General features: G+C 46.1%; 3 protein-coding genes across 13 annotated transcripts; 1 reads left to right on the top strand and 2 right to left on the bottom strand.

Moving 5' to 3' along the window:
* Positions 1 to 90576: 90576 nt before the first annotated feature.
* Ubr4 (ubiquitin protein ligase E3 component n-recognin 4) lies at positions 90577 to 220278 on the bottom strand. Of its 8 annotated transcripts, none has more exons than XM_013153846.3 (108): positions 220049 to 220278; positions 211972 to 212069; positions 209993 to 210096; positions 209049 to 209178; positions 208807 to 208946; positions 208072 to 208174; positions 207803 to 207944; positions 207523 to 207647; positions 203924 to 204048; positions 203237 to 203296; positions 202951 to 203141; positions 200691 to 200790; positions 200413 to 200550; positions 199595 to 199712; positions 198596 to 198783; positions 197710 to 197869; positions 197513 to 197598; positions 191762 to 191931; positions 190106 to 190388; positions 189129 to 189261; positions 188152 to 188231; positions 187363 to 187491; positions 186413 to 186595; positions 186149 to 186271; positions 185830 to 186059; positions 183524 to 183645; positions 182359 to 182456; positions 180943 to 181100; positions 179952 to 180161; positions 178819 to 178920; positions 178408 to 178508; positions 177976 to 178174; positions 177700 to 177888; positions 177232 to 177295; positions 175719 to 175910; positions 175110 to 175180; positions 174875 to 175022; positions 173976 to 174203; positions 173218 to 173388; positions 171810 to 171992; positions 170717 to 170875; positions 169930 to 170082; positions 169106 to 169333; positions 168648 to 168805; positions 167616 to 167787; positions 167156 to 167357; positions 166163 to 166326; positions 165505 to 165721; positions 164454 to 164670; positions 163715 to 163747; positions 162563 to 162626; positions 161986 to 162120; positions 160872 to 161046; positions 160129 to 160212; positions 159899 to 160039; positions 158409 to 158530; positions 157549 to 157660; positions 155611 to 155738; positions 155316 to 155493; positions 154762 to 154866; positions 153156 to 153293; positions 152182 to 152356; positions 143162 to 143258; positions 142430 to 142537; positions 141884 to 142000; positions 140731 to 140940; positions 138831 to 138980; positions 136974 to 137201; positions 136156 to 136234; positions 135289 to 135531; positions 134138 to 134306; positions 133505 to 133649; positions 132860 to 132945; positions 131557 to 131644; positions 131098 to 131291; positions 129068 to 129307; positions 128515 to 128653; positions 127427 to 127552; positions 127182 to 127310; positions 126040 to 126383; positions 124178 to 124268; positions 123788 to 123872; positions 123487 to 123614; positions 120655 to 120784; positions 120386 to 120543; positions 119606 to 119715; positions 119104 to 119245; positions 118717 to 118798; positions 118211 to 118384; positions 115646 to 115767; positions 114697 to 114894; positions 113964 to 114044; positions 112091 to 112178; positions 111346 to 111473; positions 110386 to 110493; positions 109781 to 109900; positions 108873 to 109063; positions 108262 to 108435; positions 107735 to 107834; positions 103925 to 104143; positions 103131 to 103244; positions 101575 to 101717; positions 101000 to 101125; positions 99610 to 99804; positions 96729 to 96953; positions 93602 to 93692; positions 92814 to 92976; positions 90577 to 90954 (listed from the first exon to the last, which is right to left on the bottom strand). In XM_013153846.3, exons 1-108 carry the CDS (start codon positions 220225 to 220227, stop codon positions 90890 to 90892), a joined length of 15657 nt encoding a protein of 5218 aa, XP_013009300.2. In that variant the 5' UTR covers positions 220228 to 220278; the 3' UTR covers positions 90577 to 90889. The 8 variants fall into 8 exon arrangements, with proteins under 8 accessions (XP_013009300.2, XP_013009299.2, XP_013009301.2 ...); XM_013153845.3 differs by having other exon boundaries at positions 155611 to 155741; XM_013153847.3 differs by lacking the exon at positions 163715 to 163747 and having other exon boundaries at positions 155611 to 155741.
* A 19344-nt stretch (positions 220279 to 239622) lies between these two features.
* Emc1 (ER membrane protein complex subunit 1) lies at positions 239623 to 268683 on the bottom strand. Of its 4 annotated transcripts, none has more exons than XM_005004333.4 (23): positions 268451 to 268683; positions 264816 to 264940; positions 264171 to 264236; positions 263878 to 263971; positions 260906 to 261034; positions 259456 to 259582; positions 258754 to 258903; positions 258256 to 258423; positions 257701 to 257772; positions 257293 to 257352; positions 256041 to 256163; positions 255206 to 255302; positions 254482 to 254604; positions 252310 to 252509; positions 252001 to 252150; positions 251027 to 251188; positions 250598 to 250717; positions 248915 to 249052; positions 244870 to 245043; positions 244147 to 244357; positions 242725 to 242809; positions 242006 to 242135; positions 239623 to 241850 (listed from the first exon to the last, which is right to left on the bottom strand). In XM_005004333.4, exons 1-23 carry the CDS (start codon positions 268543 to 268545, stop codon positions 241671 to 241673), a joined length of 2979 nt encoding a protein of 992 aa, XP_005004390.1. In that variant the 5' UTR covers positions 268546 to 268683; the 3' UTR covers positions 239623 to 241670. The 4 variants fall into 4 exon arrangements, with proteins under 4 accessions (XP_005004390.1, XP_005004391.1, XP_003471417.1 ...); XM_005004334.4 differs by having other exon boundaries at positions 254482 to 254601; positions 257293 to 257355; XM_003471369.5 differs by having other exon boundaries at positions 257293 to 257355.
* Positions 268684 to 268714: 31 nt separating this feature from the next.
* Positions 268715 to 274071, top strand: Mrto4 (MRT4 homolog, ribosome maturation factor). Its single transcript, XM_003471163.5, has 8 exons — positions 268715 to 268895; positions 270558 to 270616; positions 271473 to 271576; positions 272219 to 272300; positions 272566 to 272633; positions 272911 to 273062; positions 273364 to 273440; positions 273546 to 274071. The coding sequence occupies exons 1-8, from the start codon at positions 268868 to 268870 to the stop codon at positions 273699 to 273701; spliced, it is 726 nt and encodes a 241-aa protein (XP_003471211.1). The 5' UTR covers positions 268715 to 268867; the 3' UTR covers positions 273702 to 274071.
* Positions 274072 to 284515: the final 10444 nt, after the last annotated feature.

Here is a 284515-nt window from a genome sequence, read left to right on the forward strand (position 1 = left end):
AAAATTGTAGCATTCAGAAGTGGGGACAACCTTGGGGACCAGAGAGGGATCCACAGACTTCTGCTCTGTGGCTCACTCAGGTGTGACCCACCTACCCCCAGCCTTCCCCACTGAAAACCACAAAGGCCTTCTGGTTCCCCAGGTCCAGCGTTCTAACAACGCCACAGCATCCACAGCACCACAGAGTGGCACCCTTCCTGCTCCCAAGGAGTTCAACGGCAATACCAGGAAGACAAGGAGTTTGGTAGCCACAGGGTTCTGGGTTCCAATCCTGGCTCTCATCTCTTTACCCAAGCTGTCTGAGCCTCTGTTTCCCCACTGTAAAGGGTACTGGTGGAATGCCTGGCCTTAATCTGTACTCACGGGGAGAGACACCTGGTGAGACTTCACTCCGTACCCTCCGGGGTGGTTCTCCCCAAGAAAAATGGAAAATCGGCCACACACTCTAGTGCACGCCTATATTCCCAGCCCTCAGGGAATGTCCTACCATGGAACATTAATCAGACTCCACAAGGAAGGAAGCTCTGACAGCTGTCTGGCTGCTACACACAGAGGAGCCCGAAGACACGGTGCTCAGTGATATACGCAGCCATCGAAGAACAAGCTCTACGTGACCCTGTGTGCATGGAGCCCAGCACAGACAAATTCAGAGAGACAGAAAGTGGACCAGGGTCCTCAGCAGCTGGAGGGTGAAAGGCCGTGCTTGTTGGGGTGTAGTCTGAGATTTTGTCTGGGGTGGTGAAGAAGTTCTGGAGAGTGGGGAAGGTTGCACAATGTTGGAGATGTACTTAATGCCCCTGGATCATAAACTGAACAATAATCAAGATGTCCGAGTACAGTTGTGTTTACCTGGAATCCCAACACTCTTGGAGGCTGAAGCAGGAGGGTTGCAAATTTGAGCCCAGCATTGGCAACATGATGACCTAGGAAAACCAAATCTCAAAATGAAAAAAAATAATTCAAAAGGCCTGGGGATATAGCTCAGTGGGAAGGCCCTGAAGTCAATCCTCAGTACTGAAAAACAAAACAAAACAAAAAGTTAAATTGATACCTGGCATGAAATCCTAGCTACTGGAGAGATTGGAGTGGGAAGATCCTAAAATCACCACTAGGTTGGACAACTTAGTGAGACATTGTCTCAAAATTTACAAAGCCATAAAAGGGTTGGGTGGGTATAGCTTGGAACTGCCTATATTTTATTCTTAGTATTGAAAAAAGAGAGTTTTGTTTTGAGACAGGTTCTCACTGTGCAGTTCAGGCCGGCCTTGAGCTCACCTTGTGCCCAGGCTGGTCACGAACTCACAGCGATCCTCCTGCCTCAGCCTCCCTAATGCTGGGATTACTGGCATGCACCGCCATGCCCAGCTAGAAAGAGATATTTTTGCGAGAGTTTGTGTGGCTTTGCTGCCCCCTGGCCTCAAGAAGCCTCCAGTGTCAGAAGGGGCTGGCAGTGCCATCAGCGGTGCTTGAGACAATCAGAAACGATGGGTGACCAAGGCCCAGAGTGCTCAGGGAGGCCAAAGGTGCTGAGCGGTGCCAGGGGCAGCGGGCAGGAGTAAGGTGTCCTCCCATAAACCAAAGTCCTGGGGAATCTGAAGGTGCGGTGGGATGGTGGGGCTGCCGGGAATTGGGGGAGGCCTCCTGGAAAGAAGCCTTGACCTGGCTCCTAAAGGAGGTAGAGAAGGACTCTCTTTGGGGATCCCACTTTCCAGCAACCCTGGTGCTTAGACCGGAAGCAGCAAAGACTCATCCATGGAGCATTTGTTCAGTCCTAACGGTGCCTCGGTGATGTGCTTGTCTCTGTGCTGAGGTTATAGATAGGGAACCTGAGGTTAGTCAAATGACTAACCTGCTGAGGCTGCGCAGAGGCGTAAAGGTCGAAGCCTGAGCTTATCTGACTCCCGAAGCTATGCCTGTGCCCGAGGATTAGACGGAGACCCGCTCCATTTCAAGGCCTGAACACAATCCAGCTTCCCCCTAACCTGCCGCATCAGCTCGGGAGGTGAAGCCTAATTCTCTGAAATTTGCTTTCCTCCTCTGAGAAGCAGTGCTCAGTTCACATCATAGATACCCCCAAAACTGATAGCCTCTTTATTATTATTGCCATTAGGGTTAATCATTATTATTACTATGATTGTATTTTTATGACAACTATGGTCTCCTTTAATAAGACAGAGAGCACGGGTCAGGAAAGGCACACGGCTCCCAGTGCCAACAGAGGCCGAGCAGGTGCCCAAGTCCAGGGACACGGCGGGCGAGGAAAAGCAGGAGACCCTGGCTCTGCAGCCGACGGAGTGTGCACAGCCCCGCTGGAAGGCAGTCTGTGCTGTAATCAAAAGGAAGTATTTGATCTTTGTCCTTGGTTCCTGGCCCTTGGATACCTTTGGACTTTACTGTCTTATATACTAATAGAATGACCTACGAGGGTCCTTACAGAGCTTCAGGAAGGGGACTGCTTGCCACAAAGACCACGCTAATTAGGGCTGGGGGTGGGGGCTGGAGATGGAGCACAGCCGTCAATGGCTAGGGGTTTAATCAATCAAGCTCACATAATGGACCCACCGTGAACCCCTAGAGAAGGCCATCAGAGAGAGGGACCTGAAGACCTGCACCACAACCCTGCCCCCCGCCCTGGACGTCTCTTCCCTCGAGCTGGGCTTGAGTTGTACTTTTTATAATAAACCCATAGCACAAGTAAAAGGCTTTCCTGAGTTCTGTGTCATTCTAGTGAATTATTAAACCTGGGGAGGTCATCACGGGAATCCTGATTGATAGCCAGTCCGTCAGAAGGATAGTAGCCTCCCAGGTCCACAGTTGGCAACTGTTTTTGGGGACTGAGCCCCAGCTCCAGTGGGGTGTGCAGGACTGCAAGCAGTTGGGCTCAGAATGGAACAGAGCACTCCAGCTGGTGCCAGAGGCTTGCAGCGTTGGTGCAGAAGAGCCCCGTGCAAGTCACTGTCAGAAAGAACAGTAAATGTAGTCAAATTAAAAATTAAAGAGGAAAAACACAGTATCACATGATTAGAGGGAATGTCCTGGGGGACCCACCATGCCATGCTGTCTTGGCCAGATTGGTGGTCACCCAACCACTCTCTGAGACTGTGCTATTTAGGTATTTGTTGTGTGTTTCTGTTCTATATTATTACCTTTCAATACATAATAAATCCCAAAACGTTTTTATTTTATTTTATTTTATTTTAACTATACCAGGTAAATAAAATGTATCTAAGGGCCAGATTCAGCCCCCAGCAGCAAGTTTACAGACCCTAAATTAGATATTTGCTCCCAGATGGAGACACCTGGTACCTAGCATGCGGCAACAGCCAGGACATCAGAACTGAAGGTGTTCATCAGGTAGGAGACACAGAACTGGAACAGGACCTAGAGCTCCCTCCTCCCGCACATGAAATGTTTTTATGCCCATTTCTCAGATTAAACCACTGAGACCTTCAATATCAGAAAGCACACTTTCACACCAGACTTTACGGTTCCCAGCAGCCCAACTCTTTGGCCTGGTCTTCCTGCACCTGAAGACCCTGAGCAAGCTGCCACCTGGAAGGGACAGATGGGGTCACACAGGAGATCAAAGCTGCCCTGCATCTATCTCCCTTGTGACTTTATTGGTTTAGAGGTGCTTTTCAAAGATGCTCTGAGGCATTGGCACACAATCATTTTAGTGACCCTGATTCATCTGTGTGGTGATTAGTATTTTACTAACAGTGATAATTCTGCACACCAGCCATCCTGATCACTAGGCAACCTGAGAACACTCAGCAGCGGCTGACGCATGCTCAGCACAGTCAGAGACAGCGCTTCCTCTCCACAGACACTCAGCTCCCTTGGTGAGAGCTCAGGGCACCATGCTGGCACCAGCAGGCTTGGGCAACGCTGCAGGCACGACTCCAGGAAGCCACTTCTGGGCCGCATCACATGAGCCATCTCAAGGGGAGCACAGACACAGCGTTAAATAATGGTGACTCTCATGCAGGGCTAACTCAGCCCACTTAATTTATTCTTCTGAACTGCAGTTCTACAAAGTGTGTTGTCTTGTTCCTGTCTGTTCCTGACACCACTTCTTGCTCGGTCCCCCAGCAGCCTTGAGGGACGCACACCATTCTCTCTCCCTCTCGTTTTCAAACGACTTTATTGAGTCACGATTTGCATATTAAATTTCACCCATTTTTAAATGTGCAACTCAGTGTTTTCCAGTACATTTTCGGAGGAGCCAGCATCATCTGGTCTAATGGGAGGACACCACCCCGTTACAGTCAATCCCATCCCTGGTCAACAACCACCAGCCCTAGACTCTTGCTGATTATCTTCTTTTGTGTGTGTCTCACCCAGCTATACCCCAGTCCTTTCCTTATTCTTTCTTAATTTTAAAACAGGGTCTCACTAATTTGTTAAGATCCCCAGGTTGGGTGTGAACTTCAGTCTTCCTGCCTCAGCCTCCCAGAGAGCTGGGATTACAGGCACTAATCACCCATGTCTTTTATGCTCAGTTTTAACTGGATCGTGCATCTTCACTGTCATTCTTCTTTCGGGAGAGAGGACTGAGCTCAGAGACACAGAGCAGTTGGGTCACAGCACCGCTGCACCACAGCTGGGTCCAGGCAGCCTGGCCCTCTGCACTGCCCTTGTAACTGATCTTGTTCCCTGAGAGGAACAGGGGGCAGGGTTGAACATTCAGCTCTTTGGAAAGCAGGGCTGGCAGACTCTGCAGCTCTCTACATTGTGAGGCCACTGATTTCCAAAAAATCCCCAGACAGGAGCATTTCCCAGCAGCCCCTCACCCTGCTGAGCCTGTGCTCTTCCAAGCACAAAGGCTCAAGTCACAGCATAGAGGGTGCCAGGTGCCAGGAGCCTGAGGACAGGTGGCCCGGGCTATCTCCACTGTGCCCGTTCCCTCCTGTCTCCCTGCGGCATCTCCTTCTCGGTCCCCTACATTGAGTACAGCCCATTTGCTCTTGATGTCAGGTCTTACTGCTTTGATTCCTTACTATAGACCAGTGATTCCACCACTGGCCTTCTGGGTGACACCTGCTGCCTGACCCAGATCTCCTGCGAAGGTCATCAGTCTCTCAAGAGACATTATCTGTCCACCTGCATGGTACAGCACATTGGAGGAACAGAGAGGGTGGGTCACCATCTGTGCCCAACATGAGCCGACAGCCTGGTGGAGAAGGCAGAAGCAGGGATGGTTGGACATGGAAGTGAGTCAAACTTCTGGGGTTCACCCAAGATGGGGACAGGAAGTGGGAGGAGCCAGACCATGGTGCAGAGCCCCAGGAAACCCAAAACAATGGGAGAAGAACGGACATCACAAAGATAATGACTGTTTCAGAAAAGATAAAAGTGAGTTGTCAGATTTAAAAAGTGCAGTAATCTTAGACAAGATGAATGTCTACATCCACGTCTCTATCTCTCCTGTAGAAGGGGAGCACGGCCAAAGAGCCAGTCCAGGGAGAAAGTGCAGCCCACAGCAAAGAAACACACTTGGTGGACAGCTGACTTTTCAAGGGTAACAACTACAGTCAGAAAACAGTGGAACTACATCCAAATGACCAAGAGAAAACAGCTGCCAGAATCGTGTAATTTTGGGAACAAAATTACATTTCAAGAACCAAAGCTTCAAACAGTCCAACACTGAATGCATTGATCAGCAAGGCTTCAACCAAGGGAACTTATAAAATGGACCTTAAGGAGGGGAAAAATGGTCCTAAACATACTGTCTGCAATACAAGGCAGAACAAGAGAAGAAAAGAGGCAAAAATAAATATAAATAAATCTTAATATAATAATAGATTAGGTGGGGTGGGCCAGTAATCCTGGCCCTCTGGGGGACTGAGGCAGGAGGTTCACGAATTCAAGTTCAGTCTGAGCAACTTAGAGGCTTAGCATGGCTCTGTCTCAAAACAAAAAATTTCAAATGGGCTGGAATAGATGCTTTGCCCATCCCCATTGGAGGTCCAGGGAGTTTAACTTTGTAATCCCATGGAGAAGTTACTGGAATTCCAGTGAGTTATTTTCCAATCTGCCACTTCCAGAACAACCTAAGGCAGGGGAAAAATGTTCACACACACACACACACACACACACACACACACACACACATATACAGTTATGGGAAGCCAACGGGGTCCTAAGTCCAGCCACGATAGTGTGATTCACCAGAACAAAGGCCACCACTCAGGGCCCAAGCTGGTTTTATTAATTCTCCATGAGGGGAGTGACCCAGGGGTGAGAGACAGTGAGCCTGGCGGGAAATAGGTGACTGCCATGAGTAGGCTAGGTGAGGCCTGAGACCACCTCTGCAGTATGGAGAGGACAAGAAATGCAGAGAGAGTGATCTCCATAACATAGCCGAGGTAGTAGCTAATGTTTTGGGGTTGGAGCTTCAGAGCTGATGCACAATCCTTTTGCCCTGGGAAGTCATAGCCTCTTTCTAGAGGTTTGGTCCCAGTGGACAGCGTAGAGCACGGCTCTCCATCCCCCCAGGCTCAACCATGTACTGGGGGAATCACTAGGTGGGGTAACACAGACTGCCCCCTTGCTTCAAAGATTACACATCAGCTCCTCCGCCAGCCCAATTTATATTGCTTAAAGCCGACTGAAGGCAAGAAATGGCCTAGCTGGTTCTGTACACATCAGTACATGGACATATGGTCAAGTTTATCCAAAATGAAGACAATTGCTCTCTTTCAAGGAGACTCATCTGAGGGGATCCCCACAGGCTGAGACTGTAGCTCAGGGCAAAGGCCTGGGGCTCAATTCCCAGTACTGTAATACAATACAATACAATACAATACAATATCTGCACAAATTAATTTATTATGCAATGCAGTTTCAGGTTAAATCTCAAAAAGATGTTTATGGCATAGGGTCAAAAAGACCCAGAACATTTCCAAAGAATCACAAGAGCTAGGGTTTGGTCTATCACACACCAGTGCACACCACATAAATTGATAAGCAAGACTTGTTTAAAGCATTAGTAATCAGAGACAAACACATGGGCCAGGAGGTTAAAAAGTCCTAAAGTCTAAAGAATCCAGTACAAATGGAAATATGATCCACAGCAGACGTGGCTTTGAAAATAATGTAGATGATAAACTACTCAGTAATAGAGCCAACGCAGTTGCTTATCCGTATGGAAAAAGGTGAAATTGGATCTTTATCTATACAAAATCAATTCCAGGTGGATTAAAGACCTAAATGTGCAAGGGAAAACTTTTAGAAAAAAATACACGAGGCTATTTCTGCGACCTCAGGAGATGGATTTCTTTAAAAAGGTACCACAAGCACAAACTGTGACGGAAGGCATCAATAAAGCTCCACCATGTTCAAAATAAGGGCTTCTGTTCACAAAAACACAGCCTCTAGAAAATGAAAAGACAAGCCATATCTTGGAAACTGATACTTGGAATGTATATACCTTAGGGTTGGAATATATAAAGAGCTCTTATAGGACCAGTAAGAAAGGAAAACACAATAGAAAAAGGACTAAAAAAAAAAAAAAAGTGTCAGTGTAAGAAGATGCCCGACCTCATTAGGAATCAAGGAAATGTAAACGTGGAATTCCCTTAATATGCCCATTCACGCCCCCAAGATTGGCAAAATGTCCAGTTCTGACAATACCAGCTTACGTTAGAATCATGTAAGCTCTTGTACTCTTCCTGGGGGGCATAAATTAATACAAATTTGGGGAGCGTCTTTGCATCGTCAAGTTCAAATGCACGCATCTTACACCCACACCTCTACCTGTGTGTGCCTCACGTCGAGGCCCTACACCAAGAGATGTGATAAACACGGCAGCAGCAATCCCGTGTCCACACAGAGGAGAATAGACTGCTGGCCCGCAGCTTAGTGGCGAGGCACGCGGTGGCCGTGGAAGGGACGGAACCCCAGCTCTCCTCCACGATGGGGGTGAGTCTCACCATCGTGTGGAACGAACCATACTCGCTCTGGGAAATGCATTAGGACATCATTCTGTTTCTTCCAAGTTCAAAAAACTAGAAAACGTATCACTCGGGAAGCCCACCAGCTGAGAGGAAATGATTCTTGGACTAGTAAAGGATTAAAAAGTCCAAAATCCAGGGTAGCTACAGCCTTCGGGTGGGAGAGAAGTGTTTGAGGAGGAATGTGGGGAGAGCTTTGGGAATGGATGTCAGCTCTCCTAAGTTTGTTTTGGGGTACACGGATTAGGATGACGGTGATAATGATGATGCTGTCACATATCTGTTTTGCATGGGTGAGATGTCCTTAATTTTAATACACAAATGCTATTCCTACAGAGGTATAGCCCCGAAGATGGTGTGGACTACAGACTCAAAAGGCAGAGCCTGCAGAGGGAGAATCACCAACACGCTGTTCCCTCTCCGGGATCCAATGGGCATTAAATGGACTCATGAATGTAAAGTGTTTTAAAACTGTGCCTTCTCTGTGATTAAGATCTGCTCTTACTAGGCTGCTGAGGGTTTGACAGTGGGTGTGGGGGATGGGAATATATTTGAAAGATCTGGGGTGGGGATACAGCTTAGCAGCACAAGCGCCTGCCTGGCAAGCACAAGGTCCTGAGTTCGATTCCTTGTATCCAAAAAAAAAAAAAAAGAAGAAGAAGAAGAAGAGAAAGAACTTTGCAGCTTAGGGTGACTGAATGCAGGGATGAGAGGATCCACAGTGATATTATTATTTCACTGTATTTATTAGTACACTTAGTGTTTGCAGAAAGCCAAGCAGGGGCTTGTCGAGGAGAAGCAGTTGGGGACAGCTGGAGTAGCGGGGTGGCTATTTTTTATCAGCATGCCGTGTGTACCAGTGTAGAGAGATGGAGGTCATTAGACAGCGGGTGAAGAAGAGAGGGCTTTCTGGAGGAGCGGTCCCCAGGCTGGCCCTGGGGGCCATGTGCAGACTCCACAGCCCTGGGCAGGGCAGCTCTAGTCCTGCGAACTCCAGAGTCTGCCACTCATCCTGGAGCCTTTCTATCACATATCTTTCTCCCCTTTCTTGAAGACACTCAGCACCTGGGTGTGGGAGGTGCAGACAGCCCCACTACATGGCCACACTTGGAGCTAATCAGAGCCGGGGCTGTGCCTCTGTGGAACCCTACAGGGCCTCAGTCGGGCCTGAGCCCTGCAAGGCCAAAGTCTTCAGAGATTCACGCAGGCAGACACAGCCAAAGGTCAACCCTAACCTTGATACCCACCAATTCCTCGGTTTGTCTTGGTGGCCCTGGAACCTCAAATCTGGTTCTAGAAGGGACTTTAAAAGGACCCCTGGGCAGCCCTGCCTTTTACCTCCTCCTTGGATGGAGGTCGCCCAGGAGGGAGATGCCACTGGTCTCCTTGGGGACTGTCTTGCCCATGGATGAGAAGTTCCTCTCGAGAAGCTTTGAGACCAAGGGGTTTGTGGGTACCTCCTCCCCATTCAGCCCACCGTGAGCTTCTGTTGTGCAAGGCAGGGATGGGGTACACAGAAACCTTTCAAATGAAACAGCTTTAACTCACTGGAGGGGCCCAAGTATCCTTACTAAGCAATGCGACGACTGTATAAAGATGCACTTCAAGGTTGTAATATAAGGAAAAATCAGAAATGAGCACCAGTCTCAGAAGATTTAAATACATAATGGTAAGTCCAAGCCCGTAACACAATTCACCTCGTGAAATAAAAACTTGTCTTGGGAAGACAATCAATGACATGGAAAGACATTCACAACATAGCATAGAATGTTTTTAAAATAGTATATTTAGTTGCGTCATATTTTTGTTTTTTAAGCAGAGACTATTTGGAAATACATATAGTAAAGCCTTAATAACTGCTATCTTAGGGCATGGTATTGTGGATTTTTTTTTCACCCTTGATTATGCATAGACACGTTTCCAGAATATTTATAATGATACGATGTATAATGAATATTTTATATATATTTTGGTTTTATTTTTAATTGTGTGTGTGTTTGATACAGGGGATCAAATCCAGGGTCTTGCAAATGTTAGGAAAGTACTCTACTACCGAGTTACAGCTCCAGCTTTTAACTTTCTAATTAAAGAAATAACGCACATAGATGGATTCGTGGTGAGATATTTGAACAAAACCCATAAGGTCACTCTCAACCTTAACCACCATCAACCAAGTGCCTGTCCCCTGCATGGCAACATTGTTAGAAATTAAGCATTATTTTTTAGTCTATTTCTAGTCTTCTGTATGGGCACACATGATCATTAGAAATAAGCAGAATTCTTTAAGGTTTTTCTGCTCTTCACACAATTGGTGTCGTAATGATATACTATATTGACAACTAACTTGCTTTTTCTTTCTTTTTTTTTTTTTTTTTTTTTGTTTTTGGTCTTTTTTTGAGACAGGGTCTCTCTATGCAGTTCAGGCTGGACTTGAGCTCACTTTGTAGCCCAGGCTGATCTCGAACTTGCAACGATCCTCCTGCCTCAGCCTCCCGAGTGCTGGGATTACAGGCATGAGCCACCACGCGCGGCTCTAACTTGCTTTTTCTTAGAGCTAAATCTTTCACATTGCATAATGAGATTTACCTCAATCATTTTAATGAGCATCACTTCATCTGGGACCCTTGGTATGAATGGACCACAGTCTGTCTAACTGATGGATGTTTGAGACGTTTGTTTATAGTTTCTAATACAAACTGTAGTGCATGGAGAGCCCTTGTCCATGCTTGTATCTACACAGTGAAAACACATTTCTCTAGAGGAGATTCTGTGATGGTGCACATTTTAAATTTAAATAGATAACCCCAAATAGTCTCCAAAAATAAGATTTGCTTATTGACTTCACTATTAATGGTATTTCAGAGATCTTTTTTTCCAGTTTCTTGCTAATACCTGACACCATCGAACTTTTATATGTTTTAGGTATTACATCAATAATAAAGAAGGTTGGCCATGCGGCATACTCCTGTAATCCCAGCTACTTGGGAGGCCGAAGGCAGGAAGTCGTAGGTTCAAGGCCAGCCTGGGCAACTCAGTAAGACTCTGTCATGAAATAAAGTAAGGGCTGGGGATAGAGCTCAGTACCCCCTAGGCTCAATCTTAGCACCCATAAAAAATTAAGCAAATAATAATGATGAAAATAGGGTTAGCAAAGGTCACCCTGCTTAACCTCTCCATCACCTGATACCTGACTGGATCCTTAACATGCACCACACAGCCCAGCAGCCCTCCTTGCCCACCTTGAACAGCAGTGGAGAGTAGTTGTCTGCTACCATTCCCCACAGCCGCTCTAGTCCTGCCAGGTCTCAGATGATCCTCCACTGACAGCCAGAGAACTCATTCCCAAAGTGTGACCCTGATCATCCCAGTCCTGTGCTCCCAGCCAGAGCTCTCATAGCTGCCTGCTGGCCCCTCGCCCTGGCCACAGAGCCTGGCGCCATCTTCCCTGTCCCGTGCACCCCTTCCTGCTTCCTCTGGTCCTCACCCATGGGGATGCCTCTGTGAAGAACCCTCTTCTTGCCACATTGGCCCTGCCATCACGCAGGTCATGACTAAATGCCATGCAGTGAAAAACGAGCCTCCCCATCCTGTTCTGGCCTCTCACCCTTTGCCTTCACAGCACCTACCAGAACCCAAACTCACATGCTAATCTGGGTGATTGTCTCAGGGGTCTCTTGGTACCAGCGTGGGAGCCCCTGGCAGCAGGAACTTATCCTTCTTGTTCTCTGTGTCTCCCCCACATATCCTAGATGCTCGGTGAGGATTGATGAATGACTGAATGACTAAACGAAACATCTCGAGAAAGAGGGAGGAGAAGCAACCTTGGGAGCAAGAGAAAAGAGGGAGAACAAAGGAGGTATGGAGAGGGGATGAGGAAGTCTAACATGGAGAAAGGGCTCAGGGGAGCTCAGCTGGGAAGGAGTCAGCTGGCAGTGGTGACCTGGAGATCGCTAAGGTGAGTATTCAATGTCACCTCCCAAGGGTTTGCTGTTTTCCCTGTGACCCCAAGTCCCAGATAATCCAGTGCTGCTCAGGTGAGCAACACCACTAGAAGGACTTGGAGGAAAAAGGGGCTCCTCACAAGTCCCTGGGGGCTGGGGACAAGAAGACAGCAGTGGAAAGCCGAGACAACAGGGAGAAACATAAGTTTACTTAATAATATGACCCCGATGGAGACGGCACAGTCCCCTTGGTGGGGACTCACTGAAGTCCAGGGTGCTCTCACCAGGCTGGTGGAATGTGGTGATGGCATGTTTCTACCAGACCCATCATCTAAAACTTCAGAGGCAAAGAATGTTAGAGAAAAAATCAGAGGGAACACACAGAATGAGGTGGCTTATTCCTCTTCACGGAAGGAGCAGGGGCTGTGTGGATCGAGCCTGCACTTTGGATTCAGATATATTTGAATCCTCTTCCATGGCTTCATTTCCTCATAAGCAGAGAGGACCTGACACCCGCTGCTCACATCCGGATGTCGGGAGATAAGTCTGGCAAGCATTTGGCACAGGTTGACATGTTTTGGCAGAGAAGAGGGAAGACACAGGCCAGGCCAACAGTGAGGCATTTGTCTGTCTGCGTGTGTACAAAGGCTGGCTTTCCAGATGTGTGAGCTGCTCAGCCATTCTGCCCTCTGGGTGGGCAGCATGCTGTGCTGCCGCCATCTTGAAATTCTTAACTTCTAGACAAAGGATTCCACATTTTCATTCTGCACTGAGCTCTGGGGATTAAATAACGTGGCTGGTTGGGTGTGTGTGGGTGGGTGAGAGAGAGACAGACAGAGACAGAAAGAGGGAGACAAAGACAGAGAGATGGCACTATTGGCAAAGGATGTTAACTAATGGCCCAACACCCAGTCAGTCCCCACCCCACGATCCTGAGCCAACCCCACACATCAACAAGCTGAGACTTCACCAAACAATAGCCCCTCTCAGTTCCAGACATCGACAACAAAAACAACCCCTCCCAGTCTTTGGGCTGTTACCCAAACACCCCCACACCCACAGGTCAGGGCCTAACAGGAGCAATGCCAGGTGTGGGCTCCCCACAAATTTTCCCAAGCTCTCACACAGCTCCTGAGCTACTCAGTCAGCCCAGAAGGCTGTCTGGTGGCGGTTTCTATGTGCCAGGCACGCGATCTGCTCCCTCCCACAGTCTTTCCCCATGGCCCTGCGATGAGCTCCACACTGGCACCCTGTGCACGCCCTAGGTGATGTGTTTACTTGGGCCAGGGGTGAGTTCCTTGAGGACAGGAGTTGGGGCACAATAGGTGTAAATCATCCCCTCCCCTGTCACCCCACCTCCAGCTCAATCCCATATGGAGGATTGAACCCAGGGCCTTCACACTGAGCTACATCCCCAGCCCTTTTTATTTTGAGACAGGGTCCCTCCAGATCCCTCAGTTGCCCAGGCTGGGCTCAAACGTGCAATCCTACTGCTTCAGCCTCCTCGGTGCTAAGATTACAGTCCTGGATCACCGCCACACCCAGCTTTGCAAAATATTTTTTCACTCAGTGACAGAGATCGGTCACAGACAAGATTAATATAAGATAAAAGAACACTAAGACACTTGTGTCTGAGGAATAATTTTTTTTTTTTGTCTTTTTCCTTTTCATCGGTACCAGGGATCGAACTCATGACTACCTGCTTGCAAGGCAGGCGCTTATGCCACTGAGCTAAATCCCCAGCCCCTGTCTGAGGAATAATTTAAAGTCAGCAAGTTTAGACTCTTACCATATCAGGCTGGGGCTCGGGCAGGCTGGGGGGACCCTGCTGCTGGGAGGAAGAGCTGGGAAAGGGGGAGACCCTCTCTGATTCTGCTTCCTAAACTTCTCCTTCCTCTGGCTGGTCCTCTTCCTTCTGCTAAAAACAGGGTTAGGCAGCGAGGGGAACAAATGGCCCTAATGAAGGCACCTGATCCGGGTCCTCCTCCATCTCAGCTCAGTGACCCTGGGTGCCACTTCCCCTTCTGGACCGCACTGCCACCAGTCTCTCACTTCAAATATGCCTAGCAGAGCACGTAAAGCAAACTTAGGTAAATGGAAAAGAATCAGAAGTTATCCGGTACACATGATTGGATCATAGTGTAACGAAACTAGTCGGCAGCTGCAAATAAAACCATAGAAATTAAGCGATACTCTCTCGAATAATCAGTGAGTCACAGAAGAAATCAAGGAAGAAATTAGTTTCTAGAATCAAATGATAATGCTAGTACCACATACCAGAGCCCATGGAATACAATAAAGTCAGTCCCAACAGGGAAGTTTATAGCTGTGAATGCCCACATCAGGAAACAGAGCAAGCCCAAATAAATAATCTAACGACACACCTCAAGGTCCTAGCAAAACAAGAACAATCCAGATCCAAAGCTAGTATAACCAGGGAAATTATAAGGATCAGAGTAGAAATTAATGAGGTTCAGACCAAAAAGAAGAATCAATGAATTGAGGAGCTGGTTCTTTGAAAGAATAAGCAAAATAGACAAATCCCTAGCCAATCTTACCCAAAAAAGGGAAGAAAAGACTCAAATTGATGCAATTAGAAATGAAAAAGGTAAAATGACAACAGACTTTGCCAAAATCCAAATTATTGGTAACTGCTCTGAGAACCTGTACTCTAAAAAAAAATGGAGAATTAGAAGAAATGGAGAGATTCTTAAAGATATATGAAATATCAGGACATACGGACTAAGAAGACATCAAACCCCTGAATAACCCCATATCAGGTAATGAGAGCAAAGAAGTAACTTTGGGGGTTTCTGGGGATCGAACTTGTGATTGCCAGGCAGGCGCTTACACTGCGGAGCTAAATCCCCAGCCCAAAGAAGTCACTTTTTAAAAAAACTTACCAACTAAGAAAAATTCAGGTCCCAATGGATTCACTGCTGAATTGCATCAAAATTTTAGGGAAGATCTAACATCAAAATTCTTCAGATTCTTTAATGATGTCAAAAGGGAATAAGCAATCCCAAAGTCATTCCTGGAAGCTAGTATTACCCTGATTCCAGGATTAGAAAAGGAATCAACCAAAAAATTCTCTTTAATGAACATTGATGCAAAAATAGTGGCAAAAGGAATGTAAAAAAATTATTTTAAAAAGATCATACAACTACCTCTAAGATTACAGTATATAATTTATCAACTAGTGATTTCTTACTGTTTTTTTTTAAATTCTGCACTATTTCTGCCCTTTTTCCTGTTTTGCTTTTTTTTTCTAAATAAATTTTTTTAAAAAAGATCATACATCATGACCAGGTAGGGATCATCCCAAGAATGCAAGGATGGTTCAACATTCACAAATCAGTACATATAATACACCACATAAACAGAGAGAAGAACCAAAATCACATGATCATCTCAACTGAGGCAGAAAAAGACTGAAAAAATCTAACATCCACTCATGATTTAAAAAGATACAAGCTGAAGAACTAGGTATTGAAGGATCTTTGCTCAATCTGATCAAAGCCATTTAAGTACCAATATCATAGTAAATGGGGAGAAACTGAAACCTTTTCCTCTAAAATCAGGAACAAAACAGCATCTCCACTATCACCACAACTGCTCAATATAGTTCTTAAAACATATGTGTAGGAAAAAAAGAAGTCAAATTACCATTATTTGCAGATGACATGATTCTCTACATACTGTAGAAGCCCCCAAAATCTCACCAAAGTATGCTTAGCATTAATAATCTAATGTAGTAGCACAGAAGTATACAACAAAATTCAACAAGATTCTTGCACATCAAAAGTAAATTTACTGAAATAGGGAAACAATACGTTTTATAATAGCATTAATCAAAATTAAACACCTAGGAATTAACTTGATCAAGGACATAAAAGATGTCTATAATGAAAACTGCCACAGTTTGAAAAAGGAGACTGTAAAGGACATTAGAAAATAGTAAGGTATCCTGTTTCTAACTAGGCAGAACCAATATAGTTAAAATGGCCATGCTTCCAAAACTGATACACAGATTTAACACAATTACAATCAGAATACCAATAGCATTTCTTATGGAACTAGAGGAAACAAAGGTAAAATTCATATGGAATCAGAAGAGCAAAAGCAATCCTGGACAATGAAAGCAAGGCAGGAGGCATATATGTGCAATCCCAACCCTTGGGAGGCTGAGGCAGGATAATTGCTGCAAGTTTGAGGACAAACTGGGCTACCTATGTTCAAAGCCAGCCTGAATTACATAGCAAGATCCTATCTCAAAAAAACAAAACAAGCACAAACAAGAAACAAACAAACAAACAAAAAAAAAAACCAGAAAAGAAAGTGTAATCACAATTGTAGGCTTAAAGTTATAGTACAAAGTAACAGTGATAAAAACAGCACAGTATTGGCAAAAAGCAGCCAGGGAAATTATTTGAACAAAATAGAGGATGCAGTAACAACTTCAAGCACACCGAGCCATGTTATCTTTGACAAAAGAGTCAAAAATTTACACCAGAGACAAGACAGCCTCTTTCACAAATGGTGCTGGGGAAAGTGGCTACCCACAGGTAAAGGATTGAATCCAGGCCCATATCAATCACCATGCACCAAAATAAAATCAGAATGGATCAAAGACATAGACATTAAAACAGAAACACTTACTCTGTTGGAAGATAAAATAGGTAAAATCCTTGACAACGTTGCTTAACAGAAGACTTTCTCAACAAAATCCCAACTACACAAGAGATAACATCAGAAACGAACAAATGAGATTGCATCAAATTAAAGTAGGCTTCTTCATAGCAAAGAAACAACCAACAGAGTGAAGAGACAATCTACAGAAGGGGAAAAAATTGCCAGCTATTTCTCAGATAGAAAACCAATATCTAGAATACTTGGGGAACTTTAAAAAATTAGACCTCCCCAAATAAAAGCCTCACTCAAAAAATGGACAACTAAAATGAACAGACACTTCTCAGAAAAAGAAATACAGACGGCCAGTGAATACCTGAAAAACTGTGCAGCATCTCTGGCCAGTAGAGAAATTCAAATTAAAGCCACATGGAGATTCCCGCTCACTCCAAAAAGAATGGCAGCAGCAAAAAATCAGATAAAAATATCAGATACCAAAAATAAATCCTTACTACCTCATACAGTACTAAAATGTAAAGGAACAAAAAAATCAGGCACCAACAAATTCTGGCAAGGCTGAGAGGAAAGAAACTATTCTGTGTTGTTGTGGAAACACAAACTAGTACAACTGTTATGGGAATCAGTATGGAGATTTCTCAGAAAACTAAAACTGGAAATTTCATGCAGTTTAGCTGTGCCCTTCCCAGGTATCTTCCCAAAAGAGCTAAAGTCGTCATGTTGCAGTGATGCATGTATATCTGTTCACGGCAGCACGATTCACAATAGCTAAGTCTGGGAAGCAGCCATCAAAAGACGAATGCATTTATACACAGTGGAGTGCACCTCTTCTGTAAAGAAGGATAAACTAGAGTCATCTGCAGGAAAATGGGTCTTCGCTGAGACCATAATGCTGAGTGAAATGAGCCAGACAGACAAACTTAAATAGCTCATGATTTTTCTTATATGAGAAACTCAAAATATAAACAAAGAGCAAAAGATGCTACATAGTGGGAATAAAAGATGAAGGGACAAGGTAGGCAGGAGAGGAAAGGCCCAGCTTAAAGGTCCTGGAAGCCGTAGGGAGCCGTAAGAATTAAGATGTGCTATGTGCGTGTAGCAACTCTAGGATGAATGCAATCGCTTATCAACTGCAAACTTGGACTAGTAAAAGAAAGGAGAAAGAGATTAGGGAACAGACACACACAGACCAGCATATGAAGAGGCAGGGGGAAGGTGGTCATCTATACAGTGAGAGAAGAGATCTCAGAAGACATCAGCTCTGCTTCATTTCCAACTTCTGGCCTCCTGAACTGACAGTAAAACTACATTTCCCTGGCAAATGTGAGGCCGTAAATTCAATCCCAGGTACCAAAAAACAAACAAACAAACAAACAAAACCAAACTTGTACATCTCTGTTTTTTTTAAGCCAAAAGATATCATGACTAGCAGGATTGAAGGACTGGCTGAGTTTGCAACTTCATTTTAAACTAATTTAAAACTTTATGAAGCATATAAGCTTCCTACAAGCCAGTCACTAGAGCTACCGCCTGGTTGCCGTCATTTTGAAGCCCTGTGGATCAAGCCTATGGCTTAATTACACTAAGCAAGGACTCTGCCGCTGAGCTATGGCCCCCAGGCCTTCGATGGAGATTTGTTAATGGAAATAACTCGCACGTAAGAATTTACATTTTCCATTTGTAAATTTTATAAAATCCAAACACAGTATTTTCAAGGAAAATTTAGCACAAGGACTATAGGTTTTGAAGCTTAATATGAGAATAAACAGGAACAGGCTGAAATAGAGTGTTTCTGGTTACATATTGAGATAAGAACATTTTGGATCTATCAGGTTAAATAAAATGTATTACACTGAATTGCACATTTTCCCTTTTTTGTTTATAGTGAGACTACTAGAAAATTTTAAGATACATATGAGCTCACATTCTACTCATCCTGGACAACACTAGATAAAATTGTGTGTGTGTGTGTGTGTGTGTGTGTGTGTGTGTGTGTGTGTTAGTGAGGATCACTCACCTGCTAAGCTACATCCCTTTTTATTTTTTATCTTGAGGGAATCTGGCTAACTTGCCCAAGCTGGCCTTGAAATTGACTAGCATTACAAATATGTACCACCATGCTAGCTTAAAGGTACTTCCTTTTTAAAATTTTTTGATATTCTACAAATCTACAGGAAGTGTTGAATTCTGCCAGCTTGCTTATCTGGTAGCATATTCCTCCTCATCCTGTCTTTGCGTTGGCACTTTGATTTTACAAGGGAAAATTGCCTTCGGTAGACTCTTCATCGTAATTGGATGGCCGACCATGTGATCCAGGTCTAGCCAATCAGATCAGAGCTGCCTTTTTTGACCACTGTAATTGGGTCAGGTGTACCATGTGACCATCAGGCAGAGCCAATGGGATGCCACTGACTTAGTTCGAAGATAGGCCAGGCTTTTCTCCTGGAATTGTTAAGAGAGAACAGAGCCCTAGACCTGCAGATGGTCATCTTGTGGGGAGCACAGCCGCCTGACAAGGAGGCCCACACAGGAGAAGAAACAAAAGTGAGGAGAGAGTCCAAGGCTAGCCAAGATCTACCCCTAGACTGTTCGGTCTACTGTGATTAATAAAAAAAAAAAAAAAAAAAAAAAAAAAAAAAAAAAAACCACTCCATTTTCCTGATTCCCCTGATACTTGTATAACATTTGAAACAACTTTGTCATTTTGTAACTCATCTAAGGACCATGTTTAGAGACCTCAGGACTGTTCGTGACCCTGTCATGCCCTCAGTACAGCTGGCTCTTCCCCTCGACCTTGAACCCCTGGCCCCCTGCACCCCAGCTTCCTCTCCTGTAGCCACCCCACTCTCCCATCACCTGGAACAGCTCCATGGCACAAAGCAGCCCTGGCTCCTTGCCCTGTGACCTTTATACATCCTGCTCCCACTCCTTTCTCGCATCTTATCCCCTACAATCCTGATCATTCCTCAGTTCCTTTATTCTTTCATGTGTTCTCTGTTGTTTGTTTGTTAGTTTTTTGAGACAGGGACTCACCATGTAATTCAGGCTGAACTTGAACTCACCGTGTAGCCCAGGCTGGCCTTGAGCTCACAGCGATCCTCCTGCCTCAGCCTTCTGGGTACTAGGGTTACAGTCATGAGCCACCACACCTGGCCATTTCTTGTGTTCTTTTAACATTTGCTTAGTGCTAAGCTCTATGCCACGCAGTAGGCAGTCACCAGAACAAAACCTCTGCCCTTGTGGACTCACAGTCCAAGCTAAGTCTTGTTAATTCCTCACTGCTGCTCAAGCGCTAAGTGTTGGCTTGTGCTATGGCACCACAAGAAATTCCTTGTCTGATCCTGCACGGCTTTGCGTTCCATCCGCAAGGTGTTGTCCCCCAGATAGCCAGCCCTAGCCCTGGCAGAACCCTCTGGACTGTTTGACATGACCACTGGCTGCAGACTGGCCCTCTCAAACCTCGCGTGCTGGAAACAGAACTATGGGTTCCCCACTCCCAGCCTAAACCTGTTCCCCCACCTGTCATTTTCATCTCAGTCAATGGCCCCCAGTCCACCCAGTTACTCAGGCCCAAAGCCTACAGTCACCCTGATTCCTATCTTCTCTTCATTCCACTTCAGTCATTCAGAAAGTTCTGTCGGCCCCACCGCCACCGTGTGCCCTGAAACGGTCCACTTTGTCCATTCCCCCTCCTGGTGCATCGGTCCAGGCGCCCCCTGCTTCTCTGGACCACTAGGGTGACCTCCCGCCTGGTTTCACCACCTCCACTCATGCCCATCACCCCCACCCATTCTTCATACCACAGCCAGAGCCACCTCAGAAAAATGTAAATGCCATCATGTCACTCCTCCCCGTAAAGCCTCCCCGTCAGCAGCGTGGGAGAAGATACTTGCCGCATTTATAAAAGACAATGGATTAGCAACTCGAATATATAAACTACTCCCACGATCAATTAGGAAAAAAGACAGCCTGCTAGGAAAATGCGCCAGGGATGTGAACGGACAATTCGTAAGAGAAGAAATTCTAGGAGCCAATAAATATAAAATTACAGGTCTAACCTGCCCAGTAAATCAGGGAAACGCAAATTAAAAAGAGTTCCCATTTTACACCCAAAACATTGTCAAAATTTTAAAAGGCTGACGAGGGTAACTGCTGGCAAGGGTATAAAGAAACAAGAACTTTCAGATGCTGCCAGGGGGAAGGTACACTAGTGTGGTGACTTCGGGAGGCCACCGGGACTGTCTGATAATGCTGCGAATGGAGTTGGCCTGCCATGTCGGTCCCCATCGCAGAATGAGTTGTAGCACCAAAGAACAGGGCGTCTTGGCCTGTCACATATGGAGCGCCTGCCTCCAAAAGCACAGTGCACGGTGAAGCGTTGGGCGTTTCTCCTCGTGATCTGACGAAGGAGCTGCACGTCGCTGCCACTGCCAGTGTCACCAGTCAGGAACGGGCCACCTGTCCGTGGCCCACAAATGATCCATTCAAAATTTGAGGCACACTGGGTGAGGTGACACACGCCTGGAATCCCAGCACTTGGGAAGCCGAGGTAGGAGGATCGCCTTGTGTTCAAGGCCAGCTTGGATGACACTGAGACCTTGTCTCAGAATAAAGTTTATTCTTTTTTCTTTTGAAGCGTGATTTCTACTGGATCCACGTTACCTGCTCGTCATCGTAAAGCAGAAAGACACTAAATCCAGCCATCCTAAGTCAAAGAACCTTCTCTGCAGCAGTAAAAAAGAAACTAATTTAAACTCACATCTGCCAACATTAGCAGGTGAAGAGAAGGGGCCATGACCTAGGCATACTTAAGTAATCGAATACTTCTACGGCACACACCTGTAATCCCATAGTTTGGGAAGCTGAGGCAGGAGGATCTGAAGTTTCAGGATGGCCTAGACTGCACAGTGAGAGCCCATCTCCATAAAAGAAAAAGGATGACAGAAAGAAAGCAAAAAGAGAAACAGGACCATAAAAAAAAATTGTATATACTTGTGAAGATTTAAAATTCCAAGTTTAAATAAGTCAATAAAACTCCCAACTTAAAAGGGAACATGGCTTCTCACGACCCTCAGTGTAAACTAGCTTCCTACGTGAGCCACAGGGCCTGTGTGACTTGGGCCCTTGCTCCTGCCTCTTCCTCTATCCCAGACCACTCAGGAAGCTCAGCCCAGATCTAACCGTAAGGCCTCTGCCTGGCTCTTCAGCTTGACCTTTCCCCAAAGCCTACCCCCACCTCAACACACTCTCGGCTGGTTTGTTTCTTATCTTCTCCCACTAGACTACAAGCTCTGAGAATGGGAAGCTTGCCTTCTCATCCAATGGTCCATCTCAAAGGGATGACATTTAGTAGCTCAGTAAATGTTTGTTGAGTGAATAGATGTGACTTCCTCCCGGAAGTCTTCCCTGAAATCCTAGACCAAGCAACATTCCCTAACTCTGCGCTCATCAGCTTCCTAACTTGGCTCCCTCAGTAATGCCCCTGTTATGCTTCAGGAATACTTATCTTGGGATTCTCCAGAGGGTTCAGGAGGATCCACACACACCCTAAAATTGGGCACCACATGTCACAAGTAGATGAGTATTACATTTTCAGGGCCAATGGTTCTTAAGTTTTCGTTAAGAAAACTTTGACCCAAACACAGAAAGGCTTCCATAACACTGCAGTCTTTCAGTAGGGCTGTAATCGACCAGATCGTCCAGGCTGGGTAGCTTGAGGGCTAGAGGCGGCCAAGTTCACAGCTGTTTCCTAAAATGCTATCACATAATATGTGAATCTTGGTGAAATTATGGATGAACGAAAGCAGAAAGGAGAACGAATGAATGGATGCTTTTGGAGATGAGAAACGGGAACAAACAGAGAACAGAAATCTGGCCTCAGCCATAAAGGCTACGAGGGTTCCACTTGCCATCCTCAGCCCAGCTCTGGGGATCCTACAGCGCCCATTGCAGCCCAGCGAGGCTGCAGGACGAGCCCACCTCCCCGCCGCCCGCCCTCCACCTCACCCCGGAAGGCAGGGAGCCTGCAGGTGCGGCCCTCTCTGCCTTGCCTGTGGAACAGGGGTGTTGCAGCTGAAATCAGGGCCATCCCTAAGCTGGGACAGCCCCATGGAAACCCCACAACAAGGCACCAAAACAGAGGGAACCCTCCCAGGAAACCCGAGGGGCGAGGAGAGAGCCTCCTTCGCCAGTGGCTTAGGAATCTAGAAATTCCGGTGGGGCCAACTGGGCCACGCTGCAGGACCCGGGCCTCATTCCATGTAAAGAGATCCCGGGCTCCACGGTGAGTCCCGTCTGCCCTGCGTCAGAGCCTGGGTCCCAGGCCACAGGGTCCCCACCCAGCCCTCCATGCAGGCCTCTATGTGGCGGTGAGGTCTTCGCCCAGCTCCTCGACCCACCGTAGATTGGCCTGTCTGAAAGATACAGTGTAGTAGTGTGTACATTCTAAAGGGTATGGTGATGCACAAAGCAGAAAACCAGAAAGGATGAGACCTCAAAAGATGGACGCATGTGAAACCTCCCCGCTCCTCCAGCACAAGGCATGCGCCTCCCTGGGAAGTCACTGAACTCAGACAGCAGGAGGGATATTTTACACTGCTGGCTTCTGTGAACTGAGGCCTGCAAGGGCCAGCCTCGGGATAAATGAGATTTTTTTTTTTTTTTTGATGGTGGTGCAAGGGATTGAACCCAGGGGTCTCCAGCCACAGAGCTACATTTCCAGCCCCATTGATTGACTGACTGATTGATTGATTTTTGTGACAGACTCTTGCTAAGTTGCCCGGGCTTACCTCAACCTTGGGCTTCTCCTGCTTCAGCCTTCTGAGTAGCTGGAATTATAAGTAGGCATCACCATACCTGGAACATTTTTAAAAGTTTAATACTCACTGTATGTACGAGGCCCATTTGGGAGAGGAGGAAATTGAAGAAGGAAATACCAAGCGCCAAGCGCCATGCCTGAGGCCCCCCCATTCCTGCGACCTTAACCTCCACCCCAGAACTGCTCTGTATGGAGCCGTGCTCTGGGACTATCCCAGGTGACTTTCAGTTCTCACAGTGGCCTTAGGAAGGGGCTCGACACCGCTTTCCCACTGGACAGATAAGCAGGACAGAGGAGCTAAGCACTGTGCCCACGGTCACATGGTGAGGTAAGCAGTGGCACAGACTTTACCCCATGCTGGGAACTGGTTTCCCTGGAGGGCTGGGCCTTGGCCACCCCCACAAGCTCCCACCACCACCCCTTAACCCAGGTGCAGTGAAGCCCTTTTAGATTGAATTCCTAAGACACAAATCAGTGCCTAAAACAGTGCCCAGCACACTCTGCACGAATGCATGAATGGATGAATGGATGGATAGATGGATTAATGAATTTCACAATCTTTCCTCCTAGAAAGAATCAGTCTCACCACGAGGAGCCAATCTGGGTGGCAACTTGATACTTTCCGCAGTGTCTGGGGGAACCCCCGTGAGTGGTTGGGGTCACGGCCCACCGTGTATATTATAGAGCACCCCTGAGGCAGAGCCTTGTCCTCAAGTCACAGATGAAAGACGTGATCATAGACGGGGAAGTGAGCTGTCACGGTCACACAGGACATAAGTATTAGAGTGGAGGTCTCATTCCTCCTCCCAACAACCCCGATCTTTATGCAGCCACAGTTGCTGGATGGGATTGTTGAGGGTTTGTCCCAAATCCTTGGGTAAGAGTTGAGGAAGTAGCATCCTAGTCCTGGAGCAGGAAAAAAGATATCCCAAAGGACCTGAGCACTCCCGGCCCGGAGAACTTCCAGGAGCCGCGCGGCGCACTCCAGACGGGTTGGGCCAGGAGCGTCCACTAGGATTGTCAAAACAAGCACAAGCCCAGGAAGAGGTGGCCCAGGAAGTGGGAGGCAGAATCACCGAGGGCTTGCCCTCCTGCTCACCCTCCTGGTAGGGTGTTTCACCAGGGAACAGGTGTGGGACAATGGGCTGGAAGGGCAGAACTCTACAGAGTGGGCACAGGGCGGCAGCTCAGCCCAGCCTGGCCCACTAGGCTTTCAGCAGATAGCCAAGACAAAGGCCCTGTCAGCGGCGGACAATCCAGCCCTTTCAAGACCAGGGCAGCTGGGCTGCATTCCCTCTATGGCTCCTGTAAATGAGTCACTCGAATTAATGACCCTGGGAACAGTGAACACGGGGCACGTTCGGATTCTTCTGAGCAGATAGAAAGCTGGATGGGAAGGGACCTCTGCTTCACTGCTGCTGCTGGGACTGAGCTGAGGATGCTCAGGGCCACGGATCCACACAGGTGAGCCACAGAATCACACCTGCTGGGCCACCCGAGCCACAGAAGGTTGCAGTCACAGCAGCACACATTGCTGGAGTCACAAAACCCCAGGAAACCACAGAAAGTCAGAACTAGCAGTTATTAAAACCCTAGAATTGTGAGCCCAGGGAGCTACAGACTGCCTGGAACACCAATCACCAGTTGCTAAAACCCTGCTCTTTAAAAGAAGAAAGAGCCTCAGAGGTTGTCCTCTCTGAGGCTTTGTGTTGCAGTTAGGGAAACTGAGTCAGCTGCTCATGGTCACAAAGCTTGGGCTAGTGCCTGGGCCTTGCCGTTCGCCATCCTCTTTCTACTCCTGCAGGAGGTAAGCCAGAGCAGCAGCCTGAGCTCCCAGGCCTCCAGCCACGGACCCACTTCCTTTGGAGGACCAGCGGGTATTGCCAGGGCACCTGCAGTCAAGCCCTTTCATTGTGTCAAGATCCGAGGTTTGGTGAGCACCAACGTCAGGAAGATGTGCTGGGCAGGTCCAGACAGGCCTGGGCCCTTTAGTCAGCCCTCTGCTCCTCTGCCTAATAAGGGAGAATCCAGCACCTCTATGATTGTATCTGGGTGTCTGCCTATTGCTGACCACACAGGGCAGTGAGCCAGTCCTCCTGGGTTCCAGCCTGGGACACCCGTGGTCTCATCAGGGTCACGTCAGGTCATTCCCGGGACACACAGGAAATCCAGGGTCCGTGCTAAGATGAGGGAACCTGTTCCTACCCCCAAGTCACATACGTACATAATTATAAGGCAGGATAGACAGTGGCGGTTATACAACAGAAGACACAGAAAATAAGGAGGATTTTAATGAAGAAGGTGTAGCATTTAAACTGATCCAGCAGAGAGTTTTTCTGTATATACTCCCCTGACATCCGCCTCAGGCTCTGATAGAGTTCCAAGGGCGGGAATTACTCTCCCACTCTGAGAAACAGAACAAATTTCATGAACTACGTAAAATCAGTTGTTTCCAAACATCGCCAAACACATGGCAGGACATGATCCCTAAACGTGGTAAAGACCCCTGATTGCCTGGAGTCCTGTTTCAGACCTTGGTGCAGGGATAGTCATCCCAAGCAGAATATAATCATCTTGCTGATGCGAGGATTCCAAGCTGATACTAAATCACACTGGTTAGGGTGGAACTCCATAAGCGCGGCACAGAGCAGCCAGAAGGTTCCAAGCTGAACAATTTCCAGGTCTTATCCATGATAGGAGATGTTGGGGTTGTAACCAGCAAAAATGGTGAGAATTCACTAAAAATCCATTCAATGGAGACAGGCAGCAGTCAGGCTCTAACAGTAAGGTGAGTTACCCCTGGAGTGAAATGCTAGTCTTGGTTAGCCCTAGCAGAGCTTCTGACCACGCTTCAAATGGATCAAACCAATCGGATCCATTTCCACAATACAACACCCGCGATGTCTAGCATCCAGTCAGAAATTACTACATATGCCGAGAAGTGGGAAAATGTGACCCATCGCCAGAGGAAGTCATTCACAGAAGCAGACCCAGAAGTCAAAGAGATGATATAACTAATACACAGAGGAGTTTATACAGGTTTAACTATGCTGAAGTGTTTAAAAGCAAAAAAAAATATCATGATGGGGAGAAAAATGGGAGATTTATATAATCAAACCAGGTATGGTGGCACATGGTTGTAATGTCAGCTTCTCTAGAGGATGAGGCAAGAGGGTGCAAATCTGAGGCCAGCCGGGGCTGCTTAGCAACACCCTGACTCAAAATTGTTGAAAAGGGATAAGCATTTAATTCCTAGTCCTAAAAAAATCAAATTGAATTCCTAGAGATGAAATATATGTTTCATGGGCTTAGCAGCAGAAAAGATACTGTAGGAAAAAAAAAATGACTGGCCTTAAGGTATCGCAATAGAATTTATCTGAACCAAAGCAGGAGTGGGGCGGAGAGGGAGGCAGAAACACAAGCAGAGAGAAAAGCCTGGGGGAAAATGAATGGTCTCTGATAAGAATCAAATAGCTTAACATGTATGTAAGTGTACAAAAGAGACACGAGAGAGGGAGAAAGGGAGAAAGAGAATAAACACACCACACAGATTTGAAGAGGGAATCGTTAGAATATTCTTAATTTGATAACAAAAAACTGCAACTCATAGATACAAACACTCAACGAATCCTGAGACAAGTAATCACGAAACCTCACAGCAAGGTCTGAATTGCAAAAGAACAGTGACAACGAGAAACTCCTGAAAACAGACAGATGAAAGGCGTTTCATAGAGATAACAGCCATAAGAATCAGAAACTGTGCATGCCGAGAGACAGTGAAGCCTCTCCACGCACCAAAAGAAACACTGTCAACAGAGTTTTCTGTCTAGCAACAAGGGCTTGTAAGTACGGAAGGCCAAACAAAGACTCTGCTAGCCGAACAAAAGCTGGAGAGACTTTGTCACCAGCAGCCCTGTTCTGCGAGACACAGTGACAGGAAACTGATACTAGGTGGAGATCTGAATGCACACAAAGGGCTGGATATGGTAAATATGTGAGTTAATACCAAAGTTTGCCCTTGATTTTCCCATTTTTTGTAAATATTTAAAGCAAAGGTAGTGACTGTGTACAGTACAGTTTGTAACGAACATGAAAGCAAAATTATTACAACAGCCCAGAAAGGACGGGATAGGGAACAGAAAGGACACTGTTCTAAGTTTCTTTAAAGCTCTGGTAAAATTTAGTGGTGAAGTTGCCCAGTCGTAAGGTGGTCTTTTGGGGGGAGATTTTTTATTACCCTTTCAATCTGATTGCTTGTTATTGGTCTGTTCGGATTTCCTGCATCCTTCTAGTTCAGTTTTGGTAGGTTATATTTCCAGAAAGAACTGAGCATAGTGGTGCACGCCTGTAATCTCAGCCCTTGGGAGGCTGAGGCAGGAGGATCACAGTAGTTTGAGGCCAGCCTAGGCTACAAAGTAAGTTCAAGGCCAGCCTGAACTACACAGTGAAACCTTGTCTCAAAAAGACAATACATAAATAAATACCCAACTCCATGCTGTCTACAAAACAATTACTTTATATATAAAGACACATACAAGGTAAATTGAAAGGTGTATACTAGGGGAGTAGTAATTATAAGAAAACAGAAGTGACGATATTAACAAGGTAGACATGAGGATGAGGGTCATCATCAGACATTATTAAGGACATTTATCAATGGAAAAAGGATGAATTAATCAAGAGGACATAACACTCCTCACTATGTGCTTTGTAGCAGCACTTGAAATGAAAACTAACACTTGAAAGAAAGAAAGAAATCAGTACAGCGTGCATGTCTGGAATGTCCACACGCCCACGGTAGCCAGAATGGTGGACAGAAGGTCAGTTAGGACCTGGAGGACTTGAACACTGTCTGTCAGCTTTGCCTTCCTGACATGTGGAGAATACCCGAAACCCACAGAGGTCACACCCCCTCTAGAGACACACGGGACATTCATCTGACACGGCAGACCTGCGCCATGCAGGGAAGAGACCTCTGCACGTCTAAAGGGGCTGAGATCTCTGGGTGGACTGAACCGAAAGGCAGATCAGGGAACACGAGTTCTTGCAGCAGAAGGAGGGAAAAGAGGAGCTCTCTATAGGGTGCGTGTGAGTCACGGCACTGTGCAGGGTGGCAGTGCTGACGAGTACAGTGCCTGGAGACCTAACTCCTTTCAAACTAAGCCGTGAGTCGGGAGGGACTCCTGGCCAGCAGAGCGTGTCCCCCAAGGTCTGCAGGACTTGTCCAAGGGAAACACTGGCGGGAGCGGCTTGAGTCAGGGACCAGGCTTGAAAGAGCCAGTTTCCTGAGCTCCTGGGAGGATCCCGCTCTTGTCTCTCCGCTGAGTCCCGAGCACCTCGCTGTGTCCAACACCAAGGCAACCCCCCGTGTGCCCACCTTCATCCCCCCAGTGTACCCACCTTCGTCTTGACCCTCAGTGCACCCCAGTACGCCCACCTTCATCCCTCCCCAAAACGTCTCCCTCTCAAAAGATCCGAATCAGTGCACCGCGTAGGCATTTGGGGCGGCTTCAATCCCCAGCTCCCCTTCCGTCTCCACGGTTGACCATCACCCAGCCCCATGGAGTCTTCCTCCTGCGCTGACCTTTCGCACTCAACAAATGCCCAGGGACATCATGACTCAGGACCTGGTCTGCTTTGCAGACTTCAACAAGACCCTTCATCTTAAGATGCTCAAAATGAGTTCCCATCTGATACCATTTCCAAGTTTTATTTGGTGCTTGGGGACGGAACTGCGTCTTTCTCAGCACGTCCTCCTTAACCATTCCGGTGCGATGAGCATCAGCCCCCCAGGATCCCAAGTGTCCGGCCGGAAGCTGCACTTAGGGACTGTCCACTCTGACCTTCCACTTTATAGGACAGAAAACTAAGGCCTGAAGAGGCAGAGCAGCTTGCGCCAGGTCACACAGCAGTGTCGTGGCACAGACCAGGGTGGACCCAGCCTCCCGGCGTCCAATATATCTCCCTTCACTCCGTGCTTTATTACTTGGGACAACCAGAGGCATCGGAGGCAAAAGCACCACAGATGGATTTAAGGGTTTCTCAGAAGCACGTTACCCCAAAATCTGCCTCCTTGTTCACATGTAAAGGTTGTGGGAATAGGGAGGTGAAATATTCCTGAAAGCCCTGTGATTTCCTCCAGTCAGAGAGATAAATAACTGAAGCTGTCATTTTGGGGTTACGTTAGGCACCCCACATTATTCTGTGGACACCTCCCACAAAAGGGAGCTATGCCCCTGCAGAGCTGGGCAAGTGGAGGCTCGGAGAGGTAAACCAGCCGACCGTCTCGGGATCCCGACTGTCCTGGGGCTGCCCCAGTTTTGACACTGGAAGCCAGTGTCTCAGGAAGCACCACTCCCACCCAGGCAAAGTGGCAGAGGGTCCCAAGATTGGCACCCAGATCCAATGCTGATGCCCACTATCTTTCAGACCCATCCTGCTGCCCATTGCAGGTAAACAGATGGACTTGGTGGGGGGAGAAACAGATAAGCAAGTGTTTGTGGGAAAAGAAGGGGCTGGGAGAGGAAGGAGCCCAGGGGCAGCTCTGAAGCCAGACCAGCCCGAGTCCCCGCAGCCGAGCTGTCTGGGGGGTGGAAGGCCACTGGGTACCCTGCCAGGGAAGCACAAACAGGGCCTTATTCTCTTCCTCTCTCTCTCCACCCCAGGAGGAGACTGTTTACCCCGACAGGCCTGTTATCTGCCAGGTCTCTGGTTTCCTGCCAGGCAGTGATATGCCGTGTAAGGTCTGAGACTCTGACCAAACCAGTCTCCCTGGGACCCTCGCTGGGACGTTAGAGCAGGAGACAAGTTGACCTCAGAGGCCCCTGGGAGACCAGACCTCCAGGCTCAGACGCGGTTCCCTGCTGCAGGGAAGGACTCTGGGACTGACCACCGACTCACACTGCTGTGGTCTCGCACAACCTCCCCCACCCCAAAGCCCTCAAACCAGGACTCGCCACTGTGTGTCACAGGAGAAGACACCGGGCCCTCAGAGGGCCCAGCCCTGCTGAGGTCCCACCACGCGGGTATGTCAGTGGCACAACTGCTACCTAATTCGCCTGCCTCCAAAGCCAGAGACTGTCCTCGGCGTGATGCTACAGCACAAGGACACGGATAGAGCTGGTTTTCGGTGTGTCACTGTGTGACCCCTGGATCCCACACCTTTTGTGCCTCTGGAACCTAAATGACATCTGCTGGTGCTGGCACTGATAGGGCACAATTAGAATGTAGGAACACATTTAGGAGATGGCAAGCTCATAGATATTTCATGATCAATTAGAAGTCTCTGACCAATTTACTGTTCTGCTGTTTCTGCTAAACGCCATTGACCTTGACAGTGTCTACGGCCCAGCTGCACACCCTGATGAGCGCTGAGCCAGGGTAATTGCCACCTCTTAAGGCACCCTGCTAAGTCAAGGGCTGCTCCCCAGAATGCTCCTATGTTATGTGAGGGCCCCCTCCCCCTGTTCCCGGAGTCTGTCCATTGTTTTAAGACCAGCCTGCCTGTCAATATGACTCATTGTATGTAACCAATTATGTAACATTTTGTCACTTGCCTTGCCCCTCCTATTTCTAAATTCTACATGAACGAAACTTGTCCTGAATTTAGCGCTATTACTTTTGAGGAATGATCCCCGCAACAGTCCACTGGCGTGAAGATCCAACAGTTGGCTGGCATAAATTAAAAGCTGCTTTCTTATCTCCTTGGTGCAAAGAGTCTTCCTTTTGGTTTAGTTTGGCTTGGCTTGGGAATTTTCCTGCAACAAAATATCAGCCAGGAGGAACTGGAGCCCCTCCACCGGTCTCAGCCAGACTCCCCTGAGCCCCGGCTGGGCAAGGCCATGTTCTCGGTGGCCTGTGCTAGGACAAGCATGGCTCATACAGTTTGGGGTGTAGATAACCCTCAGAGGCGCCCATCTCTGCAGTACGGCTCTGAGAGGACAGGAACTCACTGATGTATGTGTTAATTGAACAGATAAGTCATTTAGTTAACTACCAGATAATTCAGCTCTGATGCAGGAACTCAGGCCCCTCTTAGAACTACCCTTAGGTGGGAACCTGGAACCCAGGAGATGGCACTGGGTGTTACCCTGTCCAGCCTGGCCATCGCTCCCCCCGTGACTGAGCTGGGTCCAGGGAAGAGAAAAAGTTCATCGAGGCTAGATAGCCAGGGTTGGAGCTGGGGCTAGGTGGGATTCAGACCCAGGATTCCCTTCTCCAAAAAGCACGGGAATGAACACAGATTTTCTATGTGTCAGGAAACCAGTGTCTCCTGGGTAGTCACTGATTCATTTCATTTAATCTCTATATAGACAAAAACAGGAGGCTTGGGTGGGGAGGGGACTTTCCCAGGAAGGCACAAAAGCAGCAGACCCTGCTCTCTGCCTGATCCCCAGAGGACCCCGGCGCCCCTGCAGACCTGACACAGCCCAGCTGTGGCTCCCTGGGGTTGCTGGATTACTGCTACACTACTCCTGTCCAGCCAGGGGCCTTGGGCCACACCTCCTTTTCTTTTCTGCCCCCCAGCTTGATGATTATCAGGTTCTCATAGTGTACAAACACATGCCGACAGGCTCCTAAAGACTGATGTCACCCCCCAACTATTTCTGTCACTTTCAGGCAGATGCCAAGAATTCCTGAGATGTGCAGGGTCCCTCCCTGCATTCCTAAGATGCTCCCTGCAGGGTCCCTACCCCCTCCCTGGGAACCTCTGCACAGGCTGGGGTCACAGGTGATGGCATCACAGCTGCCGATGGACATGGAGAAGAGGGATCAGGAACACCAGTCCCCATGCAGTCTCTGTCCCTTCCAGCTATGAGACGTCTGCAGAATTCTTCTGAGACCCAGCTTGCCCATCACTGAAATGGGTGGGTAATGACCTGACCTTCCAGGGTGAATATGAGCAGCACATGAAGTACATGGCTGGGGTCTCTACACTTCTGGCTGCCAGGAATCCAAACCAAGACTGCCAATGGGTTAGCCGGAGCGAGTGGGCAGCCCATAGGCATGGACTGGTTTATGTGAGCAGGGGCAGGGTAGGGATTGCTTGAAAGAAGAGGGAGAATGGAGTGGGGCTTTGGGCACAGGAGGACATGCCCTATGAGAACGCAGTCTCTGAAAGGCCCATCCAGGGCAGGCATGCTGCCCACTTCTGTGGGGAGCCCAGCACCAGGGCCAGGGAGGCTGCTTCTGGCTTTAATCTCCACATTCCTGCAGAGGACGCTGGCCACTGCACCCAGGTCCCCCTTGGTGACTTCAAGGGAGAGGGTGGCAAACAAAAACCTGCCCACAGAGGCTTCTGGTGGATGGAACTGAAGGTCACAAGCCTGGGGACCCTAGAGACTCACGCCACAGTGATCTAACCCATTGGCATTTTATAGGTGCCAGGTGACTTGAGCAGTAGCTGGCAGCCAGAGCCACTGGTGCATGGGCAGGTGCTGTTTAGATGACTGGAGCTTTGTGCCTGGACTCGGTGCTGGCTGGAGACACAGCTTTGTGCAGGAGGAAGCCTGTCCAAGGACGGCTCGCAGCTGGCGGAGCCCGGCGTCCCTCCTGGATTCACCCCACCTGCCCTGTCCCAGGCCAGAACACGGACAGGCATGAGGCCCTCCCAGGGGGCCCAGTAAACCCTTATAAAGTGAAAACGTCTCAGTGACTCAGCCAGAGCCTGCTGCCCAGCTCATTCACTGCGAAGGTATTTTACTTTTCAGCAAAGCCTTTCCCTGCCACAGAGGTGACATCATCTGCTGGTAAATGCTCTGGCTTGTGCTAAGCTTCCTCTGAACTTTTTGCTTCTGTTTAACCCAAAACACTTCAAGGGGAGTCAGCAGCCCAGAATAGTAGTGCCACAGTCCCTGGCTGAGTCAGAGGCCTGGGTTCAAATCTCAGCTCTGCCCTTTCTAGCTGCTAGAACAGGACCCAGGCAAGACCTGTCTTAGAGCCTCAGTTTCTCTATTGGTGCCATGAAGCCACCACGAGGGAGAGGATTCTGGAGAGATGCACAGCGCTGTTCAGACTTGTTCAGTCAACACGTGTGTATTCAGAGCTTTGAATGTGTTGAGTCCGTGTTGATGCTACGGGAATTATGGCAAGAACACACACATACACAAGCACACGTATACACAACATGCACACACAGGCATACGCAGTCTCATAACATACTCATCTGCTCAGCATGCATACACACATATGTGCATATGTGTGTGATTCTCACGCAGGCAGCTGTGTTTGTGCTCAGCTATATAAAATGCAATGCACTCCTGCAGTTGGAGGGGAGCGTGGACCAGGCCCTGGTGGATATCGGTGGGACACGGCAGACGGCTCAAGGAGCGATGACCAAGTGGCAGGTGGGATAGTGAGAGAAGACATGGACTGGGCAGAGAGAGAAGCTGGGAGAGAATCCGCTGAAGCGCGGTGGCTTGTCCCCAGCTGGGCAGGTCAGCCCATCGGCGCCCACGGTCAAGGAGCGCCAGGCGGTGCGGCTGTGAGGGGGCTGTGGGTACAGAAAGGACGGGGTGAGTGCTGAGCTAGTGTCCCCCAAGGGCAGTGTGCAGCCCTGGCACTGCAGGCCTGTGTTTCCCTGTGTGATCCAGTGGTCTTAGTTTGGGGCTAAATGAGACACTGTCATATGCCCCCCCCCCCCAGTTACGGTGTAGATAAAAGGCCGTAAGTTCAAGAAACCGATAACACACTATATTCTATTAGTTTTATTTTATTCTGATTTTGGGGTGGGTGTGGTGGTGCACACCTGTAATTCCAGCCCTAGGGAGGCTGAAATAAGAGGATCACTTTGAGTGAGACCCTGTCTCATTATAAATAAAATAAAATGAATTTTTTACAATAATTTGGAGAGCAATCTCTCCAATGGTTTGGATTTCATGACTTGTAAAACTTTACCCTAAGGCACAGGGTTGGAGAATTCCAGGGGTGGTCAGTCTGGGCTCAGCTCAACTCAGGACTTGCCTTGCAGGACACGGCATCAAAGGGCCACCAGGCGGGGTGACTGTGACCCTCGGTGGCTGCTGGAGAAGACGCACACAGAGTGCTCCCTGCACCTTCTTCCCAGGGGCGAGGAGAACTCAGGTCCTGGATCTGAGCAGTATCGGTGTCTCCCACCGTACAGCCCTTGACTATGAGGCATCTGTCACTGGGCCCAGCAGCGAAGCCCAGACCCCACGTCTGTCCGCTCTCCTCCCACACCCAGCCTGGCAGCTGGCACAAGCAGGCTGCATTTTTACAGAAAACATATAAGGAAAACAGAAAGAAAGGAGACTCGAGTGACATCTGTTACCTGGAACTCCTTCTGCAGGGTGTTGCAACTTAGATTGCAACATCAACTTTCATGAATTTAAATATTGAGCAGCAAAGGCCACAATCCCAGCACTGGAAGGCTGAGGCAGGAGGATTGGCAAGAGCCCAAGGCCAGCCGGAACTACCTCAACTCTTCAGTGCATTCCTTAGGCTCCTAGTGGGTTTAGAGGAAAGGGATTTGGACGACTCAGGTCTCTAAAAAAAAAAAAGTGAAACTCCAAGGTTGGAAATGAAAGTGATTCTCCCCTCTCAATGTGATTTCTTGTAAGGAGTGTGGAAATCCCCCAAGCATCCCTTCAGGGCACAGAGGGACGGGAGAGGAGGAGAAGGGAAATATATCCTTAAGCATCCAAGCTCCTGCTGTGTCCAGGCCCCTGCAGGGCCTGACTGAGCCAGAGGACGCTGACCCAGGTGACCGAGACGTCGGATAACCATCAGACTGACAAGGGCTCCACGTGCAAGGTCTCCAAACAAACATAAGCGATCGGCACCAGGTAAAGATTCTACGCTGGCACCTGCTACACAATCACCCCTTGGGGACAGATACGGAGCCTCCGGAGATAAATGACTCGACTTCCAATCCTGGCTCTGCTGCTTTCTCCTTTGGGCAAGTTCCATCTCCGTGCACAGCCTTAGTTGTCCTGGCTGTGAAATGGGGCCGCCAAGGACTGGCAGCGGGCACTATGTGAGTATTGAGCAAGACGAGAAGTGTGAAGAACTCGCGTCCAGTATGGATGGGACGGGTGACCAGGCGACACCCTGACAGAGATGAACTTGCGCTGACGGCATCTGGGCGGATCTCAGGTGTGATCGACACCTGAGATCAGCAGAATCTTTAGAAGCAGGGCAGGACTGCACGGGGGAAGGAAGCCTCACTGGCTCTTGGCGATGGCGCTGGATGTGGTCACTGCTTTTGGAAGTGATTTATTTTTTAACGCGGGCTGATCACACACGGCCCTTCCCTCCCGCTCTGTTCCAGCCTGCCTGGCTCGGTGGAGGCAGACACGCTTTGGGTGAAAGAAAGGTCACCAGCAATGACTGCCTCACACTTCATTGCAAACCCATAAAGCCGTTCAGGCGCCAGCCCTGAAACCATTCACACACCGAGAGGGCCGGGTGAAGAAAACCCAGATAAGGCCGTGGCCGCTGTTCAGTGACCACTGAGGCGGCCAAGGTAGACAGATGGCAGAGGGAGACCAGTGTCCCTGTTCATCTGGACGCAGCAAGACACAGTGAAAGGCAGAAAGTGACCGTGGATACACTCTGCCTGTTGCTGGGACAGCGTCACACTCCCCTGGTGCAGAGAGGCATTGAACCGTCCCACCGCGGACGTGGTCATCTGGGCACTTTGATCAACAGCCTTTCTGTTCCAAGACAGCAGGACGGTGGATGTCAGCTAGCAGGGGACTTTGAAAGGTTCACGCCCTGCATTCCTGTCTTCTTCCCACGCTGAGCTTCTTTCCTAAAAATCTCACCCATGATATTTCTTTTTGAAACAATTTGTTTTTCTTTGCCTACTAAGTTAAATTCAAAGTCCCCTCTCTTTTAAGCCAAAACCACCGTTTGGCCTTTCTAATATTTTTGCACGCAATTTTAATCATCGCGTTCCTCTGTAAACACACTCCTGGTTTATGATGCCTGCTCTTCCCTATTGTCAGTTGCTAAAACCAAATTTAAGCTCACCCTCTCCAATGCTGACTTCCAGGGTTTTGAGAAACAGCTCGGATGCAAAGCTCTTCGTGGGAGAGTTATTCCTGTCAGTAAGCTAGCGAAGGCAACAGGAGAATGGATAAACACAGTTCTGTTCAGGCACACCTAAGATTTCTGATTTGGAACTCTCTCTCTCTCTCTCTCTCTCTCTCTCTCTCTCTCTCTCTCTCTCTCTCTCCTTTCTTTCTTTTTGTACCAAGAATCGAATTCACAACCTTGCACTTTCCAGGCAAGCGTTGTGCTGCTGAATTCTATCCCTGGCCCTTGGAAGGTTTTCTAATAGACACATAGTTAATGTTGGTGACAAGATACGTGGCGGGCGGGAAAGTCCACAGAACTACCTATTGATACTCTGACTCCCAGTGTGTATTTTCAACATTTATATGAGATGTGCATTTCATTCTGCCCTGTGTTGGAGTGAGCTGCTTCTCTCTTTTTTCCCAGAATGAAAAGCGTCAAAGGATCACACCATATGTTGCTGAAAGTGAAGTATATCAGCCCATTTTTTATTACTTGAAAGAATGCCAGAAGCTGAATATTTTTGGAGAAAAAGGCTTTGTTTAGCTGAGCTAATAAAAGGCTGTAAGTGCAAGACTGGGAAAGCACATTGGTTCAGTGTCTGGGGAGGACCCAAAGGACCGTGGGTGGCATCATGGCAGGCGCACATGGGACAGGACATCACATGACAAAGCAGGAGGCCAGGGAAGATGGAGGGGTCAGGCCTGGTCCTCTTATGACAGCCTTTTGGCAAGAACTCAGGGTGCCATGAGCGCCCCCTTAATCCTGTCTGAGGGTAAACCCTACCAAGGCTGAGGGCCTCCCACTGGGTCCCAAATCTTAACCTCTCCACGCTGAGAACAAGCTCCCAAAAGGAGAACCCGAAGAGGGGTGGGAGGCGGGAGCTCATCCACACCAGGGAAGAAGGAAGGGATGGAGGAATGGAGAACCAGGGAACCGATGCAGTTCATCTAAAATGACACCAGGCGTGTTCAGCGCATGCCAAGGTCTGAACTGGGTCTTCGCACACTTGTCACCTCAGCCTTGCAGCTCTGTGGTGCCCAGATGACGAAGGCTGGGTCAGGCAGTGATCCGGAAGTGCGGTCCCTGGATTCACAGCATCAGCGCCACCCGGGAAAATGCTGATTATTCCTGACCAGAAACCCTGAGGGAGAGCTGGCAGCACTCACTTTAGCAGGCTTTTGGGTAATTCTGATGCAAAGCCCAGTTTGAGGTGTCCCTAGGTTAGGGGTGGCCAGAAGCCCAAGCTTCTCAAGGGCAGCCTTGAAGTCGAACTTGGTCCTGATTTAATCCACCTACAGCCACCAGAATGAGGTTGTAGCCTCGCAAAGCTGGCTATTTTTGACCTGTTGCAATAAGGAAGAATATACAGTAGAAAAGCAAAGAGACAGTGGTCCTGTTATTGTAGAAGTTGTTTTTCTTTTGAGACAGGGTCTTGCTCTGTAGTTCACACTGGCCTTGAACTCACCATGTAGCCTAGGCGGGCACTGAACACTCAGGAATCCTCCTACCTCAGCCTCCCGAGCGCTGAGATTGCAGGCACGCTCCACCACAGCCAGCTAGAATTTTGAAGAAGGATGGCATTTGGGTAAAAGTTAAACAAAGCTATGTTTTGATTGTCTCAAAGCAGAGTTATGTGTAAAGGGATCAACATTGTCTGGACTGCAAGATGGTTCCGACTTCGTATTTCCTTGTGAACTACAGAGCTAAGACAAGTGTGGAACGCTGTGTCCAGAAGGTCCTTCACTGACCTTCTTCCAGGCGATGACCAGAACTCAGGCTGCTCCTCCAGCAAAGTGACTGGGAACCTCAGGATGAGTGTGAGAGGGCTCTTCTCTCTCTCTAAACTCCCGCAGACAGATGGCCATGCCACCGGCCAGCCATGACTTGAGGGCACAGAGTTCCTCGATGACCAAGAAAGCTGTGGTCACCTACAGAAGTGAGTCACCAGTGTGTTCGTGGCTGCCCTGCATCCTCGGGAGAAATGGTTTCCAGGAGCTTCGCAGTTGACTTTATCTCTGTCTGTCAGTCCAGACAACCAGGGGCCAACCAGCCTGGCACGTACTCAGCCTCAGCTAATTTTTACTTCTCATCTAGAAGGTGTTAAGCGAGTTCACATTCATCTAGTGCTTAGCCCAGCGCCTGGCAAACAATTAAAATGAATTATAATTTTATGTGACATAAAACATAGAGCGCTATAAATACAATGTGTGACATGATGTCATGTTAGGGTTAACACGGAAATTAATGGATGAAATAATGAGGGTTTTGCGGTTAGACAAATGAAAGGGAGAGAAAGGATTTCTTTTTCTCTTTCCCTTTGAGCAAGGCTGTGGAATTAGAAAGCGCCTCAGGCTGGATTGCGTTGCTAGATGAACAAGGTTAAGAAAGACCCCGGGGTTCTGGGTCCAGGCAGAGTAAGGAGAGGGAGAAGCTCTCATTGAGGCCCGGCTCTTTGTCTCTGTTTTTTCTTTGTTTCTTTTTTGGTACCAGGGATCAAACTCACAACCTCACGCTTGCCAGGCAGGCGCTTATGCCCCAGAGCTAAACCCCAGCCCTTCGCTCGCCTCTACTCCATAGTCCAGGGTTCTGACTTCATTGCTAGTGAAGGGTAGTTAAGGCTGAGTCCTCCACGGGTCCAGCTGACCAGCTGCCGCCCCTGGATTCCAGCCTGGCATCGGTGGAGGCCGTCCACAAGCCATTTTCCTTTTGAAATCTGTGGGTTTTTTACTTATAAAGTAGAGAAAATATAACCAGATGGTTTTAGCATTTCCTTCTCGGGCCAGTTTCCTTTCTATAAGTAAAATTAGGGATGTGGGTCCATGGTAGAGCGTTTGCCTAGCCTGCGTGAGGCCCTGGGTTCCACCTCCAGTGCCTCAAAAGTAGTAAACTCAGTGGAGAATCCCTCTGCCCCCCAAAAGCCATATATGAAGAGATAATGGTACAAAGTCAATCACCATCCATTCCTTCTAATATTAAAAGTGCAGCGGAACACAGTGGAACATGCCTATAATGCTGGTGATTTGAGAGGCAGAGGTGGGAGGATCTCGAGTTCGAGGCCAGCCTGGGCTACTTAGTGAGACCCTGTATCAAAATAAAGTAAAAACAAGAGGGCTCATTAGCTGGGCACTGGCCTCGCATGCACGAGGCCCTGGCTTCGTGCATTTAAAGATAAATGATGGCCACTGTGACCCACAGCCACAGACAGGAAAGAAGAGCCCCAAGACTCCAAACATGGGTTTGGTTTTGTTTTGTTTTTTCAAGTTCTTTAAAAGAAATGATTATTGCTTAAAGCAAAAATTATAAAATCGTATCTTGGGTTTATAATGTGTCTAAACTTACATATATAACAGCAGTGAAAAGGCAGGGGTAACTGACCCATGCAGAGTTGGTGAAGCTAGTTATTAATAAATTGAAACACATTGCAATTCCTAGACTGTCGATGTCCGCTCCCGGCCGGCAGGAAGGACACACGACAAAGTCTGGTAGTGGACAACCTTTTCTTTTTATTTTCCTTCTCCGTACAGCCTGCCCTGGGTTCTCCCAGCTGAAGCCTCCTCTGGTCCGCTCCCCGCGGCTCCTTTTGTGCTTCAGTCTGCCCCAAAGCCTCTACCGGTCCGCTCTCCGCGGCTCCTTTTGGGCTTTTACTTCTGGGCTTCTACCTGGCTTCTTCTTCCGCCCAGGGGTGGCATCGGTATATATACGGGTACAGTGTCCAATCATGTTAAAGTAAGCAAGGCAAGCTGATTGGCTAACATCATCAGTTGCCAGGCAGACTATATTGTTGAGCGGGTTGTTTACGCGGTAAGCAGGAAACTAACATATTCGATGGGAGGGGTAATCTACCTCAGGCTTTGCTCTTTACCACAGGCCGCACGTCCGCCGCGCAAGGCGAGCTATCACAGACGCGGCTCCCAACATCTCCCCCTATTTTATTTTTTATGAATGTGCGCATCGTAGCCCTTCCTGGACTGGGTGCAGAGGCTTATGCCCTATGTGTAGGTCCACCGTAGGTCCTTGGCTTAGACCCTGGTTGGCCATGCCATGGTCTGCCAAGGCCCTGAGGCCCTCGTCCTTTTTCTAGGGCCAGGCACAAACTGGACGGAACCTGGATGCACACAAGCTTGCACTCATTTCCTCTCCGTAAAGAAATCCCCTCGGAGAGAAATTTAGACCTGGGCAGCATCTAACAGTCCAGCGGCTTACGTGCAGGATGGGGTAGGGCCTGGCTTAGGTCGAGTCGTGCTGGGGAGGCACGCTCTTACCCGTCATTGACTCACCTACCCTGCTGTGTATTGTCACCTTATGGAGGAGAATGAGGGATGCCCGCCATATCTAGACTCGGTCGTGGGCCAATTGAGCAAGCCATGCATATGCCTGAGGATCTTCTTGTCCATTTCGGGCTACCGCTATTTCTATTCATCTTATTGGTTGGTCTGTGATGGATCTCCAGTAGGGCAGGTCTGATCTTCAGTCGAGGGCTTTGTTGCCCGTGTCAGTCTCTCCGGTATCTACAGTGGTTCTCGTCCCGGTTCCTGTGGGAAAACACAAACCGCGCCTCGGTTCCAGCTGACCACTGGATCCGGGCCCATCCATTGTCCTGTCAGGACATCTTTCCACTTCACCCACCCTTTATGGTTGGGGGAAGGGTTGCAGTGCTCCACAGCTGGGGAGCGATTATCATTATTTAAATTTAAAAAATTGTGTGTGAATAGTGCCATGGATAATCGTGCCTTTGGGGCCAGGCCTTGGCCTACTCCCCCTTTTTGTTTTTTATTTTTTATTTTTATCTTTTTCGTTTTTTTTTTTTTTTTTTTTTTTTTTTTTTTTTATTGGTACCAGGGATCGAACTGGCGATTGCCTGCTTACAAGGCAGGCGCTTATGCCGCTAAGCTAAATCCCCAGCTCCCATTTCCTCGACCGGCGTTTTTCTCAGCCTGCTCGGCAGAGAACTCTATGTACCAGGCTCGCCAATCCAGGTAACTGCCCGAGGGCAGACACGCCTTTGCCAGCTGAATCCAGTCCGCGGGGGTGAGGGGCCCAGAAGACAGATTCTCCAGCATGGCAATGGTGTAAGGCGCAGTCGGCCCAAAGGTTGTAACTGCATTTTTAAGTTCTCTAATCTGCTTTATCTCAAAAGGCTCCCATACATTGCGTCCCTGGCCCATAGCTACTTGTACAGGAAATATCCCGTAGGGGCCACTATCTATCCCAGGTGGATGTACCTCATGAGACAAGCGTCCCCCCTGCCAAAGCCGCTTGTAAAAATACCGACCCGCCGGCGGCGGAGCATAAGACAGCGGCCGTGATTGGGCGGAAAATGGGGGCCCGTGCATCACTTCCTGTTCTGGCGAAAGGGGAGAGAGCTCCCAGGCGGCCGCCTCGTGGCGAGGAATCGCCTCCGGAAACGGCCCCCAAGGTGGGGCGGAAGGCTTCGCCTCCCTCTCGCGCCGGGGAGCGCTCAGGAGCTCTCTACTCCTCCGCAGACCAGGTTGAGCAGAGCGCAATTCGCGGGGCAACGCTGGAAAAGAACCCTGCGACTCCTTATTGAGCGATTTAGGCTCCTGACAGCTGGTCTCTTTGGCCTCCTTGCCATTCAACTTTCCCTCGTCCTCGGAGTCAGACGACTCCGAGGCTAGAGCCCCGTCCTCCTCCTTAGCATCCTTGTTCCCCTTGACGGACCCCTCTCGGGAGCTCCCTGACTGGGCCTGCTCAGATACCCTGCGTACTTTTGTAAGCTCTTGAGAGCTTTCTCCACAACCACCCTCGCTCTTAGTGTTGCTACCTAACATGTTTCCCATCTTTTAATATGTTACTCACCGCGTGAGGCCCAAGGAATCCGCCACTTACGCGTGAGCCTGAGGGGAGTCTAAAAGCCCTGTAGGTGCGCGCCACCCAGAGCCCAGGCTTATCCCCAACTCACCTGTCTCGCAGCTCTGTACTGGAGCGTTGTCCGCTGTCACGTCTCGGGGGTGATCAGTCCCCGGGCGGGCCTCCAAATGTCGATGTCCGCTCCCGGCCGGCAGGAAGGACACACGACAAAGTCTGGTAGTGGACAACCTTTTCTTTTTATTTTCCTTCTCCGTACAGCCTGCCCTGGGTTCTCCCAGCTGAAGCCTCCTCTGGTCCGCTCCCCGCGGCTCCTTTTGTGCTTCAGTCTGCCCCAAAGCCTCTACCGGTCCGCTCTCCGCGGCTCCTTTTGGGCTTTTACTTCTGGGCTTCTACCTGGCTTCTTCTTCCGCCCAGGGGTGGCATCGGTATATATACGGGTACAGTGTCCAATCATGTTAAAGTAAGCAAGGCAAGCTGATTGGCTAACATCATCAGTTGCCAGGCAGACTATATTGTTGAGCGGGTTGTTTACGCGGTAAGCAGGAAACTAACATATTCGATGGGAGGGGTAATCTACCTCAGGCTTTGCTCTTTACCACAGGCCGCACGTCCGCCGCGCAAGGCGAGCTATCACAGACGCGGCTCCCAACACTAGACCAATCACCAAAAATCCACAAAAACATTTTTTCTTTCTTTCTTTCTTTTTTTTTTTTTTTTGTTGGTGTTGTGGTACTGGGGGTTGAGCAGAGAGCTTTCACCCTGAGCCCCAGTCCAGTCTTTTCTTCTTTGACATAGTGTCTAAGTCCCTAACTTTCTCAGGCTATGATCAAACTTTTAATCATCTTGCCTCAGCCTCCCAGCATGCTGTATTATAAGCATGCACCACAGTGCCCCGTTTTAAATGATGGCTTTTATTTTATTTATATTTGGTACCAGGGCTCAAACTCACAACCTCACGCTGGCCAGGCAGGCACTTAAGCCACTGAGCTAAATCCCCAGCCCCTAAATGATGTATTTTAAATGATTTGTTTAGGACCCACAGCTGCCACACCATGAGGAGAGGACCTGCCATCAGTGGCTGTTGTGTGGCAAACCACCGCCTCCTAGCTGGCTCTGTGCCTTAGTTCCCTTGAGCACAGGGCTGCAGAGGTGACAATGAAATGACCCTGAGCAAGGAAAGGCCAACTCCCCAGAGAAGAGGCAAGCCAGGAAGAATCAGCGGTTTCAGAAAGAAATAGTGGATGGGCCAGCAGTGCTAACCTCTCAAAAGCCCACGGCTGTGTTTTAAACTGCAAAAACAGCGTGGGGTTTTACCCCGAGAGTGACTGCTTTACAGAGGCACAGAATTGGAGAATGGACCCAGCGCTGCACCTGCACATTGCCAGGGAGTTTAATAAGACGGTGTTTGGGGAAAGGATTGACCGTGGGACTGAGCCACAGGACACCTATACCACAGTGTCACTCCAGAACTGGGTGAGAGACGGCCATGTGAGACAGACAGACAGAGGGTGAGGGTTGCACGTAGATCCTTTGAGACACCCTGAGAAGTTCACATTCAACCCAGGAAGGACATGGGGCCTACGTTTTTGGAGGAGGCCAGGTCTGGCGGGTGTGGTTCTCAGAGGTGGCTGAATTTGAATATGATGACATTGAGTCCAGAGTCTTCTTGAGCCTCGGGGCCACTGTCCACACCTAGAGGAGACCAGTGGTCTGACTGCTTCCCCATGTGCCAACGTGAGAGGGGACACAACTCTGTTCGATAGCAGCTACAGTTTGGGTTTACAAATGGGGACACCTCTTGAGCAGAGAGGGTCACTTCACAAACCCACAGGCTACACCATGGAGCAGAGAGCACTGTGACTTGCTGGATTCCAGAGAATGCAAGTGCTAGAAGAAAACCACTCATTTGAAAATACATAGCAAAAATTTTTACCCTAATTTTTTCTTCCTTATTGGCATGTGTGTGTATGTGTGTGCACATGAGCATATGTATGTGTGGCATTTGGAGTTTGCTTCCTTTATTTCCTCTTCTATTTTATTATTTTCAAGTTTATTTATTTGTTTATTTTGGGTTTTTTGAGACAGTGTCTCACCATACAGTCCAGCCTGGCCTCTAACTCAGGTGATCTTCTTGCCTCAGCCTCCAGCGTGCTGGAATTACAGGTACACAACACCATGCAAGGTCATCTTAGTGACTGGGGCAAAATACCCAACACCTGCCAATGAAAGGAGGAAAGATTTATATTTGAGCTCACAGTATGTAAAGGTTTTAGCCCATTGTTGGCTGGCTGCAAGGCAAAGTGGTGTGACAGAGGAGAAACAGTCCATGGCATAGTAGGCAGGAAGTGATGAGCCTCCCTTTCACTTTTTATTCCATCCAGGCTACAAGCCTATTGGTCAGTACTTCCCATTGGCCACACCCAGAACTATGCTAAACCAATCAGTGGGCTAATTTAGTTATTGCACAACCTTAAACCATATTCAGACATTCTATATCCAGGCATCTCCAAACAGTCCTGCCTGTGAGCACATCAGGCTTTGGAAGGCTATCTCTGTACAATACTTAACACAGGCTCATGTGGGGAGTTTAATTTCTATTTTCTTTTTCCTTTTCATTATTATTATTTTTGTTTGTTTTGATCCTCCTTTTTCCTTTTCTCTCTTTTCTCCTTCCATTTTTTTTCTGTTTTTTTGTTACTCTCTGTTTTTTCCTAGTTTTTCTTTTTCTTGGTTTTTTGGTTACTTGTATCTGATACTATTAATTTCCTTTTACTCCTTAATAAGATCCTTTATGTTACTCTATCATCTTCTTCTCCTCCTCTTTCATCACTTAATTTTTTTTTTTTTTTTTTTTTTTTTTGTCTTTTTCCTTTTTATCGGTACCGGGGATCGAACTCACGACTGCCTGCTTGTAAGGCAGGTGCTTATGCCACTGAGCTAAATCCCCAGCCCCCAATTTTTCAAAGTTTGCTTTTTCCATGCTCCTGTTCCCCACACCCTCTAACCTTACTAGTATAACCATCAGGTTTTATGAATGGATAGCCAGTGAGCTATATCTTACAGCTGTTGAACTTTGTTCTGAAGTCAGTAGAAGTAAAGTTGTCCCATGAATAGATGTTTACTGTAAGTCAATATACGATTTATCTGTGTGTTTATACTGTAATCAAAAATCTCTTTTTTGTGGCTAAGTGTAGTGCCTTATTGGTTCTTAGGATTTGTCAATATCCAGTTTGTGAGATGGGGATTTAGCTCAGTGGTTTAAGTGCTTCCCTAATAAGCGTGAGGTCATGAGTTCAATCACTGGTACGAAAAACTGGTTTGTACTGGACACTATTATTATTGCTGGTTTTATTGCTATAGCCAAGGTGACCTAGTTGTTGCAATCAATTGACTTTCGCTGTTCAACAATTTCTGAATTACTTGGACATCATAAACAGCCCATTCCCAGAGAACTGGGTACAGGAAAAATAAGCTGCACTCTCCACCTCAAACAAATGGAGGTGATTGAATCCTGGGACAGAGGCAAAGGCCAATAGTTGGTCACACTGACAGATATCTCAGAAAAGTAAACAACAGAGGTCTCCATACGAGCAACAAAACTATCTACTGTCGTCAACCTCCAAACCTCTGCACAGAAAACAAACAGATAAACAATAGAAACATGAGAAAGTGAGCCCACAAAATGCCTCCAAATACTTCCAACTAGCCCAAAGCTGACCCATGGGCGTGAGAGGGAAGGAAATCAAAAACCTCATACTCAAATTATTCAAAATGATATCAGGGGAGACCACAAAACAGATCAGTAAGGCATTTAGCAAGCTTGTAAAAGATATTAAAAATATTGGATCAAATAAAATGATCAGCAAGTGTACAGAAGAAACTAACTTAGAAAAAACTAGCAAAGCTAAATGGAAGGGTGCAAAACATGGATGAGCAGCACAGGAAACATTAGTTCACAAAAAGGTTTCAAATAGAAATTCAGGAGACTAAAGTTTCTCTTGTAGTATGGGCAGCAGAAGTGATGGATGCAAGGACAATGTCAGGACTAGAACACAGGGCTATTGTCAGTTCATGAGATCTACCCTAAAAAAACAATCAGAGAGCACGAAAATGGATCCTACCGTTGCTAGCTGATGTGAAGAAGACATCCAAGGTTAACAGGAATTAGTGAAAAATCCAAAGGGCATAAAAATCTGTTTATAGAAGTAATAGCAGAAAACTTCCAAAATATGGGGAAAAAATTTAACATATAGATAAGCAAGGGATATAGAAATCCAAATACCCAGATCAGAACAGAGCCACTCTCTGACACATCACAGTCAAAATACCAGAAATAAAACACAATAACAGAATCTTAAAAGCTGTTAGAGAAAAAGCAACAAATCACTTTATAAAGGGAAACCCATCGGAACTATACAGCAGACTTATCAACGTTAAAGACAAGGAGGCCTTGGAGTGAAATGTTTCAAGTCCTAAAAGGGAACAGCTTCCAACCCAGACTGATACATCCTGCAAAATTATCTTTCAAAGTTGATGGAGAAATAAGGTTTGTCCAGGATGAAGAGTACCTAAAGGAATTCATAACCGTCACACCAGCGCTCCAGAATATCTCAGAGATCTCCTAGGAAGAAATATGAAGCTGCTGATGCCAAAAGGTCTAATGGAATGAGTGAATCAAGGAGGACAAGCAACGAAGGAAAAGGAAAAGAAAGAGAATCAGTAACCTGAAAATAACACAGCGGCAAGAAGTCAGTGTCTTTCATAGCTCTTAAAGTGAATGGTGTCGACTGGCCAATCAAAACACAGATTGTCTGAACAGAAAAAGAAACAAAATTCGGGTTGGGGATGTAGCTCAGTGGTGAAGGGCCTGCCTGGCAAGTGTGAGACCCTGAGTTCAATTCCTGTCCAAAGAAAGAAGGAAAGAAAGAAAGAAAGAAGAAAAATCCAACAGTGTGCTGTATACAAGAAACACATGTTTAATGCAAAAATAAATTCATAAAAATCAAAGGGTTGAAGACAATATTCACTAACAGAAACCCCAAAACAAACAGGAGTAACTATCTTATTTTCAGACAAATTGGACTTTAAGTCAAAACCAATCAGAACCCATCAACTGAGGTACGTATAAAATTCCTTTTTATACAATGGAATACCACTTGGCCATAAAGGATAAACTTGAGAGTTTTGTAGGTAAATAGATGCAACTAGGGACCACACTCATAGATGAAATAAATCAGAATCACATGTGTAAACACCATATTGTTTCCCTGGTGTGAGAAGCCGAAAGAGTAAATAAGGTCCAAAATTTACAACAGATAATGTGAAATGGGAAGAAACCATTGAAAAAGAAAAAGGAACTAGGATGGGGGAAAGGGAAAAGAAAGGAATGGGAAAGGAACAAATCAAAATATAAGACAGGTTTCTCTTAGTTCATTGAAAAGGTTTGTGCTAATATCATTCAGAGAACTTTATGCCCATTTCTTGCACTCTGAATAACTAATCAAAAGATAACAATACTCAATGTACTATTGTTATTCTCCTATTATCTTGTTATGAAACTTTTATTTTACTTTTATCTTGTTATTTTACTTTTTTTGTTCATTAAAAAAACTGATCAGAAGAGCCGAAGAAGGACAGTACATACTGGTTAAGGGAAATATTCGACAGGAAAAGATAACAGTTACAAAAATATATGCACCAAACAACGGTGCAACTGACCTCATAAAATAAACACTACTGATATAAAAGATCAAATAAACATCAGTGCAATTATAGTAGGGAACCTCGGTACCTTACTATCACAAATAGACAGCTCAACTAAATGAAATAAATAAATATCAGAGCTGAACCAAACCTTTGAGCAAATGGATTTACTAGATACAGAGTGTTTAACCCACCAAATATGCTTTTTTTTCAGCAGCATGTGGAATGTTCTCCAAAATAAACCACATACTAGCCCATCAACCATGCTTACATAAATGCACAAGAATCTAAATTTTACCATGCATCAGATCATAGTGCTTATGAAACTAGAAATCAATACCAAAAGACACCACAGAAATTATGCAAACTCATGAAAATTTAACAACAAATTTTGAATAATCAGTGAGTCACAGAAAAATTAAAGAAGAAACAGGACAGTTCATAGAAATAAAGGGTAATCCCAATACAACATATCAAAATTTATAGGGCACAATGAAAAATGTCCTAAGAGGGAAATTTATAGCTGTGAACGCCCACATCAGAAAACAAAAAAACAAATCCAGGTAAGTAACTTCAAAATATACCTCAAGTTCCTAGAAAAACAAGAACAGTCCAGATCCAGAGCTAGTATAAGGAAAAAAATTGTAAAAATCCAAGCAAAAAATCAGTGAGATGGAGATTTAAAAAATACAAAGAATCAATGAATTGAAGAGCTGGTTCTTTGAGAGACAGAGGCAGGAAAATCATCATGGTGAGCTTGGTCTACATAGTAAGTTCAGAGCCAGCCTGAATTACATAGTGGGACACTATCTCAAATAACAAAAAAAAAATTTTTAACAAAATGACAACAGATAATGGTGTGATCTAAAAGGTTATTAGACTTCCAGAAGAACATGGCAGATAGATAGCAGCAGCTACAGGCTCTCTGGGATACCCCACTTAAAATCCAGGAATGGTGCAGTACGAGGAGTCCTAAGCAAGGGGAGATACACCCTGCCGACCCAGGAACGAACTAAACTAAGAGAAACCAACTGGAAACACAATCTTGATGCTATAACAGGAAGAGATAATGTCTCAGCCCGGGAAGCTGGAGCCTGCGCCACTGGAAGCCACGATTTGAATTTCCTGCAGCCTCTGCTGTGTCCCAATCAGCAGGGCAAGGAGAAAGGCGTGAAGGTTTGAGAGTAGGAAGCGGTGAATGGAGTTGAGAGCGGGACCGGCCGGCCGGGAGCCCTGCATCGACCTGCAGTGAGTGAGCGAATCAGGGACCCTAGGAGGCTTCAGCAAAGGGCATACTGGGATGGGGCAGACTAGCCGGAACAGGACGCTGCAGTGTCCTTAGTCGCATATTCCCCTCTCAAGAAAGATTGGTGGGGAGAGCCTGGCCTGGTGACGCTGCTGACTAAGACCCAGTAGGCCAGCCCAAACCAGGCCCCAGCACCTGGCAGTGCACCCTAGTGGTGAAGCCTTCAGTAGGTTGACCTGGAGGGCCGGGCCCAGCAGAGGCTGACTAGGTCTGTGTCTCCCTAGTACACTGCAGTGGGCGGGAACACCTAGCTGGCACAATTCAAACAAACTGTAACCAACAAAGAAAGAAACTGGGCCTTCTATATACACTTGTATGGAAGGAACAAAAAATATGGGAAGAGGGAGTAACAAGAAAGGGTCCTCAGCCCCCAATCCTGAGAAACATGCAATATCAGACACGGCACCAATAGACATAAAGCGATATCTCCAGAGCCTCATAGACGAGTTCAAAAATGAAGTTATTAATGACCTAAAGCAAGATATAAGTAGAATAGTTAGAGAAATGCTAAGCACCGCCCAAGAAAAAACAGATGGTGGAATGGAAGAACAAAAAAAAAAAAAATGGGGAGAATTGTTTGATGGAGAAAATAGAGAAAGCATAGAATATGTGAAGCAGGTTCAAAGAGATTACCAGGAAACTAAAAACTCTATCGAAAGCTGGCATAACAGCTTGAAAGAAACTAAGGATAGATGATAAACTGCAGGACAGATTTATAATGTGGGAGCATGAAATGAAAAACTTCTTAAAAATAACAAGAAAACAATCAGCAATAATACAAAGGCTAGAAGATGATAAGAGCATCTATAACAAGAATTAAGAACATAAAAGAAGTAGGGACACAAACAAATAGACTACAAAAGCTATTCACAGAAATAACCCAAGAGAATTTCCCTAGTTTAGCAAAAAGTAAAGATACTCAGATGTATGAGGCATACAGGACCCCAGCCACCTACAACCCAAACAGAGCTACACCCAGGCATATAATAACCAAAATTCCAGAAATCCAATATAAGAACAGAATATTAAAAGCCGTCAGAGACAAGAAACAGATCACTTACAAGGGAACACCCATCAGAATTACAGCAGACTTCTCGGCACAAACCATCAAATCACAAAGAGAGTGGGGGGAAATAATTCAAGCTTTGAAAGATAATAACCTCCAGCCAAGATTGATATATCCTGCACAACTATCCTGCACAAATTGATGGAAAAACAAGGTGCTTCCAGGATAAAGAGGAACTAGGGGAATTTGCAACCACCAATTCAACTCTACAGAGAATGCTGCAGGATATTCTAAAAAAGAAAAATACCAAAATTCTAGAAACAGTGGCAGAGACGCCACAATGAATGGAGCAGAAAGCGAAATGAAGAAGACAAACTGACAACTAATGACAGAAAAAGAGCTCAACAGAAATGAGGCAGAGAAGATTGGATGGTAGGAACACTATTTTGGAGAAAACAAGACATAATAGCTAGTGCTGATTGAGTATCATCTTGTTTTGAAGTCCCATCAAGCTTTTAGTCTTCTGTCTCCATCGGTCTTAACAGGTTGTATCTTATTGCATTTTATTATATGTGAGAATATAAGCAAAAACTTTTATAGACAAGGAGATAATACAGAAACCATTGTTCATTTTCTGTTAGTTGGTTCTAAATACCCTGTAATAATGTCATTCTCTTGAATGGTTTTACATTGTCTGGATATGTTTGGTGCTACAGTATACGAAGTTATACTCAAAGATTTCAAGGAAAGAGACACTATGGTAACTACTTTTATGTCGGGATATCTTGTGGTGAAACACTATTTTGCTTAAATGGTTATGTTTTGACCTGTGCTGTTTTGTTGTTATGGGCCCTCTTTTATCTCAATCTCCTTTTTTTAATTATTTACTGTTTTATTTTTATCTTTTTAATTAAGGGAAAAATAAATAAAAAATAGCAGGATACATTATAGTAACCTACTTTGATTTCCTATTAACTTAATTTGAAACCCTGTATTGCTCTCACCATCTTGTTTTGACTGATTTTCCCCTATTCTGCTTAGCTTGATAGTACCAAGTTCGAAAGTATAGGCAACAACTGTAAAGACTAAGATTCATTATGACGCCCATTCTGGTTGACTATTATCTTCTTTTAAAGTTCTGTAATGTCTCCAATGTTTAGGTTTTATTCTTTCCTGTTTTGTTCAATTTTATTATAATTGATGATATAGGCAATTCTTCTTAGGATAGCAAGAGGCAGTATGGTAACCATTGTTGATCAACTTTGTATTTTGTTTTTACATTATCTATTATGTCTATCCTTTTGATTTGACTGACTCTGTTCTGATATGTCGCATTTCAAAAAAAGTAATAAGAATTGTGGGAGTAATAAAACCCAAAATGTGTAATTGTCATTGTACAAAAGAAAAGAAAAGAAAGTTCTCTAAAGGTTATAGCTGCATATATGTTTAAGTGTATAAGATAGATAACCATATTACTGAGTGTTTTTTGGATCATTGAACAAAACTGTTTGCAGTCTCACTGTTTGAAAGTCCACTTTATATGCTTTAATTTTGTAACTTGAACAACTATTTCTAAGATGAGAATATGTAATCTATTAACTAGTGATTTCTTACTATTTATTTTTTAAATTTTGTATTACTTGTACCCTTTTTCTGTTTTTTTTTCTTTTTCTCCTTAAATAAAATTTAAAAAAAAATAAAAGGCTATTAGCAGCTGATTCACAAACCTGTATGCCAATAAATGGGACAACTTGGACAAAACGGATAGATTCCTAGATACATCTGAATTACCACAAATGACCAAGAAAATATAAAAACTCTGAGTAACACAGTATCAGGCAATGAAATTGAAGCGTAATTTAAAATAAAATACCTACCAACTAAGAAAAGCCTGGGATCTGATGGCTTCACTGCTGAATTCTTTAAGAACTTCAGAGAGGATATAATGGCAGTACATCTCAAGCGCTTAATGAAATTGAAAGGGGAGGAGTGGTCCCAAAGTCATTTCCAGAAACAAGCATTAACCTGATTCTAAAACTGGAAAAGTAATCAATTTTTTTAAAAAAGATTACAGGGCAGTCTCTCTAATGAACATAGATGCAAAAAATCCTCAACACGATATTGGCAAACAGAAAGCAGCAAATGATCAAAAAACCATACAGCATTGCCAATTAGGCGGCATCCCAGGGCTGCAAGGATGGTTCAACCTATGCAAATCAAAAGATGTCATACCTCGCATAAACAGAAGCAAGGACAGAAATCACAGCGTCGTCTCAGCAGGCACAGAAAAAGGCTTCGACAAAACTCAGCACCCACTATGACAAAAGCACTGAGCAGAGCAGGTACAGAAGGGCCTTACCTCAATCCACGGAAAGCTATTCATGACCACGCTGCCACCAACATCATACTGCATAGGGGAAAGCCTCTGGAGATGGGAGGAGAGACATATTCAAGGGGGGAGGGGAAGGAGGGGGGAGGGGGAAGGACAGAGTGGAAAAGAGTTTTTGTAAAAGAGAATGGAAGAGAACAGTGGAAACAAAGGTTTTGTAAATGGAGAGGGTAGGAAGGGTTGAAGCAAGGAGAGAAAAAGAAAGAATTAAGATATATAGAAGTGCAAATTTCCTACGATGAATGTGGTCATTGTATTTGACAAATAGGTACTAATAAAAATAAGTGCATTTGGGGCTGGGGATTTAGCTCAGCGGCATAAGCACCTGCCTGGCAAGTGTGAGGTTGTGAGTTCGATCCCTGGTACCGCAAAAAAGCCCAAATAAATAAAATAAATACATTTAAGAAATAAATGGGGGAAAACTGAAAGCTTTCCTTCTAAAAACAATTAGACAGGGGCAGGAAGGGCAAGAAGGGTCACTGCTCCTCTTCAACATAGTCCTTGAAACGTTAGCCAGAGCAGACAAAAGAAAAAAATAAAAAGGGTACACATGGGAAAGGAAAAAGCCACCCTATTATTTGCAGATGACGTGATGCTCTACATAGAACATGCAAAAAATTCCACCAAAGTCCTAGAATTAATAACCACATCCAGCAATGTAACATGATATAAAATCAATGTTAAGAGTGTGGTGGCACACTCTTGTAATCCCAGCACTCAGGAGGCTGAGGCAGGAGGATTGTTGCAGGTTCAAGACTAACCTGAGCCTCAAAGTGAGCCCAAGGCCAGCCTGAGCTGCACAGCGAGACCCTGTCTCAGAAAAAAACAAATCAGTGGTGTTTTTATACAGTAATAATGAACTCACTGAAAAAGAAATTAGGGACATAACAGCATTCACAATAGCATGAAGGAAAATTAAATATGTAAAAATTAATCTAACCAAGGAAGTAAAAGACCTCCACAATGAAAATTATATCATTCTGGAAAAGGAGATCAAAGAGGACATCAAAAAGTGGAAAGATAGCCCACGTTCATAGGAAAAACACACTTCCAAAACTGACAGATTTAACGCAATCCCAGTCAACATACCGACAGCATCCCTCCCGGCCCTGGAGAAAACAGTCTCAAAATTCATATGGAACCAGAAGAGACCCAGAGCAGCAAAAAGCAATCCTGAGTAACAAGAGCAAAGCCAGAAGCCTCACAATCCCAGATGTGAAGCTGTAAAGCTGTAGGGTTAAAAATACCACAGCACTGGGGGGAAAAGACGTGAAACAGAGTGGAGGGACCAGAAACAACTCTGAAAGTTCAGCTCTCTGATCTTTGACAATGAAGCCAAAAATACACACTGGAAGGAAGAAAGTCTCTTTAATAAATGATGCCAGGAAAACTGGCTACCCACGTGCGCAAGACTGAACCAAGACCCAGACAGCTCATCACGTACTACACTAAAATCAAATGGGCCCAAGACACAGACATTAAAACTGAGACATCTGGCCTGGGGACTTAGCTCAGTGGTGTAAGTATCTGACTGGCAAGCTCAAGGTCGTGAGTTCGATTCCCTGGTCAAACAGAGACCTTAATTTGCTGGGAGATTAAGTAGGTAAAACTCCTGAAGACATGGGCATAGGAGAGGACTTTCTGAACAGAACCCCAATGGCACAAGAAATAGTACTCAGTACCAACCAATGTGATCACATCAAATTAAAAAACAACCACACAAGGGCTGGGGATTTAGCTCAGTGGCACAGGTACCTGCTTAGCAAGTGTAAGGTTGTGAGTTTGATCCCCAGAACCAAAAGACACAAAAAACAGCACCACCAAAAGCTGCACAGACAAGGAAACAAGCCACAGAGTGGAGGGACCACCTATGAAATAAAGAAAAAGTTTAATCAGCTATTCCTCAGAGGACTGCTGTCTAGCATATACACAGAACTCAAAAAAATTAGACTCTCTCCCCCAGAATAAAAGATCCAATCAAACACTGGGCAGCTGAGATGTCAGACTCGACTCCTACAGGACTCTTCCAGGACCCAACGTGGCTGCCCGTTCTTAGCTCAGCATCAGGGCTGCCCTCAACAAACCCAGGATGCCCAAAAGGAGATAAGACAGAACATGGAATCTTCCAAACATGGGGAGAACCGAAGACACCCACGCTTTCACACTGACGCCTCGAGGACTTTGCCCACTGAGGCACAAGACGTCCAAAGAACGCTGACCACTGAGGTTTCCTAAGAAGGTCTTCCTGCCTCAGGTCCCTGGCCTTCTTTCGGGCCCTATTTAAGAAGCCTTCTCCGTAAACCATCCGACTGTTGAGTGGTCTCTGCCTGAGTCACTCCTTACATGAAATAAGCAAACTTCTCAGGAGAGGAAGCACAAACGGTCAATAAATGGTCAGGAGGAGAAGCGGCTTGTAATTGATCTCCAGTCTCCCGGAAGAGACATCCAGACCTCCTCTCTGTGTCTGTCTGGAGCAGGAGGGTGGTGGGGTCCTGGGCAGTCGGCCTTTGGCCCTCAGGAGGAGCAGGCGGGGTCCTGGTCCCCACCTGGCTCACACCTGGTGCTCCCGTGCTTTGGCTCACACCAAAGATGGTGTCACCATTCTTTCCGAATGAGTATTAATTACCTCCGGGGAAAAGTGCCAGCTGTGGGATTTGAGTCTCCCCCTCCTGTCGCTCTGCCTTTTTCCTTTCCGAGCAGAGCGCTCAGCAGGGGCAGGTGAGAGGGAGGCTGCTCCTTCTAAGGGCAAGGCGGCTCCCTCCTTACTCACCACCTTGCTCTTGGGCCGGTCGGGCTCCGGAGCAGGCACCCTGCCCGATGGATCTGTCTTGGGGAGCAGGTGCCGCCCCTCCCCACCCTTCGTGTTTGGGAGGCTGACTCAGCCCTGAAGTCACCCTTGGCTTGGTTCTCACACAAGCACCTTCTTGCCTGGCCTGCTGGGTTCCCACTGGCACCCCAGCTCCATCTGGGCGGGCACGTGAGCTGGGGCCCCAGACAGGTGGTCAGTGAGTGGGGCTGGACCCTGCCACATCTGGTCTCCTGCCTCTACGGAGTCCTGCTTCCAACTTCTGCAGGCTGTGGGTACCAAGCATCAAGGATGAGAAGACCAGGCCTGCTGTTGCTCTGAGTTTTCCCTTTTCGGAGCAGTGCCAAAGCAAATGTGGCACCGGGCTCCAAAACTACGGGGTGCACCCTGCTGCCCAGGGGTCAGGGACAGCTTCACAGAAGACAGTGCTTGGAATGAGGTTCGGTTGGAGCCATCAGGGAAGAAAGGAGTGTGTCAGAGGGAACAGCATGTGCAAAGGCCCAGAGACACAATTAGGGGAGGAAGGGAAAGGGGATGAGGTGGGGCACAGGGCTGGTCAGTGTGTACCACTTTCCTGTACTCAGACCTGGACCCTGGGGACTACAGCAAAGCTTCCACCAGAGAGTGACATGGCCGAGTTCAGATTTTAGATCAGTCATGGTGGCATCAGAATAGAAAGCCAGACAGAGGCAGGACAGATGGCGGAAGCCCAGTTATCACTATAGGGGAGGCAACGAGAGATTCCGGACCAGGCCAGGGCAGGAGACCTAGAGTGGGGAGTGGTTCTGAGAGCTCAGGGGCCCCAGCTACAGAGGAAGACGGGTGTTCTTGGAGCAGACAGCACTCCTCTCCTGTTTCTGGCCTCAATGCCACTTCTCTGGAATGTCGCATCTCACTCAATGTGTCACCCTTTACACCCCAACACCCAACTCGCATTCCTGTCCCTGCTCTGTGTGTCCCACCTATCCTCCGAGAGTTGATGGGGTGTGACGCACCATGGCACCAAAGAGGGCACAGCTCCCAGACCAGCTGACCCCACCCCAGCCGTCCCGCTTCTGCAGGGTGGGGCAGCTCGGACCCAGAAGCATGAAACCTCTACTGCGGCACCCCTGCCCGTGGGTGCCATCATTGGCATGATTGGACCCGGGCCTGTTGCACTGTGGGGGAGAACCTGGCAGAGGGGTCAGACCTGGGTTTCCCTGGTTTCCCAGGAGCTTGTGCTTTTGGCTCCTCACCTATAGAAGGGACATTGTCACTGGGCAGGAGCAAGATGCACACGCAGTCACACAAAGCCTGGACAGGGCGGAGGCATTTAGCTCCTTGATCTGACTGTGATCGAAGCTTCTGGTCACCTTGCCAGTTCCTGGGCACCTTGGGATGTGGAGCAGACACTTCTGGCTCCTACGCCTGCCTGCAGCAGGTCCTCACCCCATCAGTGCAGCGCTGTCTCCAGAGTCTCTAGCTAGCAGCTGCACTTGACCAGGACCAGTGGCCACGGCTGGCCTGGAAGGCCGTGGAGGAGCCATGCGCTGACAGCCAGCCCTGATCTCACAGGCTTCCATTTCCCTGAGTGTATCCATCCTCCAGAACGCCTGTGGGGTCACAGCAGGCGCTCACCTGGGCTTCGCCTCTGCCCCATCTGCCCTCACTGGGATGCAGTGGGGGACAATACATATGGGACAAAGCCACACAAAGCCAGCAGCGTGTGTGTCCACCACAGGGGGAGCTCTGCATTCCCGGCTCACTGAGCTCATCCATGCAGCACCTTCTGTCCATCTCTGAGTACACAGAGCAGGGACAGGGACAGGGACAGGGAGGCCAGGATTCTTTCACCCTCGAAGGATGTGCCAAGTAATCGTTAGGCTCCCATAGCACAGTACTGCCGTCCCTAAAAACGACGTCCTAGATCCATATGCAGCAGCTAAGGAGTGAGGTCTGAGTTATTCTCTGGACTCGGGAGCCAGTTCCTGAGCCCAAACTGTTCCTCCCCGGGGAGAGTCGGGAGCGAAGCCCACTGTTGCGGGTGGTGGCTATTTCTGCAGGGAGGGCTCGCAGGTGTCCTTCCCTACTTCAGCCTCTTACATCCTCCTCGATTGTCCCCCCTGGGCTGGTGCGTGTGATCTATGAGTCAAATACAGTGTGAGGCCTATTTTTGCACCCCCACGAGCTAAAATAGCTCTTGCATTTTTAAGGGTTATAAAAACAAACAAGAATATGCTATAGCCACCATGTGGCCCACGCAGCCTAAATTATTTAGGCCCTTTACAGGAAAAAATAATCTGCCAGCCTTTGGTCTAGAGAGAAAAGAAACTAGCATTGCCATGTGTTACTGTGCTAATGATGAAAAGCAGCAAAATACATCGTTCGAGCAAGGTCATTAATTTGTCCTTAGGGAAAAGGAGCAGCTAAAATTGTTTCTTCCTGGCATCGCCACGCCGGTGCCCAATTCCTCCCTCCTCCTTTCCATCTTCAAGTGTTTGTGAGCCCCTTAGTGTGCCAGGGGCTGGCTGGCTCTGTGTTGGGGAGACAGACCCAGGGGCGACTCACCGTGACTCTGGACCCCAAGCAGCTCAGTGCACGTGCTCCAGGCCAAGGGGTCACAGAGAGGGAGCTCTGGCTCTGCCTGAGAGTCCAGCATGATTTATCTTGGGGCTCCTACCACCACCAGGGAGCCAGGAGCTCCTAGAAAGGTGATTTAAAGCACCAGGTGAGCTGGGCTGGTCCCCCCACACACACAAGCCCCTGGCATCCCCCAGACCTGGATCATCAGAGGATGGTTTGGTGACCTCCCAGGGTCTTGTTGGAAGAATTTAAGAGTTTCATGTCAACATATGGAAAACGGGAGCAGAAATCAGCAGGAAGGCTGTGCAGCCAACAGCCAGCGAGACTGAATCAGCAGGCCCAGAGGGCAGAAGGCCCTGGCAGTGGGTTTGGTGGGATGAGGCTGGAGATCAAAGGCATCCAGGACCAGGACCAGGGACTGCGCCTCAGCCTCGGGGCTGGAGAAACTGCAGGGGTCCAAGCGGCAGCCACAGGTGCAGGAGCAGCCTCTATGGGCCAGGAGGGCTGGCCGACGTAGGCAGTGGGGCTGTTCCAGGGAGGCTTCACCACCCTCCCCAACTTCTGTCACACCAGTGGAGGGATTGGGAAACAGCAAGTGGGCCTGGGGTGGGGAGCTGAAGGACACCCCTTCCTTCCTCTTAGTCATCCATCTAACTTTCAGTACATCTCTCCGGCATTAGTCAGGCCTGAGATAATCCTGACTTTCCTAGCACCCAGGACAACTAAGGCAGCCAGCCAGGTAGGCAGGGAGGCACCTAGCTCAGGCCGCCTAACACCCCTGTCTTCAGGCTGGTGCTGGGACTTAGCAAATAAGGTGAATGAGCAGGCCAGTCCCAGCCACACCCTCTCTTCCCCAGGTTTCTAAACGGGGGGGGATTTGGCAAAATGGATCCTGTTCCAAATCCCAGTTCTGCCACTGTGCATCGCGTCACCTCTCTGGACCTCAGTTTCCTCACCCTAAAACAAGGACAATGATTTGTCCCGTTTATACCTAAAGACTGAATGCATATACAATGCCCGTAAAGTACGCAGCAGGCTTGCAATGAACGCTCGCCGCCTCCTTTGCGTCGCCAGGCTTTGCCCTCCAGGGCTTGCAGATGTCGCAGGCACGCAGCTACGCCCTTGAGACAATTAGACATTCTCAGGGAGCTGCGTATCTCTGGCAGACACCGCCCTACCTTCACAGGTGGGAGTTCACACCCCACACCTTAGCTAATTGCTCTGGTCAGACAGGCATCCAGTTCTTTAAACATTCCAGATCCCACACAGGGTACGGGGGCTTCACATGGTGCCTTCCACTAGGAGCCTGGCACCCACCACACTGAGATCAAATCAGCATACCCTTCCAAGTTCAGCACGGAGAGACCCAACCTAATTTTTGCAACACCCCAGAGAGATGCTAATTATTCCAAAACGCATCTAGAAAACTCTCCAGGCAAGGTTGAATTTGATTCACTTTAATTAAAAAAGAAATGACTGCCACCTGGTATTTCGGTGGGCAGGAAGAGGAGGGAGAAAGTGTCAGGAAGCAAAGCCAACAGCCCGGTGTCCCCTCTGTTTCGGATCCCTGGAGGCTGATTCCCCCCCAGCACTTCAGTTCCCAGGAGGCCTCCCCTCACCAGGCAGGGTGTGTGGCTCAGCGCCCGTGCAACTTGGAACTCCAGGGAGCTGCCTGCCTCAGCCTCACAAGTACAGGCATGCGCCATCATACCCAAAGTGTTCTTGAGATTTATCCATGCTGTGGTATGTACCAGTAGTTCGTTGCTTTTTGCTCCTAAGTAGCATTTCATTGTATGAATGCCTCACTTTTGCCAAACATTCTCCAGCAGAAAGACATTTAGATTTTTATCAGTTCTTGTTGACATTATAAATAATGTCACTTCAGTTACTTGTGAAAAAACCTTCGTGTAGACATGGTTTCAATTCACATAAGTAGATATAGTTCAAGCATAATACCCAAACTCCAGAATTTGAAACTTTTGGAGTGCTTGCATGATATCCCAAGTAGAAAATTCCAGGGGGCTGGGGATTTAGCTCCGCGGCATAAGCACCTGCCTTGCAAGCAGGCGGTTGTGAGTTTGATCCCTGGTACCGATTTAAAAAAAAAGAAAAAAAGAAAATTCCGTAACTGGTCTTATATGATAGGCAGCAATCACAAAGTAGCTCACAAAAATATTATATCAAGGGGCTGGGGATTTAGCTCAGCGGCATAAGCACCTGCCTTGCAAGCAGGCAGTCGTGAGTTCGATCCCCGGTACTGATAAAAAGGAAAAAGACAAATATATAAATATATAAATATATATATATATATATATATATAGTATCAAATTGCCTTCAGGTAATAGACATAAAGTGTCTGTGGAACATAAATGAATTTTGTGATTAGATCTCCTAAGATATCTTATTATGAGTGTGCAAATATTTTAAAAAATCAGAAACCCAAAACACACTTCTGGCCCCAAGGACTTCAGATAAGGGTCCTCACCTTGTACTTAGGGATACAATTTCTGGATTGCAACGTAAAGTGCTGCGTAGAAGCCTGCCACACTGTCTTTCCAAGTGGCTGTGTCACTTCACCAGCCGTGGGAAGGTTACTGGCACCCGCACTTCTCACCGGTACCTGTGTGACCATGTTTTGTGTGTTTCTCTCAGCCTCTAATGGGTGTGTGGTCGCATGGAGATGATGAGAACAGACTCCTCACCTCACTCCCGATCTTAGGTAGAAAATGATCTTTTGTCAATAAGCACAATGCTGGGTGCAGGGTCTTCTCCGATGGCCTTTATTGGATCAGGGAAATCACTTTCTATTCCTAGTTAGCTGAGAGTTTTTATTGTGAAGAGATGCTGGGCTTGGGATTTAGCTCAGCGGCATAAGTGCCTGCCTTGCAAACACATAGTCGTGAGTTTGATCCCGGGTACTGATTAAAAAAAAAAAAAAGATGCTGAGTTTCCTTGAATGATTGTTCTAGCTAGAGGATTATCTGAGTTCCCAATTTATCTGTTTAGGGGGTGCTGCAGTCAGGGGTGATGCAGAGAACAATTAAAATCAGGACACAGAATTTATAATATTGTTTTATAATGGTCACCTAGAGTTTAAGGAAGTGCAAGAAATCTGAACACAACACTAAAGGCATAGAATATCCAGCCAAGAGCCTGAATCTCACAGCAATGTCCTACACGAGTTCAGATAAAAACCTAGAGCCCATGACAATGCCTCCCACGAGTCCAACTGGAGGTCTAGAGCCCACAAGAAGGGCTCATGTCAGTCTGTTTTATAGATCTGTGCTGGGAGGACCAAAGGTCAGCAGTGGAAGCTAGGAAGTCTATGCCAGTGGGGTGAAGGAGCTGTGCTGGTGGGATGAGGGTTGTACACTGGAGCTGAGAAGTCATGCTCATAATAAGGACCAGGGCTATCCTGAAACGCACCACAGACACCGAGGCCCTGAGCCCCTCTGACAGTCGAGTACGTGCCAGGAAGCCAGCGTGATGAGTTTGTCCTGGAGACCAAGCAGTTCACGTCTTCCCTTTTGGAGAGAAGCGTTGCTCGGTGTAAGGACCAGAGCTCCCCCAAAGTGAACCACAGCCACTCTCACCAACAAGGTCCCGAGCTCCTCCACTGACAATGGTCTAACTTACACTGGGGAAGATAGTCATGACGAGCTCCTCCAGGAGAACCGAGGGCTCAAACGGCAACACAGAAGAACCCACAACACCTCGATTCTCCTTCTCCACATCTCTTATTTATGCTGGCAACTTCCTCAGGTGGAACATCTACGCTCAGCACCACGGTGATTTAATTCCGCTGGCATTAAGTTGGCCATCAGTTTTTAATCCATAACAGGTGCAGTGCACGTGTTGATTAGTGGATGTCACAGATGCTGGCACTGCTGCGAGGAACCTCATGTGGCCAGGAGGTGTCATCTATTGTGGATATTGCTGGGTTTGATTTTAATCAAAGTTTTGCATCTCCTTGTTCAGGAAGAACATGGATTCACTGCTTTCTTGCCGTTTCTTTTTCTGACTTTGGAGTCAGGATAACACCAGCTTCCTAGAATAGGCAGAGAAATGCATCTTTGCCCTCCACCATCTGAATTTTTGCAGAAATGGAAGTATTTCCCCTTATATATAGGGTAGGGTTTACCGATAAAGCCATCAGGACCTGGTCTTTTCTTTGTGGAAGAGTTTATAGCTGCCAACTCCATTTAATAGGTGTATTTAGATCTTCTATGTCTTATTGAGCCCATTTTAGTACTTTTTATCTTTAGAAACTTCTGTCCAGTTCCTCTACATTTTCAAGATTATTGGTATAAAGTTGTTCATAATATTCTCAGCAGGGTTTACCTTCTCTTATGTATATATGATCTGTGATGGCACTACCGGGTCATAATGACACACAGTAACCCGCCGTATGAAAGGGCACAATTTTATAGTTTTGATGCTCACACCGTGGGTAGATCCACAGTCTGATGAACTATGAAGGTTCAGATTGAAATTGTCCCCCATGTTCCCAAAGCTTTCCCACATCACATCTCTGCAGAGCTTCTTTTGGGGCAGACCTGGCCAAGCCCACTCCTCCACAGTGAGGTTCACAGCCACATCCTCAAAGGTCCCTGCCTCCACCGTGTGGCTTGAGGGTCTCAGGGTCCTTCCCACACCGCTCGCAGTTGGTCGGGGTCACACAGTGAGTGAGACGGTCTGGTCAGCGGCGGTGGATCTGAGAGCAACGTGCCTGCGGCTGGAACCTCAGCGTCACGACCTGGACCAGCCTCCTGGGTGGCACTGTTAGTGGCCTGATTTCTTGGTTTCCTGATTTTTCTGCAGTTACGAAGGGTATTAAAACCTTCCTGTACTGCTCGCACATGCACATAGACTTACAGTAATTAATGTTAATGTACAATAGTTAAGGTTTTTGTGCCATGTTAACTCCAATGGTTTTCTCCACCGTAACGATGCGTGTTTTTAAATCTCATTTTGTTATTAATCTGGCCAGTCTTGTTCTTTCATGCTTTTATTTGCAAGGTATCTTTTTCCCACCCTTGTATTTTTCTCATAGACAATGTGTAATCAGATTTCTTTGCTTTTGTACTAAGCTGCTTTCCCAACCTTCCTTTATTTTTTTTTCTTTTCTAATTTTTTGAATTTTTGCTGTTTGCTTTCTATTTGTTCCCTCTTGGTTGTTTTCAGTTCTTTCTGTAGTGCCTTTGTTTTGAGCAGGGGAGGAGAGTCCTACTTTGTAGATCACCTTGTTGCAGAAAGGGACACTATGTCTGTCCATCCCAGCTAGTGGCAGGTCTACAGGGCCCCCAGGGAAGGTGAGGAGAACAGAGTGGGTGTCACAGCCACAGAGCTGTGGCCCTCAGGCGGCAGCTGCATTATGACCAACTGGGAAGTAACCTGGGCCTGTACCTTCCCAAAGTCACACTGGGGACCTCCAGGCCTCTAAGGTCTGCCGGTCAGCAGTTCCTGAAGACCTGCCCTGTGTCCTGTTCTGTGGGGACACAAAGCTCCTCTGGGTCAAATTTATCCAGCCTGGGAGAGAGGCGGGTACTGGACAAGTGTGTTAACATCCACCATGCTGAATGGGACCAAAGGAATCAAACTTGGAACCTTGCACTGGCCAGGCAGGCACTGTAAAGGAGGTGTCTTAACAGATTCAGTCTTGTGGGTTGGACAATGTGCTTCTAAAAAACACCAGCTGGGGTCCTAGGCCCCAGAACTGCAGAGCGGTCATATATGGAAACAGAGTGTTTACAAAGGCCATAGAGTTCAAATGAGTTGGAGTGGCCTGGACAATGTAGTCCTTCTAGGAAGGGGTATCTGGACACAGGCTGACCTGCTCAGAGCACAGACGATGTGAAGACACTCAGAGAAAGGCCATGTGATGACCAGGGCAGAGACAGGTTGGAGCATCCGAACCAAAGGTTGCTAAGGAGCACCAGCAAGTCACCGGAAGCCAGGATAGAGGGACCAATCTGTTGACACCCTGAGGCCTGTGGCCTCCAGAACCGAGAGACGAGAGACGAGAAATTTCTGTTACTGCAAGCCACCCACCTGTAGAGTCTGTCATGGCAAACTGGTTACAGCCAGCCTCTAGCAAACCTCAGCAGCTGGCTTCGTGGGTGTGACCTTTATATCCTGCTAGGCTCCCAGGGGCCTGTGTTTGGTTGAATGCTCAGGGTTCACCATCCTGAAATTCTCAGTAATGTTCAAACAAGGGACCTAAATCAGGACCCCGGTGGCCTCACAATTCCCCAGTCCTCCCCACTCAAACCCAAACCCTGCTAAACCTTGGAGCTTGCACAGTGGGTGGTCACCAGCAATCTCTCCCAGACCCCCACCTCTCAGCCAGGGGATCTTTTCCCTACTATGTGCTACTCAGTTCTCATCTGGGGTTTCAAGCCATCCCTGGAGCTCAGCACCACTGTCTGCACAGAACACTCTGTCAGGACCTTCTGGGAGCCTGCCGTGGGGTGTGAGGGTCAGTTGCTATTTATTTTCTCTTGATTTAGTTCAGTGGCATAAGTTTCCACCTAGCAAGCGCAAGGTCGTAAGTTCGATCCCTGGTACCAAAAACAAAACAAAACAAAACCACCAGTTTTGTGGCAGCCTCTGGAGGTGGCCTCTCACACCCAGCTGGGGTGAGCTAGCTCCCCTCCATTGACCTGGCCAGAGGGAGTCCAGGGAGGGATGAGGAGGTGGAGGAGGGCAGGGGCCAGCTTCCAGTTGCCAAGGCCCTGGCAAGGGCAGTGTGGTGGATGATCAAGTTAACTCCCTGCTACAAAGCCAGGGAGAGATGGAGAGATAAAAGAAAGCCAGGATAATTGAAGCCCACAGATAATCCCCAAATCTGACTTTAGCTCCTGAGTTTCAGCCCAGCGCTCTCTCACCCACGCTGGCTGGAGAGAGCTTCCCATCCCACTGTCTATACCTGGTGACCTGGCTCAGTGGCTGCGAGAGGAAGACTGAGGGACAGGATGAAGGGGAAGAACAGACAGGCTGTGCCCCTGCAGCCAGCCCCAGGCCCTAGGAGGACACCTCTTGCAGACATTGTGACAACCCCGCCCAACCTAGCTCCCTTTCCTTGGCTGCACCCAGCCAACCTCCCCAGGTGCCCATGAAGACTCCAGCAGGCAATGCCTCCTCTGGGGACCTGCCCCGTGTCACCATCACCATGCCAACTGCACCCATGCCCTCACGCTCTTCCTTAAAAATGCGCTAAACATTTTGCCTGGATTACCTGTTTCCCATCTTTCTCCCTGACGCATCCTGACGCATCTCTTCGGGACAGAGCCTTGTTGATTTCCTCTGGCACAGAGGAAGAGGTGTGGGCCAGATCTTTCTCGGAGGGCAGCTTTTTGGGGAGGCCATAGAGGGAAAAAGAAAACCACGGAGGAGGAGCAGGCCAGGCAAGAGGGCCAGGCCTGGGAGGAGGACCAGGCCAGGGGTAGCAATGGCTACGTTGGGTGGTTACTGTCGATCTGATGAGCATGTCAGCTGTCATGCAAATGAGTGGAGAAAGAAATGAATGGATTGATAAAGCAGAGAAAGATCTAGGGCCCCCGTAAGGCACAAACTTAAACCTTTGGCACTGGTGGGAGACCTGCAGGCAGCCAGTCCTGGATTTCAGCAGTTGGCACCATGTAGTCCCCTGGGGGGGCAGTCAGATAGTGACACTTATCGAGTAATCCTTAGGGTTGGTTTGGGCATATTCCTCGCCCAGAGTCTGCTCTGGCAACCAAGGGAAGGACAGGCATTGGGACTGCACCCCGTACCCCTGGAAGTACTCGGCCCGAGAGATAACATGGGCTGCCTGCTGATAGGGCCAGGGAATCTCAAGACACTAAGCTAAGCCAGAGGGGCCAGGCAGGGCCGTAGGGACCACCACGGGAGAGTTTGCACAGGACTCTGGAGATGCTCGGGTTTCTTTCACTGCCAAGGTCATGTGTGGGAATTCCAGAAACAGGAAGGAAGGAGAAACACACCGCCTCCCACCCCTTTTCCAAGACATTCATAGTTGTACCTGCATGCATCTCCTCCCAGCTCGGGCCAGAGTGGGTTTTTGCAGAGGGGAGAGGAGAGGCCACTCCTGCCCCACAGGACCCCAACTGAGTGGGACACAGAAGACCTTGAGGGTCTCGGTGCCCCGCTGGTCTCTGGGCACATTCTCACAAAGCTGATCACAGGCCACAGTTAGGCAAGTGACAGCAGTCCTCGTGGGGGGCTCAGGGACTGTGGGAAGGTGGGCGGAAAGCTTCCCTGCCTGGAAGGGCCACAGCCCCTTCACTCACTGGGTTGGCCCACCAGTCAGGAAAGCTTCCGGGGGCCCAGGGAAGAGTAAATCAGAGTCTGCCCACGAGGTGTGCTCATTTGAGACAAGCAACAAACAACCCAAGCATTGCTTAGGGCCTGTGGACTCCCACAGTAGTCCGGGAGGTTCCCAGGGAACAGGGACCCAGCCTCACTGTCCCTACCCAGGCACTGGAGGGTGGGGCCCTGAAAGGTGTCAGGGCAAGGCTTCCCTGAAGATATTCCGCAATGGTGTCTCTTCCATGGGCCCCAAAAGCCTTGAGGAGAGGAATTCTACTCACAGTTCCCAGAGGCGGAAAGGACGCCGGCCCAAGTAAGTTTCTGCAAGCCAGACCACATGGGTCCTGTTTAGGCCGACTCCCCAAGGCTGAGAGGGGATACACAAGCTCGCAGCGAGCTAGAAAATTCTGGGTGCAGTTGCACGCAGAGGTAGTGATTTTTCACAGGATCCGTGGCCCATCTGCCTGGGAGTGCCTTGTATGGGAGGCTACACTTCCTCCATCTGACTCCATCCAGGCATTTCCCATCTCTCTCTCTTTTCTTTCTTTCTTTCTTTTTTTTTTGAGCCAAGGTTTCATTACACAGTTCAGGCTGGCCTTGAGCTCACTTTGTAGCCCAGCCCAGGCTGGCCTCGAACTCACAGTGATCCTCCTGCCTCAACCTCCCCAATGCTGGGACTACAGGTGTGAGCCACCACACCTGGCTACTCCTTGTATTTTCATTCTGTGGCCCCAGAAGTTCTAGTTCCTGTTGCCCTGCTTAAAATGGGTGCCAACAGACCATTCGCCTGAAGTACTGCAGCTGGGCTGACACTCCTGAATGCTGTCTCATACGAAGAAAATCCTCCTATACCTGACATCTCAGACCATTTATAGACAGGCATGGTGGTGCACACCTGTAATCCCAGCACTTGGGAGGCTGAGGCAGGAGGATCACTGTAAGTTTGAGACCAGCCTGGGCTACATAAGTGGGTTCAAGGCCAGCCTGAACTGCATAGAGAAACCTGTCTCAGAAAGAAAGAAAGAAAGAAAGAAAGAAAGAAAGAAAGAAAGAAAGAAAGAAAGAAAGAAAGAAATGCATTCATATAGGAGTACTAAGTATGTGAGATATTTTGATCTAACTTCACATTAAAGTATAGAAGCCTTTACAAGGTCTGTTTTTATGGTGTACAATAAAATGTTTTGATCTATGCAGACATTGCAGGACGGCAAAATCAGGGTAATTCACCTGTGTCTTATCTTGCAGACTTATTGTGTGTGCATGTGTGTGTGGGAAGACATTTAAAAGCTATTCTCTTAGCAGTTTTCCAAGACACAATACGCTGTTATTGATTGCAGTCACTGTGTTGCGTTATAACTAGATCTTATCTCAAGTTAGGAGGAAAAAAAAAAAAACCCTTGGTGCTCTGGTTCTCAAACTTGGCCAACAAGGAGCACCTGGGAAACTTTTAAAATACAGGTGTTCAAGTCGGACATGGTGGCACATTCCTGTAAGCCCAGAACATGAGAGGCTGAGGCAGGAGGAATGCCGTGAGTTCAAGGCCAGCCTGAACAGCGTATGAGACCCTGGCTCAAAAAAATAAACACAAGGGGAGAAACACCAGCAGCTCCTGAGATCCGCGCCATGTTGGAACTTAGGATACTGGGAAGCCAAGCAAGCAGCTCCCCTCCCTGCTAAGTGGCTGCAGTGTGGCAGACTACGGCCCCTTCAGGGGGAGAACCACCAGTGTCTTCTGAGATCCACACCATGCGGAACTTACGAAGCTGGAAAACCAACCAACTAGCCTGCCTCCCTGCTAAGCAACAGTGAACCTACTGGTGCACGGCCTAGAGTCAAACATCCCACTTCCCCAACGCCTTTTCTCCTGTCTCCCGTTAGCAAATGGGAACCAGAAATCTGAGCATCTCCTGGGAGGTTGACCATAGCATGAGGGGGACTTCCTTCTACCATCTCTTTGAAGGCAAATATTTTTATTACTGTTTTGCTCTATTCTGATTAATGGTACTGCTCTATTCAATATTCTGTTTTGATAAGTTCTATAATGTTCTGTATTTCATTTTATTTTAATACACATGATTGAAAGAACAACTATTGTGAAGATAACGAGATATACTATGATACCTATTACTGTTATCCTGGTAACCTGCTGTGAAGTTCTGTACCAATTTCACTCCACTATCTCAGTTGGCCTTATTCTGTCTTATTCTGTTGTATTTTACTGCTTTCAAAATAAAAAAAATTAAAAAAATAAAAACAAAAAGAAATCAGTGCTCAGTTTTCACTTCACACCAGCTAAATTAGACTCCAGGGCTGGGAGGCAACAGCCAGTTTTTACTTCCTGGATGATTCTAATGTGTAGCCAAGTTTCAGCAGTGTTCTAGAACTATCTCCTATGCTCAGGAACCCTGTCATTTCTTCACTCAACAAACAGGCATAAAACACCTACTCTGTGCCTGAAACCAATCTCAGAACGTGTTGGGGCTTTTTTTTTTCAGCTTTTTCCTTGAATACTTCCTGTAACAGGGAACTCACTGCCACAAAGGCAGATGTTTTCCAAAGACTCAGACCCCTTAGCTTGGTGTTAGCAATGGTTTTTGAAACTTCACACGTACTGTTTCTTTGACACTTTCTACTCCCCACCAGTGAGCAGGGAATGCAGTCACAGTACTACAGGTGAGGAAACTGAGGCTCCGGGAAGAAAGGGGTGCAGCCAAGCCCACTCAGCCCATTGGTGGAGCTGGATACACACCCCGGAGTGGGACTTCAGGAGAGGCTAGGGCTGGTTGTGATATAGGAAGGGGGCTCAGCCCTCAGCCGGGTCAGATCATGGGTAATTTTCAGGTGTCGAAAGACCTCCCCCAGTCTCGCACCAATTATTCCTCAACACTCACATTCTTCCCCTAAGTTTCCTTCTTCTCTGACAAATGTATTTGTCTCCAGGCCTGTGGACTCAAGTCATCCTCCAAGAGGCGTAACACATAAAAGGAGCTGCACCAGAGACAGTGCCCGAGCCAAAGCTGCCCTTTCCCACGCCCCTGGCCTGCCACCACTCCCAGCTCACCAAACAGCCCCACAGACTTGGGCGTGCTTCTCACCGGCAGAAATGAGGCACAGAGGTGTAAAGAATGTCTTCCACCGTCATCTCCATGGTTCTCCTAGAAGTGGCTCCTCTCTCCCTGGGAAAGGGATGGGGCACCCACAAGCCAGGGCTCGGGAGATCCTGGGGTGAGGGTACCCCTACTCAGAGCACTCCTCCAGACAGGGACCTCGCAGCCCCCACCACCCTGGTGAGCATGGGCTCCGGGCCCCACGAGCACATTCCTTCCAGAAGGTTACACGTTGTCCGTACACAACCTCCACACCCAGCCGGTTCCAGAGAAAGCCCTTGGGAGCCAACCGAGTGGAAGGAGGCCCACACAGCAGTGGGGCAGATGGGGGGTGGGAACCAGCAAGACTTGGAGAAGGGAGTGCAGAAGGATGTGCAGAGGGACAGGGGTGATGGCACCTGAGTCCCAAAAGGTCCCTGTGAGCAGGTCTGGGCTCTCCATCAGAGTGTTCAGCAGATGATTCCCTTAAGCCGAGTAGGGACTTGCTGTACCATTGAGTCTCTCAGAGATCTCTGGGTGACTCTGAGGTTGGATCTGGGCAGAGGGCTGCAGCAGCTGAGAGTGAAGAGGGGGTGGGAAGGGGTGACCAGCAAGAGACAGACCAGAGTCACCAGGGCTCGGAGATCTCAGAGACATACAGCTCCTCCTCCCACAGGCCAAGTCCCTTCAAGTCCTGCAGGCACAGGTGTCTCTAGGAGGAGCCCCAAGGAGGATGCTGAAGGCCTGTCCCATCCCCCCCTCCCCCGGAAGCTTCAGTTTCCTCTTATAGAAAATGGAATAATGGGCTAGATGGGTGCTATGCAAGGGAAATACAGTGTGTACCTTGGAGCCATATTATTTTTTAAGTGTAATTAATTGCAATGATATGGTATTGAACCCAGATATCCAAAATACTATTAATACTAGCCAGTATTAATATCAGTGAGATCTACAATCTTTTTTGTACTGTCATTGAACTCCAGCATGTCTGATGCCACACCTCTCAGTTTTTTGTTTTGTTTTTTGTCTTTTTCTTTTTTTTATCAGTACCAGGGATCAAACTCATGACTGCCTGCTTGCAAGGCAGGCGCTTATGCTGATGAGCTAAATCCCCAGCCCCTCACACCTCTCAGTTTTAACTAATAACATATCCACAGCCCCCTAAGCCAGCGGTGGTTAGGGACCACCATACTGGACAGTAGATATGGACAGTCTCCAGGGCCTCCCCCAAAGTGTTACAACTGGATTCCGAAGATCATGCTGGTGTTCTCCTACATTTGACTCATGGTACCGGGGACCTGCCTGCTAGCCAGGCAGCACGTGTGGCAATCAAATGTGTCACTGATGAGGACGCTGGGAAACCAAGCAACCAGCTCACCTCCCTACTAAGCAATAGTGAACCTGCGGGCACACAGGCTGAGAATCAATCATCCCGCTTCCCCTGACCCTCATTAGCAAATGGGAACCAGAGATCTGAGCATCTCTTGGGAGGTTGACTATATACAATATAGCAAATAAGGGGGATTTCCTTTTACCATCTCTTTGAAAACAAATATTTTTACTACTGTTTTGCTTTATTCTGATTAATGGTACTGTTCCATTCAATATTCTGTTTCGATAAGTTCTATAATGTTTTATACTTCATTTTATTTTGCTATAGTGATTGAAAGAATAACTATTGGGGTTGGGGATTTAGCTCAGCAGCATAAGCGCCTGCCTTGCAAGCAAGCAGTCGTGAGTTCAATCCCTGGTACTGATAAAAACGAAAAAGACCAAAAAAAAAGAAAGAATAACTATTGTGAAAAATTTTTTAAAAAGTGTCACTATTCTGGAACCCAACCTACTTGGCTTTCTAGGATGTGTGCTCTGGACAACTTATCCCTTCTGAGTCTCTGTTCCTCACTTTTAAATTGGAAACAGTGATAATTAACATTGTTACACAGACTCCCGTAGTTTCTGTGGCTCCCAGCTTTCTCTGGAAGGCTTCTCTGGGACCCCCATTCTAGGGTCTACTGCTGGTGCACGAGCCTGGAAACCCAGCTCTCTGAAGGGCTGAAAGTTCCTGTTCTGGCAACTTGGTGTCTTAGTGAGACCCCATCTCAAAAAAAAAAATGTTTAAAGGGCTGTCGATGTAGCTCATTGTGAAGGACTTAAGTCTAATCCTCAGTACCACAAAGGAAAAGAATCTGCCTTTCAGTGTTCCAAGCTATCGGAAAGAGAGCTGAAGCACTGACAAGTACCTAAGCCAAGGCCGCCCAGAGAGTATGCAGCACGGCTGGGATTCAAACCCAGGCTGGCTGGCTGGACCCCAAGTCCACCCTGGAAGCCTGGGGTAGCCAGGAGGGTTAGGTGAAGGACTTTCTGAAAGTTCCTGGCCCTGCATCTGGCCTGTAATAGGCACGCAACGAATTGGTGCTGCTGCCCTTGACTGAGGCAAGAGGGGACGTGGGAAGAGCCTTTGGGCGACCTCCAAAGCCTGCGGCACAGCTGGGTCCTGACCGAGTAGGGAGCAGCCCTCCCTCTACGCCCCAGCCAGAGCCAAGGGGAATTTGGTGGAAAAGCCATCTTCCTTGTTGGGCAGGTGCACAGGCCTCCGAATGATTCAGGACTCAGTGCCTGAGGCTCATAGCTCTGGGATGGTGGGTAGCCTTGGTGTCAAAGGCAGATGTAAGGCCAAGCCACTGGGTCCCAGCGATGACATCTTATGAGGCCAGGGAATGAAAGAACAGGGAGAGGAATTCAAAGGTCAAAGGACTGAGAATCTGGAAGCACCCACAGTCATAGCCATAACCAGAACTGGGGAAGGGAATCTGTGTTGGGGGGGGGGGGTCTGCTACAATAACCTAAAAACCTGATTCAAACAAACCCCAAGTAACACAGACATTTTTATATTTAAAAAGTCCATGTGGGCACAGTGGCTCACGCCTGTAATCTCAGCACTTGGAAGGCTGAGGCAGGAGAATCCTTGCGAGTTCGAGACCAGCCTGGGCTACTAAGTGAGCTCAAGGCCAGCCTGAACTGCACAGCAAGACCCTGTCTCAAAAAAAAAAAAAAAGTCCGTAAGTACTTCTGGCTTGAGCTGGATTTGGCTGTTTTAAAAATCACCAAGAGTCCACATTCCTCTCCACTTTCCATCACTGCTTCAGTTGCCATCGCCATCCCGACACCAAAGTATCTCCTGATGCCACATGCATCCCTTCTCCCTCCCAGGAAAGAGAAGAATCTCTGTGCCAGCATTCCCAGCCCAGGACCTGAGACTTACTCTGATTGGTCATGAGCTAGTCACACGGCCACCTCTGAGCCAATCGCTATGTCTAGAGGAATGGCGTACGCTCATTGGCTGAGTTTAGGTCACACGCTCTCCTGCTCTTATAGCCTGGGAACGGAAATAGTGGAAAGACGAGGTTGGTGCTCTGGGAAGACGAAGAGTGAATAAATGTTTATGTCACTGGGCTTGGGTTCCCTGTCTGCCACTGCCTGGCTTTGTGACAAGGACAGTCGTTCCCTTTCTCAGACTTGAAGCATTACAGCAACTCTGATACATAAATCAAATTAGACCCAAGAGGAAGATGCTGTGGTTGAACGGGGGCTGATGGCCCTGATTCTGTGCCCTCCCTACAGGGGCCCCAGGGTCCTCCATCATCCCCTCTAGGTCTCGGAAGGGAAGGATCAGCACGGAGCCCTGGGTAGTTCCTGGCACACAATCCCAGTTGTGTCCAGGTAGCCTGACATCGAGGTGAGGCCTTTTCTACAGAGGAACGTGAGGGAGCTCACCCAGCTCACCGCAGCTCCTCAGCACCCTCCGTCCTGTCAGGAAGCCCTTGGTGATCGCCACATCCACACACCTGCGGAGGACCTGGAGGGTGGTGGCATGACACGGCTGGGGCTAATGTGGCTACTTGGACAGGCCCAGGCTGGGGGGGACAGCATGACAGAGCTGCCTTTGACTGCAGAGGACAATGCTTTCACAGTGTCCCTGAAGGCTAGCCCTCACCGGCTTAATCTCCTGGACCTGTACTGAGCTGTGTCACCACAGGATGGTGCCCACATGTGGCTCTGGCAATCTGCAAGGAGCAAACCACTCTTCCTTTTGGTCTCCTGACGCACGACATCCAGGAAAGGCATAAACCACGGGAACCACTCCACTGCGTGAACAGACTTTCACGGAGGCCTTGTTCTGTGTTCCAGGTTGCCTCATGTGGATGCATTTTGCCCTTGGCTGGAGATGAAATGGGTGCTGACATCTCTGCCCTCACACTCCTAAAGGCACCCTAACCTAGGCTAACCCTAACCTGCCTGTATCACTCAGCTGTAGGTGACACAGTTGGGCTCTGCCACCAAGGTCTGTGCAGCTAAAGCCCACGTGAGGAGCAGTCAGTGTGACTGGAGGACAGGCCATGGTTTGTTCACTGCCACTGAGCCCTTGAAGAATGGAATAGGAGAGAAAGATCCACGGGAACTCAGAGGCCAAAATGACGTCTCCCGGGGAGGCTTCCAGGAGCAGATTTCCACTGGACCTGAGGAAGCGTGTGATGCTTGAAACTGTGGGACAAAGACCAGAACAGCCTGGTGGTGTGACCTGAAGGTACTGTCATCAGACTATTTTGCAGAGTGTGGCAAGATTCTCTGGACTGCTAGGGGCTGGATAAATGGGCTTGAGGCTTCCTTTTGGCTCCGAGGTACCATGGCTCTGAATGTGGTGTGTTTCTCTAACACACACACACAACACACGCAGACCCATCTGCAGTCTCAGCCCCTCCCACGCTCTTCCCAAAACATCTCTTCCCTCCCCCTGTGCTGTCCCTGCTGATGCCTTCCAGCAGCCTAGAATCTGCTCCTCGTGAACTGGGGGAGATCCTCCCAACCCACCTTGCCCACTAACCCACCTGGCTCTCAACCCACCCTGAATTCAGTGGCATAAAGCAATCAGACTATGCCCAGGCTGGGGCCAGTGCACTGGGCCAACTGTACCCCACGGTGACTGGAGGAGCAGAAGCCAAGTATGACCTTCAGCAGGTCCCAGCAGGGCAGTTGGAACAACACACCAAGGTCTCGCCTCGGCGAGCTTGGGCTTCCTCACAGCGTGGCGGGCGGGTTCCAAGGTGCCCATCCCAACTTGGCAAGAGGGGAAGGGAAATTATTCTGACCTGAGCTTGGAGGCCACAGCGCATCTCCCCCACCCCCTTCTCACTCTCAGTATCAGATGCCAAGAAAGCCCCACCCAGTTCAAGGGCAGGGGTCTCAGGCCCCAGTACTAGGTGGGGGACACATCTGGGCCACTCTGCAGGAAGAGCAAGTTTTGGGAGAAAGCATTGCAACCACTTGCTGAAAAGCTAAGCTGCCGTGCCACCCTCCAGATGGGGCCCAACCCCGCTCACATCTCAGCCTCTCTGCACAGTCCTGTCCCTTCTGCCTGCCCCCTCCCCACTTCTGCCCACCTCTCAGGGCTCAGGGAAGATGTCACTGCCCAGGAAGTCCACTGTGGCCTGCGGCTCACTCAGGGCCCCTTTCGTCTACTACATCTGTCGCAGTGGCTTCTCTACTTACTGTCTCCAGCGACCACGGGACCCACAAGGGCAGAGGTGGGGTCCATGCTGAACACCTTTTACCTCCAGTAGCTGGCCCAGCCCCACCCCCTCCCTGGGTCTTGCCAGCAGCCTCCTCCTCCAGGATGTCTTCCAGGATTTTTAGGTAAACTCAGCATCTCTCCTCTCTCCCTCAGCCGCCACAGCCCAACCGGGCAGGTGTTTGGGAAATGCCAGAGGGAAGGAAAGAGCTCCTCCCCTGCTCCCAAGCCAGAGCTTGTTATTGCAGTGAAAGAGGCAACAAATTAGGAGCCCAGCCGGGCAGGGATTAAATCAAGGGCATTGTTCTGGGGCTGTTAATTGCATACCTAAGGAGTGAGGTGCTTGCTCAGCCTGCAGTGTCTTAACACACACTCTGTCCGCAGGTCACGCCCAGTCTGGAGAAGCCTGGCGATGCTCAGGGGCTGGAGGGGCTTCGCCAAAGTCATCAGCCTACAGCAGGGAGCCTCGCCTGGAGCCCCAGCCCCAGCCCCACTGTGCACCAGAAACACACAGTCCTTTTTAATTTCTTATTCAATTTATGAACATGTTTGTGGTCCTTACTGCTTATATTTATCTTGGAGAAAGCTACACACACCTAACCCATCTTAATTCTTTCCTTACCCTTCCCTCTGTCTCTAGATCTCCTTCCCGTTTGTTTTGTTTTTTATTGTTGTTTGGGATTTTTTTTCCCCCTTCTCATCTGCAAAAGATCTCTCTCCCAGTTTCCTAGTGTCTAGCTTTTGTTTTGTAAATTACTTATGTTTTGGGTTTGTCATATAAGTTATGCAATATTTATGCCTGTGTGTCTGATTTATTTCACTTGACATTATAGTCTCAAGGTGCATCTGTTTCCCCACAAAGGGCCCCCGGTCATCCTTCTTTGTGACACAGTAGTATTCCATTTGCTTTATTCACTCATCTGTTGATGGGCATATATAGGCTGCTTCCAAGATCCAGCTGTCATGAATTGTGCTGATACAAACATGGGTGTGCCTGTGTCTCTGTAATATGATGCCTTTAGCTCTTTTTGAGAGGATACCAAGGACAACAAGGTACCAAGAAGACACCAAGGGAACAACGGCTGGGTCAAATGGAATTTCTAGCTTTAGTTTGTTTAGGAATCTCCATACTGAGTTTTACTAGTTTAAGTTCCCACTGACAATGTAGAAGAGTTCCTGTTTCTGTCACCTGCATTTGTTATTGTCTCTCTGTCTGTTCTCTAATGATAGCCATTCTTTCTGCAGTAAGATGGGTCTCAGTGTTGTTTTAATTTGCATTTCAAAGAGATTCTGTAGGTTACCCCTTCATTCTGGTGACCTTGTGCTCTGAGGGCGTTTTTAATTTAATATGACCCCATTTGTTTGATTTGGCGTGGTTGGGGTTCTGCTTAGAAAGACCTTTCCCACGTCTGTTCCTTCAGGATTTTACCTGCTTTAACCTTCTGGCAGGTTGTTTCTGTTTCAGTGTCTACATCTTCGATCTGTTTTGACTCTTTTGGGCAACTTTGTCAAATATCAAACGGCTGGACGTACCTGGGTTGTTTCTGCACTTGATGGTTCCGAGTGACACATTCCTGACACGCTGCAGAGATTCGGAAGCCCTGTCCTGGCTGAGGGTTGCTAAGCACCAGCCACACACCACACGGGCTCATCTGAGCATCTCCAGAGACAGAAGCAGCCCTGACTTCAGGGAGAGCAAAGTTTCACCCTAGAAATGGGCCCCAGTATGGCGAGCTGAGGGACCCAGGCCGAGTTACTATATGGCTCTCTGAGCACAGGAGGATTGGGTTAGGCGGGTGTTTAACTGCAAGACCTCTCCAGGGCTCTTGAAGGAGTCTAGCAGTATGCTCACTGCTGTATAATATACAGTGTGGTAAGTAAGATTATTTTTTGAAACAGGGTCTTGCTATGTAGCCCAGGCTGGCCTCGAACTTGTGGCACTCCTCCTGCCTCAGCCTCCTGAGTGCTGGGATTGCAGGCCTGCCCCACCATGCCCAGCTGGTATCCCTTTTCACAAAAGCCCCCTTCCTGAAATTTCTAAGCTTTAGACTCCCTAAAAAAGGAGAGAAAGCTGGGGATTTAGCTCAGCGGCATAAGCGCCTGCCTTGCAAGTGCACAGTTGTGAGTTCGATCCCCGGTACAAAAAAAATGCAAAGGAGAGAAACAACGTGGACCTCACAGTCACAGTGAGGTTAAGTGAGCAGCTGTATGAAAGCCACACTGGCAGAGAGAAGGAGACGCAGAGCACGCAATGCTCTGTAAAGTGGACGGGCCTCATTGCACAGCGCGAGCAGGACATGAGTGAAAGCAGGCAGTGACCCCAGCATGGAGCCCACCGGGGGCGGCGCCCTGGGTGTCCCAGCCCCGCCACCTGCCTGGCCGCTCCAGTGAATGAGTGCATAAACGTAGACTTCTGCCGAGGCAGCGCAGCCTGCAACGATGCTGATGATGTGCGGGTGATTTTGAAACCTAGTTCCCTAGAAATGCAGGAGGAAGCCAAAGTTGCTTTCACCAGGCCCAGCTAAGAGACCAGGGCACGGACCCGATGAACCAGACCTGCTGTGGTTCTGGACAGGGCGATGGGAGTGGACTTGACCTTGGGTGGTGATTTCTGAGAAGACACCTGTTCTGAGGAAAGGGGGTGCACGCCCAGATCAGAGGGTGCCAGGAAGTTAGGGCAGAAGGAGAGGCATGGACAGGGGCGGGGTTCAAGCCCCTCTCCTTTGCGTCCCCTGCCACAACAACTGTGAACTAAACAAAGCTGCAGGGCGGAAGATGCTGGGTGACCAGAGCCACTGATTGGCCTGACATTTCCACGGAGGACTTCCTGGGGGAAGCTCGTTTTGAGCACTGGGGAAAATGGCAGAGACCAGCACGAAGAGAAGACAGGAACAGCAGATCTGGGAGCATGGCAGTCACCCACATAGTTAGATGACATTAGACCAGCACATACATCTCAGGACCTGACTAAGTGCCACACTCAGAGTCTCTTGTTTGGGGAATTCTTTGTTCATTTTATTTTTTTTTATACTAATAATGTATTTTTAAAAAATTCTGAAGCAGTTGCAAACAGAAAATTTATGCATATGGTAGTAAGGATTTTTTTTTTTTTCTGTTTAAAAAGTTACCAACGACTGAGAATTTAGCTCACCGTGGCGAGCATGAGATCATGAGTTCGACCCCTGGTACCAAAAAATAAAAAATAAAAAGTTACCCATCTACTGTCCCATCATGTCTCAATACTTTAGTGATTATTTTCTACTAACAAGGGTATTTCCCTACACATCACAGTAACATTATCAGGTGAGGAAATCAGAGCTGATACTTCCTTCCGTTCCACTCCCCAGACCTCACACCAGCTTTGCCAACTGCCCCCCAAAATACCCTTGCTAGCAAAGGCGTGTCCTGAGATGCACAAAGTTGTCAGGTGGCCTTGGGTCCTCAGCCCCCTGGCCTTGACACCCTTGAAGATTAGAGGTTGGTTGTCCTGTGAAGTCTGGGTTTGGCCAATGCTTCCTCCAGTTACAGGGCTGAGGCAAGATTGTCCCAGGTGGCATCAGCTGTTTTGCATAATTTGCATAATAGTGGTCATGCTGGCTTTGGTCACTTGATAAAGGTAGTGGCTGCCAGCTTTCTCCACTCTAGTTACTCTTTCTGCCGCTGTTACTGTACAGTATTTTGAGACTATATAAATGTCCCAGGGCCTCGTCAAACTTTCATTTATTTACTTGTGTTTTTTTATGGCAGTACAGACCTATGATTTCCTATTGTATTCAGCACGTGTGTCTCATGGCCGTCATTTGTTTCCGATTGACAGATGTGACTTAGCTGTGCCCGTGAGTGCCTCTCCAAGTGGCTTCTGGGGCATATTGACATGGCTCCATCATTTTTGTTTAGCAATTCTCCACTTTTTGGCAGCAAAGTGTATTTCAGGCCCATTCTGTCCTTTCCCTGCTCTCATATCAGCCATGACTCCCAAGATCCATAGTCCTTTTGGTGAAGAATGGAATTTAGCAGCCAAAATCTGAGCTTGGGACACCTGTGCTAGGCTATGGGAAGGCTGCAGGGGGGAGACCGGAAGTAGGGCTGCACAGGACAGGGGCGGGACAGGAAGTAGGGCTGCACAGGACAGGGGCGGGACCGGAAGTAGGGCTGTACAGGGGTGGGCTGGGACCGGAAGTAGGGCTGCACAGGGGCGGGCTGGGACCGGAAGTAGGGCTGCACACATTAGGGTCTTCTGTCTCTGCAGTTCTCCGTCCCATCAATCAGCCTCAGGCAGAAAATATTCAGGGAAGAAAACAACTCTATCTGCACAGCCTTTCGTTGTCATTATTCCCTAAACAATACAGAATAGCAACTATGTATATAGCATTAACCTTGTTTTAGCTAGTACAAGTAATGTAAAGGTATTTAAAGTATGCAGGAGGATGGGTATACATTTCATGCAAGTATACTACACCACAAAGGACTTGAGCATCTGCAGGTTTTTGTAAGTAAGGGGACCCTGGAGTGAATTGTGCACGTGATAAAGAATGCACCCATTTACATCCATATTTATTTATTTCTCTTATGTTAAAAACCATGTGCTCATGCTGGTACCTCAGATTTCAGACCAACACCACCACAGGGGTGGTTTCATTCTCTCCCTCTCCGTATTGTGACTCCCTTCTCTCATGTGGGGTCTGACCTCCTTCATCCTTAACATTTTACCAATGTGATCATCATTTCCGCCACCTCCACCACACCCCAAGATCCCTCTCCTTCCCACTCAGATTCTGTCACCCGATGCCCCTCCCCTTCCTCCACCTGATGGCTCCCCTCCATTGTCAGGGCTCTGACCTGCACTGGGCCACTTCTGCCCCCATGGATGCCTTCCTCATCAGAGCTAACAGTTGGCCATGCCACAAAGCAAACCCAGGTCTTCTGACTCAGACCCTGCAGCAGGTGTTCCCAAAAAGCCATCCCAAGAATGCCAGGATGGGTGGGGTGGTGCACTGTAATCTCAGTGACTCAGGAGGCTGAGGCATGAGGATCCAAACTAGGAGCTCAATCTAGGCAATTTAATAGTTTAGTGAAACTCTGCTTCAAAGTATAAATAAAAAGAGCAGGAAGTAAAGTCTGGTGCAAAGTCCCTGGGCTCAAACCTCACAATAATAATACAAAGTTTGACTTTTTAAAAAACAAGGTGGGTGGTAACATAGTTCATTGTAAAGTGCTTGCCAGCATGGGTTCAATTCCCCCTACCACAAAGAAAAAAATCTCCAAGAGTGAGCTCCTAACAGCTGTTGAGTGATTCTCCTCAGCTGGAGCTCCACAAGGTGAAGGGAGTTTCAGCCTCAGACAGGACAGGGTGAGAGAGGCTTCCCAGAGCTGTAGACCAGGCTCACCCCACCATCTCAGGGCTGAACAGGGCCACCGGCCCTTCCTGAAGATTCAGGGGTTGGGCGTGCCGGCCCACCTGTGACAGATAATAAAAACGGCTCGCTCTTTAGCAGCTCTGTAAACTGTAAAGTTTGTAAAGCCCTTGTTAAACCTCACCACTTAGCAAGCCCTTTGAGGTGAGGGTCTAGAAACTCTATAGTCAGCGGAGTGGTGACCAGGAGGCAGGCAGGGACAGTGAGATTATGGACCCAAGTCCACATCATTCGCCGGGTGTCAGAGGCCAGAGCCACATCTGAGACCAGCTGCCCCAGGTCCCCCTCTGTCATCCCTCAGGACACCACTGTCTTTGGGGGATGACTTGGCTTAAAAGGGGTCACTGATCGCCCCCAAGGACCCCCTAATGTGTGGCTTTGGATCCCTGTGGGGAGACTGGGCCATTCCATCCCTGTCCCTCTGAGCTACCACCTGTGCAGACATCATGGCGCAGTGGGTCTCCAGTCTCCCTGGACGTCAGGCCACCCTTGTCCTTAGACTGGGGCCACTACACTGCTGGTCGTGCCTGTGTTTTACGAGCTTAGTGCTCTTTGTCTCTCTGTCCCTCGACAATCTGAATCGCACGCCCGACAGGTGCCCCCTCTGAAACTCCTGAGTCACATGGGAGGAGGTCAGCCCCCAAGAAGGCCAAAGCCCCCAGAGTCAGCAGGTGCCGGTGGCAGGGCGTGCCCGGGGATGAGGGCGGCCTCTGTAGCCCGAATCTGCTCTCCTGCGAGGCCTCGGTGCAGGCAGGCAGGGCGCACACTCATCAGTGCTGCACGTGTACAGGGACTGAGCCACGGGAGCCCCTGGAAAGCCAGGCTCAGCTCCACCATGGCCTGGAGAGGTGTCACCGTGACTCAGCGCCTGCGGAGCTCAGCACAGACTCCTTACCGGGCTCTGCCTGGGGACGCCACTCCCTGCAGAGGGACTGAGGGGTGCGTGCTGCAGCCTCCCAAGGCAGGCAGAGTGGCGCCCCCCCCCCAGGCCTCCCCCACCCCAAATCTAGGGAGCCCCTTGCCTGCCCCTGTGCCTTCTGGATGGAGGACTAGGTCGTGGCCAGCTAAGGGGCCTTCGGGGCGCTCTGTGATCCTGGAAAAGGACAGGTACCCCACAAAATCCCTGCTGTGGAAGTGGGGGTGCCTCCTAGCCCGGGAATAGCAAGGACAACCAGCAGGGAAAGACCCCTGGGTGTTGGCCAGCCCCACGGGCCCAGGCGCTGCTCTGCGACTCCAGTGCCTCAGCTTCCCCATCTGTAAAATGAGACCATAAGACCAGGGCTTCCCATCCCTGGGGGCCCAGGTTCTGCCGAGGTGGCCCTGAGGCAGGAGCGGGAAGATGGAGACGATCTCCCCAGACCTGGACCTCTGTGCCTTTTCCTGGCATGGGGGCAGGGACTGGAGGGCTTCTCTTTAGGGTTTGGCTGGAGGTTTCAGAGGTGTGAAAACTCAGAGGAGCTGGGAGCCACCAAGGTGCCCATCCAGGCTCCTCTCCTGTCCCCTCCTTCACTGCCCACAGACAGACAGGCCCACGAGCCCAGGTCTAGGGGGCAGAAAGAGGAGGTCCCCTAAGGTGCTTGTCCCTGAAAACTGCAGTGACAGTACTTAGGCTGCTTGTGGAAATGCCTTCAGGGGCCTACTTCAATGTCAGGTGCACAAGGGTACAGGAAGGGACTTCTGCCCTGCAAAGTTCAGAGAATCACTGCCGTAGAACCCAAAAGCAAAACTGCCATGTGTCCAGCAAGGCCACTGCTGGGTATAGACCCAAGAAAAGGAAACCAGATTGACAAAAAGAGACTTCTGCACCCCATGTTCATTGCAGCACTATATACAGGGCCAAGAAACGAACACAGCCTAAGTATCCATCAACTGATGAGTGGCTAAAGACACTGCGGTACATCTATGCTGTGGAATACTATTTGGCCATAAAAAAGAACGGAATCTTATCCTTCACAACAATGTGGATGAACCTGGAGGACATTGTGCTGTGAAATAAGCCAAGCACAGTATGAAGAATACCACGTGAGCTACCTCACATGTGGAAGCTAAGACAGTTCAGCTCACAGAAGCAGAGGGTTATTAGGAGCTGAGGGCTGGGCCCAGGGGGAGATGTGGATCAAAGGACAGATTCAGTTACACAGAGTAAGGTCACAAGAGCTGCTGTACAACTATAGTTAATAACAATTTGCTGCACACCTGAACATTTCTCAAGAAAGCACACCTGAACATTTCTCAAGAAAGCAAATTTTTTTGGTTTTTTGAGATAGGCTCTCACTATGTAGCCTAAATTGGCCTCAAACTGGAGATCCTCCTGCCGCCACCTCCCGAGCTGGGATTACAGGAATGCACAATGTCCTACTCAGCAGATTTTGTGTTTTCACCACACACACAAAAATTAGCTAATACGAATGTTTATTAGATTGGCTCAGCCACTCCTGAATATATGCTTCAAAACACTGTGTCGCACACCATAAATATGCACATGTATTTTTATTTCTTAATTTAAAAAAGTGAGATGATTGTGCCCAAGCCACGGGGGGCTGTGTGACAGTGCCGCACCCAGTGGCACGGGAGCAGGTGAGGCCAGCTGCATACAGCAAGCAGATAGAGCACTTTGGAGTGGGGCAGTATTACAGGGCAGTGAGGTAGGGAGGGAAAGGGACAACGTGGACAGATGCCCTGGAAAAGCCCCATTGACACTGACTCTCAAACTGAGAGCTGGGCTCTGAATAAGCTCTGACAATCTGAGGAAAAGTGTCAGGTAGCAGGAACAGTATAAGCAAAGGCCCTGGGGCGGGAGAGGGTTCTGCTTGCTGGATGGACAGAGGGACAGAGTGAGTAGAGCTGTGGTCCCGGAGTCCCACCCTGGCACAGAGTGACTTTTCTGCTTCCTGTGTCTCTGAACCTCAGCTAGAGTCTCAGGTGGAAAAGAGTTTGTGACTCAAGGACACAGGTTCGGCCTGTGTGGAGGACCAGGACCCCTTCCCCAGAGACAAAGGCCTCAGCCCCACTGCCTGTGGCTGTATCTCTGCCACCCCCAGCCGGTCCTGCTCAGGTGTCCCGGCACGTGCCAGGCTGCAGCTGCCCCACCCTGGCAGACAGAGCTTGCCCAAGAGATGACGCCGCAGCCCCGCGGCTGGGGACCAGCACTGTCACTGCTGTGGGGCAGGGAGAGCAGGCTGAAGGCAGGGTGGGTGTGTCCTGGGCTGTGCTGGGGACCCCAGCTCTCCCCGCCCTGGCGACCTGCAGAGCTCTGAGTGAGGCTTTCCCAGGGAGCTGGTGGAGAGGGGTGACCCAAGGTGCACAGGGAGCAGGACAGGAAGAGGAGGCAGAGAAGAGGGAGGAAAGGACGGGGAGGGAGCATGGCGACCCAGGGGAGGAGGAGGAGAGCAGGAAGAGGAGGGAGAGGAGGAGGAAGTTCTCTCACCCCTCACCTCTCTCAGGGCAGGTTCTGCACAGGCTGGCAGCTCTAGATTGAGACGGACAGGCGGGCAGCAGCAGGCAGGTTCCCACCTGGCCGGGTCCAGGGTCACCTGGGAAGCAGGGTGCCCAGCTGTGTCTGATGGCCCCTGGGGGCCCCCCACTCCCCACCCTGGGAGACTCAGGTGGCTCCAGCCGCTGCCCTGACACCCCTTTGCCCAAGTCCCATTCTGTGCCATGGGCGGCTGCAACTCAACTCCAGATGCCCTGCACATCTCTGTCTCCTCCCTGGCTCAGCGGCTCCAGACCCTCCCGCCCCCCTTCGACTGGGGCTTGCTGTGATCCCTCCGAGCAGACCCCCCCGGGGGGTATGGCCCACCTATGTCTGTGCCTGGCACAGAGAAGGTGCCAGGGGGTACTAGAAGAAGGCAGGTAGACAGGCACTGGCCAAGCTCGTGGTCCCCTCCTGGGCCGGCTCAGACGTGGTATCTCCCGCAGCGGCCCAGCTGACGCCCCTCTCAGGATGGGCCTTGCACTGTCTCCTGACTGCTCTTAACCCCACAGGACCCCTGCTGCCACTGAATATCCCTCAGATGGAACCAGAGACACTAGTGACTCATATTCCAGGGCCTCCAGGAAACACGTTCAGTTTACATACGAGGCCACAGAAGAGAAGGGTGTGATCCAGAGCCACATAGCCAGCCCCGAACCCAAACTGAATCTCAGGCTCTGACTCCAAGCACTTTGCGCCCCGGGGCTCCCAGCAGAGCAGGGGAGGGTGCTGCAGGGGTCTCAGCTCAGTCCTGCGCAGGGGTAGCTGCTGCAGAAAGGCCAGAGCTGAAGCTTCTAGAATTCACCTCTTCTGCTCATGACACGTCAGGGCCCCTTGTGTCCCCTGAATAAGCCTCTGAGCCAGTCCCTTGATGGCCCTGTTCCCAGCATTCCGGCCTGGCCACCAGGAAGTTCCCTGCCCCATGCCAGGCTCCCTCTCAGCTCCCAGGCTGCCACCTGGGGCCCCTGTGGCCCACACGGCAGGCAGTGTTCATTTCTTCCCTGACTGGAGGTGCTTCCTCAAGGTGAGGAGTCACCAAGTCCAGCAAGCACCTGAGCCAGGGCTGCCAGACTCAGCAAAGCCAGTCAAGGAGGCTGGTGACGTTTGAGTCCCAGAGAGATGACATAAGTCTGTCCCAAATATTGCATGGGACAGTCATACTGAAGAGTTGTCTCCTGAAATATCTGAGACACACATATTTAAAAGTGTATTTGTCACTGGTCTGAAATTCAAGTTTAACTGGTTGCTCGGAGTACTCCGAGCCCCTGCTCTGTAGGGGACTCCGTCTGGGAGCCCTTGTTTCCTCTTCTTAAGGGACCCCTAGCAGCCACTTCGGTGAGGTGTGGGCACAGGGGGACTGGCTGTCAGCCACTGCATACAGAGCAGCACTGGCAGGCTCTGAGTGGGGCACTGAGGCAGAGCCACAGGGAGGGCAGAGGACCTTCTATCCACGGCCAGGACACCGCCGACTCCATGCCCTTTCAGGATGGCAGGAGCCCGTGATAGCCAGGAGGAGGAGGGGCATGAGGACAGTGGCCCCCGACGAAAAGCAGCAGCCCACAGGCTTCCTCCGCCAGAGCCAGGGCAGGACAGAGTGGCCTTGTCTGGCTGTCTATACTCACTCTCCATGGGGCTGTGACCCTGTCTGCACCCACGGACACGCGGATTCCTGCCATGTGAAGGAGCCGGGGCTGGGAGCAGCCGGGACTGGGGCTGGGCCACCTGCAGCTGGCAGCGTTGAACCCAGCTCTCAGGCCTCACCACAACACAAAAGCCACCATCTAATTGCCCTGTTTGCCCTGGCACAAGGGCCGACTGGGGCCTTGTCCTGCTCTGTCATTCCCACCCAGAGCTCCTTCCCAGGGCCTCGCATCTCGTCTGCCCAGCCCCTGAGCACAGTTCCCAGCGTGAGGCCAGTTAACCGTGGGCTGTGGCCACCCCGCCGGCCTGCTGGGCCCCTGGCTAAACCCTGGCTCCCAAAGCTGCCAGGAGCTGAGATGATCTGACTCCAGGTGCAGACTGCATGGGTGCAGGACCAGGTGAAGGCACAGGGAGGGTGCTGGCTACAGAGACGGGCTGCATCCTCCCCCAAGCTGTGCAGCCCTGGGCAAGTGTAGTTGTGCTGGCCTCTCTGAGCCCAGGATTCTCCTCTGTGAACTAGGAAGACAGACAGACCACACCCGGCACAGGGCTCCGGCCAGAGAACAGGCTCAGTAAATATGAGTGGGGTGCGATTTGTAAGACCACCGAGAGCTGACGACTGTCCGGCAGCCTCCTCCTCAGGGTAGAGAGTGAGCTGGGAGGGGACCAGAAGGAAGAGAAAGGTCACCAGACAAAGGAGGCAGCAGGGTCTGAGATGGCCCGAAGGACAAGTTCAAGGCCCTGTGTCCTTTCCTCCTGCCACGCCCAGGTCCTCACACCTGGGAGGCACGGCCCCAATGGTGAGAGTTCTGGACTCTTGTCCCTGAGGCCAATTCTAGTCCTGCCTGGCCCCAGGACTCAGGCTCCCCTCTATTCCAGCACCGGTTTCCCTGCCTGGGTGTCCCAGGAACTCACCTCTGTTCCTGTCTATCTCTGTGCTTGGAGCCTTCAGAAGGGGTGCAGTCACCCCGTCAGCAGGAAGCCCAGCAGCTCCAGCAGCTGAAGGTCAGTGCTACTGGGTGGCCCGGATTGGGGCTCTGCACCAGTGTGGACATCAGAGAGCCGGGGACGCTCGGGACTCTGCATCACCTCCTCCCTTCTAAGCCCTGCTCAGCTCTGAGCTCTGCTCTCTTCCTGCTTGTCTCTCGGTGGACACAGCCGGGAGACGGGAGCAGGGACACCTGAGCCTCATGAAGAAGGCCTGAGACGCGGGAAAGAGCAATGCACTGAAGTGGCCTCAGACAGCCCCTTCCTGCTGTGCCCGCTCCCCAGCTCCAGGAGCAAAGGGGCACAGGGTGAGCCGTGAGGAGCTGACGCTGCCTACCACTGGCTGGGGGCACAGCCCAAAGGCTATAGTGGGGCCTTTTCCTTTGGCCGGGCTGATACAGGGAGGGGAGGGAGGGACTCACAGAGCCTCGACACAGCTCTGCCCCTGCATGTGCCTGGCTGTTTCTTCAGGCCTGTTGGTGAGGCCACAGGGGGCAAGCTGGCAGCACTTGGAGCCCGGGCTTGGCTCTGAGATTGAGCAGACAAGCTGGGCAGGTGAGAGAGCAGTCCCCTGGGGCAGTAACCGTGGAGCAGCAGAGACAGAAATAAAGACAAACAGACACATCACCAGAGCAACTGAGCTGTGTGGACTGCGGGGCATGTGTGCACACACGCTGGGTCAGGCACCCGTCCTGACACCTGCAGGTGGGCACAGCGGTAGCCTCCTGCAGGACGCCCACCTGGCCAGGCCAGCTGTGGCCAGCTGTGGCCAGCTTGGAAGCTTGGAGCTTCTCTACTTGGTTACGAAGTCCTCACTGCAAGACTCATCAGAAAATGCACCCAAGCCCCGATGCAGGGGCCTCATTCTCACCACACCCCTCGCTGCCTGCCTCAGAGAGAGGCAGCACCCCAGAATCAAAGCAGATACAACACAGCTGCTTGGTCTGGGGAGAAGTGTAACTCACGGGCTGCACCCGTGGGCTCAGGACCTGAGACTGCTCCCCCGGCTGTAGGGATGGAAGGGAACACACTCCTCACCCTGGACCGGCGCGCTGTGGTCTGGTGCAGCCAGCCCTCTCTGGTGGGGCTGGGGAGCCATCTACCCTGGCTCAGCCTCAGCTCTTCCTCCCTAACTTGGCGCCCTCTCTATGCGTCTGCCACACACCATGGTGAAGCACCAGCCCCCATGGGTGCTCACTTGAGGCCAGTCCCCATCCCACTGCCTGTTCAGACACTGCCCTGCTCCTTCCTCCAAAAATGAGCAGAGATCAACTGGTCCTGGCGCAGAAAGCAGACTGCAGAAGCTGAGAGGGTAGAGGACTTGGTCCTGGCCTTGCCCAGCAAGAGTGCTCGGCAGCCAGCTCCAGTGGCTCAGCCTGGGACATACCTTGTTCCTGCCTGCCGTCCCCCAGTGCTGCTGGGAACAGCCCCAGCTCCAAAGGCTTGCTGTGGCCTGGGACACCAGAGGAAGCTTCAGGCAAGTGCGTGGCCCTGCCCTCGGGGGATGAGACAGGAGAAAGTGTCAGGCACAGCAGGAACTGCAGCTGGGATACTCTGTGTGCCCAAGACAGACTAGCTGACGGCCTCCTGGGGGTCCCGCTGGAGGACAGGGCCTGTGTGACAGACACGCTGCCGTGCCCTCAGCACCTGGCACAGCTCCTGGTCCTGAGTCCCGCAATGAATGCCCAAAGCCCAAAGATGTGGGGTCTCTCTGGGGTTGTGTGGGCCCCACAGCTCTCCCTAGCAGGTGTGTCACCCTCTAAGGGCTTTTCCTATCTGAAAGGTGGGAACACCAGCACCTCCTCAGGGCCGAGACAAGAATGAGATGCAAAGAGGGGTTGCAGAGCCCCTGGCATCTCCGCAAACACAGCTGGCAGGGGAGAAGCAACAGAGGCAGCCGCGCGAACCAGGACATACAGCCGCACTGCAGCTTAGCCGAGCACCAAACACAGGAAGTGGGTGCCAGGCTCAGATGTGCGAGGCTCCGGCAACCAGGGGAAGGCCAGTAACCCTTCCCACTGTTCAGTCCAGGCTTTCGGGGCTTCCTGCTGCACCATCAGGCACAACCAGCCATAATCAACTTAATTCTCCAGTGCAACACGGGGCCGGGGGCAGCTCTGAGCCAGGAAAGTAGGGCAGGACAGCAGAGGGAAGAGCTGCTCTGTGGTGTCCTCCAGTGCTCCTGTCACACAGCATGGCTCAGGGAGGTGCCCCCTTCGTAGACCAGGTTCTGCTTCTGCTCAGGCACCACCGAGGCACAGGGGAACTGCTATCTAAATGGGCCACAAGGAAGCACTCTCGAACGGACACTATGAAAACAAGATGTGTTTGGGATGGAGCCAAAATCCTCCAAGGCCTTTGCAAAAAATAATTAAAAAGCAACAACAAAGCAGCGACAAGGGCAGGGACCTCTTGTAATGAGCTTTGATGACCACAGCTCTGCAGGCCAGAGAGAAGCAGGGCTTGGTTAAGCTTCTGAAGGAGCCATGTCAACACACATGCCCTGCGGTGTGAAAATGTAGGACAGGGCTGCCTCTGGTCAGCAGGTCTGACACCGTCTACACTGGCGTAGAAGCGCTACATGAAGCTGCTCCACCTTACTCTCCCCCAGGACGTGACACGATAGTGATTCCACACACCCCACGCCTGAGCCGTCTCTCAGGAGAGGAACATGGGGGACCTTGCTGCATTCCCAGTGACATCTGAGAAGCCAAAGCCCAGGTGCTCTTCCTCCTCCTGGACACTCCGGGCCCTCATGGGTGGGATTTATGGAAGGAAAATCTAAACAAACTGAAAATGACCTCACTGGTGCCAAGAGGAGCTACTACGTCCCTTTTGTAGGTCACATGCAAACCACAAGGCCTTCCGACCCACAGAGACCACAATGCCCTCTTACAGTAAGCCAGGGAGGATGAGGGGGCCCTCAGGCGGCGGGGTTGAGGTTAGAATACAAGACAGAAGGCCTGCGGCTCGCCTCCCTTTCCCAGAGCCAGGTCGGTCCCTCAGAAACCCAGCTCTCAGCACAATGCCAGGTGCTCTTGTGCTCCTGGGCACACACACAGTGGTCTAGCAGACCTCCAGCTGAGTCCCAGCACAAACTGGCCACTGCCTCTCCAGGGACGGCACTCACGTCTGTCGGTGGACAGACAGGGGACCTGGGGAGTATGAAATCCCGCCGCAGAAATCTTCCAAAGAGGCTCAGTGGCATCCCAGTCCCAGGATGTCCCTGCCCAAGGAGCAAACCAAATGAACCTCACATCCAGGTGGGGGCTGATGTCACCAGAGCAGCTGGCAGAGTGGCCCACGAGAACAAAGAACAGGGCTCAGCAAGCCCTCCCTCTTCATTAGACCAGCTCTCGTCAGCCTCTGTGAGGTCTGTCTGGGAGAGGCTCTCGGCAGCTCCTATGAAGGAGGGGAGCAGGTGTTCAGAGGCTCAGGATGTGGCTTCCACACAAACCTGCCCACTCCACGCTCCCAGCTGGTGACGCTGGGAAGCTGGCTCTTCCTCATAGGGCTGGCTGGAAGTAAGAATGCACTAGAAATGGCAGTTACTCTCACTGTCCTGACCCCAGGGCTCCCTGGGCCATGCCTCTCTTCACACAGTCACCCCCAAAGTCACCAACAGACCCCTGGCTGGCAGCCAGCACAAGACTGGCAAATGTCCCAAGGCACCCGCTGTGGGGGGAACCAGTGCCCACTTCACCGAGCCCGCTTCAGGTGGGCACTGGAAAACCACTGGGCCTGAGTCTTTGGGTTCCAGAGTTTTTTTTGCATTGGGAATCACATTCAGGGCCTTGTGCTAGGCAGGTGCTAAGCTACATCCCTGACCCTGGGTTCAAGCTTTTAAAGACCAAAAAATTAAGAGTGAGGCTGAGAGTTTTGTTTGGGAGAAAAAAAAAAAAAAAAAAAAGAAAAAGAAAAAAAAAATCACAGCCACAAGCGCGGCTCCCCAGTCTGCCAGCTGAGAGGAGGGAGGATCTGTGGTGCCAACAAAAGGCCCAGAGATGGCAACGGATGCGTCAGTCTTCCTGTGCAGACCCGCAAGGGCTGTGCCCGCCGCCAGCGGAACCAGGATGGGCTTAAGCAGCAGCCAACACCTCCTTTGCGATGTGTATGAAGTCATTCGTTTATTTCTCAAGATGTGCACACTCAAGTATCAGGTTGGCCAGGGGAGCTCGAGCCCCTGGGTATGTACAGGTCCTTCGATGGCTTGGGCTACAGACACTTCATAGCTAGTGCACCACACACACGAGAGAAAACAGGAAGCCTAAACCCCCAAGCCACTCCAAGAAAACCGAGGGAGGGGAGGGTAGTAATGCAGCATCCCCTGGGGAAATCGATGCCCGAGGAGGGAAGTAGAGGGGTGGGAGGCAAGCAACTCCGGTCTCCGCCCACTGCGACTCGGTGGTGATGGTCAGGGGATTGAGTTCAACAGGTCCTTTAGGAAGCTCTCTGGATCGGTGATTTCTGACAGAAGACCTGGAAGACACAGCGCAGAGGGTGGGAAGGGTGGCGTGCACAGCCCCCAGCCCCCGAGTCACAGCTGCGCCTTCGTGCAGGGAGCACACTGTGCCCTAACAGGCGCCAGTGCGGCTGCTTGTGGCAAAGACCAGGGAGAGTGCCTGCGGGCGCTCTTCCGCTCCAGAGCGGGGCGCTACCATTGGTGACAAAGTGGCAGAGGCCCACCTGGGCTCCTGCAGAGGATCTCACACTGGCTAGAAGGCCACCACAGGGCTTGCAAACCCCCGAAGGGAGTATGCACACAGCCCTCACTTTCCTCAAAGGGACCTGGGACCAACAGAAGGCTAACGCCACTGCCCTCAAGGGTGACAGAAGTGGGGGAGTGAACGGACAGACGGACAACAGGACTGGATGGGACACTGAGTTCTTCTCACCCCACCCCTGGTTTCCTGAGCAACTTACTGGAGCTCTGGAGCTCACGGGCTCTGTTTGCTCAACTATCAGAAGGAGACAGGGGGAAGCCCTGCTGTCTTGCTGTGGGGTCACACGAAGCCTCTGTGAACAAGTGCCCGGCTCAGAGGTTGCCCCTGGTCCCCATACCACCTTCAGAAAGCAGGACACAGGAGACATGAGAGCCTCAAGTTAGACGTGGTGCTCTTAACCCTGAAGACCAGGCAACGTCCAGGCTAAAGCCACCTCTGAGTGCTCCCACTGGTGCAAGAAGGGCGCACAGACCTGTCTCAGACCTGTCTCGGTTGGCTTTGCAAGGGGTCTTTGTTCTCGGGGAGAACAGGGTGTGTCTGATATTCTGAAGTTTCTAACAGCTTAACAAAGTAATGAAGTCATGCTATGGAGCCTGACCCAGGAGTGGAGGCCACAGGCTTCCTGCCCACAAGAGGCCCCAGGGCTTTTTGGAAAAGGTACTTGGCTGGATCTGGGCTGGGAAGAAAGAGGAATTCACACTTCACATCATTCCAGATCTTTAGGTCTTGTTCTCAGAGAGAAGATAAGAAGAGAAAACGTTAATGGAGGAGCTCTCCGGGCATGGGACACCAGGGTTTCTTTTTCTGCATCTGTACACAATCCCTACAATGAATACCAGAAGACAATCAGTAAACCAAGCTAATAAAACAAAGCTGGGGAGGTCTGGTTACCCTGGGTTGGGCTCAAGGCAGCTGCCCTTGATAAGGATAACACCAACAAGCACTATGATACATTAGCACCTGCAACGACTGAATTTTCAATCCTAGGTGGATTTCCCCAGGCCTGGACTCAGTTACTATGGTCATCTGGGTATGAAATCTAAAGAATTTTAATGTTTATGCAATTAGAATGACAATTTTGTTAGACAAAGACTTGGTGCACAGGGGAGAACAAGGAATTTCAATTTTGCTGGCTGTACAATGAAGAATGTTTGGCCCATTTCACAGGACAATGTTTGAAGTGTTGCCCCATTCATACACTCAAGAGATGCTCTTTGCTCATATTTACCATCTATTTAAGAATCAGAGTAAAAATTGTTCACATCTCCCTGAGGACAGCTGTGACATAAGAGGTCTTTGTCTCCAAAAAGCAAGAGGAAGACAGGTACTGTCCCTTTCACATGGTAATTTTCTGAACTGTCAAAAAAGTCAGAAGAAAAAAGAGTTCAAACACTTCCTGGCTACACTCTTGGCCATTTAACCTCCAACACTCTGCTACCACACACGCAGAAGGGGGATACACAGAGCTGCTCGCCAGGAAGAGTGGCTTCAAGCAGGGGGCTCCTCCGCAAGAGCAGCAGTCTCAGTGCACGTGAGATAAAGCTTTGGCCAGCCCACGGAGGCAGACAAGGAGCCCTGCCACAGACCTTTGAAAGACAACACCTTGACACTGACCAGCTACGTCGAGGAACTCTGAGAAGGTCTCCACTGGCATGAACTCCTCCTGGAAGGTCTTCAGGGCTCTGTCAGCAGCTTCATAAATGGGCATGTCGTTGTGGCGGATGTACTCGGCCAGAGAGCAGGACCAGCCGCCCTCTGTGTTACTGGTAGGCACCTTCTACAAGAACCAATGGGATGGGTTACTGAGCGCCTCCCTCCCCCTGGCGCCAGTCTGTGGAGCCATTTCAGCCCCAGGGAAAGAGCACCTTCCCCCTGCAACTCAACTCCTCCGGAGATGTGTGCTGCCTCTAGGATCAGCAGAACGGAAGTCACTTCTCACTGAGCCCTGTTATGCACTGTGCCATCTGAACCTCTGAGCCCCAACACAGGGCTGCATTTCTTCCTCCCCACACATTTCCCCCTTGCACTGATCTGACCACTTACAAGATCCAGTCTCAGGACATGAAGGACCACCCGAATGTAAGTGGTACTGGGGAGGTTCGCACAGGGCACTGGCTGACCCACACAGAGGGGTAACAGCAATGAAGCCGACTAGGGCAGGGGCACAACCCCCAGGGAGCATGTTTGGAGGGAGCAGCAGGCTTGAGAGTGTGAGAGAAGAGCGAGCTTGGCAATAGCTGGGTGCGGAGGACTGGGCTGACACACCAGTCCCTCACCAGGGGCTGCCTACTTCTCGGGGGCAGAGCACCCCTAAGCCTTTGGGTGCCGAGGCTGGGTCAGAGCCCAGAGTGCACAGCTCACAGCCTCGGAGAAACAGGCTAGAACCCCAGGGGCTTTCTTACCTTAAACATGTTGTAAATGAGATCGACCAGGGCCCAAAAGAGGAGGGAGGAACGATAAGCAGAATAGTCCTTCACTGCTTTATCTGTCAGCCTGAAAAAGAAATCGAACCCAGTCCCATGAAGTCCCTGGAAAGATAATTACAAGCACAAAGGTAAGCATTCTGGGGTCAAAGGAAGAGTCACCACAATCTATGTATCACATGGCTCAAACTAGGTTTTCTTGGAAAAAAGCAGCCGTGGGCAAGAGGTTCTGACATCTTGGGACCAGGAGGTTTATACCACCTGAAACGCAGCTGACTCACTGCGCCCTACCTCGCAAAATAGGGTAAAATGAACAGGGAGAGATAGTTCAACATGGCAACCAAAGGGCTCCTGACTTAAATGCAAGCCTCACAGAGCTAACGAATGAGGCAGGAGTGGGGGGAGCTCAGGCCCTGGGTTGGATTCCCAGCACTATAAAGGGAGGAGGAACGAGGGGACGTGGCTCCATTTCAGTCTTCACAGTCACACGGGGGAGAAGCTTCATAAACAGTCAGCAGACCCAAAGCAGCCGGGTATTCCTCTGTCAAACACATGCGCTATTAGAACACAGGGGCTGGCAGGAAATTGCTATTAAGCAAGTACTGTCCAGGATGGAGCCTGCAACCACCCCAACACCTCCTAAAGTCCCAGGGTGATCCCCAGGCTGCTCACCACACCCAGCCCTCTGTTTCTAAACAGCACTGTTCCGCTTGGTCTAGTGATTCAATTCAGGAGTAAAGATCACTCAATGCCCTGGACTGCTGGGGGGTGCTGCAAGGTCCATGGCACCTGGGCACGGCCCTTGGTTCCCGGAGTGATTACATCAGGGGGAGCACCTATGAGATACAGACAAACCAGAGCCCCCCTCAGCACGGGGAGTGGAGTATCAGGATCAGGTTTGGTTTCTACCTCCCCGAGTCTGTGAGCGATTTCGTTGGGTAATGACCATCATGTTTACAGTGAGCATGGAAAAGCCGGATGGATCCTGTCATAGAGTAGCTCGCAGGACACCCCGAAATGCATCCCCTGACTGAAGGCACAGGTATTAAAGTGCTCAGTACTAACTGAACATTGAGTTCAGTGTTAAAATGCATGTCAGTGTGCAAGAAGAAGACAAACAACTACGTTATTTACTAGAAAAGCTAGAACTGTGGGCCTCAAGGAAAGCAAATGCCTGGTGTGGAGGGGCTTTTCCCCCTGCATTCAGGAGACACTTAACTCACAAAAGTTAAGTAAACAGATGAGATTCCCTGTGTGCAAAAGTCTGCCTGTAGCCTCCCCCTGCCCCAGAGCATGCACTTTATCCCCTGCCTACCAGCCTGCACTTAACTGGAAGGCGGGCCTGGAAATGAAAATGGCCAACCATTTCTCTGCACGTGTCAGAAGACTAAGTGACTCCCAGGTATGAATACCTACCCACAAGTGCCTAGCACAGAAAGAATGTCTGAAAATAAAACACGCAAGTCACCAGCTTGTTTTGAACTGTATTTTTTATGTATCTGTTACTGCCCACCCCCAAAACGCACAGAAATTAGGACAAAGCCTGCTGCCAGGGACACTGGCCCACCAGATGACACTGTCTGCATGCACTTCCCCTGGTCTCTCCCCCGAGTGTGTGCAAACCCTGGGCAAGCCCTCAGTGCCTCTGCTGCCCTGGTTAGTGGGTGGCAGAGCCTTATCCTGCCTTGGTAAGCAGGAATCGTGGAGGACCCAGCCCAACTTAATTATTTTTAAGCTAATTAATAAAGGTGACTCCACTGTCACAGAGAAAATGCCAATGCTTTGATTTGGAATACCCTGGACTTCCTCATCATGCTGTGACCAAACTGACTTTTTAAACAACATGAAACAGGAGGGAACCAGATTTTGTATCTGCCATGGATACGTTTGCAGAATGGGCTCAGAAAATGGCCCCTTCTTTTTGCCAAGGATGCAGGTCAACAATCTTGTAGTCTCCAGATCTAACACTTGATATTGAGCAGCTGATTAACTTAATGCTCACGCTCTTGGGAAACGTTCGAAAGTGACACATTTGGAACTGGGGCAGGTTATGTAGGAATCTACCAAGACGTGCTTCCTCCCACTCTACCCGAACAGGTTAGCACCGACCAGACTCCACAGGACGGTTCCAAGCAGGAACAAGTGCTCCCTACTCCTGGGCAAGTTGGGAGTCCGCAGCTGACGGAGCTGCAGAGCCGGTGTGCTGACGACTGCTCTCCTCCCCGGCGTTTATCATCACCGCGAACCTTTCTGTAAGTCTACTCCCTTGCTTGCTTGTGGGCCTACACATGTGAAAATGATTTTTCTGATCCTAAGATAAGGGATCCAGAGGTCTCAAGCAGAATTGCAGGGACAGATCTTCCAGAAATGATGCAATGGCATGTTTCACTCAACTGGCAGAAGCCAGCTCCCAAGCCAGAACCGACAAGTGGCTCCCCAGGCAAGCAGAGCCTGCTCAGGGCCAATCTCAGCAGCCTGAGTGATGCCAGAGTCCCCTCTATGCTAAGCAACTGTGCAGCTATCTCAAAGAGCCAAAGGGGATAGCGGTAACTGCTGTTTCTCTCAAGACACCCACCATCTGACCCAACTGCAGCACAAGGTCTTGAAAACAACGACCACCTTCTTCCTGAAATGTGGCTCCTTCTGCGAGAGGTGTCCACGTGCACAGGAGAGTGACTTTGGAAGAAGGGCTCACAGAATGTGGTGCAGACAGGCATGCACCAAGGAGAGATGAACTTTTAGTTATTAGGAAAGACCACCCTGGCTAGCCGAAACTTCCCTACTTTATGCCAAAACCGGCAGGTTGGCAAGCCTACTCATATCTAGCTTAGCCTCCCACAGTCCAATCTCCTTGTCAGCCGTATCACCCACTGCCTGGCTGCCTCCACTGAATTTCCTACAGCAAGAAAACATAGTTCCATGTTTCTAGTGGCTGAACACAGAACCCAGAGAGGATGAGGCAACTACTAGCCATTGGAACAGACCAAGTGTCAAGGTCAACTGCACAGTCCAATGAGCATGCCTCCGCCTGGCCATGTGGCCAAAATGCCAGAATTACACCATGAGCATGTATTCCAGGCAGCAGCTTCCTGAAGCAGGCACTGACCTGGTGGTTCCTCCTGGAGCCACTGCACGGGTGTGTGAGGTTACCAGTAGCCTCCGCAGGATCTCCACGCGTGTGGCTCTCCACTGCTCAGGGGGCATTACATGCAGGGCCAGGACTGTGAAGTAGTGGGGTCCATCCACATCAAAGGCACTCTCCACCCACTTCTCCTTGGGCTGCTCTAGGAAACCCTGGAGGTTCTTCTCTTCTCTGGATGTTGCCCGGGTCCTAGAAGAAAAGGAGCATGAGGAAGCAGGAAAGAAGCAGAGTGCCACACCGGGGGGTACTGGCTCAATGTGCCATCTTCTTGCAGAGGTGGTCAAATGCTGGCCGAGGCTGAACATTCCTCCCAGCAACCGAAGGCTTCAGCTCTCAGGTCCTTCAGTTTATCCCCTCCCAACAGCCCTAGCTCTCGAGCACCCTGCAGTCAGGCACATCCTCCAACACTCTAACCCGTGCTTCTAGGCACACTGGAAATGCAGAGGGGCCCTGACTTGCCCAAAGTCATCAAGCCAGTAAGCGATGGACCCAAACTATGAACCTAGATTCCCTGACTGGAGTCTTCAGCCTGACCTCCTCCTTCTGCATGCAGACTTGTTTAAGTGGTCCACCCTAAACGTGCACCTAGCTCGTGCTTTCCCATGCTGGTATCCTTTCTCCTTCCCTACAAGCTTCTCCCAGAAAGCACCACTGTTCACTCTTGCTCCTGTCTAAACTGCAATGATGAATGATGGCAAACTCAAACACCAGGCATTGCTCTCCTGCTGTATGTGGATTATCTCACTTAATACTCACAAAACCCTGTGAGGTAGGTACTACCACTGTCCTGATTGTGCAGAGAAGAAAACTACAGGCCAGAAGATGTAAGTACTTTAACCAAAGTCACACACTGGGGAAAGAACTGGCTGAGAACCATGATGGTCTAGCTCCTGAGCCTGCCCGTCTCTGCCTCCACTTCCCTCCCTATAACGAAGTTCTTTTTTTCTTTTTTGAACTGGAATTGAACTCAGGACCTCATACTTGCCAGGCGGGCACTGGGCTACTGAGCTCTATCCCTGGCCCTTACAACAAAGTTCTAACTAGTCATGGACAGCTCTAAGAGGCCCTCGAGGTCTTCCTAGTGTTTCTCGCCATACTCTCCTTACAAACTGGCTGGTGCTCTTGTACCACGAATACTTGCTGCCCTCTCCTAATTCAGTGTGTGTGTGGAGGGAGACAAACACAAGACAAGCAGCTGCCAGAATCCCAGTTCCCAGGTATGCGGTTGGTGCTGCAACCACCATGTGAGCATATAAGGGGAGGGTGTGAGGACACCCTGATCCCTTCTGCTCCCTGCAGAAAGGGCATGGCTGGAAGGATGCACAGACCTGACTGAACCTGCCAGCCTGAGGAATCTGAGGTTTCTGGCCAGGCTTTCGACCTGCTCAGGCTCCACTCTGGCTCCACGTGGCCACAGTGTGGCAAACCTGCCTTTGTACATGAGTACCCCACCAAAAGCCCTCAGCTGCCCTGTGACCAAGCTCACACCAACACCAAATGGCTAGTGAGAGAAACTGTGCAGCTGAGAAGCAGAAGCTTCCAGGGCCACCTCTGCTGCCAAGGCAACGGTGACAGAGCCCACTTCCTCTGCCTCTCTCCGCACGAGTTCCAGATGTCTGGGTGTAGGGACACTGACAGCACAAGTCAGCAGGTTCCATCCCAGCTGTGTACGGCGAGTGCTTTTCTCACTGTGCCGCTTCTCTGCCCAGAGAAAGGAGCAGCCTGCTCTACCACATGGCTGCCAACAGACACGTCTGAGCAAAAGCCGCGGGCGCCAGGGCCCCAAGAACACTGACCAGCAGCACTGCTAGCCCTGGGGTGGGGGGGGGCGCTGGACAGTGGGAAGCCTTGTGCCATCAGCCAGGCCAGGTGTCTCCTGACAGCCCAAGTAGTTTGGCAATGATATAATGTGAGCTGACAGTGCCCTGCCTGTGTCTTTCAATGCTGCCTGCAGCCTTGCGGTTAGCCTTGTATTTCACAAGGACAAGGAGGAAGGAGAAAACAACACTGTTGATGAGAGAAGACCAGAAAGGACAAGAGCCGCCAGTCCTGTTGCTGCGGTGGACTCTGCACAGCCTTTGCACTGGCTGCCAGGTCTCTGCCTGCCAGAGCTGGAGGCTCTGCTGTAACAGGTCCTGCAAGAAGCACCGTTCAAATAAAGTCCAAAAGCTATGCCACAGTAAACCTCTTAATTTGCTTTAAAATCTGGACTGCAGTGGAAGAACATTTTCCGTATCCTCTGAATACTTCTTTGAAAGCATACTTTGGGTGACACCTAACTATTCCGTAACACACACAGACAACACATCTACTGGCTTCCTGGCTGCCTCCCTTCTGGGTTGACTTTCCCAAATAATCTTCAACACTTCCTCCCCTTACACTTGCCAGAAGCATTACTCACTGGAGAGAAGGCAGAGACAACAAGCCCAGTCTCCCATGCATGAAGCAGGGGCCCGCTTGTGCTGCAGCACCCTGACAGGAAGCCTGTACCTGTGACAGCTCGTGTGCCCCTGACTAACGATGTTCTGTGCTCCACCCCACGACTCAATTCAAGAGGAGTCTTGAAAGTGGGAGAAGCAGCCCCCCCCCCCCATTTCCTGCTCTGCTCTGGGCTGAAAGCCAGGCCAAGGATGCAGCTCCCAGCTGCTCATGGTGGGAAACAGGCCAGCTCTGGAGAGCAAGTCTCCTCACCGCTTTATTCTGTGTAACCCCAAAAGCTGCAGATGAGCACTCCTATCTCAGTACAGGTTGCCCCTAAGGTAACCAGGCAGGGGATGGCTGAGCTGCGGCATCTTGCGGGGCGGACAGACAAGGGCACGGGTCAGTCAGGGCACAGGGTACTGACGTGTTCAGGACGTAAAGCACGGTGTGAATGATGTACGGGATCAGGTGGATGTTGCTCTCCCGGCCACCCCCGCCAGTGTCTGCACTGAACGACTGCTCCATGGCGAAGCGCAGGAAAAGCAGTTTTATGTCGTGGATGTTGAGCTGGTACGTGGGCTCCCGCTGACCCGTACATTCCTGGAGGTAAGTGTTGTGCCTAGGGAGAAGCAGAACAGATGCTGATGCTGGGGAAGCCCAGGACAGCGGGGGGACCCTCTCTGTATCTGGCCTGATGGGTTGCAAAGGTCAATAGAAGAAGAGAGAACAAAAGGAAGAGGTGAGGATGTGGACTGAGCCAGCAAAACCCCAAGACATTTCCATTTCCCTGTGGCAGAATGGGAAGCCCTCCCGGCCTAGGTGAGAAGCTGCCACATCCAGGGCTCCTTCCTCCCTCTGTCTCTTCGCCAGTTTTGTGAGACACGGTCTCACTAAGTTGCCAGCTGGGCTTGAGCCTGCAATCCTCCTGTATCTCACCCTCCTGGACAGCTGGAATCAGAGGCATTTATACATTCTCACTGACAAGGTGATCCATCCATAAAAATGATCTCCTAGACTTCCAAGTACTTTTTTTGAAGTCAAACTACATTTCTGTCTACCTAGGCCCTGTCTTTTATTAACTGGATGAGCTCAAGGAAACTGATTAATCCCTTATGTCCCCAATTCCTTTAGATGTAGGATGCACAGAATAGTGACACATGGTAAGCATTTAAATATGAGCATGCTGCTCACTGTTACTTTTATCATTGTTACTACCCAGTACCTGGATTGTGGCAAGTACTCTTTCATTCATGAACCTTAAAACAGGACTCAGGGAGAGGAACCCACTCCTTATGCCCTACCTAGATAGATATAAGGACCCTGGAAAAGTTTCACCTGGCATAATCTGGATTTGGAGAAACACAAGGACCTTGAACAGAGTCTGGACACTAAACTTTCATTATGTAAACACCAGAGACATACATGGTAAAAACAACTCTAGGAAATGCTGGTCTTAAGGACCATGTCAGGGTTCCACACTGAATGTCATAAAATTAATGAAGTACAAGAGAACACAACCAAGGAAAACTCTTACACAGCGCCTCTTAAACTGCGAGTACTGATTTCTCCCTCTCTGGGGATGATAGGCCTTAGCGGGCAACTACCTCAGTAACCACTCCTGTCACCGCTGTCACCACCACCACCATCACCATCACCCCGGTCAGCTGTGGACAGCTACCTAACAGAAGTACAGAGACATGGATGCCAAATGAAGGGAACAGGAAATGCTGTTACCAAGGGCTGGGTTCATATCTGGTCTTGCTCCCATCTGCAGGAACCCCTGTGTTCTGCCACGGGAAATGCTCAACACTCACCTTGCCAAGCAAGTGGCAAAAGCAGATTCAGGGACATGGGGTCCCCAGACCGGAAGAAGCCCATTGCACTTAGTGTTGGCATTCTGCAGGGCGGCACTTTCCCATTCTTCCCGGCCTCGTGCCAATCTGGAGGTAGAGGAGAGCAGAGTGAAGTGGTTGGTGGAATTAATCTGGTAACCAGGCACCTGTGTCCGGGGGCTGGGGCGGTCTGGAGCTCACAAATACTAAATAAGCATGTTAAGCCACACTCCTGACCCTGTGGATAAAATCCGCTATTTGTAACCTCCGTAGAGTAAATGCTGCCTTCACTAATTTAGGTAGGCAAGATTGCTCTCAGCAACCTTGGGCCCAAGCCATAGTGTCCTCATGTGACAAGAACAGCTCATGGGCCTGCATGGTTTAGGGTAAAACACCCTGCACCAGCTCCACGACTAAGGAGTGGACTTCAAACCTCAGGGCTGGCAGTCCCGCTCTGCCAGTGTGGACCTTGGGCAAGGCCCACTGCTCACAGAAACATGAGGAGGAAAGGTGCTGGATGCCACAGAAGGTGCCACTGTGCAAGCGTCAGTACCTACCTGACAGCAGCCAGGTGACAGTCATAGTGCACGATGTTGAAGTGGGACACGGTGCTGTAGCCCTGCTGTTTCCGGGGCTTATTCTCCATCTCCTCCAAGGCCACCCTCTTAGTGAAGGTATAGATGCCTAGCACCTTCGTGGGCTGCAAAGATGACATAAAAAGGAGGAGCACTGAGGAGAAATTCCACCTCAGGCTGCCAAGGAGGTGAAGTGGCGCAGGAAGGCCCAGGGTCTCCTTTCTTAGGTGATGCCTGGGATTCCAGTGGCTTTCAGGAGGGAAATGCCTGGAAGACCAGGCACCCTGGCTTGACTGTGCACGGTTCCACCAAAACCCACGTGGAGGCTGCATTCTTCAGAAAGTGCTAAAATGTGCAAGAGGACTTCACCCTCACAAAGGGATTAACACAGTTCTCAAGAGGAGAGTGTAAGCTAAGTCTAGCACCTCTCCTGGGCATATCTTACACACCTGCCTCTCCTCATGCATCTGTTTGCCCTTCAGTCACGATGAGGTCCTTACCAGAAACCTAGCTGATTTCAGCAGCATGCTCTTGGACTTCCACAAATGTGAGCTAAATAAACCTCTTTTTTATAAATTACTCAGGCATTTCACTATAGCAAGAGAAAACAGACCAAGCAGTAGGTGACAGCTAGCACTTCGACACAGCCCGGTGAAAGGGATGCGGGACCAGCCAATAGGAGCAGCTCTGCAGGCAGAAGCAGACACTGCCCAAGCAACCCTTCTCGTCTCTGCACTTCATGCATCTGGAAATGCAGAACACAGTGCCTGCTCGAAAAGTCACTTGCGTCTTTAAAGTTATCAGGCAAGTGTGAGGAGCCTGCATTACAGGCAGGCACTGCTCCTTCCTCAGCCTGGGTGTGAAGTGAATCCAAGCTGGGTAAGCAGCAGCCGGCTCTCAGGCCTTTAGTAAATCAAGCAGGCCCTTGCCACTCTTCTCCTTGCGGAGCACTCTGGCCTGGATGCACCTACACAGCGGGGTTCTGATCTTCCCAGTCATCCAGAATGGTGTTTTGAACACCCCAGTCTGGAGTCAGGATGTTGTTGCCTGGCAATCTGGCTTTGGTTTGTGCCCTCTGTTTTCTTAACCACAAACTAGGGCTTTTTACAGGTTTAGATACCACTACCCAGTCGCCATAAACCTCTTCTTCATAAACTACTCAGTTTCCATAAAGCTCTGAGCACGAGGCCTCACATACAGAAGGACTCCGGGGGCAGTGCCTGCCCATGATGATCATGGGATTCATAAGTCCGCCCTCGAGCCTGTCAGCGGGGCACCTGGGCCTGTTATCAGTCTCTTAAAACACAAGCCTTAGGGGCTGGGGATTTAGCTCAGCGGCATAAGCACGAGCCATGCAAGCAAGCGGTCGTGAGTTCAATTCCCAGTACTGAGAAAAAAAAAAAAAAAAAAACCACAAGCCTTGATTTCAGTCTCTAAGAACAAATACTCTCCCGCAGGAGAGATGTAACCCCTAGAAACAGCCAAACAATGCCATCAAAGCCCATACCCTGGGACCAACTGAAGCCCAGCACAAGTACCTGAAACTTGTACCCTTCCCTGCAGATGCAACACGTGAGGCCCGGCTCCTCGATCAGCTCTTCCATCTGCTTCAGGAGTGCTGTCTTGGTTACCACCTGGCCCTTTTCGTTTGTCTGTGAGAGAAACCAGGCAGTGTGTCAGAAGAGGGATCGTCAAATCCACACCCACCCTGACTTGGGAACACTCAAGCATACACACTAAGGATTGCCATATAGAAAGAAAAGCCCCTCAACTGTCCTAGAGAGATGTGAAAGATCTGGATTCTTTTGCTATTCCTTCCAGCAGGAACCACTGAAGCAAACACATTACCACATGTCACCAAAAAAGCCCCTTTCTTTGTACCAGTAACATCAGGTCTCAGCCACAAAGGGCTGCTGTGTTCTGATTCCTCGTGTGATGTCAGACTGCTGATGAGCCTCTAGCAGGGCAACTGCTTCCTGCTTCCTCCACTGCAGGACGAGAAGCACAGAGCCCTCGGCGCCAACAGGCCTACTCACAATCCTGCTGACCACTTACAGTGCCAGCTGCGTGCCTGGGCCTTTCTATTTTACTTCTCAGTCTGTTTCTTCACTCAGAAAATGAAGAGTAAGGTGCTCCACCATAGTCCCAGCACACCACAAGTCCCCCATACAGACGGTTACTGTCTCTATTTTGACCATTTTTGTAAACTTGCTGTCACTTAATCCCGAGTCTCATGAGTCTAGCAGAACAATGCCATCACGTCTCTGAGGGTGCCCTGCACACCTAGCTCCTGCCATCTCCTCACTGCATGTACCCAGGGAACTGGTGTTACCGTCATGCCCAGGGTGCCCAGAGCCTTCTGCCTCATCGCCATGGCCATGCGCTTCTTCTCAGCCCGTGTCTCTCTGCGGGCTGCATCTATTTTCTTATTTACATCAGGATGTTCCCGCAGTGCTTCTAGAAGGTTCTCTGCCAGGGTTCCAATGCCCTCGTCACTGGACACTTGCTCCAGTTTATGCAGGTTGGTAATGGAGTCGGTTCCAATCAGAGCCTGCCAACAGAGAGCAGTGAGATTCACGCATCCAGTAATGTAGATAAGCCTTCCAGAGGCCTAAAGCCAAGCTGCCCTCAGATGCTTGGACTCTACACTGCGAGAGACACAGACCAATGGGAGGTGTGGCCTGCCACTGGCCTCCGACTGCTTACTACACCCTCTAGCTTCAGCATTCTCATGTACAAACTGGGGATAAAACCAGGGTTGCCGTAAAGAGTGAAAATTAACTAAGAGGGAAAAGAGTGAGCACAGTGAAAGCAGCGGCAGGAGACAGCCTTAGCCCACAGCAGCCGCAGCACCTGATGGGCCTGCGTGGTGCGCTCCCAGGCAGAGCAGGCCCTGACGGCACGAGCAACTGTCCTAACTTCATCTGGGACCCTTTGGGCCACCAAAACTGGGGAGTCCTCTCAACCTGGGGACACCGCAGGCACATGTGGGGAGGGCGATAAGGAAACACTTTTAGTCCCAGATTACCAAAGCCTGTGCTCAAGAAGGCTGGAAGTCCCCATACCAAGCCCTTTGCTACCAGGAGCAGTGGGGGAGGCAGAACATGGAGGCAGGTGTGGTCTGAGAGAGCTGAGCTCACTGGGCAGCATCCTCACATCAATGGAACCCCCACACCCCCGCCACCACAAGTAAATTGATAGCAATTAGCACACATTTGACAATAAACTGAAAACAACAAAGCCAGCTTGCATTGTGAAAGCTCAGCAGTCAACTGAGATCATTTATTAGCTCATAAATCTATTCTCACTGCAGGAACACTTCAAATTTGTACCTCAGCAAAATTACATGTTAACTCATGCCTTGTGTTCTCAAATGCTGAGCCCGTACTTCAAATGCTATAGAACTTTTCCACGAGCACCCCAAACACCCTGGGCGCTTACCATGCATCTGAGTGTGTGCGCCTGGGACACACGTATGGAGCAGTTTTAGGTGCTGGAGGAACAAAGACTCTGCCTTCACTAAGCTCACCTTCCAGTTAGGCAGACAGACTACATATCCACAGCACACGCAGACGCTTTCACTCTCCATAAACTGCCCTGGCCTGCACCCTTCAGTGGCACTGCCACTTCCCTCACTGCCCAAACCAGAGGCGAGCAGCTTTTCTTGATCCATCCAGCATCTTCTTTCTTTTTGTGTGCAACCTCCAAACCCCATTTGTTGTTGAGTGTGTTCAGGCTGTCATGTCACACACCTTGATCATGATAAAAGTCTGCTCTTCCTCCTCCTCTGGTCTCAACTCTCAGGAGTCTCTCCTCTGGACTGCAGTGGGAGAAAACCGCACCCCTCTCGTGGCGATTACACTCTGGTCCCATGATAAGCTCAGGCCCACCCACAACTACTTCTAATGCCTGGATGGCTTCAACTTTCCTCTGAGCCTCTGCAGATGTCAAACTCTCCCCGTAGAAATCAAATCTTTCTGTCCCTTTCCATGCTGTGTCTATCTGGCTGCTTAGTCATGACTCTCTGTTGGTTCCATCTTCCAAAGGACACAGACTGTGAAGACTGTGACTGGTTCAGCACCACCTCCTCAGCCTTGCCCAGAGCCAGACACAAAGGTGCTCTGCTCCACAAATGTGATGGAAAAAGTCAATGGCCCAAGTGTGAGTGCCACATATCTAATTAGGTAACAGCCTATTCTAGAGAAAGTGACTCCACTTAGTAACCAAGAGTGAACCTGTGAGTCAGCTGACTTGAGTTCCAAGTGTCCATATTGCCTTTGACCAAAGCACAGCTCTGTTCCTTTACTCCTGTGCAAAACAAGGCTGTTACAAGGATATGGAAAACAACATACATGAAGACTCCAAATAGGAAAAATTACCTCGAAGATATGCTCACTATGACTATCTGTGGCATTGAACAGATGTTTAAAATGACAGAGACTTGAGTAAGACATCTGGAATTTTTTTTTTTTTTTTGAGACAGGGTCTCATTATGTATTTCAAGTTGGCCTTGAATTCACTGTGATCCTCCTGCCTCAGCCTCCCAAATGCCCTGATGGAAGAATCTTCACTATCAACATTACCCCATTTTCGGAGTAAGTAAGTTATCAGAGCAGATTACCAAATGAAAAGGCAGGCCTACATTCCATGTAGAACATTACACAGGGGGAAAAAATACCCAACCCTAAGGACTCAAAATTCAACTTAAAAACAAACAATCCACTTAGAAAATGGGCAAAAGATATGAACAGATTAATTCACTGCAGCACAGACACAGAAGAAACACGTGACAAGGTGGCCAACACCATTAGCCACTAGGGAAATGCAAGCACAGAGAGATGTTACTGCACATCTGCTGAGACAAAATTAAAATTAAAAACAGCCTCAAATGCTGGCAAAGATGAAGAGAAACTGGGCCGCCCAAACACTGTTAGTGGGAACATGACACAGTATAGTCACTCCAGAAAACAATTCAGCAGTTTCTTCCAAAACTACACATGCAATTACTATACAACTGAGCAATTTCACTCCTGGGCGCTTGCCCCAGAAAAGAAAAACTTAACATTCATCAAAAACCTGTATGTGAATGTTCATAGCATCTGTAGTAAGTAACATCCCCAAACTGGAAGCAATTCAGTTGTCTTTAAGTGGGCAGGCGCTTAACCAGACTGGAATTTATCCCGACCACAGGACACTACTAAGTGATAAAAAGGGACACACTACTGCTACATGGAATGACCTGGATGAATCCCCAGAAAACTATGGTGAGTGACAAAAGTCAATCCCAAAAGGTTACATGTGTATAATTTCACTTACATAGCACTTCTGAAATGACAAAATTCTAACAATGGAGACCACATCAGTGGTTGTCAGGGATTCATGGCAGGAAAACAGGGCACGTGGATTTGGCTGTAAAAGGGCAACCAGAGGGATCCTAGTGGTGACAAAACTATTCTGTATCTTTCTGGTTGTGATATGTGCCATGCTTTTGCGAGCTGTCACCACTGGAAGAGACTGGGTCAAGGGCACGTATGATTTCTCCTTACTATCAACAACTGAACCTATAATTAGATAAAATACACATAAAAAAAATCTAACCCTGGTCACCTGTCTGGGGCTAGTTAGGATCTGTGAGGATTAGTAGATACTTGAGCCCAGCAGGAAGATCTAGACTGAGCTGCAGAATGGAAGGGATGGTGTGTCTCCCTTAGCTATCTGAGGCAGAAAAGAAGTTTTCAGCTATCTGGGACAGAACAGAAAACAGTGACAACGGTACAATAAATACTCCATGACTGGCCAGAAATTCAAACTGTTTTACGAGTATGGTCCACCGGACCCTAAACAGTTCAACTGCTGCATGGAAGACCCATGAGATAATGAAGCCCTGATTAAGACTGAGTGGGTGATATTATTAAATATAATTTACTCCCCTCTGAACACAAACACAGAGAAGAACCAGATGACCCCTGAGAGTCTGGGAGTCCCTTGAACTCATATGTCATGTAGCAGGGTAAGTTACCCCTCAAGGTGAATCAGGTCGTTCTGTCTGCTCAGTCCCTGATGGGCAGAAGGGAATCTGTTGCTCCTTCGGATGACGTGTTCTGTCTATAGAATAGGGTCCAAATGCACACTAGCTACTCACCTGAGTGGCTGGGTGCTGGATGGCCAGACCCCAAAGAAGCCGCAAGATAAATGGCAGGGCTGGGCGAGACAGAAACTTTTTCCAGATGTCAGCATCCAAACTGCAGAATAGAAGAAGGCAGGCATATTAGCAGACCAGGGAAGCAAAGGACCTGGAAGCCAGCCAGTAATTCTGGCTTGCTGAAACTGTCTACGGCTTTTTAAACGTGGCTCTCCAAGAGTGCTGTAAAGAATCACAAAGAACCACCGAGCCCAGCTAAGAAGCCAGACAGCAATGAGTATTTTCAACAGACACCAAAAAGTTGTCATCCACTTTCTCACAGCTGAAAGGACTCTTTAGTAGATAAGCAGTCACCTTGATAGCTTTCAGGAGGGGAGACAGTCCAAAGTGGGCAAAGTGAGCTCGGGCGCGCACACACACACACACACACACACACACACACACACACACACAACTCTGCACCAAAGTGAGGATGGAGCAGACAAAGGAGGGGAGGGGAGTGCCGACCCCCGAGGAAGATTCCTCACTTCTTGGCGCTGGGGATGTGCTTCTTCATGTAGTCAAGCGCATTCTGGGTGATTCCCTTCTGGAGGATCAGATCCTTCAGCTGATGCCCATTGCTGTTGTTCTTGATACCAGCTGCTATTTTGCAGAAGCAGTCCAGGAAGACTTTGTCATCACCACTGTGGTCTTCATCATACCTAGGAGAGAGTAAAGAACCTGAAGGTGTAAAAGCAGAACAAAAACCCATTGCAACATTCTCTTAATTAACTGTCAATTATCTATTGGATTCAGTCTAACCTCCTGTGACATAAAACACTCCCTGACCGGGCTCCTGCCGCTCTCCCTTCTGCCACATGTCTACACTCCACTGCTGTTTTGCAGTGTCAGGCTTTGGGATACGCAGCTCCCTTTACCTTGTGATGCCCACCCCATCCCACCAGCCACTCCACCTCCTCCACCTGGCCAGCTGCTACTTAACCAGGGTATTTCACCTACTGCCTCCCCCACTAGTCAGAGCCCGCTGAAAGCCAGAATGGAGACACAAAACTCCAGAGGTTAGGTGGATGTTTCCACAGTCACAGGCCTAGGGGTTCTGTGGGGACTCTCACTTAGCATAGGAAACCCCACCACGTACTTATCAAAGTTACAGTATGGTTTGAACCGCTCCACCAGGATCTGCATTTTCTCTACCTCTCCAAAGGAGAGGTACGGGATGATGCGAAGCAGACCCTGGAGCACACTGGGGTTGGAGCGGACGAAGGTGCTATTGATCTGGTCCAAGAGCATCACAAGCTGATCCTTGTCACCCGTGAGTAGCAGGTTGCCCTGCAACAGAGAAGAGGGTGGAAGTCAAGAGGCTGCAGCCAGAATCAACCCCCAAAGGCCGTCCATTCCCATCAGACACAGAACTGTCCTCAACACCTCCCGGGCAACAATAAACGGGACGCATTTCATTTCATAAAGTATTTCTAAGTTTCAATGATGGCTCCTTTAATAGTCTCAGGGGGTCAAAAGCATACCAACCCAATCCATTCCTAACCCAGACAATGCAGACTGCTGGACAGTCACCTGAGGATACCAACAGCTGAATCACCAGCCATAGTAAGAATGAAGGAAGTTACAAGTATACAAAGTGGAGAGCAACTGAACTGGAGGCTGGAGATGACCTGGGTTCTAGACCTGATTCCACCAGTAACCAATTATACATGACACTGAACAGCTCACTTCACTGCTCAGGGCTTGGTGCTTCCTCAACTGTGAAATGAAGGATCGACCAAAGACCACTGTCTAATGGCCAGGGCATGCTTGGATCTCATCAATGGGAAGCTTCTGAGTGAAAGGGCATCCTTGGCTGTTTGTTCTCCAGCTCCAAAGATTTCAGGCTCCACTGCAATGTCATCGTTAGTTAAGTGTTGCCCTTCCTGTGACTTAAACAGATTCTGTCATTTGGGTTGAGCTCAGATAGATACCAGCAAGCCTACTGGTGGCGAGGACACAGTGCAGGCTCCTGGTGTCTCAGTGGGGGAAAGTGGGTCCACTCACCTTGTCCTCACTCAGGGGCTCAGCGTTGGACTCATCCAGAATGATTTCCATGATGCTCAGCACCTGCTCAGCCACAGCTGCACCCCCACTGTCCTTACTTTCTTGCTCAGCTACCAGGGCCTGCAAGACGAGGAGACCCAGACCCCTTGAGGACATAATCACAGCTACTCACTGCTAAAGCATTTGCTGCCCCACGTTCTCAATTCTCATGGGATCTGTGTGGACGCCTGTGCGTGCTCTGAGAGGGAGACAAGCAGATGGGGTTTCTGAAGACAGGGAAAACATGAGATTACAGGTCTCTCTCTTGGCTGCCCCAAGCAAAGACAGAGAGGTACTGTCTTCTAGTAGGTGTGGCATCTGGGCTGCTTTAGGGACTACCTTCCTTTCATCTCTATCTGAACCAGGAAAGGGACAACAAAGCTAAGGGACAACCACGGCAGCAGGAGAGAGCTAACAGAAGGGCACAGGTCTCTCTGCCAATCAGGTGGTGGATGGAGGGCCTGAAGAGGACTTAAGGCCATTTCACTCAGGTCCAGAACCGAGATGCCTGCCCTAGCTGGGATGACTGAGGCTCCCCTTCACCGTCTGCAGCCCACATTTGTTACCAGGTTCAGAGTCCCCAGCATGACATTCAAAGTGTTCATTTCCAGCTTGACCAGCTGCTGCCGGTTGACTTTCACCTTCACACAATAGCTGAACAATTTCAGCAGCACCTGATGAGAGAAGCCCATCGAAACATGAGACCGCCAGTGAATGAAAGATGTGGGACTGGCAGGTAACAACATCTAAGAGGGGTCAAGTACAGCCAAGGGCCAGTGAGTCGGGGTGGGAGTGGGGGGCATGATCCTTAGGGGGCTGGTACAGTAGCTGAGTTCTCACAGCAGGTAGGCATTTTCAAGTGCACTGTCTCCAGAGGTCGCCCCCAGAAGCTGGGTATGTCTCCATCACCCCCAAACTCGTGTCTATGGGATAGATGATGGTCCACTGTCTTGGGTAAATTATGCTTTAAACTGATAATGATAAACAGAATGATCCTAATGCCCATGACCTAGGGAGTACAGAACCAAACACAACAATATCCATCCACCCTCATGTATCTTGGTACCAACAGTACTGAAATATCTGTGGGGGCACTGAAATCATATAATTCTGACTAATGAGATAGTTGGTTGAGCCCCAAATAATTCCTACAATATGAGAAGGGAGTTACATTACAATCCATTTAAAAAGCAAGCATAAAAAATAATGACATAGCGTAAAAAATAATGATAATGAAAAGCATAAAAATAATGATATAATTGTTTGGTGAAAGACAATCAGACATCCATTCCATAGATGAGTAAAGGAGACAAGGTTGCCACACACTGGCTTTTGGGGACAGTGGTGTGGGTAAGTGGGGGCTGTGACGCTGAGAGTTTAGAAAACTGCCAGATCCTTCACTGCCTGCACTGGTCCACAACACCATGCTGCCCTCTAGGGTTACGCGGCACAATGGCCACAGCTTGCTGCCAGAGGTGCCTTCCAAGGGCAGAGGGGCTGTATCCGGCCTTGCTCCCGCAACTCACTGTTAGAAGGTGACGGCCCTGCTTGAAATCTTTGATCCCTGCCAGTCTGTTAAGCATGCATTCCAGGCCACCGCACTGGGCCATCACACCAGCCATCTTATACACTTCTTCTTCATCTTCCTCTTCATCTGGGGAGAAGGGAAACAAAGAGGAACAGAGGGAGACGGGAATGAACATAAAGTGTCCAGAATGCAACAGACAGCTCTCTTCATGCTAAGAGCTGATGGCCCTTTCTCTATCTCCAATAAAGACACAGCAAGAGACAGGGTTGTAGCTCAGGGCCAGAAGTACTTGCCTAGCATATGAGAGACCCGGAGTACAATCGTGAGTACCTCATTTGGAAAAAACAACAACAAAAAGCCAATAAAAGGGGTCAGTATTGGACCCTAAATAATACAATCCCATTCCCAGCAGATTTTCTTAATGTTAGGACAATTAAAATGATTTACTTAAACTGGAAAATACAATCAACCACTACCACCAATGGAAAATAAAGAAATTAAACTAAAAACAAATCTGAACTCAAGCTTGTAGCTATTTGCACTTTTCCCCTAAAAGCTAGTTTCTTAAGGTAGCTGCACCGGGCCACTGACGTCTGTGTTCTTTCTCTGCTGCTGAGGCACTCTCACGACCTGACACAGAGCACAAGACCATGTGCTGAGAATACGCAAGGCCCAGGATGTGACTCTCACAGGTCTCAGAGCCCAGGCCTGATGTGCAGTGCTGTCTGTGGAACGGACTGTACCTGTGGTGGAGTCCAAGGACTCGATGAACTCCTCAGTGGCATCACCCAGCAGACCCCGCATTCGGTAAACAATCCTCATTGGCTCTCCCTGAGCAGAAAAAGTTGGAGAATGGTACTTGTGAACAGGCCCAGAAAAAATGCAAAGGACTCAGCCTTTGGCTTTCCTATAAGCTTCAGCAACACAAAAAGCCTCTATTTCCTATGAGCCCTGAATCACATCTTCCAGATTCTGAATGCACTGCCATCTCTTTAGGAGAAAGGAAGCTAACTGTGTTCAGTGTCCACTCCAGCCCACAGCTTGACGGGAATGGTCAGAGCCTTCTCAGTGCCGTGTACTGCGCTAGGCACTCCAGCACAATGTCAGTCTTGATTCAGAGACAAGAAGCAGAAGCTCAACATCATGCCCTGGGAAATAAGTGAAGAGAGGTCACCACCTTGGTGCCAGTCACCAGCCTCCAAGCTCATGTGAGGCTCGGGAGAACCTAGCAGGAAAGAGCCAATCAGAGACACCAGTTCCACTAGGGTCTCCAAACAAGGGAACCCAGTGGGAGGTGCCGAGCGAAAAACCACAGACAATAGGTGTAGACACTAGAAAGTGGCTGGAGACATGCTACCTATCAGGGAAAAGGGAGGCAAAGTAGGAACAGGGAGTTCAAAGCCCAGATAAAAAGCTACCATAGCTAAGTTATAATCCCAGCACTCTTGGAAGCTGAGGCAGAAGGATCCCAAATTCTAGCCAAATCTGGGCAACTTGGTGAGAGCTTGTTGCTAAGTAGGGTTGGTACAAAGCTCAGTGTAAAGGTCCTTGGTTTACTCTCAAACCACCATGACCTCTAGGCTTTGCCAGAGGTTTAAACACACTAATATAAGAAACAAATGAGTCCCAATTTCTATTTTGCTTTGTAAATCAAAGGAGAGATGCTTACATGTACTCTTTGGTTCACTACCACCATTTACAAGGATGCCTACAGATGCTTGGTGTTAATTGTTTCTGTGCATTTGGGATATAAGCTGCATAACCTATGTAGACGCTAACATGTCAACAGTGAGTGGCAAGCTGCAACGGCTGGGACATCTTCTGCACATCCCTCTGCCAACAGTGCTATTTCTATCCAATTGGCAACAGACTAACAGGGAATAGGATTTTGAGCCCAATGAGAAAACAGAAAAAAAAGAGGCAAAATATGTGGGGTAAATTAAAGGCCAAAATGTACAAACAGTGTACTGTCAATTCATTTTCTTGAACTCCATAGGGAACCAAGTATAAAAAGTTTGCCATGCTTCACTGGCCCACAGGTTTACTATAACTGAATTACACATTTGATATGTTTAGTAACGACCTCCAGTGGAGGAAAGAGAATGGAGGAATGGGTATAGAGAAAAATAGAGAAGGGAAGATCATAAGAAGATAGGAAAGTCACTAAGAAACTCTTCTCTCCTTGCTGAGTTGCCTGCGTATGCCTCACTTCCCTAAGCAGGAGGACAGGATGCTGTCCGCCTGCCACTGCTGGATGAAACCATTCTGGTAAGCAAGTGTGCCCACTGAGCTGCAAATGCATCTCAGGCAGCAGGTGCCACTATTAAAGGATGCAAGACAGCAAGCATTCCCATTACAGCACATGCTCAGAAACTACTGCCTGGCCTCAGATCTTTGGGGTTTGAGAACTCGGACATCCGAGGCAACAAATGCTCATGCTCTCTTAAAGCTCTCTGATTGTTATAAGATGCCTCCGAAAGTGAACTAGATGACTGACGTTCTCCACATAACCACAGACCCAGTCGGGCAAGTGAGGAACAGTGGTTCCTCCTGGTGCAAGTCTGCGTAAGACAGAAAACAAAATCCACGCCCCCAAGCAATGAAACAAGCACATACCTCATTCGTGGTACACCAGACCTTCTTGTAAACCTCAGCCACGGGAAGGTCCAAACTAATGATTTTATTGTTCACTAGAAGCTGAAGAGAAAAGTAGATGAGGCTATTATTCCAAATAATTACAAGGCAAGTTTCAAGATCAAAGGGCACTTTATGCGGTGGCTCATAATTTTTGTGAATCACAGACCTCTCTGTCATTAAAAAATGCACACATGTGCATAATACAGCATTTTGTGCACATTTTCAGGGACAATGCCCTTCACCAAACCAGGAACTCCAGCTTAGAAACCCCTGCCGAGAATCTCGTATCAAGCCCATTTCAGGCTCAGTATCAGAAATATCACTTTTTCTTATTCATTCAATGTGTTTTTTACAGTGTACATGGTAGCGCTAGACTTTAGAGGTTGTCTGCCAGAAGGTATCAAACACAGAGCCATAAACCTGCACAGGAGCTAAAATTTCAAGATTCTAGCAGCTCTATGAACCTGAAAATCTGTCAAAAGCAACAAAAAAAAACCTATTATCACTACAAACAACCATTAACCAACTGTTTGATCCATGCTAGGAAATGGTCAGAGTCCAGGTAAGGCAAGAAGGCAAAAATCATTAACCCTAATTTACAGATAGAGAGACTAAAGCAAGTTATCTGCTCAGGGTTAATCAGCTACTAAGGAGAAGCCTTTACTTCTGATCCCAGCCCATGCTCCCCAGCAGACAGTCCCATGCTTATCACCTCCATTCCACTGTCATCCTCTAGAAGAGCCACCAGGTCACAGTCCTGGCAAATCTTGTTCTTTATATCCCTCATAAGTGGCCCGATGCCTGGCTCATTGCTGCTATATGGGTTCCCAGGCATCCTGCCCTGTAAGAAGTCTTCTTGTTGGGGATCCTTCTCCAGGGTCACAAAGAACTCAGTGACTTCATTCTCCTCCTGAAGACAGAGAGAAAGACGTATCAATAGGGATGACTGGCAGAGGCTGACATCGTGCTCTCTTCTTCCATGGATTCTCTTGAGGGCAACAAGTCAAAGATACCAAGTCCTTACATATTAAAGACAAAGGACAGGAAGGTCTCAGATCCTTTGAAATACTCAAACATAATCTAAGCAGACTTAACTGTCAAGCAACTCCTGGGCAGACTAAGAGAGAGAGCCTAACACAACGAGCAGAGGAACAGCACTGTATTCTTGTCCTGTGCAATGCTATCTAACCATGGCCAGATGACTGTCACTAATGACCCGAAGTTGACTTTAATTTTTTTTTTTTGAGACAGGGTCTCAGTGTGTAGTTCAGGCTGGCCTTGAACTCATGGCAGTTCTCCTGCCTCAGCCTCCTGAGTCCTGGGATTACAGGCATGCACCGCCATGCCTGGCCAATGACCTAAAATTGAGAGGAGGGTTTTTTTCCATGATACAACACAGGGACAAGCAGGATCCAATGATCTCGCATTGGTAACTGAAGATACAGGTGTTTTCCGTTCTTCCTCAATAGCAAAAAGAGATTCTCTGATTATACTATGTTTCTACAATGCTCAGACTAGAGCAAAGACATACTGCAAAGCATGCACAAAATGAGGAGCGGAGGCAGCGAGAGACACAAATATGTCTATGTCCTTACACTACAGCTGGTAAGAGTTCCTGTCATAAGGAAATAAGGAACCCACAGGAGCCCCTCCCTGCTCACGGGATAAATGATGCTGCAGAGCCTCTCAAAAATGAAGACAGGAGTCCGGTAGTCATCCAGGCTGTAGCGCTTGGCTGTCTCGATGCACACAGCCATGAAGGCCTTGGTCTCTGATTCTGTACCTGCCAGAAATCAAAGTGGTCGTCACGTAGGGAAGAACTTCGCACCCATAAACTTGTAGTGAAGTGCGATCACTGACAGACGCCCTCTGATTTAAGTCTTTAAATGTTCTCCACGGCAATACCAAGAGCACCCCTGGAGAGAGGATGCCACTTGACTTTCCATTCAGACCATGATCTATCAGACTCTCCATCCCCACATCAGCACAGTGCACCATGCTTAACTGTGTACGTGTCTAGCACTCTCTGAAGACGCAAGCTTCTTAAGGAGCAGGACTGTGCCTTACTGTACTGAGCATCCACTTGCCAAAACAGGCTCACCCCCCCCCCAAAAGTCGAATAACCCTAATTATAGTCCAGTTGAATCAAAGAGAAGTTATAGTGTTAAGCTTCTTTCAGGAAGATTATGCACAATGCCCTCTACGATCCAAGAAAAAATTTAAAGCCATGTGAGGGAGAATTTGGGTCTTTTACAGTGGTGGCACTAAGCTGTCTGCAAAGAGGCCGTGTGCTCGGACCCCAGCAGGATAGGTCTGGAAAGCCTCTCACTAGTGGGACAGAAACCCTTCTTTCAAGCTTTCTTCAGACTGATGAGTTAAGAAGGTGGCACTGATAAGGTCACCAACCATGCAGCATAGTGGGATGAACGCGCGCCAGGACTTCCACTTCTGCAGTATACCAAGCGAGGCTCCCAACCTCCTCCCTACTTCCACCACTTAACAATTTAAAGTGCTGAAAAAACCCAGCAAGCTGCTTAGTGAAGAATTAAAAACCCAAATCCTAGGGAGACAAGTGAAATACCCAAGCAGTTTTTGCAGTGAGCTTGGGCTTCCATGACCTACCAAGACCTGAGAGCTGGATACGAAGCCCATCTGCCAACGTAAGAGTCTCCCAGGAGCCACCCTCCCTAGCATCCCCTCCCCTGTGTCTCTCTCCCTCTCCACCCCTGCACCCAGAAAGAGCTACACTCCTGGTGCAAGGTTCACCTGAAATAACACTCTCTTTATAACCATCCAAATAACTGAGAGCAAACTGTCTTTGCTTAAAATATGGCACTAAGTAAAGGGACAAACTCTAGAACTCACAAGCTATCCCCTTACAGGAGTTTATGCTCAACTTTCACACTCCTTGGGAAGTCTGAAAAACCCGACACTCAGAACTTCATTGAAAGCAGCTCTGGGATAGTGGTGACCTGGGATGCTGTACAGAAGCCATTATAAATTATCTCTGGAGAAACCTAGTTTTTACCAGTTTCTAAAGAACATTCATAATAAACCTCAGAAATGAGGTTTATTATACTAAAAAAAAAAAATCATAAAAATACAACATGACTTAAGATGCCATACAAAAATTTATACAACGAACAGCACAATCAGCTCCATAAATTTCCAAGTGTGGTGGCACATGTCTATAATCCCAGTACTCTGGGAAGTTAAGGCAAGAGGACTGCAAATTCAAGTCCAGCCTCATCGAGCTGGTTACTTAGCAAAATCCTGTCTCAAAAATTTAAACGTGAGCAAACAAATATACAAAATGGGATGGGGATGCAGCCCAGTCTCAAAGCCCTAAATTCAACCCCAATACTGAACTTATTTTTTCTTCAAATTTTAGAATTATCAATTATCATAGGCCAGGCATGGTGGTGCACACTTGTAATTCCAGCACTTGGGAGGTGAGGCAAGAGGATCTGTTGTAAGTTCAAGCCCAGCCTGAACAGCATTGTGAAACCCTCTCTCAAAAAAGACAAAAAAAAAAAAAAAAAAAAAAAAAAAAAAAGGAAATATCAAACATATTTAATTTGCTTAAATGGGGTACAAAGTATTAATAAAAAAATAAAGACTATAAAATCTAGAACTACAAGAACTCAATGCTAGATTAAATAGATAATATAGTGAAGAAAATAACAAAGAAAATGAATGATCCAAACTGCAGCACAAGTAAATCACAAGATGAATACTATGAAAGATAAGTAGAGAGGGGGCTGGGGATTTAGCTCAGCGGCATAAGCGCCTGCCTTGCAAGCAGGCAGTCGTGAGTTCAATCCCTGGTACCGATAAAAAGGAAAAAGACAAAAAAAAAAAGATTTAAAAAAAAAAGATAAGTAGAGAGATAGGGATGAAAGCACAGGAGTGGAGTTCCATAAAGAAAAGAGGAAGGCAGTGGAGGAGAGGCAATTAAAGAGCCAACAGCCGAGCTTCTTCCAGGCTGAGTAAAGAAAGACACCACTCTGTGAACCTCTGCGCCTTGCTGCTCTATGAGTTCAACAAGTCCAAAATGACTGAGCTCAGCTCCAGGATTTTTAACTCCAAGAAGCAGTACTCTTAAGAAGTGGATTTCTTTCCTTGAATACACGGGGTTGTTTGTCACCCCCTTGCAATGGCAGCATTATCAGACTCCTGTGTCTCACACGTCTGGGAGGGCTACGTGAGCGCGGGCTCCAGGCTACCTGTGGTCATGTCCTCCAGCATCTCCAGCAGCATGTCCTGTGTCTCATCGATCAGCTTGGTCCTCTGCACTACCAACTTCCGCAAGCACAGGTACCCATTCAGCACAGTACCCACCAAGCGACTTTTAAAGTGCCTTTTGATGGATTCCACTTCAACGAAGGAGGAGAGAAGGCCTGGGGGGGACAAGAAAAAGTTACTGCAAGTGTTCTGGATGAGAATATAAGCAGAGAAGGTCTCTGTCATCACAAGATTATGAGCAACTCTAAACCAAGGACCTCTCTCAGGTCCCACTGCACATGGCACAAGCAGCTACTAAACAAATCAAGCTGCTCTGCATTGAATAGGAGCTCTGAAGTGCAAACCCCCAATGAGGAGAAAACATGGAGCTTAAACCTGCAGAATGGTCAATAAACAAGGAAAAGTCAATCCAGCACCCACAAACCATGAGTCATTCCTTAAAATGCACCCAGGATATTCTAACAGAAGGGATAGCGGCTTTTCCTACCTGTAAGACTCTTGAGGGCATAGCCCTGCTGCAGATCTGTGCTCAGGGTGGCCTCCTCCAGAGCCAGCAAACGGGCTATTTCCTAAACAGAATGACAAGCACAATGTGACAGCATTGCCAATGGTCCCAGCCACCTCCGCCGCCATCTGGGGAGCTCGCAGCACCAACAAAAGACATTCAGTCACATCTGTTTAGTCCTGTGGAACTCCTTTCTAAGAAGCCAACGACAGCTGCACTGCCTAAATGCCACCAAACAGACTGTTACATAGCCATATAATAGATACAAAAGTCTTAAAAATAAAACCTCTGAACTACTATTTCTTCTCAGCAAAAAAGAGCTCTGCAAAGAACATATCAAAATACAGTGACAAGAATGGGGGAGGGTACCTTTGTGATGAGGTTGCCCACGTAGGGCAGGACTCCCCGAGCTGCCAGGTAGACTTTCCAGTGAGGCGAGGTGATGAGTTTTTGGTAGAGAGCCAGGTACTCAGCAGCACACTCCCCAGCGATGCTCAGCTCGTCCAGGTAACTGCCATGGAGAGAGAGGGCACCACTGGAGAGGTCTACCAGTCCCAGCAGGTACCTCTTCCATACCTTCTTCAGCTATGCCTCTGTTCCCCCTCCCTTTAAGGGCAGAGCAAGAGCATCTGAGAAAGCCTGACTTTCCATACCTGGGGAGAATTCAGAGCACCCCAAGGAATGAATGCCTTGGACTCTAAGCATCTTATTTTGATGCTTATTACCATGAGGATTATATAAAGAAGGCTAAGAATTTATGTGCCCTTTAGATCTCAATAAATATTGCCCTGGTCTGTACAGCCTCCTGGCAGGGAAGCAAAGGCTCCAGATGAAACCCCACTCACCCTCCCCGCCCCACTCCTAGAAGTACCTGGTAAGGAGGTCAAGGACCTGCTGCTTGCGGCTGGGGATGGTGGCTAGAGCTTCCACGATGGTGCAGGCTGCCTGACGTGCTGCCTGTGTTGCTGGAGTAAAGAGCACCTACAGGACATGGGAGAGGAGAGGAAAGGCCCAGCTCAGAGGGCCCTGTCTTTCCGAGACCCAGCAGGACAGCCAACTGTGACTCATTCAGTAGTTCTCTGCAAACTGTCCTGGCAAAGGGCTATAGGGCCAAATCAGCAGCTAACACAGGATCCAGAGCAGACCAGCAAAGTAGGAACCTCTACTCTTCATGGAGAAGTCCCCACCATGTGATTTGCAGGACACACCTACGATACTGAATGGGGACAGTCAAGCAAGCATTTTCCTTAGCAAAGACTCCAGTAAGTCCTTTTTGGGAATACCGGTAAGAGGAGTACTTCCATTTAATGTAAACTAAGGATTTCTCACTTAACATACCATAATTTCAATCCTTTAAAGCCTTTACTAGGAAGACAGGGGAAGGACAGCAGCAAGATGGAGGCAGGAAAGAGGAGCAGGGTTGCTGAGGTTTAGATCTTGTAAGCAGGACAGTGTGAAAGGAGCGTGGTGAGAAAGGCACAGGAAAGCTCTGTGCTGATGGCTGCAAACAAGGCCCTTTACTATTTGAAAGGAAGGAAGAATACCAAAGAGAAAGAAGAAAACGCAGAGCAGACACTGAGGAGCAGAAACACACTGCTTGGCATCTAAGGTCAGAGAGTGACAGCCCACAGACCAGGAGACGGCCACTCACTTGCCGCAGCCAGTTGTTATGCCCCAGTTTGAGATCCAGAGGGGTGGTCCTCTTCCCCCGACGGCTCAAGAACTGTTTCCACCTCCACACGTACTTCTCAGTCAAATAGAGATGGCGGAGCTCTGATTTGCTGGGAGACTTCCCATTGCCATCTATCCCTGTAAGCCAAGGGTTTCAGGGACAGGTTGAGTATAAGAGAGCAACAGGAAAAGGGGGGCCGTCAGGACAAAGGCAGGGAGTGGTTCCCCACATCTTGGAGGGACAGACACCTCTGATAGGAAGACATTTCTTCCAGGCTTCGTAAGATGCTTTGGGATCTCTCTTGAGCCACAGCTGAGCCTGGGCATGGATCTCGTTGCAGTACGGCTTCACTGTGGTGAGGGCTTCAACGGGAACATCCTAGAGGAGGTAAGTGGAACCCCGTGAGAGAGCTGCAAAACACACCTGCGCCCAGTTCGCCATCAGAATGGTGCTGGGCCCCAAGGGGTACCATGCAAAGGCAAGAAGATCAGGAGAGGCAATGTGCATCTTCTGCTCCTGTTAAACTATTTTATTCCAATTTAGCACACAGAACTTAAGATCACTGGTTTCTGCAGGGCAGGCTAAGGTGCAGCTGGCTTCCAACACTGTCCTAAAGCCAAATACACTAACTCCTACACCAAGGCTGACCTGTAGTTTCCCAGAGCATCACCTCCCCCCCCCCACCCAGGGTTCTTGCAGTCTCCAGAATGTGCAGCACTGTTACTAACCAGATCCACCCTGCAAAGCCAAGAGCCCGTATGGACACTCTACATGGGCAGTTCTCAAACATTCAGCCTTGGATTTCATTGCTACACTTTTCAAGAGTTACTAAGGGGCTGGGGATTTAGCTCAGCGGCATAAGCGCCTGCCTTGCAAGCGTGTGGCTGTGAGTTCGATCCCTGGTACCGATAAAAATACCAAAAAAAAAGTTACTAGAGGCCCCAACAAGATTGTTTGTGTGATTATATCTACTGATACCATACTGAAAATGAAAAGCAAAAAATTCTTAAGATGCTTAACTTACCCAATAAGAATAAATCTATTACTTGTCAACCTAACATTAGTTTTTTTAAAGAAACTGAAAATAAGACAAAACCATTAACTGCCTCAGTAAGGCAGATTCTCATGCCTATTTCTGCATTCAAACTGTTTTGATTTGTGGAACAGCCTCACACAGACAGTTGGGAAAACGAGTATTTTAATAACTTTTTCAATTAGTTGTGTTTTTCTTTGACACTATCTCAAAATTCTACAGATTATAGAATATTAAAGATTTGCTATAATGTGGACTCATCCATGTCAATGAACTTTCCGCACTCTGTCATACTAAACTTCATCTTGCACCCAACACATGATGCACCGGTGACATGCACCAGTCACTTGGAGAGTACCAGTTCGCAGAGTTATGGCTTTTCTCATTTCTTCTCTTTTGTGTTTGCAATGCTGGGGGACTGAAGCCAGGCGTTTGTGGCACATACTAAGCAAGGGCTCCATGACTGAGCCACACCTTTATCCTAATTCTTCTTTCCTAAAGTGACAGGGTCCCTTCGTTCATTTTTGAAGAAACGTGTGCCACATACCCATGCGTGACCAGCCACAGCACACCATCACTTGGTTCTTTCAAGCCCCAGCGTGACTCCCTTAGGAGAGCAGGCTCAGCTGCACCTCGCTCACACACACAAATGCTGTGCAGCACCTCCCATTCTGTCACACTGGGCATTAGGAAGGCTGTTTTCAGAAGTAGAGACTCTCTCTATAGAATTAGCCTGTCCTGTTTCATCAAGATGTCAAATGAAGCCATATGGCAGGAAGGAGCTGCTAGTGCAATCTGCTGCATATTCAGGCTGGGACCCCAGTCCTATGCAGCACAAAGGCAAGACAGAATGGCAGTGCCTAGGATCATTACGGAACAGCTTTGCCTGTATCAACTCCCTGAAAGTCTGCAGAACATCCAAGGGTCTGTGAGCCAAATGCTGAGAAACTTCTGTTCTCTGTAGGTCAAACCTGACAAAAGGCAACAACATTGAACTCCACGCTTGAGGTAAGCAATGCTGTGAAAATCTCCTTTCGCCTCACGAGAAAAAATGATGGTTATATTAGAGGATGAAGTTCCTCTTTTCAATCAAGAACTAGTTTCATTACCAGCCCTGGGGAAATAATTCATCATCTAAGCACAGTAAAAGGGGGCTCAGTCTGTCTTTACTGAGGGCTGCAAGATAGACCAGGACGAGGGAAACAGCTCCCTCCCTTGGCATAACGCCTACTGCACAGCTATCATAAAGACTCTTCTTGCCAAGGCATGACCCATCCAGGGGAAGCAGGAATCTGAAGGACCCAAGGGCCAACGCAGGGAGGTTTAGAGGCAGACAGCCTTCGGCACGGCCAAGGAAAAGAATTCCCAACCACATATTCTGTAAGCCAATTGATCTGTGGGTCGGCTAGCTAATTTAGAGTAAAAACTTAGTTTTATTCATTTAATTAATGATTTATCGAGGGCCAGGGATTTAGCTCAGCAGTGCAAGCACTTGCCTGGCAAGCGCGAGGTCATGAGTTCAATCCTCAGTACCAAATAATAATAACAGTAACTATTTATTGAACTGCTACTATACATTAGATCCAGAGTAGGAAGTAGACATTTTAAAATGTTAAACAGTTGTTAGACTCATGGAGTTCACAACATTTCAGAGTTGAGACTATTTAAAGGATGGGAAACTGAGGAACATGAGTGACTTGTGCATAGCCAACAGAGGAGGTGGGGTTTAAACTGAAGCCTGCTTCGAGGCCTAGTGCTCCCCGACTGCGTAATAGGGAAGGAAGGAGGAAACAACATGGTGCTTTCAGGGAGCTTCAAGTCACTTGCTGTGATCCAAGAAAGAGGTAGTCTTCCAAAGGACTCTGCTCTCCGCTTTGGTGCTTTCATGTCTACTGCAATCTAAACTTTCTTCTCAAAACCGCACTCCCTCTCTGCTGATCTGAGGCAAAGGCAGCCTGGCATGCGGGCAGGACAGATTAGCTCGAGGTAAGGCAGAGACCTAGAAAAGGCATGAAACAGTACCAAGACGGACTGCCTGGCCCAGTACCTTGTTCTTCTTGCTAGTTGGTGCAGGTGGCTTAATCAGCTTCTGCAAGATCCGCAGACACATAAGAGTAATGTTCTCAACAACCACAGGAGTCTTAATGTTCACAGCCATGAGGAAAAGGCTGAGGGCTAGGAATGGCCAAGAAAAGCAGAGTCACAATATCATGACAAATGCCATCTGCTGCCACTAAGACTGCCCAAGCATCTTTTCCCTCCACCCTTCTCCCTCAGATGCCAGGACGGTGTCTTACAGCCTCCTTTCCATTCTCAGAACCCCCTGCCCAAGTGTTCCCCAAACTCACCACAGCGTAACCGGAGCTCCCAGCAGCTGTCCTCCTTCGAAATGGAGTCCGTCAGCAGCAGCATCTCGTACTGAAGGCTACTTGCCTAAAAGGCCAACAGGAAAACACACAGGTCAACAAGGGTCTGAAGGATCAGCCCACAGAACAGGGCAGGCTCCCAGCTCTGCTCCTGAGACCGTCACTAAAGTGCCGGGTCACAAGTGGCCCCACGAGAGACAAAGTCATATGGAGAACTCGCTGCAGGCTCTACCTGGGAAAACATTCTCAGACACAAGCTCTGCAAATGCTCCATTCCTGCCTTCCTTTTTCTCTGAGATGGGACAGGAGTGAGGGGGCCAGAGACAAAAAGGAATGAGAGGGAGGAGTCAGAGTGGATGGCTGTCCGCTCACCAGATCGGGATTGGCCCAGTGGCCCTTCAGGGCTGTGGAGACTTTGCCAATGATCAGGTCATTCATTTGCTGGGTGGCTTCTGGATTGTCTCTAGGGAGGCAAAGGAGGTGAGTGCCATTATTCAGTCTGACAGTGCCCCTCCTTTCTACCTAAAGAGGCCCGGAGAAGACAGATGAATGGCTAGGGCTAGCTGGTCTCAAGTTCCCACTTCCCTTCCTTCTACAGGGGCAAGGCTGTAGCTTTAGCCTCACAAAACCCTGACTTATCATGAAAACAGGCACACACAGCCATCTTTCCTGAGACCAAAAACTGACTGAGGGAAGAAAAGTACCAACACACGGGGACCCCATGCCAGGCTGCAGGGGCCCCAAGAGCTGCCTGGTGCTCGACAGCCTACTCTACGGGGACACAACTCTCATCACCTTCACTGCCTCTGCATTACTGCCCCATGGCAGCCACATTTCTTCCCTATGCCTCTTTGTAATAATGTCTCTATTATTAATTTAAAAAAAACCAAAAACTACATCGTACCACTCTTCTGCTTCCCAACACACCCTGAATAACCGTGAAGTCCTCAGGAGGCCCACATGACTCTAGCTGCCCCTCAGAACTCTCCCTCCCTGCCGCTGCACCCAGCTCTCCTTCCAGCCCACAGGCCTCCCCGTCACTCCCAGAGTTCCCGGCACCTGCCTGCATCTCAGCCCGCCCTCCAGCTGCTTCCTCTGCACGCGACCCGCGGCCAGCTCCCTTCCTTCAAAGGTCTTTGCTCCAGTATCACCCTTCAGGGAAGTCCTCAACTGCCGTCTCTAAGACAGCAAGTCCTCTGGCAACTGAGACTGCTGGTCCTGAGTTTTGTCACAGTCTTATTTTCTGACAACTGTATGATGTTACTATTATATTTCTCCCCATCTAAAATGTAGGCCACATAAAGGCAGGGTTGCACACATGTGCATGCATGTGTGCATGGGTGGTACTGGGCAGTGAACTCCAAGCTTTCCTGCTCAGCTAAATCCCCAGCACTTTTTTTTTTGGAGACAAGGTCCCACCAAGTTGCCTAGGCTGGGTTTGGACTTGTGATTCTCCAGTCTCAGCCTCTCAGAGTACTGGAATTATGTGCACGTCATGACCCAACTAAGGAAAGGGGCTTTATTTTACTTGCTGTATCCCCAGAGTTTAGAATAGTGTCTGGCAGTGAACTAATGCTTAATACTTATTAAGTGAGGCAATAAATAGTACAAGGAAAATTTATGCAGCACCCAACACGTTCCACAATTCTGTCACACAGTAAATAATGCACATAAAGCTATGGTGCAGAATCTGGTCCCTATCATTCAACCACGTGTGCTACCTTTACTAAGTTACTCCACTTACTCTCCTAATGACTCTGAAGGTACACACTACTATCGGTTAGGCTCAGCACTGTTAAATAAATTGTCCAAGGCACGTCGCACAAAGCACAAGATCCTGAGCCTGGTTCTTTCTGATCTCGAGTCCAGCTCTTACTTCCAAGGCCTCTCCATTCTACATTCTCTCTTCCAGGAGAGTCTTCTTCAGTCTGTGTCCCATCGCTCCCTTATCCCCACCTGCCAAGACGCACAGACAATTCCCTTGGGACACATGGTCAGAGCCAACAAAGTACAAGCCAAACATGCCACATACAAAGCCACCTGGGTTTTCATCTTCCCAGTTTCACTCTCCTATACCCTGGCTGTCTTCCACTTCCTCTGTGATAAGCTGTCTCACCCAACAGCAGACAGGAGCACAATTCTTTGCACTCTCTTGTGCTCCAAGCACCACCGCCACCACCCACCCCAGGGTCAGATGAAATTACTGGGCCCATCATCACAGAGCAGGCTCTGACCGAGTTAGCAGGCACATGAGCTGGCGGACTTCCTCCCGCATGGCTGCAGCCCCTCGGCGAAGGTTATAATCAAAGAGTTCCCGGATAAGGCCCTGGGACACGAGGATGTGCCGCAGGGCTGGATTGGTGGCCAGGGCCCGCAGCAGTGTGATGCAATGCTCTGTGACAGCTGAGGCGCAGCCATAGCACTTGGTGGAGGAGGTGTGGCCACAGCTTAGGACAGACAGGGCGCGATACTGGCTGGCAGTGAACGTGGGCTGCACAGAAGTCCGAGACGATTTGGTGGCTGCTTCCCTTTGCTGCAAGTCGTATTCCAACAACTCTTTTCGTGAGGCAAAAACTTTCTAAGAATGACAAGACAAAAGAGAAACTGACAATTAAACTAAGGACAGAGAGAGTAAACTGGAAAATTAGCTGTTTTAGGGGGAAAACTACACACATTATACAATTTCACACTCCCAATACCCCTCCCAACTAGATATTCCACCCCCATATTATATGAGAAGAAACGGAAACTTGAAAAGGTTGGTTTCACCAAGTAAGGGGCACAGCCAGAAATGAGACTCTGACCACAGCCTCACGCTCTTGCTTCTCATAGAGTACTAACCCTTTAAAAATATGGACACAGGCCAGAGCTTCTGCACATGCAGCCAAGATGGCACATAGTGGTGGGAGGGAAAGGGCAGCTCTCTCCACTGTCTGCGGAAATCAAGTCTGGAACATTAACAGACGCACAGGCCACCCAGCCACGTGCCAGCTGAGTCATGCTCAGCAGCTGTGCCCTGACCCTCTAGCCTGCAAGCATGGCATAGCACAATAGGGAACAGAATCTTGGCACCCGCTTTTTAAAACCCAGTAAATCACCACCAAAGATTTACTAATGGACAAAAAAGAATAGATTTATGTTAATCTCTCATCACCACTGTTTCCTTAGACAATTTTAGCCCTCTGACAAACGCCAGGAAGCACGGTACAAGAGCTGCCTGCTGTTCTGTGTAGCCACTCTGCCTGCCTTTCCAGCGGGGTGGGGAAAAGTGGAACAGCAAATTCTGGAGTGCTGGGTGAGAACAACAGACTGCCTGGAAAGCAGTATCCAAATTACTTGGACAAACCACATTCAAGAGCTGTTCCCATTCCTCTACCTGGATGATTTTGGAGAGTTCATCAAAGGAGTTCTTGCAGTCTCCACAGTACTCCTGAGCCAGCTGCAGAATGTAGCGATTTACACTGGCAGAAGTGGAACTGATGCCCCCTGCTGTCCCTGAGTCTTCCTGCAATCCAGAGAGATCAGCGGTCAGGCTCTTACCTCACAATGACCTCGCCTACAGGCGGTCTTCTGACCATGACCCATCCCCTCTCCAGCCACAGCTGTGCTTTGGGAGCCTACCTGTGGCTTTTCTGGAGCCGCCTCGTTCACTTTGCACAGCAGGTTCTCCAGCTGCGGCCTATGCCCCATCAGCTGATGGTACACTCGGTCAGCTTTGTCCAGAAGGGTGTTGATATTGGAAACCGCCTAGACAGGAAGCACAGGGACCTGCCTGAAGGCTTCTCAGTAGCCCCAACTGCTAACCACTCACCAAAACACTTCCTGAAGAGCCACAGGCCAGGCAGTATTTCAGACATTATCTGCTCTTCACACTAACTCTACAAGCTGGTGTATTATTAACAATGAACACTATACGTATGTAGCACACAATGCTAAAAATAGTAATTTAGACCAGGCAAATTTAAAAGTACAGACTGAACTGAGCAGGGTGGTGCATTCCTGTAATCCCTGCACTTGGGAGGCGGAAGCAGAAAATCATTGCAAGTTCAATGCCTGCCTGAACTACACAGTGAGACCTTGTAAATGAAATAAATAAAATTTGGGACAGAAGTAGAGATGGAATGGGCATTTTTATCCTCCCAGTTCCAAAGGTAAATGTTCTACTGTTTTCCCGTAATGTTCCCTTTCATTTTTTCCTGCCCTTTGCTACTCATGTTCGTAACTTTTTTCTTTTTTTTTTGGACACAGGGTCTCGCTATGTAGTTCAGGCTGTCTTCTAACTTCCGGTGATCCTCCTGCCTCAGCCTCCTAAGTGCTGGGATTACAGGTGTGCACACCCAGCTTCACCCTTTGATGTCTAAACTACTACATTCTGCAAGCTGGAACTGAGCCCCTGGACAAGCCAATGTTGAGGGAGGGCCAGGAGCCTCAATATGAAGCAATCAGTAAAAGAAATGCAAGACAAGTTACCTGATTTCTCTCTGCTTTTCTAAATCTGAGCTATACACTCCTTTATAGGCTCTAGTTTCATTACCATTAACACCTCTAACTCCTATGTAAGGTATAAATCCAACACCTTATGCCATAACTGTATTTACTCCCACCAAAACCTGGGCCTTGAGGCTATTTGATGGGTTGAGAAAGACCTGGGGCAAAAGGAAGTTCAGATCACAGCAGCTGCCCTGAGTCTGGGCCACACTTGGCCTCACCTTCTTCCGGTCTTCTTCATTCTCGATGGGATCCACTGCACAGCAAGGCTTGGCATAGAGCATGAAGTCAAAGCGAGCGTATTTACAGAAGCCACAGGCATTGCAGAGGAAGGGATCCTTCTCATCATAGTTGATGGATCTGAAGAACCACAGTGTTCAGGTGAGTGGGCAGCAGAGCTTAGCTGAGGACTTAGATGATGGACTATGGCATACCTGGATGCCAGAAATGACTGCAATTATCACTGACGGGACCATAAACTGGCAGATAAGAAGAAAGGAAGACCGAGGACTGAACCAGGGACCTCCCACCATGGATGCACACCCCGCCACTGTAAGGCATATGAACACACACACACACACACGCCACGTTACCATGTCCATGTTCCCCTTTCCCTTCTTCCAGTCCTTGAACCCAATGAACATACAGTACCCACAACCTCCAAACAGAGTACTGAGGGCACCAAACACTGAAGCTGCCTACACTGAGACTATTACACTAAAATACATACAGGGAGCTTGTTTGGCCTTCGCCTGGGGACAACCACTGGCTTACCTGCATTTATGACACTGGTATACATTTTCTCCACAGTTGCCACAGACACCTGGGTTGGCAGGAACAGAAGCACTACAACGTGGGCACTGCAGGGTCTCTGTGGAGGCCTGGTAGTTTTCATAGAAGTCTGCAAACTCGATCATCAAGTTGGAGGCCACGATGGGCAATGGCAGGTCAATCTTCACCTCTGTCTGCCCAGGAGTCAGCTGAACTTTCTTGGCTTTGTGCCAACGAGCTGGCCTAGGAAGACACAGAGGAATTCAAGACAGAGGAAGGGGGCCTAAGAGCCTGGTAGCTTGACTTCAGTGATGAGACAAAGATAAACACTGCCCTATGTGCTTTTCTCTTTTTTTTTTTTTTTTTGTCTTTTTCCTTTTTATCGGTACCGGGGATTGAACTCACGACTGCCTGCTTACAAGGCAGGCGCTTATGCCACTGAGCTAAATCCCCAGCCCCCCCCACACACTTTTTAAATATTTTTTATTATTTATCGGTACCAGGGATCAAACTCATGACCACCTGCTTACAAGGCAGGCACTTAAGTCACTGAGCTAAATCCCCAGCCCCTCCCCCCATGTGCTTTTCTAAGGTAATCAAGTAACTTAAAAAATCTGGCAAGTAACAAAATAACCACAAGCTAATTAAAATTTTTTCCCACTATTTTTTCCTACAAAAAAAGGAAATTTCAAGTGCTATATGAAACAATTTGTGAGGTTCCAAAAAAAAATAACAGAGGTGCATATCAAGGACAGATGTTATTCCAAATGATGCTATGATAAGCCTATAATCCCAAGAGGTATCATGATAATGACCGTCACCAAGAGCCCATCATAATGACTATCTTGGAAGGATAAAATTAGCCTGCTTTTAAAGAGGCAGAGGGATGTGTCAGGATTTAGCAGGATATAACTAAGTGCTAAGTCAAGTCATAAAGAGAAAGGTCATGTAATAGTTTAGAGATGATTACCTTAACACAATTAGAGTTCTAATTCATTGAGTACTTACCATGCACTAAGCTCTGTTCCTAGCCTTTTTTATCTTAATGACCCTAAAAGCAGAAATTTACTTTCACTTCACAGTTACAGAAACCTAAGTTAAGTTCTCTAAGATCACAAATATGATGAAGCGCTAGGAATGAACTACAAGGTCTTAACAGCAACTGTGCTGACTAAACCCAAGAAAAAAATCAAATCAACCTCCTGGGATATGCGTGCGTGTGTGCGTGTGCGTGTGCGTGTGCGTGTGCGTGTGCGTGTGTGTGTGTGTGTGTGAAAAATGAGCCACTCTATGTAGCAATCTATGTAGCAATTCCAGTTATCAACATTCCTGGAACATTACAATGTTTTCAAAGGAAGAGGAGAAAACTTCCTTTGGGTAGACTTCCTGCCAGTTAGTTGATCGGTGCATGTGTCTTATGCTGCCTTTGGGAATAACAGTAGTCCTTCCATTCTGAGTGTAGAATTTCACTCTAAGTCTAAATATGCAGGGAGGATCCATCTGTTCTCTGCCCAACAATACCTAAAACTGCAACAAGATAACCCAGGGAATGATTCTGGGGGTCCATATGTGCTATGACCTGATCCAGATGCTAGATGTGGAGGGCAGGCACCAATGCACAAGGAAAGAATATGCAACAGAGAAGATTCCTGAGAAATACTTTCTGCTCTGTGAACAAGAACACAGCTGTCTTAGTTCCAGAAATGGCAACTATTTCCCAATATAGAAGATCTTCCACAAGGCTAGAAACGCTCCAGTTAAAACGTGCTTGGGCTTGAGAAGTCAGAGGTCCCTGTCAGCTCCTCCTCCTGAGACAGGCTGTCACCGAGCTTTCACAGCCCCCACTGATGCCACTGAACTAATCAGAAATACTTTTCATCAACATTTTCAGAAACTAGTTTCATTTTGTCCCTCAGTGATAAGAAACGTGCCCTCTAGGCATATGCTGCTTTACCCTCTTTCAGGAATCAAATCAGCAACTGGTGCCAAGCCTTGTAAACTCACAACCCCAACCCAGTCTGAAAAGCCCATACTTGTTTTTCAGCTCCACGATGGCCTGCACAGTTCGGTTGTTATAATACAGGTTGATGGTCCGCACCATCTTGGTCCTCTTCAGGTCCCCAATTTTCACTGTCACTTTGCTGATGGTATGACTGCCAATGAGCTTCACAACCTGCTGAGTGGTGGTGTACCGTGTGTCCACTTTAATGGAAGACAGCTTGATATACTAAGTATAAGGGTACACAAAAACATCACATCAGTTCAAGTCTTAACAGCTTTTCCTATCTTCTCTAAAATGCACCAATATAAGACAGGCTCCATCTATGGATGAAGTTTTTACTCTAAGTAACAAATGTGGCAGGCAAGAATACATACTACTGGTGGCCAAATATTATGAGAGGAACATCTATACAAGACCAGCTGATCTCTGGGAACATGGAACCCACTGGGCCTTCGAACCTCAAGACTGTCACATAACACACACTACTTACACAGAAGGGTACTTCTGGATTATTGCACACCAGGCAGGGATCACTCTCCAGGTAATAGCCATCAAACTCCACCAGGCCAGACAACGTACTAAGGAAGAAACCAGTTGCAACATAAGGAATGTTCCATTTTAGGAACCACTGAGTTTCACAAAGAAGCCACGACAAAGCCACTATCACCAGCCCCAAAGTGAGACCCCTCAACTGCATTTAGGGAAACAGAAAAATTTCAATAGGGTATAAAAGTCACAAGGAGAAAATTACAATTAATTGGCCTTCATCACTTCCTATTTCTAAGCTAAGATTCAGTGGAACCCTAAAATGCATTAAAATTTGAGTCTAAGAAAAGTCACAAATGTACTCTAAAAAAGATCACTGAACTGTTTGTACCAAACAGATAAATTTTACTGTATAAATCATACTTCAGTAAAGTTTTTTTTAAAAAGAAGTCACCATGGGGCTGGGGATTTAGCTCAGCGGCATAAGCGTCTGCCTTGCAAGCAGGCAGTCGTGAGTTTGATCCCCGGTACCGATAAAAAGGAAAAAGACCAAAAAAAAAAAAAAAAAAAAAAAGAGTACAAACAAAAAAAAAGAAGTCACCATTAAGCCAGATAAATAAATCATCAATTTAAGCAGTGCCTTGTTTAAAGTTTTTTAAATAAAAATGGGAGATTTTTTCTATAAGCTTGTTTTTTAAGTACTTTAAGGACTTTAAAACTAGAAACCTTTTGATGCTACAGCTTACCCAACTATGAATTAATTGATTATACTATACCTTTTTTTTTATTTTTTAAAAAGCAAAACAGAAAATAAAGAATCTCAAAAAAAATAGGAAATTAACACTAATTAATATATTGCATATTGTTATCTTAGAAGTAGTGGTTCAGGTTTCAAGATTTAGGCACCAAAAATGATCAAACAAACAATGAGAGCACAAACTGTTCTTTTGAATGAACACAGATTATCAATATAGCTATCTATCTTATATATATACATATCTACATGTGTACCTGTGTACATATAATCTTTTCCCTTCTTCCTTCTCTCCTTTCCCCATCCCAGTAGTTCTTTCCTTTCGAGCACTTTCTTTCCCTTTCATTATCACAATATCTATTACACATTTTGGATTTTACTATGTAAGTACCTTCTATGAGCAAGGACCTGGACTACATGGAAGTCAAAGCTTATCTAACAAATGTCACTGCCCCCAGATTCTCAGTTCATATGTAAGAGCCAAGCAACAAGCAAATGGGTTGAAGGTCCAAATGGTGACCTTTAAACAGGTAGGAAGCAAAATAAAGCTCACTTGTAAATGTTGGAGTTGGGATGGTTGGTAAGAATATGGTTCTGAGTCCGCAGAATCTCCACAGCCTTCTGTGAATATTCTTTTAACTAAAATAGAATTCAGTAAAAAACAAACAAATAAACATAGTTTAAGCCAAGTCTTAAGTGGGAAAGACTTTTGTCTTCGGCTTTCTGAGCAAAGACAACTTTGCAGCTACTGAACTTCTCACAATCATATAAAGCTGGGCCTAATTCCCAATAGCTTGATGATTTCTATTGCCTTTATCTTAGAAATATATCACCTTTCAGACCTCATAGAGGAACATAATTGCTATTCTTACACAGAACTCAAAATGATTACCTGATTGAAGAAGCATTTTTGGGGCACAAAATTGGGGCCTCTAACACAACCAGAAGTGCTTTCCTAAGCAGCTTTGCTAAGTTACATTTCTTTTTCCAACCTGATTTTTTGGCTAAAACAATTTAGATTGCACTTAGATATTAGTGTACATCATCTACGTGCTATATATATATTGCAAGCATTTAATTAAATTCAACAGAGACTTCATATATGGATCCCTAATCTAAGTCTAATGATGTGTTCTTATTTCAAGGGAGGAGACTTCATATGGCAAGTTAGGCTCTCTAATCATAAATCAACTGGTACCTTCTTCTCTGTCTGAGGAGTTTTCAAGGAGAAATACCCTAATAGGTCCACAAACTGGGCAGCCTTACGACCGTAAGCAGGAAGTTCTGGCCAGATAGACCACATGAGATCCAGCAGGAGCTCCTGTTGAGATTTGCTAGAGTTCCTGTAAGAAAATGACAGCCCATGTTATGAAGTAGCACAGAACCCTGAGACACTTCTACTTCTCACTCAGGCCCAGGTACTGTTTATATAGATAAATCTATTTCTCCACAACCATGGTTTAAGCTAGAATGGTTTTGTGGTTCTTCTGATCATTAGTCCTAATAAATACAGTATAGTATAGTCATTCACTACATCCACAAGGTGGTCTATTCCCAATCCTGCAACCTTACTCCAGAACAGATATTGAGCTTTTTTAGGCTAAGAGTCAAGCCTGATCATTATACTAACTCCTAAACATAGCAGTCTGTGTGGAAGTTTCTTGCCTGTGACATCAGCTAAACAGCTCAATAAAGAAATCTCAAGAGAATTCAGGCTGCTATAAATACTGACACTGGGGCCATAAATAGGTAATACCAGACCAAGGTAGAACCACATGGTACGCTCTGGCCTCAGCCCATGAACATCTGTGAAACTAAGCCTGTGCATTACCTGTAGATATGTAGTGTCAGGCAGTGGGCCTGCCAGCGCACGGAGGAGGAATTGGACTCCAACAGGAAGCACCGAAGAAACTGAATCAGGGTTTCCTTATCAGCAAATTTGTTAAGCTGGTTCACCAGAGCTGTGCAGAGCTGATCCTCCTGGCTGCCAGCGCTCTCACCTGCAAGAGGAGGACAGGATTAAGGCCAAGGACTAGGAACAAGTCCCATGTAGGCCTCAGGCCTATGGTGCCATATGGAGAGGAGGGAATTTTGCTCATCTCTAGTAAAGCTTCTACAAATGCGACCACATAATTTTGGGAATAGATCAGCCCCAAATGGGACATAAAACAATGCCCCAAACAACCATAGGATAATGTGTCGACATTAAGGTCAGCACTGAAAAAACAGTTTCACTGGAGGAACTCAGCTATCATTACTATAGGCCTGCTAGAGACATCTCAATAATTAACTGGCATTTTGTTTTGTTTTTTTTCAAAGTTTATTTGAAAAAGTAACAGTGAAGAGTGAGGGAGAAACTAGCTCTGTGGAGTGAAGATAGGCCAAGCAAAAGAAGAAAAAGTAAGACAAAGGAACACCCTAGAGGAAGCAGGGCAGGTATCATGAGGAAAGCCGCAACAACCTCAGTAATTAACTGTTGGAACGCAAACTATCTCCACTGCTACCAACTACTGGTCACCTGCTGAGATCTCAGATGTGAAAACACCATCAAAAGCAGTAGATTTCACTGACAACCACTCCACAGAGCAGGTATTATTTTTATTATGCCACAGAAAAAGTAGATTGACCTACTAAACATATTCAGTGCACTTTGACCTTTCCTATTAGTCACCTGGTATAGGATGTCACATAATTGTTTAAGAGGTCACTTTCAGGCCAGAAATGCAGCTCAGACGCATAGCGCCGGCCTGGCAAGCACAAGGTCCTGAGTTCAATTCATGGTACCAAAAAAAAAAAAAAAAAAAAAAAAAAAAGGTGAAGATGTCACCTTCACAATAATGGAAAATGGGATACAAAGTAAACACTAGAGGGCATTTGGAAAAACCAGGATAAAAGACCCTTTTGAAATTCAAAATAAACTGTGTAAACAGAGAGAGTTAAAACATATCATTCTGACCACTAAGACCAGGAGGTCACTCTTACCGTCCTTCTCCTTTTCCTTCTCTTCTTTCTTGCTCTTTTTAGTGGAAGACTTAGACTGAGCTGTGGTTTGTCCAGAACTGGTGGCCACAGGGGCTGAAGAAGCCACACTAGAGGACCCGGTGGAGGCTGCCAGGGCAGCCAGCACTTTGCTGCCACACAGAGCACAGGAGAGCAGCTGCAGCAGCACTGGGGACACCCCTTCATCCACCAGGAAACTCACTTGCAGAAGGAAGTACAGGACCGCTGCAAGCAGAGGGGCAGTGGTGAGCTCCGGGACAAGGGACTACTTAACACCCAAGAACGGGAGTGACGGCGCTACACAGCCACAGCTGCTCATTGTCCCCAGCCTCCTTCCCTGACAAGACAGAGTGGACAGGCCTAAACAACTACAGTCAGACTGGATCCAGGCCCCACTCTTATGAGTAAGAAATTTTCTAGACTCTTCTCTTCCTCTTTGTCTGTTACAACCTGGAAGTTAGATGTTCCTACTCAATGCTCCTATAGCAGCCCAAACTTTGACTATCAGCCTTTATCACTTTGTTTGGGCGGGGTCATTTTTGAGTCAGTTCGCTCTGTAGTTCAGGCTGGCCTTGAACTCACTTTGTAGTCCAAGTTGGCCTCAAACTCACAGTGATCCTCCTGCCTCAGCCTCCCGAGTGCTGGATCACAGAGGTGTGCGCCAGCATGCCTCGCCTCCTTACACTCTTTTTGTTTTTATTTGTCTTCCTTGGTAAGGCAGTTTTGTCTCTACGTGGTGCTCATGGCTCTACATCCACCATCCAGTTTGATGCTTAGCAAAGAACAGCCTTCAACAGACAGTTCTTGAAGGAATGAACAACAGCAACCAAATGGTGCAGTATTGCTTACAGTCATCTTTGATGCAGAATTTCTGCCAGTTGATAGTTCGCTGGGCAGCAATCTCTGCACAGGCTTTCAGGTGCTCCATCTAAAAGAGAAACCCAACACAGCACATGAGCAGCTGCATTAAACAGGTCAAGCAAGCACCAACCCTGCTGTCACTCTGGTTAGGACAGCAAAGTGAGCTAGGCTTTCTGTACAAGTCATATGCTCCCCAAGATGGCTCTGGTGAATCTCGAAGCAAAGCCTATAAGGACTGCAATTCAGAGTCTGCCTCTGTTCTGATCCTACACAAGCCCTTTATTTTCGGAGAACCTTCTCACTAAAGCAGCTACAAAGGTACAACATTCCTGAGAAGCTACAATCTGGTTCCAGCTCACATTTTTTGCTGCAAACACAACAGCAAGGACACTAGATGAGCAAGATAGAAGTCTTCTTTTGGAGGATGTTTTTCCTAGATACTCAAAGGCAAAATGCTCCATTTACTCCCATAGATCTAAATAGTTTATTTACAGTGGTTAATACATTTTTATATTCCACCTTTCATCACTACAGGATTCAAGAACAAAACCCAGAGGTACACAAACTTCAGGCTGACTCTACCCATGACATGAACAAATGACACTGGTAAGAACCTCAACCCATCCCACCTCATAGGAGCTACACTGTTAGGTGAGGGTGGAAATTCCAGACCCTGAAGCCAGCTACCCAAAGTAGCACACCCACTCAGGCTCAACCCTAGCTCTGACTTTCCTAAATATCAAAAACCTTGTACTGCTCCCTCCTATCCCATGCCCCCCAGCCCTTCCAGTTCCCAGCCCTCATACCAGGCTGATGAGGGTGTCATACTGCAAGGCGGAGCCAGAGCTGGCTGTAACCACACTTGCCCGGAGGAATATCCCCTGCTCTTCCAGCAGCTTCTTGATCCCACGCACGTGGGAGTCCAGGGTGTGCAAATCACGGAGCTGGCGATACTTTTCTTTTGATCCACAGATGAAGAGCAGAAGTTTGCGGACTTGACGGCGCACAAATGGAGTCTGCTGGATCATTAAGTACTAAGGGTATAAACAACACAGACTCAATTGCTCTCGGACTGAATCTGTACTACAACTCTGGGACTGAGTTTTAATTAAAAAAAAAAAAAATCCAGTACTGGGATTGAACTACGAGCCTTTATTGTATCGAGCTACAATCCCACCCCTCCCCATTTCTTTCCTAAGGTTTTTTGACACAAGGTCTTGCTGTGTAGTTTAGGCTGACCTTGAACTCTGTGTAGCCCAGCTGGCCTCGCACTTGCAGCCATCATCCTGCCTCAGCCTCTCAGTGTGCAAGGATTACAGACATGTGCCATCAGGCCCATCTTTAATGAATTTTTCGTACACACAAACAAGCTACAGTTACTCACAGGGATTGGCTCTGGGATATCTGTAGAATGCTCAAATTTCTTACAGAACCCTTCTATTCCTCTACATATTTTTTGAAAATCTCTAAACTATTGTATCCAATGTAATGTGTATGTTTTGTAAATAGTTATACTGTGCTAGGTAGGAAATAATTAGAAAATAAAAAGCTTATGTGTGTCAGTATAGCTGTAATTTTTAAATGTGTATTTTTTAATCCACTTGGTTGACCACTTGGTTGCAGATGCATGGCTATTATAGGGGGTAACCATATTTCCTCCCTGCCAAGCCTGCCTCTGATGAAAGTAACCACAAGTAAAACATAAAAATGAACTGAAAAAGGAAAAATGGAATCACAATATTCATGTTCCTCTTCCTCAAGTACTTAGTAATCTGTAAGGAAACTGGCCTTCATACTGCCCCACAAAGTAAAATTAAAAGGAAAAACAAAATTCTGAAATCTTTGGGTAAGAGGGTCAGAGGCTGGAGTGGCCCAGTTAGAGAACTCCAAGTGGTCATCTGAGACTATTCTTTCCAGAATTATTATTAGGTTGCTGCACTGGTTCAGCTACCCTCTCTCAGCTCCAAACACCTACTCTGCTGGGTGCCCAGGAGACTGTGGCCTGCACTGCCATACTGTTGGCTGACTCCAAGTGTCTGCCCGTGGGGAGCACTGTGGGGGTGGGGGGGCCACACTGGAAGCAGGAGCCAAGGAGCTTGCTCCCTCCCACTGCTTGGAGCCCTGGCAACAGCCTTTTGCAAGGCATCTGTAGTTGGCTCTAATTGGCAGCTTCTTTCAGTGTCACTAGAATCTAAACATCACATCCCTAGGGCTTCAGAAGAACCAAGAGCAGTACCCTCCTCAGAGAGCTGTGGTCTCACTTCTATCCACATCAAGGCTGCTGGTAGGTAGCTGTTTCCACATGGTTCCCTTTCGATGCTTTTGGTTCTCAAGTAGCTATTTAATCAACTCCCTATACTGAAATCTCTCTGTGCCAGTAACTAGTATACTTTGTTTACCTGACAGAGCTGAACAACTAAACTTGTGTACCACCACCTGATGTGAGGAAAGCCTGGCATACATAAACAGAAACCACAGCTGATGGCTGGATACACGTCTTGCAGTCTCACTGTACAGCACATTGAAGAGGGGCAGGACCACGTCCTAAACCAGTGCAAGGCTCTCTTACGGCAACATCCAGGACTAGGAAGAAAACAAGCCACGAAGGTGCTAGCAAATGTGCCCACTCCTGGCCTGGCACACTGCTCAGGGCCTTCACTCACCTCTGAGAGGAAGTAGAACCACGAGTGATCAAAGACAGGAGGTGGGATTCGGGAATTGGTGTCAGCAATCTTTTTGATTTGGTATGGAAGCCTCAGTACCATCTCAGTGAGAAGCTGAGTATAGGCCTCAAACACATCAGCAGCATGACCCTAGGAGAAAAACTTCCACGTAAGAGCCTGTGCTTTCTACTCTCCATGGCCACCAGTAGGAAAAAAGAGAATCTTATGCTTTCTAGGCATTCTATGTATGTACTGAAGTTGTTAAAGGGCACCTTTCAAATTTGGAGCGATCATTAACAATTTACAAATCCAGATGGCCTCAGACTCTTGTGGGCAACTTAGTTCATGCAAAGGTTCACTGCAGACAGAGCTCACTATCTTTAAAAGTTCTGACATTTCTTTCTATAGTTTCTAACACTGGATTGATTATACTCTGGCTACATAAAACTTAAAGCTAGATTGGCAAAAATCTGAAAAAATGGCAGTGGGCAAAGATTTCAGACTTTCTATTAGAAATGTATTCCATGCCCTCGAATCAAAACTTTCCATTCTCTTTAAAATTAAAAAAAAAAAAAATTTTTTTTTAAAAACCTTTCCATTACAACAACAAATATGTAAGTACCTCAAGTGGACTAGAATCAATAAACCTGGTCAAGATGTCTGAGTCCTTCTCACACAAACAGGGCAGTGAGAGATCAAAGGACTATAGAAATAACAGCTGTTTTGCAAGCTGCATGGTCCCACAAAAAGGAGACTAAGGCCATTATATACATTTCGTGTATTTTACCCCCAGTTACTTATTACATCTACAGTAACCACTAAAAGTAAACATAACTTTAAAAAATAGTCTTTGATGAGAATTTGGTGAAAACACATGAATTTTTACAAAGTAGTTTGGAAAAGTTGACAATGGGGAAGCATATGTTAGGGGAGGTTTTCCCAAGGATTCAATGATTGGCATGGCTTTTGAAGAAGGACTAGAGTTAGCCAGAAGGGAAAAGAAAGGGACACGGAGGGAGAGGAAAGAATTTAGGAAGGGTAGCATGTACAAAAGCGTGTGCCACCCCTGGGAAAACATACACACTGGTAGGGCTGCCAATAAGTAGGTGCCTGGATATGAGATGGACTATTTGGTCTACAAGTTAGGCAAAAGTACCAAAGGGTTATTTAAAAAGAAAAGAATATGATTAGACTCACATTTTATGTCTTTTTTTTAATGCCTGCTACATTCCTGCCTATTCAAGGCTATACCAAATGGAAAGTAAGAACCACACTGGTCCCAGCACAAAGCAGAAGCAGCCATACTAAATAACAGCATTTGTGGGTCACTGGCATGGGCTAGGGTCTATGCCAAATTTACAAACTCCACCTCCTTCAGTGCTCATAATTACCCTATGAAGAGGGACTATCCGCGTTCTCACTCTCCAGATGTAGAACTGAGGCTTAACCCTAAGGTTAGGCAGAATTGTTCCACACCTCCTGGCGGGCAGGTAAGAACACTGGGTTCATAAACTCATCTGACCAGAAAGCCCATCTTATCTAGCACGTTAAAGGGCCTCCCATGACAGGAGGGGAACATCTGACATGTATGTGAGGACATGACACACATACACATGATGGTGTTACCTTACACAGACTCATCTTTTTTCCAAGGAGCTTAATATAAAATGAGATGACTGATCTCACTCAATCCCTCTGATTTATTGAGCAAGACTAAGAATCTCAGGGGAAAAGGCTGGGAGAAATGGTCATTTGATAAATCATGCTGAAATTAACAACTACCAGGGAGCCCAGCCACCTCCAGAGGCTCCTCTGAGCTCCTTCGGCTCCACTCACCGACAGCACAGAGCACAGGGTTCTGAAGGGGGTCAGAAGCACTGTGTCCATGGAAAACACTCACCTTTACATACTGGCGAAGAAAGAATGGGCTCATGTCAGGTGGAGATGAAGTTGTATGTGGTTTCAGCAACTGGTTGGTAGCCACGGGCTCTTCATCATTCTGCTGGCTCTTCCAGTACTCCAGGAGTGACTTGAGCACATGCAGGCAATAGTCCACAGCCCCAGAGCTCAGCAGGGCTGCAGCTGTGGCACTGGAGATGAGGGAAGATGACTGGAAGGGAGAAAAACACAGGGCAGGTAAGAAAGTCTTGCAAAAACTGAAATCTACTTGGGTGTTAAGGAGTAGGAAACACAAAACAGTTAAAATTAGCTATTATGGAAGGGAACTAATCAGACTCTTGTAGTAAAAACTTCCCAACTGCTTGAGCAAATCCCCAGCTCTTTCGAACATCTGCATGTAAGAGAAAATGAATACCAATTTTCAACCTAACCTCTCTACACACATGCCATTGGCCATTGGCCAGGGAGGCAAGGACTAGATAATCTTTGCCCTAAAGGGACTTGGTTTTCTCTTTTCTTTTGGGTAATGAGAAAAGAAGCCCATTTCAAGGAGAGAAACCTTTGTGCTCACAGGTATGTTTTAGCGACCTTACACTCCCAGTAGGGGCTCTCCCACAGAACCAGCTGCCACAGGAGATGGAGTGGGTGATCACATGCATAAAAAAGTCTGAGAAAAGCTACTGTAAATAAGACCATTAGAAGAGCCTTGCAAATCCTAGCGAACCCCACAGCTCATAAGCTCATTAAGATTGGATGCAGCTCAGCCTCAATTTCTACCTTCTCCACTTTGTGCTAATCTCCTTTCACCACACACACTCCGCTTTCTCTCTGCTTTATTACCATACCTTATAGCAACAGGCACTAAGGGAATCCTCTTAGCCACCCTGTGCCTTGCAGAACAGGGCCTTGCTTTTCAATAATGGCACTTCCAAACCCGTTAACCCCTCCAATGGAGGGATTGTTGGCAAAGACCAGGGCTTGGAAGGGATTCTGAGAAAGGTAACGCTTCTGCTCTTGAAGAGGTGACATCTTAAGACTCTTACTCGTCACGGACGACAACGGCCTTTTCTAATGAAAGACTATCACCTTTGCCCCTGTACAAGTGGCCCACTGTCTTACACTTCCCCAAACATGTGGGCTCAAAGCAAAAATACCTCACATATGGAAGACTTGGACCCAGACTTGGTGCGGGACATGAAGACGCTCAGGAGTCGCATCACTACCAGATGGACTTCATTCAGGGCACTGCGCTCATTCTTCTTGGAGACATCCTGCAGACAAAAGCAGAGGCCAGGGGCTCGCCCTTACTTTATGTGACAGACACCCTCCCAACAAGATTCCCTGAAGCCACTCAGCCCGAATCATTCCTTGGTGAACAAAGACAGACTGATCTTGTGTCTCCACGAAAGTACCCAGAGCCTTCCATACTCAGGAAGCCACAGTAAAACGTAAATAGCAAATTTAACGTTTTCACTTCACTGAGCTACGGAAGTCCACGAGGGTAGGGACTTTGTCTTATTTGTCATTTTTGCTTAGGATTCAAAAACATGCCTGGACCACACTCACTGCACTGAACCAAGAGAACTGGAACCTTTAGTCATGCATTAGGTAGAGCTTCTCCAAGACAGGAATGAGAGAGAATGTGAGAAAAGATTTCAGCCAGTATTTGCTTTTCATGCAGCACAATTCTCCAATTTCACCTTTTTATCCATGCCCAGTTCAGCAATAAGCTGTGAGAGTAGATTGTCTAGGGCCCCCTTATCTTTCTCATCTTCACCGTCCAAATCTGTAGTGAGCATAAGAATGACCTGGAAGGCAAAGAGAGAATAAATATGAAAGCCAATTTCGGAAGATAACAACTCAACCCATAGGACATTTTTGGAGAAATCCCAACCTTACTGACTTCCTGTCAATCGTAACTCTTACTGCCTTAAAACATTCCAGATTTCAGGTTTTCCAAGTTTAAGTGTGTGGAGTCATAAAAGTGAAATTTTGATCATGCTGTAATTGACATCACTGAAAGACTTGCAAAAAGTTTGCAACATTAATGGATTAACCTGCATTCTATCTAACCATAGGAGCTTAGACAGAGCAGCATGTGGTGATCCAAAAATTAAGGAATAATTTGGCTCCAAGAAAGGCAGTTAATGGAAGAGTAGACAGTCCACGCTCTAATACAAAGAGAGACAATACAGACTAAGAGTCTACATTGCTCCTGGCTCTGTCAGTAGCTAGATGACGACCTTGGGCATTTAAAAAAAATTTTCCCTAGCCCTTAATCTTTTCATTTGTAAGCTGAAGGGTTGAAATTTACAGCTCAAAACCTGTACTCTGTCCTTCTGTGACCCAATACCACATAAGGCTTCTAGGTCCTCTGGAAGAGATGTGCAGCCCCATGGAAATATGGCAGACCCAGGAGAACCGAGTGATACCTGCATGTATGGGATGGCCCGAACACCTCCAACATTTCGTAACTGGGGCAAAGTCTGTAGTAACCTTTCCAACAGCATCAGACGGACCATATGCAGCCTAAAAGGCCAAGGAAAATATGTATATGAAACATGAGCTAGTATATAACAATGAGCTGAATACAGTTCTTTCCACCTGCTACCAAGATAAACAAGGAACGGAATGTTTAGAAATAATCTTAGCATTACAAAGATGTTAAGAAGCCAAGTATAGTACCAGCTACTCAGCAGACTGAAGCAGGAGGATCATCTGAGCTTAAGAAAGTTGGGGGAGGCCAACCTGGGCAACATACAGACCCTAACTCAAAAAAACAGAAAACATCTAACAAACCAAAGAAAAAGATTTAAGAAATGCCTATGTGGTACACCAGAAGTACTGGTGAAATCGCACTTTGAGCAAAACTACTCTAAACTATAATTGTTAGTTAAAAATAGTTCCCAAATAAGCCACCAGGCAAAACTCAAGCTCAAACGGCAGGCTTTATGGCTTCTCAACACATGGCCCTATCCTGGCCCCCAGGCAGATTTTTTTGGAATCCTATGTGCAAATTCTGTATCATCTACTACACAGCGCCCTGACTCCTTCCTTTTCATGGTTCCTAAATCCACAAAAAGGTCAGCCACTGCTCATTCTCCCACATCTTAGCCTCCATGTTCCTAGTGTAAAATTCAATGTCAATCTACTCTTCTACTAGAACCATGAATTTCACATACATTCACCTAATTCCTACACAACTACTTCACCAGCTGATACACAGCTGACCTGTACTAACTGAGTGCCTCTGGCTCGCTAGCTGACATGTGGATTCAAGAGGGCCAGTATGAAAACTGATTAGGTCCTGCTGACAGACTCATCGACAAAACCACCAAAAGCACAATCTCAGGAGTACAGGTGCTGAATCAATTAACAGGTTCACTTTCATAATTAGTAAACTATCCCTGCCTCATTTTGTCTTACAGACATTTTGTAAGAAACCATATGCATATATATGACATGTATTATATGAACTAGCAAGTATCTAGAATATTTTCAAAATAAATGTTGAAGAGAATGAGAGATAGCAGCAGAAGTTCAACAATTTTGTAGATAACATAAAATAAGCTCAGAGATGGGTTAATATCTTCCGATTTATAGAACATACATTTACAGAGGAAAAGCCAACAAATGAGTAATGTCAGGACATCTCTAGCTTTTTTTAGAGGCTACTCCTGAAACTTAACAAAAAAAGAGTAAACCCTTACCCAGAAAATATGACTCCTTTTTCTTTGGTGACTTAAAATAAAATTTACTTTCACTATTTTAAAAAAATTCCACTGACCAGTTATTTAACTTATTCAAGAAAAAAGATGAAAAACACTAAAGACAGTCTGTCAGCAGTGGGGCAAGGCTCCTTACACTGACCCTCTTCCTAAAAGCAACTGAAAATCCTAAAAAGGTATCACATTTTTAGAAGCAACACGTTTCAAGGAATTTCCACACAATGTAAATCATACACTCAGAGTATGTTACCCAACCATAATGAAATTAAAACTCTAATTAGAAAATCTCCAAATATTTGGAAATTTAGTAATATACTTCTAAATTTCCCACAGGCCAGAAACTAAGTTACAAGAGAATCTTAAATAGATTGTATTGAACAGCAATAAAAACACATTATCAAAATATGTGTGCTTTAAAGTCAGCCAATGATGGGATTCTGCAAACTGTGAGCTAAAACAAACCTTTACTTCTCCTTTAAAAAAGGAGGTTTTGAGCAAAACAAGTTTTAAGGGGGTAATTTTAGAATAGCACCACTCTGCATTGGGAATTGAATCCAGGGTCCTCATGCATATTAGGCAAGCACACACCCCTGACCTGTATATATATTTTTAAAAACCGTATTTTTTAAAAATTTTAAGTCAGTAATTAAGCTTGTATTTCATGGAACGTGAAAAAGAACAGAAAATTAAACCAAAACCAAGTTAGTAAGTAGAAGGAAATAATGAGTTGGAAAAATTAAAAGCAGATGTACAACAGAGAAAACAAAAGCCCAAAACCAGTTGCTCTTAAGTGGATATCTACTTTAAAACCCTTAGCCTAACATCATACTTCAAGGTAAAATTTGGAATCTCCTCTCTGTTTGTGAATGAGATAAGGAGATCCCAGCATCTTTTCTTTCAACATTGTGCTGGAGATCCAACTAAACACAATAAAACCAAAAAAGGGAAATTAAAAATTATGAAGGTTAAAATGAAAAAAGTTAAACTGTCATTATTAGCAGGTGACATGACTGTATGCAGAAAATCTACCTGATTCCCTAATTAGAATAAGTGAATTTAATAATGAGCTTACTGGACAGTAAGTTGTTAGGCTAGAGACTGACTAAAGATAGAATTCAGAGAAATGATCAGAGCCCTGAGACTGATTTTGTGGCATTTGAAAACTTAAGGATATGATGTTCTGAAGGCAGCTTAACTCCCTAGTTTCCAGTACCATAGAATATTTGGAATTTGAAAACCTCATGGAAACACAGAACACATTACAGTTTTTAAGATAACTGACAATGAACCACTTCCTTTCACACCACTTCTGTGCCACCCAGAAGCCTACAAGAAGTGGCTGTCAAATCAAGTCTTACTACTGAGACAAGAAGAGGAAAGAAAGGAAAAGACCGTGGTGCCTGGGACTGAACCTAGTGCTCACGCTCCACCACTCGAACCCCCACTTTTCCCTTTCCCCTAACTCTGTTTGGGTCTTATTTAAGAAATCTTTGTTAAGCCAGAGCCATGAAAATACTGTGTTCCAAAGCTGATAAACTGTCAAATCTTTTAAACTTATATCTATATATTCAACTAATTTTATACATAATATAAAATCAGGTCAAGATTTCTTTCTTTCTATGTAACTTTCCAACTAATCTTGCTATTTATTGAAAAAAATTTCCTATGCTATACGTGTCACCTTTCTCATAAATCAGATGACTATGTATAAACCTATCCATAAACTTGAATTTGTTCCATTACTCTATTTCACTTTCTTTGCAACTGTACCATACTGTCTTGATTACCATGGACTCTAATAAGTACACAAAGGTCTTACCTTATGAATTTTCTGCAATACTATCTTAGCTAATTAGTAATTAGTTCCTCATATCTCTGAATAAAAGTCATCAATCAACTTGTCAGTTCTAAAACATCTAATACCATCCAGGATTTGTGATGGAGATTATACAGCTCTGTATCAATCTGAGACAAACGTCAGGTTTGTAATGAGTCTTCCAGTCCATAAACATGGTACACTCCTTCAATTATTTAGGTCTTTATTTACATGTTTTCTTTTTCAGGCTACTTAGATCAATAAATTATAAATAAAGAACAAAAAAGAGAAGGTATATGAGAAAGCACGAAAAAGAGGATATGGCAGTCTCACATCTATTTAACTGGACTCCCAAAAAGCTAAGGAACAGAAAATGAGGCAGAAGAAACAACTGACAAAATTAACAGGCAAAAAATTTTCAAAACTAATGAAAGACACTAACCTATAAACTCAAGATTCCCAGACAACTAGGGAAACAAATATAACGAAAACTATCCTATCTAGCTAAGTAGTAGAGCACTTGCCTAGCACACGTAAGGCCCTGGGTTAGACCCAGCACACGAAAGAAAACAACTGAACTCACAGAGCATCTATGTTCTCTGAACACAACAGGATCAACCTAGAAATCACATTTTTAAAAAAATACAGATTCAGCAGAAAAGCCCCTTATGGCAAACAAGTCAAAAAACAAACTCCATCAAAAGTAAATTATTGGAGCCAGGAGCCACCACCATGGGGAAGAGAAGAGAGCCAAGAAGACAAACCACGCCTTCCTGCGAGCCAGTCGGTGTGCAGGCTGGGAGACCAGAAGAGCAGCCCCACCACACCCAGTCAGCAACCGGCTCATGCAGAGGAAGTCAGGCTGAGATGGCAGCAATTGAAGTAAAAAATCAACCTAATGCTTGTACTGTTTGACTGTGCAGGCCAAAGCTGGTAGTCTAAGCATCTATTTGGAGGATAACAATATGCATTATAGCAACTGTGGGAGATTTCCTTTTGTCTAGTTTTTGAAATACAGTGTTTTGTTGTGTTTTACACTTTAGTTTTATTCCTGTATCTGGTAATGTGAACAACTATTTTGAAGATAACAATATACAACATAACAATCATTGTTAAATTCCTATTATATTGTTTTAGAAACCTATATAACTATGGTTGTTCTTTGTTATTGTTGATGTCTTCTGGCTTTTGTTTTTATTTGGATTTGTTTGCTCCTTGAGTTTTGTTATTTCTTTTTCCTTTAAAAAAAAAACAAAACAGGAAATAAAGCCCAAGGTCATCTACATTTAAAGAAATGTTCCAAGTGACTTAAACTGAAATAGTGTACAAAGAATGCAGGAGACACTCACTGATACCCTCTTAAGATGACTGTGATTCCTGACTGTCCATGATTCCCCCCCATCTCCTGGTAGAAACTATTCAGCTAAAAATGTTAAATCATTATTCTGGTACTGGTGTGGTAACTGTTGATTTCAACAAATTCAACAAACAAGCCATGTGTAGTTGTGGCACACACATATGACCCATATAACCCCAGCAATTTAGGAGGCTGAGGCAAGAGTATCCCCAAATTAAAGACCAGTGTGGGCAACTTAGCAAGATCCTGTCTCAAGGGTTAGGACTGAAACTGTGAAGGAGACCTTGATGGTACATACAAGGGCCTAAATTCAATCCCCAGCATCCACCTCCCAAAGTTAGCAAACATTGTATTACAAATACTATTCTAAACCAAGCATGGTGGCACATGCCTATAATCCCAGCACTCAAGAAGCTGAGGCAGAAGAATTGCTGCAAGTTCAAGACCAGTTTGGGCTACAAAATGAGTTGAGACCAGATTGAATTGCACAGTTAGACCCTGTATAAAAAATACAAAAACAATATTATTCTTAAATTTTCTTTCTCCTCTATTTCTCCAGTCACCCTTTGGTTGAAAAATACAGTCGCTACAACCAGGGATAGTAGTACAAGCTTGTAATTTCGGCACTTTGGGAGATGGAGGCAGGAAGAATGCAAATTTAATCCCAGCCTGGAAACTTATCAAGACTTTGTCTCAAAATTTAAAACCCTGTAGAGCATATAACTGTAAATTTGTACTTCAGCATAACAGTAGCCAGCCGTACTCTTAGTAGCTGTACCTGCAGGATATAGGAAACGATCTTCGTGTTTACCCATTTGATACAAAGAACAAGTTGTGTGCATGTGTGAAAAAGTGTCACACCAGGATTTTTAGGGTTTGCATCTATTTACCTGAGCATCACAAGGAGTAAAACACACCCACATTACTCTTGTTATGTAAACGTGTATTTTACCATAATGCAATGTGGGTGTGACTCACAATAACTGCATGTGGGAAAAGCAAAAACACATCTATGCATTTACTCATTTGGCATGCAAATAGTAAGATGTGTACAGGAGCTTCAAAGCAGCAAAAGGTTGAATTTTATCCATAAAATGCTCACTGCTAAATTTCTGTGCAGTTTAGGATTTGTTTGGATTTTTCTTGTAGAAGTATCCCAATTTAGTACAATGGCACAAGAAAAATCAAATTTGCAAGTTTTAGAGAAGGATAAGAAAGTTAATTAGATTATGCAAGCATGGAAGATGATGATGATGATGATTCTGACATTTACCACGTGAGCCAAAGTTCCCATGATGGTGAAATGGAGTGAGAATTGACCTACACAGATACAGGGAATACAGACCTTCTTAATTCAGATGACAAACAAAACAGCAATATGAGTATGTAGCAGACTAGCAGAAATGATCACACAAACAGATGGAATGACCCAATGTTAGGTTAGAACTAGGTCAGTGAGGATTTTAGCAGGGGTGAATCCTCTTGGACAGAATATCAGCAATGCCATTCAATACTGGAAGTTGTAACAGACAAAATGGTGCATGATGTTGTGAAGTGCTGAAATACAAGTAAAATGTTTTGTATGCAATAATAACCATTCTCAGAAATGTATTTATCGTGACATCTCACTAGCTATACTAAAAGCATTCACAGGTCTGTTGTATTTAGCAGGGCTTTCTCATGGTAATCACAGGAGTATAAAAGACATGCAAAACTGTAAGGGTGAGTTTGAGGCTTGTAGAGCACAATGACACTGTAGATTTGTTTCCTTCAAAACTGCCTGAGGTTTGCTAACAAAACCATCCACCAAGAGGGAAGAAGAATTGATAATCTGACTGCTATTCACTGTTTGTGAGATTTGTGGGTTATAATCAAACAATTTACAAACCATGTGAATACATGACTACTGATGAACATTTTGGAATATTTCATTGTCACTGTATCGTCAGGCAGCTTATGCCAAAAACACCTTCAAAATATGGAATAAAAATTTATGACCTTGTAGATACAAAGACTTACTATGCTTTAATTTAGAAATTTATCATGGAAGCCAGGCACAATGGTAGACATACGTCTATAATTCCGGTACCCGGGAGGCTGAGATGCAAGGGTCCCCATGAGTTCAAGGCCAGCCTAGACCACTACATAGTGAGTTAACAACCAGCCTGAACTATATAGCAAGACCTTATTTCAAATAAACAAAATAAGGAAATTTATCCTAAAACTCAGCCACCAGATCTGTATTTATATAGTCATGAACTAAATGACACTGTGAGCAGATTTGTTGTTCCCATTTTCTAAACTAATCAGAATGTGACATTTGACCTCTGGTTTACAAGTTTCCAATTGATGTTACATTGCTAATAATATGTTACAATTTCAAAACAGAGAATTCCATAGTACAATCTTTGGATTTAATCACCTCGTATACGCCGCCCCCCCCCCCCCCGGCAAAAAAAAAACACCCACACTGGCATTCCTGATGTGAACATTACACCATGATGGAAACACTGATAGGGAAACCCTGACCAAATGAAAGCCCAAGAGGGAAACTTTCTACAACAAAATCAAAGGCAGAGTAGATGTTGATGAACTAAGAAACTATGATGTCATTTGAAATACAAAACACTGGCCAACGGTTGTGTTTGTGTTTTACTTGATCCTAAACATGTGCAGCATAAACAGTTGATATTTACAAATAAAACAGTAAGTGCAAAACACCATGAAGAAATTTTTTTAGAGGATTTGAACTCATAAGAGATCATTCACAGCAGAGGAAAAACAAAGTGCTTCTTTCTGCTCCAGTAACTACACAAAGAAATTGTGGAGTACATTGCTGAGCTGGCAGGTAAATGGACAGGTGAATAAATGTAGCATCACAAAGACCTACTATGACAATAAGAAACAAAAAAGACGTCCACTGTTCCCCACAAAAAAGAAAAGGTAAATAAAATGTACTACCCAAGTAACCAATCCTTGTGTATGAAGCACCCTGTTTTCATGGATGAAGACTGCCTTGGGTGTGATAACTGAAGCAAAGATTATTTATACTACACTTTTGTTTGTACTTACCATGTAGCTCACATAGCTTTTTATTTCTGATGTTACCATTTAGGTTTTGTAAGCATGTACCCAGCTGATATGAAAATGCTTATATTTATCTAAATGTGCAACACATATTAAGAATGTAGTATTTCCTTTTTCCAATATTATATGTTCCTATTAACTACATATTGTAAAACATAATAAGAACTCTCTAACAAAACAGCAAGACCAACAAGATGTCAAGTATGTTCTTAAAAAGACCAGGAAAGTAAAACACATGTACGTACTGTCAGTGTAAGCAGTACGTGTGTATAGAATGTGCTGTTGTTGGGGGCTGGGGATTTAGCTCAGCGGCATAAGCGCCTGCCTTGCAAGCAGGCAGTCGTGAGTTCGATCCGCGGTACTGATAAAAATGAAAAAGACAAAAAAAAAGAATGTGCTGTTGTCATGTGTGAAGACTGCCTTAGTTGTGATAACTGAAGCAAAGATTAGTTTTTTGTAGTTTTATTGGTATTTTTATTTTAGTTCATATAGGAATTTATTTCTGTTGTTTTTTAGATTTTGTACACCAAAAAACATTCTATGTTGAAACTTTTGATGCTTTTTTTACAAAGATTCAAAAAGATTAAAAAATCAGTATTTTTTCCTGTTAAGTTCTCACTGTTTACTAAAATAAACCTCACAAAATTAACACTTCATCAATAAGGATGTCCTAAAGAATAAACATGGGTATTGAACACTCACCATAATGCACCTGCATCACAAAACTGACCTTATGCCAGACACTTCTAGACTTCTAGATACAAATCTGTATTTGCTCCGACTTACTTCTTTTACCTTCTAGACAAGAAGCTATTTCTTCTACTATATACGTAATAACTTCCACTGTTATGCCTCCAACAAGGTCATGTAAAAAGAGTGCAGCGGGGCACTGTAGCACACGCCTGTAATCCCAGCACTCGAGAGGCAGAGGCAGGAGGATTGTTGTGGGTTCAAGACCAGCCTGGCCTACAAAGCGAGTTTAAGGACAGCCTACACTGCCTTTTGAGATCATGTTTCAAAAAGATAAAAAATAAAAAGAATGTTACAGAATGAGCTTCTGGTAATCATGAAACAAAAAAACATTTTGGTAAGAAGTCATGCTTTTATAACTATCACTTTATGGTTATTAAGAGGTCTGGGGAGCCTTCAGAGAAATACCATGTTCTACTCTGTGATTAATTTTACATAACCCTAATGAGATAAAGAAGGCAGATCTAGAGTACTTTCTAAGATCTTAAGCTCTTCATGTATATTTAAAAAGAAAAGGACTGGGGGTTTTGCTTAGCAGCATAAGTGCCTGCCTGGCAAGTGTGAGGTCATGAGTTCGTTCCCTAGTACCAAAAATAACAAAAACAAAAACCAAAAAAACCCAAAAATACACTGCTATCACTACTCCACCTCCTATTCTGAAACACCCTCGCACAGGCGAGCCTCCCAACCGTGAACAGCTAGCTGGGTCCTGACCTGTTGCTGGTGTGCACATCTGCTTCAGCTTCCCCTTCTCCTTCGCCTTCCGAGCCATCTCCTTCCTGGTGCCCAGTGGTGGTGCTGATAGCACCAGTGCTTGAGCTGACACTTCCTGGTCCGGCTGGGTGGCCCTCTGCTGTGGCATCACCATAAGCACTGCTCCGGCCAGATACTAGAGGGAAACAGTTAAAAAAGAACAAATGAACTCCCAAAGTATGATGGGACCCAACATACTCTGAAATCAGCAACAGTTAAAAAGACAACTAGAAGGGTTACAAAATTTTCATCTATATGAAGCTAAATAAGGACCGAATTCATGATTCTTGCTCCAAAGCACTATGCTAAATCACTCTGTGGAGCCTCGGACAGTAAATAAACTCCACCCACACGATCCAGCTTACTCTCAACTGCTAGTATCTATCTCATACTTCACAGCAAACAGTGATAAGTGAAACTACAAATTATCAGCTACTCTTAATGTCTTCCATAAAAATTTTTACAGCTAGTTGTTGACTACAGACTGTTTTTCAAGGTCAAACCAAAATGGCTTTGTCACATTCTCTCATTCCAGAGCCTCACCTCATCAATTAAGGTAACATGGGATGGCTTTTCCGTCAGCACTACTGATCACTATGAGGACTACCCAAAAATACATCTTCCCAATAGTTATGAGTAAAAAATCATAACATAATGAGTTTCAAGGTCATATCACAGTTATTTTAATCATGACAGGACAATGAGTAATACTAACAGATTTTTTATACTAATAGATGATTAAAAGACACCTGTAAAATAGATCAATATTAACCCATTGAGCCTAAGCTATTAAGTATCAGAAACTACAGTGTTGAGAGCAAATAAATTCCACAAGACTTTCAATGAGAATGCTTCCCTTGGAGAAAGCAATCCCAGGGCCCAGCAGACTCCTGTCTTGCCCCCCCCCTGCCCATGGAGACACCCAGGCACATTACCACTGTGCTCGCCAGCCACTGAGTCCACTGCACTTCCCCCGCTTTCTGAGCCCACACTACCACCATGGTCGGCAGGAGAGGTGCGAAGGGTAGAGCCATCAGTCGCTGCTGTGCTGCCCTCGTCATCGGAGGCCGGAGCTGGGAGAGTAACGAGAGCTGTTATGGGTGCGAGCATCAAGCCACACAGTGCAAAGGACACAATGCGGTTTATACATCCTGTGATCAGAGAAGAAAGGGAAAGATTTGCTTTGCTGGTTAATCACTAACAGGAACAAACACTACATGGTGCATTGCAAACAATACTTAGGACAGATTGAAAACCCAGTTCACTGGGCATTTCCTTCGCTGTTATGTTACAGTGCAGAGATTCAGTAAGAATCTGTGACATGGACACTGAGTTTTCTAACTGAATGTTTAATGGTCACCACTGTCTAGGTGTTACTGACACTTGCCGAGAGATCTGCAACTAGACACAGCCATTCAAAGTGAACTCTGAATTTTAATAGCTTGCTTTGCAATTTATTTGTACTCTGTTTTTAGGGGTTTTTTTTTGTTGCTGTTGTTGTTGTTGTTGCTGTTGTTGTTTAAGTCACATGGTCCAGAGCAGAGCTTATTGGGAAATTTCACACTTCCTAATCATCCTCATCAGATGCTAATAACGAAGCAAGGAAATTCCCCAAAGACAGCCACAGCATCCAGGATCAGGGCTGAGCTGAGACAGGAGGAAAATGCTGGATGAGATACACAGGGGAGGAAAGCCAAGACAGCCACACAGCATGATACGAACACAACTGGCACAACACGACAGCGACCTCAAAGCCTGAAATGACAGCAACTGAAGAGACCTCAAAAAAAGCAACGAGCCATGGCAGCAGGTGGGGACAACCATTTTCTTTTTTATTGATGCAGGGTAAAACTTCCCCAAGGGAGCAGGCGGAGGGGGACTCAAATATAAAGAATGCATCAATCTGAAGACGTAAAAAAAAGTCAACCCTTAAATTTGCTGGGGGCTGATTTTCCAGTGGATTTCTCAAGTGTGCCATCCTCCTGTTTGGCCCAGTTCTCTACTCAGAAATTTGTTTTTTGTATCAGATTAGAAAAGACACTAAAAATAAAAACAAAACAAGTTCTGAACGTTGTCTTACAAATTTTGTAGTCCACAACCCCTACCTCCTAAACTCGCAGGCACACAGGGCTAGCTTGCAGCCTCACACTGACGTGCAGATGAAGAGTGAGACATTAACAGGCATAAATTCTGGCTCTCCTTTTCCTTTGTAACATCATCTAACCTGTCTGAACTCAGACAAAGAATGCCAAACGTCTGCACTGTAAGCCCTACGGCTAATCAGCCTACAGGCTATTCTCTGACCTCTCCTCGGGAATCAGCTGAAGCCAGGCAGCATGCAGAGTATGGGGAAGCGGAGCCATGAGCGCCGTTGCCAAGCTGCAGCTCTACACCTTCCACACCCATATTTCTAAAGCCGAGGCAGAAGCAGGAAGTCCAGAATGGCCTGTCAAAGCAGCTGCCCGTTACACTCTCACAGCATTGGAAAAAGGCCTGAAGGTCCTGGGGACCTGAGCCGTGCTCCTTGCTGTGGACAGTTACCTGATGCTGTGGTGTCAGAGAGGGTTCCTGCGTCCAGAGAGGAAGAGCTGGGTGCCTGGCCGGACAGTCCCAGGCTCTGCAGGCCCAGGGCACTGCTGCTGCTGCCTGGGAAACAAGTGGAGAGTGAGCACAACATCCCCTGCAGACCCCAACCACAGCATTGCTTTGGCCACCTGCTGCCCTTAAGAGTCTCTAAACATCAACACATGGCCCCTCTGGCCTAGAGAAAGTTAACCAGCCATTGCTGTCTACCTGCCAAGTTCAGCTACAGAGAGGGTGAAAGTTCAGGCAGGACAGAGGCCAGAGGAATCCAACAAATTCAGGAGGAAATCGTTCAAAAGACCAAACTAGCAGAAGCTATGAGATTGGTTCCCAACCTGAAATTCCTGCCACAATCCCTCTCACTCTCCACCTGTGTCTCTGAACAGCTCTCACCCAGATCAGCCTCTCTCCCAAGCTGGGGACAAGCAAAGTCAGCTGGATATCAGTAACTGCCAAACCCTCTTTCCTGTGCAAGGCCAAAGGGCCATTTTGTTCTTGGCATTGCCTTCTACCTTGTTGGTCCTGCTGCAGGCTCAGGGCAATGGCTAGTTCAACCATGGTCTCGTCATCTGCATCCGGCGGGATGTCCAGCATGGGGGGAAAGCCCTCTGCACCTGCCAGCAGGGCCTCCAGGGGAGAGGGGTTGCCATTGTTGACATTTTCAGCTGTCTCCAGGACCATCGACTCAGACTGCAGAGAGAAAGCTCTGTCAGTGTCCCACAGTAACAGTAACTTCAGGAAGTCCACTGAATACGAGCTAGAGGGGAGTACGAAGTTCCTCCTCCTCTCTCCTGCTGCCAGACTCACCACCATCTCAAAATCTCCATGGTCCACCTCACTCTGCTCCTGGCTTTCCTGACGGATGTGACCACCATCCGGGATCCCTGATGACTGCATTTTCTCATCTGCATCATCATCGTCATCATCGTCCTTGTCTCCTAAGTCAAAGAAACCCCAGTCACCTGAAGGAGCTTGCTTTTCCTCCACTGGCATATGGTATGATAAATCACATAGCAACAGGAGCCCAAGACAAACCAGCAGCCAGCACCCTATGCTTTCAAGGCAAAAGTCCAGGGTGCTATTCCTGGAAGCTTTGTTCTTTTGCTTCCTGGACCTAGCAGGACCTGGGAAGACATGGTGAAGAGTAAGCTTGCTCCCACATGAACAGACTTTTCGAGCTGATGAAAGAAAAAGAACAACCTTGGATGCCAAAAGCAGAGAAATCTAAGATGTTTGGCCCCACAAGCTTCCACCAACTTGGTGGAGACCTTCAACAAGACAGGAAAAATAATGTAACTGAAAGTTGATCTATTATCTGTCATGTAAGCTTGGAGTTTATTTCACTACTTTTTCTCAAAACAACTAGGTCAGTGAAATTTTCACAGTATATAATCATTATGACAAGAATTAGAACTGAAACGTAAAGCCATCGAATGGAAACCAAGGACACCACAACTGGCCCTGCGTGGGCCCCTTCTGTGGGAAGGTAGACAGGCCTTAGACTAAGGAGAAAGTCCAGGTGACACTCCTATGGACAGAAGAGGACAGAGAGACCTCACCTTCCACTCGATGGATTAAGGCATGCAAATATGTCCATAATTAGAAACACTGAGCTATCTGCACTGTAGGTTCTTGCCAGAACCAACAGCCACAAAATGTTAGCCAGCTCATTAAAAGCTTAGATAAGTGCTATTCAATAAAGTGTCTAAAATGTACAACATGGTATATATTCCTCTACTTTTTCCAGGCAATAGGCACCAGCCACATTTAGCTAGTAAGCTCTTAAAAAGTTAATCCAAATAGGCGAGCTACTAGTATGAAATAAACACTGGATTGCAAAGACAGCACAATAAAATATAAGATATTTCACTATTTTTCATATCGACATGTTAAAATATTTTTGACACATTGAATAAAATAATAGGGTAACTATACTTACTTTGCTTTTCAGGCGACTATTAGAAAATTTAAAAATACACACGTGACATTCTTTTTTTGGTCTTTCCTGACAAAATCATTTATATTTAACATATGCATGTTTTGAGATACATATACACTGTGCCATGATTACTAAAATCAAGCTAATTTACATGTCTATAACCCCCCGACACCTAACTTTTGAATCAAATAATCAGAGCATTATGTAACATAATGTTACTATTTAGACTTTGTAGAACTGCTTTTACTAAAGTTTAAAATGTTATGCCTTTGACGAAGGCCAAGTGCATCATGAAGAAAATCTGTGACATCTGCTGTCAACTTATTAGTAGGTAAGTTTACTCAGGATTCACGCCCTTTAGGCAACCAAATGGGTCCTTAATGAAGCTTTTGTGTCCCAAAAAGTATTTTTTTTTCCAGAAATAAAAGGCCTATTTTATGTTTAGTCACTGTGATTTTTGTTTTTATAAAAGCCTTCCTTAATAATCATTCAGGACTTTGTTCAGAGATTTTTTTACCCTTGGCTTAATTTTTCTGTGTTACTGTTATGTACCACTTTAAATTCTTCAATGAATACAAGAGTTAAAAATTAGGAAAACGAAAGGCTTTAGGGGGCTAGGGATTTAGCTCAGTGGCTTAAGTGTCTGCCTGGCAAGCACGAGGTCATGAGTTCAATCCCCAGCACCAAAAAAAAAAAAAAAAAAAAAAGGCTTTGGGTCCTTGGCAGACATAAGCAGTATATATTTCAGTGCTATGCCCCACCCACATAAACCCAAGACTCAAAGCTAAACCCAGACCTCCCATTACCCATTGGAGTGTTGCTTCGAGGAGAAGAGGGCAGTGTCACATGTCTCCGTTTATTCCTGGGCCTCAGGACTCGAATTAGAGCTTGTTTACAAGAGAAGCTCACGGCAGGATCCTAAAGTTTAAAAAGAAATCGTCATGCTCAGGTTTTACATTACTCATGAAACTAGCTATAACACCTTCCTTTCTTGATCACAGACACACACACACACACTCACTCACTTACTGAAAGACCAGCTGTTCTCACCTGCAACTGAGCTGACCAAGTCCAGCAGGCCAGGTTGATTAGCACTTCCTGACCTGGTAAGCATGAGCCCCATTCACTACCTTCCTTTCCCACGTTTCTGGTGACAGATTGGTAGGCCACCTCTTAAAAGCCACTTTCGCTCTCAGAGTTCCTCTTTCCTCTGTGCTACAAACAGTACTGTGCTCTTACAGTAGCTTCACTGTCAGGGTCACCGGAAACAGAAACCTTACAACCTTCACACATGTGCACATTTATATGATACTTATATAACACAAAGTACACTATGTGGCAAGGACCAAACTAGGATTCAGCACTGCATAAGAAAGATTAAGTCCATCCTTTTTTCAAATCCTATTCTTCCACACTATAAGACTTTCCAGGTTTTTTTTTTTTTGGACCAGGGATCGAACTCACGACCTTGCACTTGGCAGCCAGGTGCTTATGCCGCTGAGCTAAATTTCCAGCCCAAGACTTTCTAGTTTTTATTACTAAGATTATTAATTACTATCCCTTTCCTTTAAGTCTACTCTACTCCATTAGTTTAAAAAACCTTCTCAGAATTTTTTCCAGACGTTCTCAAACCAATGAGAGATATAGGGGTTGTACGCATACGTACAGGGCACAGAAGCATTTGCATGTAGATCTTGGATGCTGTATTGATACAGTCCAGCTCACAAGTACAGTAACCATGGATAATGTCCACCAGTGCATTGACAGTAGCTTCAATGTGAGTGAGGCCTAAAAGGAAGAAAAATATCATCTCTACTGGAAAATCCTCTATAGATATTTGAGAGCAAAAGCACAAATCATTCCCATGTAAAGGTCAAGCTAACCAAAAGTGACAAGCACACATGCAGCAAAACAGGTCAACAAACACACACACACAGATAATGTAGCTTGTCAGGGCCAGGTGTGGCGCAAGCCAGTCATTCCAGCACACAGGAGACTGAGGCGGGAAGATCATCATGATTTCAAGGCCAAGCTGGGCTACACAGTGAGTTCAAAACCAGCCTGAACTGAAACTATAGCTGGTCAGTATTATTTATCTTAGTAACAGTCTCCTGTCTCCCAAACTGTCCTCAAAGGCCTTTCCAGATATTCTACTGTCCAGAATTAAGTAGTGGTTCATTCTGCAAAGGAACAGGTGAAGCAGGGAAATGTGAAGGGACAGGCAAGATCCTAAACATCCTCAAACCTTAGGTGATGACAAAATAATCACCTTGAGAAGCCTTTCATTTTATCAATCAAGTAATCCCCAAACACACATGAGGATGAGGTCATTTCTATTTTTCCTACTGCTACTCAGATCCTCCTTCTTCCACCTAAACTTTCAGTAGTCCCAGAAGTTAAATCCATGGCAGAGTAATTCTGGAAATAATTCTCAAGGCCTATGTTTAGTTTTTTACATTTTGAGCAAGCACTGAACCAAGTTTGTAAAGATTTTTTTAAAACAACTAAATTGACGGTGGTGGTCCATACCTATGATCCCAGAATTTAGGGAGATGAAGGCAGGAGGACTGCAAATCTGAGTCCTTCCTGGGAAAGTTAACAAGACGTTGAAGGAGGTAGGAAGGAAGGAAACCAGGAGAGGAAGAAAGGAAGAAAGGAGAAAAGACTGGAGAAATAGCCTCAGTGATACAGTACCCCTAGTTTCATCCCCAATATGGCAAATGCATATTTTAAAAATTACAAATATCAGGGCTGGGGATTTAGCTCAGTGGCATAAGTGCCTGCCTTGCAAGCAGGCAGTAGTGAGTTCGATCCCCGGTACCGATAAAAAGGAAAAAGACAAAAAAAAAAAAAAAATTACAAATATCACTAGGAACACACACACACTTGCATGCACACACATGCCCACAGAAGTGTCTCTGAAATGTGAAATATGTGAAATATGCAATCGCGCATAAAGAGATATAGTACAAGGAAATCTAACTATCACAGTACTAATTCTCATATTGGAAATGCACTGATCTTAGTTTTCTAAGTTTCAGTTGTTCTACAAAAGCAGATGATGAAGCTTAAGGCTAACAATCATAGCTACTTAAAGACAAAACTTATATCAACTTTCTTAAATGCCAAGTTTGAAGTGTGCCTTTAACATGATACCTGGCAGGCAGGCAGGTGCCAGGAAAGCGTTCTTGGGCTTGGAGGCATGCAGTTTCCAGAAGTGATTCACGAGCTGGGTGATGAAACTACAGCAGTCCCCTTCCACCTGCTTCTGCGGTTCTTTCCCCTCATCCACTCCTTCTACGCAAGAGAGAGAGAATTATTGACGATGGTAAATCTAAGATGGAATTTAATTTGTATTAAGGTTAACTCAGGTCAAGGGAGCTTGCCTGCGGAGGGAGTTTCAAGTGGGGCCCCAATCAATATGCCAACTATCCCTAGATTCCAGCAGGCACATCTAGGAAAAAAACAGTCTGGGAAAGGAATATCACAGAAAACATTGTATGTTAGAATTTAGTAGAGAGGGAGCAGTCAGGATCTTTACAGCAGATTCAGGGATGTCCATTTCAATTGTTCAACTTCTACAACTTAGGAGAACATCTGAGATTTCTCTAGAATGACTCCAGGACTGCATTGTTACAAGGATGAGCAGGATGGCAATGGGGTGCAGGAACATGTACAACAGGGAACTATAACGGCATCAATAAACTCTACTGGTTTGGTACCCAGCCAATGTGAAAAGTGAGGAAACGGAATGAATCACTCAGAAGGGCCACCAGGTACTACAGAAAGAACATGAATGTAGAAGATTCAAACCCAAGTTCAACACAAGCAAGGTTAACGATGCTTCACTCTTTCCTAAAGACCATGAGAGGTAGCAACTACAGAGACAGAGTATACGTGATGTCCACAATACTACATAAACTCAAAGATGATCCAAGCTGTGACCACTGGAAAGGGAAGTTACTTAACATGGTACAAAAATCTTAATGTCCACAGCCTTACAAGGTATAAAGATCAGGTAATAAAACCCTGTTTCAGAGCGCAAAGTCAGTCCAAGGCCAGTGAGAACAGAAAGCATGAGGATGCACTAAGCAGATTTCAGGACCAGGGCCACATAGGCCAAGTTCACCTGTTTCCATCTGGGGCAGCTTTGGCTCCGTAAAGTGGACAAGGTTATTAGGACGCATGATGGCAATGGAGCGAGCTGTGATCACCAGTCTCTGGAACACTTCCGGGTCCAGATCTTTGCCTTCTTTACTGGATGTGTTGAGACACTGCACAGCTTTGCTCAGCAAGGCCTGATCCTATAAAACAGCAGCATCACAGAGGATCAACAAGAAGTCAGGGCCAGGGACTACAACACAGGACAGAACAAAGCTGGCAGACGATCAGAACCGTTACTTCCTGTCAAGAGAGCAGGCTAATCACCACCAACTACCTAAACAAATCTTCAAAGCAGGCCAGTATATTAAATTCCTTAATACATAAAACTCTAAAGTCTCAATGCTCCAGGGCAGCAGCCAAGACCTCTTTCTTCCAGGTGAAGACTTATTTCTTAGCAGGTTCCTGTTACTTTAGAATGGTACTGCCAAGATGGTCTATCCTTAGGAGGCTCAGCAAATAAAACACTTCTCATTTTTATGGGCTAAAGGAACAAAAGTTACCCTACATTTCTGGGCAGGTGGCGTCTCCCAGGCCCCTGCTTCCTCACAGATCTGCAATACACCTTTTCCATCTACAGAAACTGGCCGACTTACCTTCCTTGGCAGCTACAGCCTCTCATCGGTGAGACCCTCTCTCCTCACTTTCACCTCAGAGGGTCCTCTACTCCCACCGCTCAACAACCGCCCCACGAGTACGGACTATGCGTGCCAACAAGGGCTGCAGGCCAAAAGCAGCACCAGCAGTCATGAGTCCCTTTCCCCTCACTCTCTTCCTGGCACAAGCGGTCACCTGCACCCAGTGTCTGGCCTTTTCTTTTTAAACTTTTGTTGATCCGTTAAACAGATAGGAAAACAATGCATGTGAGCGGTCCATCAGCTGGGTTATCAGTTTTGAGTGGTTTTCTTGAACTTCTACAGAGAAGCTTTAGACTCTGGGTCCAATCTCAACTGCTATAGATCCTTTCTCCAGCTCACTCAGCTAGGCTATTGCTTTACAAATAAAAAGCCAACTTACTTGATTCCCTGTCAGGACCACAACTTCCATTTCTACAGAAGGCCTCCCTGAGAGAGAACGATTACCTTGTGGCTGTGGTAGGCTGAGCGGCTGGTGTGCAGGCTGGCCAGAAGGCTCTTGGACTGCTGCTGGACACTGACAGGTGCTGGGAGGGACAGCAGCAAAGTAGCCAGCTCCTGAGCTGCATTCTTGTTTCTCTCCTGATGTGAAAGATGACAAGATTATAACTAATCCTACAATCTCAGTGCAGCACAAACTTTCTATTTTGCCCTCCCCTTCCTTCCTTCAAGGTCACCAGGGTTCAGTTATATGCCATCGACTGCAAAGAGCAAAAATTAGAATATAAAAATGTTGCAAAAATTACAGTCTTCCTAAATCATAGATGCAGAACCAAGATCGAGGCTAACGACTCCCATACAGCATTTATGCACCTGTATTCCTCCTACTCTATGACACGTGTTACTGTGGCCCCCAAAAGCAGGACATGAGGCCCAAAGCCAAAGACTTCTCTAGAGTGTCTTTGAAAATCAAGATTAGGCTCTAAACATTTTTTTTTAGCTGTGAGGCCTCGCGGCCTCACACAACGCCTCTGACTTCCTGCCTCTTCAGAAAGCTCCCATGTGCTTTGAAGAAGTGACTTGCCTTCTCGATGATTGGACCAACAGCAAAGCAGCTTTCCAGGGCTTCTAAAGAACTCACAACCAGCCTGGGGAGACAGAAAACCTGGCTTGAGTACAACCACCATTCTCTCTGCCTCGTGCTTTAGCCTAGGCTAACTATAGTCGTGAGGACCTTGGGGACAGCTAATGAATGCCAAATACAAAATCAAAGCACAATAAGACCTGCCACAGGCACCATGCATATCACTGCCTGTGTTACAGGCCAGAAGAACCTGGCTCCTGCTTGGAGATCAACCTGAGGCCATGTTCATAATCCGCAATTCAAAGACAAGGCTTTTCCTCCTCAAAGAGGATAAAAGTACTTCCTTGGTTGCCTGTGGCAGGGATCACTGAGATGGGCTTAACCATCTTGATGCAATGGGACCCAAGGCTCAGGTGCCCAGAGATCAACGGGCAAAGGGAGACACCAAAGAAAGGTTAAAGCCACTTTCTTTTACTGGGAAGGTTAAGGCTAGATTTACTTATACCTCCAAGAAAACGTACACTGGTATTTTTCCTGAGTGTTTACCTATGGTAGAGAGTATCTTTTACAAAACTGTCAATGTCAATGTCAGTTCTCCTCTTGGGAAGAAATAGGAGGCCCAACTATTACAGGTTATCAAGTAACATGCTCTCAAAGCTTACTCCTTTAACTTTCATGTGGCATAGTAAAAAGACCAACATCCTGACAGCTGAAGCTCGGGACCGAGAAGGAAAAATATTGAGGAAGCAGCTGCAAAGAAAGGAGGCAAGGGGTAGAGGAAGACAATAAGGAACCAGGGAAGGAGGCCTAAGGCACACAACAAACACGACAGAACAAGCTCTCCGGGGCCTCATCAGATGGCGGCACTTTGTGCTTGGCCCCCCACCCTTCATCCAGCCACTACAGAAGGGAGCAGCAAGGACTGAGGAAGGAAGAGCAAGCTGAGAATCCAAACAGCCAACAACAACAGTGCACTCAAACCTGGGGGATACTGCGTTTATACACAGGGAGAGCTCTGTGGCCATGCAATGAGAACAGAAAAAAGCAGGAGGACTCTCAACAAAAGTGGAATCAACGCAAAGCCACACCATCACATATGCGCTCTCTGACACACGCTCACTCGTGCAGACAAAAGAAATAGGGCATACTAACCGGTCCAGCTTGGTTAAGGACTCAGTTTCAGAACTTGGGGGAGAAGCAAAGGAAAAAAAAAGAAAACAAATGTGAAGCTTAGAGAACCCTGGAAACATATCCTAAGCAAACCATATGTGAACAGAGTGGGGAAAAAGAAAGAAGTGGGGAGACTGCTGGTAGGAGGCAGTGAACCCAAGCATGGGTCTTCTCATGACTTACAATGTAAGAAACTCACAATCTTACATCATGAATTATTTTGTCTCCCATGGCAAACCAGCAGCTACCTAGCACAAAGAAGCAAGCACAATGCTTAAGAATGCCACCATAGGGAACTTGAAGGAGACTCTGCTCTGCTACAAGACGCAGCAGCAGCCTGTCTTGCTGGCACTGTCATTCCCACCAAGTAGCTACTGCAGAGAAAGATGCCAAGATGATGCACTCAGCATGGAAGGGTGGCTGTTTCTATCATTTTGGCGAGGCCAAATCATAATCCAGCTATTCCAAAGGTTACTGAGCTTTGAGAAAGGCACAGAAATTCTGCCCAGGCACAGACTCTGGAACCAATGACTCTCAGTCTACTTTTCAGGCTTAGTCTGCACACTAAGGAAACACTGAATGTGGCAGAGTTGTGTGAAAACTTGAAAATCACAGGCTATCCTTGGGATGGTTACAAACACTGACTCTTGTAAGACACAGCAAGGTTCTACCATGGATGGAAAATGGGAAAAACCGAAGCCGCTCCTGTAAGTGCCGGTACCTCTCCAGAACAGTGCCACTGGTAGTAGTTGGTGCAGCTGAGTCACTGTCTCCGGTGCCATTACTCTGGTTCAGGTTAGAAGGGCAGATGTTGCTGACAGAGGCAGACGGGAATTCTTCTGGGGGCTCATCCGGCCAGCCAAACTGCTCCTTAGTCTTGCCATAAATTTTTACAGCATCTATCATGGTGACACCTGCTGGATCCACTGAGGCACCAACTGCAAAAAGCAAGAGAAGACTTTAGGAAGCATGATCTCTAAAGAGCTACTATCACTCCTCCAAAGCAACGGCCAGGACAGACCAGACAAAAGACAAATCACGTCACTTTTACAGACACAGAGGAACTTTTATCTCCTGAAACACTAGCAGCAACTTCGGTGTCCCATGCACAAAGAAACATTTCCATGGACTAAATCTATGAAGTAAGTCTACTGGGGAGTCCCCAAATACCCCTGTAAAGATCCTCTTGTGCAATCAGAGTACTGTATCTCCAACCCACACCCCTCATTCCTAAGGATCTCTAAGCATTTTCTTTATTCAAAGTATAGGTGATCACCATTCACACTCTAACTTTCCAGAAGAACATCAGACAGATGCCCAGTAAACACTAAAAGAAGATGCCCATCTTAAGAAAAGCTCAGGAAATTGTATTTGGAGGGTTTCAAACTACTCAATGGCCTTGTCAGACATGTGGCAGAGATATGTGACCTGAAGCCTTCATCTCTACTTGAAAGCCTGATGAGTTCCCATGTCAGTCTTGGCTGCTCTCTGCCTGAACGTGGAAACAGTCCTACCAGTGAGGCTGACAACACTGCAAAAGTGAATCCCTGCCCAAGTTAACTTCCATTTACTCCCCCATTTTCAAGTATTTTCCTTTCCAAGTACCTTGCCTCTTTTAAATTTCAAGTAACGTTCAAAGTTTCCTAGTGGCAGAGAACAGAGATACCATTAAAGTGGAGGGGATCTCAGTACAATGAAGAGCCACAGACAGGTAGCCTCCAACTCAGCTGTCACAATAAGGACTAAGTCAGCACCAGGGGTTGGGGACTCACTGAAGAGGTTCAGCTTCTTATCAGCTTGCAAGGCTTCCTCTCTGGTGAAGGGGAAGTCAAACCAGCGAGAGCGACTCAAATTAAGCTGCATAGTTCTGCCAAAGATCTCGATATATGACGGGGCTCGTTCAATTGCCTGAGTCCCAATCTGGATCCGCATGCCTGTCATCACCATAGTGCTGTTATTGTTGCTAATCTCAATCGTGAAGCCACCAGGCTGTAGAGACAAAAGACGCACATCAAAAACCTGAAAAGGAGTCCTAAAGGCTTTTTTCTCCCCAGCATGATCAACCTCCAGCTGCCTTCTGAGGTACTACACTGCTAGTAAAGGGGGAGACCTAGCCTTCTGGGATGCAACGCCTTCAGCGTGTGAATGAGAATAATAAACTAGGGGCTGGGGGTTTAGCTCAGCGGCATAAGCACCTGCCTTGCAAGAAGGTGGTCGTGAGTTTGATCCCTGGTACCGATAAAAATGAAAAAGACAAAAAAAAAAAAAAAAAGAGAGAATAATAAACTATTCCTGACCAGTTAACCAAAGTGAAGAGCTAGTACTAGAAGAATATGCTTCATCCTCACATTCTAAAAAGTAATGCGTTCTCCAATCATGATGACAAGACCTTCTGCCCAAGGACTGAACGCAGCCTAGCACAGTCCTCACCTTGGTATTGGCCACATACATGCCAGTTGAGTTCAGCCGATGCTTTATCTGTTGTGCATTGTAGACTTGTAGGAGGTCATTACCACCAAACTCCACATCTGTCAATTGCTGATTGTGTTCAAAGAAGTCAATAGGGAAAGTCACCTGGGTAGATGTGCGGGTTGCTGTGGAGAATAGTACCAGGTTGCCAGAGCGCCTACACCTAAGTGTGTGTAGTCTCTGGCACCCTTGTTCATAGTCCTTAACTAAAGACTCCTCCCAGACTAAGCCACACACTAATCTCTTTACGCCAACTATGGATTACAGTGCTTGCATCAGCATGATGCTGGCATGGTTACCTCTCTAGCGGTCATTATCCCTAACCATGTATCCTAGTAATACTAACAAATCAGATACTGCTGGTGGGAGGATAGTTCACAAGAATGGGCTCTGGTTTATTTACAACGAAGAAGGGGAGCTATTTCTTTACAGTTGGCTTCTACCATTATCTCAAATACAGACTCTAGAGATAATTTAAGGCAATGTGATGATCCCTGCAATGGTCTTTGCTTGGATGACGTGATTCACTCTGAATGGAAGCTTTCTCCCTGCTGAAGAATCCTCTATCTGCCAGGAGCAAGATTCCCAACTCCGACACCTGTGGTGGGTCCTGCAGAACTCAGTGGAGAGTTAACCAACTGAAAGAATGCACTTTGTGATACATTCAGTCTCACAGGCAAGCCAACTATTGTAAATTCAGAAAGAAAATTCCTTAAATAAGGCCAGTGACTTCACGCTTTGCAGGGCACCAAATAACTGCTGAGCTGGAGTAGATATATAGTAGGTATATCTGCCATTTGGGACCTTTGCTTTCAGGAAATTGGCTAGCATCTATCTCTAACTTCACTGAATGTGTATGTAGGAGTCATAATTTCTTTAGGTATTTATAGCTACTACGCTGTCTCTAAAAATCTGTCATGCACATTTCCCACAAGAATGAAGACAGGGTCGTACTAATTGTAGCTGTTTTGCGCTTCCGCACAGGTTTCATAATGCTGATGACACTGCTGGGCTGCAGGGAGGGCTGGAGCCAGTAGGACGTGTTTTCCACGTTGGCCATGTATATGCGCAGGCTGCCGTCCTCGCACAGCAAGATCATGGTGGTACGCTGCTGTTCGTTGCAGGCTGTGTGCCTAATGGCAACCATGTCTTGGATCTAGGAAGGGAAAGGACAAAGGACAGGAGAGAGGAAGGGATTAGTTCCCACACCCATAGCTCAGAACCTAGAAAAAGAGGCACAGAAGCAGCTGACTTCAGTCAAGAGCGGGTACAGAAAGGAGCCAAAGAAAAGTTGCTAGGAAAAAATCACCAATCAAATCTTTTAAAAGCCTCTATTGAAAGAAATGAGGAAAACTCATAAACATAAAAATAGACCCCAGTTCACAGCAAAGTGATGGCAGACTCTGGCACTGACCTTTGCCTTAGCAGGAAGAGTCTTAATCTCCTGGATAAGAAAAGTGTCTGGTTTCACCATCACTACCAGTGGCACACCTGTCGTTTGTTGGACACAACATACCAAACCAGGGTGGTTCATCACCTCAGACCACTGACAAAGGGCAGGAGAAGTCTTACTGCCACCATTGGAACTGCAGACAATAAGACGGGCAGCCGTTAGCACATAAACCACCATTTAATAGTTCTTCTCTTGACCTAAGGTCCATCCTCACTTTTGATGCAACTGGAACAGTATCCTTGGCTAAGGTTTCCGACCATCCATAGGTCAGTTTTACCCAAAGTCAGGAGACACTCTCAGATACTCAAATGTACGCTCTCAAGAGAAGTCTTCATTTAAAATCTGTATGATGAGGCCTCCAAGAACTCACAGGTGGCCCTAGGTACCTGTCAGCTGCATGAAGCCAAGCAGTTCCCAAAACTGACAAGCTAACGTTCCATGAAAAGATCTCCATTCACATCAAGTATATGTGAATCAGTGGCCATTTTATTTCATCAGAGAAGCCTGAGAAAGTGTCACAGTAGCTCTTTAGTGGCAGGTGAAAATGACTGGAAGAGACCTAAGTCGCTTCTCCCTGACCTCCCAGTTCCAACAATGCCACCAATACCATGTTCTATTTACTGCTGCAGTCTGCTGCCAAGGGAAACTGAAGATGACTGCCTAGGAGATATTTATGTTCCCTCCTCAAGACTCATTAATTATTAAACTCACACTTGCTGCCCTGACTATAGGTTTTCTTTCTATGTAAGTAGCTGCCCCCCCCGAACTCTCCAATAGCTGGGTGTCTTAATGGTGGAGGACAAATTATACATGGGGCCCAACATGCCAACCCTGGATGCTGCTTATTTTAAAGTCTCCTAGCTAGGAAGAAGGACGCTGGGGACAGTAAGATTCACCATATTCAGACACGGACCAGTGCTAAGGAGGAGAGTAGAGTGGTCCTCCTTAGGGATGAGGGTCTATGGGAGGTGGAGATTCAAGGTTCATTCCCACCTCTTGATGTTGATGGGGAAGAGCTGCAGCACCTCCAAAGTTGTCCTGCTGATAGTGGCCGCAAATGACTTGCCCTGACAGTAGCTGAAGAACAGCACCTGCAGCACGTGAGAGTAGTACACAGACACGCCGCCGCCTGCCACCTGGCTATTACTGTCCTGTAGGGACAAAGACACATGTATGAATTAACTTCACTGTTGTCTGGGCTACCAGCTTCCAAGGCTTGCTGATTACAGTTTTAAATCATGAGCAGGTGCTCTCACACACTAAGCATGACACCCTGAGGGTAAACATCATAAAGACACCCAAAATAAAGTAACTCTAAGTTGAATCAGTTCAGTCACATTACTACGTAAGAAGTTAGAAGTACGAAGAAAGAAAGAATAATAAAAAAAGAACAACCAATGAGTTATTAAACTACCTCTGGAACAGAAAGAAATAATAACATATGCTCGAACCTTTAGGTCCTCATGATTGATTTCCAGGACGTTGGTGACATAGAAGGGTCCCTGCTGGGCACTGCTGGCTTCCTCCATGAGTTGAGTATAGATGTACCCAGCTGAAGACATTATAACAATGATGTTCCTTCCCTCCTCATTAAAAAGAAAGGTAACATCTCTTATCTTGGAACTTGGTAGCAGAAAGTAGAAAGTTGGACTCAAAGCATCAACAGACAGATCATAAATCTGCAAGATGAAAAACAAAAGTGAAGGGTAATTTATCTCAGTTCCACCCCCCAAGTATGCTGGTGAATTCTAACAGCTGTACTTGATGAGTAACGTATATTCATTATCTATTCAACAAGTACCTACAAAATGGGAATCCTTAGGCGAGGGTACTGTTTAAGTCACTTCTATGTGAGGATGGACTCTAGGTCAGGAGAAGAACTATTAAACAGTGGTTAATGTGCTGTAACTAGTTTGTTGTCTGCAGTTCCAGTAAGGTTCCTCCTGCCATTTGTCAGTGGCTTAAGGTGATGAACCAGTCTGTTTGATGTGTGACACTGAGGTAAGAATCTTTTGCTCTCTCTCAAGGAACGAGTAGGAGAGAAATGCACAAAAATAAATTCTGTGACAAATACAATAGTCAGTGCGCACATGGTAACTGGGAGGGCAGGAACAGAATCAACTGCATATCACCTACAGACAAAGCAAGTCCCCTCTAGTCAGCACCATAATGAATAGCAACGAGATGTGTTGCCATTTTATTTTTACATTCTAGAAGAGGCTAGCACATAACAGAGACCAGAAATTCTGGATCAAAAGCATCATCATCACTGTACCTTGACAAAGTCTGCAGTGACAATTGCCAACTCAGTCTGAGAGCCAGGTAACCACACAGCTTTGATGATGAAGTTCCCTGTGGCCAACTGGGGATGCAGCACCAAGTGATCCGAAACAGAGCCTGAGCTACTGAAAGTGAGCACGTGGCAGTCCTGGCACAGAACGGAGAACAAATGCTAAGAGATGATTTGGAAAAAGTAGGCTCATTTGTTTCAGAGTTCTGTGTTTCCTTTGTCCTCCTAATAGTCCCCACCCTCAGATACTATTTAGACTGTCTAGTAACACGCTCAAATTTCCAGAACAAACAGCAGGCTGTGTTTCAGGAGAAATTAAGATTTCCATGAGAAAGATGGGCATGGTGGCACACTCCTATAATCCCAGCAGTTGGGAGGCTGAGGCAGGAGGATTGTTGCAAGTTCGAGACCAGCCTGGGCTACAAAGTCAGCCAAAGGCCAGTCGGAACTGCACAGTAAGACCCTGTCTCAAAAAGACCAAAAAAAAAAAAAAAAAAAAAAAAAATCCATGAGAAGACCTAGAGGAAATTAAGTTCAAATCAAGATTTCTTTTTTGTTTTTTTGTACTGAGAATCAAATTCACAACCTCACACTTGCCAGGCAGGGGCTTATGCCACTAAGCTATATCCTCAAACCTTCAAATCAAGATTTCTTCTGCATGCCAGCAACTCTTAAATTTTCATCTCAACAGTAAGAAAAACCATTGAGAATAAGCAAAAAGGTTACCAGAATCCACAGCTAATGGTAAGCAAACCTAGATCAGAGTTTTTACCTTCAGTCCACAAACTGCCAGGTAGTCCTCCTTGCAGGGATTTCCAGTGAGGCTCAAAACAGTGAAGGGAACTGGGGCAGAAGCCAAGCGGGTCAGAGTCAACTTTCTCTTGCTGGAATCTGCCTGCTTCAGGAGTGCAGAGAGCTGCAGAACAGTGATCTGTAATGGAAACCTTACCAGTTTATTCTTAATCCAAGTCCTCTCAGAGAATGCAGAGCAAAACCCAAAACTTCCTTCAAAATGGATGTTACTCGATGGGCTTTTGTGATAGAAAAGTCTCTTAGGAATCTTCGAGACAAACAGAATTTTTGCCTTTCCTGGCAGAAAGACATGGCAGGGTCTTTCCCTCATTCCAGTAACAGTAAGAAAATAAGTCATGAAACCAATTTTGCTTTGTCAAAACATTTCATAAAGTAAGTGATGCCTATGTATCACTACTCTTCTGTATTTTCTATGAAGCCATTTTTGAAATTATTTGTGGCTGTTTCAAGAACTATCATACTTTCACTTAAGGTTAAAACATCAACAGTAGTGATGAGAGAGGCCAAAGCACAGAAAAACCCCCGTTAAGATTCTAGCCATCTTCCAAGGGCTACTGGTTCCTATGTGCTCAGAAGGATGAGAGAGCAGAGAAGGACTAAATACGGAACACTGAGTTCTTCTATGAGGGCATTTGTACATCAGCTTGCTTCCTCCAGAGGACCAAGCTGAGCACGACTAGGAGCCGCACTGTCCCAAATACTTACTGGTCACCTCCCTTCTAGCGGCATGAAGAATATCTATGAGTGGGGAATTAAAAATGATTTTTGTTCTAGACATATCAGCTCCAGGTTTAACCAAATAACCCAGGGCTCAAATGTAAAAAAGCTCAATGAGATCTGTTCTTCAGATCTCAGAAAGTTAACTGTCCAAACTATCAAGTACTGTGTAATGCTTTAAAAAAAAAAAAAACAAAAAAGAACTCTTGGAACCCAGAGTTTTTCCTGTAGACAGTCAATCTGACATCACTCAAAACAGGTCACTCCTTGTTTTGCTTATTAGCACTTAAGACAAACATGACCCAAAATGAATGGGAAGAAATTAATGGACGCACCTTGCCCTTCTCATGGCTAACAGCCAAATGCTGCCGGCGCCCGTGGGGTGACGAGAGCACACACATAGCCACCCGCCTGAGCACGTGGGCACTGATCAGCTGCCGTATGGTCTGGCCCTGGTCTCCACTGTAATTCATGCGAACATTCTCAAAGGCACCTTCCTGAGAGCCTAACGTGGGAACCTGACAAAGACAAAAACAGACAGCAAGAAGTAATAAAGCAAGTAAAATCAAGTGGATTTGGACCACACTTCCCTGACTGATACTCTGCATAATTCAAAAACAATGGCTTGCAACTTCTAGTCCACAAACAATTTGTTAAATCTGTCGGTTAAAATCAGTCCAATCAGAATAGCACAATGAATTGTTTAAAGCTAAATCTAAATACAAAGTACTGACATTTTTTAAAATGTTAAAATGCATTTTCTCATATAATTAACAGTGATGACAGATGAAATATTTATTTCATTGATCTAACTAGGCCAAAAAAAAAATCACTTTTATGTGCCCCCTTTCAGTGTACTTTCTCAATATGTAAAAGTCTAAAATTTACTGTTTTAAAATCCTTTTTTGTACAAATATCAAAATACATATGTATGTGAATTTCAAGTGAATATTATTTCCATAATAACAGCAATCTTGAGCGAGCTATTCGTGTTCCCCATTCACAGTATTTGTTCACTTCTCTTTTGGAACTTCCTTCATTTTATTTTCCACTGCTTACCCTGCTGCTAAGGGTCAAGCCGAAAGGGTCACACCATAAATCCTATATTCAGTGCTGGGCAACTAGTTTTAAAGTGGATAATGGCTTGTCCGTTATTTTCATGTCATATGAAGAAAACTAAAGGACAGCTCCCAAAAGACCATTTTAAAAAGGGAATAAATACTATTCATCCAGCTATATGAATTTTAGGGAAAAAGCTTCAAGGAGGTTTACTACTTTGTATGAAGAATAAATGTATAGCTGGACGTGGTGGCACAAATGCCTGCAATCTCAGCACTCTGGAGGTTGAGGCAGGAGGATTGTTGCGAGTGAGCTCAAGGCCAGCCCGAAGTATAAATATATACCTCATCTCAAAAAGAAAAAAAAAAAAAAAGGAATAAATTTGTAATTGTCCCCAAATGGAATTCCCCACATCCTAGGGTTCATATATTAATTTGAATGAACAAAGAGGATGTGTTTCCTGGGATATGACCCTGGATTCCCTTCTGTGGAAGATACATCTCATATCCTGATTATTATATCACTCATAGTACAGTGGAAAAGCATGACATTGTAGACCCTCTGTTCTGAATGGCCCGAGATTGGCTGCTAAGTGTATTGTTCAGAGGATATAACGTACTTAGGTACTTCAGGCAACTTGCTGATTCTTAGAACTGACAGACTTCAGGACTCTGGCACACTCACCATCAGCTGATCAGTCATCTCAACCACTTTGTCCACTGTGTGCAGTTCGCTGAGGGCTTGCTGTGCCCGGCTGCTGCTCCCCACAGCCGAAGCCTGCTGAAAATTGGTCTGAATGGCATCCATAAGGAAATTGAGCATGTCTAACACAAGAGGAGCGAAGGAGAAATTGGCCTGAGAAAAATCAAAATTTGCAAGTGAAAAAAAAAGCCAAACATAATGGAGCATACTCTTGCAGGAACTATATACATTCAGAATTCAATTTCCTTAATTCCAGGTGGACACTCTAGCCAATCATCTCATTCTCTCTGTAATCCTGTCACTTGATTCCAGTAAATATGCCATTGTGCTACTAACTCTATAGGGATCTTTCTAAACAAAGGCCCCATAGAGATACTAATGATCCAAGGCACCCAAGAGATAATAAGCAAACTTTATGTACGTTGGAAAAACTGAGAAGATAATCACTTGAATAATTTTCTGCATTCCAGGTTTCAGAGGATGAACGTGGCCAAAAAGAGTGTTCTAGATTATTATATAATAAAAGTTACCCTCCCACCTACACCCACAGTGCTCCTAACACTCCTCAGTCATATATCCTTCCAGAAAAACTGACAAGACATGTTATACTTGCATCACAAAGAGGGGTTAACTTAGAGTAACAAGAAGAAGATGTACAAGTGGAGCCTCACATGTTGCTCACTCACACGGACTCACCAGGCTCTGGCTGTCTACTGATCCAAGGACTAGCGTAAACCCACCTGGTTCTGCAGCTCCTCCCGGCAGCCCTCTACCGTGCGGCACAGGCTACTCTTCTTGGGCTTCTCTTCATCAGCAACCTTTCCGTCACTAATAGTGACCTTGGCTTTGTCAGCCGGTGAGGTGCTGGTGTGACGCACCAGGTTCTCTGAAACCCGAGGTTCACTCTGAAATGCTGACTCTTTCATGGTAGAACTCATACCACTGCTAGGAGTTCGCTTTACCAGCGCCTAAGGGCAGAAAATGTTAGAGGCACTCAAATTTTTTTGTTTGTTTTTTGAGCCAAAGTCTCACTAAGTGGCCCAGGTTGGCCTTGAACTTGTGGCAATCATCCTGCCTTAACCTCCCAAGTGCTGGGTATCAAACATGTGCCACCACACATGGCCAGAGTCCCTAAGTTCTTAACACGGACACATGAAATACTGCCTACGATACTGGAGTCAAAATAAAAAAGACGCTAGTCATCAAGTATATGTTTTCCACCTAGTACCTAACTATTGCCCACTTATTTAGAGTAGTACTTTTTTTTTTTTTTTTTGGTCTTTTTCGTTTTTATCGGTACCAGGGATAGAACTCACGACTGCCTGCTTGCAAGGCAGGTGCTTACGCCGCTGAGCTAAACCCCCAGCCCCTATTGCCCACTTATAATAAACAGGCGTTGATTATAACATCTGAAATTGCAGGGAGGTCTGTAAGCCTGTAATAAAATCACTAATTATTTATTAGTTCTAATACCCTAACACTTAGGGTTCAGTAGAATGGATAATAAATAATAGAACAAAAATACATTCCTAGATTCAGGTACCATAGAGGAATGCTCCAGTTTGGTTTAAGTACCCTGTATTCCTGTATCACTAACAAGTCACCCTCCCTAGCTCAGTGAAGGTTCTGAGTTTCTCACCAAACAGCTGCCGTCTTCCTTGGCTCCACAGTCACAGAAGAAGGACCCATACTTGGCATAAGAAATCTCGTGGTCCTTGTGGCACACCTTAGCGCACACTGTGCACACACCCACTCCATCCACCATTTTGCAAGTGTGACAGTGGTACCTTTGAGGAATAATAGCCAGCAAATAAGCTCCAAAGTGTCAGCAATCAAGGCCCAGCAAACCTGCACCTAAGAAGAAAAGCTCTTACCAGTGCTGGTTCATGAATTCTTTCTGTGTGATGGTAAAAGTGCAAAGTTTATTGCAAAGAGAATCTTCATCCTTAAAAGAGAAGTGTTTTCAGTCAGAAACATAGCCCTCCACATGGACAGCCATAAAACACATCTGCTTCCACACCTTATGATGGTTCATCAGTGACCAACAAAAACCGGCCAAAACTGGAAAACAACAGCTGGCCAAAAATATGGAGCAAATTCAAAGGCAACCTTAGGGTTTTATAGCTGAGGAAAACCCTAACTCTTCTCTAAAAGAAGCTCGCATAACTACATGAAGCACTCGTCCTCTAAGTTATATTTTGGGTACAAAATCTAAAGATGTCGGATAAGTAACTCTGTAGAAAAGCAGATACTCAGTGAAATGTCCATTCACCAAGAGATTAGATTCCCACAGCCTAACAAAAAGCAGAAAGGCCAAGTTTAGCTTTAGGCATGTGAGTTGGGAGCAAGCAACAGCAGAAGAGCTTTGAACTTGATAGGGATCTAGGAAAGAGCAGCCGGGTCTTCTCAGGGTCTTCTCAGTGTCCTGTTTTCTGGCCATTCACGGCCTGAAGAGGCCGACTGCGCGGGTACTTAGCACTTACTGAATCCTCAGCCTGCGAATCTTCCTCTTCCACTGCCAACTCCTCGACCCAGTCTGAGTCCACCTCAATGGCTCGTTCTTCCCCGTCCACAGAGAGGTGACTTGGACCTTGACCATTACTCTGGCTCAGAGCATTTGTGACATCAGCCAAGTAAGACATAATATGGCACGTACACTCCAAAATGATCACATGCTGCAAAAGACCACAACCGCACAACTTCAGTTCTCCAAGTCTTACGTCCCAGCTCTTCCCAATAAACTTCAAGACCAGAACAGTATAAAGACAGACAAGAAAATCAATGTTTTAATTGTCTGTCTCGCTCTTAACTATCTTGCACCCAGCTAGTCAGTAAATTTTACTGAGTTAGTGTATAGTCATTCATTCTGAAGAAAAAGATAGTGCTTTACAAACTCTTACAAGATGAAGGAGAATTAAAATTGGAAAGATGAAACAAAAAATTGGGAGGATGGATTAAAGCTGGGGGCTAAAATCATTCAAGCAAAGGCCAGATTATAACTATAAAGTAGCTCTCAGTATCTTTCATTACCATGAACATTTTCTTAACCATTAGTGAAAATCACTTTAATTATTTGACTTTTTAATATAAAAGGAAAGGAACAGCATCAAAGATCAAGAGAAAAATTGTCGGCTGAGGATTTAGCTCAGCGGCATAAGCGCCTGCCTTGCAAGCAGGCAGTCATGAGTTCGATCCCCGGTACCGGTAAAAACGAAAAAGACAAAAAAAAAAAAAAAAAAAAAAGAGAAAAATTGTCCAACAAACCACTGCTCATGCTGCCCTTTAAAAACCCAAATATAAGTGCCTGCAGGGCAAGTGAGAGGTTGTGAGTTTGATCCTTGGTACCAAAAAAAAAAAAAAAAAAAAAAAAAACCACCACGCACCCAAATAGCCTGGCATTAAAGACACAGATTTCTCAGTTCTTTCCTCTGCGTCCTGATATTTCTATGCCAAAGGATGGTTAGACAGGAGGGAGAAGCAAATGGCTCAGGGTGGGTCCGGAGGTCAGTTTTCAGTTTCTAGCCCCAGATCAGGTTTGTAAGTTGGACAAGTAGGAACAACACCCGAATGCAGTACTTCTGTCAGTCTCAAGCCCCTTTCTCAGCACAGGGCCCTCAACCTGCAGGATATTAGGCCATTTTACATCTGGAGGAGCGCTGAAGGTGCACTCTGTAACCCACACTGCCCTCACTCAGGGTGTGCAGAGATATGAGTTCTTCGTAACAAAACAGAACCCTAGAGTAATAGGAAATTACATTGTAAGGGTTCTGCTGAATGTTCCTTCTTGTCACTCTTTGGCACCCAGAGGAGGCCTGAAGGCCACAGTTAACAATTATACACAAGAGATTACCAGCTTTACCACATCTTTGAGATTATCAGCCTTGTAACTCTAATGGACTAGCCAAGGACAACAACCACAGAAAGAAAAGACTTCCACTCAGCCACGACAGTCACCTCCTCACCGCCCTCAGACTATTCTTACTCCTCACCTCTTACCTTTCCATGCATCACATTGGCATTTAGCTTCTCAACCACATTCTTCTGTGACAGGTATTTCTTACTACACCAAAGAAAAAAAGAAGAGGGAAGGAGAACGCAACGTTACTGAAGGCACCAAAAAGAGGAAGCATTTGCAGGAGCCTTGATTAACCTGTGGACACTGAGACGCCAAAGTACTTCTAGAAAACTAAGTTAAGTAATACACAGATATACAGTGTAGGGTGCTCTGATTTTAGATTTATAAAAATTCAATATGCCTTTCCAGGATTTCCCTTGGAAAATGATGAGCAAGAAACTCGAATAAGGAAACAACGAAGGTTAAGACCTTAACCTTCAAAAAACATAGCACTCCAAGTTTCTTTTACACTTACTCTAAACCCCAAAGAAACTAACTTACAACTACTCTTCTCTTTTCAAACACAGCATGATAACCTACACATAGGTTCCTCCAGTTCATCATCTTACCATCTGCCTAGCCAGTCCACAGCAGCATTGTGAAGCTGAAGGTGACCAGCTCCTTGCCCTGCACTGGCCAGCGTGGCCATTACAACCATGAGCTCTGGGAAGCCAGTCCCATCACCGTTGGCCAGCATCTCTGTTGCCATGGGGGTCAGAGTACCCAGAAGTACAGCGCACACACCTTCCCCAACTTGGCTGGTAGAAACAGAAGAAAACACTGGTTAGGAACCACAAGGAATCAAACTGTGTGTTTCAAATTTGTACCACGTGTAATCATTCTACCTGTTTTCTCGAACAATGTATGTGGTCAGTAACTGCAGCAGCTGCCGGTTCTCCTGAATTACATCTAGCTGATCCGAGTCTTTTGGGGGGGATGTAGTCATGCGAGTGAGCCAGGCCTGCAGGCGCACAGGCTCCACACAAGCCAGCTGTGCCAGTGAGCCACAGAGATGCAGAAGACTTGGGTTAGGGCTCTTCTCAGCTAGAAACAGACCAGGAAGCTATGGTGAGTGAAAAAGGACCAGGGAAAGGCAAGTAAGGCAGAAAACAGAAAAGCCTTCAAGCAAGTTTCAACTTCCTTCCAAACTTTCTCTGAGGGATTCTCTCCACTTGTTAGCATTTTCATGCTGCAGTTAAACTCGGGCAGAAGATAGGCATAGTATAAGCTGGACATCAAAGTTCCCATAAGAAGATTACTTTTAAGCTGTCACTCACTCAGCTGGAAGAGTTTGGTGAAGAATTTCAAGACTCGGTTACAGAATTTAGCAGAGAGATTCTCATTGGCGGTTGCCATCATAATTTGCACAAGTTCTCCACTGGAAGGCAGGAGGGAGGAAAATAGAAGACACACATTAAGCTCACATAAAAGGAATCTGTTTCCATTTCTTCACAATCTCATCTCCTCTAGGGAAAACGGTTCCTTGTGAGTCACCAACACAAGGTGTTCATGAACTCCAGCCCTTTGCAATGATCTTCAGAGAGTCAGAAATTAATTCAAGTTCTCCTTGATAGAGTCACCTAAGAAGCCTGACACATTCCCTGACAAGAACAACCAAGTCAAGAAATATAGCTCTGTGCTTTCAGGAAGCTTTCACAAAACACAAGAATACCAACAATAGGGCTCACCTGTCAGAGAAAAACTCCTCCATAGCTTTACGGGCCTGGCTACTTTCCAGCTGCTTTTCCAGATACTGGAGACACTCCTCCAAGATGGATTCATCCAATCCACTGGGGGGCAAAGAAAAATATAAATACCAGTCAACAAGAGTTCAGTACTTTTTTGTACTGCCTTTGAAAAACCCAGAGTTTATGACTAGACCTTGAAGGAAATATCCACGTTTGTTACCTGAAGCTCAGCATAGAGCCAGGCACACAGCAAGTGTTCAGTCAGTGTTTGATGAGTGGTAGCCCCTCAATTTCACATTACTACTCTCTTCCTTAGGAAATTAAACAGGAAAAGCATCTGAATCCTTGAGTTCTAATACAGACTCAGTCAGTGACTTTTTCTTTTTTCAGAGGGGGACCATTTTCAATGAATAATTTCTATTAAGTTACCTCAAATTTCTTAGGATTAAAAAAAGGAGAGGAAAAAAAAAAGTCCCTGATAAAAACCGAGACTCCTCATCAAGAAAGACAAGAAATCCTAACAGCTGGATCATTTATTTGTACAGTTCACAGTAGATTAAAAAACAACCTATTTTTTAAATTCACCTACATGACCTAAGTGATCAAGGTCAAATGATGTGGTGGAGCACTTAACTTAAAAAGCCACCCCACCTCACAAGCACAATCACAGAAACACCTCAAACTAATTTTACAGTATACCTCCTTTGTATACCTCATCACAGCCAGGGAAGCATTCAATAATTGCTTGTTAAATTATTTCATTTTAAGTCTCTAAATCTGAACATTTAAAGCTTCCACATTTTTAACATTTATTCCTTTTTTTTTTTTGTCTTTTTCTTTTTTATCGGTACCAGGGATCGAACTCATGACCACACACTTGCAAGGCAGGCGCTTATGCTGCTGAGCTAAATCCCCAGCCCCCAACATTTATTCCTAAGAGTTAACCAGAAAAGAGGATCCCAAATACTCTTCAAACACTCACACACGAATGTGAAACGCACACGAGTTCAGCATGCTCAATGAAGCACCGTGACTGCGAGCCATCGGCTCCCAGCACAATGCAGGCGGCAGTGACAACTCACTAACGGCAGGAGCAGGCCAAGAGCCTGGCTGCTCTTCTCCACCAGGCTCACCTGTGGGGATCTGCGTGATTGGCGAGAATGTTGTAACAACCAGTGATCAGCTTCTCGTAAACACGAGCCAAGAACTCATCAGACTCTGCAGGGCCCAAGATGCGTTCCAGGGAGTTGCTACTGATCTCAGCAACACTCTCAGTGCTCGACTCCAAAAGAAGGGGCAACAGGGTCCGAATGACCTGTGGTGGGTTCATCTCATCAGACCACCTTCAATAAAGTACACAGAACTATGTCAGCGAACACAGTCTTCCAAAACACTGCAAAGCAGAGTGACGGTACATCAGCTCTCTACTGAGGAGAGGACTTTTATTTCAGCCTTTTGGCTCTCCACATGCACACAATCATGTAATTTCATATGTCCCCTCACTATTATAACAGAAGCAAAAATATAAAAAATCTATTTATTAAAAGATGTGTTTTAGAATATTATATAAAAAGAAAGCTACCTAAAACCTAAGAAAGTAACTCATGCTAGAGTACTATAGCACTGCCAGGAATCTGGACCACTTTAATGCAATTCGATATATGACTACACCCATGACCTATGTACAAGATGACAGATTGTCCCTCTGGTGGTCTGACCTACTCATTATAACAAAGTCTAACTTACCCAATGATTAAAAACAAACACTATGGAGTAATCTTTAATTAGCACTTTATAATATAAACCCTACTAGAGGTGGTGGTGCACAGCTGTAACCCCAGCACTTAGGAGGCTGAGGCAAGAGGACTGCCCAAATTCAAGGGCAGCCTGACCTAAAAAGTCAGTTTAAGGTCAGCCTAAATCACAAAGACCCTACCCCCCCCCAAAAAAAAGGAAAGAAATCATTCCACTTTAAACACTTCTGCTCTGCACTAAAAGTACAGGCTTTCTTGGATACATACAAGGATACAAAAATGCACTGTGATATGGAAACTCTCACTGTCCTCCTTTAGCTACAATTGCACACAGACTAGGCTTTCTGAGGGTTAGGTACTAGATACTCACACAATCAGATCTCCAGTCAGTCTGACCAGTGAGAGCAGGGTGTGCTTCAGAGAAGCAGCCAGAGGCAGACTTTGGCCACAGAGCGTCCCCAGGTGAGCAGCCTGCACAGCACTAATATAACTCTCAGAAGGGATGGTGTCATTGGCAAAGGCATTGCGCTGAAAGGAAGCAGATCACAAGTGGAAAGACCATCTATCATGGATAAAATTCTCCATGGGGAAAAGAATTGTTACAAACTAAGGGTCCACTGAGATTAGGAACAGTGGCCTTCATTCAGCAGATACTACTGTTCATCCTGGGAAGGACATGGGGTGGGAGAACACAGCAATTCACACTTCATTTAGTGCAAAGTTAACCAATACACTACATGCAGCAGTGCATGTCTGTAATCCCAGCTACTTAGGAGGCTGAGGTAAAAGGATTGCAAGCTCAAAGCCAGCTTGGACAATGTAGTGAGCTGGCTCAAAATAAAATTTAGTAAGTGGGGAAAGGTAGATGGCTCAGTGGTAGAGCACTTACCTAGCATGCACAAGGTTCTAGGTTCTGCCCCAGTACCATAAATAAACGAACAAAAATAACAACACTAATTCTAAATGACTAGAATATATAACATGCTATATTTAAGAGCAGAACTGTTGTTTGTAATGATTGAGAAGGATGCATTTTACAATGTATCTGGACTCTATTACAAAGATCAAAATTATGGCTGTACTTTACAGCTTTAGGTGATATAAACAAAGGTCGTAACTTACAAAGCAGAAGTAAAAAAAATAATAATAATTTGTAATATTTCACTTTTCCAAAGAACTATAATGGAAAAATCTGTTAATAGAGGTGGTTTGGGTAGTGCATACACAAAGCTCAAGCAAGCTGACAGAGACTCAATACTTACTATCTGAAAGCACAGAAAAACCTAAAAGCTACCCCATAAAACCAGTAGAAAAGGAAGAAGTTCCCAATATAGAATGCAAAACTGAAACAAAGTTAACATTGACTAAGCCTTCCTATACCAGATAAAGTACCAGGGATTTCATATTTCATACATTTAATCATCATATCCCAAGTCATGAACTCATGGTAACATAGGCATCTAAGTAGAAGGACCACAGAAGAATCACTTGGGTGATTGCACGCGTTCTTGATCAGTCATAACAAATACTGGCACAAAACACGAAAGTGTCTTGGTAGCTAATTTAGATCTAAAGACAGAATAACATAGAATACTTGAGATGGAGTGAGAAGGAGAAAAGGGAGAAGAAAGAGACGAAACAAGTTATTAGGACACACACAAACTCCCCACAGGAACATAAACATTACATATGCAAATGAGTATTAATAAAAAGTTAGAATTAAAGACAAAAAGACAACACAGATTAGCCAATTCTCAGCATTTCTACCCCTAGAACATGCACTCACCCAGGATCCAATATTGGGAAATTCATTAGTATTAATATTATTCCAAGACTCACATACAGCCTGCACTGACGATGGCAAATTTTGAATCAGTGTTGGACCTGGAGGCAACAGAAAGAACAAGGACTCAACAAGAAAGAAGGAATGACATTCAGCATTTTAAAGCCCAAATACAGAAAGAACTACGACAGCCCAGCCTGCCACAATCATTACTAAGACAACCTTAGATTGATATTTCAATTGCATTGCTATGCCCAAGAACCAGCTAATTGCTTAAGAGCTAACAATCTCAATTACAAGGTTTTCATTTTTCATCATATTCACTTTCTAATCTTTGAAGTAAAGAAGACAACTGAAAACAAAGTGAGAGGGAATTATTTTAGCAAGTCAGGCTAAAATCACCATTAAACATCTGCCCTTCTTTTTCTCCTAAAGCTAAGCCTTGAGGGCAGGGTTTGGTAATGCACATTAACAGCAAGCAATGAACCAGTACTGAGACTCTGAATATTAAGAATATTTAAAGCCTGACATTAAGGAAAACACAAATGGGTATACATTTCCAATAGTAATTTCTGCACCATTCTCCAATCCTATATAAGTCCTTTGATTTCTGCAGCCTAAATTTCTACCAGATAGTTTCTAAGCTAGGAAAGACATTTTTCTAAGCACAAAGTTAGGTTGTACTGGACTGGTTTCTTAACTACCATAAATGAATATGAGAATACAGATCTATGATAAAGGCCAAATAGCCTCATGCTTTGAAACCACTGATCCTGCTTTAGATCAGCTTCATCATTTGCAAGGAGCAGAATTTCAGAAAAGTAACCTATCTAAGTCTCAGTTTCTTAATGAGCAAAGGTGAGATAATAATATTTATAGGGTTGTTATGAATATCAAAATGGACAAATCTAGCCAGATATGGTGGTGCATGCCTATAATCCCAGTACTCGAGAGACTGCGACAGAAGGATCATTGCAAGTTCGAGACCAGCCTGGGTTACAAGGCGAGCTCAAGGCCAGCCTGAGCAAGATCCTACCTAAAAGTCAACAAATCTATGTGAGTTCTTGACACACAGAAAGGCTAAAATAAATCTGAAACATCAATAAACAGAGCAGTAGTACTAATGAAATTCTTCAAAAGTACATCAAAAGTACATTCCTTCACTTACCCAGAGTGTTTGCCTTACACCTACTAGAGCCAACAGCCAAAACAGCAGCAAAGCCATGCAGCTTCTCTTTGGAAGGCTTGTCAGTGGATCCTTCTTCATGAAAGTTCTGCAGCAAATAGGCCCTAAGGAAAATAACATGAGGAGAGAGGAGCAGGAGAACTTGTAGGGATCTAATTCCAGCAAAGTCAGGACAAACTTACCCTAGAGAAATTGAAAGGCCTATATCTCAGTTCCATAACCTATTAAAAATAGTTGGCAGTGTCAGTCCCTTCCTAAGAATTCCATGGGTACAGTAATTGTTTCCAAAGAATATCCCATCTCCTGAAATGTTCCCAAAACATAATTCCATGAGAAACAAATCTGGGAAATGGTAAATACTGTAACTATCTTCCTCTGAGCTTGGACATTGCCAGTTTATGTATCAACAGCTCTGAGAAATGTATTTCAAAAAATGAACCAAAAATCTGTTCAACTTTAATTTACCCAACATTTCACAAAAATTCCTTGCCTAAAAAGATTTAGTAGCAGCTCAATTTAGAAAGCACTGGTCTAACAGGCCAAATTAAAGCCTAGAAACTCCCACAGGGCATAACTTGATCTACTTTGGCTATTACTATATCCCTAGCAGCAACAATAGTACTAGCATAGCAAACACTTATATTTGTTTACTAGTTATATTTCTTCCAACACATTGTCTCAATCAACAGTCCTTTTTCTATTGCAAGGCATTCACATTAAAAGATGAGGTTAACCACGTTTTACAGTGACCAAGGGACTCGTCAGCATAAAAACTCCATTGAACAGAAGCTAAACAGTGCGATACTACAGGAACCAGATAAAGCAAATCTAACTGAAGAGGGCTAGGATGCTGCAGCAAGGGAAAGCCACCACTCCACTGTCTGTTCTAGGGTCACTGGCAGTGAGCACATGACATAAGAGTTACTTTTCTTTTAAGACAGATGTAAATGTATGAACTGTTTTTGCTAAACTAAAACCTCAGTATTCGGTTTAACTGCAGTGTTGGCACTTTGCGATAAATAAGTGGGTTTTGCACAGCAGTTTGCGCGCTCGTCTCTAAAAGATTCCTCATCACTGCGCTAGGGAAAGTCAGGCCCAGTTTTGCCAGTGCTTTTCATTTAAGAAAAACCAGAAGGCCCACTTGGTGAATAATCTCCCCATTTTTATACACTCAAAATGAATTTTAAAGTTTTTAAGCATCACTCAGAGATCAAAGTCCAAAGGACATGCAAACTGCAGTTATAGCACAAAATTTCAAAATCATCTCTAACTCACAAAATTATTTGCCTATCATATGATGAAAGTTATTTTTTTTAAATTTTTTTCATTTTATAAGTATCTTTTATTTGGTGATATTTTTTCTTTTTCTAGCTTTTGTCTTGTTCTGCTGCTTTTCTTTTCTTTTTTCCAAATCCACTTTATTTCAAGGAGACAAAGAAGGGAAAAAAAAATAAAAATTTCAAAAGAAGTCAATTATGGGGCAATGATGGTACATACAGTGTGCATTTCACCCCCAAATCATTCGCCCATATCACAACACATCTGCATTCAATTGTCCAAACAGTATTAGCACAAATCTTTCTTTCCAGTGAACTCAGAGAAATTAGTAGTGTAACTATCTTAACTATTTTTTATATACATATATATATATACATGCACATATACATATGCTGTTTTTCAGCTTCTCATATTCGTGAGACAATGTGATGTTTACATGTGCGTCTTATTTCTTTCAGTTATGAGTACGGTCTCAAGTTGCATCCATTTACCTATAAAAGTTTCCAGTTTACCCTTCTTTATGGTTGAGTAGTACTCTGTTGTACAAAAATATCACATCTTTTTTATTCATTCCTCAGCCATTTCTAAGATCTAGCTATTACAAATTGTGCTGCTATGAACATGAGTGCAGATATAGATATAGATATAGATATAGATATAGATATGGATATAGATAGATATAGATATATCTCACTGTGGAATGCCATGAAATTTAAAGAAAGTTTTCAAAGGGCTTCATTTCAGTTAATACCAGGAATGACGGTGTTCAGAAAAACATTAGCTTTCTTTGAATCCTACAAGTAAAATTCTAGAAAACATTTTAAAGAATTATAGAAATTAAACTTCTTCCTATTCTTCATGAGTTATGTCAAAACTCCCTCATCAGGCAACTCCTCTGTATTTTCATATGCGGATGGTGCCTTAAAAGAGGAAGACGTAAGCTCCCAAGCCCCTGGTAGGTCTGCACACGGGAAGCAGGGCTTGTGCGTCTCAGGGGCAGTTCCTCATACCTAGTGAAGGATGCGTAGGTGTCAATGAGTTGCAGCGTGGCCGGAAGGAGATTTTTGGTGATCTCAGATGACTTTTGAGGATCAGTCTCTGCAGCCATCTTAGAGAAATGCTCATCCAAAGAGACTTGGACCTTCGAGATAGCAGCATCAAGGGTGTAGATGGACTGCAGACTAGGAATTTCATGGAGTTCCAAGATGGTGGTACAGTCAATGCTACAGAACGCCGAAATCTTTAAAAACGAACAGGATGTTAATTAGTTGTGGCAAAAGACTGTGGAAGAAGTCAAGTTCTATCATTACAGTTCCAATATTGGCATACCTGTCGAGCAAAGTACTCCTCTACAATTTCAACATCATATTTCACTGAACTACACTTGGTGGATGCCAGTTCTATCAGAGAGCCAGCGTGTTCAGCCTTCATTCCCTGTTTGATAAGGTGATCCTATTTGGACCATGAGAAAAAGGTTGCAGGGTATCAATCTGGAGAGTTCAAAACTTCCATTAACTTTAAGATCCCCACAAGCACAGAACATGACATTTATAAACATCCCTTCACAGCAAGTTCTGGGTTCCAGTAAGGTACCTTTATCCAGTTGACATAGGAGCTGATGCGGAGGCGAGAAGACCATCTCAAGGTATGTAAGATATCACATTCACTCATCTCAGGTGAGTTCATGGCCAGTTGGTTCATATAACTCTTTGATGGTGGCAAAATTCCTAGAATCCTCCATAAAATCAGGAAGTAATACTGAAGGGCACAGGCCTCCTGAGAAAAGGAATCAAGAGCAGTCACAGAGTGAGCATAAGCTTCCCTTACAACAAGAACTGCTCCAAATATAACTTTTGAAATAGCACTGTGTAGAGTTCCTATATTTTTAAATGAGATTTACCCTCATGTCTGATCTTCAGAGCTTTTTAGAGAAAATGTTTAATAATAAAGCACAAAATGACAAAACATAGAATTTGCTCCACATTATGTACATTTCATTGCCCAAAAAGGATGCTGTAAGTCAACTCTGGTTCACTAATCATTTACCAATTAACCAATACAATATGATATTCTGTTTGGCAGGCTGATAATCAGACAGCCCTGCTGTGTTCTGGAACTGCTGATATGATGTCTTGAAATACAAAGATCAATATATGCACAGAACCATAGAAGCAGCTCAAGTGAGGCTTCCAACATCAGACATCAAACAGCAGTCACAAGAAATCAGATCTGAGTGAACACTAAGGTACATGAATCTTAAGGTAACATTTCCTGTATAGCAAACACTCAAATCCTAACCCACACCAAATTCTATCATTATAGAAAGTAATCCTCAAAGTCACATTTCTTAGTGCTAAACTAAAAGAATGAAAAAATGGTAAAATGATGTCTGTGGTGAAAATAACCACTCAGACTACACAGAAACACTCAAATACCAGTCAGTTTTGCAAACAAATGTTCAATAAATTGATTAGACCCCAGAAAGAAACTTCTGGTAGAAATGGTCAATCAAATAACCCAAGTCTTGCCATTTCCGATCTTACCAGGGCTGTCACGTTCTTGTTCTCCTTCCTCCTGACTGTATTGAGCTGAGACCCCGCTGCAAGCAGGGCTGTCAGGGCAGCATAAAGTTCATCATATTTGACAGGTTTCGAGAAAAGAACTTCACATGCCTAATACCAAGAAAGACAGTCATTTCTTTTTTGAAATATTTTTCTGATTACGCCTACACTATTACCTAACTTTAGGATCAACAAAATACTCCCTTAAATTATACTTTTTGATTTTTCCTTGCACCAGATTCCACTTTATGGGACCTCACTCAGTGTGTAACTATTGTGAGCACACAAGTGCAGACTTTAGGACGAAAGAGTAAGACAACTATTTTTGTGCATTAAAATATTTACATGGGACAAATGCTAAAAAGATAGTATTCCGATATAACACATCCGAGGTGACAAACCCTATAGCAAAAGCCCAGCAAATAAATCTTAAGGTAATATTTTCTGTATAGCAAACACTCAAATTCTAACCCACACCAAATTCTATCATTACAGAAAGTAATCTCCCCATAATGTTGATTTGGTAGAGACTATCTGGGCCCACATGTAAAATGGGGTTTTAAAATGCTTAGTACCGGGGCTGGAGGTTTAGCTCAGCGGCATAAGCACCTGCCTTGCAAGCAGGCAGTCGTGAGTTCGATCCCCAGTACCAATAAAAAGGAAAAAGACAAAAAAAATGCTTAGTACCATAATCACCCCACTCCCATAATGTTGATTTGGTAGAGACTATCTGGGCCCACATGTAAAATGGGATTTTAAAATGCTTAGTACCGCAGAATCAAGTCGGTTCACATCATCCTCTGAGGCCTCTGGGGACAGGACGCAGTAGAATCTGGGTTGTGGGACAGTATCTAGAAAATAATATGCTAGTGAAATAAACAGCTTCATTCTCACCTCAGTTTAAGAAGCACAAATATAAAAAGTTTAGCATGTCTCTCGGCCCTGGTACGTCTGACATCTGGGGCCAGAAAATTCCCTGCTGTGAGAAGCTGCCTTGTGCACTGCTGGGCTCCACTTACTGATGCCAGTGGCAGCCACCTCCCCCATCCTCTGCCAAACTGTGACAACTAAAGCATGTTTGCAGATATTAGCAAATGTCTCCTAGGCAGAGCAAAAACATTACACTTGAAACCATGGTTGTAGAAGTCAACTAAGGTGCTCTACAATTAAGTTAATCAACTACATCATTATAATGAATGCATTTTAAAGCCTGTTTTCCCAATATCCAAGGGATTAACTAATAACAGGTGATAGTAAAGTCATCTTAAGACTTCCCAAGTCTTATTAACATCTAATAATCTTCTGGATAAGAGTAAACACACTATTAAGTGAATTTAAGAGAAACCTCATCAGAAGCATGACAACTGTTACATGAGAGAAATAACACAGACAATACAGCGTTCCTATGATTTTCAGTAAGACCTTAAAGAAAATTTAGCTTACAGGTTAGAAATTTTCCTTAAGAAAACATTAAGTTGCAGCACTAAAGGTAGAAGTACCTATACACTGTGCCCTACAGCCAAACAAAGAGATTCCTAAATTCCTTGTCTTGATTTCAAAAAATAAGTAAGTGTGGCATATGTGGGAGTCAATTTCTGAAAATGTCTTAAATCCACAAATGATCTGCCACCCATAGGCTATAAACTAAAAGGAATGGCCAAAGGCCCTTCAGGAGTCACCAACAAAATATGTGACTCTGCCAACGACAATCAGCCAGTTGGTTTCGTACTAATGATCTTCTTTCTCACCTGATGAGAAATGCTTAGACCAGTTTTCTTCTACTTCTTTGAACCCATGATAGAGAGGGGTAGTAGCTCGGCGGCTGCTATCTTGGGATCCATTTGCCCACCCAAAAGGAGGGCTCAACAGGTTATGCTGTACCTGTTAGAACAAAAAAAGACTCAAATTAAGAAGGCTGTACACAGGGATGGGGATTTAGCTCAGCGGCATAAGTGCTTGCCTTGCAAGCAGGCAGTCCTGAGTTCAAACCCCGGTACCGATAAAAACGAAAAAGACAAAAAAAAAGAAGGCTGCACACAGGTGTGGTGGCTCACACCTGTAATCCCAGCAATTGGGAGGCTCAGGCAGGAGGATCGTTGGGAGCTACAAAATGAGCTCAAGGCCGGCCTGAACTGTATACAGAGACCGTCTCAAAATAAAAAAGAAGGCTATACAGTCTCCATTCTGCTTTTTGCTCCAGGTGTGATGTAGGATGGTATATCAAAGCCTAGAAATTCAACAACAAAAACAAAATTTTAAAACTTTTTCTGAGTTATTTTAGAGAATAATTTTTGAGAGTATATAAAGAGAACATTGATCTTTGAAATAGTTTAAGAAATGCTGAACATAGTAACTCGTAAGCACTCTTTCGTTCTCATTTGGATTCTCACAAGGGACTTTGCCAATTCATGAAATTTACTGCTTGACCATCATTCAGCTACTACTACTCATTGAGCTGATATTCAAAACACTGCATTAAACAACACATGAGAAGAGGGAGTATAATCTGATTTTAATATATCAAATCAAGTAATCTACATTTACCACTTCTGAAAAAAGTGCATGTGCACATAGCAAATGCCAGTGATTTTCCTAATTCTGCCTTTAAATCTACACTGAAAATTTAAGACCTAAAATGAACAGTCATTTTGGCTTTGGATACTAACTGCCAAGAAGAAGGAAAGTCTTGGTAACAGTAAAACAAAAACAATGTGTGGGCCAGTACCTGCTCAAACAGATACACGGGGGCTCTGGAGTATTGATGAAGCAGATAATCGAAGATCAAGAGGAGGCGAGCCAGGATGAGAGGCACAGAGCGCAGCTGGGCATCCACGCTGACACTCAGCTCCTGGATGATCTGGACAAACAGGGTCAGGATAGTCCGCCGGCCTTTCTCAGAAAGGTGGTGGAAAATGAGGAGAAGCAGCTGTAGATGTTCTATGTTCAGATCTTCTGTCTCACTGGGCACTACCCCTTGCAGGGCATTTTGCTTCATTGTAGACAAAAACCTACCACAGAAAAAAGAAGGTTACTGGTGGGAAAATGCTGCAAATTCCCCAAGGTTATAATTTAATCAAGAACAGGAGTAGTTAAACTCCTTGAATCCAGGCAATAAGATAGCAATTTATGCAGGAAAAAGAACTGCCTGGTAAAGAAAAGCTAAAATTGGGGGCTGGGGATTTAGCTCAGCAGCATAAGCGCCTGCCTTGCAAGCAGGCAGTCGTGAGTTCCATCCCCGGTACCGATAAAAAAGAAAAAGACCAAAAAAAAAAAGAAAAGCTAAAATCTAAAATCCGCCTCTAAGTTCTCTCAATTATCACAGTAATGTCAGTGCCCACTCTGCCATTTGTGACAATGCAAAGGATGACTTTCCCAAAAGATGCTGGTGTTGTTTTTCATTTAATAAACCTGGGCAGAGAGAAACACTTCGACTGTTTTTTCCCACATTTTAATACTACTTTGATTTCTGCTCTCTTTAGTTTAGATAGAATCCAGCCTTGTCCCACATTCTATAATTTAATTCTAATTCTGATAATTTATACTACAGGTTATAATCATTATGTGATCCTAGTTACAAATGAGTCAGGTCCTAATTCTTTAAAAGTATAATATTTGAGAACTTGTCAAAAGAGCTTTAGTGCCAAAAAAGGAATGAACATAGCCAACTAGCTCTGCTCCCTTTGGCTATTTAGGAAAGAGATTTGTGTGTTAATAAGGGTGCCTTTCCTCACAGCACCCATCAGCTCACAGCCTTTTTAAAAGATCCCACCAGGAAAACATAGTGGGCCTCTGGCATCCAAGAAGGTTTATGATTTCTCAAATCCAAAACTAGAGCTATTTGATCCTAAAACGGGGAACAGAAAAGCAAAGCCTTTTAGGAAAACAAACTGCTTTGAAGACTCCTAACCATGTAAACAAAAATGGCAAATACAGGTCCATCTAAGGAGGATTTAGATGATTAATCTGAGCTTCCCCCAAGGAAATAAATTCTTTAAAATTTATCCAAAAAGACTGCAAGTTCCTCTAAGTGGTTTCATGTGGAAAGCAAAATAACCAAGGACACAGCTGGCTTCCTCTGCTCCCTCTCTTTCAAAAAACCAGGTCAGAATAAAATTGGTTATGCTTAGGATTCAGGCTCTAACAATTATAGCCAAATCCTTACTGTTCTACGGGAAGATTCCGTTCGCAATCACAGCTGGTATATGTGCTTGTTTGTTTGTTTACCAGCATATCTGCCCACAACTCTCCCATCCTTCTTTTACCCTTCCAATTCTAAACCCATCATCACAGTAACATCTCAAAGCTAAAGATTAACCACAAAGAAGCCAAACAAAAGTAGTAAGTAATGTTCTCTACAAACCTTCTCGCATGGTCATCTTACCTGTCCCAAACTTTAAGGCATTCTGGGACATCGGGGTCACCTTGTGTGCTAGCTTTATGTTGCCAGATGAGTAGGAGGCGCGAAAGCACAGACAGGCCTTGAGGGTAAATGTACAAGGGCCAAGGACCCTCAGAAAAAGGGGCAACTCCCAGCTGCTGCAACAGCGTGTTCTAACATAAAAGATACAGGACGTCATTAGGAAAAGGACACCGGACCAGGCCAAAGGTTACACATGCTCTACACTGTTTGCTGTTTAATACTGGACACCGGAAATAAAGAGGAATGCAGAAACTCAGATTTAGAAGGAGTATGGAGAAAAATCACTTAGTTCAATAAAGGAAGAAAAACATAAATGAAAAATTACTAACCCAACCCCACTAAGATCTACAAATTTAGTGTGAAATGTCTGAAATGAGTTCCTGAAAACTACTTTGATATAGCAGAATCAGGCTAATTTTCAAAATGGAGAGAGCATAATAAGTTGATCCCTTCAAAAGAAAACTTTTGAAACAACTGAAATAGCTGATGGTTTTTCTTGCATTACCTCAGAAAATGAGTTAAATTTCTAAATCCATCAAATTAAATTCTATTCTTGTAAAATACTTTGATGACCCATTCCTTAGAGCTAAACATTCTCCAAGATGCCACACATCTCAAGAGCAGTTTACACACACTGGGCAGTTCACCCAGGCCCAGTGCTGAGCACAGGCTGTGCACTGTAAATACACTTTCACACGGAATGCAAAGGACAGTGACAGGAGGGCGGTACTACATGCTCCATGTCATAGTAAGGGAGGCTGAACAACACGAGCAAAGCCAGGTGGTTTATACAAACCCACAGCCTTAAACGAGCATTCAACTCTTGCATCCAAGAAAACAATTCTTAAAAAGTAACTGTCAGCAGGGCCTGGTGGTCCCAGCTTATGACTGCAGCACTTGGAGGCTGTGACAGCACTCTGTCTCATAGGGCTGGGGATGCAGTTTGGGTTGGAAGGCCCTAGGCTCAACTGGAGGGAGGGGTATTAATACTTACACTGGGGGTGTGGGTCAGAAACATAGCACTCGACTACCATGCGTAGTCAAGTTCTATCCTCAGAGAAATACAAAACTAACTGCAATACAATTATAATGATGAGGAAAATAGGGAATAAAAACTAAATGTTCAAGGGACAGGCAGTCATAAATACAGATGACGGGTAACACATACTCCTTATAATGCTGTTTTGATGATAATTTTTTAAGTTAGAGCTTTTGCTCTTTTTCATCTTCATGTCAGTTTTTCTAGGCCTCACAGCCATAAGAAATACCCAAACATTTCACAGAAATCTGGTTTTTAACAATGAAGCAAACCCTCAGTTAACTTTCTGAGACACAACGTGCTGTTGCCTCTGCCACTGACGGGGGTGCTAAAATGACAGGTGTGCACCACCAGCCCCCACAGCAGCTGGAAGGACTTGTCCTATGTGCTAAAGCACCTTTTCTTAATTTTTTTGTGAGGAATAACATAAAATTCAGTATCTGAGCTATTTTTACATGTACAATTCTGTGGATTTAAACATTTTTGTGCAACCTTCACCACCATCCACCTCCAGAACTTGTTCATCTTCAACAGAAACTGTACGTACTCATCTCTTGTTTCCCCTCCCAGATCCCTGGAAGCCACCCGTCCGCTTCCTGCCTGGGAACCTGACTGTGAGCAGAAACACACAGGACCTATTCTTTACTGACTGGCTCATGGCACCCAGCAAAGCATACTCAAGGTTAGTGCAGGTTACATCGTGGGGCAGACACGGACATATTTTATCCATTTAAACACCAGTGACCACGGGGCTGCTCCCTCTTCTGATAACTGGGAATGTTACTGCTATGAACATGAGTATACAAGTAAATGTTCCAGTCCTTGCCTTCATCTCTTGAGTATGTAAGTGGGACGGTTGAACCATATGATTTTTTTCTGTGCTAGGGACTGAACTAAGGCCTTGTGCATGCCAGGCAAGCATTCTACCACTGAGTTACACCACAGGCCATAAGGTAATTCCACGATTGCCAGCCCATTTTCACAAGACTACCACTTTGTATTCCCACCAACAATGCACAAAGATCCCATTTTCTCTCTATCCTAACCAACACTTACTTTGTCTTTTTGATAAAAGCCACCCTGATGAGTGTGAAGTGGCCCCTCTATGGTTTTAAGCCAGGCACTATTTTAAACACTTGCCATGTCCTAATCCACGTATCAGCCACTAATTCTCGGGACCTCCACCTTCTCCAACGTACATCCAACCACCACACTAATTCCAAGCCTCCCCACTTGGGACTGCAGGCACACACCACCACACCTGGGTATCGCCCTTTGTATAGAGTTCACAGTGCTTCCCGAGTTGGCCTAAACTACTTGTCACCCTTCCTAGCTGAAGCAGTTTTACCATGTAGGACTTAATGTTCTTCGCTGGTGCCCTTTCACTTCCGACCTGGCCTTCTAACACTGCCCGCGCTTTCTGTAACAGCACACGCCCCAGCCTCCAGGAAGTCCTCCTCTCCAACTGCCATGCCACTCCAAAGCTAGACGCATTCTCTACCTTTGCCTAAACATCGACGCACTTCTTCCATCCACACACTCAACAGGCTCTGTATTACATTAGCTGTTTGTGTACTGACCAAACTCTACTCCTAGAGAAGGGTTCTGCTTCCCCTCTGGTTACCTCACAGCACTTAGCCTAAACACCTATTACAGAGACAGCCTTCCAGTAAGGGACACACATCAATCTACTGATGCCTGAAAGACTCCAGCTCTGTTAACATCTTCCTAGACTGCTTGAATAGACAAATTTCTACCGATGTTCAAGTACCAGCGGTAAGCAGGCTGTAACTTCTTCTCTAAGTATTGAATAACCTACAGGTTTTACCCAAAAAAGAGTCCTAGAACCCAACTGACAAAGACCAAACTTAGGATACAATGCCTGCTTGTTTCTATTGTGGCCTGGGGACATATCTTATGAAGTTTCCTTGATACTGGGATACTATGTAGGATGTCTTGCCACAGATGTCCAGCACATGGGTAAGCTGCTTTGTACATTAAACAACCACCAAGTAGACAGGTTTAATGACAAATAGGGTGGGCTGGGGATTTAGCTCAGTGGCATAAGCACCTGCCTTGCAAGCAGGCAGTCATGAGTTCGATCCCCAGTACCGATAAAAAGGAAAAAGACAAAAAAAAAAAAAAAGACAAATAGGGTATTATCTTCAACTTTCTTCCACCATGATGAAGAAGTTTAGAAAAAAAACAATAGTTTGGGGGAAAACCTACAACCTCATTTTGAAGACAAGATGAAAAAAGAGGCCTGAGGATTCTCTTTGCCATCCCATCTGTAGTCAGAGCAACAGGGCACATGTCTGCACAAGAGCTATGGTTATTCTTTAAATCTAACAGGGCGACACCATTATAGGAGTCTCATGGACTTCTGTTTCCTGAAAGAAGAATTTCTTCTCTATTCTAGGAACAACTTTAGATAGGAACACACTTTTTGAGCCTTCCCTAAACACACTTAGAACTGCGAAGAGAAGCGACAGTACTGGCAAGGCCCCTCACTCCTTCCTGTGGAGTCCAGGAAGGCACTGCAGGCTGTGCCGCAATTGTGCTAACTGAAGCGTTCCCTTTACCTGAGGTCAGCAATCTTTCCACTCAATTTACACTGAAGTTTCATGCCAAATAAAACCTTTCATGTAACAGTAGTTAAGCATAAATGACTTTTAAATTAAAAAATTAAATAACAAAATAAGGAACTTCCTAAGCAGTTTGGAATTGAGAATTTTAACCTCTTAAAATAGTCTCCTGGATTTTATACTTTTGGGACAACTGACACAAGCCTGAATTATATCCTCTTTCTGAAAATCTGCTAAAATAATCTTTTCTTTCTTTTCTAAACAGGGTCTCCCTATGTAGCCTAGACTGACTTCAAACGCACAGTGATCCTCCTGGCTCAGCCTTGAGTGTGGGATTACAGCCATGCACCACCACATTTGGCTGAAATAACCTTAAGAGTTATAGAAACATTTTTTAAAGCCCTCTTGGAAAATTCCTGGGAAATCTAACTAAATATTATTGATTGCTGTGAGTTCAAGGCTAGCCTGTGCTACATAGTGAGTTTATAGGCATTCCGGGCTACACAGGACATCCTCACTCAAAAATACCAAAAAACAAAAAAGTTATTGAGAGAGGGATTATCATGGTAATAACAAATCTGCAAAGAAAAGATTTTTTTTCTTTGTAGTGCTGACTGAACTCAGAGCCTTGCCTCTTCTAGCCAAGTACTATATTAATCCCACACCTCTCCAACCTCAAAATCTGCATTCTGACAAATTCCCCAGGAATCTTTCTGTATACTCAAGTGAGAACCACTAGTTTGACCACGTGAAAAAATTGATACTGTCAAGTGTTGGGGAGGGATGTAAAGCGATATGATGTGGTGCTGGTAGAAATAACAAGTGGGACAGCCACTTAAAGACAGCAGTGTAATCTTACACACCGAAGTCACACATTCTATCATTTGGCAGTCTACCCCTAGTTACACTCCCAAAAGAACCACTTGCCCATGTGTAATGGCAGACATATGAAAGACAACAACAACACCTAGAAAAACAATAAAACCTGGAAACAATTCGTATGTACTTCAGTAGATAAACTGGTACCATCATAAACACAAGATTATCATATAGCAATCCAAAGAACTACAATATACAAAATATAGGTAACATAGTGGTACCTCAGTTTACGAATTTATTTTATGACTTGAAGGAAGATGGTGGCATTTGTGTTTGTGTGGGGGAAAAGGTCATGGTTGTGTTTGTCACCCAATGAAGAGTTTGTCAACCAAAGCAAATTTTGCTAAATGCTTCTGTTAATCATATTGTTTGCAAATAGAAGAGTTTGTGAACTGAGACATTTCTATAGAATTAAATGAAAAAAGGAAAACTTGGAAAGATTACATATACCATGATGTCATTTTCTACAAAGCTAAAAGTAAACTTTTTTCAAATCTGACAAACATATATGTAACTATGGAAATGAGGAACTTGAGATTTAGAATTTAAGATGCCAGTTACTTCAGTAATGAGAAAAATCCCGAAGAGTAAAACTTCACAGGCAAGCTACTAGACTTTGACTTAGTCGTATCTAAGAGCATATATGAGACCATACATCTCCTATACTTTGATTACAGTATTCTTTTAAAATGCATTGCTTTTCTTTTTTGGCAGTGGCAAAGATTATCTGAAACAGTAAAGTGAAGAGTAAGGGACAAACTGGCTCTGCACAGCAAGGTGGGGCCAAGGAAGAGAGGAAAAACAAAGGAACACAGGGCGGGTGATCAGGAAAGCCATGACAAACTTCAAATGCACTTTAATTTGTATTTTTTCCATCACTATTAACGGATACTTTTGTTACGTTTCTCAACCTCTTATAGTTCTTGTATTATAATTTGCTTTCTTGTGTGCTTCATCTATTTTTCTACTAACATAATCGCTGAAATTCTGTTTTTGTAGTAGTTTTTCTGTAAGCTTACTCTCTTGGAGGGGAAAGGACCCAGTTCCCTTTCTCTTGAAATGAGCCTAACTAAGGCATGGGGATACATCAGAGGACTTCAGTGCTCTATCAAGTGAGGTATTTAAAGGACATAATGTTATTTAAACATTCAAACAACTGCAGCTCCAAGGAGCCTATTCCTGGCCTAAGTGGCCACAGTGCACACAGACCTGCAAGTTCGGGGACTGAAGATCAGAAGTCACCAGACAGTGGTTGAAGTGATAGAGAGCAGCAGCAAACTCTTCATCTGATGAACCTTACGACAGACGGGAAACCAGTTATTTAGCAGCTACGTCATCCAGGGCATGCTACACCAACAGCAACCTCCACTAGGAAAACCCACCAGGCACACGGCCAGTCTACTGACCCTTGAGTCCGTCCTTGTCCACCTCCTTGATGATACTGGCCAGGGTGGCCATATGGTGTTCTGAAAGAGATACACTCAAATAGTTTCGGATGAAGTTGTTCCGAGAGTTCAGCATGGAAGAGGTAATGAAGTTCAAAATGTTGGAAGCCAGACCTAAAAACTAAAAGGAACACAACACCTGGGATCAGGGCCATAAGCCCTGGGTTCCTACAAACCCTAAATACAACCAAGAAATAGGCCCTCAGGTCTCACGCAATAAATATAGAATCAGACTTTTTTCTTTATTTTTTTGTACTGGGGATCAAACTCAGGAGCTTGCATTTGCCAGACAGATGCTTATGGCATTGAGCTATATTCCCGGCAAGAATCACATTTTTAAACTACTTACAGTGGGACTCTGTATGAGTCTTTTCTACAGAATTCTACAGTTACACAAAATAATATGCCAATTTAACACACAAGACTTCAGAAAATATGGAGTGAACACTTAAAAGTGTTATCAGACCTTCACTAAGTGCTTTCAAAATAGTCTCCCACTTCTGCAAGGCCCTTAGAAGCAGGTATAGTCACTCCCATAAGAGAAGAAAGAACTAAAGCATGAGGAGTTCCAATTCTTGCCTAAACCCAGTAAGTGGCAGTAATAGGATTCAAACCTACACTAATTCTAAAGATTATTCTAATAACAATTGATCAGAGAAGCAATGCCAGAACTCTAAGGTATATAATGTAATATAATCAATACACATACCTAAGCAAAAATATTCTGAAACATTCTGATTAAACATTAGTTACCGAACCTAGACAATGTTTTGGCTAAAAAGATCTGTGTCTCACAAATGCTTCCCTTAAGTCATGCACCCCACAAACCTCAGAAATCCACTCTTACCAACTCAGGATCTTTGCGGCTGGCCAAAATGTTGCCCTTCTCACCGGAGGCCTGCTTACTGGGGCTTTTAACACGGGGAGAGCTTTCCAGTGGAGGGGGAGGCGGTGGAGGGGGAGGTGCCACTTTCTCTTTACTGGGGGAGATGGTCTCCTCAAACCACTGCCCCAAAATAGGCTCACTGTCATCATCTGAATAGAGGGAAAAATAAACACATAATACACACACACACATACACACAACACACAACACACACACACATTCTAAAAATTCTCAGGGTCAAAAGAACACAAGGATAACCTGATTGACGGTGGTTATAAGATTGTATAAATTTGTCAGAAATGAGAACATTTTACTATGTACAAGTTATAGCTCAATAAAACTGACTTTTAAAGGCACCAACAAAGGGAGAGAAATAAGTTCACTTTATTTTACTGGCAATAAGTCAAACATTTTCCAAGTTTATACTTGTTTTATGAGCTATAAACCCCAAGAAGATAAGATAGGATCTTTATGTCTCATATTTCTCTCACACTTGGCTGTGAAGAATCTGACATATTTATCTTATTCACTCTCTAAACTAAGAAAGAAGGGAAAGTTAGTCTGACTCTGTTGTTTATTAGAACACTCCTCAGTTTCTTTCCTCAACTACAAATCCATGACAACGGCAAACCAAACACCTCACATGGGACCTTTCAAGTTGCACTGGGAAACTTGAGAGCAGAGGTCATATGTCAACACAGCAAGAACTGTAACCATGAAGATGTATTCCCATTTTGGTAGGAAAGGAATTAAAAGCAACATGGGCTTGGCTGAAAGAAGTGTTTGTTTGTTACTCAGTATTGTTCAATGATCAATCTGATCTCAGTAACACAGCAATCTTTCAGTGCACAAAATCAAGGTCCCAGCTAGGCAAGTGAAAACAAAATGGTCAGGAGGACACCTGAAGGAACCTGCTGGACTCTGTAGCTGATCTCTGGAATAGAGAAAAACAGCCTCTACCTTGACTGCTGTCCTCTTCTGTGCTACTGAAATCATCCTCATAGTAGGTGTTGGAGTCCGTGGAGGCACTGGCATCACTGCTCATGGAGCCTTTCCTCTGTCGCTGCAGGACACATGCCTATGAAAATGATGAAGAACAGGCAATCAAAAACAGAGCTACTGGACTGGAGATACAGCTCAGTGACACAGCGCCTGCCTGGCAAGTATAAGATCCTGAGTTCAATTCCCAGTAGCAAAAATCAAAACAAAACAAACAGAGCTACCCTATCTAAACTCATTCAACATATAAGTTCTCTCTATAGCTCATTCTCTTTTCTAAATCTGAGAAGCAATTCTCCAACAGAACTCTAATTGCTTTCTCCTACAGAAGCATTCTCAATCAGACATATGTTCAAAAATTGGAAAGAAAACAGAACAAAACCAAGAATTTCCATAAGCACCCTCTAGTTTTCTGCTACAGAATGCTAATTATCACAAATCTCCAAGTATCACATACATCATAACACCAATAATAGCTGATTCAAATATTTGGGTAAATTCAACCAATTACCCATTCCTCTCCTTGTCAAGCTGGATACTACAGGGAATGGCCATACTCTCAGCTACATGGGAAGCTGAGTCAGGAGGATCATAGGAACACAGGAGTTAAAAGCCAGCCTGGGCAACAAAGTAAGACCCCATCCTGAAAAATAAGTAAAATCCCTCTCCTCTTCAAAATCATCACTAAATGTAGGTTTATAAAGCTCACGGTATATGGCTAAGCCATCTGGAGGTTACACAAATTCTTCCAGATTACCAATGGCTAGATGCCCACTTACCTTTCTATAGGAGGTTGAGAGTAATGTCAAGAGCAGGTTTGTCAGGGGGACTGACTCAATCAGTCGTTGAACCCGCTGGATAGAGGTGCTCTGGGCCATGATACTCAGGACAGCAGGGGTGTCATCTGTCTCCCAACCCTGAAGAGAACATTGCAAAGAGGAGTTAATGACAACACTCAGCCATAAAGCACCCCTGCACTGCTGGGTTATGCTTGCTCACCCAAAAGTGGATAAAGCAACTGATACACTCATTTCACGAGAACAACTTCCTCCCTCACCTTGTGAAGAGCTTCCACTTGCAGGTCTTGAAAGAGAGACGTTAACAGCTTGATGGCATGGTTTGCCAGTATTACAGACAGCACCCCAAATCCCTGATGCCTACACAAAGAAAACAGGAAACACCTTAAAATAAATAATGAAGCGGCATATCTTCTCATTCTGGGGCCTTAGAAGAACTAAGGACTTTTCTTCAAGGAAAAATATATACATATGCACAGAATTAGCACATCACTTCAGTCTCTTTGAAACCATCCATAAACTGCCAAAGGACCTGCAAAATGAAGGATAAGAACTTCTGGACCAGAGCAAACTCTTAGAAATACGTTGGCTTTTAGGATTTAAGGTATCAGTTCAAAGCAATTAAGTCATGTGAAGTTGCTAACATCAGAATGTCGAATTTTTAAAGAATCATTCTTTTAAGAAAAAGATTAATAGCAAAATATTCAGGAATTAACCTAAGAGAACTAAAGTTTTACATTACATTTGATTTTTTCTTTGTTTTTTCTGTGGGGGAGGGTTTGAGACAGAGTCTCACTATGTAGTTCAGGGTGCTCTTGACCTCATAGCGATCTTCCTGCCTCAGCCTCCCAGCTTACATTAGAGTAAAACCTTTACTTTCTCTCCACACATGACAAAGGGTTAATATTTCTAATATATAACAAGCCATATAAATCAATAAGATTTGAAGAACAAAGAAGTAAAGGACATAAGACATTTATAGACAGGAAAGAGGAAGAGTGTTAGGAAGCTAGCGCATTATTGCAAAGGACAAAGAAGGACCTGGGATAGAGTGGTGTGGTGGTGGTGGTGCAGGCAGAGAAACGAAGTCCACCTGGGTAGACTTGGAAGGTCTGGCTGACTGGATTTACTGGCGGCTTCCCTGGAATTGTTTTTGCTTAAGCCAACTGAGTTGTATAATTTACTGACCTAGGGAATGCTGGTTAGGGATAGGTTCAGTGGGAGGGAGAGACATAAATAATTGTCTCTGCAGCCCAGTTTCCACAACAGCTGGGTTCGTAGACCACTAATAAATCAGACCACGTCTCTCTCGCAGGGAAAACGCCCCCGCAGCGCTGGGCTCTAATGATCCGACCCCTGGCTGCTTCTCTGACCTCATTTTTGCCAGCCTCCCCGCTCAGTTTCTCCACTCTAGCCACACCGACCTGGCTGATGCTCCAGTACCAATCTCACCTGTGCCCTGAACCGTAACAACTCTATGCCAAACACTCACATGGCTCGTCCTGTCACTTCACATATGGTTTCCGCAGCCTAACTAAGCCAGATCACCCTAACTAAACAAATAGCTCCTATCACGCACCAGCCCCCTGCTCTGGCTGCTTCTTCCTCGTAAGACTCATGTATGGCAACCTACACTGACTGCACTTGTTGGTGAGTCTGAAAATAAGCTCCATAAAGCTAAGGACATTGCTTCATTTAGTGCATGTGTTCAATACATAGAGAAGAGACGAACAGATGATGGGAACTAAAAGAATAAATAAAATCCAGAAATGTCGAAACTTAGAAGCAAAACCTTAATTATGTCTCCTCCTTCCTAGCAAGCAGGGCTCAGGGTTTACCAAAATATAGTACCAAATGTTTCAGGCAGCAATAGGAGACAGCCTGACAATACCCTCACCTGACAAGTTAAACAAGGGAGTACTCAACTCAAAGTAAACTGAACCCACTTTATAAAAGATGCGCATTTTTTTCCTGAGTTGAACTTGAGAAGTCTAAAATACACATTACAGATATTTTCTCTCTCCACCAGATGAGCAAACAAGATCAAAACAAACTGGTGACTCATCCAAAATCCCACAGGTATGATGTGGAGCTGTAGACCAGGATCATTATCTTCATTGTTAAATTCAAACAGGAAGGAAGACAAATCTTTCTATTGACACAGAGCAGAGAGGCTGGGAGTGTGGCTCAGGGGCAGGACATGTGCTCAGCTCTTGCAAGGCCCTGTGTTTCTTAGGTTCTGTGAGACGTGATCTCACTATGTAGTTTGGGGTGGCCTTGAGCTCATCAGGTAGCCTGGGCTGGCCTTAAACTTGTAGTGATCCTCAGCTCCCCGACTAGTGGGAATATAGGCATGTGCCATCATGCCCAGCTCACACAAGGTCCTGGTTTCAACCCACAAACAAAACCTGTCATGGATGAAAAAGGAATTACACTAGCTCCTCACCACTACGAAGCCGCAGGGAAACATAATAGAACAACAGTACAACAGAAAGGGCGATGAGAGAAGCAGGCACATACCCTTTTCCAGGCCCCAGTTTCGGGGAACCCACTCCTTCTTTCGTTCGAGAAAGGATGTCTCTGACTCGGAGCGCAGCCAGTGGGTCCTTCTCTTTCCCCTTATCAGCCAAGGCAGTAGGACTGAGGTTCAGTATGAGGAAAAGGCTGTTCAACAAACACCAGGCACCCAGCAACTGGAAGTTCTGGTAGTGCTGTTGTAATGGGCACACAATAAAACATGAACACAGAGATATCCATACTTTATAGAGAACACAGGATAGGAACACAGCAGGGACACACTCCTTACCTCACCACCAGCCCGGCGGGAACTGCTGATTGCTTGTCCAATCATGTCATAGATTTCAAGCTATTCAATGTCAAAAAGACACAAAAATCTGAGCAAGCTGGCATATTATTTCTTTATAAGTGCTCCACCCCACTCCAACTGATTTACCTTGAAGAGTTAAATATCCTCAGGTCATTTTCCAATGATATAACTCTTCTCCATCTTACATGGGGCGATGCCCACTTTGCACTCAGCTGTTGGGTCACCTTCTCAGAGGTGTTCCCTACACCCAACCAACAGCAGACCCACAGCTCTGTATCAGATGGCTTCCAACCACAATTCATTCTTTCTATGCGCTTAACCAGATCTAACATGGACTTTATTTACTCTGCACCTCCTGAAAGCATACTGATACCTACTAAGGCTTCAAATATATTTCTGAATGAATATAACTCATCTATCTCAAGGCCCACTGCCACCACAAAGCTGCAGGGTTTTCTACAGAGCTGACAGAGAAGCATCACCCACACAATCTGTCACATAAGCCAGCTGAATCTCGATTTCTCAGTCCCACCACTGAGGAAAAGGGCTGTGAAGATCACTCTAAGTCTTTTTCTCCACCAAGGGAGAAAACGGAGCTGACCCTGCTCCCTTGTTTGAATAACCACTGCTCCCACCCCACCCCCACCCCCCGGATGCTTGGCTTACACATTTCTGGACAATGGTGGCTGCATCACTTTCATAGTCATCTTCTTTGGAGCTGGTGGACCCTGTCCGCACTTGCTGCGCGCTACCCACATGGAGAATGGCCATGCAGGTCGCCACACTCACACCTGAAAAACAACACGCAGATTCCACTTATGGGGCAGTCCCAAGGCACCATCAAAACTGGAAGATAAAATGCATCCCACCCACAGGCAATTCTAAGACTGATTACTGAAAATAAAATCCTCAAGGGCAAGTCTAAACACAATCACACCATATAATCTGGCAAGCACGCTTCTAGATATTTACCTAAATGAGCAAAAAAATTAAAGCCTCAAAAAAAGTGCACATAAATACATATTGCAGCTTAATTCATAATTACCCACACCTTGAAGAAATAATGTTCTTCAATAAGTGAATGAGTAAGTAAACTGTGGGGCATCCGTTCAGCAGAATATAATTCAGCAATAAAAGAAAATGAACTACCAAGCTACAAAAGACATGGAGGAACCCCAACCCCAACCCACCCTACTGTACTATAGAATTCCAAGTACATGATATTATTCTGAACAACATAATACTACAGAGATGATAAAAAGATCAATGGTTACCAAGGGTAAGGGAAGTAGATGAAAGATAAACAGGTGGAGCCCAGGGGATTTTTTGGGCAGTGAAACTATTCTGATTAATATGGTAATGCTAGGTATATGACATTACAACATTTGGCAAATCCACAGAACTACGTAATACAAAGACGGACTCTAATGGACTACGGCCTCTAGTTCACAGGAATGTGTCAGTATTAGTTCATTCGTGACAACAAATGTACCACACTTAGTCCACATGCACTGAGGAGAGATCTACAGGAATTTTATATAAAGCATTCAATTTTCCAAAACTGCTTCATAAACAAAATCTAGTTTTTGTTTCAAGACAGGGTTTCACTAGGTTGCCAAGGTTGGCCTCAAATCCTGAGCCCAAGAGATCCTCGTACGTCAATCTCCCAAGTAACCAGGACTACAGTTTATGTGCTACCAACTAACTAAAATTTATTAATTTTTAGACATGAAAAATGATTTTAAAATTTAAGACTACAAAAAAAAAAATTCCTTTCCTGACTTGGAATTATTTCTCAAAGACATCAAACCCAAGTCTCTGTCCTTAAAGCACATCACAAGTTATCAACTGTCAACAATAAAGCAAGGCTGGGATGTTTAATACAATTATGTAATTTCTTTTTCTTCAGTTCTGGGGACTGAATCCCAGGGTTCTTGCATGCTGGGCAAGCATTCTACTCCTAAAATTACATTCCCAGTCCCTTTTCCTTGATTTGTGATTTTTTTTTTTTTTTTTTGAGACAGGGTCTCACTTCAGGGCCAGTTCAGGTAGCCCAGGCTGGCCTCAAACTTAAGAATGATTCTCTTGCCTTAGTGTCCCAAGTCTTGAGATTACAAGCGTGCACCACCATGCCCAGATTGCTCTGATTTCAGAGACAGTTTCACCAACTTGTTTAGTCTCCTCAGCCTCCTCAACTGCAAGATTATAAGTGTGTGTCACCACACCTGACTCTATCTTTTTGGACTTTAATCACATCTTGACTAATTATATTGAGATCCATCAGACAGTCAAGAAATTCTCTGCAAGTTAAAATAGACTAACTCTAAATTTAAAAATACAAGATCACAGGTAAGAGTTCTGGGAAACACTGGAACCAAGAACTGACACAGCACATTCTCACTTGTATCTTTAGCTTTCCAATGTGTGTGTGTGTGTGTGTGTGTGTGTAACTGAGGACCGAGTAAGGCCTATACACTGAGTTATATCCCCAGACCTTCAGAGTCAGGGTGTTGCTAAGTTAGTCAGGCTGGGCTCAGATCTATGATCCTCCTGCCTCAGCCTCTCAGAGAGATGGGATTGTAAGACATATACCACCATGCCTTAGCATTCTATTCTCAGTGCTGCTAACCCTGCCTAGGGCCCTAAATGTGTGTTACCTGAAAGACTGCAAATACCTGCTACCCTATCTCCTGCCTCCAACACTTTCCCAGACCGGAATATCCCATAGTGTGTGTATTCTTCCTAAAATACAGTTCAGATGCTTGCATACTTCAGAATCTGTAATGGTCTCTACAGGATGTGGACCAAATGACTTTAAGTTGGGTTTCTCCTTGAGTCTTTCTGTTCAGCTAAATGGTACTCATTAATAACTACAAAACTCAGATTTACAGACACTCACACGTGCACATGCATACGGACAGACACACACACACACACACACAGACACACACACACACACACTCTCCCCAGACTATAAGAAACTTTGGTCTTACTTTGCCTCTGCCTAAGGATAGCCAAAGAAAAGGCCTACCATCTCTCAAAATACATCAAAACTTTCATTTCTACTAACTTTCCAAACTGAAAGTAAGCGCTGGTTCTTCCGAAGGTTTTTTTTTTTTTTTTTTTTTTTTTTGTCTTTTTCCTTTTTATCAGTACCGGGGATCGAACTCACGACTGCCTGCTTGCAAGCAAGCACTTATGCCGCTGAACTAAACCTCCAGCCCCTCTTCTGAAGTTTTAACACTTTCTTCTTACCTTTAATTCAGTTCCTTTTACATAAAAGGTTTTTTATTAACATCCTCTGAAAAAGCACCAACACCTGTATCGTCCTATTTCCCTTTGTACACAGATACTCAATCTACAGATGTTCAGAGAATGTAGGGAGATGAATAGACCTCAGTAACTTCCTGGTGCTCTCCAGGTCTGGGTTACAAGACTGCAAACCCAAACTCTCACTGCAGAACTAAGTACACTTCCCAAACTGCTATACCTTCAAAGGCTTAAAACTCAGAATCAATGATTTGAGTTAAAGTCACCTTGACAATAACTTAAGAAAATAAAAACCAATTGTCAGGCCCCACTTGCAAGGGAGGATGATCAACAGGAAGAAAGGACATTTTTCTTGAAACATAAGTATTCTGCACACTTATTAAAACAAATGTCCTAGCCGGGTGTGGTGGCTCACGCCTGTAATCCCAGCACTCAGGAGGCTGAGGTGGGAGGATCCTTGTGAATTCGAGACTTGCAGCCTGGGCTACAAAGTGAGCTTAAGGCCAGCCTGAACTGCATAGCGAGACCCCGTCTCAAAAAAGATTTAAAAAAAAGTCCTACAAAGCCTGTCCTATGAAGGTTTCCTCAAACCTGCTTCCATAAGACTAAAACTCTCCAATTCTTTGTGTGCCCACAATATGCTGTACATTTCTCCTGCCTATATTATTGTCTTCATTGTGGAGTTCCTATTTGTAGGAAGGAACTACATACTACTCATCTCAGTATCTCATCAGTCCTTGGCATTTTGCTCCTCATAAAGCAGACAATATCAATAAATACTACAGGGCCACATATGCATACCACATAATACCAAGAATCAAACACTAGGGTAATTTAAAAAGATTACTATTCAAACTTCATTTCACTTACATGCAACATAAAATCTTCAGGGGAAGGAACAAGAACAGTGAACACAATACTCAGGATTCTCATGGTTTCCTGAAAATGTATCTGTCCTTGACTAAAAACTGAGAATGGACATTGTAACTTCTCACCTGCATATAGACAGCTCAGACTGAGGACCGTCACATCTTGTAGACGAGAGGGATTGAGAGGTTCCAGCACAGGTAGAGAAAGGGTATCCAATGCCATAGTTACATCAATCACCAGTGAATGAAAACTAGAACATAATGGAAGAAGTTAACAAAAACATCTCCTAGAACAAGTTTCTATAATTTGAAAAAGGAAATCAGTAACTCATAAAAAAAAAAAAAAAAAAACAGTTATATCTCTTTTGATCAGACTGTAAAGAACATGCACCAAGGAGCACCTTACCCATTGCGAACAGCAGTGGCATCTGCTACTGTTGCAGGCATGATGAAGAAGGAATTGGCCAACACTGCGTCCTGGAACCGATTGATGTAGCGTAGAAAATACGGCAGATTCAAACATACTCGCAGCAGCTTTTCTGAGCCACCTGGACCAGTGAAAAGCACGACCTCACAAAAAGGCCTTACTGATGCCCAACTGTGTTCCACATGGAAGCAGCACACTTGAATTTTTGTAAGCAAACAAACCAGCTTTCTCACAGTCAGCAGTCTTACCAAGCTCTTGAAGACTAGCAACGTTCTGAGCTATGAACACATTCTTGGTTTTGATAGCAGAGGCTTGATCTGTAGATGACTGCTCATCGCTTTCTCCTTCCACCTAAGAGAAACACAGGGCTATCACGACACTGCCACTTCTCATGCCAGCTGCCCCTCTGTGCAAAACAAAAAGGGAGCAAGCAACCTGGCTACTCTCAGCCTGCCCAGCTAATGATGGGACAATTCTTCATCTATACTGGGAAAATCCAAGTTGTTCTTTCAAGAACAGGAGAAAAATATGCACCCTCAAACAATATATACTCTATAGCTAATAAACAGTGATGTCTTTTACAAAAAGTTGTCTTTATCCTTATTTGCAGTGAAAAAATGCTTAGAAAAATGGTCATCAAAATAGCAACAACAGACAATAGTTGGGGTGAGTTTTATGCTTTGTATTCTATTTTTTCAATTATAGTCATACACAGTCATGCACGGCTTAAAAGTAAGAACTGCATCACTAGGCAATTTTGTCATTAGGCAGTATAGTTACACAGGTTAAGGTGGCTATGAGGTCACTAGGTGACAGAAGTTTAGGGGACAACCATAGTATATGTGGTTCATCCCTGACCAAAACATTGCCTATAGCCTGTGACTGCCCTTTTTATATCACAAACATAAAACATGCTGCTTCTTTTTGGAGTGTTGTCATCTTAAATTTCATGGAGACCAGGACATTTGGCTAGAGGAACTTACCAGAGCCTGTGGACTGATGGGTGGTGAGGCTACAGTTCTAGGATTAAAAACTGAGGTCAGCTGGTTCAAAAAATTCATCTGTACCTCCTTCTGCTTCAGTTCTGGGCTTACAGGTGATGCCAGCTCCTTCTGGTCTTCCACTGTAAAATACAGAAGCAATATCTGGAATAAGCAGAGTGCCATCAGAAGGCACTCCTGCCACAGAGGTGGCCATGCAACCAGGTCTGTAGGAGGGCACGCACCATCTGAAAGTGTCTTCACTGTTTGTGGCAGCTTGGCAGATTTCATCATTGCTGTGAATGTGATTATTTCAGTTCTGTCTAGTCGGCTACAGCCAGTACACAGTCCCTTGATTAGGAGAATCAAGTGTTTCTGAAAACAAAACAAATTCAAATAAATCTTTCAGGAGATTCTAGTCTTTGAGAAATTCTAACTGGCACAGAAGCAAATTTATTTTCATATATAGTACTGCAATTGGACAGAAAAAAGAAACATCAAAGCAAAGATAGAAAATTACTGGTCCTTAGCCCGTATCTGATGCTCAGACTTGTCATATTATTCTCACAGTCCTTTTTTTTTTTCAATTTGAAGTTACGGCTAACTTTCTTAAAAATGGAAGGTTTCATACACAAAGCCAGTTTTTACATCTCTCAATAATTCACAAGATAGTGTTAGGGATGTAGTTCAGTGTGAAGGTACCTGCGTTCAATCCACAGTATCCCCCAAAAGTTTTTTTTTTCCATAAAGTACAGCCACTTTGAGCCTCCATCCCTTCATGGTAACAAACAGCAAGAGTCCCACAGTGATCAGTCTCTTTTGCTAGGGCCTGGTCACCCAGCACACTTTTCACATATATTGTTATGTGCAAACTACAAATTTGCAATCCCTGAAAAAGACTACAGCAGCACTCTATACCAGGGGCTGGTGAACTATAATAGCCCATTTTATAAATACATTTCAATGGAACACAGTTGAATTCATTCACTTACGTACTGCTTATGGCTGTGTTCACAGTACACAGGTAGAGATGACAGTTTCAACACATACTACATGGCCTACAAATGATTTATTGTCCAGTTACAGAAGTTTATCAGCCTCTGCTCTATGTCACCCATTCTCCATCAATCTACTAGTGAGTCATGATCCTACTTCAAAACCAGGGCTAGAAATGGACCATCACACTCACCTGGGACACAGCACAAGCCTCATCTGGATTTTCCAGGCGAAGGAGAGAAAATTCAATTAGGACTTTACACGCTGCTGCCACTGACTGAAGCTGGTTCCGGGGAACTGAGAAAATGATACATTTTATTTAATCTCAGACTGCTCAGTCTACCATCAATAAATCACTGTGATCAAGTATTGAGATCCACATGTCTTAACTTTTCCCAATATCACTCTGTAACAGTCATTCAGAACCAACAACTCAAGAAGCAAAGAAAAGCATTTTCACAGTGACAAGCATCAACTGCTTATAGATTAATTTACCTTACATTCAAAATTAAAATAACTATAATAGAAAATATATTACACTAAGTGTCAAGTGCTTTGACTACTAGCTCATTTAATCTTTAAAAACTAATTCTATAAGGTAATTATTATCCTCTTCCAAATTTAACAGATGAGCAAATTTAAGCACACAGAAGAGTTAAATCACATGCCCAATCATATAGCTAGACTCAAATCCAGAAAGTCTGCCTGACGTCACACTCTCAGACACATGCATAACCTCTCCTTTCCCATGGCTTATTATTTTTGTTTTGTTTTGTTTTGTTTTGGTAATGGGAATCGAACTTGACCTGGTGCTTGCCAGACAGGCTCTTATGCCGCTGAGTTATATCCCCAGACTCCTATGGGTTCTAAATGACTTTTTGTAAGGTGCTTCCTCTACAAAGTTTCCTCAAGTTAACAGTAGTTCCTCCAGCAGCTACCAGTCCCTGTAATAACTAGCACTTGATAATGAAAGATTATTCAGCAATCTACATAATCCTTTCAGTTTACTAGCTCAGTAACTATCCAAGTAAATAATTTAAATTCTTCAGGATTATTTGAATTAAGATTTTTAAAAACTGAAAATGTAAAAATTAAGAAATAATGTAACGGGGCTGGGGATTTAGCTCAGCGGCATAAGTGCCTGCCTTGCAAGCAGGCAGTCGTGAGTTCGATCCCTGGTACCGATAAAAACGAAAAAGACAAAAAAAAAAAAAAAAAAAGAAATAATATAACAAGATTTGGTCACTTTGAGGATAGGAAAATTCAGAAAATGAGGGACTAAATTTACAATCTCTTCATATACTAGAGATGAACAGAGAATTCACATTTTCACTCAAACCAGTAAGGAACAGGACCTTGATTTGTGGCTGTTAAACCCAGAGATCATTAGCTACTACTAGTGGAGCCTAAAAAATTAACTCTCCAGTTACTACATGTTTGAAATTAACAAAAATGCTTTTGAGTAAGAGAAGGAGCTGGCCAGACATGGTAGCCCATGTCTATAAACTCTGGTCACTGAAAGGCAGAGGCAAAAAGAATAGCAAGTTCTAGGCTAGCACTGGCAACTTACTGAGAAACCTGCGTCAGAATAATTTTTTAAAAAGTAGCACTATAAGGGCTGGAGGTTTAGCTCAGCGGTGTAGGCGCCTGCCTTACAAGCAGGCAGTCGTGAGTTCGATCCCCGGTACCAACAAAAAGGAAAAAGACAAAAAAAAAAAAAAGTAGCACTATAGCTCAGCAGTCTCTGAGCTAGTACAACAGAAAGAGGAAGAGGAGAAAGTAGAGAAAAGGAAGGGAAAAGGAGGAGGAGAGGAAGAAAGAGGAGAAACAGAAATGGCCAAAGGAGGAAGAGGAAGAAGAAGGAAAAAGCAGAAGAGGAGGGGGAAGAAAAGGAAGGAGGCAGAGACCGGGGGAGAGGAAGAGGAGGAGGCAGAGAGGGAGAAAGGAGGAAGAAGGCCACAGTGATGCCGACCAGGACTGAGGAAACGGTTATGAAACCCACGTCCAGTGAGAGCAGCTTGTGAAGCCACCAGGAGCCGCCGCTGAGCCCAGCCCTCTCTGGGGGAATGGCTTATCACACAGGGCGTTAACCACGTGTTCGGGTGCTCTGACGAAGGCCGAAACTCTCCCCGTTCACAAACTTCCTAGAAGGCAGTGATGAGCAATACTTACTGAGGCTGCAAACTGTTGTAATATAGTGTGTGGAAAGTGCAACAAACGATGAGTAGAACGGCTCATACTGCTTCTCGTGGTGCAGGATTTCTGATTCACTGAAAGGAAACATCCAGCCGTTACTCATGTACTGCCTCTCACTGCCACACAGCCTTCAAGGCATTCAGTTAATCCTCTGGCAGCTCCCACAGGTAATGTTAACACCTCTGTCTTCAGCACTGGGAGCTGGGATGCAGCTCTGCAGCGGACTGCCTGCCCTGTACCTGCATGAGGCTCTAGGTGCAAACCCTGGCATTGCCAAAAAAAGCTGAGAAAATAAAGCTTAGAAGTAATTTGTTTAAGATATGAGGCTCAGTGAGTACAGGCTCATAGACAGAAAACATTTTCAAACCCTAAAACTAAAACGCAAGGAAAAACATAACAGGATACCAATTTGTTCTACAGTATATTACTGATGAGCAAAGACCAGGAAGCTAGTAACAGCTTTATTATTAAAAGGGGGCAGATGGAAAGAATGGCTAGTATCAGGAAGTCAAGTGATAATAAATGCTGGAGGTACTATGAGGATACAGGAACCCTTCTCCACTGCTGGGAATGCTGACTGTGCAACCACCGTGGAAATCAGTGTGGCCATTCCTCAAAACACTAGGACTAGAGGTTCCATTCGACCCAGCTATTCCACTTCTTCCCAAAAGAATTAAAAGCAGCATACCACAGGGATATACGTGCACCCATATTTATGGCAGCAAAATTTGTATAGTCACATCTTAGAAACAACTGAAATATGCACTGACTACCAGGAGTGGTGGCTCACACCTGTAATCTCGGCACTAGGGAGGCTGAGGCAGGAGGATACTTGCAAGGTCGAGACTAGCCCGGACTACAAAGTGAGCTCAAGGCCAGCCTGAACTGCATAATGAGACCCTGTCTCAAAAAGACAAAAAAAAAAAAAAAAAATTGCATTGACTGAGAAATGGATAAAAAAGATGTATTTTTATACAATGGAGTAGTACTCAGCCATAAAGAAGGATAGGCTGTAGACCTTTATAGAAAAATGGATGCAACTTGAGATCATACTCATTAATGAAATAAGACACACGTGTAAACATCACATTGTCTAGTGCGAGAAACTGAAACAACATGTGTATATATGCACAGGTATGTAAAAAAAATAGTTCAGAGAGTTACACTACTGATTTCTCTGAGGAGAAAGATTTGTGCTGGTATTGTTTAGACAACTGAACGCAGATGTCTTGTGCTCTGGATGAATGATTAAGGGATAACAATGTGCAATGTACATATCATTGTTGTCCCCTGAAAAAACTAAATAAAAATAAAAAGGGTTAGATCATATCACTCAAAATAGTGTTAGTGGACACACAGATTAACCCATTGTGGTAGCAGGGCACACCGGTGCACACCTACAACCCCAACAAGAGGGCAACTGAGGCAAGAGGACTGCCATCAATTTGAGACAGCTACACAATGTTTGAATTCAAGGCCAGGCTGAACTACATAGCAAGACTTTGTCTCAAAAAACAAAAAGTTTGTTTTGTTTTTTTTTTAAAAAAAGACCTAACAATGATACTACCCTAATGCAGAAACTTACTCCAAAACTGACGACCAGAGTACCAGAGCCTTCACTCCAGCCTGGCCACCATTCCACGTAGGCTAAGGCTTGGTGACATTCGAACCATGTCTTTCATCTTTAGCTGAGGAACTGCCTCCCTGAAGACCCTGAGACCACTAGAGCCAACTACTTATATGTAAGTTGCTTTATCTACCAAATCAGGCGCTGATCCACAACCCATGAAACATGAAGGCACAGAGAAGACTCTAAAATGCATCTTCTTAAATGGAAAGCACAGAGATAGGGCTAAACAGTTTCCTTAGTGAGTTAATGCCCAGCAAGAAGTGTGAGCCCAGCGGGCCAAACGTAAACAGAGTTAGAACTCCATTCACTGCCAGCACTCCACGCAGCTGCCAATGAGCACAGGAGCCAAAGAGACGCTGCTTAGAGATGCCAGCGTGAGGGTTGAATCACCTCAAACAACACTGAAGAGTCTGGCAAAGCAAGTACTTCGCTATTTGGGGATTTATTAAGGAAGGGTTAAGTAGGGAGATTGCTGTGTCCTGTCCCGTGCGTACCCACCCCTGCTTTTAGGATAGAAAAATATTCATGGAGCACTTATGACATAGAAGGATCTTCCTGGCCACTGAGTGTCACTTTTCCTTATTTGTCACATCAGAGTAAAAACAGGAGGCCAACACTTTTAAATACTAAGCAGCATTAGAAGTTCCTGGTGACCAGCTCACTTATAAAATCCATACATTCAGGAGAAAAATGCACACTAAATCCCCTTGCTTCCATCTCACATACTTAGCTTCTCCTTTATTTCCATACTTTCTTGTTTTGAGGTTTTCCACTCTGTAATTTGATATTTTATTGAGTTATTTACCTCCCTTGATTTACTTCAAAAGCTTAGAGCTAGTTAGCCCCATTTGTTGCTGATTCATACATTTACCAAATTCAAAAGAAAAACTACCCACTCAATTAAGTGAACTTAATGTGTTTTCATGAAATATATCAACTTTCCTTCCCTAAAGATGTGTCTCTGCTCTAAATAATTAAATGAAGAATAAATTAATGTAACTGCCTGGCTCAGTTTCATCCTATTGTAATTGTTTTTAAATGTGTGTGTACACACACACACACACACACACACACACACACACACGCATGCAGGGGATTTAACCTCCATCTCCAGGATTCCGGTGTGATTTAGTCAACCTGACTTCCTTCCCTAGAAACACACTTCTTATACCAACAAGGAAACAGAAGTAAAGAGGAAAATAGAGCCTTCTTCAGCTCCTTACAAGGGCTAGGGCAAATACAAATAAACCTGGGAAACACGGGTTTTAAAAAGACTTGAAGTGCTCAGCGTGGTGGCACATGCCTGTAATCCCAGCACTCTGGGAGGCCGAGGCAGAAAGAATCTGAGTTCAAACCTAGCATGAGCAAAGCAGCAACCTGGATTCAATCTCCAACACTGAGGAAAAAGGACAGACAGACAGACAGACAGACATGAAAGAGGAATAGGAAAGTAACAGATGTTGTTACAGCTTTCACTCTCACATCTCTTTTGCTCAGGCTGGGCTCAAACTTGAACTTGCCACCCGCCAGCCTCAGTCTCCTGAGTAGTAAGAGATCACAGACATGCAAAACTGTGCCCCGCTTCAGTGTCATGTCTTGATTGTAAAGAAACAGTGTGTACGAGCCACCTAATAAAGCTGTGCTGTCACCTCTTACTACACCATCATCCTCATTCCCCAAGAAACTGATAGGCACCAAAACACGAGAGCATTTGAAAACATGTAAAAATGGAATAAAGGACAAGACGTTAATAGAAAGGAGAAGAACGAAGAAATTCAAGACATGCCAGGCACGATGGTGCATGCCTGCAATCCCAGCACTTGGGAGGTTGAAGCAGGAGGATCCCCGCAAGTTCGAGGCCAGCCTGGCACACAAAGTGAGTTCAAGGGCAGATGGCAACAGCTCAGAGGTACAAGGCCTGCCTGGCAAGTGTGAGGGCATGAGTTGCTGAACTGCATAGCAAAACCCAGTCTCAAAAAAGACAAAAAAGAAAGAGAAAGAAGAAATTCAAGACAAATACAACATGAGGAAAAAAATAAAGGGACTTAAAATGAAAAGATGTCTCTCTCCTCTGGCTAGTCAAGCTATCACCCTCAAACACCTGTTTTTTCCCAACAAACTCTGCAGCAGTAGCCCTATTGAGCCTGAACTCTGCTGATAGACATGGACTCTGGGGCTTTTTTACTCCATAGTAAATGAACGCAATGCACAGTACAAAGAAAAACAGCAGCTGAGCAACCAGGCCAGAAAAATCCAATCTGATGTGTAAGTGAAAAAAGAACTGGCTACAATCTAGAAATAACGAGCTCTTTTTTGGAAGACATGGAAATCTAAGTTGGGGAGCATAATAAAAGACTAAGGATTCATCTCCAGGCTCCCTCTTGGGTAAAATACTGTATACCTTTTTCAAAAACTTTGCAAACTCTTCGGTCCTCTAATCCCTTATCAGATTCATGAATTTCTAAGTATAGAATCCATTATACTTGTTTCTTTTTTTTTTAAATACTTGTTTCATGATACCAAAATCATGAAGTATACGAACATATACAATCACCTATCTCTCCACATGTGCTGTTGTTAACCAAAGAACTCAAAGTTTTCTTTCAGATAATTCTCTCACATTCTTGACAGATCTGTGTTGAATGACACTAAGGCATGGGAACATTGGTCATTAGGACTAATCTCATGATTTCCACAATTAGACTGCTTTTTGATGGCAGGCTATTTTTTCTGTAGGTCAATCATCAACTTAAGTATAGAACATACACACATAGAAAGGATTACAGCATCACTACATCTCTTTCTTCTTTTCAAAATCTTCAGGAAGTGACTACAGTACCTAATGGGAATGTTGTAACACTCTCTCCCTCACAGGGAGGTATCTTTGTCCTAAATTCATCAACTGTCTGGGAGGCAGAGACTCTCAAAGAGGCTTATGACTAAAGAGGCCACATTAGCCCAGGAAGGACTGAATGGAGAAATGGACTTATTCTTCTTCAAATCTACAAAGAATCAATCAAATTATCTAATGATAACTATGTTCACCAGCATATCTTGCAGAGTTAAGAAAGGAATTCTCTGTACTTTAATACAGAAGACAACATTCAGCAATTACTAAATAGTAATTAACCCCCTGGATGGCATGTGCTCCACTGAACAAGTTCTAACTCCATTTCTGGTCTGGAAGATAATCATGGTTAAAAAATCTTCAGTCTTTACTAGTAAATTCTTACTATAGACAAAAATGAAAATGAAGCAGAGTGTGAGTGCACACCGGCAATCCCAGCTGCTACAGAAGATGAAGCAGAACACTGACGTTCAAGGCGAGGCTGGGCAAGTCACCAAGACGCTATCTCAAAATAAAAGGAAAGCAAGGTGGGGGAGGCTGTCTAGAGATGTGGCTCGCTCAGCCTGTGCAAGTCCTGGGTTCAATCCACAGTATTGAAAAAACAAAAGCAAGACAAAAATGAACAACAAAAGGGAGAGAAGGGAAGGGCAGGGGAGGGAAAAGTGGGGAGGGAAGGTGAGCGCGGAGGAAAAAAGGAAGAAGGTAGGCAGGTGAACTGTCCTGTAAATAAACTCAGATGCTTTTCTTTTTTTTCCTCTTTTTTTTTTTTTTTTTTATCAGTACCAGGGATGGAACTCACGACCGTCTGCTTGCAAGGCAGGTACTTATGCCGCTGAGCTAAATCTCCAGCCCCGATGCTTTTTTTTTTAAAAAATCTATGCTATTGGGGCTAGGAATTTAGCTCAGTGGCACAAGTGCCTGCCTGGCACGCACAACATCATGAGTTTAATGCCCCGTACAAAAAAAAAAAAAACCATGAGAGCACAAAATGTATGCTACTTTTGAGGGAACATTTTATAATTTATCCAATGTTATCTATATCTCTCATTTCACAATTTGGTAACAAAGTTAAAGTTAACAAAATCTGAACACAAGAAATTTTAATCTTTCTTCAAAAGGTCAGTTTCAACTATATAAAAGCATAGAAGAATAAAGACAGGAAGCAGAATGGCAGAGTACTGCAGAATCTCTGAAGTGCCACAATACCCAATAGTCAAAGGAGAGGAATCCAAGCGATGAAGAGGCTGCCAAACTAAAGAGCTGGCCCAGTGGACCCAGGACATCAAAAGGGGAAGCGGAGAAGGGCAGACTGTAACAGAAAAATAAAAGATCCCTAGAGACAGGGCAAGTACACTAGGGAGCAACCAGGGAACTACAGAAGACAGGAGTGGCAACTACACAAGTAAAGTACATCTAAACCTGTGATTCGCTGGAAAATAAATGCCACCTCAGCATATATCGACGTCAGCTTTACGCTCTGTGGCCATGACTCACTATGGTATGGAAGATGTATTTCCACAGTTCTGAGACTCTGACTTCACTTTTGAGAGAAACTGATACCAAGGTATAACCTGTGTGCTCTAAAGCAGGGGTTCGCAAAATACAACATGAAGGCCAAATCCAGATAGTCAACTATCTTTGCGCATCTGTGGCTAAGAATGATTTCTAAATTTTATGGAAGTATCACATGAAATTCATGCTTCAGTGTCCATACGTAAGATCTGAACATAGCTGGAGTCACTCATTGCACCATATTATGGCTACTTGCAGGCTGCAGAGGCAGAGCTGAGCAGTCCACACAGACAACAGCATCTGCAATTCTTTACTATCTGGCCCTTTACACAAAATTTGCTGACCTGTGCCATACACTAAACTGAACACTTGTTATGTTTAATTGTCCTACTCTGTAAAGACCTGGCAAGCTGGATATTTGTTCTGGAACTTTATCATACTCTCTTCACAGAGCCTGAAGAGGACATGTAACAGGCTTTCAGAATTAAGTGAGCCACAAAATCCAGAACAGCCTTCAAAGCTCTTCTAATAAAACACCCATGGTTACTAAACACCCATCAGTTGGAATAATTTTTCTAAATCATAAAGAGAGGTCTTAATACTGTCTACAAGCACAGGCTACCCCTGTTTATCTGAACTAATACCTAAAGGGGTTGGCGGGAGTCAGCACCACTTAACTGGAAAATTTCAAACGCAGTCTGTGTTTGGCTTTGGCTCCTTCCAAGAGCTGGCTGGAGTGGCGTAACTATCACAATTTAAAAGGTATGAATCCCATGTAGCTCAGTATAGAGGCCCTGGGTTCAATCCCCAGAACATTCTCTCTCTTTCTCTTCCCCTTCCCTTTCTCCCCACAAGGTCTGGGAATACAGGATGAAGAGGAAAGTATGGACAAATGATTTTATAACCTTCTCAGTTCTTAACTCTAAAGTTACTAAACTTAAACATCATAATACTGTAACTTGTTTAAAATTTAGCATCTAAAGCACCACAGCCTAAAAACAATAAGCACTATAATAGATACTGTGTCAAACCACGGGCCTCCCTTGAGTACTAACAGCAGTTTCTTTTTTTCTTTTTTCTTTTCTCCGCTGGTACCAGCTATTTAACTCACAACCCCGTGCTTGCCAGGCAGGCGCTTGGGCCACTGAGCTAAATCCCCAGCCCACAACGCAATTTCTACCTTCTGTATACATTAAATATATTAGCAAAAAATTTAAAGGACCCAGTTAGCAACTGCAGGAGTTCCTAAAACAAGGTTGGCTAGAAAATGGAAAATGAAAGTGAGAGTGGCTTTAAAAGTGGAACTCTACTATTAAACTAACCAGACTGTTCTATACACAGTACCCTAGTGTGTCAGGAGGTGGACACTGACCTTCCCGGTAACAAGAATCTGTGCAAAAAGGCACAAACATGTAACAGCAAGCCAACGAAGACTGTAAAAGAGATATTTTATTACGAGAGGGCTCTTTTTCAATGGAAGAAAAACGATTTTTCTGATACACGCACTGAAATATTTTAAACCAAGACCGTTACGGTAGAAATTCGTACGAAGCGTAAACTAGTCACAAGTGGTAACTTGTGCCTTCAATCACAGAAATAACACGTGCCTCGAGTGATTACAGAACGACGGAAAGACCGTTATTAAATTATGTGTTAAGTCTCCGATTTAAACCCCCGGCTCTGCTCCGATCAGGCCAGGGAGAGGAGGACAAGTGAGAAATGCAAACTCATCTATGCCTTGACCTTAACACAGTGGGGCAGCCCTGGGGACGTTCTCCTCCAAGCGCGAAGGATCTCAAAGTCACTCTTAGATGTGTCCGGCCACGCCCTCCCATAAGGGCGGCCTCAAAAGTTTTGCTCTGGAGGGGAAATTGAGGCACAGATGATCTACACAGCTGACGGAAGAAGCCCCAGACAAGCTCTCATCTCCCAGGGCGGGGAGCCCCGAAACCTTGGTTGGAGTGGGGATCCCCGAGCGGCAGGAGGCAGTCCGGGAAGTGGGTCTAGCTCGGCTAAAGTCCCCTCCCCCCCTGCGCCGCCCAGCCGGGGCCGCCGCCCGGTACCTCTCGATGACTGAGGCCACCAGCTGCGGCAACTCCTTCATCTCGAAGGCGGAGTAGGACGCGGACAGCAGGGGCCGCACCGCCACCTCCCAGCCCGGGGTCGTGTCTGTCCCCGTTGCCGGGGCCCCGGGCGCTGGTGCTGATGCCGCCGCCGCCTCTTCGCCGCCGCTCGTCGCCATCTTCGTCGTACTACTGCGGCTCCCTCCGGGGGCTTGCCACCGGCCCAGCGCCGCCTCCCGGGAGGGGGCGGAAGTGACGCAATCGACGCGTCAGACTGCGCGACGCGGCCGACGACAAAACTCAGCGACGTTCGGAGCGTCCTCCAGGCTCTCACAGGTGAGCGAATCAGAGACACTGCGCCTGCGCAGAGTCTAGCCTGAGCCGGCAGGCGCGCGTCTACGTCTGCGCCTGCGCACTGGGAGTCGCACCAGCTGCGTAAGCCGTGGCTTCTCTGTCTGCTGGAAAGGTGAGTTTACAATTTGAGTTCGGGGAGACACATGCCGGACAGCAATATACACTATATATCCACAAAAATAACTCCATTCTGGAACAGCTACGGACTAGAAGAAGGGGCCAAAGTCTAAGGCTGCTCACCCACTTTCCCCGCCGAAAATGCTCAGTATATACTTCAGTGCTGCAAAGCTTTCTCCTTCTCGCCCCTCTCGCAATTATTTTAATCAATAATCCTTATTCTCTTCGCTCTCAAACCTTTTGTGTACTTAGATTTCCCTCAATAATAATCTTACGAACTTTTATTTGTATCACTTTTTGCAGAATTTCTGGTCACAGATTTAAAGAATGCGCTCTAGTTAAAGCTGTTCCTTTATAAATAGCACATTTATTTCAGTACTGGAGGTTTGTTCTTGTGTAGTCGCAAAGAGTTGGGATTTAGATGGTGAAAGAAACAGACCAAAAAAGACTTCTGGGTGAAGCACAAGCTTCTGATATTCTGTTCTAAAAAACGCGGTAATAACTAAAAAAGAGTAATTTTTATGAACCACCTGAAACTAAGAACTGCAATTTTAAGCTGATTAAAGAAATTTTAAGCTGATGAAAGATCTGATACAGTCGTATTTCAAGAAATAGAGTGAAACAAGTAGTTAAGAAGCCATTGCTGAGAGGTGTGTTTTAATGACCAGTAGAAAGATACTAATGAGGCCTACCTGGAGCTAAAAAAGTTCTGTACCAATGGGAGTTGGGGGTCCCATGGATATAAGCACAGAGTATTCATCAAGTCATATACCTGTAATTTGTATGTTTTGGTCTTGCTTGTAAAATTATACTTCAATTTAAAAACAAACGAGATAGATATATCTCATTCTAAGAACCTCAAAACCATTATAAAAAAAATATAACCTAGCCAGACATGGTGATACACACCTGTATTCCATGGTGATACACACCTGTATTCCAGCAGTCTGATAGGCTGCAGCAGGAGGATCACAAGTTTGAGCACAGCCTGGGTGACCTACAAATTTTTAAAAAGCCATGGAATACAGAGCTGAAGTAACTTCTGATACAATGTTTATAGAAACAATTAAATGAGTAACATACAACTATTAGCATTCAAGGACTAGCCATAGATACCAAGTCTGTCCTTGAGCTTTTACAAAGTTATGGAAAGTAACCATGTATATTTGGTGGAAACTGCAACTAAAGAACAGATCCTTTTGTAATTCACAACAAAGATCATTTTCAGACTACCAAAAATGTAAAGAATTAGATTAAGCTGGGCATGGAGGCAAATCCCAGCACTCTGGGAGTCTGGGGCAGGATGATTCCAAGTTGGAGCCCAGCTGGGGCAGTTGAGTAACTTATCAAGACCCGGTCTCACAACTTAAAAAGGGCTAAGAATGTAGCTCAGCTCAGTATCAAAATAAAAGCCAAATTCATTTTAGTACCATACTATAATTATTTGTTAGCTACCCCAAAATACTGTATTTCATATGGTATGAATTGAAAACAGAAACTTACCTTGTAGTTGTCTCATTTTAAGAGAAATAATTTTAGTAGATGTGCAGCAAATAGAGACATCAGTTTTACAGTATAGCATGAAACAAGACTTTAAAGAGACCAAAGAAAGTAACAGTGAGATTGAAATTACTAAATTAGTTCAAGGGGCCATAGCTCAATGGCACAATGTCTGCCTGGCAAGCACAAAGTCATGAGTTTGAGTCCTGCTACTAAAAAAAAAAATTATTTTTTATTTTTATTTTATTACCAAAAAAAATTTAAAATTCAGTTAAAGGTGAACTCCAAAATTTGCAGGGGTGCGCCTTAGTAGCCAGTGTAAATAAGTGCTTGACTCAAAATGTCTGTAAAATGAAGTTTAGGGGCTGGGGAGTTAGCTCAGCGGCTTAAGCGCCTGCCTTGCAAGCAGGCAGTCATGAGTTCGATCCCCGATACCGATAAAAAGGAAAAAGACAAAAGAAAAAAAAAATGAAGTTTAGGTATGTTTACTCACCTTAAATAACAATTAAAAATATATAAGAAGAGTTTTATAAAATCTGATTCTTTATTCCTTTCTGCTATTACCATCTCTCAGAATCTATCGTCTTGGGAAAGTTTTGGTTTGTTTTGGTTTGGTTTTTGGTACCAGGAAGCCAACTTAGTACCTTGCACTTACTTGCCAGGCAGGCACTGTGTTGCTGAGCCATATCCCTGGCCCTTGGGAAAGTTGTAATTCATCAGATTTAGAAAAGGGGACAAGGAAAGAGAAGAATAAAGCAAATGGCGTACACTGTTAGAGAATCTGGGTGGAAGGTATCTGGGAATTCTTTGTACTATTCTTGCACCTTTTCTGTAATGATGAAAAAAAAAGTTTTGTTACATGTAGAGAGCGGCATATCTCACTGCTGCCACCTTATCTCGTCCTCCTGTGGGCCTCTGCTGAGTCCGCCTACATTTCCCATGATCCTCAGGTCTGCCTACATTACCCATAATCCTCTCCTACTTACGTCATATATCCGGATGTGACGATGACCTATCAGATAGCACTCCGTGCCCTCTTCCTGCCCTGTTGGCCCACCTCCACCTTATATAAGTTGTCACCATTTTAAGAATAAACAAGACTTGATTGGAACCTTTCATCTTGTCTCCATCTCTCTCTCCTCTTGCCCAGCCCCCCATCTCCGTCCCCTCTCCAGGCGAGGCCCATATCAAGGGAGCCAGATCAAGTGGCACCCAATGTGGGGCTCGACTTGGCACAAGGGATATCGACGCGAGACCATTCACGGGAGTAAATCGCCGGCCGGCGTGACTGTTTCGGGACTTTGTCCCTGTGATCCGTGCGGACGGCCACCTTACGTTTCACCTGAATCACGGTAGGTGAACGGGATTGACATGGGGCAAGCACTTAGTGAACACAAATTGTTCGTAAATGGCCTCAGGGAGGCACTCAAGGTTAGAGGGATTAAGGTTAAAACTAAAGATTTACTACAGTACTTTCAGTTTGTACATTCTGTGTGTCCCTGGTTCCCTCTAGAGGGCACCATTAATTCAAAAAAATGGCAAAAAGTAGGAGACACTCTCAAAGACTATTATAGAGTTTTTGGTCCGGAAAAGGTTCCGGTAACTTCTTTTACATATTGGACTTTAATCTCTGAGCTGCTGACGCAACGTCACACAGATCCCCAGATTGCAGAGATGCTTGCTCAGGGTGAGGCTGCATTATCTGCCTCCCGCAATTGTACCCCACAGCCGCCAGACTTATCCAACGCACCCAGCTCTCCTGGTTCTGTGGTTCTTGATATTCCGGAGCCCACTCAAGATGGCGACTTCTCCCCCTCCGGAGACACTCAAAATGGCGCCACCATTCAAACTGGCTGCCAGCGCTCCTTAGAGCTCAGTGCCGCCACACCCCCTCCATCATATAAGTCTATGTATCCTGATCTTTCTGTCCTCCCAAAGGTTAATTGGTCACAACTAGCGGAAGAGGCTATTCAATATCAGGGTGAGGAACCCCCTTTTGCAGCCCCTGCGCTATCTGTCGATCCTGAATTAATGATTAAAGGCATAGCAAAAAAGATAGATAACCCTCCATTTGGCTTCCAAAAGCCGCCTGGTCCACCTCCTAATCTCCTTGATCTAGAGACAGAGATCCATTATTTACAACAGCAGCTTCAATTAAAACAGAAGAGACAAAGACTCATTTTACAACTTCAGTCACTAGATGTAGTCTCTCATCCCCCTTTAGATGCACCAACAATGATGTTCCCGGTAACAGAAACAACCCACCCTCCAAAAACAGATACCTTAAAAATGGTACCTCCTTTACTGTTTCCGGTAACGGAAACCGCTCCAACTAGCACAGGTGGCGATGACTCACAAAATGGCGGGGAAACAACTCAACCCGCCCAAGATGGCACCAGTCCACAAGATGGCGACAGTGAAACAATTAAAGAAAGGGGGAGACAAAAGAGACGAACTAGACACGGAGATCGATCCCCAAGCCATGAACATGGAAGGGATAAAACACAGGCCACTACAACAACTAGGGGAAACAAAAAAAGACAGCCACTGCGCCTACAGAGATGGGATTTAGAAACTGATAATAGTGAAGAAGAGAATGATTCTGACCCACATAATAGTGATACAGACACAGACCCACCACCCCTAGCACCGAGGACTAGTAGGGCTCATACACGGTTCCCAGTAACTGCCCTAAAAGAATTAAAAACAGCAGTATCCCAATATGGTCCCATGGTGGCCGTCACCCTTGAGGTTTTAGATTCCTTAACCCACAGCTGGATTACGCCTAATGATTGGAGGGATTTAACCAGAGCTACACTCTCCAGGGGCAATTATCTGCTCTGGAAGGCGGAATTCCAAGACCAATGTGAACTTTTAGCTAAAGATAATGCTAACAGGAGAAATCATTATACTCTTTCCATGCTAACAGGAACAGGTCGATATGCTACACAACAAGCTCAAATGCGATATGAGGTAGGCCTTTTTGCTCAGATCACTCTGGCAGCAATCAAAGCATGGGAAAAGCTCCCCTCTGGTAGAGTTGCTTCTTCCCTTACAAAAATAAAACAGAAACCTGAGGAACCCTTCTCTGATTTCGTTGATCGCCTCTTACAGGCAACTGAGCGTCTCTTTGGCACCTCCGAGGACAACTCTGACCTTGTTAAACAATTGGCTTATGAAAATGCTAATCCTGCCTGCCAGGCTGCTATCAAACCGCATAGAAGAAAGGAGGATCTCTCAGGTTATATTCGCCTGTGCGCTGACATAGGCCCTACCTACTATCAAGCTCAGGTCATAGCTGCAAGTATAGCTACAGCTGTAAAGGAGATCCTCCTCGCACACAAGCAAGGAGGGAAAATAAATAATAATGGCAAATGTTTTAAATGTGATCAGACAGGCCATTTTGCCAGAGACTGCCCTAAGGCCCAAAAGTCCCAACACAATAACCCAAGACCAAAACCTACAAGCTTATGCCCAAAATGCACAAGGGGATATCATTGGGCTAATGAATGCAGGTCAAAGACAGATGCAGATGGCAACCCCCTACCCCAGCGGAAAAATGGGATTCAGGGTCAGCCCCAGACCCCCAACTTGAGACAGACCCCCCAGGGCTATAGGATTTGTTCCACAACAACAAAGCAATCCAACAAAAAACAATCCGTTTCAGACCTCCGCACCACACCAGGAAGTGCAGGACTGGACCTCTCTTCCGCCTCCAACACAGTATTAGCTCCTGACATGGGTATACAAGCCATCCCTACTGGGTTTTTTGGCCCCCTTCCCAAGGACACCTGTGGGTTAGTCCTTGGATGCGGCAGCACAATATTAAAAGGATTACAAGTTGTCCCTTGAATCATAGATAATGACTATACTGGTGAAATTACTGTTATGGCATCCTCTATCTCTGGCCTGGTTTCCATTAGTTAAGGACAACATATTGCTCAATTGGTGCTCTTGCCTTTGGTTCAAACTCCTAACACAGCTGTAGCTTCTATAGGGGAAATTCTTCCCTTCGGTCTTCAGATATATATTGGGCTCAATTCATTTCCAAAGATAAACCCCTTATGGCTTTGGTGCGCAATGGGAAATGTTTCTCAGGGCTCAGATACAGGTGCTGATGTGACTGTCATTAGAAAAGAGGACTGGCCTCTCACATGGCCCTTGGAGACCACCATAACTCATCTCCAAGGGATTGGACAATCTAAAAACCCACAGCACAGTGCCAATCTACTTACCTGGAAAGATAAAGAAAACAATCAAAGACACATACAGCCCTATATTGTGGAAGGGCTACCCCTTAACTTGTGGGGCAGAGATTTGCTAACCCAAATGGGGATGATGATGGGCAGCCCTAACACCATAGTCACCAAACAAACCTCACTCAGGGATTCCTTCCTAATCAAGGTGTAGGTAAACAGAGTTCAGGTATTAAAGTCCCTACTTCCCAACCCCAAACCCTTTAAGAGCAGGCCTAGGCCATTTTCAATAGGGGTCATTGACATTCCTGCGGTCCATGCCAAAGAAATTACATAGTTATCAGATACCCCTGTTTGGGTCGATCAGTGGCCCCTTACATCTGAAAAGCTTGCAACTGCTCAACAGCTGGTGTAGGACCAGCTAAATGCAGGCCACATTGTACCAAGTGATTCCCCCTGGAATACACCCATTTTTGTAATTAAAAAGAAGTCAGGAAAATGGAGGTTATTTCAGGATCTCAGGGCAATAAACAAAACCATGGTTATAATGGGACCATTATAGCCAGGACTCCCTTCGCCCATGCCATCCCCTTAGGATTTTTCAAAATTGCCACAGATCTCAAAGACTATTTCTTCTCAATCCCCCTACATCCACAAGATCAAAAATGTTTTGCCTTTAGTCTCCCATCCACTAATTTTCAGGCCCCTATGCAGAGATTTCAATGGATGTTCTCCCTCAAGGAATGGCCAACTCAACTACTTTGTGCCAGGCTTTCGTGGCTGCTGCCATACAGCCAGTTAGAGATCGTTGGCCAAACATATACATCCTTCATTATATGGATGACATCCTCTTGGCAGGAGATAATAAAGACCAGACCTTACAGTGCTATCAGGCACTACAGGTCGCCTTACAGGAGGCTGGACTTCAAATAGTGCCAGATAAAGTCCAGCTTACAGATCCATACACATATTTGGGTTTTCAGCTACAGGACACTCAAATATATTCACCAAAGCCCCAACTAAGACTTGACAACCTTAAGACACTTAATGACTTTCAAAAGCTTCTAGGTGATATTAATTGGCTTTTACCCTATTTAAAATTGATCAAACATGATCTACAACCCGTCTATGAGGTCCTCCGAGGAGACGTTGACCCAGCCTCCCCCCAAGAGCTCACACCCAACGCTAGAAAAACACTCCATACAGTAGAAGAGGCTATCGCTCAACAAACTGTCTCCTTTATAGATTATAACAAGCCACTACAATTTCTCATTTTTAACACAAAACTTTTTCCCACAGCAGTTTTTTGGCAACAAGCTCCTCTTATGTGGCTTCATCTGCCAGTCTCCCCAAAGAGAATATTACTGCCTTACTACCAAGCAGTCCCTAACCTGATAATTCAAGGCAGAAAGCTAGGAAAATGTTATTTTGGAAAGGAACCAGATGTCATCATTCAACCCTTCACCAAAGATCAAGTGGACTCGCTACACCAGACCACTGAGGCATGGCCTATTGCTACAGCCTCCTTCTCAGGGACCATTGATAATCATTACCCTCCAAATAAATTGATTGACTTTGCTAACCATCACCCGTTCATATTCCCCAAGATTATAGCTCCACAACCTCTTCCCGATGCCCCAGTGTTATTCACTGATGGCTCCTCCTCCGGCAGGACTGCTTATGTAGCACAAAACAGCGTTTTTACCCTACAGACAGACACATCATCTGCACAGCTGGCAGAACTACAGGCTATTCTTGCAGTTTTCACTGCTTACCCAACCAACCCTTCAATTTGTTTACTGATAGTACCTACCTCACTCAGTCTGTTCCATTACTAGAAACTGTTGCCACCATAAGTCATGCCTCCCCAGCTGCAGACCAATTCAAGCAATTGCAGGACATGATTCGGCTTCGCAGTCAAAAAGTTTTTCATTGGCCATTTGCGAGCTCATTCTGGCCTCCCAGGTCCCCTTGCTCAGGGAAATCATTTGGCTGATAGTGCCACACAGGTACAGGTCTTCATGACCCATTCTGAGCCCACAGAAGACTCTAAGGTATCCAAGGTCCAACAGGCTCATCAGTTGTACCACCTCAATGCCCAAACCCTTCGCCTCCTCCACAAAATTACTCGGGAACACGCTCGACAAATTTTTTAAAAATTGCCCCTCTTGTGCTATTCATTTACCCGTTCAGCATCTAGGGGTCAATCCAAAAGGTCTAATCCCTAACGCCCTATGGCAAATGGATGTTACACATTGCAATGAATTTGGAAACTTAAAATATATACATGTAATTGTTGATACATACAGTGGTTTCATTTTTGCCACACTCCAGACTGGAGAGGCTACCAAACATATGATAGCCCATATGCTATTGGCCCTCTCGATTCTGGGATGCCCCCAACAGCTCAAAACCGACAGTGGCCCAGGTTATACTAGTATCTCCTTCGCCCGTTTTGCAAGTGCCTTGGTATTCTACACACCACAGGCATACCTTACAATCCTCAAGGACAAGGTATTGTTAAACGTGCACATCGCTCCCTCAAATCTACCATAGATAAAATAAAAGGAGGAACCTGGTACCCAACCCGAGGGTCTCCTAGAAATATTCTTTCACACGCACTCTTTATTTTGAATTTTCTATCCCTGGATGTCTTAGGCTGCTCAGTGGCATCTTGTTTTTGGCACACGCGGACAACAGCACAATTTGCATCTGTATTATGGAGAGATCCCCTAACCAACACCTGGAATGGCCCTGATCCAGTCCTTATCTGGGGACGAGGCTCCGTTTGCCTCTACTCCCACCAAGAAAAGGGAGCTAGATGGCTGCCCGAACGGCTTACAAGACAAGTTGATACACAACAAACAGACAAATTAATACAGGCCTGTCATGTGCCCAGGGATGATGTGGCCCCCTGAGGCGTTTTCTCTGTGCTCTTTTACAGAAAGATGCTGACCCTGAAGATCTCACGGGCAGTCGTCGGACTTCTAACACTACTACACCTGTGCACAACGACTGATAATCCCCACCAACTTTGGAAGTGGTCAGTCATTCGTTGGGATGATCAAACGGAGGTTACAACCTGGGTAGGATCAGGAAATCCAAATTTTAAGGTCCAGTCCTGTATCCTTGTCCCCATTAATCCATGCCAAAATACATTGCCAGTATATTTTTGTCCCACTGCAGTAGGAGGCAGATCATATTGTAATTCCCCGGGACAATATTTTTGTTCCTACTGGGGCTGTGAAACAGCTGCTACGGGGCTGGGGATTTAGTTCAGCGGCATAAAGCGCCTGCCTTGAAAGCAGACAGTCGTGAGTTCGATCCCTGGTACCGATTAAAAAAAAAACAAAAAAAAGACAAAAAAAAACAGCTGCTACAGGATGGGACCCCTACATACCTGATAAACATCTTAAAGTAAAGTGGGGACCATCAGGCTGCCACCCATTGTGGTGCTCCGCCCATTCTCTCTCCTGGTGGGATAGCAGGACAGGCCAAATTTACGATATAATAGATATAGCCATCACCACCCCTGATGAAACTGGCTGGCTGACAGGGCGCACCTGGGGAATGCGGTATCACGAATCTGGCTCAGACAGGGGTGGCCTTATTCTCATAAAAAAAAAGCTCCTCTACAGATTTCATCCGCGCCCATAGGCCTAAATCCTGTTCTAAAGCCAAACTACAATCCATCCAATACACATCCTGTTACTGCTGTCCAAAAAACCACCGTAAGTCACCCAACCCTGAGCGTTTCCCATGCCTTCCCATCCACCCCAACCCCCATACACCAATCGGATTACATACCTACCCCCCAATATCCAAATTCTAACCTGTTCAATTTGATTGAAGGGGCGCACACTGCCTTAAATCACACCCAACCTGATCTCACCTAATCCTGTTGGCTATGCCTGGCTGCTCCTCCCCCATATTATGAAGGAAAGGCCCTCAATTTAACCTTTAACAGTTCTTCTAGTCCATCTGCCTGTGACTGGGGCAATCTCCACAAGCTGGCTCTCCCTGACATCTCCGATAGAGGGACCTGTCTCGGGGACTCCAGCCACCCACCAGCACTGGCAGCACAACTCTGTGCCCAGCTTCATTCAGAGTTCAAGCCAAATAATTACCTCATTCCATCCCCAGGAACGTCTTGGGCCTGCAATTTTGGCGTCTCACCCTGTATAGCAACTACTGTTTTTAACAGGTCTACAGATTTTTGTGTTCTTATACAGGTTCTTCCTTGCATAACATTTCACCCAGGAGACTAATAACTCCAGGCATCCCAGATTGGCTATATGTATAAAAGAGAACCTGCCACGCTCACCTTAGCTGTATTACTAGGGTTAGGCGCCACAACGGGGATAGGAACCGGGACTACAGCTCTAGTGTTGGGAAATCAACATCTAGCTCAATTACAGGTGGCAGTAGATCAAGATTTGAAAAAAATAGAAACATCTGTAATGGCTTTACAGGCATCCCTGACGTCTTTATCTGAGGTAGTCCTGCAAAATAAATGACTAGACCTCCTATTTATGAAGGAGGGTGGCTTATGTGCTGCCCTCAAAGAAGAATGCTGTTTTTATGCCGACCACTCAGGAGTCGTCAGAGAGTCCATGACTAAGCTAAGAGAGCACCTCAAAGAGAGAGAAAAAGAGCATCTCAGAGAAACCACCTTCTCCTCCATGTGTGTGGGGGGGTCTTTTCCCTTACATTGCCCCCCTCTTGGGACCCCTGGCTGCTTTATTGCTACTCCTTACTGTAGGTCCTTGTATTTTCCAGAGGATCATGACACTCCTTAATAATGGGATTGACGTGTTTATGGCAAAGCCCATTCAGGTACATTACCATCAATTGGAGATGGCAGAACAACAAACTTATCAGGAAAGAACATCCACCGCTGGTCCACATAATGATGTGGCCCTAATGCCTTGAGGCACTGGACGGGCAGCCAGAGACGGGCAACTTGGACATTTGTGTCACACCGCCAAGCCGCCTAAGACAGGCACAGGACCAATTGCTGTCCTGCAGGCCCATGACGGGAAAGGCCTGGTTGGGGTCACAAATAGAGTCCATGACCCAAGACAGGCGCCGTCCTCACAAGGCCTGCCATACTCTTGTTATTATAAAAAGGGAGGAGATGTAGGGAGCGGCATATCTCACTGCTGCTACCTTATCTCGCCCTCCTGTGGGCCTCTGCCGAGTTTGCCTACGTTTCCCGTGATCCTCGCATCTGCCTACATTACCCATAATCCTCTCCTGCTTACATCATATATCCGTATGTGATGATGACCTATCAGATAGCACTCCATGCCCTCTTCCTGCCCCGTTGGCCCACCTTCACCCTATATAAGTTGTTGCTATTTTAAGAATAAAGGAGACTTGATTGGAACCTTTCATCTTGTCTCTGTCTCTCTCCTCTTGCCCAGCCCCCCATCTCCGTCCCCTCCCCAGGTGAGGCCCACAGACTGATCCGTGGGCCAGATCAGTTACATTGTGTAAACACTTTGCTTTATAATTAGGAAAACATTGGAGGATAGTAACAGAAAACATACTGGGTGCCAGACTTCAGCACTGTTAGGAGAAGGCGCAGAGAAGGGCATCGTGTTTAGTACAAATGAGTATTCTGGTTCCCTTTGCTGGTAATAAAAACCATCAGTGAAATATCACACCCTTTTTTCATCTGGTAATAACCAAGCACATTTGCAATAGCATTTTAATATGTATTACCTCTTTTATAGAAGAGAATATATCTTCCAGCTAACAGACCTAAGGAGTCTAGTCCGCTTTCCAATCACAGTCATTCATTGGTAGCTGTATCTGCCCCTTTGCAGGTACCAAAATCTGCAGATCCTTAAAATCGTTCTTCAAAATACATTTTTATGTATTTGCATGTAACCTGTGCACATCCTGCCATGTTTAAAATCATCTCTGTATATTTCTTACAACATCTAATATAGTATAGATGCTATGTAATTTTTATACTGTATTACTTAGAAACAGTGAAGAAAAGGAAATCGTGTAGGTTCCCTAGAGATGTAAGATTTTTGTTGTTATTTTTCAAATATTTTCAGTCTCCTCTTGGTTGAACCTAAAGATACAGGATCTACAAATATAAAGAGCCAACTTTATAGACTTCATTACCAATAAGCTGACATCCTGGTTTATTGGTCTGCTGGTGTAGCTCTGATTTTATTATAGCACATGAATCACGGCTATAATGTGAGCTGAGCCGTAAAAGTATAATGGAACTCATATTAGTGTGCCTTCAAATGTTAGCCTGTCTTTTTGCCCTTCGTTCTTTATTCATTTGGTAGAGATAGGCATTAAACTCAGGGCCTTGTGCATCCTAAGCATTCATTCTATTGCAGCTGGCTTCAATGCCAGCTCTTCATCATTAGGAAATAATACAGCAGAATGTGCTTCAATGTAAGTCTATTTTGTAAAGACACCTACCTTACGTGCCTTAGTCCCTATAATGGAAAAAGAACCTTCTCTGAGTCATGCATCAGAAATTTATACAAGGCTTAGTACTGGTAGCAAATAAGCCTCTTGGTTGGAGACCAGTGGGTCAGTCTCTGTTGCCATCTTTGTGTGTGTCTGTATGTGTATGTGTGTCTGTGTGTGTGACTGGGGATTGAACCTAGCCTTCATACTGAGCTACATTCCCCACCCCATGTTTTAATTTATTTTGAAACAGAATTTCACTAAATTAACCAAGCTGGGCTCTAGCATGGGATCCTCCTGCTTCAGCGTCCCAGAGCCCTGGAATTACAGTGAGGCCCCACTTCATTTGACTACTCTTTTTTTCCGGTCCCAGGGATCGAACTCATGCCCTCACACTTGCCAGGCAGGTGTTTATGCCACTGAGCTAAATCCCCAACCCCCATTGGACTACTCTTATACTCTTAACTCCTGGGGAGGCAGATGTGTACACATCCTTTATAATTCCTACCTGAAAGGTGGCCCAAATAAGAGACTTTCCTGAGAGTATTTGGCTGATCTCATGGAGATCTCTAATGGAGTTATTCAGGATTTTTAACCTTGTGACCATTTGGGTGGTTCGGGAGATTCATACTGCTGATAATGGCAACTCTCCACTGTACATCAAGGGATAAAATCAAGTCCCAGAACCCTGTGTGGTCAGGAGAGATTCCTATCAAGTGCAGGGCTGACCTCTGAGAAACAGGGCAGGAAAGAGCTTGTATAGAGAAAATCTGCCTTAATTTTTTGGCACTGTAACTTCTTTTTAAAATAAGAAACTAAGTAACATTGAAGCGGTTTGACTCACCAATATTTATTTCATCATTGAAATGAAAGAAACTATAAGTTTCAGTTTATACTTTACCAAGAAAAAAATGTACCTAATGTTGTCTACCTCTGATTTAATTACAGGGGACAGTAGTTAATTTTTTAATATAAGCTAGGTCTTTCAAAGAAGTGTTTTTACATTCGGGTGTTGTTCAGTGATAAACATGATGTCCTAACCCCAAACACCCTAAAAGAAAAATGTTTCCCAAAACCCATTTAAACTTATAAATCTAAGTAATCAAGGTTCTTTCTGTTCATATAAACATACACACCACCAAAGTGATATCTTTCCCTTTTGGAAGTTATGGTACTATGTAGCTTATTTCCCATAATCAATGCCCAAACAGATCATTAATAATGTTCAAATAAAGTTTTCTTATTTCAAGCACTTAAGTATCACTTGGGCATCGTGTTTGCTTATATTCTGACCATCCCAAGTCTCATGGGGGCAGGTATCATTTCAACCAGTCAGTTCTTGTTTAGATAAGATAAACTCCCACGTGTTTGTTTTATATCACCTGCTTTTTACATATTTTTAAGAATGTTGTGTTTGCCTTTGATGTTTGTCTTCATTGAAATCTAGTAAGTTTTGGTTTTATTTTTGTGAAAAATAACCCATACTTTTGTGCTACAACCTATAAAAACTCATCTTAATACGTTACATATATTTTTGTTACTTTTATTTATTTATCTATCTGTTTTGGTACTGGGGATCGAACTCATGACCTTGCACATGCCAGGCAAGCGCTGTGTCACTAAGCTAAATCCCCGGCTCTACTCTTATTCTTCGACAGGTTATAATGTCTTGTGATAAATCAACTGTTTTCTGCATTTTAGTTACCATCCAAAATGTTTGAATCAGAAGATGATACTGGTGAGGAATTATTGATTAGTGAATCAGGAAATGACAGCAATTCCGAAGATGATTTTTTAGATGGTGATTTTCATTCTGAGACACATTTCACACTCCTCAGGGAGCTTGTTGAGGTGAAAACCCAATGCCTGCTCCTCCTAGGTCTCCACTCACCAGTATACCTGGTATAAATTTGTCATTAAGACAGGATACCGAGCCAGTATTTTACAGTACTTTGAATATTTCTGGAATTCTGAAGTAATGAATTTGATTATAACAGAAACTAACAGATATGCAGATCAATCAAAGCTTATCTGGAATTAGGGAAGTTTTCATGCTGACAGGACTAGAAACTGACAGATAATACAGAAATGTTTATTTTTTTGCTGTCCATATTCTTCAAGAAATTATATGTAAACCAGTGTATAAGTGGTATTTAGTTTAAGAAAGACTGTATTGAAACACCTTTTTTCAGTAGTCATGTAAATGTTTCATTTTGTAGATAATTCTATCTGCCATGCTAGTACTCACCTGAATCCTAAACTAATTAAGTTATGCCCAATTGTAAAACATCTCAAAAAAGTTTTCTACTGCACTTATACTTGAGAGAGAGATCACCATTGATGAAGGTCTAATGCTATCTAAGGGTCAGTTGGGATGTGTTCAATTTATGCTCCTAAAAAGAGTTAGCTTGGCGTGAAATTTTGCCCACTTTGTGAATCCAGATCTGAGTATATTTGGCCTTTCATAATTATACACTGGGACCGACACAGTGCTTGATAACAAGTATAATGATCATTTCATGCTCACATAAGTTGTTGTGACTCTGATGAAACCATTTTTGAACATGGGCCACTGTCCTACTACAGGAAACTTTTATACTTCTCCAGAACTCAGTGATACCTCTTTTACAATAAAAAATGGACACATTTGGGACACAGACTGAATAGAAAGGAAGCACCAAAAAAATCTACAAAATAAAAAACTGAAAAACAGAAATATTAGCATATTAGGAAAAGTCTGTATTTTGAAATAGACAGAAAAGACATCTGCTTATTGTCATAAAATAGAAATGATAGTACTAAGGCCAGGGATTTAGCTCAGTGGCATAAGCGCCTGCCTGGCAAGCATAAGGTCATGAGTTTGATCTCCGGTACAAAAAAAAAAAAGAAAGAAAGAAAAAAGAAAAAAGAAACAAACAAATGATAATACTTGAAAGAAATGAAACTAAAACAATTCCCAAGTGGTCAACAATTATAATAATTCTGTGGGTGGTATTGACCAACATCTAACAAGCTATCCTATAATCAAAGCCATGGAAAAAGTATTATAAAATATTTCTGTACCAGTCGGGGATTTAGCTCAGCAGTATAAGTGCCTGCTTTGCAAGCACAGTCATGAGATTGATCCCCGGTATAAAAATAAAATTAAAATAAAAAATATATATTTTTGTACCTTCTGGACCAAACATGGAACTCTGTTATTTATTCAAAACGAGGTTCAAAAAGTCATTTACACTTTAGATTAGGTCTAATAGAGCTAATAATTGAAAAATACAGGCTAGCAGGACACCAGCCAGGACATGCATTATTGGCGTCTGCACCATTACAGTTAGTGGGTAGACATTTTATTAAAATTATTCCACTCACAGGAAAAAAAAAAAGGAAAAGGCCAACATGACAGTGCAAAGCATGTTGTACAAACACAATAATACAAAAAGAATGCAGAGACTAGATCCGCTACCCAGATCATAATGTTGTGTGTGTAGTGAATGTTTTAAATATACACAGAAAAATTACTGAATTTAGTAAAATCATCATTTTCTATTTCCTGTTGCATTATAAATATTAACAAAAAAATTACTCAATTTTTAATCAGCTTGTGTTTAAATAATTGGACTGTAAGTGGTTCAATCTACGGTAAGAACATGCTACTTAGCAGGGGATATGCCTGAGCAATACAGTGTCTGCTTGGCTAGCATAAAGTTCTTAGTTCCTCAAGAAAATAAAGAGGTGTTTGTTAAAGACACAGAGTCTCACTGTATACCCCAGGCTAGCCTTAAATTTATACGCCTCCTGCCTCAGCCTCCTGAGTACTGGGATTATAAGTATGCAATACCATGCCCATCACAAAAAGATTTTTCAGAGTAACCTGAGACAATCTTTCCTGATACTGAGATCAGTCCTGTAGGTGCCATGATACACAATTTACTGACAGCATCCCTAAAAGGAAAACAGCACCAAATACATCCTGAGGTCCGTCCCTGAGGACAGGCTGGTGACACAGTTGAGCCTCTTCAGCCTAGGTGCAGAGCTAGCTCCCTGATGGTCTGCCTTCACCAAGGGGTCAATTTGAAAGTAGTATGAAAGAAAATAAGTCAGTCTCATCTGAATTATAAGTTAGTTATGCTGAGAACTTTTTTTTGTTTAATTCTTCTGTTTCATTATTATTGTCAATCTCTTAATTGGTGGTGGTGGGGTTTGTATTAAGGTAAAATACTGAAATCTACGTATTTTATTTTTTTGTTTCTGCCCAGCGTGGAGATCAAACCCAGGGAGTAACGAGCTACTGTCCACCCCTTTTTTGAGACAGGATCTGGGTAAGTTGCCCAGACTGGCCTTTAATTTGTGCTCCTGCCTCAGCCTCCCAAGTAGAGCAGAAGGCATGACAGGTACACGTCGCCATGCCCCTCCTGAGATCTACAGTAAGCGGCACTAGTTCGGTTGGTGGTGAACACCTGTCATCCCAGCACTGTGGAAAAGGCTAAGGAAGAAAGATTGTGAGTTCGAGCCCAGCTCTGCCAATTTAGTGATTTGGCAAGGCCACATCTCAAAATTAAAAAATTAAAGGGCTAGGGATACAGCTCAATGAAAAGTGGGTTCAGTTCCCATTGCAAAAAATAAAAAACAAGCCAGCCATATACTAGCAATATTTAAAGCAGAGAAGTACATGTTCTCATACAGAAGAATAAGACTAGCAGGGCTGGGCCGGGGATTTACCTCAGCAGTGTAAGCACTTGCCTGGCAAGCACAAGGTCGTGAGTTTGATCCCCGGTACAAAAAAAAAGACTAACTGGTCTTATTGTTTAACAGAGCCAAAGAGGCTTCAACAAGTTTCACACCTACTCCAGGGCAGATGACAGTGAACAAAGCTGGATGAGGCTCGGATTCTAGTCCATAGAAGGCTGTGTATGAGTTAAGCTGCACTGTCCACTTGAATGACTTGGGAGCTGCCAAGGGGTTAAATGGAGCACACTTCTGGGTGAGCCAGGGAGGGTCAGTTGCCTACCTTTTCCTCTCTGGCACTGTTCCCCTCGTCTCTCAGCCCCAGGAAGTGAGCCACTCTGTTTGCTCCACCATTCCACCATTCCCTTCCACCATGATGTTCCTGACCTGTGGCAGGAGCCAGCCAATCACAGGCTCGGACCCTTGAAACCACGAGGCAAATGAAACCTCTTTTTAAGCTGTGGAGGATGTCAGGGCTTGTGCCCAAGCAACAGGAAGGATGACCAACACATGGCAAAATAAGTCACAATTTAGAATTGTGGACTCTAAACATAACAAGTGTTGGAGATTTAACAAAAGTTATCTGGGTCTTTGAAAAATTTAGCTTATTTAGGTAGCTGTTAAATTATACATTCATGGGGCTGAGGATTTAGCTCAGTGGCATAAGCGCCTGCCTTGCAAAAGCAGGCAGTCGTGAGTTCGATCCCCAGTACCAATAAAAAAGAAAAAGACAAAAAAATAGAATAAAATAAATTATACATTCATTAGTGTCATCCCTGGTTTATGGCAGGAAAACGACATGATCTGCATATGAGTTTTCTCACCTTTACTCACTGGAGGTGCAGAGTAGGTATCAACCTCTTCCAAAAGTGGTATTAAATCAATGAACTACCATTTTAAGAAGTGGGAGAAGCTGATACACACAAAACTCAGTTTTTGAGAAGTTCTTACCAACTCTGAATCTATTATAAAATGGAATATTGTGTTTTGATGATGGGGATTGAACACTAGGTCTTCACATAGAGCTATATCCCCAGGATCCTGGCTGGAATTCTGTATTAATTCACACACATTCCTCCGGAATCGATTCCTATCACAAGTCAAAGACTAAGAAAACAAATGTCACAGAGCAGTTCACATGATTTCCAACAGGGGATGAGAACACAAAGTAATACTAGTTGCAGAGTTGTATGCCGAAAGACCTGGCGTGGTGATCAAACTAACTTTTAAAATTAGCCTAGAAAATACTGAGGAATCACTTGTTGTAAATGGAATATTGTTTGTTCATTTGTTTATTGGTTTTTGGTACTGGAAACTGAAATCAGGTCTTTGTGCTTACCAGGCAGGCACTGTTCCCTGAGTTATACCCCCGGCCGGTAAACGGAGTACTGTAAGGGGCTGTCAAACTAACCTTATTAATGAAGAAAGGGATATGCACTCAAGAACAAAAGGCAGATGGATTGGAAAACAGGAAACATGGTCTTAAAAGCTACAGAAGAGGCCAAGGAAGGAGCTCAAGGGTGGAGCACTTGCCTAGTAAGCGTGAGGCCCTGGGTTGAATCCCCAACACCAACACTAACGAAGAGTCACCAGCAGAAGCTGGGCATAGCAGGTCAGAACCAAATTCTGCTCAAGATTAAAGGAGGCCAAGACCTAAGAAAAGACTTCGCTTTTGCTATTTTAAGCATCTGCTTTGAGGTAAGCTGCAGTAAAATGGTAGTGATGAAAGCCACAATACAGGGAATGCATGATACGGCAAGAAACCTCCTTCCCATTAGCATGTCTTTGAGATGCTGGCACACAGGTAAATGAAAACTATAATCTTGCAAATTGGGCTGTGCAAGCAGAGCAGGCAGGAAGACAATAGCTGATGATGTGAAAACTCCACCAGGCTATCAAAACTAGGGCAGATTTTTTTAACTTGTACCTCGGTCACATTAACACAATGTATGCCTTGAGTCAAGATGAAGAGATGCCTGGTTTTTTCCTGGAGATACTCATTCCTTTAGAAATACCATTTGACAATTTTAGTTCTAAAATAAAATAACTCAGTTTCCTTTTTTCTGTGCCATAACCTACATTAGTATATGATCACAGAAAGAAATAATCTAAACCAAGTCATACATAAGTTGGCACATCTCCTTACTAAATGTGTGTCATTTCTGCACTGTTTTTCTTCTAATACACAAACAGACTTGAAATGATCTTCCTAAGACATAAGAAAGGATTACATCAGAATCATTCTTTTTTTTTGTTTTATTTTGTCTCATGGTACCTCTCACCACAAGGCAAGATTCACAGCCAAGTCCTATGATTCCCCAAACCCATGAATAAGAAAAAACTTTAGGGTTCCTTTAATTTGTAGCAAGACATCGCATCCCAGCCAATCAGCCACGTAACGTCCACAAGAGGCCAGTTTCCTGCTCTGCCCAATTTTCTCCTCTGTTTAAAGCTTCAAAGGTTAGATCTAGGGCTGGGGATGGAGCTCACTGGTAGAGTGTTTGCCTAGTGTGTGAGGTCCTGGATTTGACCCCTAACACCACACTCAGAAAAGATGACTAAGGCTTGAACCTGCTCATTTTAAAAACAAGTATGACATTTACATCTAAAACCAGCTGGGGGATAGCTCAGTGATAAAGCATATGGGGCTATGGGTCGATTCCTCAACACACACACATGCACACGTGCACACACGCACACACACACACCTAAAAATAAATAAGGTTTTTAAGCAAAAGCATCTTTCTCTAGGTATAAGATGACTAGGCCAGGCTGTGGGCAGAATGAGAGACTAAAATCTCTTCAGGCTCAAACAACTCAGTAGCTCTAAAAAAGCCTTTCTTCTGACACATTGTAGGAGAAATGCATAGGTGATGACCAGCAAATCAAGATACTATATGAACTTGACTTTGATAAACTGAAAAGACCGGGTGGCTCAACCTTATGAAAGCAAGAGGGCTGGGTGTAGTGGCACACACCTGTAATCCCAGTACTCGGGAAGCTTAAGAGGATCACAGTGAGTTTGAAGCTGGCCTGGGCTCCCCAGTGACTTCAAGACCAGCGTGAGCAACACCCTGTCTTTCAAAAAAGAAAAAAGCAGGACACTGGAGCAATGCTCCAGAGAACCCATGGCACGCATGCTGCAGCCAGCTGTTTCTCATCATTGAAAGACCTAAAAGGTTCACCATCACTGCACTAGGGACTTAAAGTTACTTCTCCTAGAGTTGTTTTTTTTGTTTGTTTGTTTTTGTTTGGTACCAGGGATCGAACTCACAACCTTGTGCTTGAGCCACTGAGCAAAATCCCTGGCTAAAGTTAGTTTTGACATAATATATAGATTCCTCAACCTAAGCTACTCTGGAGAGAAGCCTCAAGAGTCTGCATCCATCCTCAAGCACCAGCCAAGGATAGATCCTGTGTTCCCGTCCTTCGAAGTCAAGCAGCAAATGCATTTACCAAATAAAAGTGGGCAAGAGGACCTCCCTACCAACGTTGCACCAAGAGGCAGGGAAATGTCAGGATTCCTACATAAGAATGGGAAACATAAAAGGCAAACTAAAATCAACTTAAACATGCCTTGCAAAAGAGAAACATCAAAGCTTGAGACGCAGCTCGATGTTAAAGCATTTGCCTAGCTTGCATTAGGGTCTGGGTTTGATCCTCAGCACGGGAAAATAAAGGGAAAAAAGAAAAATCAGCCATGATGAATGTAACTACATACCATAAGAATGTACCAATAAAAATGAAAAAGTTAGGTGAAGGGTCTTTGTTTTGTTTTTCTGTACTGGGGGTTGAGCCCAGGGCCTTCTCAGTAAGGTACATTTACAGTGCATACATGCACACGCACACACATACACTCCCCTCCTTTATGTTGAGACAGGGTGTCACTAAATTACTCAGGATGAGCTTAAATTTACAATCATCCTGCCTCAACTACTGGGACTACTGGAATTGCAAAATGGGTCACTGCACCTGGCTCAGTAAGAGGTCTTATTTTAAAACAGAACATTCATGAATGGCCAAAGAAAGGAAATGGCAGTGGTCCTGGACTTTGAAGGAAAATCTATCAAGTGCCTAGAGATCCTCAACTGAGCTGAACAAGTGCAGCCTTTATCCACAGGACTGGGCAGCATGTGTCTCAAAATCAGCAGCTATACATTACAGTCCACGTTTCACCCAACTCATCTGAGAGCAGAACCCCATACACATTCCACCAGTTCACCCAACCGCAGCTGTAGCACCTTAGCTGATGCCACCACAACTCTCCAATCGGGCTTGGAGTCTTCAGTCTACCTCCAGGCTCGATTCAGGAGTTTCACCTGTGCCAGCCTCTTAGTGATCATGGTGGCAAAAACAAGGCCAAAGAGGACACCGCTGATTAACACATAATCATAGTCATCTTTCAGGACATCAAACTGTTTGGATGGGTAGACTCGAGTTTGGTAAATATCCAAACCGTAGGCCACAACCTAGAAGGCAAATAGAATGAGAATCAGGAAAAAGGGCAGCCAGTGAGCCACCAAAACCCCACAGTCAGGTATGGAAGAAAGTGCGATCCTGAGCTATTCTCCCAGGACTGAAATAAAGAGCAGCCACCATACAGGGTGCTGTGGGCTCCACTCACCAAGCATGTAGACTCCAGGCCCGAGGGAGCTGTGTAGATACCTCGCATTCGAGAGACAGTCTGGTTATAGTTGATGAATCGTTCTGCGTGGATCTGTACATCTGGAGAATAGGGGATGAGGTTCTCCTCTCTGCAAAACATCAGGGACAAGCGCTCTGAGAGGCGCTGTAAAAGGAGCACCTGGCTGCCCTCCTGGGTCTTGGGAGGGTTCCAGGACGCATACCTAACCTCAAATCACCTTCAAGGTCTACTTGCATTAGATAGTTAAAAATTTAGCAGCTGAATGATAGGAAGGACTGCAGGAAAGAAGGCTCTCTGGATAGTGAAGCTGAGGTCTGAATTCCTAACCCTGTCCTAAATTCGAAAAGAAATAATATAATCAGTTAACTGGCATTTCACATCACAGGAGGAAAGTCAGGGCCACTTTCAACTCAACACCCTGGACCACAAAGCCATCTCCTGCTCTACGGTGTCCCTATCCCATTCCTCCTTGGAAAGGCCCAGTTATTATCCCATCTTTTCTCAGCTTCAACCCGCTCTGTGCACTGCTCCAAACCACACTGCTCTCTGCTCCACTCAGGCCCGTGAGGAGCCTGCTCTGTCCTCCCACTGTTTATTGTTTCCTACCAAACATAAGCTCCATGAAGCCAGACTAAGGACCAAAGCTCATCAGTGAGATCCGTAGTCATGAGCCTCTGGCCTTGCCCAAGGGGTCTCACCTGCTTTGTTCAGTTGGGATCTCAGGACGCCGGGGATCCAGCAGGGCCTTAGGGAGAGAAAGAATTGCTCCGGAAGGTAGCCCAACTGCACAGGGAGAAGGAAATGTTCACATTTAACCGATTCCAGATGAGGAACAGTCATCAAAATAGCATCATAGAAATCTTTAAAGACTTTTAAAAACAACTGCCCCCAAAAAGTCACTGAGGTTCTCTTCAATAGTCAAAACAGTAATCATGGGTTTGTATGAAGGTTCTCACTTCTGAAGATACAAGCTTCATCATACATCACCCTAAGAGGTCAAAAGACAAAGTTTGACACTCAAAGCTAAGCTAGGTATAGTAGCACATGCCTGTTATTCCAGCACTCTGGGAGGCTGAAGCAGGAGGATCACAAGCTCAAAAAAAAAAAAAATTTAAAAAGGCTCGGGGGATAGCTCAGTGTTAAGGCCCTCGCTCAATTCCCAGAACCACACACACCAAAAAAAGGTTAAGAGTCAAAATACAGGGCGGAAAGGAAAGAAACAGAAAAAGACTTAAGGTATGTTAGGTACATGAACAGATTCCCCACAATGAATATAATCATGCACTGCAAACACATACTAATAAAAATAAAAATTCTTCTTAGACCCTCACGCTATGGGTAACAATGAAAGCAAAGGGTTTGGAAGGCACAGTTTGGATCTCCGCCCACCCGCCCGCACCAGTAACAACGCTCTGACAAAGCAAACTCGGCTGTGAGCGCCACTGGGGCAGAGTGAATGTGGGGGCAGAGGACCTGGCAGCACCAGCACCAGTAAAGGCAATCCAAGTTGCCAAGAGAGTGTTTTCCTCCTATTTTGACAATAAAATAGTGGCACGACTGTCCATCAAAGCTGACAGTCCCACATGTTTTTGCTAAAATCAAGTCAGCAAGGAGCCTGTTATACTCAAAGAGTCCTGAAGTTAAACTACATACGACGAGGTCCTGCTGGTTTCTGCACAAACCACGCAGACTGTTAATGATAATACGAGGAGGATAAAATGATCCAGGTAAAGTGATCCACACCAGCTCCCACAGAGAAAGGTAATTATCATGAATCACAAGTGTACACTAATAACTCATTAGCGTCAACAGTTTGATACAGCTGTCATTAATAAAAGGGGATTCCACCTCTAAACAGAAGAATGGGAGCAGGGATTGATTTTCACAACAAGGTGAGAACACCAAAAAAGGGAAATAGTTCATCAGAAATGACAACTAGGAGAGAAGTGGTCATCTTTATCGAAGGCACAGCTGAACAGACACTTCCCACCCGGGCAGAGCCGCCTACACCAACCTGTCCCGATGGGTGCTCAAAAGGCTCTGCTGGCGATACGGTCCCTGTCCGTCACACTGCTGCTGAGGGAACCTGGTCGCCCCAGAGCCCGCATCCCCACACTCACTGAGCAGGTGTCGGCTGGTGATGCCCCGCTCCGTGATGGTGGCTTCCATGGCACTGATGGAGGAGGGGAAGATGTAGGACTGCTGAAGGACCTGGGGCAGCTGTGGGCGGTCCAGGGAGCTGAAGGCAGTGGCATTGTATTGCTCCGTCCCCTCGTAGAGCTCCAGGGCTGTGAACTCATTGCGCCGAGCCTTGGTGTTCCAGTACTGGTACTGCAGGGATACGGAGCAGCAGCTCAGGGTCAGCTGCAATGGGGACTTTACACTGGAAGGCACTTTTCAAATTGGCTACAGATTCAGGGAGGAACAGAACCACGTGGACACCCCCAGTTTCCTTCCTGTTTCCTAAGCTAACATTCCAGGCAGTTAGTCCAGGCTGCCCAAAGTTTGCTATGTGATACAGGAATTAAGAATCAGAACATTCTTCCAAGTCATAGTAAGAGCTAACGCTGCATGCTTACTAGGTGCCGGGCGCTGCTCTACGCTGGACTGGAGTTTACTATTATCATGTCTACTCTACCAATTGCACATATAACTACCTCAAGGTTGGATGGTCAGGAATAGGAAGAGCTGAGATCAAACCTAAGCAACTGGAATTTTGGCTCCCACCTGTTAATCCGGGGGTGCTGGGAGCCTATGAAAACTCAAAGCACAAGTGGGCTTCTGGAAAGGGTCTAAACTGGGAGACTTCCTCAGTGACCGCGTGCTCCCAAGAGACTCCTTACCACCACCCAGTTCTCTGAGTGCACGATGTGGACGGGGCCCTTGGCCTTCTTCTGCACCGAGGAGTGGATGATGCGCCCTGTGACACCATCGATGAGGAAGACACCAATAAAGGTGCGCTCGTGGTGTACGTCCGTGCTCTCTGTCACCACAGCGAGCAGGTTGGGGTTCAGGCTCTGGGGAGAGACAATAAAACTCCTTCATTCTTGGCTCCACGCTGAGCCTGGGCCTAGCAGAGGATCCAGGGCTTCTGGTCAGAAGAGCTGGCTGTGCTGTTTCCCATCCCCATACCTGATTTGTGTCCCTGGGGCCTGGGCATGGCACGAGGTGCCTTATATTGCACTCCCCTTCCACAACCTTATAAATCAGCTGCCAATACCCCCATTCTGCAGATGAGGAAACCCGTGCAGTGAGGCAGCGTCTCAAGTCACAGAGCTGGCACACGGCCACCACAAACAAGCCCTGGGTCCACCATCCTGGGCCCAAGGACACAGCTCCGGCAGTGTCGCTTCTCTCTGCCAGAGGCAGCCTTCCCACAGTCGGCAGCACCTTCCCCCTTCCTAACTCAGGATGAGTGCGGATCCCTGTCTTACCTGAGCTGGGAGCACCAGGCCACACAGCAGCATGCCCTCACGGAACACTCCCTGGACCCGGCATGCAGGATGGCGGCCCCTGGTTTCCCTTCACACTCACCGGCCTGTCCTCCGTCTTTGGAGGGTCCCCCCCCTCCCCAGTCTGTTTCTCTTCATGGCAGAACACACCAAGCAGCACCAGACACTGGACATTTCTCTGTTTATTACTGCACAGTACCGGACTGAATGACTCACCCAGGGCCCTCATACTAAACTATCTCCCAAGCCCTTTATTTTTTTATACTATCACAAGTATAGTGGGCTCACACTTGTGATCCTCCTGCTTCAGCCTCTCAGAGTGCTTACTTACAGGCATGTGCCGTTGTGCCCAACTGGCCCTGAGCATTTCTATCTATGCTCACTTGCTGGTGACATCAGCAAACTTCATGGTTCTATCACTGCTTATAGGTGCCGGCAGTGCCAAAATTACGTATTCGGCTAAACTCCTGCTGAACTCCCATTACTAGCGAACAGCCACCCGGGTCGCTCTCCCTAGAAGTGCTGACTCCAGTGGCCCAGGCTGAATGAACTATTCTGTCTGCCCAAACCTGTCTTGCCTCAGGTTTTCCACCTAGTCAGTGGTAACTCCCTACGTCTTTGTCACAGAATACTGGCCACATTATTCTGACTCTCCTCTGTAGTGTACCCACATGCACATGCCCCTATTTCCTCTCTGTGGTGGGGGCAGCCACTGGCTCTGCCTTCTACCAGAATGTGATCCTTCCCCACCAACTCCACACTACCAAGTTCCAGCCGCGTCGCCTGGCCCACGCTCCTACAAGGGCCTCACTGGTCTTCCTGCTCTCCTCCTTGGACAGATACAGTTGTCAGGGCCAAAAGAACAGCATTAGAAGGTTAAATCTCAGCCATTTATGTCGCTTCTCTGCTCAAAACTTCCCACTGGCCAGGCTCCTTCTCTCTCTCCAAGGGAAGGCCAGGGCGAGGCCCTGTGTGACCCAGTCCCTCTTGCCTCTCCTTGGTCATCGCATGGCCCACTCTGCTGTTTCTCAGCACACCAAGCAGGCTCCGGCCTTGCGGTTCCGAAGGCTCTTCCTCCAGGCACCCACAGCCACTGCCTCACCCAGGCCTCCGAATCGGGGGCACTTTCTCAGCAAGCCCTCTTAGCCAGCAGTTGTTCCTCTTTTTTTTGGTGCCAAGGATCGAACTCACAACCTCACACCTGCCAGGCAGGCACTGACGCTGCTGAGCTAACTCCCTGGCCCTCCAGCAGTTGTTAATTGCATCCCCTTCCCAGTTCTGTAGCTCTGCTCTCTCTCCCTTGTTTCAGCTTTATTTTTTCCCTTATGGAACTGGACCCCTGCTAAGTGACTACATAATCTGGATTTTCATTTGTGTTTTGAGATAGGGTTTCGCTTTGTAGTTCAGGGTGGCCTTAAAGTTACTACATTACATAGTCACGGCTGGTAACCTGCGTATTTATTGTTTCATTGGTCTCTCCCAACAACGACAGCTTCAGGAGACAGAAGTTTTGTCTGTTTCATTCACTGATGCATTCCATTGTCTAAAAAGAACATGTCAAATCCAGGAAGGACTCACTTCTTTCCTTCTGTGGCCTTCCTGCCAAAAATCCATAACCACAGTCTAACCACAGGAAGACATCAGACAAACCAAAACTGGGAGCCGTTCTACACACCACCTGACTAGTGCTCTTCTAACTCTCAAGGTCATGAGAGACAAGGGGAGCCTGGAAAGCTGTCTTAGACCCCAGGAGGCTATAGAGGCCTGACAACTAAATCAATGTGTGATCACACTCCAAAGTAACGGCATCAGTGAAAAATTTGGTGAAGCCCAAGTAAAGCCTGGAATTTAGCAGTCATGTGCTAATGTTGGTTTAGATAGATAAATGTACCATGGCTGTGCAGGCAAACGAGGAAAAGGGATATATCCACAACTTTCTGGGCGATTTTTTGGTTTGGCTTGTTTTTTTGGTTTTTTTGAGTTTTTTGTGATAGCATTTCACCATGTAGTTCAGACCGGCCTTGAACTGACTAGGTAGCCAAAGATGGCCTTACAGCAATCCTCCTGCCTCAGCCTCCTGAGTGCTGTGATGACAGGCATGTGTTACCATGCTCAGCCACCACAACTTTTCTGTAATTTTACAAGCAAAATTTAAAAAGTGTATCTGAATAAAATAACCTAGAATAATTGCAAGATATGAATTTTAAAAGCACTGCTCCTGGTTACCTCTCATTTTATAGTACAACGGTAAAATTACATATGGTATATTTTTTTCTAATTAATCTTTTAGTATTTTCTAAAGTTCAAATTAATATGAACTTTTTAAAACTTTGAAACAATGTTTATATTGTTTTGTATCTTTTTTGTTTGTTTATTTTTGTTTTTTGGGGGGAGTTGGTGCATGGTGTTTGAAATCTACCCCAGGGCCTCACGCACCCTCCCTCTGCACCCCACCCTGCAGTCTAAAACACACTTTAGAATTTGTACTATTTTGGTCATTCTGAATAAGGTAAAATTAAGTGCTACCACAAGGAAGATGCTCATCAGTAAAGAATCCGAGTCAACGGGGTTCCTGTTGCCAGCAGGCGCTGTTCTGCTCACCACGGTGCCTTTCATCTTCAGGACACTCTGTGAAAGTCAGTGCTGTTACCCCATCATGACGGTGGAAATGGGATGCAGGCAGCCCGGGCAAACCAGCAGTAATCAACAGCTTGGCCGCAGCAGGGTCAAGTCGGAACCCAACCGTCAACTGGAGGCCTGCACTGATGCCGCTTCGCACACAGTGAGGCAGCTCGCGTCAGCTCCCCTGGCCTCACTGCAGGTCTCACCCCCCCACAGCACTCTTCACACCGTCTCCGCCGTCAAAGGGTGTAATGAGTGTCCACTTGGAGCATGCCTACCGCCTCTCAGTGGCAGTTTTACAACCCAGCAGTCATCTGTTTCCCTCCCTTTACTACTAACTGGAGTGCTGGATCACAGACATGGACTCTTTGTTTTGCTATTCTATGTGGTACAAGGGATCAAACTGAGGGCCTTGTGCACACTAAGCAAATGCTCTGCCACTATACCCCAGGCCAAGGTGCAGTTGCTAACAGACTGAATGAAGTTTAACTCCAGAAAGGTGTATCGACACCACCGCCACCACAACAAAACCTACCATCTATCAGGTAGCTACCGTATGCACCCCAGGCATGGGCTATGCGTGAGTGTTTCCATGATCATCCCAACAACTGCACGGCAGGAACACATTATGCCCAGGCTGCGGGTGTGGCGCAGTAGCAGAGCATGTCCCCAACACAGGGAAGGCCCTGGGTTCTGTCCCCGCTACTACCTAAGAGAAGTCAAAGACAGTCAGGTTCCAAGAGGCTAGACGACTTCCCCAAGATCACGGACCTACCAAGCCCTCATCGCTCTGCGCCAGGCAGCCGAGCCGTACCTTGTAGAGCACACTGCGGTCCCCCATCACCCGGCCCTGCGAATGGACGTGCTCGCTGCTGCGCTTCCCCTTCACCTTGACGATGCGCTGGACTTCTGGGGGAATGGTCAGCTCCCAGCTCAGCTCAGTGGTGAGGTCCTGGGGCAGGGCAAAAACACAGTGAACACGAGGGCCCGCACAGACCTCAGACAGCTGCAACTCACATGTCCAGCAGTTCAGCCTCTGAGCCTTTGCGCCAGAAGAAATAAGACCAAAACTGTTCAAAAAACAGCAGCAAAGAGCTGGCTTATCCCGGTTTAGAACTCTCAGATTGATTTAAAAAGACACGAAAATGAGTAAGAAAAAAATACTCAACAGTATACCATTGTTTATCTGAGAAAATATCCAAGATGTTTATCATTGTTTATCTGAGAAAATATCCAAGAAAAACATCATTTACTAGTGAAATCTAGAGTTCCTGTATACTATGGCCAACAGTGATCATTAAGCTAGCAGGTCATTATAAAAAAAAAAATCAATACACACAAACTCTTCAACACATTCTAAATCTACACTAAGGAAATACAGGATATGTCTGGTAGGTGCAACCACACAATAGCCCCCTATTCAGCCCTGCTAGCAAGGCCAGGGCCAGCCCCTCGGTGCTTCCAACACAGTGTGTATCACTGTCTGCTAGAGCTGGGTTCAAGAGTATCAGCATCAGAGCAAACTAATCCCATTTTTAAAAATAAAATTCAAGGGGGCTGGGGATTTAGCTCAGCGGCATAAGTACCTGCCTTGCAAGCAGGCAGTCGTGAGTTCGATCCCCGGTACCGATAAAAAGGAAAAAGACAAAAAATAAAATAAAATAAAAAAATAAATAAAATTCAAGGCATGCATTCTATCAAGAATCTGCCGATAGCATCCTTGTGTAACAATACAAGTTCAACCCCATTCCAACTCCCCATCCTCATGAGAGTGTTGAAAATGCCCCTTCCCTGGGGCATCGAAAGGCCATGAGCACAGACCTGGTCCATTATGCACTGCTCTATCCACAGCATCTACAGCCATGTGTGCCTCGGAGTAGCTGCCCAACTAACAGAAAGAAATGACCAACTCACATCAGGTTTCTGCCAGTCTAAGTCTGCCTTGGGACTAGAAGCATGGTTCATAGCTTTGCTAAGTAACCAGGAAAGACCACACCTCCATGCAAGGAATCCTGCTGGCACCCCTTTCTCTACGTGTCACAGTGTGCAACCATGAGCACAGAGGATGAGAAAGATTACTCAAGACGAGATTTAATCCAATCATGGAGAACTCAAAGGGGCTGCTTCTTGGGCTTAAGAGAGCCTCAGAGAAATAGCAACCAACTGAGACTTCCACTGTTATTTATTTATAACTCAAGGATATGGGAACAAAGATAGAGAAAAGTATTTTGCAACATTCTGTACAGGAGTTGTCAGGGAACGGGAATGGGATGGTTCAGAACATGCCACATGTCAACAGTTTAAACATTCTTATCAGGGGAGAGAACACAGTGGCCAAAGCAAACATTTCTGACAATAACTTGACTGTTTTCTTGCAGATTCTGCTCTAAACTCTAAGCAGGCACTCCCGGAGGGCAGGAACTGTGGCTCCCCAAGGTCCCTTCCTTAGCACACTCAGGCTCAGTCACTTCTCTGGCCAGCGGCTCCCCACACCTACCTTTCGAAGGCGATATCCACTTAGCCGTCCCTGTTCTGCATCCACCAAATAGAAGAAGATGGAGGGGGCAAGCTCATGCAGCTGTCGCAAGACATTCCGAGTGGCTGGGAAAGCAGTGACCTTAAAAACCCAGAAGTCCCCAGGAAAGGGTTAAAGCCAAGTTCAGAACTAAGTCTATCAGAGTCCCTTAATAAAACAACAATTTTCAAAGAATTACAGTCTAACGGACTCCAGTTAGGGCATCAATTTAGTTCTGTTAAGAACCTGAGTATTTGCAAAGGCAGCAGCAGCACTCGTGTCTCTGAGGCATGGGCCACGAGCAAGCATGAGCTACTACAGTCCACACTGCCTCTGCTTTGCCACCTGTCTGACCACCCATCCCGCACCCACCTCCACCTGAATGTCCCCGCCCTCCCAAAGACACAGTACCTTGTACTCATCATCTATCAACAGCAAGACCTTGGCATAGTCTTGATCCATGACCGGGAGAAGCAAGGACTGCAAGATGGGGCGCTTGAGCACTGGGGGAGCCACCTGACTCCACTTCCCAAAAATGGGATTGAAGACATACAGGGAACTCATCCCTGTTTCCTAAGGTGGGTGGGCAAACACGGAAAGAACACACATCACAAGGGTAAACCAGGAAACCTGACACTTCAGCTCAGCTGGGAGGGATTCCCTACTCTTTGCCAGCTTTGTGGCTCTTGGCCCCAGGGGAACAGTCCCCTAGGCTAATGTCAAAAGGAAAAGAGGTCGAACTGTCTCTGGCTCCAAATTCAACCAAGACCTGGCTGTGGTGATAAGCAAATAAAAAGGTCAAGTACAAAGTAGGCATGGTGGTGCACACCTGTAATCCCAGTACTTTGGGAGGCTGAGCTGGAGGATCTCACGTTCAAGCCAGACTAAGCAACTTAGCAAAACTTTGCCTCAAAACAAAAAACAGGACTGGCGATACGGCTCAGTGCAAGGACCTGGGTTCAGTCCCTAGTACAATAAATAAGCAGGTCAGCTACAATTCAGTAACACCACTGTGGCCGTTCCAGAAAGGCCTACAAAGCCCTCTCTCTAGTAATGTTAGAGTGGATCCACAAATCTGTTCTAATTTTGGGAGACCAGAATACAAATCATTTTGTGCCCTGCTCTCCTTTCTAGAGAAAAGAAAAAAGAACCGCCAAACTCCACCAACAGCCTATGACTGGAAAGAAAGCTGGCAGACGTGAAGCCTGTTTTGGATCCACTCCGCAGTAGCACTGGGTAATTCCTCCAGCCAGGCAGGAAGGAACAACAAGCGCCCTAACCCTTCAGCGTTCCTCAGGGACTCTCACGTAACTCCAAAAGGCCTGGCACAATCTGAATTGCTAATTGCCAAAAATGCCACACGAGTCAGAGACTGAGGCTCTCACCTTGTCCTTTATCAGGAGCGTGCACTGCGGGGGGTGGGGGAAGTGAGCAGTAGTTCTCTGGACCATCAGCTTAAAGGAGGAGTCTGGCTTGACACTGGGTAGATACTGTTTCCACAGAATTGTGCCAGAGCTGCTCTCAATGCCAAAAAGCTGCAAGATAAACAAATACTTGGCTCGCGACTAGAAAGAAAAGCCAAATAACTGATTCTATCTTTGCAAACTGGAAGCAGTGCTACTGTCCCCTAACAAGCTTTTTATCCCACTCCCTGAACTTCAGAACCTCTGATCACCTGGGGCTGACAGCCATACCTTCCCTGAGGCCGTTACCATCACCATCATCTTCTGCAGGTTGAATTCATCCCTGGCCAAGGTGTCGATGTTGATCTCATTCTTAATCTGGCTTCGGGGCTTCCGAGCATCATAGAACATTTTCCAGAGGTGGGAAGTCCATGCTTGCAGTAGGATGAGCTGAGATGAGAGGCGTTTTAGGAACATCCCCAGCAGGCCGTCTGGTGTCAGGGGAATGGTAACACACTGTGCGTCAGACTGGGTGTCCAGTAAAGAGGTGCACGCTTTTCCCAGAGAGAGACATGTCCCTCACCTGCACAGCGTTTTGGCCACTTAAACTCCAGGCTCCAGGCCTCCTGAGAAACAGTCTGTCTGCTGGCAACAGTCTCAGACTGAGGTATGACTGTGCATAAGCTTCCAAAACCCTCTTACCTGGCGCTTAGATTTCACCTGCCTGGAATCTTTAGGGACAGGAATGGCGACAGGAAAGACTAGGGGTCAGGGACTGGCCATGCACACGCAGCTGAGTTATAAATGTCACCACCACAGCCCCACATCCAGGATGGCAGGGAAAGGCTTCTGGGTGCCACAACAAAGCCAGAAGGTGCAGGTGTCAGGGTGCGGGGGTGCAGGGACATGTGTATCACAAAGGGGTGCTTCTACTTCCCATTGTTTCATGTATATTTTGTCAACTATCACTTCTGCCCAACAGATTGACCTGCAACCCATTCACAGGGCCATCAACCCCTCCATCCCTGACTCCATCAACTAGGCCATCACCTGCCAAATCTCTGTCTCCAGACCATAGACTCAGTGACGGTGACGGACACAAGGTAACATGGTGCAATGGTTGATACACTGTATCACTTGAGAAGTGTAATTAAGTGACTCAGCAGGGGCCAAGGTCCTCAAACATCTATGCAAGAGGAGGACTCAGAGATGATGTGTTACACCCACCCTCGGTGGTGGCAGCCTGTTCACAATACAAGGGAGGCAAAGAGGCTTGCTCTCCACTTTTCTCTTCCTGATTTTGCTGTCTTCTGCCACCCTGAACGGTTGCTGTGTCACACCCCTGCCTTGGAGCAGCTGATTACAGACTGAAACCTCCACAACTGTGAGCTAAATAAACCTTTCCCTCTCTAAATGGGATGTCGGGCATTTTGTCTCAGCAACGAGAGGAAAGTAACCAAGACACATGGTAAAAACAGATCAGAATCAGTGCCACTCCTTACTGCAGTGTGACCTTGGGAAATGTCATTCACCTTGATGTTTTCCACATCTGTAAAGGACACACAGGCCAGAGGACTGTTACAAAGATCAGATTACGTGATATACACACAGGACTGAGGATGATGCCTGCTGCAGGCTAAGTGCTCACTAAAGCAGTACCTTGCTTGTCTATTTTCCATCAACCTCAGCTCAAGGAAGAGAAGTGACTGACAGCAGACAAGCCAAAAGCAGAGCAACCCACACACGTGGTATGCACCTCAATTCAGAAAAACAACCAAACGCTAGCCATGTGGGCAGCCCAGGAGCAACCAGGCGGCAAGAAGCAGGCTTTACCTTGAATGGCTGGATCCAGGCAGCAGAAACAAATAGTAAAGTCAAGTTAACGCTTGGCTTGAGAAACCATGTGATGCTAGCAAGGTTCCTGACCCGGGCAGGCCCTCAACTACCTGCTGGGGAGTGAGATCATGGATGGGGAGGAGAGGGGGAGATGGCTGATTCAGAGAGGACTGAATATAGTGTACTGGGGAACTGAGACTGCGCTGGCTTCAGAGTATACCGGGCTATCTCCACAACTAAAATCAACATGGCTGTTCATAGGCACACGTGGCTGCTGCTTTGGGGTCAGTGGGTAGACAGTGCCTAATGCAATGCCCGACAACTTTTAGGCACTTGGAGAACGACAGTCATTACGCACTAGGTTAGGAGGTTTTTCCTGTTTTCCTCACCATCTTTCCCTGGAAGGGTGCACAGTTCATTTCCTTTGCTGGAAGGAATGATTACATAACCCGCAGGAACATGAATGCACCAGAAACTCCCTGGCTTAACTGAAACAGATGGGCAAACTGGCTGAGCCCAGGAAGCCAGGGACATGGTAGGGCAGCGTCCCTCGTGTCTAACTACCACTCCCAGCCCAGAGCAGCACCCCTGCAGCGGCTTTGCAGTGCCATCCCCACGGGGTCCTACCTGCTTTCTTGCCAAACTCTCCTTCCAGCTCGGCCTGTGCCCCGGTCAGGGGCAGATCCACCATTTCCAGGCACACCACCTCCGCCAGGGACTCCTCGCGGCTCCACAGCACCACCTTCCCTGCTGAGGGAAACCAACCAGCACACAGAAGCTCAGCCTGTCTCTGCTACCTTCTGAAGGGACTCTACTAGGTGGCTCAGGGATCAGCTCTCATATAAAAATAGAACAAGCCAAGTGTGGCGGTGCACACCTGTAATGCCAGGATTGGGAGGCTGAGGCAGGAGGGTCACCATGAGTTCAAGGCCAGCCCTGGCTGCATACTGTACTTGTGGCCAACCTGCACTACCTAGCCCATTATAAATAAATAAATTTGTTCTAGTCTCTTGAACAAATAGAACAAATAGGTGAGGTGAGAAAAGTTCAGATCTCACCCTGAAATGCTAAGAACTTGGAGGGGAGGGGGGAAGGGATACAAAAAGGATAAAGGCATATGTACCTGTACCAGTCTTTGCAATATGGTCATTATACACTGTAAATATGTACTAATAAAAGAATTTTAGAGGGAAAAAACACTAAGAACTTACTGTAAAGCAGATGAAACATAGCTCAAACTGGTATACTTCACTGTGGCTTTAATAGAGACCTGTGGGCCATCCCCTGGAACCAGTCTGACTGGAATGCAGGGCAGGCTGCAACACAAATACACTGCATGAGATGCACTCACCCAGCTGCTGCAGGAAAAGAAGCAGATGGTCTTGCGTCTGCACCAAAGCCCGGTAGCCCACCGAGTCATCCTTCTTCAAGAACACCTGGATGTACAGCTGTAAGCCAAACAGCCAGTGGGAATGTAGATGCTTTTCAGAGCCCCAGATCCCAAGATTCAAAGTGTTCAGAGTTGTTAGAGGTCCGTGTCGTGACGTTACTTAAACATACACCAATTATCTGGATGACAATACAATTAGGAATATTCTTCGGAGCCAAGACAGAGTGTTAAGCTGCCTCAGGCCCGTCTGTGAAGGAACACGAGTACCCGACAGGATTACCATATCCATCCGTGCCCCAGCCCTGCTCACAACTCGAGAGGCCAGGATTAGACTTGCCACTTTCGGGATAAAAAAGCCAGATCCCAAGAATAAGAATCACAATCCAGAGGCCCTAAAGGGACTCGGGAGGATTATGAGTGTAAATGTGGAGTTAAGACAGCCATGACCTTGAACCCCAGCAACATGTCTTACGAGCTGTGACTCCGGACAGGGCACCAATGCCACTGGGCCCCAGTAAAACTAAGTCAGTAACAACCACTTCCCAAGACTGTGGAGAAGGTCCTATCAATTCGTGCACAGGCAGAGCTGAACACAGTGCCTGGTGCATGGTGACACGTGTGCACAGGCCACAGCTGCTTTTCCTATCATTTATGATCAGTCAGTGGCTCAGGAAACCAGAACCCATGTCCAGAGGGCTCTTTGCCAGGATCCCCGGCTGTGACCTGGCCCTGAGGACAAAAAACCCCAAGCTGAGAAGCCCACAGGATGAAGTCCAAGGTAAAGGCTCTGACTCACCCGCTCAGGCCGAGTATGGTTCTGCTCCAGGCTAAAGGTAATCGTGGTGTCCAGCAGCCGCCGGCCTGTCTCTGCTAAGTACAGGTTAATGGTGTAGGTCTGGTTGAAGCAAGCCAGTGAGTCCTAGGGGAACAAACAGCATGGGGACCTACAGCAGGGGTTCCCGACCCTGGCGGTACTGGCCCACAGCCCATTAGGAACCCACATCACTGAGCTCTGCCTCCTGGCAGCTCAGCAGCAGCAACAGATTCTCACAGGAGCATGAACCCTGCTGGGAACCGCAGTGTGAGGGATCTAGGCTGCACCATCCTTATAAAAATCTAGTGTAATAATAATAGAAATAAAGTGCACATTAAATACAAGGCACTTAAATCATACCAAAATCATCCCCCATCCGTATTTATGGAAAAAGTGTTTTCCATAAAACTGGTCATGGTGTCAAAAAAACTGGGGACTACTGAACTAGCAGGATCCCCAAAAGTCTCCCAAATGATGTCCAAGGAGCCAGGGCACATATCCCAGAGAAGGGCCAGAAAGGGAAATATGTGTAAAAGAAAGTCAAAAAGTAACAAAGCAAGCCAGCTGTGGCAGTGCATGGCTATAGTCCCAGCACTTGGAGGCCGAGGCAGAAGGATTGCCTCAAGTTTGAGGCCAGCCTGGGCTACAAAGTGAGTTCAAGGCCAGCCTGAACTACATATGAAACCCTGTCTCAAAAAGGAAAAAAAAAGAAATGCAAAGAAAAAGAAAAAGAGAAAAGCTAAATCCTAAGAGAGAAATGAGGCACCTGCATAAATAAGGAAATAACAATTGCTACACTTGTTGTGGAAGGCAGCCGGTTAACAGAGTGCCGCACAGGCTTCCTAGAGAGGACTAAGATCCCGAACAAGCACAGGAGGAAAGGCAGGCTCGGGAGCCAACTGCAGCTGAAGCCACAGTCAAAGTGCGAAACGCCAGCCAGGGCTCAGGCTTCCGCCTCAGCACACACACGAAACAGCACCCAGCTCTGCTAGCCAGGAGCCCGAGAAATGGGGAAACCGAGGCCCAGGGAAGAACATGGCTAGCAACGGATTCTCTGGACTCTACCTCATCTTTTCATCTTAGCAAGGGGTAAAGAGAAACATGGTTTCATTCACAGTACTCAGGAGCCATCCAGGACAGACAGCCTGAGACCCACTAGCCCCAGCTGCTCTTTGGCTGTCTCACGTGGTTCCCATGTCCCCAGGGCACGCACCCTGCCCAGTGCCACACCTACCTGTGCACTGGACTTCTCTGAAAAGCTCCCCACTGACCCATCTTCTGAACTGCTCGGTTTCTGCTAGGGGAAAAGGGACAGGAGGAAGTTCAGCCACAGGATCCCTCCCCAGTTACAATGAAGCTTTTATTTCTATGTCTCATCAGCACTGGGAAAAGACAAATCTCATTTCTCACGTCTGCACACTAAATGCAGCCATGCCTAAGAATCTTGATGAAAATGAGGCTGCCACACTGAGGCTCCCAGGAAGCTTCCGGGAAGCCAGTGGTTGTGCACAGAGCTCTGGAGGTAGGGAGAGGACTCACCCTGTCCCTGTGTTCTACCTCACCGGGTAAATACGCCCAGACTTCGGACTCTCAGCCTTCCAGCAGAAAAACCCATGTGCTGGCTGTCACTCTCAAGACTCACCACTTCGTTGCGACAGGTCATGACTGCGGCCACCGTCTTCTCCCCAGTAGTGGCGAAGGTCACAAGGGCCGTCTGGGGGAAAAGCAAGGTGTCAACTCCAAAATGAAGCCTGTATTAAGCAGCAGCTTTCTAGATGGTCCCCTCTCCTGGGACAGTCTCTTAGCCTTAGAATCCAAAGTGCTCCCAGCTTTGGAAAGGATGACCAGGGCACTGCAGCACAGAGGAAGGGCCTCGCTGTTGCTAACAGAATGCTCCACTTCCTCTAACACAGCACAGATCACCCCCAATCCCCATGCGGCACTGAGTATACACAGGGGAGCTGACAGCCCCACTTCCCTGTGAACTGCATGGAAGGCAAGTGTTTTACTCTCAAGATTTCCATAGCACATGAGGAAAAGGGTATTGCATCCCTACCATAATGCTACCCAGCTCAAGTCACTTAGGGAATGGTGCCATCAAGCTCAGGCCTATGAGCAAGTCTCCAGCTTTAAAAACACTGCCCCTAGCGTCCATGTCTTGGCCAGACCCTCCTACAAGCACATGGCCTGCAGTTACCTGGGGGAAGTTTTTGAGTAGACTCAGAGTCCCCTGGTGGTACTGCAGCAGGGCGTAGTGGCTTGGGGACAACTGCAGGAAGAACTGGGGCCGAGAAGGATCCACTGGGTTGGGCTGTGTGGGCAGCACTCGGGGCTGGAATCCACTTGCAAATTCTAAGTCAAGCGACTGAGAGAAGCGAGACAGGTTAGGATTAGGACCAGCAGCTGGCCAGCCAGTGACCCATCCACGCTTCCCTCCTCTGCCCCACTTTGCCAGGGGATGTAACTAAGGCAGCGCAGAAGCTCCAGAAGCTCCTGTTCAACTTCTCCAAAGCAAAGAGTGGCCCATTTCTCCAACACCTGGTCAGCTGGAGGCCTGAGCTGTACTCCATGACTGTCACAGCTCATGAAGGGGGCCACAAAACCACCGGGAGAAAGACCCCAAGGCAGTCGCACTGACCCTTCTGAGCCCTGCAGGGAATGCTTTGGGCCAGAAGCAGCAGCTGCAGCCTCTCACCTGCAGGGGGATCTGCTGCAGTTCCCACTCCGTCTCCAGGGCCAAAGTGTGGAGAGAGCGCGAGCTCGGGTCAGGGCACACGAGGACAGCCTCGTCCACCACGCCACAGGCTCCGGTGAGACGCTGCAGCCATGGAGTTGAAACCCTGACCTGCAGGAATGACACCAGAATGTGAGACTCCCGGAGGACTGCTCCATTCCCTCCCAGCCCCTGGCAGCACTGCTGCTGCAACGCCAGGAGGATGCTAAGCTCAAAGGCTCTGCACAGTTGGTTCCAAAGGGTTCTTCCTGCCCCACCCCTCGCCAGCCCTCCAAGAACCTCCAAAGATGGAGAAAAACCAAAATTTTCTTCCCAGCCACTAGAAAAATGTACTAAGTAACTGTGTACTTTGGCTAAGTATTTCTCTACTGTGTTCGTCTACTGTGTGGTGTTCTACAGTGATAACAACACTGTCTCAGACTACCTAAGGAGAGTGACTAGATCTGTGTAATTTTTCTGGGCTTCATGGAAGAGCACTTTACCAACTGTAAGTACTTTAAACACAAGCCAGAGAGGACAAGCCAGAAGCAAGGGGCTAGAATCAGGAACCATAAACAGCTTTGGATCTACTCAGCCAAGTTCTCTGGCCCTGGTGCAAATAAGTTCTCTATCCATTCCTCCTTCCCCAGTCCAAGGCTCTGCAGGCCAGACGCCATCCCATACCTGCTGAACAATCTCTCCATCTTCCACGTTAAACTTGACAGTGTTCACATGGCTGAAGGGGACCACGCCGAGGGCCCACACTACCCCAGAGCCGTAGGAATACACCATCTGATAGTGGATGCTGTCACTGAGACAGGGAAGAGGAGGGACCACAGCGTTAGCCCCTGGGTGGGAACATCCTCGGGGTGCTTTTCTATAACTAGGCTGCCGGCCAGGCATGGTGGCCCATGCCTATAATCTTAGCACTCGGGAGGCTGAGCAGGAGGATCACCGCAAGTTCGAGGTCAGCCAGGGCTACATAACCCAGGCTGCCAGGCCTTCACCAGATATCACAAACCAGCAGACCAAAATTGCTTAAATCACACAGTTTTGAGTTTTGTGTCATTTCAGTACTGGGGGTTGAAGCCAGGGGTGATTTAACCACTGAGCTACACTCCCAGTGTCTTTTTGTCTCTCTTTTGAGTCACAGTGTAAGTTGTCCACATTAGCCTTGAACATGTGATCCTCTGGCCTCGGCCACCTGTAGCTGGGTTTACAGGAGTGGATCTACTCTCTAGCCTTCTGTTTGGGTTTTTTGTGGTTTTGAGGGCCAGACCCAAGGCCTTAATCATAGTAGGTATCACTCGAAGCGGACCACTGAGCCACACCTGCAGCACTGCTTTCGTTTTTAACTGGAATACCTGTCAACATTTAGAACACCAGACGGAGCGCTGGCAACCCAGGCCTTACCCACTCACCTATCAGCTGGGTAAGGCTGCCCCCTGCAGGTAGGCTAAGCACACTGCAAGTCCCCACACGAATTTGACTTCGGATCTCTGTCCTAAACTTAGAAAGTGGCCACAGGTGGTCCACGAGGACCCTTTCCTTTCTCTCCTCTCCCTGCTTCCTCCCAGCTTCAATACTTCCCACCATCGGGACTCCCGAAATCCCTCTCGAGCCTCACGCAGCCCCTTCCCAAGGGTCTGAGTCTCTCCTTCCTTAACATAAGTCTCTCACATAACTATATGTCAAGAAGCCCAAAGTTACCAGGCCATGAGCACGCACGTGGCTCCCTTCCTTGGCCAGCTCAAGTGCCCTGGTTTAAGAATTTCTTCCTGCAGTCAGGTTTGGTGGCTCCCAGCCGGGTTTATAATCCCAGCACTCAGGAGGCTGAGGTGGGAAGATCACTGCGAGTTCGAAACCAGCCTGGGCTACAAAATGAGCTCAAGGCCAGCCTGAACTGCATAGCAAGACCCTGCCTCAAAAAAGACAAAAAAGACAAAATAATAATAATTTTTTCCTGCACCAAAGGACATTTCCAGTGTAGCCATAGCCTTTGCACAGGGGTCCAAATCCAGCAAGTACAACATACCACACAACACCAAGCAAATACTGTAGGACCCTCAAGGAGAGAGAGGGGCTCACAGGAAATAGGACGAGGCAGCTGTCAGCTGCGAGGGGCCGGCCTTACCTCTCTGGGAGATGCTCCACCCACTTTAGGTGCCCACTGGAGAGGTGATGGAGGGCCAGAGTCGTCTTCTTCAGGACTGCGACGTACCTCACAGACTCCTGCAGGCCCACCAGTCCAAGTGCCTGGAAACTGAGCACAGGTACAGGGGTGAGGCCCACAGGGGCAGAAAATAAGCTTTGGAGGCAAAAACACATGGACATCAAACTTGGCTGACTTCAGAGTCTGTGCTGCAACCACTCAGCCACTCTACTTCCCTGGGTCCGCAAGTCTCCTGAGGGCTGTTCCTGCCTTCCATGAAGACTTAACAACCAGGCCAGCTGTCCATGCTATGTCAGGTCTACCCTCCACCCGTCAGCAGCACTGCCACCACTGGGCTACATGCCTGCCTCCCCACAGCACTGTGACTTTGATGACAGAAGCAATCTCACATTCACATGTGCGTTCCCATGTCCTACAGAGTGGGAGCCAAGTCTTTACTGAGTGAACTATTATAAGATGTATAAGCTAATACCAGTAACCCTATAACTTAAACACCCTTTACAAAGATGGAACCAGCTAGTCAAAAATAAAAACATGGAAAAGTTTACATTATGTTCCTATACCTAGAGCACAGCTGGGCATGGTGGCTCATGCATGTAATCCCAGCACTCAGGAGGCTGAGGCAGGAGGATCACCATGAGTTCAAGGAAAGCCTCAACTACACAGCAAAACATGGCCTCAAATTTAAAAAAAAAAAAAAAGAACACGGCAAAGCTCATACATCATAGTAAAATGAGGAAAAGCATTCAAGTACAAGAATAAATACTGGGGCTAGGGATTTAGCTCAGCGGCATAAGCGCCTGCCTTGCAAGCGCGTGGTCTTGAGTTTGATCCCTGGTACTGATAAAAAAAAAAAAAAAGAACAAATACTGCGCTCACAGAACTAGAGAAAGCAATAAAAAATTTGCATGGAACCAGAAGAGACCCAGAACAGCAAAAGCACTCCTGAGAAACAAGAACAAAGCAGGAAAGAAGCATCACAAACCCAGATTTCAAGTTATATGATAAAACTATAGTCATAAAAGCAGCATGGTACTTACACAAAAAACAGACATATGGATCAATGGAATAGAACAGAGGATGCAGAAACAATCCCAAGCATATTCAGCTATCTTACTTTTGACAGAGGCCAAAAACAAACTGGAGGAAAAAAGATGGTCTGAGTAAAATTCAATTTCATGACAAGAAGCATAACTTATGATCTGGGTATATCTGACCCAGCCTTATGCATACCAAGTTTTTAAAAATGGGGCTGAAAAAAGTGGCTATCCACATGCAGAAGACTGAATCTAGACCTGTATTGCTCACCATCCACTAAATTACAATAAAAGTGGGCCAAAGATCTAAATATTGAAACAGAAACAATCTACTGGAAGATAAAATAAATTCTAAAAATACTGACATAGCCAAGAATTCTCTGAACAGAGCCCCAACTGCACAAGAGATATCAAGAGTCAACAAATGAAATCATATCAAATCAAAAAACTTCTCATACCAAAGGAAATAATCAACAGGGTGAAGAGACAACCTACAGAAGGGGAAACAGATATTGCCAGCTACTCCTCACAGAGAAGACTAATACCTAGAATTTACTAAGAACTCAAAAAAATTAGACACTTCCAAAATTAAAAGGCTCAATCAAAAAAAATGGGCAACTAAAATGAACAGACACTTTTCAAAAGAAGTACAAATGGCCAATAAATACATGAAAAAACTGTCAAAGTCTCTGGGCACTTGAGAAATGCATAATCGAACACCACCAAGATTCCATCTTATTCCGGAAAGAACAGCCATCACCAAGCAAGCCCAACACAACAAAAGCTGGGGCCGCTGCAGGGAAAAGGAACCATCCTACATTGCAGGTGAGAATGTGAACCAGTGAGTTCAAGCCCAGCCTGTGCTACATAATGAAATCAAGGGCAGCCTGCAATACATACTCAAAAACAGAAAGGAAGGAAGGAAGGAAGGAAGGAAGGGAGGCAGGGAGGGAGGGAGGGAGGAAGGAGGGAGGGAGAGGCCAGGGAGATGGCTCAGTGGCCCAGTGCCAGCCTGGCAAGCGTCCTGAGTTCAGTACAAAAGAAAAAAAAAAAAAAAAGAGGAAGGAAAGAAAGAATGATGGACTATTGGCCCCATCTATTCTAGGTGACTTCCCTAAAAGAATCAAAGACATATTACAGCAATACCTGTATACCTACAGCACAATTCATCATAGCTAATCCCGGAAGCAGTCTGTGTCCACCAACAGACAAGGAAAGAAAATGTGGTATTTATACACAGTGGAATACCACTCTGCCATTAAGAAGGCCAAATGAATTATTTGTAGGAAAATGAATGCATTATGAGACCAAAATATTAAGTGAAATAAATCAGACACACAACTTAAATATTCTATAGTTTCTCTTGCATGAGAAACCTAAATATAAAGTGCATAAAAAATTGGGAAAAAATTGAAGTTAGAAAAAGAAAGAATTTTTAAAAATTAAAGGAAAAGGAAAAGAAAAGAAAAAGAGAAAGAACAATCCAGCGTGCTAGCACACGCCTGTAATCCTAGCATTTGGGAGGCTGAGGCAGGAGAATACTCTCAAGATTGAGGTCAGTCCAGACTTCACCCACAAGACCCTGTCAAAAAAAACAAAAAAAGCACAGGATTTTAAAAAAAAGGGCCAGGGATTTAGCTCAGTGGTGTGGGTGCTTCCCTGGCAAGCGTGAGGTTGTGAGTTCAATCCCTGGTACAAAAAAAAAAAAGAAAGATAGATTCTGTGCCTCACTCAGAGTTGGCTGAGTAAAGACACATCCCCCATAACCTCAAGCACACTGAGCACAGGCATCTGAGGTTCTCTGCCTCCTCACAGGGCCTGGAACTGCTGTCCAAGCAAAGGTGGGCCCCAGCCCAGCCCGCCAGGCAGCCAAGGCCAGCACAGCCGGTCCCCTACCTGCCGCTGTCCAAGGTTATCTCCCAGTTCAGGCCCCCGATGTTGGTCTCCCACGAGCGCATGATGCGGCCTCCGTTGGACACAGTGACTGCATCTGGAGGACAGAAGACCCGCCCAAGCTTTGTCACTTCATGGAGTCCCCGAGGAGTGGCCTCCCTCTGACTTAAAGAAGCCAACAGACTTTACAGGGCACCAGTCCTTCACTGCCAGGAGCACCCTTTCCCTTTCCCTTTCCCAGCAGACCTTGCAAAGAGAACCAAGGAAGGAACGAGGAGGCGCTGGCCTCAGCTTACCCTGCCCGTGGAGCAGCATGGCGTCCACAGCCCCTTCTGCCGTGCCTTTGTCAACATGGCGCCACACTGAAAGGCAAGGGAGCAGGCGTGACTGTGGGTACTATGTCCCCATCTGAGGCCTCTGTACCCCCATCCCCACTACTACGATTGGACAAACAATTACAAGATTAACAAAACCTACCTGACTCATCAGAAAAACAGGAATTACCAATTCCATTTCTACAAGGTTAATAGTAAGAACAATCCAGCCGAAAAATTAACAATGGGGGAGGCATCTGACACTTTAAAATACAGTAAAGTGCTTTAGAGAAATATTCTATTTTTTTTGGAGACAGGGATCTTTAACTCAGTTTCCCGAGCGCTGGGATTACAAGCTTGCACTACCACACCTGGCAAAGCAGTATCTAGCAGTATTTAAGGTTGTCCAGGGCTAAGAAAATAAACTACAAAGACCAACTATAGGAGTATTAAATCCTCAAAGATGACAAGACTGAAAAAGCAAACTATCAACAAAAAAGAATCCTTTGGTCAGTGAGTCCCTTACTTGGGAACCAGTCAGGCAGGCGTCACAAGCCTCAGGCCCCTCAGATCCATTATCATCAGCCTTCCCACCCAGAGGTCAAGCAATCAGCACAGCCCACTTACAGATCTCCCCAGTACGAGAATTTAATGCTGCAATCACATTCTTCTCTGTGGCCACAACCAATTTCTTGGATCCCGGAGAAAATTCCAAGGAGGCAAACTTGAGCTTCCCAACATACTGCTGTCTCCTGTGAAAGAGCGCAGGGGAACATCAGGGTCAGAGTCATCACTGCACAACGTGATCTACCTGCAAATCGACAAATCACTGGGTTGTCACCATTGCACCTATGTTATAATGCCTAAGAAATGTTTACTGAGGGGCTGGGCATGGTGGCATACTCCTGCAATACCAGCACTTAAGAGGCTGAGTCAGGAGGATCATGGCAAATTCAAGACCAGCCTGGGCTACAGAGTGAGCTCAAATCCAGCCTCAACTGCTGAGTGAGACCCGTCTTTTAAGAAAGACAAAAAAAAGAAAAGAAATGTTTATTAAGGAGATCTGACAGGAAATTTCCATGCAATGGAGCCAAAAGCAAAGGGAACTGGAAAAAGCCCAACACTGGGGAGGATGAGGCAGGAGGATTGTCTCAAGTTCAAGGCCAGCCTGAACTACCTAACAAGAACCTATCTCAAAAAAAAAAAAAAAAAAAAAAAAAAAAGCCCCTGCCCTAAATCCCACTAGAACAAAGTCAGTCTTCTCTGTATATACTGGTCCTGGGACCAGGCACTCAGCTTACAAATGAACACATGCAGTCCTGCCTTCAATGAGCATACACAACATTCCTTTCTAATTTCAGTTACCACTGGGGGAAAAAAAAGTATGCAAAATTCCAACAAAGCACCACAGATCGGGTCAGGCCTTTGTCCTTTCTAGCCCACACATACTCAGGACCCACCTGAACTGGGACTCACGCTCTCCTTCAGTTACACGTTCACCACTGTCAACACACTTTCCTATACATAAGGGAACGTAACTAACGTCCCCCAGGCAATTGTCAGGCATCCAGGAGTCCTATACGCTGTTGTCAGTGGAGAAGCCCCGCAGTCCCTAGCACGTTAGGCACACATGACGTTTACACTGGATTTCTCTTATCATGATGTTGCTTCATCTAGCTTTTTCATGAAAAAATGTTAACTTGGGGACTGGGGATTTAGCTTAGAAGCGTAAGTGCCTGCATGGCAAGCATGAGGTCATGAGTTCAATCTCTGGTACCAAAAAAAGCTAACTTGGTAGTTTCCACCTGTATCTTGTTATACTCTAGTCTCACTGTATCCACTGAAAAGCCTTATAAAGTACCTCAGACAAATACCGTTGCCCTCATTTTACAAGTGAGAAAACTACAAGGTGGTGAGTTCAATCCCCAGTACCAAAAAACAAAAGTCCAGAGACGTCAGTTAGCTAGTTACTATTCGAAGTAGGGCCAAAATAAAAACCTTATAGCTATAAGTCCTATTCTCTCTTTTAAAATACTGTTGTTTGCCAGGCATGATGGCTACTGCCTGTAATCCCTGTACTAGGGAGGCTGAGGCAGGAAGATCACGGAGTTTGAGGCCAGCCTGGGCTACATAAGTGGGTTCAAGGCCAACCTGGACTACAGAGTAGATTACATACTTATTATTAAAAATAAAATAGTAAGTATTTATTGTTTGGCTGGGCACAATGGCATGTGTCTATAGTCCCAGCCACTTGGAAGGGCAAGATAGAAGGGCTGCTAGAGCCAAGAAGTTCCAGGCCAGCCTGAACAACACAGAAAGACTCAGGCACAAAAACAGTACTAAACAATTGCCTGATCATGCCTCTGGAAGCAAGGAATTCAGTGCAGAAGTACATGAGAAGCATGTCTTTTATATGTCACCTAATGGAAGATGATGATATTGCTTAGTAAAAATAATTCTCTCAGAACATTAGAACAATGTATCTCCAGACATGCACAAGTGAGATGTATAAGAGAATTTATGCTGCTACACAACAGAATCCAGCCCAAGAGAAAAGTCTAAAAGGTATAACCATCTCCAACTGTCCCTTGAAGCTATAGTGCCTCGAAGAAAGGCAAGCATTCTGGGGCTGGGGATTTAGCTCAGCGGCATAAGCGCCTGCCTTGCAAGCAGGCAGTCGTGAGTTGGATCCCTGGTACCGACAAAAAGGAAAAAGACCAAAAAAAAAAAAAAAAAAAAAAAAGGCAAGCATCCTCAGGGAGTCAAGGACAGGACTGCTAAGCAATAAACCAGTAATTTCCATAAAGCCAGGTGTGATGATGCACACCTGTAATCTCAGCACTCAGGAGGCTGAGACAAGAGAACTGCCAAAAGTTCAAGGCCAGCCTGGGTTACATAGTGAGTTCAAGGCCAGCCTGCACTACATAGCGAGACTCTGTGTTTAAAAAAACAAAAACCCTGAACCAGGTCTGGTTGTCCTCTTTTGTGTCTCCAGCTGCACTGTCATGGTTGCCTTGATGTCCTAAATGGATTCAAAACATTTTCCTTTCACAGTCATTCTGACGTTGCATAAGAACTAGAAGTTGCATGGTGACTGATCTGATAAATCAGGAGGGGAGGGCACACAGCAATGTTCTTACAAGCCTGTCTTTTCACTGACTGGCACCAGGTACAGCATTCACTAAAATTTTTATCACTCACTGTGAAGACACTCACAAGAATGAACTTCCAGAACTGCCTAGAAGTGGCAAGAATGATGGCCTACGTGTGTTCAAACAGAGGGGAAGCATACTGAAGGGAATCAACTGCAATGTGTCTTTCACCTTAATGAATTTTTAAATTTAAAAACTCTATATTTTGACCACATTTTATACAACCACCACCATGGGTAAACGTTCAATGTTTTATTTCCTTTTGTTTATTTTTCAACTTGAAACTCATGCAGTATTCTACTAAACCAGAGTCTCCTGCTGCATGTGTGTATTATACACATACAACACTGGAAACATTTGAACACATTATTAAAAAGTGTGACTTACAATGCACTTGTCACCCTGTCTGGCATACAACAGGCACTCAACAAATCAATCTGAGGCAAAAGACTTCACATCCTCACAATTACTGTAATAACTAGTGAACAGTTAATATATCCACTTGACAGACAAGCTCAAGGTACAGAATGGCTAAGTCACTTTCCCAAGATCACACAACCTTTAAGTAGCAAAATGGATAAAGCAGAAGCAAGAGGCTTAAGGAAGAGGAGGAGACTAAATGCACAGCACTTTCTAGCTGATGAGAGTTTTGGGGTGGCCATTCTCTGAGCCCAGGGCCACCTGTGTACGAAAGGACTCAACACAGGACTTTAAAAGTCCCAGCCTTTGTTCATCTGACCAAGTGAGGAAAGCTAGTGTTAGGAAGATGGAAAGTCCACTGACAGCCGGAAGACCAGAAAACTGACAGTCGCAGAAACGGGACCTGCCGTGGAAGGAGGGATCAGACCAGAACCGCAAAGCAAGGCCAGCTTCAAAAGTCACGTATAAATACCAGCTGAGACGATCTCCCCAGCACTTGGCTTAGCGCTTCTCCGTCGAAGTCTTAAAATGCTTAATTTTTGAACAGGGGTCTCACGTTTTCATTTTGCACGGGGTGCAGCAGGTCATGCAGCCGATTCGGCTTCATGGTAACCTCCTTCCTTTTACCAGGTAGGAAACGGTTCTGGAAAACAGCCACCTCTTTCCAGAACCAGCCCCACACATACGCACCAATCAAACTTCCCCACTTGGTCTTCATAAACGGCGGCCGCAGGAACAACCAACACAGCCCAGAACCAGAGTCCAGAACTCAGCAAGGCCGCCATGACAGAAGCCCCAAGAGGCTGCCCCGCCGTCCCGGCATGCACTGGGCCGTAGGCTCCGCCTCCCGGAACCAGAGAATTGCAAGCCAGCGAGAGGTCTTCGGTGGGCAGTGGGGGACTCAGAAGCGGCCCGGACTGCTAGGAAGTTTTCCGCAGACGCAGAAGAAAGCGAAGGTGGCGGCCTCGCGGGGACAGACGGGTCACAGCTCACATTGGGTCAGGCGCGCGCGAGGACAGCTCCCGAGGGCCGTCCCAGAGGCCCCCGCGCCGCCGAGGTCCTAAGGAGCCGCCCACACCGCCTTCCGCCGCACGTGGCTCCGGCGCGATGCCCAAATCCAAGCGCGACAAGAAAGGTGGGCAAAGGGGGCGTCGGGACCCGGTGGGGATCTCCTTGGGCTGACCACCTGGCCTTCGGTAGGGATTTGAGATAGACGGAGACACGGAGTGGAACGTCCAGGCCTCCGTAAGGAGCTCCACGGCTTCTGCGTGTTGGGGGTGGGACGTTCCGGAGCCAGGTCGGGTCTGTGGAGCGGTTTTTTGCGTGGCCTCTTAGGACTTTTGCCAGTCTTACGAGCCCAAGAGACAAATTTCCGACCACCCAAGTTATTCCCGATCGGTGAATCTTTAGTCAAGAAGTACTACGTACTTCACCCCCTCCCGATTGAGTATGTGCTTATCTCAGATAGTGATGAGTCTCAGAGTAAGAAGTGAGATAAAAGCCGGCCGTGGTGCACACACCTGGAATCCCAGCAATTCGGAAGACTGAGGCAGGAGGATCTCGAGTTCGAGGCAAGCTTGGACTCCTTAGGGAGACCGTGTCTCAAAAGACAAGAAAAAAGAAAATTAAGATGGTGTTATTTAAAAGTACAGAAAAGGTCTCCCAGATGAGGTGACTAATGAGCAGAAGCCTGAGCAAAGGCGGTGGGCGACCTGTGGAGTTATCTGGGAGAAAGGTTGTTCAGAGTAGAGGAAACATGCGATGTCAAGGTCTGAAGTGAGCATAGTTGACATGGTTATGAGACAAGGAGAGTATGGCTGGAGCAGAGTGATCAAAAAAAAGTTCAAGGGGGAGGATAAGGCCTCATAGGTCTTTGTAAGGAATTGGCTTTCACTCCCTGTGAAGTGGGTAGACATGCTAGCCCTCAAACAGAGGAGCAGTATCATTTAACTTCACTTTTTAAAACGTTTGAGAATAATCTAAGGGAGATAGGATTGGGGGGTAAACACGGAAGGACCCCAAGGCCAGCAGTAACCCAGGAGAGGCATGCTGCCTGACCAAAGTCACAGCAGTGGAGAAGACCGAAGGGGCCTGCTGTTTGCCCTCCGCTGCTGCACCTGCCACTGGCTGGTGTGATTGTCTTGACTATGTGCCTTGTAAGGGAGGACTGTTGGGAGCCAGACTACTTCCTGGGGGGATCAGTGCTTTACATTTGGTCTTCTGTTAAGAACTTGTGGATCAGTTTGATTCTGTGGAGAGAGTTCTAGCCAAATCTGGCAAATGCCAAACTCTTGGGGCAAACTGGGCCTCAGCGGAGTCACTGGCCCTACTGTAAAGAGGCAGCACCGCATCCATGGGTACGAAATGCAGACATACAATAAATATGACGTGGCACCCAGTTCCATCCCGTAGTATGGGGCAGCCATCCGGCTTCTGTGTTTCATGGTCAAGAGCAGAAAGAAGCCTATCTAGGCCAGCAGACTAGGGCTCCCACTTAGAGCACTTCAACAGTAGGGGTGAGCTGTGCCCCATACTGCAGTAGATTTAAGGGTTAGGCTGAGGGGCTGAGGACTACTCGGTTTGTGTAAGTGGCAAAGGATATAGCCAGGGTCTCCAGACCCAGAAACACTGGCACAGAAGCACGTCATGGACTCTGAGAGTGGCCTTGTGTGCCGGAAGTGAGGATAGCCACAGCTTTGCTGCCTTCCCTCAGACTGCCTTGGTCTAGCAGGGAAGGACATAAGTCTCCAGGGTGCCCAGATTCATCTCTCACATCTCTCTTTCTTCTTTGTATTAGTTTCCTTAACGAAAACTGCCAAGAAAGGCTTAGAACTGAAACAGAACCTGATAGAAGAAGTAAGTGTCTGCTGCTTTTATGGGGGTAGTGGGGTTAAAGTGTTTGGCTTATAAAAGTAGGACTCATATTTTGCTAGGGAAATGGTATTGTGTAAATTAAAAAACAAAACAGCTACTGGTCCAGCCCTTTGCTCTGACAAGCATAACACCACGAAAACCAATAAAAATTTATGGAGCGAGGATCTCCAACAATGATCAGAATCTTAGCATGTGATCTGCACTGTGCTATGTCATGTCTTTTTCCACAACCTCCCCCTTGCATCTCTGTGACACAGACAGTAACTACCATATAAAGATATTGCTGTTTTGCACTAGCAAGGTTTGTAGCCCTTCCAGTGTCAAAGGCCAGGGAAATTAACAGGCAGGAGTGAGTGCACTGACCCACCTGCATTGCTGCTGGCCCAGCAGCCCTGGGCTGCAGGCTGGGTGACAGCAGAGTCACCTGCTACACAGAGTCCATTGCTTGAGAATGGAATTGCACCTAGTGATGGCTTCAGCCAGTGATGCCACAAGAGCAGTGTAGTGAGCCAGCCCCTCTTTATCAGCAAATAACAAAGTGCCAGTGTTTCTGTTTAGCAGGAACCTGGCCATTGAGAACAGATGTGGACCAAACAAACAGAAGTGATCAGATGCACTATTTGTCAAGAATAAGTTAGAGACCTAGGACAGATGTGGGCTTAGATTAGAGACCTAGGAACCATGGCTCAACTTCCCCTGTACTTAGTGGCTTTAATGTTAGTAATGGCAGTGAAGAGAACCAGATTAAAGACCTAGAATAGACTTTTTCCCATCTGAGGCAGAGTTGCCCAGCCCACAGTGCACCTTAAACTCCAGAGCCACATGAATTATCTCACAGCTTCGGAAATGTGTGGACACATACAAGTACCTCTTCATTTTCTCGGTGGCCAACATGAGGAACAGCAAGCTGAAGGACATCCGGAATGCCTGGAAGCACAGCCGGTGAGTGGGCAGGAGAGGGTCCTGCTGAATGAGCCAGAACCAAGCGCAAGAACAGTGGCCCTTTGAGTCACATAGATGGCACATCCCAATGATAGGGTGCCACCTCTACTGATGAGCTTTTTGAACATTAAAAGTGACCTTATGCGGAGCCCCAAGGCTGTAGGAGCAGTGAGGAAACAGTAATTGCTCAGGGGATGTGTGAGAATTGCTTCCTTCGTGAGAAGGTGCCCTTGACCCTGGACTTTGAGCATCATACAGTTCTAGAATGTCAGTATGGCACCTGCCATGGACTGTAACCAAGACCAAGATGTGGGGACCATGTGGCAGATGGCTCTTGGGTCGGTCTCCCACTGCATCAGTTCTGGGAGAGCCCCTGCCCAGTTCATGGTGGGAGAGATTCTTAGGAGATGCAGATGGTGGCCTAGCAACAAATGTTACCCGTCAGGTTCTGAGGATGAAAAGAAGGGGGAGGAACTCAGCTGCGACACGGTGGGTGGGTTACGTGGAGAAGTGGGAGCCTCCAGACGCACCTGCTGCACCGGGGTCTGAGCTCGCCGTGCTCCTGGGGTCTGTAGCTGCTTGCAGTTGCCTGAGGGAGGGAGACGGGAAGCGCTTCATTCCCATCCTCTTTCCTCTTGGTAGGATGTTCTTTGGCAAAAACAAGGTCATGATGGTGGCCTTGGGACGCAGCCCAGCTGATGAGTACAAAGACAACCTGCACCAGGTACGTCCCTGACCCTCGCTGGGAGGTGCTATGGCCAAGATGTCTTTCCTGCCACTCCCATCTGGTCACTCCAGCCACGTGGCCACCCCGTGGATCAGGAAGACCCAGCCTGGCTCGCAGCTCCCGTTCTCCTTAACCTCCAGGCCCAGGCAATTACACCCTTGTTTTGCTCCCTCACCCCTCCTCTTTCCCTGACAAGGGAAAATGTCCCCTGGTGGGCAGAACCATCCCCAGGAGAAACTCGGTGCTCACTTTTGATTCACAGGTCAGTAAGAAGTTGAGGGGTGAAGTTGGCCTTCTTTTCACCAACCGCACGAAGGAAGAGGTCAACGAGTAAGTGTCCCTGAGGAACGGAGGGGAGAGAAGGTGGGCGGGGTCGGGACTAACGGGGGACTGTCCGGAGTGGCATTATGGAGTTGGAACTGGCTCCTGGGAGCCTCTTACTTAGAGCAGTGGGCCATGACCAGAGGGGTCTGTCTTCTCCTGCATGGTCTTCAGCTGGGCCACTGGCCTGGGGAGACCTAGAGCCACTGGGCACTTGCTGGGGGGCTCACTTTCAGTTAGCTGATGGCTCAGGAACCTCCCCGTTAACACCATTTGCTTCCCTAAGGTGGTTCACAAAATACACGGAAATGGACTTTGCCCGAGCTGGTAATAAAGCAACTTTCACCGTGAGCCTGGATCCAGGGCCCCTGGAGCAGTTCCCCCACTCCATGGAGCCACAGCTGAGGCAACTGGGGCTGCCCACTGCCCTCAAGAGAGGTATGAGCAGACCCCAGAGCTGAAGGATGACAGCCTGGAGCCCAGGACCTCGGGCTTCCAGGCCCACGTCTTCCTGGTTGAGCAGGTTACTTCTGCAGGGCCCTGATTCTCAGCGTGAATGGGGCTGAGTGCCCAGCTCACAGTTCAGGTGAAAGTGCAGTGTCACCGTTGGAATACAGCACTAAAGGGCCACTGAGGAGGTGACCACTGCCCACTGTGAACTGAGCTGTGAGGAGGGCAGTGGCAGCAAATGTTCCGCAGGCTTCTGTGCCAAAAGTAACTTGGGGCCACCCTTCTGCAGGTGTGGTGACCCTGTTGTCTGACTACGAGGTGTGCAAGGAGGGTGATGTGCTGACCCCGGAGCAGGCCCGCGTCCTGGTGAGTCTGGCCCTCCAGCGCTCTGGCAGAGGGACTGCTGCCTCTGTCTGGCCTGCACTTCTGATTATGTTCATTCTTCCTCTTGGGTCTCTCTGGCTCTTGCAGAAGCTTTTTGGATATGAGATGGCTGAGTTCAAGGTGACCATCAAATATATGTGGGACTCCCAGTCAGGACGGGTCCAGCAGATGGGAGATGACGACTTGCCGGACAGTGCCCCCGAGTCTTCAGAAGAATCCGAGTCAGACGGTGAGGACGACTGACTCTGGGACTCAGGCCCAAAGACCTTCCAGCACATTCTGGTCTCCCCTGGACCACATAGCACTGCCGCCACCCTTCTGGAGGGAGCAGCTATTTATTTTGCTCTGGATAAGGACAAGGAAGAGTGATGGGGACTGACTGTGTTTCCATAAAGAATAAAACTTTGAGCCGGGCGTGTGGCTCACACCTCTAATCTCAGTACTCGGGAGACTGAGGCAGGAGGATTGTTGTGAGTTCAAGACCAGCCTGGGCTACAAAGTGAGCTCAAGGCCAGCCTGAACTGTACAGCAAGACCCTGTCTCAAAAAAGACAAAAAAAAAAAGAATAAAACTTTGTCCACTGATGGACAGCAAGAGACTCTTTGAAAAACAAGCCTTTAGATTTCTGCTTCTATTCGGATTACCATCATTCAGCTGAGCCAGGGCAGCAGCGCTGCATCTTTGGGGACAGCTGAGAGCAGCCCTAGAGCTGGGCTTTCTCACTCTCTCCAACCCTTGTTGCTCTTTACAGTACTTGGAACAGGGATTTCCTGAGGAAAACGGGCACCTGTGGCGCCACTGCCTCTGCATGTGCACAGTCTCCCTCTCTTGGACCGTGGCCAACACTGATGGATACCAAGAGCCTCGGGCTCTTTAGCTAACACACCAGTAATCCATCTCCCGCGCTGGAGATGGGAGTGGGTGACATGCAGCATCCCAGGACTCACGACCTGGTGTTTGCCAAGCAGGCACTTAGGACACTGAGCTAAACCCTTGGCCCACCCCGGGACATTTTTAAGTCCAACAGTGGACTTCTACCCAAATCATTTTATTTGCAGGTGTTTATGAAAAGAAGAAAATGTAGTTGATGGTGTGTGACATTGAGACGTATTTTTTATGTCCACTATTCCTGGCTTATAACTTCCTTCTCTAGCCTCTGCCCGTAGCTGACCATAAAGAAATTCTGTGAGGGCTGGCAGCAGAACTGGAGTGGTAGAGCACTTAACCCAGCATGCCTGAGGCCCTCCTTCGGTTCATCCCCAGTACTGCAAAAAAACAAAAACCACAAGGTCAGGAATATAGCTCAGTGGCGTTAAGCACCGGCCTGGCAAGCATGAGGTTGTGAGTTTGAGGATCCCTGGGACCCCACCCCACCCATTTCTGGCCTACCTTATTGCTCATAGAGATCATCCTGATTCAGAGGCATCCTGCTCCCTGCCTGAGGAAGGCAAGCTTCACAGACCACACCCTTTCCAGGTTCCCCCCTTGGTCTGCAGTCACATACAAAAGCACAGCGTTCAGAGAGCTTCCAGCGCCCTCGCTCCTCATGCCTTACCTCTGCAGCAGCGCTTCACCTGTGTCCTTTGTCCTCTTTATGATAAGCTCAATGCAAGTGTTTCCCTGCATTCTGTGAGCTGCTTAAGCAAATTAACCAAAGAAGGGCTTGTGAGAACCCTGATTTGTAGCGGGACAGAAACAAGCTCGCAGTTGGTGTGTAAAGTGGACAGTGTTAGGACTGAGGTGCCTGCTCTAAGTGCTAGTGCTGTGTGCAGGTGTGAAAGATGAACTGGATTCGAGGACCCCAGCAGGTGCTCACTGCTGGAGGTGCTGAGAGCAGAGGAAAACCTGGCAGTTCTGATACACTGCTCGTGCTGAGTTAACCGTCACTGGAGATGGGCCTCTACCACCACTGTTACGAGACATGGTTGGATTCAGACTGGGGAGACTCGGGAGTGCTGCTGTTGCCTCTGCCCTCTGAAGACTTTAGTCTGGACTCCTACCTGTCACCACAGAGCCCTGAGAGAAACACAGGGGCGCACAGTATTGTAAGGGAAAATAAAAAAGCTGGGAAGTGGGATGAGCAGGGAAATAATGGACTAAATCAGTTCAAACCTAAAACCAACCAGGGAGAGAACAACAGGTGACAGGTGGTGTTCTCTTCCTGCTGAACCTCACCCAGGCCTAGTGGAAGGAGTTGACACACTCGTGGGCAACCACGTGCCAGCCTTGATCAAAGGCCTCCACCACAGCCGGCTCCAGGGGCCCTTCCTCCACAGCGGCCAGGTTCTGCTGCAGCTGTTCCACGCTGGACATGCCCAGGATGACTGTGTCCCCGTGGGTGCCCTACAAGAGAAGCCACATTGGAGCACACTGCTGACACAAAGGACTCGGGCACATGGCCCTCCTTGCCACACCCAGGCTAAGACTGGGGATCCCTGTCATTTCCTGGAGGCTGGCTTTAATTCCACCAAGAACCTCTAGTGCCCCCAAATACTCCTAGCATTTGCCTCTCACAGCTGTGCCCCCCGCTCTCATCCAGAGGCCTCAGCAGCTGGGGAAGCTGGGATGGTCACAGACTTTTCAGCTGCTTCTGCCTTGGCCTGCAGGGTGTGGCAATCACAGATGTGAAGTCCTTGCTCCTGCCTGCCCCTCACGTAAGCTCACTATGTAAGCCCTAGAAGGTTTGTGCCAGAGCAAGGGACAAGGGAAAGAGAGGGCAGGACAGAGGGGAAAGCCCCAGCTCCACACACAGGGCCGTGCGCTGTCCAGGTTACAAGCAATGCAAAAGGGTTTAGCTTAGTGGCACAGGCACCTGCCTGGCAGGCATGAGGTCATGAGTTTGATCCCCAGTACCAAAAAAAAAAAAAAAAAAAAAAAAAAAAAAAAATGCGATTGCAGTCAAATCCATGGTCACTTCCCATGGGAACTTAGACAAGTAAAGGAGGCTCTCTGGGTCAGTCTCCCCCAATGGGGTGATCATCCTAAACAGGGTTATTAGAAACATTTGTAACTGGCACTTGAGTAGCTTCTAGAAGAGAATTGCAAACCAAGAAACTTTAGAGGAAATGAAATAACATCAGAAATAACCAAATAATTGTGTGGCCCTCTCCTTTTCCATTCTTTTATTCATTCCCAGCAGGATTTTTTTTTTTTTTTTTGGTGATTTTTTTTGAGACAGGGTCTCATTATGCAGTTTGGGTTCACCTTGAGCTCACTATGTAGCCCAGGCTGGTCTCAAAACTCACAGGGATCCTCCTACCTCATCCTCCTGAGGCTGGGATTACAGGTGTGAGCTACTATGCCTGGCTCCCCACTAGAATTTAAAGGAAACCTAGAGACCTAGGGCCAGCTGAGTTACCTCTGTTCTCAAGGACTCAGTCTGAGGGGCCCCTCTAGAGATAAGAGACCAGGAAATACACAAAAATGCTAAAGGACACCTGCCTTGCAAGCAGGCAGTCGTGAGTTCCATCCCCAGTACCGATAAAAAGAAAAAAGACAAAAAAAAAAAAAAAAAGCTAAAGGAACCAGGGCATCATGATGTGGTGAAGTCCACTGGAGGTTTAAGAAAGCTCTCTTTAGGATCTCAGAACCTCCAGTAGGAAATCCAAGCAGCCCAACAGTTGTGCAAATGTGGGAAGTTTGTCAGTTTGAGAAGAAAAATGCAGAGGAGGAAGGAAGGCCCGTGTGGGAGCCATGTCTGCTGGTTCATGTATCATCGCAGCGGGTCTAGGATATGGGACATGGCGCACCAGGCCGCGTCCAGATGCCAAAAGGCTCCACAGGCTCCTGTGGGTTCGGGCTCAGAGAGCTGTGGAGCCTCTGGATGCTTTTAAGACTTGAGCTCCATGGTCGGTCTTCAAGTTCTGAAAGACGTTATAAATGCACAGGCACAAAGGGTAAGTCTAAGGGACAGCAGTAAGGCACTGCAGCAAGAGAAACTCGGGAAAGGCAGAAGCGGCTCGACATGTGCCTCCAGGAAGGAAAGGCAGGAGGAGCAAGAGACTTCTGAGAAAATGGGCCATCGCAGGGCCACCCATGGGAGTCCCCACTTTCCTGCCTTCCCTGTTCAGAATCCTAGCTGGCCAGGTGTGTAGATGAGAGGAGTGTCCTCTGCACTCTCTACACTTGGAACCTGCTTGGGCTTAAAGTCATTTCCTAGAGTCCACTTTGGGAAACTTTCAGACCTGGGAGAGAGCAGGCTTGGGGAACCATGCATCTGAGATACTTCCTTTCCTTCCATTCCTGTTGGGAACTTGCCTTCAGATCTGAGATCAGTGGGCACTGCCCAGCTAACTCTGGCCTCATGAGTGGAATGGAAGAAATGGTGAAAAGGAAAAAAGTCAGAAATAAAATTAGAGGTAGATGACTAAAAATTTTAAAAGCATGGCACTGGCAAAAAAAAAGAAAAAACACTCAAAGATCAATGGAACAGATTAGAAGATGCAAAACAACTCCAGACATATTAAGCCACCTTATCATTGATAAAGGTGTCAAACATGCCCTGGAAGAAAGACAGCCTCATTAATAAATAGTGCTGGAAAAACTGGCTTTGCACATGCTAAAGATTAAAATTAGACTCTTGTCTTTCAGCATGCATTAAACTAAAATCTAAATGGGTCAAAATTCCATATATTAAAACAGAAACACTAAATCTGCTATAAGATAGAATGCGTAGCTGGAGGTTTAGCTCAGCAGCATAAATGCCTGCCTGGCAAGTGCAAGGTCGTGAGTTTGATCCCCGGTACCAAAAAAAAAAGATGGAATGGGTAGACATTGGGGTAAGCAAAGACTTTATGAACAAAACCCTGATCACACAGGAACTATCACAAAGAACTACTAGGGTCTCATCTTATTAAAATGGTTTTTTTTTTTTTTTTTGTCTTTTTCCTTTTTATGGGTACCAGGGATCGAACTCACGACTGCCTGCTTGTAAGGCAGGCGCTTATGCCGCTGAGCTAAATCCCCAGCCCCAAAATGTTTTTGCAAAAAATAATAAAGCTTTTTGCACAGCAAGAGAAACCACCAACAGAGTAAAGAGACAACTACAGTGTTGGAAAAAATATTTGCCAGCTGTACCTTAGACAAAGGATTAATATTGAGAATATATAAAGAACTCAAAAAAAAATCAGGCACCTCAAATTTAAAGCCCAACCCAACAATGGGCACCTGAAATAAATACACTTCAGATAACAATGCACAAACAGCAAATAAATAAACGAAAAAACGTTCAGCATCACTGGTCATTCGAAAGATACAAATTAAAACAACACCTGGCACAAGGAGATCAGGAGCATCAGCCACTTGGGGCCATTATGGATCCCACAGCTTCCACGGTGAAGCAGGAGGCACCCCCAATCCCACAGCACCAGCAGCTACTAGGAGCAAGATCCATGGACCAGAGCAAGGGCTGGCATGAGCAAAGGAAGAAGCAGATCTACAGGCTCCAAAGTCACATCTGGGTCCACGTCGGGAGAAAGCCAAAATGTTAAGGACCGTATTCCTGCTGATGAGACGGATGGGATGGGGGGCAAATGAGTGGAAGGATGAGAAGAGCTGCATCAAGCTAGATTCTCACATTATCAGTGTGCCAGAGAGGGGACAGCAGGTGGTTCCATCTAGATCAGAGAGGAGGAGAAAGAGGAGGAAAGCAGTCCGCAAAAAATCGTTCAGGTGTCTGCGGAGAGATCTGCCCAAGGAGCTTGGGGCTCACAGAGGTCTGCTTCGCAGGAGGGCACTACACTGGGCAGGGGTCTGCACTGTATAAGGGGTAGACAGGCAAGGGCATCCGCGACCTCTGGAGTGTGCGCCGCCCAGCCCGGGCCCCAGGCTGCCCAGATGCTCTCGGAGTTGCCTTCGCTGTAGATGAAGGCCGTGTCTATCTGGTGCGGCCGCGCTGCAGGAAGGCGCGAACCGGCGCAGCGCTGGGGACGCGTCCATGCGGCGCATCATCTCCACGGCGCCCAGCAAGGACAAGACCCAGTCGGCGAAGAAGCGACCCACAGGAGTGCTCTAAACCGCGGCCTGGACAGCGCCACGCCCTTAAGGAGGCCAGGCCCCGCCCACTGTGGGCGGGGCGATCGTGGAGGGGCGGGGCCAGAAGGGAAGTGGACCTGAGAGGGGAAGAAAGAGGCCGCGGCCTAGGGCGGGATTCGCTGAGCGGGGCGCAAGTGTGGCTGGTGCCAGAACGCTGGCCGCCAACTCGTAATCAGACCTTTGTTTCCAGGCCCATATGGGTGAGCTCGGTCCGACGGCGAGGGCTGGCACTCCGTGGGGCTCCCTGTCTAGCTGCCCCAGCTCACCCGTGCCCTGTCCTGAGGTCTCTGTCCCGAACTCGGGGAGATCAGGATGTGGGTGACCTTCAGGCTGCCCAACCACGGTGCAGTCTCAGAGGTGAAGCTTGTGGAGGGCCCCAGACAGTGTCTTTGTGGAGAGGAAAGGAACGAGCTGTCAGCCTTGAACTGTACACCAGACAAAAACCACTTCGAATCTGAAGGCAAAACAGAGTCGTCCAGGAAGGCAAAGCTCGGCAGAATTCATAGGCTTTCATAGGGAATAGTTGAAAATATCTTTAGGCAAAAAGGAATTTGGATTTACCCACATAAAAAATGAAGAGCATGGAAAATGACCAACAGATAGGTATAGTATAGAATTTGTTCTCTTTTATTTTAAAGAGAAAAAAATGACACAGAATTTCATATCAAGATAACAGGAAATTAACAATGGTTAACATAGTGCCTATTATCTTCAAAGTAGTTGATCAGATTACAAGATACAGGCATGCAGAATTGATCAAACGATATAATCACAAACCATTCTTTTCAATGAACTAAAAGAAATTAGTGTATTTTGCTATCTTGTATATATTTTTTTCTTTTTTTTTTTCCTTTTCTCCTTTCCCCATCCCAGTTTCTCTTTCCTTTTGAACAGTTTCTTCCTATTTTAAAATATGTATTGTATATTTTGGATCTTATGTATTCTTTCAGCTTCTCACACTATGGCAATGTCTTCGTTACTTTTCTCTCTCCTTGTTGAGACAAAATACCTGACGCCCAAAGTCGGGAAAGGGAAGGCTTATTTCCTACAGGTTGGAGGTTTCAGTCCATACTCAGTTGGCCCCAAGGTAAAATGCCTGAGGGGCAGCGGCTCATGGCTGCTGAAAACAGCAAGCAAGAACAGCAAAAGAGAAAGACAAGCCTTCTTCCTGCCATTACATTGTATGCTGGTTCCACTCCTGGGCAGGCACAGTGCTCACAGCGTCCAGACAATGAGCCAATCACAAACACTAGATTCAGCAGTGTCCATGATTGCATAAGACTTCAGGGAGGTGCCATCTGACAGAAACCATAGCAGGAGACAGACAATACAATGTTTGCACGTGGGCATCTGGCTTATTTCACTTATGAATATGGTCTCAAATTGCATCAGTTTACCTATAAAAGTCTCCAATTTATCCCTTTTTTAATTTTAGAAGTACAGAAAAATAAAAACTGATACATAGTTTCAAAACAGAGTAAGAAATAGAGAATGGTTACTATATTGCCTATTGTTGTCTTCAAAGTAGTTGCTCAGAATACAAATTTTCTATTTTTGTGTATATATGAAATATTACACAAAATAATATAGAACACATTCTAAGCCCTCCACTTAGGCACATTTTTAAATTATTATTTTTAAATAAAATTCAATTTATCATTCTTTATGGCTGAGTAGTACTCCATTGTATAAAAAGATCACTTTTTTTATCCATTCCTCGGTTAAAAAGCATTTGAGTTAGGGGCTGAGGATTTAGCTCAGCGGTATAAGCACCTACCTTGCAAGCAGGCAGTCGTGAGTTCGATCCCCGGTACCGATAAAATGACCAAAAAAAAGGCATTTGGGTTGCTGGGCATGGTGACTCACACCTGTAATCCCAGCACTCAGGAGGCTAGATGGGAGGATCGTTATGAGTTTGAGGCCAGCTTAGGCTACAAAGTGAGCTCAAGGCCAGCCCGAACTGCATAGTGAGACCACGTCTCAAAAAAGACGAAAGAAAAAGAAAGAAAGAAAGAAAGAAAGGAAGAAAGAAAGAAAGAAAGAAAGAAAGAAAGAAAGAAAGAAAAGCATTTGGGTTGTTTCCAAGATCTGGCTATTACAAATTGTGCTGCTAGAAACATGGGCGCATATATATTGCTGTGGTATGATGTTTTTAATTCTGGTAGAACATCTAGAAGACGAAGAACTAGGTAATCCCCAGTCCTAGTTTTCTGAGAAATCTCCATACTGATTTCCAGAGTATTTCCCCAGTCTGCACTCCCACCAACAGTGAGAAGGACTCCCCCACATCCCCACCAGCATTTGTTATTGCTTTTTTTCTTGGTGATATCCATTTCTTCTGGGGTGAGATGGAATTTCAGTGTTGTTTTAATTTGCACTTCTCAAATGACCGATGATGTTGAGTATTTTTTCATATATTTGTTTGCCACTTGTATTTCTTCATCTGAGAACTGTGTATTCATTTCATATGCTCGTTTTTGGATTGGGTCTTTGAATTTGACCTGATTTTTTCAATTCTTTTTATGTTCTAGATACAAGTGATTTGTCTGAGGGACAGCTGGCTAAAATTTTTTCCCCACTTGTGGGTTTTCTTTTCACTGATGTTGATTTCTTTTGATGTACAAAAGCTTTTTAATAAAATGAGACAACTGTTGATTCTTTGAAGTATTTCCCAAGCAGTCTGGGTTTTGTTTGTGAACTCTCTGCCCACTCTTATGTCTTGAGGTTGGGCCAGGTGTGGTGGCACAGGCACTCAGGAAGCTAAAGCAGGGATCAAGTTTGAGGGCAAACACAAACAAAAAAAGTAGACCAATGAAATTGATTATACTGATTGACTGGGAATTAAAATCCATGTAAAATCTTTTTATTTTTGTGCCAGGGATCGAACTGACAACCTTGTGTTTGCCAAGCAGGCACTTATGCTGCTGAGCTAAACCCCCGCTCAACTCTTCTCTTTTTTTTTTTTTGTACCAGGGATTGAACTCACGACCTTACGATTACAAGGCAGGTGCTTATGTCGCTGAGCTAAATCCCCAGCCCAGTCCACATAAAATCTTAATAAATGCAGAAAAAGAATTTAACAGAATTCAACACCTGTTCATAAAAATAAAAAAAACTTCTCACTCAGCAAACTGAATAGAAAATACTTCCCTCAAATGGAAAAAAAATTAAAATGCAAAATACCTGCAACTAATATAATTAGTGGTGAAAATCAGAACACTTCCTTCCTAAAATGAGGAAGTGGCAGTCTTGTGTGCTCTCACTATTTGTATTCAACAGTGTACTAGAGATGCTGGGCATTGCAACGTATTTAAATGACAGACAATTTGTTATACAACTGCAGTTCCCTGTGTCACCTAATGCCAGTATGCCATATTTAAAATACCCCTGATTCTTTCTGTGCTGGGGATAGAACCCAAGGCTTTCCAGTTGAGCTATGTACTCAGCCTTTTCTTTAAAATTTTGAGACAGGGTCTCTCTAAATCACTAAGTTGCCCAGCGTAAGAAACTTATGCTCCCCCTGCCTCAGCTTTGCAGAATGCTAGAATCACAAGTGTGCCACCATGCCGAATTTCCTCTGCTATTTTCTTTTTCTTTTTAAAAGTGTTTCAGTTGGCGTGAATGGCATTCAAGCATGATTAACACATTGCATTTGATTCCTGTATTTCTTTTGTTTATTTTAAGCCATAGTGGTCCTCACTGTCTCTCTTTCATGCATTTGCTTGTTGGAAACCTCATTCGTTGGGCCGCAGAATGTCGCCTGTCTCATTTGCTCACTCATTCATGCTTTTGTGTCTCGCCACTTCTTCTTCATCATGACTATTGTGAGACAGCACTTCACGCTAAAGGCAAGATGACATCCTGCGTCAGCTCGGATGCCTGTTGTTTCGTTACGTCTTCCTTCGTGCTGTGGCTCTGCTGATGCATCACCTCTGCAAAGCACCAACAGCAGGGTCACCCACTCCCACTGCTGCCGGATTAGTGGGCTCCAGTGGAGGTGGCTGTCTGCACGATGAACTGCCAGTCAGTCTCTTTTCTTAGGGTTTTGTCTGCTGATATTTGCCTACATCAATTGAGGTAGAGTTTTAAAGTCTGGTATTATGTTAAATGTAAATTTTAAATTAAGACACTAAGATGTTATGCACAGCTTAGCATAATAGTGCATGCCTTTAATCCCAGCACTCAGGAGGCCGAGGCAGGAGGATCTCTATGAGTTCAAGGCCAGCCTGGTTATATAATGAGACCTTGTCCCCAGCACCCCTGTGCAAAACACTACAACTTCTCAAATGTTAGATCTTTATAAGTCTGTAGATTTCCAGTGCCACCTTCATTAATATCCTTGTAAATGTTTCCTTCTTACAGATTTTAAATGTATTTCACAAAACATGAAATTCTAGGGTCAGGGATTTGGCTTAATGGCACAAGCACCTGTTTGGCAAGCATGAGGTCATGAGTTCGATCCCCAGTACAACAACAACAAAAAAAGAAATGCTTCCTTCTTACAGATCTTAAATGTGTTTCACAAAAGCTGCAAAGTTTTTATGCAATTCATTCATTATTACAAAACATTTCTGTTGAAAAGCAAGGTGCCAGTAAAAAATACAAAAGGCTCTGATGGGCAGGCAGCCTGGTAGAGCTGGGTATCTCATCTGCTTTGCAGTATTCTGCCATCACCCTCAAAAGAGCACAGAGCAAATGAGACACAAATCATACACACACACACACACACACACACACACACACACACACACCGCTAACCTCCCTAATTTAAAACTCTGCTGCTCACTCATCTCATCACTCTGGGAAATTAGGGCAGGATGATCACAACTTTAAATCTGAACTGGTCAACTTAGAGACTTAGTAAAACTGTTCTCTTAAAAAATAGAAAGAGCTGGGGGGAAACTCACTGGGGGCTGTGAAAGCCCCAGTTCAGTCCCCACTAACACACACTTATACAAGTGCGCATGCATGCACACACACAAATGTTGTTTATTAAATTAGACCAATTATCACAAACTGTCATT

Source organism: Cavia porcellus, unplaced genomic scaffold (genome assembly GCF_034190915.1).
Source record: "Cavia porcellus strain 051 isolate PalLab524CR breed Dunkin Hartley unplaced genomic scaffold, mCavPor4.1 scaffold_25, whole genome shotgun sequence".
NCBI classification, from domain to species: domain Eukaryota; kingdom Metazoa; phylum Chordata; class Mammalia; order Rodentia; family Caviidae; genus Cavia; species Cavia porcellus.

Bases quoted from the DNA above. Each gene is read 5' to 3' on its own strand.
- Ubr4 (XM_013153845.3), bottom strand. From the start codon at position 220,227: ATGGCGACGAGCGGCGGCGAAGAGGCGGCGGCGGCATCAGCACCAGCG. The intron at 175,911-177,231 runs GTAAGAGGTGAG...GGTCTTTTGCAG, and splicing joins CCAATGTGATGCATGGAAAG to CATGTGATCATTTTGGAGTG. The intron at 161,047-161,985 runs GTAATCGTTCTC...GCTGTTTTATAG, and splicing joins CAGCCTACCACAGCCACAAG to GATCAGGCCTTGCTGAGCAA.
- Emc1 (XM_003471369.5), bottom strand. From the start codon at position 268,545: ATGGCGGCCTTGCTGAGTTCTGGACTCTGGTTCTGGGCTGTGTTGGTT. The intron at 255,303-256,040 runs GTGAGTCAGAGC...TTTGGCTTACAG, and splicing joins ACCATACTCGGCCTGAGCGG to CTGTACATCCAGGTGTTCTT. The intron at 241,851-242,005 runs GTGAGTGGAGCC...TTTGCCTTCTAG, and splicing joins GCCTGGAGTCTACATGCTTG to GTTGTGGCCTACGGTTTGGA.
- Mrto4 (XM_003471163.5), top strand. From the start codon at position 268,868: ATGCCCAAATCCAAGCGCGACAAGAAAG. The intron at 268,896-270,557 runs GTGGGCAAAGGG...TCTTTGTATTAG, and splicing joins ATCCAAGCGCGACAAGAAAG to TTTCCTTAACGAAAACTGCC. The intron at 270,617-271,472 runs GTAAGTGTCTGC...ATTATCTCACAG, and splicing joins AACAGAACCTGATAGAAGAA to CTTCGGAAATGTGTGGACAC.